The 288,358-nt window shown below is 38.5% G+C and overlaps 10 protein-coding genes across 16 annotated transcripts in view; 5 read left to right on the top strand and 5 right to left on the bottom strand.

The window, feature by feature from the left end:
* LOC129717878 (serine-rich adhesin for platelets) overlaps positions 1-6,858 on the bottom strand; it is a 13,346-nt gene extending 6,488 nt beyond the window's left edge. Inside the window, exon 1 of the mRNA XM_055668130.1 lies at positions 6,385-6,858. The gene's annotated coding sequence lies outside the window, so the exon portion shown is untranslated. The remainder of the gene's footprint in view (positions 1-6,384) is intronic.
* Positions 6,859-18,536: 11,678 nt separating this feature from the next.
* Positions 18,537-19,622, bottom strand: LOC129732125 (pre-mRNA-splicing factor SPF27). The gene is made up of 2 exons (XM_055692663.1): positions 19,449-19,622; positions 18,537-19,170 (listed from the first exon to the last, which is right to left on the bottom strand). The coding sequence occupies exons 1-2, from the start codon at positions 19,521-19,523 to the stop codon at positions 18,586-18,588; spliced, it is 660 nt and encodes a 219-aa protein (XP_055548638.1). The 5' UTR covers positions 19,524-19,622; the 3' UTR covers positions 18,537-18,585.
* A 104-nt stretch (positions 19,623-19,726) lies between these two features.
* Positions 19,727-21,627, top strand: LOC129717829 (60S ribosomal protein L4). The gene is made up of 3 exons (XM_055668011.1): positions 19,727-19,853; positions 20,171-20,597; positions 20,656-21,627. Exons 1-3 carry the CDS (start codon positions 19,851-19,853, stop codon positions 21,498-21,500), a joined length of 1,275 nt encoding a protein of 424 aa, XP_055523986.1. The 5' UTR covers positions 19,727-19,850; the 3' UTR covers positions 21,501-21,627.
* Positions 21,628-27,955: 6,328 nt separating this feature from the next.
* LOC129716779 (uncharacterized) lies at positions 27,956-43,398 on the bottom strand. The gene is made up of 7 exons (XM_055666617.1): positions 43,020-43,398; positions 42,281-42,491; positions 32,040-32,472; positions 31,738-31,983; positions 31,608-31,676; positions 29,956-31,123; positions 27,956-29,023 (listed from the first exon to the last, which is right to left on the bottom strand). The coding sequence occupies exons 2-7, from the start codon at positions 42,356-42,358 to the stop codon at positions 28,849-28,851; spliced, it is 2,169 nt and encodes a 722-aa protein (XP_055522592.1). The 5' UTR covers positions 42,359-42,491; positions 43,020-43,398; the 3' UTR covers positions 27,956-28,848.
* A 493-nt stretch (positions 43,399-43,891) lies between these two features.
* Positions 43,892-51,738, top strand: LOC129716786 (crossover junction endonuclease EME1). Of its 4 annotated transcripts, none has more exons than XM_055666634.1 (3): positions 43,892-44,035; positions 44,304-44,394; positions 50,721-51,738. In XM_055666634.1, the coding sequence occupies exons 2-3, from the start codon at positions 44,365-44,367 to the stop codon at positions 51,564-51,566; spliced, it is 876 nt and encodes a 291-aa protein (XP_055522609.1). In that variant the 5' UTR covers positions 43,892-44,035; positions 44,304-44,364; the 3' UTR covers positions 51,567-51,738. The 4 variants fall into 4 exon arrangements, with proteins under 4 accessions (XP_055522609.1, XP_055522599.1, XP_055522615.1 ...); XM_055666640.1 differs by having other exon boundaries at positions 43,908-44,035; positions 44,238-44,394; XM_055666624.1 differs by lacking the exon at positions 44,304-44,394.
* On the bottom strand, positions 51,677-54,902 carry LOC129716773 (exosome component 10). The gene is made up of 5 exons (XM_055666613.1): positions 54,665-54,902; positions 53,613-54,611; positions 52,772-53,557; positions 52,613-52,708; positions 51,677-52,546 (listed from the first exon to the last, which is right to left on the bottom strand). Exons 1-5 carry the CDS (start codon positions 54,767-54,769, stop codon positions 51,701-51,703), a joined length of 2,832 nt encoding a protein of 943 aa, XP_055522588.1. The 5' UTR covers positions 54,770-54,902; the 3' UTR covers positions 51,677-51,700.
* A 3,405-nt stretch (positions 54,903-58,307) lies between these two features.
* Positions 58,308-187,943, bottom strand: LOC129718675 (protein Skeletor, isoforms B/C). 2 transcript variants are annotated; one of them, XM_055669687.1, is made up of 11 exons: positions 186,467-187,943; positions 124,838-124,911; positions 124,615-124,766; positions 88,585-88,696; positions 68,935-69,354; positions 68,853-68,873; positions 68,430-68,787; positions 67,889-68,369; positions 67,699-67,829; positions 67,469-67,638; positions 58,308-67,404 (listed from the first exon to the last, which is right to left on the bottom strand). In XM_055669687.1, the coding sequence occupies exons 1-11, from the start codon at positions 186,678-186,680 to the stop codon at positions 67,231-67,233; spliced, it is 2,307 nt and encodes a 768-aa protein (XP_055525662.1). In that variant the 5' UTR covers positions 186,681-187,943; the 3' UTR covers positions 58,308-67,230. The 2 variants fall into 2 exon arrangements, with proteins under 2 accessions (XP_055525662.1, XP_055525663.1); XM_055669688.1 differs by lacking the exon at positions 68,853-68,873.
* Positions 187,944-217,844: 29,901 nt separating this feature from the next.
* On the top strand, positions 217,845-261,874 carry LOC129718676 (shootin-1). Of its 3 annotated transcripts, XM_055669691.1 has the most exons (8): positions 217,845-218,164; positions 229,613-229,754; positions 239,129-239,647; positions 239,721-240,085; positions 240,147-240,259; positions 240,855-241,017; positions 241,300-241,744; positions 261,153-261,874. In XM_055669691.1, the coding sequence occupies exons 3-8, from the start codon at positions 239,239-239,241 to the stop codon at positions 261,626-261,628; spliced, it is 1,971 nt and encodes a 656-aa protein (XP_055525666.1). In that variant the 5' UTR covers positions 217,845-218,164; positions 229,613-229,754; positions 239,129-239,238; the 3' UTR covers positions 261,629-261,874. The 3 variants fall into 3 exon arrangements, with proteins under 3 accessions (XP_055525666.1, XP_055525664.1, XP_055525665.1); XM_055669689.1 differs by lacking the exon at positions 229,613-229,754; XM_055669690.1 differs by lacking the exon at positions 229,613-229,754 and having other exon boundaries at positions 217,845-218,170.
* Positions 253,352-257,204, top strand: LOC129718677 (uncharacterized). Its single transcript, XM_055669692.1, has 2 exons — positions 253,352-255,018; positions 255,050-257,204. The coding sequence occupies exons 1-2, from the start codon at positions 254,976-254,978 to the stop codon at positions 255,739-255,741; spliced, it is 735 nt and encodes a 244-aa protein (XP_055525667.1). The 5' UTR covers positions 253,352-254,975; the 3' UTR covers positions 255,742-257,204.
* Positions 261,875-277,430: 15,556 nt separating the features above from the next.
* Positions 277,431-287,880, top strand: LOC129717351 (zinc finger protein 652-B). Its single transcript, XM_055667225.1, has 4 exons — positions 277,431-277,487; positions 277,629-278,903; positions 286,509-286,670; positions 286,735-287,880. The coding sequence occupies exons 1-4, from the start codon at positions 277,431-277,433 to the stop codon at positions 287,320-287,322; spliced, it is 2,082 nt and encodes a 693-aa protein (XP_055523200.1). The 3' UTR covers positions 287,323-287,880.
* The last annotated feature ends 478 nt before the right edge of the window (positions 287,881-288,358 follow it).

Genomic DNA, 288,358 nt, shown 5'->3' with positions numbered 1-288,358 from the left:
CAAATCCTAAACAAAGCGAATGCGAGTCAGTGACAAGGAAAGTATGAAAATTGGACCAACTAGATATAAGCGCATTTGTTTGAGATGATGTGGGTTGACAGACATTGATTCTACGAACGACTACCGCCTCCGCTCGTCCTGCTGGTAGAATGTCCGGCCATTCTAAATATACCGAAAAAGCTATATCAACGACGTTTCATGTGATCAGCCAGAAAGGGTACGATGAAAAAATACCGATTGAATGACTGCAACTGTAGTGATTGGTCTGCGTTTGCATCGGTAAGGTTAACATTGTTAATTTAACGCAAAAGTGTTTATGCTTTGTTTAATAGCAGGTTGACGGTTCAATAACGATTAAATCATTTCGGTTGACCGACACAGAAAACTAGCTGACATACCGCCCTCCGGAATTACTTCTCTGAAATACTTTTGATAACAAAGACCAGGTTTTAGCGCTTCATGCCAAACCGATAGTGTAAACTAAGAACAGCTGGTTCGCGCGTACGAAATCCTGTCGTTCATTGTTTCCACTCGCGCTGCCAGGGCAAACGACGCGTAAAATTTAAAAATATCCATTTTATTGCGAAGAAGCACACAGATTCGTACAGTAGCGTAAGTTATTATATGGCGGGGGCCCTTTGGTTCATCCGTTCGACCTCGTTCGATGATTGACGAATACTTACAGAAGCAACGTAACAAGAACGTATTCGCGTGCTCAAAGACCGCACCGTACCTCAGTCACAAACAACAATCGGGTTAAATGTAACAGCGTACGACAAGTCGAGCACGCTTATCAACAACTAGATCATCTTTAAACACATTTGTTGCAAAACAAACTTAAAGAAAATCGCTATGCACAGGTTGCACACTCTCAGTTAAAAAGATGTACAACTTTTAGAAAACTATTAAATTTGGCTTTGGAATTTTTTCAACTGACTTTGAAAACGTTTTCAATTTTGTAATTTGATTTTAGACATTTACTCGATAGAAACACCAAAACCATACTGCATAACGCACGAACCAATGCACTACGGAGGTCCCTGATCCACCCAACGCAGTTGTGCCCTGCAGCCAGCGTCAATACAGCCGTCCCGGCCCTGTTGTTGGGATCGTGGAGGAGGTCTCTCAGGCAAGTACCATTGCATCTGTACACATTCAAGCTTCGGGGAGCAGCCCCGTTTTTAGCAACACCCGCTTGAACCTGCAAGCTCCACCCAGCTACAACGTTACAGGAGGATAGCAGTGAAGCGAGACTTTCTTCTGATCCAGTTTTCACTGTGTACAACCAGAACGTCAGAGGCCTTCGTACAAAAACACACGACCTTCGTTTACGTCTCTCCAGTTGCGGCTGCAACGCTCTTGTTTTGACTGAAACATAGCTTCGACCGGATATTCCGAAATGCAAGCTCTCCCAGAACTACCAAATCTTCCGATGTGACCGCGATGAGGCTTCAAGTCATCTATCCAGAGGAGGTGATACAGTCATAGCAGTCAAACCAAGAGCTCGCCGATCGGCCTCTTTCAACGTCGGATTCATGGTCGTAGAGGGTCACAGCAAGGATTAGTGTTTTGTAGAGTGCAGGTTTAGTACGGGTTTGCAGACTGCGGCACCTCAGCTGGTTATGTAATCCGTAGAAGGCCCTGTTAGTAGCCGCTATCCGCATTTTTATCTCACGGCTAACTTCTTTGTTACATGTCACTAATGTACCCAGGTAAATAAATTCGTCGACTACTTCAAAGGGTTATGCCCCGATAAATTCTCCATTCCAGGCGGTGGCCTTTCTTGTAGATGGGATATATGAGACCCTTCAACCAGTTCGAGGGTAATTCTTCATTGAAACGCGCTCTCAGCAAGATCCGGTGTAAAGCACGATACAGCTGTTCGCTCCCGACATTGAAGAGTTCGGCTGGAATGCCGTCAATGCTTTCTTCACCTCTTCCATGGATGGTGGGTCCACAGCATTGCCACATCCGAGTTAATGTTTGGTCGTCTAGACGACCTCACGTCTGTAACGTCTGAAAAGTGCCGACCATCAATCAGAACATGGTCGATCTGAGAGCAGGCCTCTCAATTCGGGTGCCTCCAGGTGTGCTTGCGTATATTTCGGCGTGCAAAATAGGTGCTATAGATAGCCAAACCTCTGGCTGCAGCGAAATTGACAAGCCTCAGGTCGTTGTCGTTCGCAGTAGAGTGGAGGCTTTCTCTGCCAATCACAGGGCGGAAGAAGTTCTTCTGTCCGACCCCAACAACCACGTAACACTAATATCAGCAAAGGCAAATGCTATTCTAGGATTCGGGATTCGTCTGACGATACGCTTGACCTTTTACGGATATCTATGCTCTGAAAATACTGTACTGCACCCTTTTTCGTAGCATTCTAGAATACGCTGCTCCTATTTGGGCTCCGTTTCATGCATCGCTCGTCGTCAAAATTGAACGAATACAGAGGCTGTTCATGAGGTTCGCATTTGGCGAGACCCGCTGCATCTTCAGAATATCCATCTCACTGTGCACTAATCAACTTAGAAACATTGGTAACATGTCGACGACAAAGGTTACAGATAATGTTGTTGTATGCATCGACTGTCCTCAACTACATCTGGAAATTCCTCTCTATGTTCCACCCCGACAACTGAAAAGATCTCCTACTTTTGCTGTTCCCACACATAGAATCAAGTACGGCCAGAACAATCCACCTAACGCTTGTCTGACGGCAGGGCCGGATTGTGAGGGCCTGGGGGCCAAGTAATATGTCGTGGCCCCTTCAAGTTGTTAAAATTTCAATTAAGTAATATGTCATACAAAACTAAAGCTAAAGAAGTGTGTTAGTTTTGTCAAAGTTTCAGTTTTTTTAAGTGTCACAAAAATTTTTGTTGGAAGTGAACTTTTGTGGGGGCCCGGGGGTCATGGCAATATTTTACTCGGTGACGCAAGGGCTATCTAACCTATGGAAAGATAATAAAGTCTGATAATAATTGACAAAAATGTTTAACTAATCATAATTACATTATGATTGTTGCGAAACTAGTAACTGGTGCTCGATAATTACACTGGTTGATATGATCGTAGGTTTCAACTCGGGTAATTCGGAATCGGAAATATCTTCGCAGGGTTCCATGGTGATGATCGATTCATTGAAAAAGTCAAGACCATTCCACTATACTCTATTCTCTGTAAGAATGAATGGCAGTTGATCTCTCGAAATGATATCCGCTGGGTTGAGCTGGGATGACATATTTCCACTCGTGATTTTGCGTGAGCTTACGTATCTGCGTTACACGATTGCGTACAAAGAAATTTTTTTAACCATGCCACAACAAATGGCTGTCGGACCACAAAGTTACTAGCTGAAAGTTAATGTTGATGATTGATATCACCTTATCGTGCAAACGGACTAATAGTTGAGTAGCACACAGCTCCCCGCGCGGGATTCATTAGTGGTCCAGAGGAGCAACTTTAGACTTGCTTGTTAGCAAACGGCATGTCGCTGTGTTGTCAGGTAGAATATTCCTGATGTACAGACATACTCCATATGCCACTGTTGAAGCATCTGCAATACCATGGAATTTGTTTCGTACGGCTTCCCTAAAGGTTACTTTACGTGGAATCGAACAATGATTGTGACATAAGATTTGAACATAATAACTGGAAAACATCTATGTATCAACGACACAATGTTCAAAGGAAATTTATTTTAAAGCATGCTTAAAAACATCAACTCAAAACTTTGTAATTTATCCAACAACATTGTACTCCAATTTTTGCCTCATAACTACATTTTAACTTTGGTAAAGCTCTGTACCATCCTCCTCCTTCCTTGGTTTAGTCTTAACAACCTTTTGAAACCCGAGGCAATTTGGCCTAGGATTTTTTTTAAACTAGCAAAGTTGAAAACTAGAAACTTTTTACCAATAAACCAATATGTGAAAAACATAAATTAGAAAGTTTATCAACACCGAAGTGCAAACAATGTTCAATGCACTGTTGGCGAGAAGCGCGTGTGATATACTTTGCCCATGCGGCAAAAATCAACTCGCGCAATCTCACTTCATATGCATCAGACATTGCTCCTTCCAACTATTGCTTATTCCGGATGGCTTAAATCTAACGAATCGAATAATTATTAAGTAATATTGAAATTCAACTAATTCAAAAGCCAACGTAGATGGAATAAAATGTCGGATTTCGGGCATTGTAGAAGCGCGTGCGTGAACAAAACAAAATAACACACTCTGTATAGCAAATGACACACGGTTGTCCTTAAGTTGATTACGCAGTTTGTCGATGTAGAATACGTATACACGTTTTTTTTCTATAATAGAGACATCTTCCAATAGTAGTTCAGATTTGTAGTACAAAGACGAATCCTATTTGCACTAGCTTTAAAACTAAACTTTAAAAGCTAGCTTGGCCAAAACAATGCAAAATGTTCTAAGAAATTATGCATTCAACTAAGCTTTCCCCAAGAGTTTGTAAAATTTATCGTTTTGACAATCACAGAAAAAATTATAGAGACGGAACTGATTTTTAGGAGGGATGTTCCACAATAAATAAATAAATCTTTCCACCAATTGTAAATGTCTTGAAATATAATACTTGGAATGTGTAAAAACTATTTTGGAGGTTGTTTCATAAAATTGTGGCTGAAAAACGTGCTTTATATTGAGTATTTCGTCGTTTTAATATCACTTTTTTGTACTTTACGACCTTCGAAAGGGCATTACTCAAAAATGTACCGTACGATGATTTTGAAATTTTGACCAGACATTCTGGACTTTGGTGCATTTTTTTTTTTTTTCATAATAACGGTCTGTGGGAGCACCGTGCGTCACTGAATCCAACTGCTTGTGATGGCAGAAATTAGTTTTTCATCGCCAGGAAATCTTGGAATACAAAGTAGTGTTCCTACCGAAGCGAGGTATCCTCCATGCTTGAGGAAGTGAAATAGTGCGCCAACCTGTCACGAGCTTTTTTGGCAGTGTGTCATGCATGTCAGCTATTCACCATACAATGCATGTGTGACGGTTATAAGCACCGATTGTATAACAATTTCTTTGCTGAATTCCAAAATAGAATACATTCTCGTTTTTATTACTTGTGTGTTTCACTCACAATCGCCTAAACGTTGCATCGTTAGTAAATTTTCAAATTCGCTAAGAAAAGTTCCAATTCACTTCTCCCCCTCATGCACAATTTTAGTAAGTCACGAAATAATCGCTGTTCCAATATGTTCTAGTGGCTTGGACATTGGACAGGTTAACAGTTACCGATCGTATACATCTGACCTATCCCATTTTGATACGCGACACTAGTCCTTTAAGAACCACGTGCACGAATTCGATGCAATCATACGGTAATAAACCGCGGTGGTAAAAGACCAATAACCGTTACATTTCACATTTTAATCCAAGGCCGACCACAGAGGTTAGACACACTATGATAATCATGTCTTCTTCAAATTGTTGTACCTATATCGCCTTTTAGCACCACAATGCAAATCACCTGCTTTATTGATCTATCGGTTGAACTTATAACATACTCCATCCAAATCTATCTCGTTAGAGTGACAAAAAATACAATCTGCCAAAAGTATAATACGTTCAATATCATAGGATAGAAAAGCAAACAAGAAATAGCTTGCCAGCGGAGCAGGAATTCGAGACTCACAATCTGCACGCCGTTGTGCAATGGTTCGCAAGCACAAGTGATAAGGTTATAATCCAGCGTGAGCTACCACATGCTTCTAGCCTGACTGTTAATAGAATCAGCTGACTGTTGACTAAAATTCATTTAAAAAGGAGAAAAAGCCTTTTGAACGTTTTTAACAAATTGTTCAATATTATGAAATATTAAATGCTGCGAAGCACATCCAAAAACCGGGTTGCCAAAGCTGTTCAGAGGGAATCATAAGTTCCGAAGTGTACACAAAGCATAACAAAGGCAACTCTAATGTCGAGTTTCATCCGAATCATCAATCTTTTCCATGAACAAGGTTATGTTTGTCCAGTAATTTATTATTGTTTACGTTTCAATTTTCATTGCAAAAGCCAAATAATACCGCCTTTATTTGATGAAAATGGTAAGGTTTTCCTTTTTTCACCATACAATGGTTTAGCTTTACCTGTAATTTTAATTCGAATTACAAGTTGGAACGAAATGACACGCGAACACATTGTTTTGTTTACCATGAGTGCGAATTAATAACTCGCCCACGTTTCTCAATCAACGAGTACAATTGCTTAAAAAAACAGCTAAGATTATGTTCACCTTGTTATATGATTCGAACGAAATTTTTACAACTAACGCATAACTTATATCGAAACGGGAAATGCCACGTTTTTCTGCTTTCTTGCGAAAGGATCAGCCTACTGTGGAGCACATACCATTCACTAAACTTTCTCAGCACCTCTACAGGACATCACCTGCTGTATGCATTGCGGATTTAATCATTTAATCAATCATTTCTTCTGCACAATAGTATTGGATATTTCAATAATCTTCTCCACATTCTTCGACACAGAAAAAGACACTAATCACTTGATCTCCCACACCACCAGCAACAGCAAATCGCAAATCTGCTGAAGCAGCAGCCCCAGTTGCGAATGACGTCCGAGTTCACGTGCAATTATTTTCGGCTTCTAGATTTTGCCAAGAAATGTTAACACTTGTTTTCCACTATTAATATTCTTATATACTCATCAATCGAAATTCAATATTTGGGAAGTTTCGTTTTGTAGCACTACCGGATGCCCGCGCGGAACCAGAGGAGACACCGCAAACCGATACACGGCAATCACATGTGAAAAGTTATCTAATGACAGCGCGAGACACCGCACTGTCGGCGAAAGGTGCGACAGTCGCGATTGGTCCACTTAATGCCAGGGCAGCATTCAGGAAAGATTATATACAAAGCGTTTGACAGCTGTATAGTGACTGAATGGTGCACACTTTTTTGCTGCAAGCACGGATTATGACTAGAGATGCGAGCCGCTCTCATGAGCTACAGCCAGGGATACCAAATGTGCAGATTTGTCTGCAAAATGCAGATTTTTGGAGTCCGTGTGAATATTTTTATTGATTTGCAGATATTTGCAGCTTTCCACGGTTTCTGCAGATTTTGATTCAAAGTCTCCTTATATTTGCGCAGATTTTCGAGCGAAATTTTTTCGGATCACGGAGAGATTTTTTTCAGATTTCTAGCACATTTTTCTGGTTTTTCGAGCAGTTGCAGACATTTTTCAAAAATATCTGGCATCTCTGGCTACAGCACTCACGAATTTCAATATTGTCCTTTCACATAAAAGTTAGAATGCAGGGTATTTTCAAGAAAAAGAAGAAGCAACACCCGCATCTGACAGACATCTCAAACACTGATAAAAAAGTGCTGTAAGGAATAGCACTCGATACACGTTCAATATCCGAATAAGGATTATTCTCTACACCTCATTAGTTAATTAGAGTCTTTTTGTTTGTTTCTTAGGTTTTCGTTGGTCTTGATCGAGCAAAGAATATCATATTCATCACTAAAGGCATGTACGATTTATTGCTATCGGCGATGGACACCATTTCGCATATTCTTAGATCGGTTAGTGAACATGATATGACAACATAGTACGAGTTTGTTAAAGTTCGCATGCTTTTGGCGATTTGATGTATTTATCACAGCAATGCCATGATATATAAATTAAAAGTCGTGAAACAACTATGTCTATAAAGCTCAATTTTGAAGATGCAGGAGACAGACATAGAAACGATGCGCTGTACACTTTTGCGGTACTGGAAAACATTTATGTTATCTCAGGAAACAAATTTTCAAAAAAAAATGACTGAAGCATAGGAATTCTCGAGCTGGAACCAACAAAAGTTATGGGGGAAACTAGGCCTTCGAATTTCGTTTAGCGGTAGGGCTCAGAAGCTTCGGTTTTTCGAAAATACCTCAGCCATTTGAACAACTTTTATTCATGCTGATCGATTCTGTAGAAGCGATTATTCATCCTTTGTAAAGCTTGTAGGAAAACTCTTTTACAGCCAACATTAGCTGGCTTATAGTCTATATAAGTGCTTTTCAGCTTTATTACAGCTATGATTCAAAATATATAATAGTCTTAATTAGACTTTTTTTTTTTGCTTAGGCGATTCGAACACATATCAATCTTTCGATGTTTTGCACTTTTTTGTGTTTTTTTCATCATTTATTTTTATATTTTTGTTAGTGAAAATTACCTTTTTAGTATCCAATTATTTTACTGCCAGTCTCGAATCTCGAACTCATGCTCATGAGGTTCCTGGTAGAACGCGGTACCGATTCATCTATCTTGACATACATGCATACGTATCGATTTAACCCGTATATATTTGTTCCAGTTTATTTCATAAACAATTTTACATTGCCTGTACATATACTGAAATGTAGCAGAACAAGCGCTTCAGCATTTGTATCATATCCCTTGAACACGATAGAACACGTTTTGTCAAAGTGACTGTCCTCTGTAATTAGTCTGCACAGTTTTAATATTAGTGGGTACGGCAAGCCGTGCTGCAAAACCAATACAGTGCTTTTTCGCTTTTATCTACAGTCGATTCAATCACTACTCACCAAATTTACGCTCGATTTTCTCACGGTTTTTTTTTTTTCGTTTTTATCACGCTTCTTTAAAAAAAACTTCAAATCAAGAATAATTTACTTCCAGTTGCAGAAAATGTATTCGAAACATCATTTTCATTTGTGCCTTGTGTCCTTGCATGTGTATAGTTTTATAAACTCAATTTATTTGATCAATTTTCTGAGGCAACCAAGTGTCACATCTGTTACAAATAGTTTGTGTCATAGTTTTGAGAAAAATGAACCGTGAAATACGTATTTCATTGACTTTGAAGCAAACATTACGTATTATTCGAGCAGTTGAGAAAGAAGATCTGTTAACAACTTAAAAGTCCCTACAGTTCGGTCCTCATAGAGCGTGGTTTTAGAAATTATAAAATCTAGCGGTTTTACAATTTCACATAAACAAGCATTAGACTCTGCTAGCTATGCTATAGAATGAGCAGTACAAATCATTATGATATTGCATATCTAATAGCCGTGAGAAAGTCCGCGAAAATTCAATGACGAAAAATATCAAAAACTAACCTTTTCTTGTTTATTCGTTTGTATCTTGAACTTATATTCCATTCAACTATGCAAGTGCATCATTTTACTCAAAATACCATAAATTCCAATTGAATCCAACACAAAAAATTCAATTTTTAAATTGAATTAAAATTTAATTAAATTCACGGTTTCGCCAAATTCACGGTAAAATTTTTTTTGACCATGATAAAATCGAAAAAGCACTGTAATCATTTTTCGTTTGCACTGTTGATTCTATTTGCGACGTGGATAAACTAGCAATGATTTCTACAATTTCTGCAATTAGTGATACAAATGCTAAAGCGCTTATTCAGCTACAATTCAGTATATATACAGCCAATGTAAAACTGTTTATGAAATAAACTGGAAATATATGTACGGGTTAAATCGATTCGTATGCATGTATGTCAAGATAGACGAATCGGCAACGTGTTCTACCCTGAACCTCATGAGCATGAGTTCGAGACTCGAGAATTTTTTTTTTTTTTTGAATTGAAGAATTGGATACTAAAAAAGTAATTTTCACTAGCAATAATAGAAAAATAGGCGATGAAAAATACACACAGAAGTGCAAAAAATCGAAAGATTTAGATGTGTTCGAATCGCCTAAACAATAAAAAAATTGTCTAATTTAGACGAATATATATTTTGAATTTTATTGATCGTAGCTGTAATAAAGCTGAAAAAGCACTTCTCCAGAAAGACAGAATGTACAATTTTAGCCATGGAATTGTCATATAGGCGCTGATTCATACTATAAGCCAACTGCTGTTGGCTGCAAAAGAGTTTTTCTACAAGCTGTACAAAGAATGAATAATCGCTTCTACAGAATCGATCAGCATGTATAAAAAAATTGTTCAAATGGCTGAGTTATTACTTATTAAGCCCTTGTTCGGCTATTTAGGAAGCCGAATGTAACCGGTAGCTGATTTAGTTCTACAAAACCGACTGATTAAAAGCTGATTAAACACTTAGAAGTACATTATTCGACCTATGTTCAGCCGTCAGCTGAATAAGATTAGTTATAAAAGTGCTTATTTAGCCAAAAAAAATTTTTTTTTTGAAGTATCAAGTAGCGTTTGATCAACCAGTTCGTTTAGAGATTGATTAATATTGTCTAATAGCTATTTTTTAAATCGAAATAGCGCTTAACCAGCCAACAATTCAATAATGGCGTGGAGTATTTCACAAGTTTTTTTTAAACCTGAATTTATTGCTTGTTCAGCTGATAAATCAACAGACTGTATACAGACTTTATTCAGCTATTTTAAAATTATTAGCTGTTTTATTCAGCCCAAATGTTTGTTGGGCATTCACCACCCGAAAAAAAACATCAAAAAAACCTTGAAAGTTGCTGTAATTGTACATAGTTTTACCATGATCATAGTTAAATTTTCATTGTAAATACATCAATTTTATATTAAATATCATTGTCCAAAACAATAAAAAACATTGTTTTTGCCAGTTTTACCATGAAAAAGGGGGGTTGTTATGTATCTTAACAGCATTTTTTCAGGCACTTTTCCCATACATTTAGAAGTCACTGACAATGTTTTTCATGGTAAAATTATTGTCGGTGGTAGATTCAACAACAAAAACATTTTGCATTTACTGTTCTCACTGCAAAATACATCGTAAATTTTTTTTCGGGCAGTCAATGAAAACTATGTTATATTGCATACTGTTTAAGCAACATCAAATAATGGATTATAGCTTGTTTATTCGTAGAACATTCTGATTGCAAACCATATCAATGCGGCTCTGCTGCATAGTCGAGGGTAAGGAATCAAGGCGGCTTTAAGTAAATGCTATTCAATTTCAATTGAAGTAAATTAAGAGTGCATACTGGTTGTCAGTTGCGGTTGTCAGTTGGGGCGCAAAATTCTAATTTTTCTATGAAATCACAATATGTATTGTGAGTTTCACTGAAACTTATTCGCCGCGCTATAAACCGAAATTCTGAAACCAAATGCCCTTCTTGGTTGCCGAATCGATTTTATTTTCCTCGGGACACTGTAAGCAACAGCCAAGATTAAATCTACCTGTCTTAGCAACCCTTTCCAAAATCAAAACAAACTTCGATTCTGGCAGCACACTGAAGGCGGCGTCAGGGGTTCCAGGTTAACAGATTGCTCTAATATAGATTGATATCATAATGCTTAAAACAGAAACCACGAAGTGAGTATATGATCCAATAGATTTTTCTCTGGTGATTAGTAGGGGAACAACGGGCAACACGGACAGGGCGAGCAAGATGGACCGTTGCTCATTTCTATATAAACCATTGAAATTAACACAAATCAGTTATGCCAGTTACATACCAACAGGATCCTGGGAGTATCGAGATATTATGGAGATTGATACAATAGTTAGTTATTTGAGAAATAATCAAAATAAGCTCACCCTCAACAGCAAAGCAATGTGATGTAGTCTCCGCCGTGTCGAATTTAAGCTTCTGCTTCGGAAAAATATAGTTTTTAATGACATTAGAATAATTGAGCATATTTGAGACACGTGGGTGAAAACAGTTTAGTGAAAATATTATTTTTTTTGGAAATCACATCGATCCAAAAAAATGTTTGCCTCTTGGGCAAGACAATCAGATGTTGTGTTAGTAAAATGGGCAGTCTGAGAAAATGACAATAGCACTATGTGTTATTCTTTTTGCAGCATTCTTAGCATGCGATATGGGACCTAAAGGCATTAACTCTCATTTGAAACAAAAAGCTTAAAAGCTGTAAATATACTACATGTAAATGATGTGAATGATTGCATCGGCGCAGCCGACGGTAAGCTTCGAACACGTGTTTTTTTGCGCAGCGCGTCGTCCCGTATAGAAAAGGAATTTGCTATAGTCTTTCATAGGTCTGTCTTACCAGCACAGCTGGTCCGTTTCATATGCACGTTGTGAAATAGGGGTTTTCCGAGACTGTTTTTATTTTAGTGAAAACTAATATAAATTCACGCTAAAAAGGAAAAGTTTGCTTTTTTTTATGAAAAGCACTAGTCAATGTCGAGTATTATGCATATCGTTGGTTGAAATGTTGTGTTTTGAGCAGAATAATGAATGATTTCCTTAGGGTGACCGTCTTGCCCGTTGTTCCCCTGATCCTTTTTAGTCTCCACTGTCTCCAGCAGTGATTTTTTCAAGGATTTTCCCGATTCTTTACCAATGAAGGTTGATGCAAATAAAAACAGCATACATCTGGCAACTCAGCGCGGCCTTTGATTCATGCGCGGTGTTTGGATTAGACCGCGTTTAGTTTTGGGCAAATCTTTTAATATACAGTGTAAAGCGGGCCGTATCGTATAGTGTTCGTGTGTTTTCGCTTGGAGAACTCTATAGAGTTTTCTACGTCAGATCTCACCAATACTGGCTTAGTAGTGTATCTTTATAAAATTGATTTGTTTTCAACCAAAAAATCAGCTGAAATCAATTTCGAAAAATACTTAACTTATGAATCCTAGTTAATTAGTGTTTAGTTTTAACAAACTTTGTTTTAGTGGAAAAATAGATGAAATAAAACTAAAAATCGGCTTACAACTTGAATAAAAGTTCGGGACAGAAGGAAATTCTTCGTTACCACCAGCGTGTTGGTTATTTGCAACCAAAAATAAAACTTGTATTAGTCAAATCGACCACTAATACTAGCGCAGATAGGAAGGTCTATTGCAAAAAGGGTATAGACCATTTTACGAGACGTTTAAGAACTCAAATCATGAATGAAATTTCGACAGGATCCACTGACATAACGCACGTAAAAGCTTCATCATCATCAACAGGTTCCGAGACTCCTGTCAGGTCGTAGAATGGTCTATTTTTTACACACAAAGAAAGAAGAGAAAGCGAACACTTTTCACTTGTTTAGGTAAATAACACTCATAAAAATGCGAATAGCTAATTCTGGGTAAAAAATTGTATGGATTTTTTGATATTGATTTTGATGATTCAAGGTATCCAATTTTACCTGAATTGGGTATGTATATTATTTTTTCTTTTGATAAGATATGTCAAAAGAAATACATATTCTACTGACTTTTCTTGATTTAAACAGCAAAACTATTGAAAATATCGATTTCGAATTTTAACAACTGTAAGTGGTTTTAAGACATACCCCACCGTCAAGAAATCATGACACAGGGAGGCCAGGTCATTTTTCAAATACAGTCGTCGTTCGATAACTGCAACATGTTTACATTGCAGTTATCGAATGCCGTTCGATAACTGCAACACTTGACACACGCCAAAATTTAGAGGGGGGTCCGTCACCACCATTTTTGTTTTCAATGATGTCGATATGTATTTTTTAATGAAATAGTGGCAAAAAATAGCAGAACACTAAAATAGACAAGCTATTCGATTAATCAATTTGATATTCATATTTCCGCATCATAATTTATTGCGTTTTAGAAATACTTTACATAACCAATATGTAGGCGAAGATAAAGTTTATCACTACAATAGACCATTTTACGAGACGTTTCTGAACTCAATTCATGAATGAATTTTTGACAGAAAGCTCGGAACTGCTGATATAACGCAAGTAAAAGCAACATCAATGTCAGCAGGATCCGTGACACCTGTCAGTTCGTAAAATGATCTATATAACAGCAGCTTTACGCGAATTACAAACCTTGGTGACCATGCAAAATCTTCTCCATAATTCACGGATCCAACATAATTACGTTCTAAGACGAGCCGACCATACTCATGAAACAAGAAATCGAGCTAACCTCTTGTATCACGTATTATGGCAACGTCCGATACAACGCATTACCAGAAGCATTGAAATTAGAACGCAATATACCCAAGTTAAAAAAAGTGGCACAACTGTATATTAGAGGCAAGTTACGTCAATATCTTATCTAAGTCATATTGTAGCAAAACTGAGCAGCAGCCCGACTCAGCTTCCAAAACAAAAACAAAAGTCAGAAGCTAGACCAGTCTACCTGTGTTCCGCTGAATCGATTCACAAAAAGTGCAATTTGTTGAAGTAGATAATAAGTATTTGTAATTAGATTAGATACAATGCACCTCCTTCGAAGAGACAATGTCTCACTGGAGGTGTATTTGAATTGTGTTATGTATGAAAAAGAAGAGTAGGTTTTTATGCCTTTGGGAGAAAAGGTTTAAATGAACTTTACTCCCAAAGGCTTTCCCTGCTCCAAATAAATGGAATATGAATTATAACGCTAGGTCACAAAGTATTGTTTGTGATCTACTATGTACTGCCTCGCTGAGTAGTGACAGCTAGCCAAACAATGCACAAAGGATTTTTTTTCTCTTATAATACTTGCGGAAAGTGAACCACATAACATGGTGATTTTGCTTCATGATTGATAATGGAGATCTATAATTTCCCATCTAGAATGAAGAGACAACAAGTAAACGAAATTGAAAGAAAAAATCGAAAGAAATGAAAGAGTCCTTTTGAAATGTTTTCAGAGATTCAACAATTTTCATTTTCGAATGCATTTAGAATCCACTCGCGAGATCTACCCCCTCAATGTCAAATATGGCTTTGACATCAGATTTGACGGATTGCGCTCCGATAACTGCAAAGTTGTTGCAGTTATCGGTCTTGCAGTTAAAAAGCGTTGCAGTTAAAAGTCTTGCAGTTATCGAACGGCGACTGTATCTTCAAATAAACAATATCTTTTTGCTTAGGAATTCTGTAAACACGGTACCCGTTGAAAGTTTACAGAATTTCTAGTGACACATGAAATCGAGTGCGGTTAATCAACCGACTATTAGGCTTCCACTTATTTACACGCACTCAAATGTTTTCAATATTAAGACATGTCTTCACATCCGGCATCCCTGTCAAGACGCGTAAATCAGGGTTATATTTTCCACAAGCCAGCAGCAGAAATGTCACTTTGCTTACTATCAGGGTTATATTTCCCAAAAGCCAGCAACAGCAATGTCACTCTGTGCACTACTTGCCAGTTAGTGTTAACTGATTATCCGTGTAATTTTAAAAATTATTAAGTTAAATGATTCAACTAATTACAGCATTGGTAGAAACGGGAGAGTTATGTTGCTTCCTGGAAATAAAACAACATCCTTATCACTCTGCTACCTCCATCCTGCGGAGCGAGTCGTTAACCTACAAAATTGAGCAAAGAAAGAAATAATCGTTTCCTTCTAGTATTATTTGCAATAAACACAAACAAGATCTGAGAAAAAAACAATGTACACTCACTCAATATTTCAGGTTAATCTGAATATTACAGATCTCTCCATAATGATAATTAACTGCCACATCTGCTCCTTTCATATCTGAACCGAAATACGAGCAAAACTGATAGTGAAGTTTTCGTTATTTTGACAGTTCTATTTTTCGGAATCTCGGTAAGAGTTTTGAAGTAGAATACTTCTCTCAGTAAGTTCGACTACATAGGGATGTGGAATGAAAATCTAAAACCGAAAAAAGTAAAAAATATGTCCAATTTCAAATGCTAACAAATCCGTTAGTATTCAATGGATTTCCTTCGTTCTTGCAGCAATAGATTGGAAAATCTTCTAAGATTCTTCCCAAAAGAAGATAATTGTAGTTTTATTATTCACACTATTGTACTATTGAAAATAGTCAAGCCTTGTCAAAACGAAAAATTCGACCTCGGATTGGTCGTTATATGATTGCTTCCCAAGCACGGTCGACAGAATCATATACCTTGCAATTGAAATTGAAAACATGCTATTTGGCCTATATAAGAGCCTGTTTCAGCCGAAACAGGCTGCCCTGAAGCTTTGAGCCTCGAATGGTATTGAAATGTTAGTGATTTTTACAGTTGCATGAAATTAGACATCATTATCTTATAAAAATGCTTTTTTGATATAGTCGGGTTTCGAGTTTTCAGATCTAAACCCGACATTTTCAAACCCGAACCCGACCCGAATCCGGAAATTTTGGCGGAAAGAGGCCACAACTGTGGCGTAGCAATGAATAGCGCACTAGTTGCAGCGGATTCCAGCAACGATAGCAGCTGGGCCAGCTGATGCAGGGACAGTGGATGGCAGCGTATAGCGGCCACAACTGTGGCATGGCTATGGATAGCGAACTAGTTGCAGCGGATCTCAGCATCGATAGCGGCTGATGCGGTGAGGCATTTTAGTGAAATGCAGTCTCTGTGCGATAGTGGGCACTAGTAAATGCATTCAATGAAAAGTTGACTCATTTTGACAACACGTGAGCCGTCTAGTTTTGAGTGTTATATTAGCATTTCACTGTTTACTTTATCACAACGAATACTTTGTTCGCACTGTCAGTGATAACGCAAAGATGTAATCGGCATCTTATCCGATACTAAATTGAACAACAAATTGTCCTTGTCAGGATGAAATAAAAACCTGATGATTAAAGCGTTAATATTTTCTATTGGGTTAATTTGAATTTTAAAATTTGTAAAAGTTATAAATTTTACTTTATTTCCGTGTCTCAGAACGTACTGATTTATCTTTTCCTTCAGTCATGAGCACGACATCCGAAAAAATTCATCTCAAAATTTAAAAATTGTCAAGTCCCAACCATGACAAGCAACTTACTATATTATTGAAAATGGCCAATCCTTGTTGAAGCGTAAAATTCGATTGAGCTGATTAGTCAACGTTTATTTACTAGAAAAAATGACTGACACGCAAGCAGCCAGGTTATCTTTCTTGTAAAAGTATTCTACTTCAACCATGCGGTCGTGGCTTTGCGCACAACCCTCCTGTTTTTTTTGGTTCGACGAGATCTCGGTTAAATGATGTCAGGGTTCCGAGATTTGGTATTTTAGTTTACAGAACTCGGAAATTTGCTATTCTACAGATTTTTTCGGCAAACAAATTTACGGTATTCCGGTAAACACATTCGGTTTCCGATTTTTCAGTTAATTTTTCACGGAACAACGGTAGACGAAAATGTTTTCAAATAGTTCGGTATTTTACTTTACCGAGAACACATTATGCACACACTTATATTAAATCACCGAATTCGTCTTTTTTTCACCGACTTTTCAACAGCTGAGCGCTCGGTAAAACGTTCGGTAATATAAACCACTACCGATCGATCAGTAATCAAATTTTTGTTGCTTTCTGTCATTATTACCAACCTAATTTGTGAAAACGGTAAATGCAATTAGTTGCCAAAACCACCGATCCAATCTGTAAGTTGTGTAATACAATACCGAAAGATCTGTGATGTTTGTTATTTGTTCACTTTTAATTATTTAAGTAAACCAGAAATATGATGTAACATTGTTTTGATAAAAAAATATTTTTATTCAAATATTATAAAAAAATTTACCTAATAATAATAAAAAAAAATCAAAAATCGACGCTCGCCGCACCGAATTTGTCAAGGTGAAAATCAATTAACCTTCATGCCAGTTTTTTTTTTCAAACGGGGGGATTTGTTAGTTAGTATACTTCAGTAGAAAATATAGCAGTATTCAGTAAAATCATTTGCTGAATACAGAAAATATGTAAAGTTATATCAATTTTACAAACTTCTCTGTATTTTCTCAAACTTACCGATCGAAATCGTAATAACAATTACCGAACATTTATTATCTGATTGAGTGTGCAGTTAATTTTTTTTTATCATGAAAAATGTTTCGATAATAACAAACAATATTGGTTAACCCTCTAGTGCCCAGTGCCGCTTCAAGACGGCCTTCAGTTGAACCTCTGAAAAGCTTCAATAAGAACTTTTAAATTTCTTATAAAGCTTCATAGTGTATAATTTTCTGAGCATAACGTGATTTTTTAAAACTTTATAACATTATCCTTCGATTTTTAAATGAAGAATAAAAATTCGCTCTAAATCGCTACAATGACAGTTGGTATATGGGTGAACCACATACATAAGACATACGTAACACTCAGGAAGAAATCATCCAAAAAAGTTGGTACAACATGAACTACTCGAATGGTACCACACTTTGAATAAAATCACTGTTTGAGTTGTTTCTGAAGGCAGTGTATACACTAGCGGCATTATTGCCCACTAAGCAAAATTTCGAAGTTATCGTTATTTTTCTGGTCGATGGAATCGTCATCGAGTGGCACGTATGTTTGTCGGTTTACAAGACGCAGCGCGAACACGACAGCAGAGTGTCCAAATGTTACTATCGTGAAGTACTGGTATCATCCAAACGATGATTTTATTGAAAAATTTATACGAAGTGTTATGTCTGTTAGTACATAAGGGGCCATCCACATACCACGTGGACAGCCCGGGGGGGTTGCGTAATGTCCACGGTCCAATTTTTTTAGAATTTATATGGACAGTTGTCCACGGAGCAGGAGGGGGGGGGGTCAAAATCGTTGAAAATCTGTCCACGTGGTATGTGGATGACCCCTAACGTCCTGTCGGATTTAATTGAAAACCAAAAAAATTGGATATCAAAACAAGGAGAGAGTGTAGGCAATTATTTTTATTGAAGTCATTTATTTTAAACACTACATCTAATCATCCCCATTAATCGCAACAGTCGGCAGTACACCTTTTTCGAGTTTCTTTTGATAAATTTTCTCTTCTAGTTTAGCACAGGCCTGCTCGATTTCGTAGTTTTTCGACACCAGCATGACCCACTGTGCCTCGAGAGAGCGTAACTTTTCACCACCCTGCGTTTGCTTCGATTTTCGCTTCCAGTTGACGTCCTGAATTTCCTTTTTGATTGCTTCCAATCGCGCCTGAGCCTTCGCTTGCATCGCCGTAAGCACCTCTAGATAGGATTTCCACATCTCGCAGCCGTACTCCATCATTAGGTCCAAATTCATCGCCCGTACGGCCTGATGCTCAAGCTGGGCCATTGAGTTGTCGACGCTTTCGATCCAAGCCGACACTTCTGACATTTTACCGGCCGGTGGTGGCGGAAGCTCGTAACGTTTCATACTGAGCGATTCCATCGGTAGTCGGTTCTGAATTCGATCGAACTCGGCTGTCATTAGATCCGTCTCGAAGGCAGATGTACTAGGCGTGGGCAGATGTTCTAGATAGTTTTTTGTTGGTCGATATCGACGGCATTCCTCCTCAACCATCGCGATTGCCTGAGCGAAGGAATCAGATTGAAATAGTTGTGATTGTAAAATTTACTTTGTTGTTGGACAGTAAAAGTTTGTAGCTTGGATGACTCAAATTAACTGTTTTGCTCTATTAACCTAATAATGTGTTTTAGTTCTGAACAAGAAAACTTAAGTTAAAAACAATTTTTGAACAAAAAAGCATTTAAAATGATGGCTGCTTATTGAATTTGATCTAGCGAAATGTCGAAAAAATGTTCCTCTACTGTACCAGAATATCAAATATTAGCCAACCATAAACTTACCGCTTCCCGCACTCCAAGATCATCATATCCAAGATCTATGTACGGCAAAGCATCAACGAGCACTTCACCAGCCATTCTAACATAAAATAATTAGAATTTCGTGTTAGTCTATACACTATAAACAATTTCAATTGTCCAGAAAATTTTTCGACTGCCGCTTTTCTTAGTTGTAAACAATAAACATTCAACAGTACACCGTTTCTTATGCCCCTGCAGCAGAAATTTTTTCGCACTCGCCAATGAACTGAAATTTCCGGTTTTTGACAGTGACAGCGTATGGGATCTTTCGGCTGTTTCCGCTTTCGCTATTTCTTTTTCGGTCCTCCGTGGCATGGCGGACGTGCTTTGAAGAGTAGAAGTCGTGGTTATATTTGAATTTTGCAAGTGATATAGCAAACGAAAATGGTTAGTATTCGTAGGAAATTATTCGGAAAACGGCTAGTCGTTAAGTTTTTCTATTGGTTTGTCGCTTTGATGGCTAAAATTTGCTAAAATGACGAATGTCGCTCGTGGAGACCGCATCTGAAGCGTGTGTTGACATTGCATTTTGTGTTTGACAGAACGGAAACAAATATCTGGTGTGACTTGTGCTTTAACCAATGTCGAGAAATATTTATCTAAGCAAAAGAAACACTGTTTGCGTAGCAGATTGGAGCAAAATGTGATGAAACTAAGCTTTATTTTCGTTAATGCTAATTTGTTCTGAATTTGTCTACTTCCAGAGTCTGACAGCATCTCGCCCGCTTGTCAGCATTTACTCTGACAAGAATGAAGCCCTAAAGGATAAGAGCCTCTCGTTGCCGTACGTGTTTAAGGCGCCAATTCGGCCCGATGTGGTGAGCGAGGTTTCGCAGCTGATGCGCCGTAACAGGCGTCAGCCGTATGCCGTGAGCGAAGCCGCCGGTCATCAAACCTCGGCCGAATCTTGGGGTACCGGTCGTGCTGTGGCACGTATTCCCCGTGTCCGGGGTGGTGGTACTCATCGTTCCGGTCAGGGTGCTTTCGGAAACATGTGTCGTGGTGGTCGCATGTTCGCTCCGACCAAAACCTGGCGTCGTTGGCATCGCAAGATCAACGTGAATCTGAAGCGATATGCATTGGTTTCTGCTATTGCTGCTTCGGGTGTTCCGGCTCTGGTGCAGTCCAGAGGTAAATTTTAGTGTTAACTCTACTCTCAGCGGTGCATTAATTCTGCGATCGCTTTTAGGTCACGTTATTGATGGACTCTCGGAATTACCGCTGGTCGTCTCGGATGATATTCAGAAATTCCAGAAGACTAAGCAAGCTGTTGTTTTCTTACGTCGCTCGAAGGTTTGGGCCGATGTACAGAAGGTGTACAAGTCGCAGCGGCTACGCGCCGGTCGTGGTAAGATGCGTAATCGTCGTCGCGTCCAACGCCGTGGACCGCTGATCATTTACTCCAAGGACGAAGGCTTGCGCAAGGCGTTCCGTAACATTCCCGGAGTCGATACCATGAAGGTGAGCAAAATGAACCTGCTTAAACTGGCTCCCGGTGGCCATGTTGGTCGCTTGTGCGTTTGGACTGAGTCAGCCTTCGCCAAATTGAATAACATCTATGGCACCTGGAAGACCAAGTCTACCACTAAGAAGGACTACAATTTGCCAAACCCAATCATGTCCAACACCGACTTGGCTCGTCTGCTGAAGAGCGATGAAATTCGCAAGGTCCTCAAGCCGGCCAAGAAGACTGTGCACCGTCATGTACGTCGTCTGAATCCGTTGACCAACACGGCACAGATGGTGAAACTGAACCCGTACGCCGAGGTGACCAAACGTCGTGCTCTGCTAGCAGCTAAGAAGCGCAAATACGAACGCATCGTCGCATCATGCAAGGCTCGTAAAATCAAGCTGTCCAAGAATAATACCGCGTTGAAGTATCTTGCATCGGAGAAGAATCGCGAGAACCAGCTGAAGAAGAACAAGGAGCTGCGCGACCAGAAGGATGCCGCTAAGAAGGCTGCGACGAAGAAGAAGCAAGCAGCCGCCAAGGAAGCGAAAAAGGGCAAGAAAGCGGCGCCTAGCAAGAAGTAGATTGGCTTCTACACGGGAGAAAGGCACATTAGGCTACTGGCAGTAAAAAGTCTATGGCTTTTTTTTTTTCAATATATTCCTTGTTTAAAAAATTATATGTAAGGGAATAAACGCTGAAAATGCTGAACATTGCGATAGTTGCTTATTTAACAAATTCTGTAAGTGGGTAATTGCGTGCTCCATATTTGTTAAGTGTATCAGTCAGGATTTCCTTTTTATTTCGCTTGTTTGCAGTGGGTCAATCGCGGCATCAGAGGCGACTTCAGTCGTGGTTTCAACTTACAATCAATCGGGAAAATGGCAAAAAAGAGATTGGTTGAATAATTCAGAAGTTAAGATTATGTTCACGTTTACGGAGATTTATTGCCATGATTAAAAGAATTCGAAGGATGACGAAAACTTCTGAATTTTTCATCCAATCGCTTTGCTGTCAAAGAACGAATTACGTTAGACTCATCGTAAATTTTCAATAAATCTATGTTATCTAAACCACAAAGGTGGATTTTTGTAAAAAAAACTGAAGTTTTTCAAACTTCGACATATTTAAAAAACGGTTGCATCTAGAAAGTTAGTCGCCAAGAGTTCTATAATTCAAAATTACTATTTAATCATATAGCATGATTAGATTTTGATTATTCTGAAAAATGTTGAAATTGAAAAAAATTGCAACTTCAGTCTAGAAAGTTAGTCGCCAAGAGTTCTATAATTCAAAATTACTATTTAATCATATAGCATGATTAGATTTTGATTATTCTGAAAAATGTTGAAATTGAAAAAAATTGCAACTTCAGTCTCAAGTAAAAGTTTGTCTTACATTTTTCAATCCAGAGTTAAAAAAACAACAAAACATTATTTTGAAGAGAAAATTAAACCCATTTTCGGTGTAATATATAGTTTAAGCACAGACGTAACACAGGCCCTAGCTCCATCGCCACATAAAACGGTCATTTCAAATTTCCAATCGAATAACAGTAATCGCGCGATAACACCGTCTGGGGCGCTGTCATGCAATCTAATACAGTTTTTGTGGTTCCCAATGTGACACATGCGCGTACGCTAGTGCTGATGTCGGAAAAATACAAGACGCAACGCGAACACGGCGACAGAGTGTGCAAGTGTTAGTAACGTAAAGATCTGATATCAACCGAACGATGATTTTATTGAAAATTTGTTCAAAGTGTTATGTCTGGTTGGTAAACGGCTGATCAGTGCGTCAGGGCAGCAACTCCTATTCCTACCTTCACGTGGTACCGACTGGGATACGAACAACCAAGGGAAGATTGGTGAACCGGTGGGAACTTGGTGGTACTTGGCTGACAGGGAAGGAGGAGTTGTTCTCCTTGGAGAGCAGCTTGCCTGAGCATCTGTTTTCCAGGTTAGGGGTCTGATGTCTGATTCAGAGCGGACAACTGAACTTCGCGAGACTAGGCATTGCAGCCCTAGTAAGGCAGCATGCTAAAAGAAACAGTAGTGCACACTTAGCTATAATCACCGAGTACGGTAAAATAAATCACCGAGATTCCAACAGCTGAGATCTCGGTAATACATCAAAACACCGAGATTCTGTAAAAGCAAAATTCAAAAACCTGTCAAACTTTAACGAGATTCTCTGTAATGTTTCGCCGAGCTACTCTGGAATTTGAACTGTCAAATTATTACGAGAACTTCGGTAAAATTCACTGAGGTACGTAGATAACCCAGAATATGATTAAAATGATTAAATATTAATTTATTAGTTACTAAGTCAACTGATTCAATTAAATACAGCATTGTTAAAAACTGGAGAGTTTTATTGCTTCCAAGAAATAAACAAACATCTATCACTCTGCAACTTCCATCCTGCGTAGAGAGTTGATAACCTGCGAAATTGAGTGGAGAAAGAATTAATCGTTTTCTTCGAATTTTCTTTGCAGCAAAAAAAACAAGCTCTGAGAAGAAATAGTGTATACTCACTCAATATTTTAGTTAATCAGATCATTGCAGATTTCTTTATATTATAATAATCAGCCGCAAAATCTGCTCCTTTTTTTCTAAACCCGGACACGAAAAAACTGTTAGTATGTGTCCTGAAACACGCGTTATTCTGACAGCTCAGTTTTCAGGAATCTCGGTAAGAGCGTTTTTGTTTGACGAAATCTCGTTTAAATAATGTCAGGTTTCCAAGATTCGGTATTTTAGTTTACTGAACTCGGAAGTTTTCGGTTTTACGGATTTTTCGGTAAACCAATTTACGATATTGCGGTAAACACGTTGAGTTTTCGATTTCTCAGTAATTTTTTTACCGAACAACGGTAAACTAAAATATTTTCAAGTAGTTCGGTATTTTACTTACCGAGAAAGCATCACACAGTTAAGTGTGTGTAGTGGCACTTCTTTCGAGTACCACATCTACTACAGTGCCGGCGATAGAGTGGAACGGGACGTTAGGTGGAGGCCTATTAATGACCATCTATGCGTATTGAGGATCAAGGGCAGATTCTTCAATTACAGCCTTATCAACGTGTACAAACGATAACGATAAAACGGACGACGTAAAGGAGGAGGTTCTATGACCTCCTTGTGGAAACGTATCGAGAGTATCCACAACATGACATAAAGATCATCATCGGAGATATGAACGCACATGTCGGGCGAGAGGAGTTTTTTCATCCCGTTATAGGTAGGGCTTCACTCTACTACGGCTTGAGGGACAACGGCTTGAGGTTAGTGAACTTCATCGCGGCCGGGAGAATGGCCATCTGTTGTAGCTATTTTGCACGTCTAAACATTCGGAAATGCCCCTGGAGACATACTCCAATGGAGAGGCCTGCTCCCAGATCGACTTCATATTGATCGACGGCCGGCACTTTTCAGACGTCATAGAGGTGCGGTTCTTTCGAGGCCCAAACATCGACTCGGATCACTATCTCGTGGTTGGCAAAATTGGCGCCCGGCTGTCCAGGAAGATACGTCTGAACATCCAGAGGTTATCAGCGGAAGGAGTTGCTGCAGAGTATACTCGGAAAGTTAACAGACGGATCTATAAAACAGCTGGAATGGGCCTGAACGAGCAGTGGAAGCACATCCGTGATGCGGTCAGCAAAACAGCGCGAGAAGTGATAGGCATGACAAAGGGAACCACGCGTAGTGGGTGGTTCGGTGCTGAGTGTCTAGATGCGACGGGAGAGAAGAACCGGGTCTACGCCAACACGTTAGTAGCAGCCAATCGTGTGACGCGTCAGATGCAGGAGAAATACTACGATCGCGTCCTCGCGGAGGCGGAGAATTGCTTTACCAGTCACGACACGAGGAGCTTCTATAGAACGATTAACGGAATCAGGAACCCGACCATGCCAGTACCTGGCATGTGTAATGACCGGGAGAGGAACCCGATTACCGATAAATCGCAGGCGGCCAGGCGCTGGAAGTAACATTTTGAAGTGGTGTCAAACGGTGAGGAAGGTAGGAGAGTAATCAAGGGGAACAGGATAGAAATCGGGAAGGACGGACAAGCTGTGGATCCATCAACATTGGACGATGTGAAGGTGCAATACGAAGGGTAGGTGTACGTCTGATTGGCACCATGATCACGAATGAAGTCCGCTTCGCGGACGACATTGATATAATTGGTGTTAACCGGAGAGCTGTTGAGGAGGGCTTTACGGCTCTCAGAAGGGAAGCTGCGAGAATTGGACTCACCATAAACACTTCCAAAACGAAGTACATAATTACTGGCAGAGAGCGTGGTAGTTCTGCGGTTGTTAGTGTTGCCGCGGAGATGGATGGGGATACCACAGACTAACAGACATAACACGTCGAACAAATTTTCAATAAAATCATCGTTTGGATGATTCCAGTACTTTACGTTAGTAACACTAGCACCACCTGCTGTCGTGTTCGCGCTGCGTCATGTATTTCGACATCAGCGCCAGCGTTACTGCATGTGTCAAATGGGGAACTACAAAATATGTATGAGATTGCATGACAGCGCTCCAGACGACGTTTTTGCGCGATGATTGTTATTCGATTGAACATTTAAGATGATCGTTTTTTGTGGCGATGGAGCTAGGTTCCAGTGTTACGTCTGTTAGTCTGTGGGGATACTTTCGACTACTTACTGGTCGACGATTTTGTTTATCTTGGTACTCTCATGACATGTGAAAACGAGGTGAGCCGCGAGGTGAAGAGACAGATTGCTGAAGGAACAAATAGGACTTATTACGTAGTCTACAGATCCGTACAAAATTTGCGCTCAATAGGACTCTGATCCTCCCGGTGGCATGCTACGGACGAACGCTTAGGGTTTTCGAGCGTAAAATCCTGCGAACAATACTCGGAGGCCAACTTGAAAATGGGGTGTGGCGCAGGCGCATAAATCACGAGCCATACGAAGTATACAAACACGCTGATATTGTCATGCTCATGAAACACGGCAGGTTACAGTGGGCTGGCCACTATCACGGATGGCGGATGAGCGACCGGCAAAGATAATATTTATCAGAGAACCGGATAGAGGCCGACGACTTCGAGGCAGACCTTGCACGCGCTGGATGTGTGCAGTCGGCGAGGATGCCAGAGCAGCGGGTGTAAGGAGAGACTGAGTATGAGCAGCCCAAGACTTAGTTTTGTGGAGGCGTATTCTGGATTCAGCATAGTATCTCAACGATCTGTCGCCATAAAAGTAAAGTAAGTATATCCACCGATTTGTAAGCCCCAAACACCATTTTTTAGTTTGCCACCCGAGATTGGACGCAAGATTCTACGGTCAAAAACATCAAGAGCTCGTTGATCAGCCTCTTGCAGAGTCTACGCTTCCTGGCCACAGACGGCCACCAGGAGAATCAGCGTTTTATAGAGTACCAGTTTCGTACGGATTTACAGGCTGCTGAACCTCAGCTGGTTACGCAATCCGTAGAAGGCTTTGTTTGCGACCGCTATCCTTGGCGCACGATGTGGAACCGTGAACGGTGACACGAATCGAGTACAAAACGGTTAACTCTTCATGATTGACGTGCCTTGAAGCACCGTAGAATAGAGTGTGGATAATGTGATATTGGGAAAGATTATGGGGCTTGAAGACATCCAAGCAAATAGGAACAAAGTCAAATAAAGCATTTTTTATTACACAATTGACAAAAACAAGTTTTAGAATTATCAAATCTACCACTACTCTGGTTAACCTTAAATCCTTACTTATCTAGCTCTAATATATAGGGTATTGATGGTTTAATAAATCTGTTTTGGGTTGTGGAGTTGGGCATTTCCGATATAACGTAAAGAAAGTAAAACATGAAACCATTGTGCCGGGACTCGTGATAGCCGTTTAGTTTCGTTTACCCACTAAATATTGATTACATCGATTTTATTCGTTTGGTGTTATTCGTTTTTCCTAACAGTAATATATTATAGCTTCTACTGTAACGACTAGATGGCCAATTGAACATGAAGTTACCTGTAAGGTACAGTTTATTTTATCATATAATACTTTACGATGTGTAATTTTATTGCACGCTTTTACAATTAGAATAATACATCTGACCAAATATAACCTGGATTAAAAACATATGTTTGCGGAGCATTGCCTTTTACCATGATATGAAAATGTACCTAAATGTTGTGACTAAAATATGTGCAAGACTAACTTTCTGATTATGAATGATTTTATTGTTTTTTTTTTTCAATAAATTTTCAACACATTTCAGCAGGTTATAGGCTCTATTTTGTACCGTTCCATGATCAACGAGCGTTTTCTCTCTCTCTATAACTTACTAGCTTGAATATTATGTGTTGGAGGCGTCGTCCGAGAGAAACCATCCTGAGTTTCCATTGAAAGCTTGTTTTCGGTGGGTCGTTCGATTAAACTAGTTTCGGTCTCAGCTCCGGTAGTTTGTAGTTGGCAAAATGATAGGGTGGTTCCGTGGGGCTAACCGAATCACTGCGATTTTGCGATAATTGATTTAACGGAGCTTGCTGCAGCTGTTGAATAAGGGAGGTGGCCTGTGGGTGCGGCTGAATCTGACTGCTGGTGTTCGTCACGTACGGCAAAATAGCCGTTCGTCCGCGTTTCCTGCGCGGAAGAATTCCCTTGCGGGCCATATAGAATCTAAGGGCGAGAAAAAAATGTTGGTCATCGAGTGTCGACTAGAGAACAAAACATCGGTCATACCTGATTGTCGAGATCGGTATACTGAACATGTCGCTAACCGTCTGGAACGTTTCCCCGCGAGAGACACATTCGGCTGCTTGACGTAAAATAGCTTCGGAACGTCGAATTCGTCGACCCGCAGGTGATGCGTCTGTTGGTGCTTGTCTAGAACTACCGGAGGCAAACGGATTCACGTTGTTGGAACTACCGCTGTCATACTCACAAGTTACGTTGGCCATGGCGAATTCTGCGGGTGAAATGGTTGCTCAGCGATTTTGTTTTTACCCAAAAATCAGTTTTTCTTTTTCAAATTCATTAACGAAAGGATTGGTTTGGTTGAAATCACTTTATTGACTTTCTCTCGATTTTTTTTTGGTGACGAAACGACACTAGATTGGCTCAAATAAAATTATTAAATAAAAATCTGCTCGCACTCTTCATGATTCCGTACAGTTATAATAAGTACCTACTAGTATAGAAAGTTGTGGTGCCGAAACGAAACTTATTCGTACACATTACACATCGTATGAAGATATATCCTATTTTAAAAAGGGTAAAAAATGGTCATTGCAACCGATCGTACTCGTGACTAAAGCGTTTACTAACCTAGAATCGTATAAAGCCCTTGGGAAAATGTTAGTGGTGTTGGTTTTGCAACATTTGACTAGAAATAGAGTCTACTACATCCTATATGAAAGTACGTCGATCTAGCGACACCAAAGTACACATCAGTGTTACCCAAGGTAGTGCTGCTTTGGGAGAAATCAAATCCCACACTCGCAATGAATGTGTTTGTGTATGTGTGTATTGGTGTGGTGTACGTAAACTAATAGAACTAAAATTAAGAGATTTTTTTCATTGATTACATTTATATGTTTTCGAAAAACATAACCTTAACGCTACCGAACTAGATTTTGCTTTGAACCTTTTTTGCGTTCCATTTTCTCAAGGAAGTTTTGCACATCTTCGCTTTCTCGCTCTCTATGGTATTCGAATCTTAGCATCTAAAACTGAAAATATATATTTTTTGTTATTTATAGGGTTCTTAACTTTGTCTTCCCCTAGCGGTTTGCTATCAACAAACCGACTAACTGACTATTTTTCTCTTTGCATTTGTTTGTATAAAATGAATATATAAATATGTATATTGGTTTCCGGTGCCGTTTTCTTCGATTCGGAAGTGGTTCCGCACACTCTATCACTATGGCGAATGTAACGCTAGTACTACTGTGTTGGCTCGTCGCTCAGATGTTGCGCCTGTTCAGTCAGTTCTTTGATGATGCGCTTCTTCTCGGCGGCTTCCTTCAGCTGCCGGGGCATTGGGTAGGCGGACTTGATGTCCCACCGTTTCATCCAGTTGCGGAGCGTCTTGCGAGGAACTTTGTGGATTTGTGAGGCTCTGTGTGCGCATGCATCCGGGACGGAAAACAATGCAAAAATCGAATGAAAAGAAAATGCGGAAAGAAATAATAGGTAAGGTTAACAAAGTAACGAAATTATGAGAGCTTTTGTTAAGTACTAAATAACATACGGTATGAAAATGGGAACTTAAACAGTAATGTAATCAAGACTCGTTTCTTCAAATTTTACATTCATCTGAATCATGAATAATGAATTATGACTTATGGACTTGACCACAATTCAGGATAGCGATTGTTATCAGACAAAATGTAAAATCAAGCTAAAGTATAAGTGTTCACTATTGTAAAAAGAAGAAAAACCTCAGGAGAGCTGTTGAGCAAAATGTTCAAATTACACGCTTGAAATATAATTTTGGGTTCGACAAAATAAAGTGTCGAGCGACCGCGGCAAAACGTAATTTCGATGGTTTCTAGTTTTATTCTTCATATTTCCGCCTGATTTTTTCGTCATTAAACCTCGCGGTTTTTGAAAATATTATAAGTATTACAAACTTTCGGTTCGTTGCATTAGTAGCAGTTTTGCGGATCTCCGTTAACGTTAAGTAAAGTAACTGCAATTACAGAGCAGCCAAACATAGAAGGAACTTTCAACTATTTCCCGTACCAATAAATATCCCTCATATTGGTATGAGCTCATAGAGTATTGTGAATCTATGGCCTTCAAAGTTGTACACAAGAATAAGCTCCATTTTTATTATGAGACTTTTAGGAATTTTGCTTCTATGAGGCAGAGAGAACAAATAGAAGAGCAAAACACAGATTTCCAGAATCAGACCAGACATTAAAACTAAACCGATGGATGAAAACATAGAAACAATAATCAGAACGAATCAAACCGAATCAGAACGTACTGAAATGTTTAAGAAATACGATCCCTTACGAACCACATCATTTCGATAACCGCACATACCTGTATATGCTCTCGCCCGCCTTGACGTCCATCAGGGCCGACCACAAGGCATCCGTATTGTACGACCGGGGCTGGTTACCCCGTGGATTTCTCAGTACGAAGGCCGACGGTGGAATTGCGATCCCATTCGATACGGAGCCTTTGCTCGCGCCACCATCGCGGGTCAATCGACTCAGCAGTCTACCACCTCGTCCACCAGATTGGCGGCTGTAGCGGCGCGGCGTAAGCAGGGCTCCTCCAGGTCCACCGTTTGTTCGCATCGATCCTTTGGTAGCAGCGGATGGCACACGTGTGATGCTGGTTTCGGAATTGCCGAATGGAAGTAACGGCGGAGGATTATAGTTCAGCTCATCACCATCGCTCTCGCCATTTGTCAGTGAGTTCTCATCTGGCAGAATCTGTATATCGAACTCATCATCGTAGTCATCGTCCTGATAGCTTCCCATCGCACTGACGCTGAGCTGGGGAAAGTTGGGTGAACAAATGATGTTTTCGTAGCCATCGGTGGAAGGTTCGCTACCACCTTCTTCAAGCGATATATCCGGATTACTGGCTGTGCTGGTACCGCCGCCATCTCTCTTTGGTTTCACGTAGATATCCATCGTATTTCGATTGTACACTAAAGAAGAGGGAAGACCGGGTACACCGGAATCAGTCCCACCGTCAACACTTAAGCCACAACCACCACCACCACCATCACCATCGTCACCACCGTTACCACCGACACCGTAGGGCGCGAAAAAGTGCTGTCGTGACGCGGATTGCCTAGTAATTCTTTGCTCTCGTGGTTGATCTTTCTCCTGCTTTGGTTTATATTGTTGTTGTTTATAGTTTTCAAAGAGATTTTCGTTCGATTTCACCCGGATTGAGCCACGCGTTAGTATCGACAGCAACGATGACGACGGCGGAGGAGGAGGAGGCGAAGAGGGGGAGGATGACGACAGGGAGGTCACTTGTTTCGTCTGAGATGTTCGTTTGGAATTAGTGCGATAGCTAGTACACTCAATGCTGTTGTCGTCCGTGACGGTGATCGTGCATTCATTGTTACTATTACTTGTCCGACTGCTGGGACGCTCTTGCGTTCGCTCGTCGAGCGGCCCGAGACGCTCCTGGTCTACATCTTCGATGTAATCGTCAATGTCTTCATCTTCGATGGCATCGTCGTCCTCTATTGGGAGGCAGAACAGGGCGAGAGAAAGAAAGAAGGGCACAATAGTTAGACAACCGCGCGTCCGAGATTTAGTGTGTTTGGCCTATTTTGAACTGTTATTGTTGCCAACAGGGAAACAAGCTATACAACTTCCTACCAACCGCACGCTCGTCGTCATCGTGGCGTTACTATAAGCGAATTCGTGCCCGCAGATTATCATGTGAGTTAATACCGAAGGAAATTTTATTTTAGAATCGATTCACGAGTTCCTCTTTTATCTAGGCTGTATCGAGTAATACTGTTGCCTAACTGATGTAAACAGGGGCTTTATTTTGTGTGCAGACGATTGGTTCCGAAATAATCTAATTATTCTACACAGTTTGTTGCGTTTCTGATAAATTCGGAAACGATCGTCTGATACAAGCTTGGGTCAGTTATTTTATGATTTAGTTTGTCGGTCATTGTCCGGTTTTGGGTACAAATACCTAAGATAATCACTAACCTGCTTGGTTTTTGTCGTTTCCTTCCATTTCCACATCATCTTCATCGTCACCTTTATCTGCGTCTTCATCTACAATGAATCAAAAAAATAATCTAATTCCTATGTATGGTTCTAACCGAACTATCGCTACCTATGATCAGATCTTCCGTTTTGATGCACATTTCATTTCCGCTGCCTCCGTTGTCGCTATCATCGCCGCTCTGCTGAAGACTGCTTTGTGGCTCCTGCTCTTGCAGTTGCTGCTGACTAGATGCCTTTGCGGGCGTCGACGATGCTACCGGTTGCAGGCTGAGACTGTGCAGGAAATTACCACCTGTTTTGGTACCACTGAGTGCACTATTCTGCTGTGATTTTCCGTGCTCTACACGTTGAGGACCTGCAACGACTAAGCGTCATCTAATGTAATTTTATTTTCGTGATCAATGTACTCACTGCTGCCTCTTTGGCCACATGGATTCGACGAACTGTTCGGATGACTCACGGTACCAACCGGCACCGTACTACCACTATTACTACTGCTGCCAATACCACCGGCCCCGCTGCTGGGGCTGTTGATGTGATTGAGATTAAGTGCCGCGTCCGAGCCGCACAGTCCGCGAATTTTTAGAATTTCGGCGCACTTCATCAGATCTGGCAGGCCGGCCTGAGATACGTTCACTTCTCCTTTGTACATGAAATCGACCAACGCCTGGATGGCCCAAAGTTTGATCTCCCGCGGCAGGATGATGATCGGGTGCTTGCACGGATTTTCGCCCAGCAGATTTTCGAAGAAGGTCGAACAAGCGGCCAGCACCAGCCGGTGGCAGTGCACTTGGTGACCCTCGCAGGCCAGCGTCACGTCCACAAATCGTTGGCCAGCCAACAGCTGCAAGAAGAAAAAAGAAAGATGGTTAGATGTGGTCTGTACTAATTGGTGTAAAAAATTTGAAAATTGGAGTTCAATCAAATTATGTTTCACGCTACACTGGTTAACAAAATCGGAAAAAATGATGTCCCGTAGCTCAAAATAGTTATCCTAGATGAATATATCTTTTTAACCATTTCTGTGAATTTTGATGCCCTAAATGTATGCAGAAGTACAAAATAATTGCTTGCCGGGCTCGCCGCTTCTAAGTTGGCCAATGGGAAAACTTATTTAAGTCTCTGAAAAAGTTATCTTCAGTTGGGACAGTTCAGTAGAGTCATTCGATCACAATTGACTGCCAACTGAAACATGGACACAACTGGTTGGCGTAACCTGGGCAATCTTGTTATCCGACAGTAGCTAAGAGATTGGTGCGTCAGATCTTCGTGTCAGGAGCTGCTGACCATCGTCCTGGTGTCAGTGTGGGACGCTAAACGGAGCCGACACGATTGTCTTGCGGCGAGACAGGGGGTTAGGGAAGGCCCAACAAGCCGCCCGCAAAACACTAAACGTTGCAAATATCGAAGAATTAAATACGGATCGAAAAATCGGCAAAGACCTTGGCGAACTGCAGAGCGTTGTGCTTTCACGGCTGCGACAGGACCATATATATTGCATCCAATCTACGCAATTTCGAAATCTTAGCGCTGCAAGAACTTTGCTAGTTGGGATAGAATGTACGGAAAAGCAGACATCGAGAGGCTACCTTTAACTAAAGCTGTGGCACCCGATCAGCGCGAGGATGTGTTTTTTGAGAATTTACTTTTTTGAGAATTTACTACTCGGTTCATTTACTACAGCATCATCAACGTGCACTGCTCACACGAAAGAAGACTCAACGACGAGGAAGAAGCGCAGTTGGAGCAGATGTGTGATAGCTGTCTGAAACGGGATTATGATATCGTCATCGGTGATATGAATGTTCAAGTAGGACGGGAGGCGATATACAGGCAGGTGATCGGGCCGAAACACACTTACTTTTACTCACTTTTATGGCGACAGATCGTTGAGATCCTATGCCGAATCCAAAATACGCCTCCACAAAACTCGGTCTTGGGCTGCTCCTTCCCAGTCTCCCCTTACTTCCGCTGCTTTGGCATCCTCGTCGACAGCACACATCCAACGCGTGCGAGATCTGCCTCGAAGTTGTCGGCCTCTATCCGGTTCTTTGCTAAATATAATCTTTGCTGGTGGCTCCTCCGTCATCCGTGCGTGTCCGTAGAGCACCACTGGGAGGATCAGAGTCCTATAGAGCGCGAATTTCTCACGATAGGCTACGGGACCTAAGCTGGCTACGCAATATGTAATAAGCCCTATTCGCTGCCACAATCCGTCGCTTCCCCTCGGTGCTCACCTCGTTGTCACATGTCACAAATTCGTCGACTACTTCAAAGCATCCCCATCCATCTCCACAGCAGCACCAACAGACGCAGAACTACCACGCTCTCTGCCAGCCATCAAGTAGTTCATTTCGGCAGTGTTTATGGTGAGTCCAATTCTAAAGGCTTTTCTTCTAACAGACGTGTAGGCCTCCTCAACCGCTCTACGGTTAACACCAATTATATCAACGTCGTCCGCGAAGCCCAGAAGCATGTGAGACTTCGTGATGATGGTGCCGGTCCTCTGCACACCTGTCCTTCGTCTTGCATCTTCTGAATCTATGTTGAACAGCAAGTTAGAGAGCCCGTCACCTCGCCACAAACGCGTCCGAAAATTCGCTCGCTGTCTTGACGCTTAATGTGAAACCGTCAAGCAGCGCACGTAACAGTGTAATTAGTTTTGTTGGGACACCTTGTATAATTTACCGCAGCTCGTTGGGTTTCACTGTATCGTACGCCCCCTTCAAGTCTATTAACAGATGGTGTGTCTGCAAAATGTGTTCTCGAAGCTCGTCGAGGATCTGTCTCAAGGTGAACATCTGGTCCGTTGTAGATCGTCTCGCTCGAAAACCGCATTGGATTTCTATCCTGTTTCCCTCGACGACTCTTCTACCTTCCTCGCCGTTCAACATCACTTCAAAATGTTGCTTCCAACCAGGCTTGTAAACGGTCAACATTTTCATTTGATTCCGATTCCTTAGCATGCGTCACAGTAGGCTTTCGCTCGTAAATGTAGAACAACCATCGTCGCTCACAGAAAGAATCACTAAAATCAAAACATCCCCCTCCGACAGCTTAATTGGTATCCTGCGTTTGAGCTCTAACTATCTGGGTCACTTTACTGAAGACCAGCTGAGAGATAATGAATTTTATCCTGCACACGAACAAATTACATTTGAAGTCGACTTATTCCGTCCATGTTAACTGGGCGACTTTCAATAATTCCTCATAATTCCAAAATTTTCTCAAAATTTCGATCCAGAGTATGTGTTAGCATCCAGTATCATCGGATAGCACAAATTTTAAGAAAAATGAAACCTACGCTAAACAATAGCGACGACTGGCAGCTTTTGGTCAATGATTGCCACTCTTTTTATGGTAAAATTGTAGGTGTATAGACAGAAGTGGTTGAGAACCAGAGAACTTACATCTTCAAAATGTTTATCACCTTTTTTACTATAATGAAAATCATGTCGCTTTAAATGGTATCCACAGTTTTGACATCGATTTCGAAATGACTGAAATATGAAATTTTGAAATCAAACACCGGTTTGTGACGATTTTTTTGTCACTTCGAATTTTGTTTTCTGGTAGCATAACCACTTTTATAAACCAGAAATTTATATATGGTAATCTAATACCTGACATTTTTGAAATGAACAAAACCCACACCATCAAAGCATGTACTAAATGGATTTCTCCAGGAAACTTCTGGTAAAAATCAATCCACAACAGCAAGAACAAGAAACCGTGCCAATGACCAGGGAAGTCTAAAACAGGAAGTTGTAAGACTTCCTACGACTCGTGCTAATAAAACAAACTCGGTTCCCTTCCTCTTCGATTAATACACATGTGTACTATAGCTGTGAACTTATTTTATCGCGGAGAGCTGGCCGGAAAGACACGCTTCTCCATTTAGCAACCGATATGTCACGTACTAACGCCCTCGCTAAGCAAACCAAAGGGTATATAGAGTGCCGATTACAGGTCTATCCTTTACGAAATCCACAATAAGGCCTCCCTTCGGGTATCAGTTTGAGGTACTGTGTGTCTGTGTGTGCGCTTGTGTATAATGTCACACTCGGAGGTATACGATAAGTGATGCTTCATTTCTAGACCAACTTGAATGATGGAGCTTCGCATAGCCATGATGGCCACTAGCGCACGTGTGGGATGTTCTTAGGTGACACGTACAAAACGTAAACATAGGACGGCAATACGCTTAGGATGGATTCTACTTAACACTTGTAAATTGTGCACGTTAATGTATCAATTAAAAAAAACAAGGTCACATCGATATTTGTGTAACGTTTTTTCTGCAAGTGTTTCAATCCGTGCTAATAAACCTAATAATTTCATTTAAGACTGCATCAAAATAATCTATTAGACGGAAATGTAATACCCAGTGGAAGTTTCCCGCGACCCTCACGCTAGAGCTCATAAGCATTATCAGCCCATACCAGATACCCACGAATACAGACCCGTTTTTCCTACACCCATCATAATGCGACGATTTGTATACACGTAAGTCACCATCCTCGGTGAATGTTCAACACAATCACACCGATCGTTTGTCCCTCAACGCCCTCAAGCTGAACCTGACTATCATCGCATCTTCGTCACCGACATCATCATCATCAACATCAAGATTGTCATCACGACCCTCAGTTTGCTACACAACTGCGCTCGGCCAACACGTAAAAAAACCGGAGCTGCCACAGTGATGCTAACTAGCGGGCTACAGCAACACCGCATCATCCCCTTCCGCCACAGCCGAAACCCCTTCTAATTCGTTTCATTGATGCGGAGGGCAAATCTTCTCGCTATCGAAGACCGCCACCGCTGCTGCCGCGTGCGCCGCTGCACCAGTATGGCCCACATACAGCACGAACCCTCGGAAACAGCCACGTTTAGGGGGCAGTGTTGCCAACCCCAACATTTACTTTCGATTCAGTGATTTATTGATATGATTTAATTAAATTTTTGTAAATGCTGATTTTTTTGTGTTTGTTGAACCAGTATTCAGGTACAGTACACAATCGCCGGAAGACTTCTTCCATTTGGTGATAAATTTGACATTTTGAACAACTGCTTGAATGAACGATAGATCACAGAATAACCCGAAACGAATGACCGTTTTTCGGGTCAAAGTCCCTTTGAAATCAGTAAATCAAACTGGACAATTATTCATTGATTTATCATTTCACTGATTTTTTTGATGGTTCAATCATGCAACCACAGGGTGTCTAGCACCAGGAAAAAGTAAGGGAGCACCTTGCAGTAATAAATATATTCGTAGCAGTTTCTAGGTATTGACTTGGTAATCATATGACAACATACGATTCAATTGCTCGCCAAAAAGGCATGAAAATATTTATAAATTGAATTGCTCTATCTTAAAAGTACGCGACTCTTCATGACTAACTAACTAAGCATGTGCACGTGAAATGACGATCGCAATAATAATAATTTAGTGGTCCGCAGAAAATCCGCGTTCATCCGGAGACTCGCAGATTTTATCGCAGGCCCGTAGACTTAGACCTTGGTGAACTAATGAGGTGTATAGACCATTTTACGTGACGTCCCAACTCAATCATGAACGAACAGGAAGCGCTGAATCACTGACATAACGCACGTAAAAGCAACATCAGCAGATTCCGTGACACTTGTCAGTCAGTTCGTAAAATGGTCTATTGGATAAAATATTTTCTGCTTTATGGACCGATAGGTCTTAGCTATAAACTCCTCACCTGAGAGTGTATCGGGTACTATTCACCATAACACTTCTTACCAGTGTTTGATATGTCTGTTAGTTGCGGGTGTTGCTTCGTTTTTGGTCCTTGGTTTGTTTTCTTCAAAAATCACCTATCAGTATTTCTCGGGCGTCTGATGTTTATAAATTGTAAAAAAATAATTACGAAATTTACAACTATTTTCGTAAAAATGTTATATCTCGAGATTGGCCCGGGTAATAAGTGTTTCTTACGTAAAATTTTTCGAGAAATACGATGAAATTATCAAATTAAAAATGAAAATGGCTACATTTCTCGCGTAGTTTTTCAAAAGGACCTATCTAACATTTCAAAAGGACCTATCTAACATTGAGAGACTCTCTTTGTTTACTTTCTCTTTGATCAATAACTATGTTATATTTTCCATATTTCATAACACTTAATGCATAGTAAGCAAGACAGTATTACAATCTCTCGATTAAGGGGAAGAAAGCTTGTAAAATATTTAAAATGACGACGTAATTAACGAAACAAAGTGAGAGAGGAGATAATCTCTCATTGTTACTTAGGTCCTGTTGAAAAATTACGCGTGATTTGTCGAAAAACGCAAATTTGGTTTCTTAGTACAAAGATAATCTACCTGGCAACACTTCCTGCCAAAAAAAAATATTTTTTCCTAGATTCCTATAGAGATAAGTGACTTTTCACCTACGCACACTAGTAAACGTGTAAACCCGTGTAAAGTTGCTCTTGTTTCCTCCAAACTGTAAATCATCGCATCTCGTTGCTTCGACTTTTATCACTTTTTACCATTTTTGGTCGATTTTGTTCAGCAGCTTCTTCCGATTTCCGATCACGAATGAAAACATTTATTCAGAAACAAGTTTAAAACACATAGTGAGTGTTCAACTGAATATTTGTCCAGCTACTAAAAACATAGCATTGCAAACAAAACAGCTATTTGTAAATACTTTCCTCAACTAATGGCACTAACACATTCGTACGTAAAAAGGTCTATAGACCAGGGAGAATCTATCCAGAGGGGATTCACTGCTGTCAAATTTCATATATGTGTGCGTTATCGCAGATCAACTTTGGTCCATGACGTTTGTTGGTCCGCGATGTTTGTAACTAGGAACAATAATGGGGGAAAAAGTCACTACACAACAAATTCATTAAAGTTTTTCGCGGTTCTCGAGTTTTGATAAAAAAATGTTCCAATTCTATAATATTTCGCACCGATCAATTTCATGACCAAACAGAACAAAAACCAAAACAAACGCCATGTTGCCGAATATGGTGGTTACATGATGTTTGACAGATAGATCCCCCCTGAATCTATCTGTTAAATATCGTGTAACCGTAACCAACATATTTGGCAACAAGGCGTCCGGTTGTTTTGGTTTTTGTCGTTTTGATCGAAGCTAAATTTAGTAGAATTGTAACGTTCTTTTCTAATAAAACTCGAGAAATCGCGAAAAACTTTTATTATTAATGCGTTGCGTAGTGAAATTTTGTGGCAGCAACCTGTATTTGGCTAAAAGTGATGAAGTTTCATTGCCACACAGGTAATCTATCAAACGTCATGGACCAACAAACTTCATGGTCCAGAATTGATAACGCACACATATATGCATGTGACAGCAGTAAATCCCCCCTGCTATAGACAATTTTACGAACTGACAGGTGACACGGATCCTGCTGATATTGATGCTGCTTTTACGTGCGTTATGTCCAGGGGGATGGCAACATGCTATCCCCTTCTATGTTGAATGAGTGAAGAGTCTTCCCGACTAAAGTGATAAGTATATGGAACTTTTGCTGGGCGCCTGCCTCTGGGCTTTATTTTTAAATAAAGCCCCGATATGTTGCCTACTGTCAAACGAGTAGAGTTCAGATAGGGCTGCCATCCTCTTGGTTATGTCAGCGGTTCCGAGCTTTCTGTCAAAATTTCATTCATGAATTGAGTGCAGAAACGTTACGTAAAATGGTCTATAACTTTGTTTTCTTTAAGAATAACCTATCAGCCCCTATCAGTATTTTTCGGACGTCTTACCACAGACAAACAGACGTACCAAGAAATTTATTTTCGTGGATCAAAATAGCGGTCGATTCAAATGAGATTCAGTTTAGCGGAATACTCCCGTCGCAGCGGTGGTGGCGCTGATGTGCTTTTTCCTTTAAAATCAGTTGACGCACACCGTGCTGCCAAAACAGTAGAAAGGCTGCAAATTACGTACAAGTGAGTAGGAACCATAATTTTCTTAGAATTTTGTTCGGAGTGGCACGTCTGTTTGTCTGTTTTTTAACAAGCAACACTCGCATCGAAAACAAAGAGAGAATAGGCGTGATCGGTTTCTGGTGCTGAATTGTATTCGCGCGTATGGCTCGTATAGGCCCGCAGATCTGACGAAAACGATACTCATTGTTCGACTCAGTCACATACTACGGTGATAAAACCCTGCCTTTCCGTCGCAGTCGTGGAAATGCAAAGGTGAACTTGGTCTCCGACAACAGCGACTGTTACACCTCCTTTCTTACAACATCGTTTCCTACCCTAACGACGTGGCCGGCGCACAGAATGTATGGGAACGAGGAACAAAAAGTAAAACAGCCATTCTAGTACTTGTTTTCAATTGGTGTATCACAAAATATGTTTACTATCGATGAAAGCTACTATTTGCATAATTGGCGGATATCAAATACGTAATCGCAAAAATGTCTCAAACGCCATTTTTTGTACAGAAGCATAAAATGATAATTTTTCAAGAATATTATCCATTTCGAGATAACAGGCTTGAAAAGCATATTCAAATAATTTTTGAGCGATAAAATAGTGACCTAAACGCCATCACATTTAGTATTCATTATTGTTTTCATTTATTTCCTTTTTAATAATGTTTATATCCGGTTTACTGCTGCAAATCATTTAGACATCATTAATCCAGGAATCTTTTATGTGTTTTACACATATACCTGAAAATAAGGGTCAGATGTACGATAAATGACTAACTCTTGGTTTTAGAGGTATCATTCGAAAACGCGAATTCCGGTTGAAAGAGCAAACTTGAGCAATGGCAATCACTTCCAAAGTTTGAAGGATAATCCAAATAAGGGCAAAAAGTGAAATTCGGAGAAGTGATTCGGGGTACTTTTTTGACGATCGATCTTAAATCAAAGTGTCTTTTTTCTCTAAGCATAAAGAAGCATGACCAAGAAGCCTTTAACAACCAAACGCGCTACGTTATGTCTCAATAGTAACATTTAAAATGTAGTAGTTACATGTCTCTACCGTTGCCATTTGGGTTTTAACTTGAAAAGATATAGAGTAAATTGAAAAATTGATTTGAAAACTAAGAAATTTTTTGAAAAATAACGTGTCTCTTGGATAGTTGAAACCACTTCACAGTAGATGCGTTTCATAATCGTATGGGTGAACTTACGAGGTTGATAATATCATTACAGTATGTCTCAAACATGTAAAAAACATATCAGCATATAGAGTTGGTTCAATGAGAAATCCACTTTTTTGATTTTTGTCCATGGTACGTTGCACTGTGCGGCGCCGTTATCGATCCATACAAAGTGGTAAAGTGGTAAAAAGCAAGATATTCATCAAATATTCATCGCAAAAGATAGTTACTTATTACCCTAATTCACAGCTTATGATTAAAATTGATTTGATTACATTAGTAAATACAGGTTACGCTCAAACTGAAAAAAAGAATGATTTTAGCTTTTCACCATTCGTGTGAATTTTTGTGCCCCTATTAGGAATAACTTTTTCAGAAACTTAAATGATTTTTCCCGTAAGCGAGAAGCAACGAACCCGGCGAACAATTACTATGCGGCCTTCTGACGCACTTCTGCATACCAAAATTCGTAGGAATAGTTAAAAAACTCTAATCATTTTGGAACCGCTTTTTTTCGCTTGGGGGTAATTTTCTTTTCGCTTTTATCGACCAGTGTTATTATTGTTGGTTATTCTAAATAAACTTTGTTAAACTTTTGCAATGTAGTAAATCGCGATAACTTTTTTAGGATTAGAGATAGGTTTATTCTGTCTTCGGTAAAGTTATTTCCCATAAAATTTTCAATCTTTTATCGGCATTAAACTTAATATGGCTTAATGTACGGTAACTACTTCAAACGATTAATCTCTGAAATGTTTCATAATATCAATATGTATTTTGGATTAATATAAAATATGTAATTCATGCTTAGGGTCCTGAATTGCTATAAAAAAATCTGGTTCATAGTTTGAACTAAAATCAGTTGAAATAAAGTAAATAACACTGAAAATAAAATAAAATATCTTGAAAAAAAAAAACAGATAAAAAGCGAAAACACGTCATTGTCTCTAACCCTTTTTTCAGATTTGTAAATTCTTGGTAAAATTTCATCCTCAGTTTCAATCACGAATACCATGCCCGTACCATTTTGCGTAATCATAAAAAGCATGACAAAAAAATCACAACCGATTGTGCGTCTTGCAGTCTAGCAGCACTGACATTGTTGGCAGGCATCGTGCTTGCTCTCTTCCCACCCGCTCTGCTTCTACCCAGGACAGCATACGGCACTATTATCATTCGATGTGGTGCCATATGCGAAGGGACTTATTGGCTCACGGGATAACACGGAGCGAGAGACAACCGAACGGCTCTGCGGAGGGTATTTAAATCTTTGGGACCCTTCTTTCCTACATTTTCGTGCGCCCTATGTCGTTGTGTAATACAATCGGAACGGGAACCCCTACAAACAAACGAAACTCTTAACTAGTACACTTTGTGTTTGTGTGCATTCTTTCGTCCACAACTGTAGCTGATAAGGGGTGCACGGTGTAGAACGATCAGAATGAGGTACCCTTCGCTGCTTGCACAGAATCACTAGCACGATTCCATCCACAGAGATTTTCTATAGAGTTTTTAGTGAACTTACCTGTGGAAACGCTGCCCCAATGCTGCCAAGGTGACTGTTCCATCGTACGCAAAATTGCTGGGACTGTCCGGAACTCATCGTCGTCGTCTTGTATCTTCCTAAGCACTAATCTGCTTTCCAAAAGCGAACTACCTTGAGCTACTTGAGACTCTTGAAGGACAACTTTGGTTTTGATTCGTGTGTTGCGTATACTTGCTCGCTCACATCGACACTAGAAGCAAAAAAATAATAACAATACAGATACACGGCACAGGTTCCGATTAGTCACGAGGGCTCTTCTCGCCCCTGTGGTCAACGAGTTAATACATGCAAGCGAACAAAAAATCGATATCTTCCCACTCCCCGCTCAGTCGCTTCCACCTTACACCCACTGCGCTACAGGGCGATTATTGCTGATGGGTTGAATCGATGAAGGACCCTATACAACTGCAATCGTTCTCCCCCTATCGTCTCTAACCTATAACCGAATTACACTTTTGTGACGATACTGTCATAGTACAGCGCATAAGTACAGCAGGCAACACAACACCGCTATCGCTGTTCTTCGCTCGGCATGAGGTCAAACGAGCACCCGAAAGTTCAAAGATCCCTTGGCACATCGCCCTCTACTCTATACACGATGTAGTGTTTTTCGAGGTGGAGGCGATTGCGAAACGAGCACACAAAATTATCGATTTTTGTATCGCCTCCATTCAATTACTTCCCCCCAGGGGGAAGAGCGAAGCATATTGGGACTCACGTTGTCTACGGGCAACTTCCAGAACCAAAATGTCTGTAGAAGCTTTTTGATTTTTGGTTGGTCCCGTTTACTAATGCTGCCCGTCAAACGCCTGTTCTAAGTCCGGGTCAGCAACAGCAACAGTGGAAGAACAAAATCCGCGCGGACGCCGCGACGCCATTTTCGTGTGTTAGAAAAAACGATAGTGCATTGATTTTCCTCCCAATAAGCGCACAGAAAAACAACACGCCGTCTCGAAGAGGATTCGAGGATTGACTATTTGAGGTCACAACTTTTGTTTCACACAACAGCAGGTTTTGCTTCGGGATTAGCACGGCACACACAATTTCTATTGCACAATAGTACGGATTCACTTGGCTGTTGTTGCTTCCGACGGAAGGGACTAGATACTAGTGACTTTCTGGGGTAAACAATCTACACACACATATGCAGCAGAGCGAGCAGCATACGCAATGAACGAGTGTTTCCAGTTTCCGCACCCGACCGACTCAACCGAGTCCCGCTAGTTCTGGTCTGCTATTGATTGAAGTCGCCGCGCTGTGTTGCTGTTGCTTTTGCCCTACCGTCCGTCGTCGCAGATGTGCTGTTCTACTGATGCTATTGTCAGACCGAAGACTCACGTTGGTTTCTCATTTCAACTGAGTGGGGTGGTGGGTGAGGTGAGAATGTATTTTCTCATTTGCCATCAGTGTAGTTTGACGTTTCTGCGCGATAAGAATGAACAGTGAGAAGAAAAATCCAACTGGAACCCGAGAAGGTTCGTGCCACGACATCTATCGTCTGAGAATGAAGCTGAACAAGAACAGCTGTTTGAAAGTGTTATTTTTAAAATTCGCAACTTATCAACAGACGCCGGGACGTCGGGTGTACAGAAGATTTAACGTGCGAAATTGTGAATATTCGTCAAAGTAATGAACAAAAATGGATATAAGAAATGGGATGATCCCGTGGAAAAAAGAAAACAGCAGAACTATTTGGAAGAGCAGAGAAATATGAAACCAGGTGTATGCAATAAGGTTAGCATAGAAAAGTTATTTTTGTTTCTAATTTGCATGTGTCAAAGCAATTAACTCTCGTTCCTTCAAAACTAATACACATCGTCGGCTTCGTGCAACACTGGCACAACTCAAAATTTTGCATTTTTGTGTTTTTGATGGCAAACGATGCGAAATCTAGTTAAGTTTCATCCCTTCTTCTTCTTCTTCTCTTCTATTTGAGCTGTCCCTGTTGACAACTCGATGGTAGGGCTGAGTGACTAAGACTATATTGCCCTGTGATTTTTAGCAACGCTCGTAGTACTCCATGTACAACCTGTGAAAGAGAGAGGAAAGGAGATTAAGGCAGTATGCAAACTTTGAAAGCAAAAATATATAAGGTATATATGGTTTAAATATCAATTTTTGTTTCCTTAAGAAATTTGACAACTTCTTTAAATGTATTTACATTTCGTGTCTCGAGTAGCTCAATTAATGTATTAAACTTTTTGTTAAAAGAATATTTAATTCGAATATTATCAAATTTCTTACAGAATAATATAGTGTGTTCTGAATTTTCTATTTCCTGGCATGTTTCGCAGTTCTCGTTATTTTCTAATTTCATTTTGGCACGCCAAAATTTCGAATAATCATGTCCAGAAATAAGTCTATTCAGAAGTCGTGTTTCGTAGTTCGTTAGGCCCCTGTTGTGGAACCATGGTTTCTCTGTTATGGATGATTGAAATTTATAAAATTTAATTCCTTTTCCTTTAGTTTCAGCATAATCACGATACCACAAATTCGCCTCTATGTTAACCTGTTTTTTGATATTTAAAATAGCGTCTTTCAAAAGAATACTATTTTGTAGTGAGTGTGTCTCATCTAAACCATTTTTCGCTAACGCATCTGCTATATCATTTCCTCTGAGATCTATATGGCTAGGTATCCACTGAATTGTAACACCCCAGTAAAAAGCTTTTTTTATCATACCAACTACTAATTTACTTCCGTATTTGTTTTCAATGACATTGTTAATGATGACGCAAGCTGATTTTGAATCGGTATAGATCACAGCATTCTGGATTTCCCTTCCATGGATATCATCGAGAGCCAAATCTATAGCGATCAACTCAGCTGTTGTTATGCATGTTTCTATTTCTAATCGTCGACTGATCCTAGTGTTCGCGTATTCATTGAAAACACCTACTCCACAAATATTTTTATCTTTTGATGCATCAGTGAATATTTTTGGTCTATTTTTGTATTTTCCATGCATAGCGCATAGAGTGGCTTGTTTCAATTGAAATTGATTTAAATTCTTTTTTGTACTTGTAATATTTCCTAAGGTGCTTTCTACTGCTATGTTCTGATAAACTGACGGTAATTTTTCAAGAGGAGATATTTTGTTAATTTGATTATGGTACTCTAAATATATTTTCTCGATATAAGTTAATTAACGTTCATCAATATTAGTTAGATCTTCTAGTTTAAGTTGACTACAGATAGTATTGTTTGTTTAAAAGTATCTAGCTATTTCTTTCACCGTATTTTGTTTGTGTTGCATGTGTATCGGTATTTGACTACTTATTGCCATTAATGTGTTTAATGGGGTGGTGCGACTACAGCCAGTCACATGTCTTATGCAAGCATTTGAGATTGTTTGAAGTGATTTTATATTTAGTTTTCCTGTATTGTTAAATAAAGAGGCACCATATCCTACAACACTGTTAATTAAAGAGTTATATACGTTAATCAAAACTTGAGGGTGACTGCCATTTTTGATACCAGATAATACTTTGATCATATTTAACCTATCAGTTACTTTTCTTTTAATTTCTTTAATGTGTGATCCAAAACTCAAAAACCTGTCCAGAATAATTCCTAAATGAAAGTAATGACGAACTGTTTCTATTAAACTATTATCAATTGTTATATTAAGAATGTTATTACTATTTTGAAATAATATAACTTTAGTTTTCTCAGCGTTTATGTGAAATTTCAATTGTTTCATATTTAAAATTAGTTTATTCATGATTATTTGAGCTTTTCGCTCTATTTCTTGTAAATTTTTCCCTCGAACTGTAACTGCAAACTCATCTGCAAATTGAATTAACTGAATGTCTTCATCCAAAAAATTATGTAAGTGTGCTGTATATATGTTGAATAAAGTAGGTGACATAACATCACCTTGCGGAAGGCCATTACTAACAATACGCTCAAGTGTTTTTCCTCTAGTCTTGAAAGTTATTCTTCTGTTTTGTAAAAAATTTGTAATCCATGTTATTATTTCATATGGAAAGGAATAATCAATCATTATTTGCTCTAATATATCTACATCGATGGAATTAAATGCATTCGAAAGATCTAGGAAGATAGTAGCGGATATGAAACCCTGTCTTTTATTTTGCTTAAGTTTGTTAATTAGATAGTTGCTACAAGTTGTTGTTGAGTTATTTTTACGGAAACCAAAAGAAGTATTCGGTAGAATATTATTATCTGTTACAAAGGTTTGCAATCTTGACAGTACTTCAGAATTTATCGTTTTGGTGATTGTTGGAATTAAAGATATTGGTCGTTTCCCTTTAATTGTTGACTGGTCTTTGCCCGGTTTAGGTATAGCTACAACATTAATTGTTTTCAAGGACATTGGAAGGTAACCGTTTCTCCAATATTTATTTATTTCTTTAACTATTGCCTGTTTTGATTTAAAACTTAAAGAGCGCAGCATATCGTAAGTAATTTTATCTTCCCCTGGGGATGAATTTTTCTTTTTATTTAATATGTGTTCAAATCTTTCCAAGTCCATTAAATCGTAGTTTATATAATTATAGTTGGATTCTAAAAGCCGAAAATCGTTTCTGCCAAAGTGCTTAGTCAAAAAGCTTTCGGCCAAACACTCATCATCATAAATAATGTTATTAGTTTGTTTTCTACGTTTTCCCGTTATTTTGTTTATTCTATTCCAAAGTTCTTTTGAGCTTAGTGAGGGATCGATATTGGTTAAAAATTCCATAAATTTTGCTTTCATTTCTTCCCTTTTTAATTTATTAAAAATTGCATGCGCTCTTTTGTAATTAATTAAATTTTCAGTGTTTGATAATTTGTTAAAATCTGTTCTTGCCGTTTTTTTATTTTGCCATGCCTGTTCAACTCTATCTGACCACCAAAATTTAGGTATATATTTATTTTTAATTTTGTTTTGTTTATAAATTTTTTCGACCATCTTCTGAAAATCTATGATATCATTAATGTTAGCTAAATTAAGTTTTTTTATCTCTTCTGTGATTTTTTTGTAGTTAAAGGTATATTTGTTTTTCGAGTACTCTTTACAGTGAGAGATTAAACTAATTTGTATTGCTATATGATGACTACCAATACTTAAGTCTAATGTTTCCCATTTCAAATCATTAAAAATATCACTAGAAGCTAATGTTATGTCAATTGCCGATGATTGTTTGTTAAGTTCTATTGGAATAAAAGTTTTTGATCCATCGTTAAGTATAAGAACATTGTAATGGTTAATTTTATCCATTATTATGTCTCCCTTTATGTCACGATAATCGTTTCCCCAAGCGTAGTGGTGACCATTCCAATCACCGCCAATAATAACTTTTTTATACATTTTAACAGCCTCAAAAACTTTCGTTAAATCATCTTCTAGCTCATGTGCTGATATTGTTGGTTTAATGTACAATGCAACCAATATTAAATTTAATTTAACAACTTTGATTCCAGTAACCTGTGTTGAATCTGATATACCATTAAAATTTACGACTGTATAACTCCAGTCTTGGTGCAAAAGAATTCCTGCTCCTCCGTAATTGTCGTTTCGCGAGTTTAAAATTTTGTGGTATCGCGATATGTTGTACTTACTCGTTTGTTCCAATTCGTATTTAGTCCAAGTTTCAGATAAAAATGCTGCTGAATAGTTATTTTCGAGTAATATTCTTTGTAATTCATCCTTGTTTTTCAATAGGCTTTGTATATTCAGTTGTAATATGTTGAAACTATCCATTAAGAAAAAAAAAAATAGAATTAAAAAATAATATCATCTAATTTAAAGTGTTTTTTCAATACTCCCTTCATCAATTGCTTTTGCTTTCCAGTCCAAGATGAAATTTCGCTTTCCTGGATTATATCACTGTAGAAACCCATCAGTGCTCCTTGGGTATTACGGTTCGCTGTATCTGTAGCTGCCTTCACAGCTCCTGCCATGGTGGTATTCCATCGTTCTGCTTCGCTCACTTTGTGCGGGTTAAACCATCCATTTGCTTGCTCCGTGTTATCCATTTCCGCCTGATCCTGTTTACTCCTAAATTCATCGATTTTGCTCCGTTTTTCAGTGATTAGCTCCAAATTTCGTCTACTGTAACTTTGTTCCGTTTGTACACGTCCATTGCCATTTCTCTCCCGGATTTCAATTTTACGTTTCGGAATAGTACCTGTTACCTGGATCGGTTTCTTAATATGTTTATTTGCCGCCATAAAAGCGAAGCTTTCTGCTGGGGTGGGGTCTGTTGCACTCTCAGCAAGGGCTTCATACACGTTGCTGGTTAGAACAGGTGCGACAAACTCTCGTGCTTCCACAAATGTTAAGCTTCGTTTTGCCATTATTGTTTTAATCGTTTTTTGCTTTTGTCGTTCCGGACATGTTACATCAGTAGTTTTATGGTCCGAAGATTTGCAGTACAGGCACTTCACAGGGTTTGTGCAGATTTCGTCCTTTTCGTCGTGTATCTGCGAACATCTTGAGCACCGTTGTTTACCTTTGCAGTTATCCGTTTTATGATTGAAACGATGACATTTTTCGCAAAACAAGACTTTTTGCACGAAAGGTCGCACCTTGTTAGTGCAGCAGAATAATTTAACCATTTCTGGTAGCTGGTTAGCGCGAAATGTTACACTTACTCGGGTTGTCGGTTCCTTTATTCCGTTTCTGAATCGGTTTAAACGATAAACGTCTACAACCTGGCAGTCGCATTCAATTTCCGCCTTTATTTCACGAATATCAATATGCGTTGGAATCCCCGCGAGGACTCCAGTTACGCAACACAAATGTCGCGGTACATACGCTTTGTATCCAAGCTTTTCCAGCTTTTTGTCCTCAACAAAAAGATTCGCTTTTGTATAGCTGTTCAAAAAAACTATTATTTTGTTCCGTCCAAGGTATTTCAGGTCGATAACGTGGTTCCGATACTTTTCCATTTTTCGAATCGCTGATCCGAGCGAAAATTTATTGATTTTCGTCTCGTTTAAGCATTCGACAATTACTCGATATGGTGCTTCATCTCGAATTGTATATAAAAACGATTCCTTAGAGTTGTTCAGTTTTGGCGCGTTTTCCTTCGTAGTCTGAGCGTCCATTTTTCCAGGATCTGTCGGGCTCGGAAGCCCTTCAGCCCCATCCATTTTCCTTTGTACTCGCAGTTGCTGGTTTCAAAGGTTTCCTGTCCAAAATAATTTCTCCTCGCACTTCTGTATGAATATTTGGTAGCCGCTTTCCACAATTCCAAGTTTGTCTCTGAAAAAGTCGAAAGAAATCCTTAATATTTTTCCTCGTAAAGCACAGGTGAAAACTTGACCTTTCGCCTTGGCGGGAAAAAACCGAATGAAGTTTCATCCCACGAAACCCCGTTTCAAATTCCCAAAAAATCCAGAGTTATGAGTAGAAGTGCCTTTGCTGCACAAATCGAAATTTCGCCATAAAGTTAGTAAAAATAGGGTTTCAACTTGGACAAAGTGCTCATAATATGTGCATAATAGACCCAAAAGTGTTAAATGAGGATTGGTAATCTTAAACTTAAAAGTTTTCTTGAAAATCGAAAAAAAAATTTCGACGCAAATTTTCAAACGCGTTTTTCTTGAAACTATGATTTTTGAGTTGTGCCGACGACATGTTGATATGAACTGTGCCATCAAATCGCAGTCACGCTATGCCACTGGTATGGCCGTTTCTGCTTTTGACATATCGTTACACCATGTTTTTATACATCATGATGAAGCCTTAGGGAAAGAATACAAATTGAAGTCTGACAAAGCGTAAAATACAGTAACATAACATTTGAAAAAAGCGGGGATATCTTTTTTTCAATTTTTTTTACGTCGTATATGCTTAGAATAATAGTTTTAACACATCTGAATTTGAAATATCTCAAAACCGGATGCATACACAGCATTCATTGCTATGAACTTTGATTCGATGACTATTCATTTTTCGACTCTTAAAGCCCTGTTTACACGAGTGTATGCAATCCTTTTTTGTGAATCCAAGGTATTTATCAAATTTAAACTTCATTTCTTGAATATTGCCTGTTAGCGTCCTGATGAATTTTATTTTCAGACGACTATTGTCACTTTCTCAAGTGTTTATTGTTTTCTCAAGTGTTTACATTTTTTAAATCGCAAAGCTGTTCCTTATTGTCAAAGTCGAATTAGATAATTTAAAAGCTGCAAGCTAAGCTTAGATCATATTTTAGTAAACTTTGAATTATGTATATGTACGTTGTGTTATATCCATTGTTTCTTACTAATATGATACAATATTACCAGAGAACTGTTCCAACTAGACTTTTGCTAGTCCAAAATAGGCTTTAATTCTCCATAATTCAAAAATTTTAGCGGTAACAAAAACGAAATTTTCCTTAAGTATGCAGTGAACATGAACCCACTGAGAATGAATTACACATCTCAACTATCTAATAATCCTCTCCTGTTCGATTCGTTTCAGTTTTTACACGCTGTCATTGATCCGGACTTCTTGCAAAACCCTTACGGAACGGATGTCCTCGCCAAGCTGTCCGAGCTGAACCTGAAGTACGAAATTAAACAACAGCTGGCTACACGAATCATCACATTCTATCGTACCAACCAACAAACGCTAACCCAACCGGGAACACTGAGCCCTAAAACCACCGATCAAAACTTTCTGATTCACCTTATGCTGGGACAAGATCTCGTGCATCATATCAAAGAGCGCAATCTGCGGTCGTGCATCGAAAACTTGCAACAATTATATCCGAATAAAACTATTTCCCTACTAGTATACGGACTGGTTAGCTACTGTCGCCAGAATCGTGGCTGCGTTGGTCGTAATGAAACCGAAATGGCATTAACGGAATTGCAACTGTTTGCGGAATGCTCGCATCAGCTGCTGGAAACGGCAGAGGAGGTTGGTAATTATGTAGCCCAATTGGGAAAAAGTTTGGCAGAACTACCGTATAAGCAGCAGCAACAGGAAAAGTACAGCGGAGAGCAGTTGTACCTTGGAAATGAGAAAAAAGGCTGCGTCCGTGTCGAGGGCACGGCTGGGTTACATCAGCTGTATCAGAACCAGCTGATAAAAATTCCATCAGTCACCCTGGAAGTAGCAGAAGCAATCATTAGTGTTTATCCAAGCTTGAAGCAGCTGATCGAAGCTTTTCGCTTTGCAACTGACGCCCCTAACTTGCTGGCTGACATCCCAATCCGGAGAGCTGCAGGACCTATTACTTCATCGATACGCCGTATCGGACCGGAGTTAAGCAAAAAGATTTACCGCTTATATGGCAGTGTCGATCCGAAGCAGGAGATCTGAACACAAGGAAAGTTATATTTTAAGTTCAGTACAGGAAGGATCGCCACGTGTTTCACATAAAAATATCTATATAATTTCTTGATTTTCTATGCTAATAATGCACACAAATGTACAAAGCAGCTGGATACAAAAAATTACTTCTTTTTCAAAACATTGCTACTGAAATTAAACATTTGCTGTGTTTTTTTGACGCCTTTGGCTAATCTACTGTTGGGGTGAAGGTTTTTACGGAAACCTGAAGAACTACTGGACCCTTCACCCTGCGGACCAGACTCCTCGGTCGATCCGGGCAGCCCGCGTGCAAACTTGCCGTGTTTTCCCTTGCGATGCTGCTGCAGGGGCTTCGAACCACCTTGGAAGCGAGAATAGTCAATCTTTGTACAATCGAACTCAATCGGTTTGTTTGAGTTCTGTCTCGCGGTAGAATTCCGTCGGCCGGCTTGCTGTTTGTTGAACTTCTTTTTTCTGTTTTTTCCCTTCTTTCCTCCCGGTCCGAAGCTCGCGTTGGTTTCATTTTGACTGCGGTTTGCAACGTCGTTTTCTTCCTGGTCGTCATCACTGGATTTCTCTGCTCGTGGGTTGATTTGCATCGGATATTCACCCTTGGACTGTCTTTGAGTGGTCTTTTCCTTTTTCATCGGTGGCTCACAGCTGTTGAAATTGATTTTGTCCTCAGCTTCTACTGTCTCTGCCCGTTTCCGTTTTGCTTCACACTGCTCCCGTCGTTTCAACACTTTTAACGGCACAGCTCTGGTTTTCTGTGGCTTAGATTCTTTTTTGATAACAACAGGCTCTTCAATCTGTTCCAGTTCGGGTTCCTTTTTGATGGGAGCTAGAGATTTTTGCGAAATGGGTTCCGGTTCCTTATTCTGTTGACGGTCGCGGCATGCCTCGATGTGCCGTTCGTAGGGAGTGTTGAACTTACGATCCAGGTATGACAGAGATTGTATTTCAGTTATATTTTGATTACTGTCCTCAGGCTGCATTTGATAAAAAAGAAAAAGAAAATATTAACTATGTGAACACAATCTATAGTTTTAATTTACCTTTTTCTGATAGTGCAGTTCAATAAATTTTACAATTTTATCATCATTCATGGTTTCATTATCTACAATCAATCTTCCTTTGTCGTCAAGCGTTCTCTGTCAACAGAAAAAAAGACTCGTTAAATGCAAACAATCATTTGTGCTAATCGGTATCAATACCGTTTTCGCTTCGGCAAAGACTCCAGCGTCTGGTTGAGGCTTTAACAATTTTCCTGCCAACTTCTCGCATAACACCTTCACTTTCGAATCCAGCAGCGTTGGCAGGTTGGTTTCCGTATGAGCAATCTGGCTGTTATCATGTGGACAAAACAGTGGATTACTGATATCGAACGTGGACTGCATCTTGTGGCGAGTATCCTTCTGCTGTTCGATCCCCTGCGGGATGGATTTGTTCAGAGGAATTTCCCGGGCTTTCAGTATTATCTGGTGCAGCGTGTGCAGATGCTGCCTAACCAACGATGGCACCGGGGTGCAACATGCGATTATACCCTGCATTTCACGGGGTAATTTTGAAGCGATATCCAGCGCCATGTGCCACGGCAATACGTATCCCGGAGATTCATCTTCCACGCGGGCCGTCCGGTCACGCCAGTATGAAATCTCTCGGAATGCGTACATTTGACGTTGATCGAATACATACTTTGAGCGGCGATAGACGTTCATAATAGTGTCTTCGTTTATAATTGGCTTCACGTAACGCTGTTTACACAGAAAGGTCGATTTATTATACACGGTCTGCAAAAAACTGGCCCCTTTTTCGATTAGTTCGTTGTGCATACAGTCGTAAATGTACAACAGATAGTGGGTATCCTTTCTGGCATAATGAATAAAATTCTCCGGGAGCGGTCTAATGCGCCAATCGGCTAATTGGTAAGCTTTATCCGTTTCGATATTGCAGTAATGCTTCAGTAAAAACTGCAATCCTATTCGTGAAAATTCCAAAACCTGTCACCAATAAAAATAATCTTTAGACTGACAATCCGAAAAGTATTTAACCTACCTTAGCGGCTTCTGCCGTATCAAACATATCAACAATGTACAGTCCAAGATCCCGCTGCAGCCATTCAATATCACTAATGGCTCCGTGTAGTACTTTGAGCACTTTCCGGTCTGTAAACACTTCATTCAGCACCTGCAAATCCTCTCGAAGTGCCAACGTATCGACAATGTAATCCTTCTTGCGAGTGGATATTTGCATCAGACATGTAAACCCCTGGTAAGTTCGATAGGAGTGATGTTCCAGATCGATGGCCAACTGCTTACTTTGTTTCAGTTCTTTCAGAAGCACTGGTACCTGCTCACTTTTGTCAATGATATCCAGTGGTGTATCCTCTAGTAACTTGGGTTTTTCCGGCTTGATAAATTTGAACGTTTCTTTGGCAGGTTCGAATCGGTCCAGTTCAAACTCGTATGGATGCAGATAGCTGATCACGTTACCTGCTTCATCATATTCTGGCAATACAGCCAGTGGTTTCAAGGAGTTTGGTTTGTCGTTTATTTTCGGGACAAATGGATTCAACGCCGCATTATCAACTGGGACTTTAAAGTTAACCTGTGGTCTAGCAATGTTGGTTGCGGTTATCAATGTAGCTTTTACAGCCGAAGCTGGAGCAGTTTTGTTACTACCACTGTTAGCATTGTTCCACGAGCCGCTCACACGATGCCGTGGTTCTGCTGGCAACTGAATCTCACTTTGTACCAAGACGGTTTCGTGTTTTTTCTTGATTCCTGCTAGTTCATCTAAGTTAGAGTTTATCCGCTCCAGAATTGAATCGTTAAACTCCTGCATTAGTTCGAATTTTTCTTCACAGTCACGCATCAAAATGTTACCTTTGATTCCGTGCATTTTCAATACGTCCGAAATTGAGTGCAATATTCGGTCGGCCTGTCGATCCATGATTCGTACGAAAGCCGGATGAGTCGAATACAGATCTCTCGATTTACCCGCTGGAAGCGCTAAGGCGGCCTTCATTGCGTTTAACATGAGCTTTTGACCATCCTGGAGAGAAGAACGGTTAAACAAATGGTTCTATTCAATAGTATGAAACTTACATCGGTGTACTTCCTGATTGGACTGGAGTCAATCTGTGGCATTGGTCGCGAGCTACTCACGGCATTGGTATTATCCGCTGAAGCGGTAGTTTTTTCCTGTTTCATTTTATTACACAGCAACGCTGTTCAAAGTTTTATTTCCTTGAAATAGAAACCAAAACTTATAAGCAAAGCAGGCAGCAAACAGCAGAAGGCAAACCAGAGACCACACTTCTCATTTTTCAGTTCAGTTTATCATCATCACTTTTCAACAATCATTTTCAGCAATGTTGCCAGGTTTTTGACAAAGGGTTTTGCATCGGGGGGTTTCAATGCTAAATAAACATTTCTGTCACTGCTAGTGCTAGCACAGAGAACAGACATTCATCTTTTTTTCAAAGATGTGTAAAAACTTGAAACCGTCATTAACCGTAAGTGGTAATGCTTCCCTCGCGTCAATGATAAATCCAGGGGACTATAAATTTGGCCAACAAATCATAAATTCATCACGGCGTCAATATTTCATTTCAAATGCTTACGAAAACCTGGGAGGGAGAAACGAATACTACACTCAAAACAGAGAACACGCACATGCGTCGTTTTCTGATAGCGTGTAACTATCTTCTTGCTGCAACGCATGCATGACTCAAACGAAGGAATACTGAATGTGCAAATATTACAGACTAATTTTTCGAGTCGGTGTTTTTTTCAATTTGCCGTTGTATAAAAGTTTTTTCAGTGTTTTGAGTTCGACCGTGATGAAGTGTGTTCGAAATTGTAACCAAAGCCTTAAATCATGAGAAGCGCAAGTTTAATAATCGAAGTACGCTAGCATGATTATTACTAAAAGCTTATGAAATTTATTATTTTACGTAAAAACAAACCAAAATATTTTGTAAAACGTTAAATAAAACGTTGAGTTCTTGTTTTTTCATCTGTAGGGATATTTATTCGGTAATAAGTCTACTGAAAATTATAGGACATTTACTCTATTTTAGTTGTTTTATGGCAAAGTGAAAAATGCGAAGAATGAGTGGTAGATGAAAAATGTATGGAGTTTGACAGCCACAACCCAAGTAACCATAAGCGTTAGGAGATAGCATTTTATTAGTACTAATTCAGCCTCGTTAATATCAAATAGCTTCATATAATGCTACTTAATGTTCAGGGCTTTATGCTAAACTATCTTTACTGAGAGCAAAATATGCGCTTAAAGGGCTACCGCAAGTGCTACGGTGTAGTGTTTTAAATGCATATAGAAGACGCATTACATTTTTTTTCGTAGGTGCCAATAACGAGCGATATCGAGTGTTCAATTAAAAATAGACGGAACATGGATACTCCACGTAAATGAAAAAAAAAAAACTTTAAGGAGTGGGAATTTTCGACGCAAAGTTCGGGTATATGAAAGCATGAAACTTTTCGAAATACTCAATACAAAACAATTTCAAACTATAGACACTATATATAGACCTGCGTAGTGAATGACAGCAGCACTGGAATCGCTGGTTTTTTATATTCTTGTTATTTGTTTGATACAAATTTTTTCTGCTCGCACGCTTGACAGTTATTTTGGCTCGCTGCAATTTAGTCCGCAGGTCTATATATATAGTGTCTATATTGCAAACTAGTGAGTTGGATCCAGGATCTACATCTCCTGGGCTCGTGGTTTCTGAATCGTCAATATCAGAAGATGAAAGAAAGTCCCTGTTGAATTCCAACCGATGTTGAGGAAGAACACATGCACAAAATAAACCATATGCACTGAAAAAAAATCGCACGCTAATCCCTAATGCTTTTTACATATGTATGTCTATAAACGAACCTAATCATTCCACTATGTCGACCCATATCGATTTTAATTGGAATCCACGGTATTTGAACGTGTTTTGGCATTTGACGTGTGTAAGCATTGAAATTTGAGTGCAAAATGATTGATTTTGGTATGCATGACATGGCAAACTGAAGTGTGAGACACTTGAATTTGTGCTGTGAACTGAACGTATCTACGTGAAATTGTATTTCACGTAGATACGAAATGTTTCATCTATCAGCACAGAAGTAAGTGGAATCTACTTGGCAGTAACGTGTCGATTTTTTACAGTGTGTATCACTTCTGAGTATTTTTTTGCATTCGTTCCAGACACCAAATAATTAAGGTTATAATTTTTTTTTCGTTGGTTTCTCACACTTCAGAAAAGAGAAATCTCATGGGTGCTCCAAATCAGCATTAGTGATGCATATCAATGGTTGCCACCCGCAGCACTTTATCAGCTCGCTATTTCGCCTTTTTAACATTATATCAGATATATACAAGCATTTAGGTCAGAATAAGTTCTTACCCAGAATTCTGTAATCAAATATAGTATTGTTGTAGGGCAATAATTTAGTGCCTACTGGTTACTTGGGAAGAGACCCTTGGCTAAACCAAAAACTGATATCAACAAAATATCGATACGGCCATATTTATGCAGTGCAATAGAGCATCACAAGACAGATGTAGTTAGTGTAGTTTTGAACAGAACAGTTCCGTTTTTTCGTTCATTTTTACTCGTCCCGTTTTTTTACCTTTTTGTACCGTTTTTTAGATATCCCTTTGAAAATTTTCGAACTAAAGCTTCGCACATAAATTTGTTGAATTCTAAATTTAGTTTCTAGGCTGCCAGGAATGTGTCAATATTACTAGTATTTATCGTTTCTTGAAGCCTGAACGATGTCGTTTAGGTTTAAAGCTAAAAAATATATTTTAACGTATGTCATTCAAGATTTATCATGTGTCGTTGGTAATTTTATTTCGGGAAGGGCCTTTTCCTGTTGAACAAAAGGTATTAAGCTTCTACCGATTCCATCGTAAAAATAATAAAAAAATCCATTTCCGAGAGTACTTATATTGTTGCGTCAAGGGTCGTTGCGATCTGGAATCAGGTCGGTCTCTTCCACCAAGTTAAACGAAACGTTGTAAAAAAAACTTTGAAGCTAGTGGATTGCAAACGTATAAAGCAGAACTATAAATTAAAACATGCAAAGGCAATTCATGAGCAGAGTGCGTTTAAAATTCAGTTGAAAACATTCTTCAACATCGTTATGTTATGATTTGTGAACTTGGAAAGTTGATTCACTGCATCTGAGAGTTACTACTTACAATGGAAACAGCGGATTCGAATAAATAGTACTAAGAACTGGGTTCACTTATCCAAAATAAAATCATGTCTGAAATAAAAATTAAAACCTAGTAGGCGATGTTTATACGACGTTTTCGTTGATAAGTTTACTTAATGTTGCACACATAGAAAAACTCGAATAACTCAACAACGATTCAAGATAGGATTTTGTATCTTTTAGAGAGTTTTATTCATAAAATTCCTCATCTTTCTGTGGTGTAGAATGGTTGGTGAAGTTTGGTACGCTTTTTGAAGGTTTAGTTTCAGGAAACACCAAAATTAAGAATTTTCAGAAGAGTTAAAAAAATTTCAACAACGAAAATGATTTTTTTTATAAAGCTCAAATTAGCACGTCGACTAAATATTTCTCCGAGTTGGCGCCATGCAAAAGTTTTTTGTTACACCATAACCAATCATTTTCCGGTTGAGCCCCCAAACTTTCTGACAAAACATTATTTTGGGACACCCTTCTGGTCAACAAATCAGGATAATGTGATATGCGATTTAAGTAATTTTCGATCGATGGTATTGTTTTATTATTGTCATTTGTAGTGCTAGTACATCTCTTGCTTATAGTTTTATCGATTCCCGCCTAGCAAGCATTGTAACCTCCCAACTTTTTCTCTCTCTCCTTTATCAATGTGTGAGTTGAACGTCGAAAATCTATGTATTTGCCGATTTTTAGTGATACCTTTGGGTGTGCAGCAATAATACAAGAAGATTAAATGCAAGTAGTAGTGAGTTAGATCTTAGGTGAGCAAATGACAAATGAGAACGGTTCCGATATATTTTTCTCTTGGTAATGTAGTACTTTTCACCATATGGTTTTCATGTTTCAACTCGATTTCTAAAGGTTTCCTCCTTCATCACTATGCTGCTTACGGGATGATTTATGCTAATTATTGTCTTGTTTGGTTCGCAATCGGCGTTGCGAGAGACAGTTGGCAATGCTGTTGTTAAATTCAATTTAATTTGATTTGTCCAAGCTACTCGCTAGTATTTTTTGCGGCTCTTGAAATTGTTTTTGATACGGTTTAATTTTGATTGGTATTCAAAAAATCGCCAATAAACAATCTACCGCAGGAACACGCCTGAACAGTGACTTTTGATGATTTGACATTTACAAAAACGAAAACGATCTGCGTGCTGTTTTACTATATAGATGTTTCTTGTCAATAATTGACTTTTATTGTCTTTTTGTTAGTTCAATCGTCGTTTTCTTCCCTCAAGTTTTTTTTTTGTATATTTATAGGCTTACAGACATGCATGTATGAGAAATATTTACACGATTTAAGTGTTAATAAATTGTTCATTTTTAACGGAGTGACACAAATTTCCTGGTGAACTCGGCATTTAGTTTCGTGCGTGTTTCCATTGTCACCGTAATATCGAGCGTGGTTTTGCTCCAGCGATGATTGTAAGCTAGTTTCAAATCCAAAAAATATTTGTTCACGATAACAAAAGAAACAGGAGTGCGTAGTTTTCCTTTTTTTCTAACTTGAATAAATTGCATTTCGCCAGCCTATGTTTGAGTTTCTCTTTTTTAAATTTACAGGTTTGTGTTTGTGTTCGTTCATATGTTAAACATCGAATATGCAATAAATTTACATCCTCTCGCTAACAAATTACGAATGCTTAAAGTTATGAATGGAATTTTGTTCAATGCTCTGCTTTCACTGCAATTAGTTGAAAATAAAACTAGAGTATAAAAACGATAACGTAACCTTTATATGCTATGTTTTCCTGGAATTGGTAATTGAAAACGTTTGACGTAATTACAAGTTGGGTGCTGTATTGGAATATTTCTTAGTCTATCTAAGTTGTGAAAGTCCAAAAAACATTCAAATTTGAAACATTATATTTATTGTCGTTATGCTTTGTTTCGCTTACTGTCGTAAAAATACGAATATCGTTCTAACTTTTGCATTATTGTCACTTAGTTCAAGTATTGATTATATCTAGCTCATTAGTTTGTAAATTTATTATTTGAATATTTACTTACTTTACTAATTATCGTCACTTGGTAGTGTTCAAATTGATTCTGCTTATTGTCCTCATTGTTCACTAGTGTGTTTGCATATCTCCTACAGTCGCAATGTGCAATAATTGCGCGTTTACAATAATTGTTTCAATACATATCAGCAGTGTATAAACGTAACGGAAAATGAGGCTGACGTTACTTTCGTCGCCGTATCTATAGTAAAACATCATTTGGTAATATATGAAAAAAAAAAAACTGACAGTAACCATTCGATGTTATTTTTCCCAAATCTACATTACGACAAAGCTGTATCTATTCGATTTAGTCTTTTGTGATAATTTTGTTCTCTATTTTCTCTGAGTAGGCTTGAAAATAGCGTCGTTTTAACGATAGTTCAGCTTTCAACTTTATTTTTAGACCTGTTTTGTTCCGATTTGAACAGAATAAAAGTGCTTGTTTTTGAATATTGCAAACAATAGCACCTTTTTGGATGATAATAGCTGGCATCTCTATCTTATTAACTTTGTTTTTTTTTTTTAGAAACTAGCATTCTTGCGATTCCGCGATGTGTGAGCCCCGCCCCACTGACAGATGTTGAATTCATGGCCCAATGTCAGCTATCTGGGCAGTTTAACTCAATATTATGATGTTGAGGGAGGGATAGCCGTAGATTCGAAGTGAAGTTTGCTAGCTTTGGCGATTGTTTTTCATTAATGTCTTGCTGTCTTGGTTTCCTCTTGAATTTACAAAACCAACATAGTTAAATTATGCTATAACTATGTCCAATAACAGTAATTTTTCAAGGTTATTTTTGTCAAGAAAACTTTTAAGAAAACAGAGCGATTTTCAACTCAGTTCAGAGTTGAATTAAATGAGTGTGTCAAAACGAATCAAGCAACAATCGTTCAACCCACCCGCCAGTCTCTTGTGTGTACGAGTCTCCAGCTGAGTTTGATACATTTGTGTTTGTGTTGCGCGAACGAAATTAATTCACATTTTTTTAGTTGAAATGTTATTTTTGACTTTCCATTACGCTGGAATTGAAATCCAACAGGTTATAGGCCCAGTTGTCACGGAAAGTGCGTGAGTTTCGTCAGTGTGGGAGTGAATTGAATGGATATGTAAACTTTAATAGCTTTGGCATTGGAGGACAATCAACTAATTCGAGTGATTGAAAAGCAGTCTGCGAATACGAAGTCGGATGCATATAAACATTACGAGCGTTTTTTTTTCGAAAAATCAATTCTGTGTGATAGCTGATTAATCTGCGGATGCTGGAATGTTGAGACATGATAGAGCATAGGGATTTGATTATCTGCAGTGAGGGAGGAACAAAAGAAGCACTGGTTTGTAGTTCGGATACTATCTAGTCATCGATTAGTCGATACCCGAACTCACGCTGATAGTGCTGACTCCCCATCATCATCGATTAATAGAATGGTGCAGTAGAAAACCATCATTTGCACATTTCAAGATTTTTGGTTGGGGAGCGATGTAAACTTGAACTAAAGGCCGAAAAACTTATTTCCGCAGGTTGAGGAGAAGCATGAAGCATGGTACTTAAATCTCGAGACGGATTGTGTAACAGTAAGCAGGTGCGTGAAGTTTTTTCAGCTGAGCACCGAAGAGGAAGTTGTCTGTCTGAAGCGACTGTAGTAGACGTTATAACTGTAGAAAAGTGCAACGGTTTACCCCTCGACAGCCATTGTTGGCTTATCTTTATTTAGCGTGCAAACCGGTAAAGGCGTCATTTTTTACAGACTGACGTACAGTTCGTTATTTGCTTCCGATTAAAACCTTCATTTTACAGTATTCCTCGCGTGTGTAATTTTATTTCACTAGTGACTCTGACACTCCGAAACTGCTTCCGTTCGTTTGCTCCGATTCTACCATCAGGTTATGGGCCCAAAGTTCGATCGGAGGAACAGTTAAAAGAAAGCATTAGTTAGGTAAAGCCGCCATTGCTGGTGTTTCGCCGCGTGTGTGCGAAGAGTGAAAAATAGATTACCGCGAAAGATCGTAAACGTTAAAAATGACTGACGTGAAGTTCTCAATTCCAAAGCTCAATGGAACGAATTGGGCCACGTGGAAAGTTTGTTATGGCGAGAAGATTTATTGGGAAGTGGTAGTTAACAAGCCTCCCGAAGAAAACGAGCGTAACGCTAAATACAGTAACTGTTCGCTAACTGGGTGCTGTTTAACTGGGCTGCTTTTTAATTGGGCGTTCGCTAACTGGGCTATAGCCTTGTTACAAAGCAGATGAACGTCAAAAATCAGCGTTGGCATGTTGCTGTCAAAACGAGATAGGGGCACATCAAAGCAAAGCAAAGCCTTGGTGCCACATTCCAATTCGGAACTTGACCTTCTGTTTATTCATACACAGACTTCGCAGCCGACTGTTTAGTGTACAGGACAATTGCGGGGCTAGCGCTACGATCAAACTGACACTAACAGTCTCTCCCGAGCCGAGACTCGAACCTACGACGACTGGCTTGTTAGGCCAGCATCGTACCTCGAGATCATCTGGGAGACATCATGATGTATAAAAACATGGTGTAACGATATGTCAAAATCAGAATCGGCCATATTGGGAAAAAATATGTCAGCGAGTAGGTTTGTTTATAAACAACTAGGGCATAAAAATTATCGCATCTCATAATATATCATTTGGATGCATTTAAATTATAAATATGTCAATGCTACATACCTTGCTACCAATATTCATTAATTTAAGAAACAATTTCCAACTTAAAACTACTGAATTTGCGGTACTCAATTGCCTAGTTAGTGAGGATATATCAACAAACACGAAAAAGTTCTTCGCTGTTGCATAGTGATGCTTCGTCTCCAACCCTCCAAAGTGAAAAAACACTTCCTCACCCCGCGCCTAGTTTTTGATCAAACCGTTACACCATGTTCTACTCATCATTGGGGCACTTGAATAGTAGATTGAGATTGATTTTTTCAGTTCAATGGATTCTGGTTGTCATCACACATGCAATCCACTAGATATTCATCTATTTGTTTCCAGGCCAAATAAATGTTTTATGAAAACAACATGTTTCCAGGCAACGGTTAGTGCAAATAAAGCACACGCAAGGCTAACAATTTATTTTTTCTCATTATCTGTTCATCGATCAGGATTTTTAGTGTATTTGTTCAAATCATTTTCCAATTTTCGCTAAGAGTTTTGCCTAGCGCCATTACATCGAAATCCCCCTCGATATTTGACGACATTTGAAATGTCAGCCCAGTTAGCGAGCGACATTCGTTAACTGGGCTAGGCCCTCAGCCCAGTTAGCGAACGAACAGTGTAGAAGACATCTGACCGGAAGGCAAAAGCAACGCAAATGCTACTGCTTGAAGATAGCCAGCTGCCGTCAGTTAAAATTTGCGTTTTTGCTCATGATATTTTTGAGGCATTAAAGGCTTATCACCAAAAAGTAACCCACTCAGTGCACGTTTTGTTGTTGAAAAAGTTGTGTTTAGTTAATCTTTCCGAGCGTGGTGACTTAGAGAAGCATTTGTTTGATATAGATGAAATTTTCGACTACCTTGATGCTGCGGGAATGGTGTTGGACGCAGACATAAAATATTGCATGCTTCTGCAAAGACGGCTTAGTGATGGCTCAGGACAACCGATCAGAACCCGATCTTACACATGATGTGGTAAATACTAAATTGATGGATGAACACCATTGTCGGCTAGAGCGCAAAAATGGTGCAGTAAAAGTGGAAAAGGCCATGAGAAATGCTGAAAACCGTCAAGGAAGAGAAACCAGTGTTTGCCACCATTGAGTTTAGTTGTTTTACCGCTACAAACTTATTGAAGAATAAGTGCGAGGCTACCCGGAATATTATTAACTACTTTCGCTGAACTGTATGGAGCATGAAGGCAATAGATTTGTTGATCTTGAAAATGACACAATTACTATAAGTCGGGACGCTCGCTTCATAGTAAATGGTAACGGAACGTCTTCTGTTGAAATTCCAGTTTCAGGGCAGGGCAGGGTTGAAGAGGAAACTAAGGACAACATTGAACTTTTACCTTTAATTGAAAAACAAGAAAAACACGAAAATGACACAGATGACGAACATTCTACGGAGAAATATTTTGATGCTCCTAATCAGGATGTGGATTAGAATCGGCGATCCGAAAGACAAAATCAAGACGTAATCCAACGTTATCATGAAGGCTATTCCGTTGATATTGCGGCTAGTGCAGTATAAGAACCCGATAACCACAAAAGAGCAATGGAAGATGCTGATTGGCCTAAGGCAATGCAGGAGGAGAAGAACTCACATCAACGCAACGAAACTTGGAAGCTAGTTCCGTTACCGTCTAAATGTAAAATTGTTGCTTCGAAATGGGTTTAGAAAATTAATCGCAACGAGAAAGACCAAGCAGTGAAATAAAAAGCCAGGATTGTTGCACGAGGTTATACACAGCAATTTGGTATTGATTTCGAGCAGATATTCACGCCTGTCATCCATCAGTCCACATTTCGGATGTTTCCACCAATTGCCGCTAGGCACAATTTATCTGTTCTGTACTTGGACACAAAGACTGCATATCCCAACGGTTTTCTTGAGGAGGAGATTTTCATGCATCAACCTCCAGGCTTCAACGTTCTGGTAAGGGAATTGTTGTATGTCAACTCAAACGAAGTATTTACGGATTGCGTCAGTCGGCTCGATGTTGGAATAAACGTCTGATCTGTGCTTATACGTGAAGTGTTCGGCAAAGGTATTTCTCTAAGTATATGTTGATGACATGGCTAGCATCCAACGATGAAGCTAAAATTGCAAGAATTTACCAGCATTTGAGTGATGAGTTTGAAAAGACTTGTTTAGGTGAAATTCGTCATTTTTTGGGTATGGAAATACGGCGTAAAAACGGAGTTTATCTGATTCGGCTGAAGCAGTATATTGAAATTATCACTGTGAACGGAATGGATCATGCTAAGGTTGCAAAGTCGCCCATGGATTCTGGATAGCTTAGTGCCAATGACAGTAGTGAATTGTTCGAGAATTCAACGAAGTATCGAATATTAATCGGAGGATTACTTCATTTATCGGTGGTTGCGCGACCTGATATCGCTACTTGCACAGCTATACTTGGTAGAAAGTTTTTTTTGCAGATCGAGAAAGATTGGAGTGCAGCAAAGCGAGTTTTGAGATATTTAATATTAACACGAAATTGTTTTCTTCGTTTGGGCGGCATAGCTGATAAACCGTTGGTTGGCTCTGACGCCAACTTGGCTGGTGATCCAGTAAGTAGAAGATCAACGTCTGATGCTGTATTCTTCTTCGCCAGCGAAACTATTTTGTGGACAACCGTGTGTGACCCTTTCGTCTATGAAGGCGGAATGCGTCGTGCTTTCGGAAGCCTGTCAAGAGACCATCTGGCTGAGACAGCTCCTGCTTGTATTCTGGTGAGAATCAAATGGCGCCTACAACGATTGAGGAAGACAACCAAGGCTGTCTGATATTTGTCCAAACAAAGAGATCCAGCAGCCGATCCAAACTTATCAATACTAGAGAAAAATATGTTCGTGAGTTGTGCGATGAGAAAAAGATTGCTTAAGTTCACTGTCCTACCGATATGTTGATAGCGAATGCTTTGACAAAACCTCTAAAACCACAAAAACATGGTCAGTTTTGTGAAATGTTGAGACTGGAGAAATCTAAATAACAGATAATTCGTCGAGGAGGAGTGTGGAAGAGTGCAACGATTAAACCCCGGACAGCCATTATTGGCTTGTCTTTCTTTAGTGTGCAAACCGCTAGAGGCGCCATTCTTTTACAGACGGATACCACGTACAGTTCGTTATTTGCTTCCGATTGAAACCTTCATTCTACAGTGTTCCTCGCGTGTCTAATTCCATTTCACTAGTGACTTCAAAACTCCGAAACTGCCTTCGTTCATTTGTTTCGATTCTGCCACCAAAAACCCTATTGGTGTTGCCCTTGGAGAAGGAAGAGCAACTAGCTGAAACATCGGCTGACGTTCTGAAATCTGATGTAAGACTGGATAAAGTCAATAATTCCCGGTAGGATAGAACTTGACCGTTCATTCGTTCATTCCTCGTGTTTCTGCTGGCTGAAGTAGCACTGCACTCCATGCGGTCAACAGAGGGAAAATCACTTAGTCGATGATGGAAGCAGAAAACGGCCAGTGGATGGTGGGTACTGAAAAAAAATGGTAATGCTAAAAATTCAGGAGTTCACACCTCCAGTGATGCGAAAATTGACCAGAACTGACAGAATATAAACGCGCAGAAAAGAAAACTTTTTGCTAGATGCTGCTTTTTTCAATAGTGTACTTAAGTCAAGTTAGTTTACTAGTATGAGAGGGCGGTGAGTTGGACTGATTTGAGGCAAAAGACACATTGGACGTTGCTCTGTACAGTAACGGATGAATTTCGGTGAACCAAACCATTTGATTGAGGTCCAAGAGGGACAGCATCGTGTTCTCTGCTGACTAACAAATTTACTGCTGTCTATCTACCCATTATTCTGTTCAAGATCACCAACCAAAACAGGTCTATTTATCTTCCAGTGATACTGCCGGGGTTAGCCAGCTAAGCGGTTCCAAATGATCGAAACTTAGAGCTACAGTTCTACATGTCCAAAATCATCATTAGTTCGTTACAACGTAACCTTACTTAAGAGCTAGTTCACGCGCATACCATAAAATTCAAACTTTTAGCTAACGTCTACCCAAAACAAACGTACGCACGCATCTTTATCTTTTCTCAGTGCTGGCTATGCCAAGCAGACAAACAAAATAAAACGGATTCAGTTACCTTAGGGCACCGAGCTCAGGGGAACCCGGCTCCTAACCTCGGAGTGAACCGATGCGGCCAAAAACTAGTTCACGCGTAATACTCACCTTCGCATTCACTCATGAAAGATATGTTTTTCAAGCGATATCGCATGGTTGTGATCAATGATTTGTTGTGTAAATTTGTTCGCTACGCATAACGGCCACCATCGGCTGCAGCTTCGATGATAGGATGATTCGTCGATGCACTAGTTAGTTTGTTACTTGGCACATGGGAAATAAGAGTCGAAGGTATTCGACATAAGGAATCAATCGTTCGTTGTGTTCACTCACATTGGACGGATACAGATATTAACAAATCATCTAGTTCAACAAAAACTTATTTCAAACTTGGAAAGGAAAAAAGCTTGAGCTTGCTGCTTAAATTCCGAAAATGTAAGTATTAAATTTGACAGATAAATAAGGCTCAAGAAGTTAAAGATTCCTTCGAAGCCTCAACCCATTATCGAAGCCGCGATTGATCGCTGGCAGCTGGCCGAGTGCATTTGATTCTTAGCTAGGTTTATCCTACCAGGTAAGCGTCCTCTGGACGGGACAAATGCAAATCTTTAGCCCTGGTGACGGTTGCTCCGGGGGCCACAGCAGCACCCCGTTACTATCAGAACTGCAGTCGTCGCACGGAGGCCACAAATACACTAATACACACGGCCAGCACCAGTTGGGCTATGCTGCGCGAGCTCACAACGAACAAACCATGCGAACCGTTGATTTTACCCGTCTCACCGGCGTTTACTACATGAATCTTCCATCCGAGGTTTCGATGGGTGTAGCACTAGAAAAAAATACAGTTTTCATGAAAAAAACTCGAATGTTTTATTGGAAGGCCATATTTATACCTGGTAGTACACCAGATCCGGCGTATCATCCGTCACGGTCCAGTTGAGGAATGCAGGCTGCCCATCTGGGTCATCACAGGACAGATATAGTGTTTTCTTGTACTCTTCGAATGTTTCAATTTCCTCCGATTTATCTACGGTCCTATGTTTCCATTCACAGTACCGACCGGCTGTAGAAACAGGTACCTCATTAATGCAGATTGCACAAGATTTGCGTTAAATGAACCTACCGGCAATTGGTGTTGGATATCCATCCCTGTCGTACTCGACGCCGGCGAAAATTGTTTCTCGTCTGCGTTGGGCATCAGTGAGCTGGCCGTATCCACCCTCGCTGGAGTCGGTAATGTAGAATGGGTGGTACCTGTAAAAAACGCATCCAAACAATTCGTCAAACTCTTGAAACGTACCGCAGCTACTCACTTGGCAGGTTGCGTTGAATCATCGCCACCTTCGACGACAAACATGTAAGTCTGACCCCGTTCAACGTACAACTCGGGAATCAATAAATCGTTCAGGTACCATGCGATACCCCAGGAAGGATGGCCAGTGATTGGGGTGTATCCTCGCTTCCCACCTGTCGGTCCTATCTTGACACTGATAGTTTTCCCTCCTATGATAACTCGAGTTGGCCAAGGTTCTGGACCCCCGGTGTCGCGGAAACTGTCCAGTGCGTCGGTACACGAATGATCGTTTCTTGATGAAAAGTTGATCTGGATGTCATCTACCGTCACGTCCTGGCGGAAGTGTGCGTTCGCTTCGTACTGTGAGTTCAACGGACCAATAGCTGCAATGACTGAAATTTGACGGTTCGTAGGATAGGGTTGGTCATTGACTGCTTCGTTGGTTTGTAGCAATCGCCGGTACTTGATTCGTGTAACACCATGGCTGCGATCGCCTGATACTGAAAACAATCAAAACAGTTAGAAGGAAACCGTTCACCGCGCAACTATTTCGAACTCACTCAATACTACATCATTTTTACCGCCTATTCGTTCATCGGGACAAACGCCTTGCTTGCCATCACACTGAGCCAAAGCGGACAGATAGTAGTCTTCGGCCCGGAAGCGTTGCTGCTTGCGGTCGTAGAACGCCACAACCACGTCAGCGCCAATCATCTGCGGATGGCCGTTTCGGCCGGATATTCCGAACGCCATGTACTGGTCCTCTTGGATTCGTCCTATCAATTCGATCTCAACGTAGTCGCCAACAATTTCCCACATTACGTTGAGTTTGGCCCGCAAAAGTTCCTTACAGTTGACACTCTTCGACTTGGCGGTGGTTCCGTGCGCTATGAATGTCGGTGTTGTTGAAGACGTAGTCTAAAAAAGAGATTTTTTTTTAAATCTAGATTACGAAGCGATTAAAAAAAAAATCTGCTGCTTACCGGCTTGTACCACCAAGGCGGCTTGTAAAGTACCGGTTATGGTTAGTATTCGCATCGATTGCGCTTATCAAATTCAACTTACCGCTATCTTCGTCTGCCCCAGTGCTGGTGGGATGTCCAAATCCTTAGGTATATGCACATGGCCGAAGTTGTGCCGATATTCGACGCACCACACCGCCAGCCAATCGATGTCGTACATGGTCAGGTTGCCTGGCAGCTGGATCTCAATATCTTCGCCCTGGTAGCCCCGCAGCGGTTCCAGCGATCCGATCTCGTTAGGAACTTTGATACCCATGATGTTCGGTTCGGAGCCATTACCCACCCAGAAGTAGGCGTCTGGTCCGGCTCCGTCGTAGTGCAGGTTAGGGATGTAGAACGTTTTCGCGTCCAGGATGCTGATGTTGCTGGATCGAAGTCCGTGGGCTAGCCGTTTGAATTCCGGCAGTACGCGAGGCTTGGGTACATCCAGTCCGGGTTCGATTAGGATTTGGCCAAAGTTTACCTGCAAATGAGTAAATGCGAAAAAAAAAACAAATTCTTAACCTTTCTAAAACAATCAGCATTGTCGCAGCGCAAATTTTGGTATTTATGTAAAATCGCTTATAATTCGCAAACTTCATCAATTTCAAAAACTGCATACAGAATCGCTCACCAAATAACGCTTCCTAATAATTACTACAATGCCCCTAGTGGCCGTGATTGGAAATAATTACGGTTCTTATCTAGAAGGGTATTTTTTCCATGTTGGTGGTTTATTCCGTGATAAAAAATTTCTCTTAATTTAGTATCAATCAGGAATGGATGAAAGAACTCAAAGTTGTAGATGTGTAAAAAATAATCTGAATGAGATGTTATCGACTATCACTTTGAACTTGACTAAAGCGACCAGCGTTCCAACAAAATGTCCTGTTCAGAATTGGCCCCGCGAAATGTCCCGTGTTTATCAAAAGTATCCCACGCCTTTGAAACGTCCCGCGATTTCTACAAAATTGGACCAATGCTGCCGTGATATGACATTATGACGTACATCAATTTGATCAGTTTTCCAATACGGCCCAAAAACGAACGGGTTACTTGTCATTTTGTTTTCTTGATTTTATGCAACGTACGAATAAGTAACAACTAAAAGAATGCTACCAAAAAATGGGTCTTGGAATAACGAACAAATTGGAATAGAAACCACATATTCGAAAAAATGGCATTTACGTCACTTTGTTTGCTCACGGCAGAATGAATGTCACATTTTTCCACTGGGACATCGTGCCTCTTGACAAGTATCATTCTACTCGGTAATGTGCCTTTTTACATCTATAATAATAGCAAAAATGACTAGTACAAGATATCTCTTGCAGTATGCATACTTTTGCAGTATGCAGCGAACACTAATGTCGTCGCGCGTGAATGAAAGTCGAACTAATATGTCTACTGATACTAATTTGATGATGCCGGCAAGGTGGTGAAAGGTGAAGCATTTTTTTTTAATATCCTCGTGTAGTCCTGCCATCTAATTTTCAATATCCTTATGCGATGCTGCCATCTAGTTTTCATTTCCATCTGGCGGATTATGTACGATAAATCGATTTTGCTTATCACCACAGTTTTATGCGCATTTAAGTCATCAGATGGCAGCACTAACCGTTGTTGAGGTGTCGTGAGCAAAATGTATGAAAAAACTGTTGTTCTAGTGGTCTTTGGCATTGATATACATATCTGTAGATTTTTTTGAAATCACATACGTTATACCCCTAAAAACTTACGATGCAGACACGGGTATTCAAAGTCATTTCGTCCTCCTCCAAATCTAAACTTCAGGACTCGAGGATTTTGTGATAGTATCGCTCGGGAATCAAATAAAAACTAATCTAGGATGAATTCTTCCCGATCCGGTAACAATTTTCAACGTGCATTTTGGAATGCAACGTGGCCAATGTTTACCTATTTGATAACAGCTTCAAGATAGTAATAGTTGTATGTTGAGATATTTATTATGTGAACAGTTTACAACACTTTTATACCAGGAAATTTTCGAATCAACAATTACAGAACGAAAAAAATGTAACTTCGTCCGTGGGTAAAACTGGATGAAAAGCTTGGTATAACTAGTTTGGAGTGTATTATTCACATGTGCAGAATTGCATAACAATCAGTTCAGCGGTTATTGCAATGTCATCGAAACAAGAAGAAAATCACCAGGGAATTTTGCGCGCCGTCATGGAAAATCCGACTGCGACCATGAGATGGATCGGAAGACAACTTGGAATCACCCATACAATATTATCTCGGGTGGTAAAATCATGAGAGGAGTTCCAGACGACCGAGCGGCGAGCTGGAATCGAAGACAGCTGACCCTGTGAAGGCCGGAAGGTGTTGGATTATTTCAAGCGTAATTTATGCCTTTCGATTCGTGACGTGGCTCTGAAGGCAATGTGTTTCGCCTGGTTGGTTCAGAAACAAGCTGAACTTCGTGCATTCAAAGTCCGGAAGGCACCAAACCGGCATGATCAACAAAACACGGCGGCCAAATCCCGAAAGGAAGCTGTATCGAGAGTGGTTAATGAAACCGATGTGTGGTTACGCAGAGCAGATACCGGAGCTGGAGTTTGCCCAATCACGGTTTTATGTTCCGGAACATATTAGAAAGAAGAAAGTGGGCAAATTCACCAAAAAATACTTGCTCTAGTAGGCCATATGCCAATGCGGTAAACCGTACATCACAACGGGTACCATCAACAGCGAAATTCATCGCACCGAGTGGCTCCAGAAGCGTTGTTACCTTTCTTGTGATCCCACGGAGCCGAGACATTATTTTGGTAGAGAGACAATAACGTTGTTTTTGTAGCAAGAACCGCCAACCCCCCAAATTAACCAGAGATTCGTCTGGTGAAATGATTTGGGGCCATAAGTTTTGGGCATTTCGGGACAAAGTTCGAGAATCGTCCAAGGTGGTTAAAAACGAGTTGGAGTTGAAGAATGGATAAAAGCGACCAAAAAGGTCGGCTCCACCGATGCACAAAATGTAATAGAAATTGAATAAAATAGTTATGCCGAAACATAATCCATATGTTTTAGTTTATTTCCCAAAAGTTTCAAGAAAATTCGACTTAAATAAAATTTTAAGTCTTTTGTCTGGTGCGTTTTTTTTTTGAGAATAGGTATCTTACCAAACAGTCCCAAGCCGTGGTGTGGCCTTTGCTGTACGTAAGAGTCGTCTCCATTCCACTCGGTCCATGGCTGCAGTTCGCCAGCTCTGCAGTCCGCGTAGGGTCCGCAGGTCGTCTTCCACCTGATCGATCCACCTTGCTCGCTGTGCACCTCTCCGTCTCGTCCCTGGCGGATTGGTTTCAAGAACCATCTTTACCGGGCTGTCGTCTGACATCCTTACAACATGCCCAGCCCACCGCAACCTGCCTATCTTAGCGGTGTGAACGATAGATGGCTCCCCAAGCAGCTCCTGCAGTTCGTGGTTCATTCGCCTTCTCCACACTCCGTTTTCCATCAGCAGTCCACCGAAGATGGTACGCAACACCTTCCGCTCGAAGACCGCAAGGGCGCGTTGGTCCTCCACAAGAATAGTCCATGTCTCATGCCCGTAGAGGACTACCGGTCTGATCAGCGTCTTGTAGATGGTTAACTTGGTGCGGCGACGAATTCTACTCGATCGGAGCGTCCTCCGGAGACCAAAGTATGCACGATTTCCTGCCATAATGCGCCGTTGAATTTCTCTGCTGGTATCGTTGTCGGCAGTTACCAGTGAGCCCAGATACACGAACTCATCAACCACCTCGATTTCATCACCACCAATTTGAACTCGAGGTGGGGAGGTTAGCACTGTCCTCTCGTGAACCCCTTCCTTTCATGTACTTCATCTTCGATGCATTGATGACCAGTCCAATCCGTTTGGCTTCAGCCTTTAGTCCGATGTACGTATCCGCCACTCGTGTTAATCCCCGCTCTTCTAATGACACCTTCCAGGGCAATGTTAAATAGTAGGCACGAGAGCCCATCACCTTGCCTTAGACCTCTTCGGGTTTCGAAGGGGCTCGAGAGTGCCCCCGAAACTCGAACTACACACATCACTCGATCCATCGTCGCTTTGACCAACCGCGTCAGTTTGTCCGGAAATCCGTAGTCGTGCATAACTTGCCATAGCTTGTCCCGATCGATTGTGTCGTACGCCGATTTGAAATCGATGAACAAATGATGTGTGGGCACGTTATATTCGCGGCATTTCTGCATAACCTGCCAAACCGCGAATATCTGATCCGTGGTGGCGCGAGCACCCATAAATCCCGCCTGGTAGTGCCCCACGAACTGCTTCGCAAATGGTGATAGTCGACGGCAAAGTATTTGGGAGAGTACCTTGTAGGCGGCGTTCAACAGAGTGATTGCCCGGTAATTGCAGCACTCCAGTTTGTCGCCCTTTTTGTAGATGGGACACACAATACCCTCCATCCACTCCTCCGGTACTCGTTCTTTCTCCCAAACCTTGACAATGACCCAGTGCACGGCTCTAGCCAGTGTTTCTCCACCGTATTTCAATAGCTCGCTGGGAAGTTGGTCCACTCCAGCAGCTTTATTGTTTTTCAGCCGACCAATCTCCTCCTCCACCTCCAGAAGATCGGGGGCTGGAATTCTGATGTCTTCTCCTCGTGCACCATTTTTGAGAACAGGTCTTAATGCCTATAAAAAATATAAGCAATAAAATTTGTTGACTCAAGCACATTTTAACAATTCTTTGTGGGGGTGTGCCTAGTCTGGATTTACACTGATGAGCGCAAAAAATATTTACCCCCATTTGCCAAAAAGTGTGCCACTCTTGGGGCAAGACACTATTGATATACTGCGAAATACTTCTAATATACAATATTACGAAGTATTTATCGTAGCATTCTCGGGCCCTCCTCTATTTATATCATAGCTCATTGACGTTATAGCATCGTTAGATGGTTGTCAATTGCCAGATAAATGATGAATATCAAAATATATCTACCGATATCGAGTAATAAATTCGAAATATTTTTCATGAAAATAAAGGTGTCTAGCCCCTAGGTGCCACTATTAAAAGTTTTATTACAGCTTTCCGGTATTTAAGTCAATATTACGTGAAAGAAGGTAATTAGCAGACCACTTGGCCATTTCAGTATCGTTGATTTTCAGAAAAAAATATGGCTTTTGTTTCTGAATCATAACTTGAAAAAAGTAGGAGGGTGGTATTCAAGACACGACCGCATGACGTTGACTACCGTATTCTTAAAAAAAAAAAATATTCCATTGAAGCAAATAGTAGAGGGAATTGCAACGCTTCTTTTACAAAACTTCTGTAACAAAATTTCGTGGCTCCAAAAGGTACCAGTTTCCGATTATTCTCGTCCAGAATTCCAGCCATTTTAGTATTTTGCAGTAGCCATTTATTACTAACAGCCACCAGCATAACGAGTAAAACCGGCACGAGATGACCGGTACTCTTGTCTTTCCTCCTTTCAGCTGCTATCACCTAGCATCCGCATGTCGCTGGTGCAGTTTTGGAATCAAAATGATGGGGCGCCGGCCGCTGTCGTAAACTTAACACCAACAAACAGATGCATATTTGCAAGGTTTTATCCGCTAGCAGCAGCATTTTGTAATAAAACAGAAAATTCAATTAGCCGCTTCTGTAACAAAATTTCGAGGCACCAAAAGGGGCCAGGTGCTGAATATATCCATGTTTTTGGTCAGTCCGTCCAGAATTCTTTCAAGATAGCGTCCGTATGTAGCCGGTACGGTTTAGTAATGAAACTGATGGGGTGAAATGTTCGAACGGTACGTTTTATACCAAGGCTTCGTCAGATAAATAAAAAGAAGGTGGAGCTACATAGGTGATGGAATGGTAAGGAAAAATTTTTCTTGAAAGCTGCGCCGGCCGCTGTCGTAATATTAACACCAACACAAACATGCATTTATGCAAGATTTTTTCCGCTTGCAGCAGCATTTGGTAAAACAGAAAATTCAATTAGCCGCTTCTGTAACAAAATTTCGAGGCACCAAAAGGGGCCAGGTGCCGAATATATTTTTGTTTTTGGTTAGTCCGTCCAGAATTCCAGCCATTTTAGTATTTTGCAGTGCCATTTATAACTAACAGCCACCAGCATAACGAGTAAAACCGGCACGAGATGACCGGTACTCTTGTCTTTCCTCCTTTCAGCTGTTATCACCTAGCATCCGCATGTCGCTGGTGCAGTTTTGGAATCAAAATGATGGGGCGCCGGCCGCTGTCGTAAAATTAACACCAACAAAAAGATGCATATTTGCAAGGTTTTTTCCGCTAGCAGCAGCATAAACATCGGAAACAGAAAGTGACCACAACAATAACAACAAAGTCAGATCGATTGTATCCGTTAGTGTCGACTGTGCTTGGGAAGAGAGGTAGTGATTGGCTGCGCGGTATGATTTAGACAATCGATATTGATTACCAATTTTTCAATAGTGTATCTCAATAAATAGTTTGTTTTTGTTACATAAATTTAACCGTAAAAGAAGTTCTGATCGATTGATGCCAAAACCTCGAAAACCTGATTGTAGATGACTGCAAAATAAGCGCTCAAAATCTGACCACTTTTCCCTGGTTTTCTCTGGTTGAATTACTAGATTTTCAAATTCAGGGGCCTAACTTCGATATAGACGTTAGTCAACGTCAAAAAATTCACTTGCGTAACTTTGTTTTACCGTGTTTGTTTTTTTATTCATGCACCCCTCGGTTTTGACAGTTGTTTGTTTACATCTGACACGAACAAAATGTTAGTAGCTGTTTAGTCAACTGTTCATGCGCACTGTCGTGTTTTTGTACCTGAGGAAGCTACCCGAAAATGACTGGGAGACAAATTTCAACACCAGGTTTGAAATTTGATTATGTGTGAGTTCCACACTTAAAATATTTTTCACATTATTGTTACGTGAAATTTCCTGTACTTCTTCATTTGCTGTCATTTTGCATGATTTATGTGACAAACATAACATCTGCGTGGAAATCACATGCATACTATGTTTTATCACGTAGCATCCACGTCAACTTGACAACGTCAAACAGAATGAAGTATCGCGTGAACTCTCTGTGCGAAAATACACAGAAAACATGGCGAAGCTGCTGCCTGATTCAGTCTCTGAACATAAACTGGAATTTTTCGATGACTTGCCAATTAGTGAGCATTAGGAGAACCATAAGAATTCGACATTGAATCTTGAGCTTACAGATTTCACACAGATTCAGTTCAAATGGCGAGGGATTACCTGAACAGAAACAGTTGCAGCTAACAGTAACTATCGCCGGCGAATGCTGCAATATTTGTCATTTTGTATGTCATTAAATTCATTTACGAATTGGCGATTTTACATGCCCGTGCGACTTATCAAGTAACATTTTTCAGTAATTTCTGAAAACTATTCCTAGTCTTTTAAGAATTTGGGAAACCACAATTGAAAATTATCAAATGCTTTTCACTTTACCGGTAGTTGAATTCTACGTGAAACTCACTTGAAATGCATATGTCTACTGAATGAGATCCACAGGATAAATCATCTCACCAGATCATAATGAACTCAAATTACAATCACATAAAATCTACGTGAAAATGACAGTGGAAAATATTCACATAACTTTTCCGGTAATTATAACGTGAAAAATATTTTGAGTGCAGCGTAATGAGTCTCAGCGGACCATTGCTGAGCAGTATGAGGTGCGGTCCAGCTGGTCATTCGGAAGCATCAGACACTCGGCAACATAACGGATCGACCAGGAAGAGGACCGAAATGTCGAACTGATGCAAGAATAGGGACGCTAATAATCGGGGAAGTGAAGAAAAATCCACGATCGACAAAATCCAATTGCACCATTCGACACCGCTTGGCGGAACGGAACTTGAAAAAAAAGCGTCCAATGATTAGCAACACCAACGATAGAACGACTTCAGTTTGCCAGGGACCATGTCAACAAACCGCTGAAGTTCTGGATGCGCGGAATATTTGGTCGGACAATTCCAAGTTCGAGCTGTTTAACAAAAAAAAGTAACTCTGAGTGTGGCGGAAGAGCGACGAGAGCTTCTAGAACCGGCATCTACAAATGGCTATGAAGCACAATGGTGGAAGCATACTGATGTGGGAGTGTTTCTCGTGGGCTTAACGTAGGTTAACAATGTTATGACTGTCGATGATTATTCATTCTTCCTCGCCATTTTTGCGAGTAGCTGGAAGAATTCATACTGCAAATGAGGCTGGAGGACAGCTACATTTTCAAGCAAGGAAAGGACCCGAACCATACAGCGAAGGAAACAACCGCATTATTCCGATCTGACCGGATCAAACTGATGCGATGGTGTGGCCACCGCAAAGTCCCGATTAAAATCCTGAAGAGTGTACGAAATCATATTGCATCCATTTCAAATGGCTGTAACTTTTTACTCATTGGATATTTTCTATTGAGCATTTGGGTGAAATTTGTTCAATGTGTATTGTTGTCATTGTGCTAATTGCACTTAGCTGCTAGTGCAATCGTTATGCCGATGGAGTCAGAAGAACAGAATAGGCATGAATAATCTTCGCGCTCATACCTCGAAAATTTGAATCTTTTTTTTTAATGTGCAATCAGCAGAAAGCTGGGAATGTTTTAAGTTTACGGTAACTCGTGTTTTAAATCGGACAACAAGCATTTGATCCTGAATTTCCGCATAGTGTGAAGGATCACAAGCGGATAGTTCAAGCTTTTAAGAGGAATTCGAACAGTTCATTTAGAGACGTGGCTGAAAACTGCATTTGAGTAAAACTTTCGTTCGAGATGCGAAAAAACGTTAAGGACAAAGTTCTGAAGGCGCAGAGCCGCAATGGACGACAGAATACCCGGACGAACACATACGAATCGCATAGATTCTCTAGGATTCCTCACATTGGATTCGTGAGCGTCCTTGAAAAAGATTCCTGAAAAAAGAATCCTCAGGAATGCCCTGTTTATGGCTCTAGGATTCTTGAATAAGAATCGTGAGAAGGAATCCTCCAGATCGTGTTTGCGATTCCTTTCACGATTCCGTCACCGTGTTAATCGATATCCTGGGGATTCTTACTCAGGATTCTCTGCGTGTTAGTAAGGGTATGGTGGCGAACATGCTTGGTTTCACTCTTTTGCTCTTTGAATGCTCATTAGGCTATATTTTGTTAGGGAGGGAGAATTCGAACAAGTTACATATGAAGTACTTGTAGAGACACTCCAGAACTTCACCGCTCATCATAAATTCGAAACTTCTGAGGACGTTAGAAAGCAGAAGGTGTCAAAGTACGTGAGCAATTTGCTCGAGTGGAAAGCGGAGCACCCCATTCGTGACAACCGGGACGGTAAATGGACAGGTATTCTTGAAAGAATGTCTCCAAAAGCGTTTACTTCCACTTCTGAGGTCACACAATGGTCCTACAATTTTCTTGCCGATAGATTAAGGAAGTCAACTTTGTACCGAAGCATGTCAATCTCTTGAAAGTACCTGAACTGCGTACAATTGAAATGTACTGGGCCAACGTGAAGCAAGCACTTAAATGGGTCCAAACGTTGTACAAGACCTTGGGGCTTATTACGGATGTCACCTCATGGTGAGAACGAAGTGAAAAAATCTCACGGTGAAAAAAGACGCGTGCAAATCAAATGGGAATCACTTTCACTGTGCCTATTACGGTTGTCATTTTACCGAGAAGTGACTCCCGTAAAAAGCCCCCTTATGAGCAGTGTTAAGAGAAAAGTTCGCACATTTTTATATGGGGATGAAATTAAATAAAACAAACAGTGAAAACACTAAATAACATGTTTTATGTTACTACCTGAAAGTTAGAAGGCGATTGGTTAAATGAGTGAAATTTACCAAATCTTTTTCTGTGATGCAATTTGATTTCGTACACCCTTTGTTGAGAATCTGTGGGCGACTTTGGATGAAAAAGTGGATAAAACTGGCGTTACGAACAGGTAATCCTAAAAAATTTAAACAAATTTTTAATATCCGCACGCTTTAATTTCAAATGGATTCGGATTTTTTTTCTCTGGCGTCCATCAGCGTAAAGACTATTTTATGATCTAATAGAAGAATTTCCATGTATGTCTCATGGTTATCCTGTGCCCAGAGGCTTTGTATGTATATAGCGACACTGTGCGAAATAAAACAATAAAACCCAGAACATTCATTTTGTTCAATATCATATTTGTATTCATCCTGCAATAGTTCAATGAGATTTGTAACACGCGTTTTTATCCGAATCGTGCTATTCGTGTTGTCATTATTTGGTTTTCACATGTTTTGAGGCGAAGTGTGAGTTATGGAGTAATTTTAAATTTACCGACATTAATACCACATGCGTTAACACTCAATGCAGTAGATGTGTTACAAATTATTACAAATCGGTTACAAAACATTCGCTTTTAAAACTGGTTGGATGTCGAGAGAAATTTTTGTAGAATCACATCAACATAGTTTTCTCCAATGTTTCTCTATTTGCTCAGCGTTCGTATAACCGTAGAATCGTATAATTAGTATAATTTTGAACAATTTTTTGTAAGTTCATTTGTCGAGGGCGTCTATCATTTTTAGAAAAAATAATTTATTTTCCGCACAATTCGAGTTTTATTCGATGAAAACAAAAATATGCACGAGTTCCAACGCGTTATTTAACGTGATACGGATAATTATCGATAAATATGTAAGCTAGCCGACATTAACTACAAGCGTGCCTTTCTCGGAAATTCCCGGAAATCAATTAATCAAATCCTGGGAAATATTATCAGAATTATTTTCAAGATTGGAGAATCAATTTAAAATTACAGAACCTTTTATTATTTGCGTATTAGTATCAAATTTTCATTTCCCGAATCCCGGGAAGCTGAAAATCGTCGGGAAATGGACGCTTTTATTATTACCCTCTCCGGTTTTTTTGTTCACGTATGGATTCAAAACAACCTTTTAGTTGGTCTCGAGGTACGATGCTGGCCGAACAAGCCAGTCGTCGTGCGTTCGAGTCTCGGCTCGGGAGAGACTGTTAGTGTCAGCCCCGCAATTGTCTTGTACATTAAACAGCTAGCTTCGTAGTCTTTGTATAATAAACAGAAGGTCAAGTTCTGAATCGGAATGTAGCACCAAGGCTTTGTTTTTATAGATTCAAAACTATTGATTCTCTACATGCCCTCAAACATTTGTTACTTTTAAGTACCATTTGCCGAATTTTGTATAATTTAGGCTTATTTAGTTCGATCAGAAATAATTTCGGTGTAAAACCCAAATCTTAAAATATTCCAACATATAAGAAAATCAAAGCATAGTCAACGATGGACTTTGACGATAAAAACGAAAAACAGAAGAAGCCATCCCACGTCACGTCCCGTTTGATGTTAACTCTTTTGTTCAATTTTTTTTATCAATCAATAATGCAATCAACGCGCGTTGGAGACCAATTAGGTCTTTCTTTACACTACGTTCGCTTCGCGCCAGCGGGGGTTGGCAAACGACACTTTACAATTAAAGCAATTTATACTCGAGTGGCCAATGGTGGGCTGCCAAAGACATTCATTGAATTTTCCCGTCTCCCTTTGTGCTAAATTTAAACCGAAGCATAGAGATTGCTTTTGAAGCAATATAGCACAAGGATGTCAGTGAAGGATAAATTAAATTAACATGCAAGCTAATTGGAACATTGAGATTTCATTGCTACATAAATAGTAAACTAGTTGACGAACCTGGAGCAAATTAAAATTTGGAAAAGGTTTAAAGGGCGAAAACTCTGCCTCTGAAAAATGACTTGAGCTATTGGCAGAGTATAGCAGTGCAGTAGCAGTATGTTCTGTACTACGCTCTCAATCCCATAGGAGCAACTTTAGTGAGTTATTATGATTAATGAAAAGAAAAACTTTTACCTTTCATGGTGGATAGTGTGTTTTTTGCTAGCAATATATAGTATATAACAACTACGACTAGTGGGTTTCCGTCATTACAGCATTCAATAGTGTATTCAAATACAACCAAAACGGTCAGTCTACTGTGCTGCGTCTGCTGTGCTTCAAATGTTGAAACAGTAAAGTTTTTAATTAAACTCAAATTCATCACGCTCAATATAATTTGTTACTTCCTGAACATAATAAACACACCAGTTGTATATCGATTTTGTCTGCCAACTGATTGCCACTGTTTTGTTTGTATAATTTTGGGAGTGTATCGAATCATCCAAGCAACCCCAAACCTTGCCGTGTAGAATTTCTCCTCCCCAACTGGGGGGGTAGTTTCAAACCAACCCCTTGCCAAAATTCGTCTCACACTGTGATAGGGGGAAGGAAGCTGTGTTTGGTTGGCACGAGAGACGAAAGAGACACGATTCCGGGAACTGTATTGTGCTCTTTTCTTCCTTCTTCGCTGGATGTTTTTTTTTCTTTTTTTGAAAGTCAGAGAGCAGAGAGAGAGAGTCTAACAAGTTGAAAAACACCATCGGCTGATAAGGTTTGAATTCTTGCTCAATTAACGCTAGTCTCCGCAGCAAAACAAGGAACGCTCTATTTCTACTGTGGTTATCTAATGCGCATGTGTCACTTCCGCCACCTTCGACTACAGTGGGTGGATGGAAAGTAAAACGAATAGGGTGGAAAACAGTCTGAAATTTATCACAACTTTTTGCGTTAATAGACATTCACCGCATTGATTGTGACTTACCAGAGCCAGCCAGCGTGGGACTGTTGCAGGATACGTTAAGTTAGACCTTTCTGCATTAGTGCAGAAATGAAATTTTGTTTCACACAGAAAACAGTTGAAATTGCAGTCCAACCTTTTTTTCTGGTTGTTGTTTACCCTGTGAATAACCCGTGTTTTGCTGGGGAAAAACATAGTCGGATTATTAGTGCTTGAGCGCATAAACGGGGTAGCCACGGAAATTACCCGGAAGCTGCCATTGAATCAAACTGAAATCTGGGCGCTACCAGTGATGTAGTACAATACAGAATTGTAAGAATAACGGACATAAGGGCAGAGGATTAAAAAAGGTGTGTAGGTGGGCATTAAAAGAGTTGTTTATTTAAGGAACAAAACACTTCGAACTCTTTGATAAAAAAAAAGATCCCAAAAACCAGATGAACTCAGCATATTTCAAGCAGTCGTTTTATCGTTATACAATCGGTGGCAGTAATCAGCTTTGGGTTTTATTTATATGAAGAAAACTGCACAATCATAGTTGTTTGGACTGTATCCCATTGGATTAGATTTCTTTCGATGCTATATATAAATAGTCGGTTCTCGTGCGCGGTGTTACTAACGTCTCAAATACTAAGATTTTTACCATTCTGAAATTAATGCTTCTATCAAATGTGCTTAAAAATCCAACTTTTTTTTTTCATTTCTTGAAAACACTTAAAACACGGAGTGTACACAATTTTATCTTAAACAGATGAAAGGTGGTCCCTCGCAGTTGATGTCCCAGTAAGTAAAATGAATCGAATATATAACTTCGTGGGGGCCACGGCATGCCAAAATCAGGTTAGTTCTTAAAAGTGTAAACAGTAAAAGCAATGACGTCATCCGTATTGCTGAAGTAAACAGTGTATGGGAACATAAGCTGGGTGCACCTACAGTACCAGTTTTACTATCCGGGGCTTCATTAGCAACGGATTTACTCACCACGGTGCTTCCACACACCGTTATTATAAAAAAAATACACCAAAGGATTTGAGTACTCCTCGATTCGTTATGACGTTTCAAATCTTTGGTCAAAATTTCAAAATCGTCGTACGGTACATTTTTGAGTAATGACCTTTTCAAGGTCGTAAAGTACAAAAACGTGACATAAAAACGACAAAATACTTACTGTAAAAAACGTTTTTCAACCACCATTTCATGAAAAAACTTCCAAAACGTTGTCTACACATTCCAAGTGTTATATTTCAGGACATTTACAATTGGAGAAAAGATTCATTTGAAAATCCCACAGTGCACAGTGATCTAAACTCAAAAAATCTTGATCGTTTTAGATTTGACTGTGAAAAATTGATTTTATGTATCCAATGTCTTCAACAAAATTGTTTCATAGAACGAGGCCTTATTTTCGGTGTTTCCGGTTATTCGATCAATCCTCCTAAGAGATAAAAAAAAATACTTTTTCTAATTTTCAATATACCAGATTGCTTTCGTCAGCAATGCTGCCGCAAAATATAAAAGAAAAAAAAGTTGCTGAATACTGCTATATCCTATCTGTACGTTTGATACGACGAAATTGAGTTTTTTTTGAGCACACCTCCTGAAAATCAGTTTTTTGTTTTCGGGACTATGAGTTTCGAGTTGTACCAGTGCCGCACGATACCTACGGCAAGGAAGGAATGTTGAAAATGTAGTCTTAACTTTGTTAGAGACCGAGTATACCACTGCATCCCTACAAAGAGCACGGAAGGAAGTTTTTTTCATCAGGATTCTCTTTCATAAGAAATATGACCATGATTTAAATGAATTAATATAACAATATAGATATGATCATGTATAAGGCTGCGCGAAATTTCAAGGTTTCCGAAATTTTTCTCGAAATTCTTCATAAAATAACCAAAATTTATGAATTTTAGGCCAATTTTTTCGTTGATTCGTATTTAAAAAGGAAATTTAGCGATGTATAGAGTCTACTTTAATTTTTACTTTTACTTAGTTTTAAAAAAAATTCTGGAAAAATATAGTGAACTCTAGTTTTTTTTAAATTTATTTATGGCCTGATACTTACAAGCAACTCCAGACCTGAATTAAAGCTTATAACAGCAGAAAAATTGGTGTTGAGTTTGTATTATTTGTTGATAAAATGTGTTCTCAATTTATATCAATTTCGTTAAATTTCGAGAAACTCGAGATTTCGCGAAATTTCGCACACCCTTAGTCATGTAACATGTAATGTGAAATTATTAAAATAAAATTTCAAAATTCAATAAGAAGTACATATTAGGGCATGTAAAGAAGATTTCGGTTGACTGCCTTCATAGCTGAAATTTCCAAATTTTTTACGTAGCAAACGCAAAAAAAAATGTAAAAATAGATTTGAAAAACATATGGAAAGTTTCCGTAATATTGTGTTCCCAACAAAAAGTGATTAACATTTCTGAGACTAATTTATGACATATCAATAGTTGTTGTTGTGCTCCTCTCTGCGGCTAAAAACATGAATTGAAATAACTTATTACAACAACACTGCAGCACCTGCACAGAGGTGTCGCTCCTCTCTACAACCATTCACCGCATAAAGTCATCCAAACAGATCATACACACGTTCACACATCTATCAATTTATAACTCAATTTATGAATAATATGTTAACAGAAAACATGTAACGCACGTAAAAGCAACATCATCATCAGCAAGTACATACCGGGTATCCTACCAGTAAAATGGTTTATACACGTTTGCCAGTGTATGTACGGAAAATGTCACTAATCTTCATAGGCAAGCGCATAAACTATGTATGATGAAGATCAAAGGAAAAAAAATCACAATGATTGTATGCAAAGCCACGACCGCAAGGTTGACGTAGAACTACATAAGGTTGTTTGATACATTATTTGTATTGAAAATTTTTAAAATTCTGTGCAAATGAGAAATGAGGTTACCACTGAATTTCAATTTGCACATATAAATACGACTTTACTGATCAGGAAAAAAAAAAAACAAACACTTTGCGTTTCAACAATCAGAGTGTGCATGTGCATGGAAAGTAAGATAATTAATATTTGGTTATAGTGCAGAACGATAAAACATGAAATCTTCAATTTATTTGTTTGGTTGACTGTGCTTCACAGGATCATGAGCGACTTCGGCTGAAACAGGCTCTTATATAGGCCAAATAGCACATTTTAAATTACAAGGTTTATGATTCTGTCGACCGTGCTTGGGAAGCAATCATATTAACGACCAATCAGATCAATCGAATTTTGCGCTTCAACAAGGATTGATCATTTGCAATAATATAGTTGCTTGTCATAACTGAGGATTGACAGTTTTTTAAGGTTTGATTATGCGAAAACTTAATTCTCATGCAGATAATAAAAGATGTTCGGGTGCTATGCTGAATACTGAAGGAAAAGGTAATTCAGTACGTACTGAGACATGCAGAAGAAGTCAAATTTATAACTGTTCCAAACTTGAAGGTGTAAATTAATTTAAGAGAAAATATTAACTCTTCAATTAAGTATTTATTTCATCCTAAAAAAGACAATTTGCTGTTTATCTCAATATCGGATAAAATGCCGATCGCCTCTCTGCGTTATCACTGACAGTGCGAATAAGGTATCACTTGTGATAAACTAACACAGTGAAAAGCTGTGTTTAACACTCAAAACTAGACGGCTCATGTCTTTTGAACGCCAGCTTTCCAAAACGTTGGTGTGTTGTCAAAATGAGGCAACTTTTCATTGGATGCATTTACTAGTGCCCGCAATCGCATAGAGATAGCATTTCACTAGAGGAAGTGCTCCACTGCATCAGCTGGCCCGGCTACTATCAATGATGATATACCCGCTGCAATTGCTGCCGTTATCCGCTGCCACAGCTGTGGCCGCTATACGCTGTCATTGGTATCCGCTGCCACTGCGTCCGTGCTCCTGCATCAGCTGGTCCTGCTACTGTCGATGCTGATACCAGCTGCAACTGCTGCGCTATCCGTTACCATGCCACAGCTATGGCCGCTATCCAGGGAGGGTTGGTGTTGTCGCTGTCTAGAACTATTATGTGCGGCTTCGGTTGAAACAGGCTCTTATGTAGGCCAAATAGCACATTTCAAATTGCAAGGTCTATGATTCTGTCGACCGTGCTTGGGATGCAATCATTTAACGACCAATCAGAAGTCGAATTTTTCGTTTTAACAAGACTTGGCAATTTTCAATTTTCAATAGTATAATAGTTCGAATAATAAAATTACAACTTTCTGAACGAATAAACGAAGAAAATCCATCGAAAACTAACCGATTTATTGGCATTTGAACTTGGACATATTTTTCACTTTTTCCGGTTTTAGATGTTCATTTTACATCCTTATGTAGCCGAGTATGTAGCCGAACTTCCTGAGAGATGTAGTTCTACGTCAAAAAATCCGATATAACAATTTACACATGCGACCAGTGTTGCCACTAAGTTTTGAATAAAATCTGGTAAAACGAAAATAAAAAGTCTGGCAAAAATCTGTCACTCATTTTTGGATAAAACTCCTGGCAGAATTGAAAGTGATGAGCTTTTGTTTTGCTCTCGCCGGGTGTAGGTAGGTAAAGGCCAGGCACGGCCCATCTCGCAGTAATGACCTTTTTGCGAGACGACGCGGATGAAATCTGGCAAATATCTGGCTCATTTACAAATATCTGGCAGATTCTGAGGTTTATCTGTTTGTCTGGTGCGCAAACAGAAATCTGGCAAAATCCAGATATGGCATACTGGCAACGTTGCATGCGACATTGTCTTGCACTTTCAGTGCGGTGTAAGATAGGGCATCGAATATTTTTTACTGGGTATGAGCGTGGATATTAACATAAGAGTGGCCAAGTGGTTTCTTTCTCTTTTTCTTTGCGATGAAACATATCCCCGGTTGAACATTATTTTCCGCTGCCTCACGCAAAATCCAGTGCAACCAGAAAAAAATATTTATTTGCTATTTTTATTTTTATTTAACAAAAAAAAAATTTCATTTGGATTACAAACAACATATAAAACAATACAACCTAATTTCGTCTTTACTTATATCATCATACTTCTACTGTCAAACTTTTTTTCTTGTTTTTCTCCCTTTTCCGGACTTTATTCGAAACAAAATAAAAGAACACAATGACAAACACTCAATCCCTAATGTTAAATTAAGGGTAAGTTTGTTTGTGAAGAAAAGCTTGATTTCACGTTATAACGAACAACTAAATAAACAACATAATAATAAAAAGAGATACCTACACTGCATATTCCACTATCGCGTGAGATTTTCAAAATTGGAGTATGCTTTTCTGATTCGATAAGCTTCTGCATCCTTGGGAAATCGACAAAATTCAATGCCCAGACCGGAACCACAGTAGTTTTTACAACCAAACGCTTGGAACTTCATTCAAATTCTTTTTTGCTTTTGTTTACCGCAACCAGAACAAAATTATAAATTATTTGTTATTAGAAACGTCACATAATTTTGCTAATTTCATAATCTAATTCATGTTATGTGTACACGATAAACTTCATGTGAAAACCAGATGAAATTTGTTAGAACGCAGGAATACTTTTTATCTATCAACCTTATAGCTTTTATGTGAACACGCTTCATGTGCGTGGACAGATAATAGTTATTAGATTTTTAGATGTGAAAAAAATGTGTTTTTCGTCCGTGTATTCAAAATGGCGAATGTTGCAGATAGTTTGCTGGAAGATTTGGCGTTTTTCGAGGATTCCTTGGAGGTTAAACAACGTAAGTTTAGTAAAATTATGTAAATTAAAAAAAATTAAATCTATTTTTTTAGTGTGGATATCAACTGCATGAGCTCCTAACATTTTCGCTGGACAACTTCAAGAACAGTTTGGGGCGTTTGTGGCAAAGTTCCGTTGAATGGAGTTAAGTTTTATTTGTTATGTAAGTTTTATTTACATTTATGTTTATTTATTATTTGTAATTACCTCAAACATCAGTGAAATAAATGGACAAAATCAATCTCTTATATTTCATCTCTTAATTTCGAAAAAATGCAACACTTCGAATTACCAGACCGATCATTATATGCACAAGCATATGAAGTATATTAAATAAAACCAATAATTCTCATTGCAGTAAAACACATACAAGACATGTGATTATTCCAATGAACATAACTGAAACCGTAATGAGAGTTTCTAAGTGACATGCACATAAATGCTATTGGAAAATCTACATGGAAAAAAACTATATAAGTTTTCCAATAACTTTTACATGATTACTTGGTTCAGTGCACACATGCGTGCTGTTAAAATCAGCCAATCACGTTTGGAGCAAAAAACCTGGAGCAAGCCAGGGTATCATCTTGGCCACTTTTCTCTTAGATTAACACATAATAAAATCGAAACAATTGGTAGTAAGATAAGCACATACTAGTGCTTATCTTACTGAATCCATTGAAATTGTTGCATATTCGAGTGCCTCTAGAACCTCCGGCAAACACTCATACCAAACACACTAGTTTCAGCAAAAAAAAAAAAAAACTGCCGACGATAACCGTGCTGCCAGCCATCTAAGTGTTCAATAAGTAAAAAACTAGTCAAAACAAGGGCAGTGTTACAATTCCGCATAAAACTATGTAGGATTAGTGCACGAACTATGAATGTATATTCCTATTTTTATCAAAATTATTCCTAGAGTTTCCTTCTGGTTTTGCATCGTATCAGGAAGACGGACCACGTGAGGTATATGTTCCAATATTGGTATCAACACCAATATTGATCTCATCACTCTTATTTACCGAATTTAACGACAAATTAACCTTAATTTTTGCTTCGAACTGTGGTGAAATTCGACGGTCGATTCGACATGTAGCACCGGTGAGATGAACATAGGTATTGGGACGAATGTCGGAACATATATCCTGCTTAGTCACCAAAATGTCTCTTTTGTGGAATGAAGAAAAAAATGTCAATGCTACTGAAGCATTTACTGGGCAATATTGTACGACACAGCGCAAAACTGTGATATGGTCGCCTTAGAAAGATGCTGTTACTCTTCTCATGGAGGTTTGAAGCATACTTACAGTAAATCTCCGGCACCAAACCGATAGCCAACGGATGTCCCGTAGTCGTTTACCCATCGGCAATTTCAGGATTATATCTGAGTTCTCGTGCTTTCCCAAAACCGGTGGATCTCTGAAAAGCGGGCAACGAAAAAGAAAAAATCGGTTATTAATATTACACACCGTAGCACAGCGGGAAATCATAGGCCATCGACCGAAAATCAAAACCTTAAATTTTCTGTCAGTTTTCATTTTCCAATAATTGTGTAGTGTCAGAATTTTTAGTAATGGGTATGAATTTGCGTTTTTCGTACATGTCAAAACGTCTTTTATACGATGACCTGCATTTTCTGCATTTACTGTTGGCTTTATTCTTGTCTTCCTCGTTTTAATTTTCCTCTGTCAAGGCTTTGTGAATTTTATTTGTCAACGAGCTTTTTTTTATCTTTATCTTTTAGCAGAATTATCAAAATAAAAAAAAAAACTGAATCTAACAATTTGTCAATTATACTTTCTTTGACTTTTTTTCATGCTGAACGCGCTAAAATAAAAGTTATTAAAATTTTAAATAATATAAAAATAAAAAAAAAAACAACTATTCCAATGCACACATCATAGTTCGAACACAATTAGAGATACAATTGATCGCCCATTCAAAGCATTCATCAGTGTCTCAAAATTATATCAGAATGATGTATTTCTTTCAATATAAAGACAATTTTTTGCTACGCCAGCAATCGTATGGAGTCTTCCCACTGCCGGCATTGGAGATGCTATAGGCACGTTTTTACATGAGGAAAGTCTAATCAAATATTGAAGATTAATTCCTTTATGCTCTCTTTCCATACGGTTGGTACTTTTTATTTTGCTATTTCAAAGCAGTCTCCTCAAGACGTTTCCGTTTTTTTTTCAATTCCGTAGATTAAACAGATTTAGCTGAGTGGGGAGAAAGTACGTATCAGTCAGTTTATTGCATTAGACAAATTCGATATACTGCCTTATATTGTAAATCAATGATGATGACTTGTTGAGACAAACCGGAAGGTATAAATAAGGAGGAGGGCCGACAAAATCGGCTTAACATTTTACTAAACCAGTAAAAATGTGATGATCGTTCCGTGCATCTCATGACCGTTACGGTACATGTTACCGACTTTTCTTTCAAGAACATCGAACATAATCCACCTGAACGTTGAATACAATTAATCCAACTACAACAGTTTGGATCTTGGTTCGGCTGCGATGGGACAGACGGGATGGAAAGACGACACCATTCGTAGAGTAGCGCATTTAAAAACAGTAAGCAAAATTTAATGTTCGTCATTTGCCTTTTAAGCGCATCTCCAATGCCGGCAGTGTTTTTCCCCTGGGGATTGACGGTGGAAGCAAGGGTAGGCGAGATTTTCCCTTGTTGTGATTTGAAGCCTTTACTGTTATATGGCTCACGGTCTATTTTCCGACTTTTTCACATTATCCCGTACCCGACGACGACAACGACGACGTACGGATAGTTACCTTCGTCGCTGCATTAGGTGCAAGTGAAGTAGAAGGAAGTACGTTAGAGAGAGAAAATTCAGAATTGTTTCACCTAGTGGTGTGATTGAAGGTTTCTTATTTTAATCAATTTAATTTTTTCAAAATGACAAAGTTAACATTCTCTTGATTATGTCATTTTATAAGTTATTTTACTTGGGCATGGTTTGAACTACGACATAGAATAACACTGGTCGATAAAAGTGACGAAAAAAGTTGCCCTAAAGCTCACACAAGTTGCTCTAAAAATTCCCTAGGTAAATGCAGAAGCGCATCAAAAGGCCGCAGAGTAATTTCTCGCCGAGTTTGTCGCTTCTACGTTGGCTTACAGGAAAACTCATTGAAGTCTCTAGAAAAGTTAGCTTCTCTGGGGGCACCAAAAATTACAAGATTGGTTAAAAAGCTATAATTTTTCATTTTTTTCCAGTTTGAGCTTTAGCTAGGGTAAATCCTGTGTTTACCAGTGTAATCGAAAATCAGTTTGCAAATTGAGGAGCGAATATATCACAAAATATTCGTAAACATCAAATCCTCTAAATGTGATACTCCAAAACCTCGTTTTGGAGTATAAGGTGTTCAATAAAAAAGGAGATTGATTTGAATACCTTTCTGTACAAGAAGTGAAGAGTGTAAAATTAAACGTTCGTTTCTATTCACTCGGGTGCTGTCAGTTCGATCAAAGATGGCGTCGGATCAACAAGAACTCTGCGAGCGCGTCGCATATCATTAACGCGTTAAAGTCAAGAAAAAAAGTTCACAGTAGATCTCTTTCGGGACCAAAATGTACCCAATAGCATCCCGGAATGTCGAGCGGAAAATCGGTAGTGATCGTTCGACGAGGATCATTACGAAAAATAAGAAGGAATTTCTGAAAAAGCTTTACAACAACAAGGACAGTATTTCGGAAAATTCTGGTTTTGGTGGAGAATCAGGAGCAGCGCTGCAATCTTTCACCGTCATGAAAGGATTTTCAGTTGAAATAGAAATTTTTGAATTTCAATTTTCAACGAACGAGCTGAGAATGAAAGTGACTTTTAGCTCCAATCAGTTGACAGTGACAGTAGCATTTCTGTTCACACACGCTGTGTTGCTTTAGCGATGTTTATGCGGTTGAGAATGTAGATGCTTTTATATTTTATCGATTGCAATGCAATGCAATGCAATGAATTGGCTAAAATTAAATAATTTCGATATTAGATCAGACATCTCGTTTCTTTCAATAACCGCACTTTTATTAAAAATTGACACCGCTCACGCTAAAGGGCGTTTTAACTTGAGACAGTGAATATGCGGTTTTTGTCGTTTACGTTTGCAGTGTCGAAAATTTGCAGCACTGCAGGAGGAAACACAAGGAACGAAACCCGACCAATTGGCCCCAGTACCGTCCAATCGAGGATTTTTTCGACTCCCTCAGTGCTCTGGTGTACAGAAATATTCGGTGGGCCACGGACATCAAGCAGCTGACCACGAGGATCCAGAATTACACCTTAGTGAGAGCATCTCCACTAAGTTGCGCCCAACGACTGACCACGGTCCCTTTGCTTCACTGACTTTGTTTTGAAGAACAACGTTTTTAATGAAAATTATTGCTTGAACAAATTAAAATAATTTGGAATTAGCTACCTAATTAATTCAGAAAACTATAGGCTTCAAAAAGCATGTTTCGTAAATTTTAAGTTTACTTTAAGTTCATTTTTTGATATGTTGATTTTTCGGGTTTTTTAAGTATAATAACAAGATCAAAGCTGATTTAGGACATTTTTATGCATCAAATTTAAAGGGCGCAGATTCTGATTTCTCTCGCATCTCGTGTCACCTCATACACTCCGATCATTTTCTATAGCTGCACCACAATTTAACGCACCTCATAATTTTTACAAATAAATCGAAATTAAGTAACATTGCAAAATTCATCTCGTTCATGTGTTTAAAGCATATGTCAAAAAAGCATGTCAACATTTTGCGTCCATTTTTTTCAATCGTTAGTTATAATGAACTATTTAATTAGGCAGACAAAATGCCGAGAAAAAGTGTTTTGGGTTAGAAAGATAAGGGGTTGATAGAAGCCTATAAACAGAAAGGTGTTCCTATTTAGGCAATCGGATGTGGACGCACAAGATCAGATTTTTTTTAAATTCAAATCGAAGATCAAATTCACTTGTTTGTCAGTTTGTAGAGGTACAAGTTTTCTATACCAGCCCCAGAATAATGCGTTCTCAAATGATATTTTACTAAATTTCAACTATTTCTATTTTTGTTTTACAACTTTGGGTAATCTTTTCCGGTAAAAAAGGTTTTATTCAGACGACTTCGATGAATTCACAGGTTACTGGCGAGAAATACGGAAAAAAACGGAGCACTGCACCTCTCGTGATTTCGGAAGAGGTTTTCTGATGGTTCGAATTCAATATTGTTCATCATGCAAGCTTAATTATGCGGCAGGAAAAATGCGAATCGGTGGTTCAACCGTTACTATTGGGTTAATTTGTGTATCTATTGACTTGTTTTGTTGAACAGTGTATTTGTTTGCATTTACTTTTAGGTGCTGCAACAGAACATTGATATCGGTCTATTGCATAAAAGTGGAAATGTAGGCCAAATAAGTAATTACGAGTTTACTGTTCGCACAAAAAACGGAAGATATTGCCGAGACCGTTGGATATCCTTGGCCACTGTTTATCACATCAAAAAATCTCTACAGAATGGCCCTAGTAGCGAAAGCCGGAAAGGATCAAATCGGTCTGTGCAAAGATTGCTTGCAACCCAGTACGTCCTAAAAGAAAAATTGCCAAGGATGCCATCACTTCTGAGAAATTCATGCGAAGAATCATCAAAGAAGACTTGCACAAATCTTGCAGAGCTAGGGTGAAATACCACTTTATCAGCCCCCAACAAACAATTTTGTTGATTTATAGCTTGATAACCTCCTATTAAGCGGATTTCGGCTGAATTGAAGCTTAATCCGGCTTTCCACGAGCGGTAATGGCGGACAGTGCACGCAGGCCCGTAGGTACCGGGGGGGCTAGGGGGGGCTTATCCCCCCCACGCGTTTGTATTGCCCCACCACGCAATTTTCTCATGTATGTGATTGATACTAGGTGAAAAAATCCAAAAGAAAAATCTGAATTATTAGGAATAAACATTATTGAATAGTCACCAGCTTTTTTAATGTTAACGGTATCAGTCAATTTTTTGGTCGAGCAAATATGCCAAAAAGGATAAGTTCTTCAATCTTTTGGTGAGCCAGTATCCTCACTTCCTGCAATATGATCATGTGATTCATGTTCATGTTCAGCTCAATTTGTTTTGGCCAGACTTTTCCACATCTCGGAAACATAACCCAGACCGTTACCTAGCCCGAACAACTCGGTTCCGGTTCGGTCCGAAATAAAATCAGACTATAAAAATTGTAGTCTGACCGAACTTTGAACTAGGCATTCCACACTCTACCTGGTCTGATGGTAAACACTGATCAAACAAAGTCTATCGTAAAATTTAGAATTTGGGCTGACGGTTGAATCGCTCCATTCTCTCAGTATTTCTTTGCGAATAGATTCTCTCAGTATCGTTGGTTGATATCGGTCGGCGACTCTCGAAGCTTGATTTATTTGAATTTCGTTTAACGATAGGGGTCAAAAGTTTCGTCTTCTCGAAAAAAATCATCCAAAAAATTTTTTTTCCGATAAGGTACACCAGATTTCGACGTTTCATGCATCTTTTAGACATTTGGCATAAAAAAATTCGATATCGACGATATCATGAACTTTTATCAGTGCATTTCATTAGTCAGAAAGTTGAAACATTGATCGCTTTGAGGGACGTGTTCCCAAAAGCCGATTTAGCTGAAATTTTGCATGGGGACTTTTGAACCCTACCGCTAAACGATATTCGACCTAAACTAGCTAAACCTGCGTAAATAGTTGGTCCCCTGAAACTCAATTACACAATGTAAACGTGCTCATTCAAGTTAGCAATTGTAGATTTTTTTTTTCTTTAATAAGGAGGTTTTTAACCACAAGCTGGCTCGCCACTTTAAGACAGAAATTATAAAGTTTATATTCCTGCTTTATTTCCGGGAAATTCCGGGAATATAAACCTGGAAAACCGGATTTTCGGGAATAGGAAAATTAATTATTATGGGACACCCCTAACGCTTATTTGAAAATAAATGAGCTTCTGAATTTTTAGGTGCTAAAACAATCGAAATGGGACGAAAACTGCAAACGGTATAAGAATTTTAATTTGTGAGTACCCGAGAACTCCGTTGGACGCGTAAAGATCCTTTTTTTGTCGAGCACATAACGGTTTTAAACTGCTTACTCCACAAAAAATAACGTTTTATTAAATAAAAATTCTCTGCCCCCCCACGCGAAACGGAGTAGCTACGGCTCTGAGTGCACGCAGCCCATTTTGACGTTTCCTGTAGGTCAGAGAATTTTCAATCGCAGTAACGGAGTGAAAAACATAAAAATTTAGAAACGTAGCGTAGCAACTTTAATAAACAGTTCTGTTTCAGTATTTTGATTCGCGCATGCGCACGACGATCTTTAAATAACAAAACGCCCATTGTTTGTTGAAGTTGCTATGCTACTTTACGACATTGTTATATTTTCTACTCCGTTACTGTGATTGAAAATACTCTGACCTACAGGAAACGTCAAAAAGGGGCTGCGTGCACTGTCCGCCATTACCGTTCATGGAAAGCTGGATAAGCTGTTACACAACAAAATTGTCTGTTGGGAGGAGCGGATAAAAGAACTACAAGTGATTCGTTCTAACAAATTGCTTTCTTTGCTGAAAAAGGAAAAAAAATCATTTCCTCCGACAAAAAGTTGGTCAGCATCGAACCAACAGTTGCACAGACCGGTTCATTTCACCGGAGAAAGTTGAGAATGTTCCTGAGAAAGTAAAGTTTAAATTTTTCAACCAAACATCCGGCTGGTGTAATAATGTTGGGCTTGGTAGCGTCCGCCTATTTTTATCAATACTGGGGTTGAAATCAATACCGAAGTGTATATTGGTATTTTGAAGAACTGAGTGCCTCAAGTAACACACAAAACATGTTAGAAAATAAGTTACAACGATAAAAGTCATATAAATGTACAAAACTTATTATATTGTGTTTGAAAAGGTTTTCATCAGTAATACAACCGCGTTTCGAAACCAAGCTTGTTTTTTTCTGGTTTTGGAGATATTTTTGATAACATGAGTTCAACAATAACAATCCGGCTTTCCACTAGCGGTAATGGCGGATGGAATTGACATTTAATGTAGGTTGTCAAACTATAGTTCATTGGATACACTAAGGTAGCTTTTTACGCGGGATTTTTTACACGGCTTTTTTACGCAGATTCCTAAATTTACGCGGTATTTTTTGCGCGGATTCCAGTTTCTCTTCACTCGGATTGCAGAATTAATGCGGGTTTTTTTCACGCGAATTCCGGTATTTACGCGTTTTTTTCACAAGGATTCCGGAATTTACGCGGTTTTTTTTACGAGGATTCCGGAATTTACGCGGTTTTTTTACGCGGCATGTATCCCCCGCGTAAAAAGTGACTTTAGTGTATTTCCATTGAGCTCAGGGCCGACGTCACATTATTTTCCCGTGTGGGTAGTAAGAAATAGGGAAGGTTCATGGGTGACACATGGGTGGGTAGCTTCCTTCGTGGAAGAAGTAAAATACGAAGTGCCCTGCCAGTTGTTGCCATCCAGGTTGAGATAGTCTCGCCGTCCATCACCATCGCCACGTTGCGATTCGCTGGGAAAATCGACTTGATCATCTTATTCAGCCGCTGTCGTTGGGTCATTGCCTGCAGCTTCGAGAAAAGTGGATGGGACTGCCGCTGTTTGTCCATGTTCGCTAGGTACTATTTTACTGTTTGGCCGGTTGCATCGACCTCCCGGCCAAGCGCATGCAGCGATGTAGCCACTTTTCCCTCGGTCTTACTCTTCGGCATCCTTTAGAGCTTCTCGTTGTTCGCAGGATCGTCGGCAGTCCGGAGCCGGACTTCCTGTCGATGCTGTGATTGCTGTCGAATAGTGCTATGTTGTAGATGCCGGAACGGGTGTATCCGGCGTCCACAAAGTGCCGTACGATGTCCGTATAGGACGCGACAGGGCACCGTTCATTGAACGCGCAAACTTCTGAACGAAGTAGCTTCACTGCTTCCGCCATCACGTTAAGAGTTCGAGCCAATTTCCGTCTGCTGACTCATGGGTTACTATGGTTTATGCTGCATGAGAAATTTCGTTAGTGCGTGTAAAGGTGAAACCACGAAAACAAAATTTTCAACATGGTTTTATCCGGTAATTCCGTGTGGGTAAGTACCCACATGGATTTTTGGTACTGCTACCCATACCATTCACATCAACCGCCGGCCCTGATTGAACCAGTACTAGTTGGATGGATTTGACATATAATAACCGAAGTTCAATGGAAAAATCCATTGAACTAGTAGTATGGCAAATCCATCTAACTAGTTTCAGTTCAATGGAAATATCTAATGAACCAGCAGTTTGACAACCTACATCAAATGTCAGATCCATCCGCCATCACCGCTAGATATCCTCACTATGTCTTTTCGTATAATATTACGTCATCTAAACACAACACTGCGTATCTTTAAAGTGCTTTTTCTTAGGACAAAGATCGTAGCATGCAACAGCCAACGTAAAATTACTTGATCAAAATAATATTTAAATTACTTGAGCGATTTCTATATTTATTCGAAGCGAGTAAAAATGCGCCGTCACAAGATAAACAAAACGCTTGCAGTGTAAACAATATCACTCCAATTTTTGTTATCGTACATCTAACGATGTTTTCTAGTTTTGATGTTATGTCCAGATAACGTTGAACTATGCGAAAACAATTTTAATATTCAAGCGAAAGAAATAACTCATTTTGAATGGTTGAATATTATTTTTCACCATAAATTTTTAACCAAATAAAACTGCCACTGGTAAAAACGATTGTCGATCTAGTTGCACTGCGCATAACAACACATTTGCGCATGCGCTGGTTAATAGTTGTCTTGTCCTAGCAACAGATTTGCGCTTTGCCGTATTAGTGCTCGAGATGCATTTTGCCACTTCATTCTACCAAGTTGGCTTGTTTTCATGCAGTTATGAAATACTTTATATAGTATCGATTCTTATTCTAGTAGCCTCCAATTTTTACGCTTTTCTGGTGATAGAGATAGAGATGTCATGTAACGTAAACTATTCTATAACAACGAGTGTTTCTTGGGTGCTTACATGGGTGAAGGCCAACTTCTCTGAGGATCAACGCAGTAATGACTACATTTTGTTCAGGCCATTCGTCTGAACCAATCGTCGTTCAAACACTTCTCAACACCTTCAAGTGCGACAGGGCAGACGCAGTCAGTTATGTTCACCACTACTAATGCGTGAAAATGGCATTTTAGGTTCAAGCTTCCTGCTTAACGAATCAGTTTCTTCAGTTGTTTCGTTATGCCTTTCTGTTGCTCCTCTCGACATGTCATACGCAAATCATAATCTTTAGAGTTTTCGTAATGCAAACGAAAAACGAGCAAATTTATTCATTACTCCTGCAAATGTGGTGGTGTTCTTTCGTTGATGTGTAGTTTTCATTCAAGCTTTTTCAACCCCTGTGTTTAATCGTAAACTTGTTGGTTAAATTTCCCGCTTACTGTTGGTTGAATTCCTAATTAAATTTTTGAATATTTGTTATGTTTGTTTCCGATGCTTTTTCCACCTTGATTCGAAGAGGGAATTACCTTAGCTTTTTAAGCTGTTTCGAAAGTATTTAACTGACATCATGGAAAACTTCTCACAAACCAGTTTTCACACGGATTTCGGAATTTGCATTGTTTTATACTCATTTTTCAACGTATAAAGCGACTTAAATTATTTCATTGAAAATTTATCGACACTTACATTCGATAAACTTCGAAGTTTTTAAACCTTTTTTTTGTTATAAAATGTGATTGTGATAGGTATGTGATTTAAAAACCAAAACCCCTAATTTCAATTTTTTTTCTCAATATGTTTGAGGTTCTTGCAAAGCAGGCACAGTGTGTGTAATTTTTGAAATGCAAAAATGAGTAAAACTGGAGAATGTGTCTTAGGCCTTAAAAAAAATCCTCTTCCAGACGGGACTTGAATCCGCAATCTCTCTGTCTCCGGTATGTTGTTTCATCTAGTTAAATTACTGGGAAGATATAATCTTCGAAGTCACCCTCCAATGCACCCGTTCCATAACGCACCACATTTGAACACACTTCATTGCGAGAGTTATTTTTGTGATTGAGAAAGAATACCTTCTCACGCGCAGAGATAGCAGCGACTGACTGTTATATATGCCTACGCGATCGAGATCATGTTAGAATATCCAGTGGAAGAAGAGTTAAAAGATTTTTTTACTCACGGAATCGAACAGAAAAAAGCCTGTTTTCTTTCAGTTAGAAGTAAATTCTAGTAGCAATTTATTGAAAAGATTGATAAAGGAAATTTTGGCCTTAAGGGTGTTACAGAAAAACGTGCTCTTGTACTGAGTGTTTAACCCGATTTAGCGTTTGGTATTGTTTGTAATCATACGGTTCAATATTTTTTGTACAAATATTACAATGTGATTAAAACTTAGTTGCTATTAGAAAAAAAAAATTATTTTATGCCTTTTTCGTAGGTTTTTAAACGTGTTTTATGGCGGTCCAGCACCTAGGGACTATCTTTTCCCCGCCCTGCATAATGCTAGCCAAGACGACCTGCCGGATTGTGTGTCCTTTCTGAGCGAAAAAGCAAAACATAAAAAAAACCCGCACGGTAGAATATGCTTTTTAGACAATTGGTTTCTACCCCTTTTTCGTTACTGCTGCCGCCGCGAAGAATTCTCTTTTTTTCGCTCCATTATTGTTTATTCATGGGCATTTTAGTGGGTATTTGATGGTATGTGCAAGGCCTCGAATTGTGGGTTACGGCTTTAGCCTAGAGGGAATGCAGCAGCTCTGCACCTCACAGGCGCGTCCCGTGTCGTGCCTAGAGAAGGCAACCCAAAGCATACGGTGGCAAACTTTAATGTGGCCTGATTTGGTGTTGGACTTTTCACTTTCCATCATGTTTGTTGCCCAATATTAGCAGTGCAAAAACAATAACGAATTGGTGTATTTTGCTCACGATAATTACTCGTAAAATATACATCTTTTACATATCCGACCATTACAAAATTACTATTCATGGTATTCAAGGCACATTAAGTCACTCTTAGCCGAGAGATACTTTACTATTTTTACTCCGACATTATTAGCCTTCTTAGAACACATCGTTTTTGTGTTCGTTAGCAGACTCACATCTAATCGATCATTATTTAATGAAGTGTAATCTCCCAGATAGATGTGCCGGCTTCGTTCCGCTTTGTTCGTTCCGCTTGTTTTCCTACGCAGATTACCAAGGGAAGTTAGTCAGGACCTCGATTCGCTGGTACAAAAAGCCGATAAAAAGATAACTGTAATATTTTTCCATCGAAACGAGTCATCGATATACCAGGGCGAAATAATACTGCATAAAAAAATTTAAAACATTTGTGTAGAGCTTGATATAGAATAACAAGAAAGAATTCGAAACATCCTAAGCTACTACCAGGATCAAACCACAAACAACAACTCCCCTACAGAATCGCTGATGGCAAAACCAAAACAATTCCCCGGAAAACCGCCTCGAAAAACCAGGATACCAAAGCCGGGCGGGGGGAAAATCCGGGGGTTGACGCGAGAACGTTACATTCTGCCACGAATCACAGATTTTCTTAACTGCACGCTTCGGACTGTCCAAACAGCAGAGAATGGAATCGTGAAATGTGAGCCCGGCTGCTTTCAGCAGAGATTATAGGGATAACATTGCCGCGCCAGGGGTTTCCATTCGTCCCTCGGCCCCGCTCGCGTATGCTCGGTTCCATCAAAGCGAAAAACCCTTCATTCGATTTGGTGCTTTGCTTGGATTTTTGTTTGGGTGCACACAGCATTATCATCTATATCTGGTGAAAGGAGATTCGCATGTGGTGTGGCCCCTGCCTCCGGGAGAGTTTATTTTCCTTCACGCTACTTTACGGTAATACTCGACAATCTGTTCATTATATTGCTTTTCGAATCCGGCTGAGAGGGTTTTTTTGGTAGGTAATATGGATCAAACGGTAGCAAGTCAGTGTTGCGAAGATTCCGAGCTATTATTTTAATGATTGATTCGAGATATATTTGAACAAGATTGGTGCCTTTAGGTTCGAGGTACGTCGGAGATCTATTAAAAATTCCTAATTTTCTGAAAAATTCACGAAGATTCGAGTTCATTATATCCGATTCATTATACCTGAGCAATTCTCGCTGAAACTAGGCCACTAGGTGCACAAGGTCTTTCAAATTTGGTATAAATGCACATAGTTATTAGAAATAAAGAAAAAATGATAATGCCATTTTTGTTTGATCGAATTTGTTGACCCCTTGGTCACCAAGGGGAGAAACAGTTTTCAAAAAAGTTGAAATTTTAGCAATTCTTGATGTATTATTTGAGCTATATCTCTAGAATTCGTAATGTAAAGTACTACAAGTAGTACTTTTCTGTAAAGAGGAATGATAGGGCTTTCATTTGAAGTGATCAGAATTCAGGCCGCCATCTTGAATTTGGCCGCCATCTTTGATTATATCAAAAAAATACAATTTTGACCGTGTTCGCAACTAGAATGAAGATGCAAGAAAAAAATTTGGTGAGCATCAGTGTTAACCCATCAATTAAAGCTATTTTCCAAGCTGAGTTTTAAAATATTCATCGTACATCGCGCGATCAACGTAGTAACCTGTCTACTGAGACCAAGTGGATGCACATGTCATGTCCATTTATGTCCATATATCATAATCGATTGATGCTACAACTAGTATGCCACTACTGTTTTTTTAAGTTTAGTGAGAATAATGAGTACAACACTAGCATGTGTGATACTAACAAAGCGATAGGTTTTTTATTACTGAGCAGCTCCACAAAAAATGTCCAAGTTTTAATATTTCATTTGAATTGTCATTTTTAATTTGACTGAAACTTTGCATAGACTTTTCTATAGGTAAAAAATGTCATTTTATGCTATTGGTTTAATTTTTTGGAGCACGACTCATTTTTGAGAAGCTAATGAAAATGCTATTTTGGGAAGGTATTTATAATTACAAATATTTTTAGGGCCATAACGGTTTGTTTGATCGGTATGACGTCTTCGATAAAGTTGTAGATAATACTTCCATTTACTAAATTGTTATATCTCAAGATTGGCTCATATTACCACGGGGTGGTAAGTGCTTCTTACGTGAAATTTTCTGAGAAATACGATGAAACCATCAAATTTAAAATAAAATTAGCTGCATTAGCCGAAAAATGCAAATTTAATTTCAAAATACAAATTTATCTGGCAACACTTCTGGTCAAAAACAATATTTTTTCTGGATTCCTTGGTTTATTTTCTTCAAAACTCAGCTATCACTATTTTTCGCGTGTCCTACGTCCATAAATTATAAAATAAAATAATTACGAAGTTTACAACTTTTTTCGTAAAAATGTTATATCTCGAGATTGGCTCATATTACCACAGGATGATAGTTGTTTCTTATGTGAAATTTTCCAAGAAACACGATGAAATTATCAAATTTGAAATAAAAATGGCTGCATTTGCCGAAAAATGAAAATTTAGTTTTCAAAAACAAAAATAATTTATCTGGCAGCACTTCCGGTCAAAACTTATATTTTTTCTGGATTCCTTGGAATGACCCATATGATTTAAATCCTTAATTTCGAAAATCAAAAATCCCAAAAAATTTAAAATTAATTACATAAAGTCTCTTTTCATGCGATGTTGAAAAACGGCGTAAATAACGAAATCCGCGCAAATTCCGAAGCCCGTGTAGAAATGGAACGCGTGAATTCAGTAGTCTGCGTAAAATACTACAAGGTATACAGCCCTAGGGTTGTATGAAATGGAGACGTGGGACTAAAAACTGTAATTAGGGGATTCTTTTTTAGAAAATATAAAGAGTTTGCAGCCAGAATCTATGAGTTTGCTCAGCGACTATACGTATTTTTATTTTCAGCCTCCCCTGGAAATCCATTTTTGAAATATATTCAACAACACTCGAAAAAATATCGTTTATATCTGACGATATTATGCCTGTAGTATTTTTTTATTGCAAACAACATGTATTTGACAAGGCACAAGCATATCGTGCTTGTTGAAGAAGCACCAGGAATATCTCGTAATGCGTCAAAGTCAGAATTAACTCTATATCCTCAAAAACCAAATCCAATAAGGGGCCATCCACAAACCACGTGGACAGATTTTTTACCGATTTTGACCCCCCCTCCCCCTCCGTGGACAACTGCCCATATAAATTCTAAAAAAATTGTATGGACCGTGGACATTAGCCAACCCCCCCCCCCCCAAAACTGTCCACGTGGTATGTGGATGGCCCCTAATACTTACGTTATCATAATGATTAAATCAAATCTATTATATGGATCTTACTTTCAAAATAATATGGAAGCCTTTACAAATGTTCATTAATTGGCAAACATAAGAAGACATTTTAAATAAAATTATTAACAAGTTCCAGCAAAAAATCGTAGAAATCCACAATAACATTTTTGTTTTTTGCTTGACAATTTTTTTCATTTGCCTACATCTACATTCGCTGTATTACGAAGACAGCTAATATACGTTTATTATGGTAAAGCTTAGAATAATATTATAGCATCTAACAATTTTAAAATGTAAAAAGAGATTCTGAATAAATCTTAGTAAATAAACAAAAAACTCACAAGCATTCGCAGGATCTTACTCTTCTATAAATGTATATATTTAGAAATTTACTCTTTCAATACTATCCGGTCTCGATTATTTAGTGAATATCGAAGATAAAATTAAATAAATATCCGTAGCAAAAATTTACAATTGCAGTTTTTCCTCGATTGCACAGGAATAGAAATGTACGAAAAAAAGTGTACCACTGCAGTACGAATAGAAGTGTACCGCTGAAATGTACGAATAGAAGAGTACCGCTGCAATCATAGACGACGAGAAACCTGCGGTTCTTTACTCCACTGGTACTGTTGCTTTTACCGGTATGTTTTCTTTCAAGACATCAGTTTTTATTAGGTTCTGAAAGCAGGTTTAGAAATTGTTCAAGAATGAGTGTTGTTTCATACTTGTTGGCAAACTTTTACCTTCGAGACATCATATTAGTCTAAGCTCGTGGAAGCAAAAACAAATTGACCTATTGGGACGGGGAGACTCTGTCAATTTTTATTTCGATATTGATACAGAGAATATCACAGGGAACGGATGGTGTCCATTCACGTCGTCTGTGCTAGGAATGCTCGCATGTAATTGGTTCATTATTCTCGTAAATTTGTTATTGAAACTTTTTATCAATTTTACCGCTTAGCAATGAAATTAGGGTGATAACCAGCATATTACAAAATTGTTATTCATTTTATCTATCCAACAACATATTGGTTATTGTTATCCATCATGTGGTCATGCTGTTATTAACGTTTGAAATCTGACGCAACATTTGCCAGTTTCATTCCCAATTTTACAGAATGCATCCCAGTATAGTAAACAAAGACGTAGTCCCACGTCAAAATTTGATTTGTAAAAAGTTTTTCATGATGTCCGCTTAATACTTTCGAATCAAGATGAAAGCAAGGTAACGAACCAAAGATTTGGTAAAATCTGTGATTTTTTGAGGTTTGATATTGAAAAATTTATTCCACACTATGCATAAACGATTTAAAAACTGAAAAAAATTGAAACAAACAATAACTTTTTAATAATCTACGCAAAAATTCCAAAATCTGTGTAAAAATATAATCATGTCATAAATATCTTGAGTTCTAGAGTTCAAATGTCAGAAACTTCGTAACAGGTAATCAATGGTTTACAGTCACAAACACACTGAAAATTCCTGAAATCGTAAAATTTGAAGAATGAAAAAAATATCCCAATGATATACACATATAATATTTAAAAGTGCCCGTATTCCAAAAGAGTACTCGAATCTGAGTATTCCATCTTTAAAGTTACATTAATATTATATAAAAATTACTTCATGTCTAATTGAAAAAAAAATTACGAATTTTGCGATATCTGTAAATATTGAAAAAAAAAACAGAGTTCGTCATTTTAGCAACCAAAACTTTCAATGAATGATAGTAAACTCAAATGTGAGAGTGTTTGACTGTACAGCTCCAAAATTTTATAGGATTCAAATATAGAATATTGTAAATGATGGTTCCTATTCGGTTCTAAAATGGTAACATTTTGGGATTTAACGGAGTTCATATAAAGTCACTATAGAAAAATCCCAACTTTGGTGCCAATTGGATTGCTATTGATGATTCTTTTCTTTGTTGATAAAAGTCTTCGTCAAAACGCGTTTTTAAGCAAAGGAGTTTCCACTCTGACAATTCATTTAAACTTCAAGTGTGTTTGGATATTTAACCAGGCGAAAACTTGAAACTTTTATTGAACCTGAGAAATTTTAAGTACATTGCTGAAAATGTTATAAATTTGAGGTATCTATTTAAAAAAAAATCTAACCGTAAAAACCTTCCATTGCGATGTTTATGTAAGATCTCAAAAATTCCAAATTAATAAAAATTTCGGTCAAAATTTATATATTTTCTGAATTCCTTGGCTATTTTCCTTTCAGTTGCATCATGCCAAATGTTCATAATCAAAAGAGTTTCGAAGATATTAGCGAAAAAAATAGAAATTGCAAGCATATCAGCGTAAATTAGACTTTATTTCTTAGAATGCTGTAACTTGAGTTTCGTTTATAATACCTTGAGTCGCAAAAACACCAAGAAGTTATCGAATTTGAAGTCAGGTCAAAGCGAACATAACATATGTGGCAACACTGCCGCTCAAAATTGATAGTTTTTGGATTCCTTGACTAATTTTCTTCAAAACGCAATTTCTAGGATGTCCATTGATATACAAAATCCGGAGATATAAAAAAAACTTGGAAATGAAGATTGCTTAGAATAAGAGAAAATCAAGTTTTGCCATAATACCTCGGGGTGTAAAATTTTCCCAAAAATACCCAGCGTAAACCAAGAAAGTCTTTTTGGGAAAATCCTTCTTTGCGCTTACTCAAGCATGAATTGAATGCATGCCAGCGTCATTATGATTTATACACCGCTCTCTAAAAGTAACTTCAAGCAAACATGTCAATCGTACCGTAGCTTGAACACTCCAAACCCAAAACGCTTTTGGAAGTCCCAACCCAACAAAGGGTTTTTCAGAGGATACAAATACTACACTACTGAAGGAGCCGTACTCGCCGCTTTCGATATCCCAATTATATCAAATTTTGGCACAAATTTGATCTAACCCAAACTAGCAAACCTAGGAAAACTCGCTCTAATATAATTCCGCACTATTGCTTCTTATGAGATGGAACAATAAATTTGAATGTTCTCATAAATTTCTCCAATAAAAAGTTGTCAAGTTTATCTATTACAAAACTATATATTGTTAGTTACCATTTCCTCTCAGAAGCTCAGTTTTGGTAAAAATGCAAATAGATTCAACCGAGCACATCGATCTCAGTGAACGTTGTATACCGGAATCGAAAAAAATCAATTTCCGAAAAATTCTGCATATATTCATGGTTTTTCGGACAAAAGCTAGAATATGAAAAATAAATCAGGACGCCCAAATAGGATTTCAAAAACAGGGCATTTTCTGCTAAATCAGTATATATGGTATCTCTAAAATCAACATTATTTCGGCTGACGTTCCTGAGATAACCGAAAAATCACTATTAAAGGCGGCAAAACGTTTGAACACCTTTTATGCTCCTGGATCTGATTGGAACTTTTTTCCTATGCATAAAAAAGGAAATAGACAAGACGTTCGTAAACGTCGTGGTATAACATCCTTAAGCAACTGTCCGAAATTGTTTGAAAGGATTCTTAGAAATCATCAGTTTTTATCCTGTTCGTTCTGTGACAATCAACATGCTATGCTTGTTTGGGATTGTATCGCTCATAGGGGAAAAACGTTCCTCAAGGCAGTAATCTTAGACCGCAATTTTCGTTTATCGTTTCGGATGATGTCACAGCCCATCTTCGAATAGAATAGAGACCGTGCAAGTCGTCAATTAAGTCTCATGAAGGTTTCCAAAGATTTTACCGATGTTCACTTACTAAAATCATTGCACTCGGTGTTAGTAAGATCGATTGTGGAATCGTCAGCTGTAGTGTGGACGCCATATCAGACAATTTGGATTGAAAGAATAGAGAGACTGTAAAGCCGTTTTGTTCGTTTCGCACTCCGTAGACTTCCTTGGACAGACAGGTTGAATATTTCTCCGTAGGAACATCGATGGAATCTGAGGGGAGAAAATTGTTTTTTCTTCAAGATCAAAATGTTTGGAAGTTTGCGCACATGTCTCCGTTTTATGAAAAAGCTGATAAGAGAAGGTCTCTAAACTGTTTGAGTTGGTCATAATGGAACCGATCTTTTACTATTGTAAGCCTCTCATCTCTGACACGCAAAATGGATTCATGCCAAAGCGTTCAACGACAACGAACCTTTTACCGTTCGCTTCCACATGTCAAAAGGATTTCAAACAGACGCTATAAACACTGATTTGTCAGCAGTCTTCGATAAAATCAACCACAACATAGCTATTGCAAAACTGAAAGAATGGGTTTTGGCGGCAATATATTGCGTTGCCTTCAGTAGTATCTTGCAGATCGCCACATCTCTGCGAAAATTGGAGACAACTGCTCGAAAGAATTTCACGCTACTTCCGGAATCCCACAAAATAGTCACTTTCGGGCCTTTGATCTTCCTTCTATATTTCAATGATGTCAATTGCGTTTTAAATGGTCCCATGATATTTTTTGCCGACGACATGAAAATATATGTCGAAATGCCCAGAAGATGCTCTTCAGATGGGAAATTTTGCTAAATGGTGCGACATCAATAGGATGGTTCTAAACTCAGGCAAATATTCCGTGATTTCGCTGACGAGAAACAAGTGGCCCATTATGTTCCACCTGGATGCAGCACCGATTAAACGAGAAGCATGTATGAAGGATTTGGAAGTACTGATCCCAGGAGCATATATGCTACATTGTTGCAAAAGCCTCCCGCAATTTAGGACTGATTATGAGAATGGCCAAGAACTTCAGAGTAGGGATGTTACGGATATCCGCATCCGCATCCGTAAATGCAGAACATTCGTATGAAAATTGACATCCGCTTTCGCATCATGCAGCGTGAGATATCATGCGGATGTTGTGGAACCAATGCGAATGTTGGTAAAAATATTGATTCATAATATTTTGTTTCAAATCTTTCTTTGGTGTATTCCTGAACGCTTTATTAGCTTTCGCACTGGGGTTCGATATGTCATACGAAGTAAAACACGCACTGTAGTATGTCTCTCTCGCGCTGCGGCATTAGGGCTAACGGATGTGTATGCAAAGCAACAGGTCACATGCTCAATTCCAAGATGTTTCTTTTTATCTCTTTCTCTGAAATGACACTCAGCAGCAGTGTTTGAACATAAACAGTTGTACCGTTAGAAACAATATTTTTGTGCTTCGATCGTCGCGTGGATATCGGTTGTGAAGAAAGTGATTTGTATTGTATATTTTGCGAAATCTGTTTATTTGACCATGCCTCCTTCAACAAGAAGTAATATTTGGAAATATTCTGATTCAGTTGACGTTGATAACGCAAACTGCAAAATATGTGCGAAAGTGTATTCTCGGAAAGGACGCACAATATCATCTTTGCAAAATCACCTTATGATGCACTCAAAGGAATACCAATCGTTCAAGAAAATCGAAAGTGGAAAAGTTATCGTAGAAGAAAAAACCGTGTTGACGCCGATTCAACAGACTAAAAACCAGTTAACATTGGCAGAGTCCCTCACAAAATCGGTGAAATGGAGCCAAAGCGATCCCATACCTGAGGAGATGGACAAACATATTGGTGTAATGATTGCTGTTCAGGATCCTCCTTTCAATTAGATCCTGAATCTTTTAATTAGGGGAATTAGGTTTCAGAGGTTGATTCAACACGTAACGCCAAAATACCATTTGACCAGTAGAGTGCATTTATCAGATTTGGTTGTGAATTATTATATGGAAAGATAGCTGACAAAATACGAAAGATTATTGATAAAATGTTGTATAAGTCATTTACAACCGATGTTTGGTTTGATCTCAGTAAAGGTATTACTCTTCTAAGTTTAACCTGCCATGGAATCACAGAGAACTTCGGTAGGACTACAGTCGTATTAAAATGTTAAACTTTTGATGAAAGGCACAGGGGTAAGCAAAAAATTCTATTTTCTAGCATTTTTGATTTTTATCGTTTTAAAAAAACACATTAAACTATTCTAAAATTTTATTAGGAATTTAATTAAGTCAAATCGGAGTTATGTAACAAATATATCAATAGCTGAAATTGAAAATTGAATCTGTTCGTTGTCTGACAACTCAGCTAAACTTTTTTTTATATCAGTCAAGTTTAACCAGCCACTTAAAGTTGATATTGGAAATTTCAATCTCTATCGCTTTCGGCTATTTTCGAAATTCTGAATGATTATATTGGAACATGTTTTTCAATAACTTCCAGGTGACGTAATATCCGAAAGATTTAAAATTGTGTTAAATGAATGGAATATTCTAAAAGCACAAGTACATTGCAAGATTTGCGATGAAGGGTCCAATATGAAACGGCATACGAGGACTTTGACTGTAACTACAAAATAGAAAAATCGAAAAATGCAAAAAAATTGGAACTCATTCCATTATTCAACAATTGCTCAAAACGATTTGAAACAGATACAAGAAAGATTAGATCAACAGGTTTGTAAATATTTGCATAGTTTTTTTCACTAATTTATTTTTATTCTTCACTAGGTATTGAAAGTGACCCAGGATTATCCCACTCGGTGGAATAGTACTTTCTTTATGTTTGAAAAATTCATCCAGATTAAAGACTCGCTTTCTCTATACTCGAGTCAGAAGGCAGTACAGATTATATCAGCTGAAAATGAATGAATAAAAACGTGCACACACATTTAAAGTTCATTTGAGGAAGCTACACGGGCACTTAGTAGCTCCTCCGCTTCAATTTCATCTGTCATCCCCACTGTTTATGCCCTGTCAGTGCATTTGTGCAGTGAACCTATTACCAATTCTAACAAAGACGAGCTCACGTTTGAAGTAGCTTCGACGATCTTGCAAAATTTGAACAAAAAATTTGGAGATATTCAAAATAATTTTATTTTCACTATCGCGTCTCATTTGGACCCGAGTTATAAGCACAATTGTTCTAAGGTAAGTTCTAAGACGAAAGTGGAAGCTCAAATAATCAGAATATGCTGTACGAACGTTAGTGAACCTGATAACAAGAAGCGCAAACTTGCCCATCAACGAACCAAAATCCAAGCAGTATATCTAGCTTTCAGCAACATATGGCTCCGTGTCTCGAATCGTCGAGCGATGAAGAAGAAGATGTTCCAATTGTAGATGACCAGAACATGACCGTTAAAGTTCAAAGTGTCTGATTCATTTGTAACAAGTCAAACTGAACTGGCCGATAATACATGCGATCAGACGAAGTCGTCAATTACCGTAATTGATTTCAATAAATAAATCGTGCAAGGTTAAAAATTGTAATTGAGCTGAGATGTGCGGAATCTTTTTTGACATTAAATTTAAAAATAAAAAATAATTTTCAAATAATAATCTTGATATTTCAATACTAAGACCTAATAATGATTGATTCCCAAATTTTTTGCATTCTACTTGAAATGAAAAAAAAATCGAGTTTTGAAATCCTAATGTCTAGTAGTACACTGCATTTTAATAATTCCTTAGTTCGGAAATTCGTGAATCTAAAGTTCGCAAATCTAAAGATGCCAGAAAAATTTATGTTTTGCCTTTCTCCTAGAAAGGTATAGCAATCACTGGAAAAACCGAAGGTATAAAAGTGGTCCCAATGGCCGAATGTCATATACCACTCGACTTCTTTCGATGAACTGAGCATTTTCTGTATGTATGTATGTATGTGTGTATGTGTGTGTGTGTGTGTGTGTGTGTGTGTGTGTGTGTGTGTGTGTGTGTATGTATGTGCAACTTTTTTTTCTCACTCACTTTTCTCAGAGATGGCTGGACCGATTTTCATGAAATTAATTGCAAATGAAATGTCTAGTTGCGCCATAGGTTGCTATTGAATTTCATTGTAATCGGATTTTTAGTTTAGAGGTTATGTATCAAAATGTAAAAATCATGAAACCTCAATATCTCAGAAACCACATAACCGATTTCAATAAAACTGGTTTCAAATGATTGGCCTGTCTCCAGAACCCTTAACTTTTGAATTTCGTTATGATTGAACATATGGTTCAAAAGTTATGTAAAGAAAAGTTATCCTGAGGTTGTTTAAACTCACTCATTTTTCTCAATGATGGCTGAACCGATTTTCACAAAATTAGTGTCAAATGAAAGGTCTAGTTGCCCCATAGGTTGCTATTGAATTTCATTGCCATCGGATTGTAACTGTGTCCGTTGTTCATGAAAATGTGAAATCACATAATGAAAGTAAACAAATTGACTTTCTCCTAACGATCACTGGCTAATTAAAATGTAGAAAAATGATTGAAATGGCCGAATGTCATATTCTATTCAACTCAGTTCGACGAATCGAGCATTTTCTGCATATATGCATGTATAGGTGTATATGTTTGTATGTGGGTGTGTACGTGTGTATGTGCACCTTTCTTTCGCACTCACTTTTCTCAGAGATGGTCTGACCGATTCTTTCTATCCAGGCTTCTTCCGTTCTCTTGATTTTTGCCCAAATTTCCTTTTCTACCTGCTAAACTCGTTGGAGAACTAGACTTTCTCTCACACAGAGTGAGTAATTATCCACATTTAGGCGTAGAGTATTTCAGTCGCAGAGTTCCTTTTACTCTTTATCATCACGTGTTAGGGATAAACATTTGCTCTCTCAGTTTAAGGGGGAGTTCGTTAGCTTCTCCTTTACTAAAAGAGAAGTTGGCCAAATATCAAAACATTTAGGTTCACATTGAAGCCACATCCCAACCGTTTTCGAATTTAATATTATAGGAAGATTCACAACTCACCATGGGTGCGTATTCTGCAGAAAGTTCGATTTTATACTGTTTTTGCCGCACCCCAGAGCGATGAGAACGGTAACGCAATGCTCAGTTGGTCGCCGAGCAATTTATTTCATTTTTCTTGCGTGCGCGGCTGCTCTGTCAAATTAGGAGCGTTTTTTCATCAGAGAAACTATTAAGGGCTATTCCCACTGCTTCCGTTCCGGGACCGGGCCGTGGCTGTTCCGTGTGTCGTCCGGGCTCGTTTGAGATTGATTGCATGCGTTCTTATGAACGCATTCACACCGACGCGCCGTGCCCAGACCGGGGCAGCGTTGAGTTGCCGTCGTGCTGCCGCAGTGCGAGAGAAAAACTATCGTTGCCGACGATACTTTGTGTTGGCCGGAGAGTGCACGGAAGGCACTCGGGTGGATGCGTGTATGTAGTAGTGACATATTTCGCGCGGAGTGAGCTGCGGTATGAAAAAAAGAGAAAGACGTTCTTTCACATACACACATCAACATTTCTCAGCCAGAGCGCAGCGCAGGCACGGTTCAAGCACGGCGCAGTGTGAATGCATGAAAAGTCCCGGACGAGCCCGGTCCCGGTCCGGTCCCGGAACGGAAGCAGTGGGAATAGCCCTTTACTCTGCGCTCTCTCTACAGCAGATGGTGTGATGCACATTGAATGTAAGCTCGCAGTTGTTAAGAGGGAAGAAAACTCTTTCTCTTTAAGATGAAGATGAGCAAAACAAAGCCTGTTTCTATCTTGGTGTCAAATGAAGGGTCTATTTGCCGCTAAGGTTGCTATTGAATTTCATTGTAATCAAACTTTTAGTTTTGACGCTGCGTCAGAATGTGAAAAACGCTCTTATATCTCAGAAGCTATGAACATAGTTGAATTCAAATAAATGGGCTTTCAAACCCTTAAACAATGAATTTCATAATGTTTAAACATGTGTTTTGAAAGTTATAGAAAGAAACGAAGCCCGCAGACTGTTTAAAACTATAGCTACGATCAAAATATGTGGCCTCAACATCATTTAAATTTAATATTGTACTATTTCTATGTTTGCAGCCTGCTCGGGATTGAAGTTGAAATTAAAAGTCATTTCTATCATTTAAGTTTTGCCTTTCTCCTAGAAAGTTATAGCAATCACTGCAAAAACTAAAGGTATAAAAGTGCTCAAAAGGGCCGAATGTCGTATACCACTCGACTCAGTTCGACGAGCTGAGCATTTTCTGCATGTGTGTGTGTAACGCTCTCCCAATCTCACTTGATTTCCTCAGAGATGGCTGAATCGATTTCAATGAAATCAATTGCAAATGAAAGGTCTAGTTGCCTTATAAGACCCCATCGAATTTTATTGTAATCTGATTTCTAGTTTAGAGGTTATGTATCAATATGTAAAAATCACGAAACATCATTATCTCAGAAACTACACAGCCGATTTGAACAAAATTGGTTTCAAATGAACGGGCTACCTAAAAACCCTCAACTTTTGAATTTTATGAAGATTGAACATAAGGTTCAGAAGTTACAGAAAGAAACGTGTTCTGGAGACTGTTTAATCTCACTCATGTTTCTCAGAGATGGCTGAACCGATTTTTATAAAATCAGTGTCATATGGAAAGTCTTGTTGCCCCATAAGACCCTAATGATTTTTTTTTGCGAACGGATTATTACTTTTTCTGATATGTTTAAAAATGTAAAATCCAGCTATGAAAAGAAACATATTCTGATGACTACTTGGGCTCACTCACTTTTCTCAGAGATGGTTGACCCAATTTCCACAGAATTAGTATCAAATGAAAGGTCTAGCTGCCTCATAACACCCTATTGAATTTTGCTGTAATCGGAATGTAACTTCGTCTGTAATGTATCGAAATGTGAAAATCACTAAACTTCATTATCTTAGAAACTACACAACAGATTTGAACAATATTGATATCGAATGAACAGGATAGTTAAGGGTTAACTGATAAATTATGATTGAACACGTGGTTTCAAAGTTTGACACCCCCATACGTTCCCTTTTCATTTGATTGTAATCAAACTTAAGCAACCGTTATGTTTTAATTTGTAAAACAACGAAAGTCTATTTTCTCAAGTATTACACGACTTATTTGTATATAACTAGTGTCATACAAACGAGTCATCTCTCAAACTTACAAATAACAAACTTCATAAAAATTTGATATACTGTTCAAAAGTTTTGTAAAGAAAAGAAATTCAAAGACTATTCAACACTATAGCTGCTTTGATCAATATATATGGCCTCAACATGATTAAAATGTGGTATCGTGCTATTTGGACGTTCCCGGTATCGCTCGTGATTAAATTGTTTGAAATTGAGAGTCATTTCTTATATTTCGCTATTTCTGAAGCACTAACATCACGTCAAATTTCACATTTTATACTTTAATTACATCAATATTTGAGAACCCAAAGAGTGACTATACCTTTTTGGATTTAAGCATTCATGTAAATCTATTTTTACAAATAATAAGTTTGAATGAGAAAGGCTGAGTCTGACCGCTAGGTGGATTAATTTAGGTTTTGAATATTCATAATTCCCAACGTTCAATAAGCGCTGTTTGCTTTGTATTTTTGTGGTGTTATTGTTATTATCGTGGTTGAAATTGGAAAATTGTACACTCGCTTTGAGAGGCTTAATTTGGTTTGATTCAAACAACCAAATTGGACTTTTTCTTCTCTTCGAGTTAAGGGTGGAAAAAATTCCTGTAGTGTCAGTTATCTAATCAATCAGCCATGAGATTTTCAGGTGAATCGGGACGGAATCCAAGCGTTATTTTATCATTGTTAACAGTACTTGGTTACGAAATTTTTAATATTTTTGATGCCATAAAACCCTCCCAGCTGGTCTCGAGGTACGATGCTGGCCCAACAAGCCAGTCGTTGTAGGTTCGAGTCTCGGCCCGGAAGAGACTGTTAGTGTCAGTAGGATAGTGGCGCAAACCCCGCAATTGTCCTGTATACTTACCAGTCGGCTGCGAAGTCTGTGTAAAACGAACAGAAGGTCGAATTCCGATTCGGAATGTAGCACCACCAAGGCTTTGCTTTTTTTGATGCCATAAAATCAAACAGAATCATAACAATTTGAACATTTCTATATGCTAGCGCAGCCTGCTGCTGGCAGTGCTGTCAATACAAACGCAGACTTTGACACACGTACCTGATTGACTTGAAACTAGAAAAAAGCAAAAACCGGAATTTCGTGAGACGCTACACTTTTGAAGCAAATTTTAGTTCATTTCAGCTGATTTTCCGCGGAAATAAAATACGATCGCGATGTTTATTAGTGTAAAGAGAAAAGTATACATAGTTCGAGTGGTTACGCAACTCGTACAACCAGCACGTCGTGGAAAATATTCTAGTGTTTACTGGCATAAAAATGTAAAGAACACCGGGAGAGGAAAAATAGTGATGTGAAAAAGTGCGAGAAAGAAATGTTTTGGAGTTTCCCGCTAAAACCAAAGGTGTAAATTTATTAAACTTGGTGCGCCGGTGCTGAGTTAGCATATCGGCAATAAAAAATTGCAGGTTAGTCGAATAATTTATTATATTTAATAAGGCACTCCCGAAATGCGGTAGTATGCAGGAGGAAGCCATCGTACCTCCCATGCTTGGATGCCGTCCCGATTCACGTTAATCAAACGTTAGCTCATTTCAAAACGACATGAAAGGAGAAAAAAAACAATTCGCAGAAAATCGAATTTCTCCAGCAACCGCCGTCATTGCCACCGATAGCTTGCATTTGCAACGCCATGCGCAATATCATTCATTATTTTCCAGAAATCCCTTCCGATTTGATGGAAAGTAATCATCAAGCGCTGCCTAGGAACACCTTCGCATGTAGGTACCGTCAACGACGACTTCATCGCATGATCTCAGTGTTTCACAATGAATGGCATAAGCGATACGATTCATATGATTTCCAAGCGGTGACAACAGTGTATGGAGAACCGGTAAATCCTTCCTCGTCTCTGACCGTGGTGACGGCGGGAAATGAAAGGCTCTTTGTCATCATCCAGCAGAAATTTGGCTACCGGTGATACCGGGGCGAACGTTACCATAACACTCCCATTGCGCGTACATCGACCATACTACACTTTACGGGCGAAATTGGAAAAGGAATAGATTGCCTAATGCATTTCATTGTTGAGGCCACGTGCCGTGCCCGGAAACCGGCAGAAGGGAAATTCGTTTAAAATTATTATTGCTATGTTTTCACCTTCGGGCGACACGGCCGGCCAAGCATTCGAAGCCCGTCCTCGTTTCTGATATCCGTTAAGTCGCACCGGAAAGACACTCAAACATGTAACGCTGCCGTAAGTCACCCTCTTGTTGCGGATAGGGGAAACAGTCACTGGAGACTCTGCTTGTTGAGTGTGCTGCTGAGCGATCTTTATTCCAGGGCATTGATGCGTGCCGTGAAACGAATCCTGCAGGATCCACACTGTTTTCGCGGAGAATCATATGGTGCCAATCTCCCTGAGTGGGTTGTTTGAATTACGGAATGAGGGGGAGGTGTTTCGTTTCAATGTGCGTCACTCTTGTTTTTCACTAGAATTTACGCAATATTTTGATGATAAAATATAACCGTTTTTTGCATCACAAACATCCAAAATCATATCAATCAACCGGTTGCTAGGTGACGTCTTCAAAGAAAGGCTTCAAGCGAAACGCCATCAAATCCCACCTAATATCAGTTGTACTCGAAACCTACTATCAATTATAATCACAACAAAGTCAACTTTAATCATCATCTCCTTCCCTCTGCAACTTACCAATCGTCGTCCCATTCAAAAATTTAAACACAGACAGCCGCCACCCATTTGCGTCTTTTGTGTTCATCATTCAAAAAGTTTAATGAACACGTCACACAATAATGCTGCAGATGGGGCGTTGGAATGAGTGCGTACTTTACGAAAACGAAATTAGTCTTGAAATTTCATTCATTGGATACGCCTTTCCGTCATCATCGAGCAAAGCAGTAGGCGATGCTGGCCGACGAACGCTCGTTAGCAAAATTAGATCAAAAAGTGCTAAATCCGGAAAAACGCACCCCTCGTTCGGTTTGCGTAAACACGCATATCGCCATTGAATAAAAAGTGGAGGAGTTTGCCGGAGAGGTGCTTTCTGCAGTCGGCTACTACGTGAGCTTTCCATCAGTGCGCAGCAAAAGGGGGAAATTTTGTTTGAAGTGTTGTTCAATGTTTTCTGCAGCAGCAGAAATTGATTTTATGCGATTTGATAAATTTAACTAAAACGAAATCCCTCCGGAGGTGAAATGCACACGATGTGCGTCGGATAATCAGTTTGCTTCGGAGTTGTAACAGATATCTACCGATCGAGCCACCAGGAGCAGCAATCCTTTTTTGAAAATTATAGGTTTGCTCACGTATACCATTATCTTGCAGGTTCTCATATTAAATCGGGTCGCAAATTTGCAATAAATGCCGGCACGTTTCTCGATAGAATAGCATAATGGCAAATGATTATGCAATAATACATTTTTTTAATGATAGTGATAAAACACGAGCCGTTCCGTTCCGGTTCTTGGCTGCCGTCGAATAGGCAAACTGCCAATCCACGGCGACGAAATTAATCGACAGTACGACAGGAGAAACAAGTGACAGTTGAGAAAAAAATTTCAGCATTCAGAAATTGGAACGTTATTTCTATTTGATTCTTTGGGTAGATTCTGTCCCTCGAATTCGTGGAGTAATCATCCCTTTGTGCTGAGGACAACAGATACCAATATAATAAAATATACACTACCACAATCACAACGAATGCTGCTAGAAGAGTATGGTTTTCGTAATTAAGATTTTAGAACATTTATTACTATATTCAAACCCTCCTTCAGATCTGAATGTGATCGTTGTTCAGTGTTATCGCAGGGAAATTGAATAGATGAACTAGTTATTTGTAATTTTATTTGATTATTTAAATTAGACAATAAGTTGCCTGTTGCATATGAATTGAACCACGTGGAAATGGAATGGCCTTTGAGTGTACACGAACTTTATAAATTGAATATATATCAGCATAAAGCGAAAACCACATGTTTTTCAATAGAGGGATCAAGTCTCCCCTAGTCTGAGAATTTTTCATTTTTGTATGTTCTACAAAAAAACTTATTACTTTTTTTAAGGAAAGTAATTATAAGGCTTTTTATGAAAATTAGACAGTAAAATGCAGGGTGCGGCGGAAAAAAATGCGAAAATTTATGGAGTTTCTTTCAAATATTATTTGAAGTACCTATAGGTAACAATATCACATTTCCGAATTTAGTTATCTGTATAAAGTCTTATCCAACAAATTTTGTCGATCCTTCACGTCCACGATTCATGTCCGTAGATCACCACCGGGAGGATCACTGACCGGTAGAATGTAAATTTCGTGCGGATCTGTACGCTACGGGACTTGAGCTGACTACGCAATCCAATTCCTCTCCTCGTCGCTCACCTCGTTATCATATGTTGCGAGTGAACCAAGATAGCCAATTTCCTCAACCACGTCGAAGATGTCCCCACCTTCGCAGCACTAATGCCCGTAGGACTTCCTTGCTCTCTGCCAGCCACCATTCACTTCGTTTTGATAGTGTTTATAAAAAGCAAAGCCTTGGTGCTACATTCCGATTCGAAACTCGACCTTCTGTTTATTTATACACAGACTTCGCAGCCGACTGTTTAGTGTACAGAACAATTGCGAGGCTAGCGCTACGATCCTACTGACACTAACAGTCTCTCCTGAGCCGGAACTCGAACCTACGACGACTGGTTTGTTAGACCAGCATCGCACCTCGAGACCAACTGGGGGAACTGATAGTGTTTATGATGAGTTCAATTCTCGCGGCTTTCCTTTTGAAAGCCGTACAGGGTGCGCCATAATTATTGCAACAAGAAATAAAGGACCGTTAACCATGTTTTTTGGCAAATAAGAGGAAACTTTTGAAATAAAAATAATTCATTGACTAAAATCATTCAAAAAAACAACAACTTATTCAATGTATCCTCCTCAAGCTCTGATGACAGCTCGGAAACGCTTATGATAAGACTCGACGGCGGACCGAATGTCATTGTGGGGAATTTCCTTCCAGAGAATTGAGCAAAGACTTCTTCAACTAGTGCAAACTTGTGTGTTTTCGTGAGCAGGCCTTTACTTCTGACATCTCCCAAATCGAGAAGTCCATCACGTTGAGATCTGGCAAGCTCAGAGGTCACTCATTTTTGATGATGACAGAGGGAATTTTGAACTTGCACCAGTCTTGAACGGTCTTCTTTGTCTGAGCCGGGGTACCGTCCTGCATGAAGGTCCAGTTTTGATTGTTATTCGTTTTCTGGTCCAACCATCGAAACCTGGTCATGGTAACTAGAATCACTTTTCACTGCGATAATCGCCTTCTTCTTTCTCTGATGCTACCAAGACTCACTGTTTTAATACATCCTTGAACAAACATGTCAAACGAATATCGCCACCACGTCGTTTTTTTCCTCAAACATTTTTCGACATTTTTTCTACAAATGAAAATTACGCACGTTGAGTACGAATATTTTGAAAATTATTTAAATCATTGAAGTTGTAATAATGTTTCTCAACATAAATAGAACGAAGTAGACAGATATATGCCAAAATAAAATCGCCAAACGAATGACAGTGTGCATCTCTTTGAAGCGCGAGAGTGGAAAATTGACACCCGCATCCATATCTGCATCTTTAATAACAATAAGCATCTACAAATGTCTGAAAACTCACTTCCGTAACATCTCTATCTTGACGCTTGCTGTAAAACCGTCCAGGGTGGCACGACTTTACTTTTGTTGGGAACCACGTTCGAGTATAATTTGCCACAACTCGTTGCGTTTCACTGAGTCGTACGGCGTTTGGAAGTCTATAAACAGATGAATGTTTCTTCTAATTTTGTCGAGGATCTGTCTCAAGTTAAATGCCGTAGATCGTCTCGCTCGAAAACCGCACTGATATTCACCAACAATTTATCTCTTCTTATAGATTGGGCATATAAGTCCTTCCAATCAGTTCGGAGGTGGTTTTTCCTCAGACCAGGATAATCTGGCGAATTGCACTATACAGCAACTTTTTATTTATTTATTTATTTATTTCGTCAAGCAAATGTAGACTACAGTTATAATAATACAATGCTTTCTTATATTCTATACATTATTTCCAGTAGTTAGTCGTTTTTTTATTTGATTTCTGCCCATGGTGATGTCGATATTTTCGCAGTGCTGGTTATAGTGACGCATCATGCGATTTATTGGGCCATTTTTTGAGTAGTTTGTTCTGTGAGAATTTTCCGAAAATATTTTACGATTTCTTAATTGACGACTGGGTGCATAAAAATTTAGTTGTGATAATAATTGAGTAGATTGCACGCGTTGAGAAATAATGTCATTGATAAAATAAAGCATTGAAAGATCGCGGCGTTCTTTAAGTGCTTGTATGTCTATAAGCATGCAGCGTGCTTCATATGATGGCAAGGGAAATGATGTCCAATTTAGCTTACGAAGCGCGTACAAAAGAAATTGTTTTTGGACAGATTCAATGCGTTCTTCATGTGTGGCAATATAGGGATTCCATACAATGCTACAATATTCCAGAATTGGTCGGACGTATGTAATATATAATAGTTTGATTGTATATGGGTCTTTAAAATTGTGGCCGAAGCGTTTTATAAAGCCCAGCATACTATTTGCTTTGTTGATAATTGTATTATAATGTTCTATGAATGTGAGTTTGGAGTCTAAGATTACGCCTAGGTCCCTAACGATTTTGCATTTTTCTACTGGTTGGTTTCCTAAGAAAATGTTTGTTGGTGGTGTTACTGTTTTTCTGCTAAAGGCTATTGAATTACATTTTTTAATGTTGAGTTGTAATAGGCTTTTGTTGCACCAAGTGTAGAATACATTAATTTCGTTCTGGAATATTTCGAAGTCTTCTGCATTGGTTATTTCTATAAAGAGCTTCATGTCATCAGCATATACAAGCACATGTATTGACTTAAGAAGAAAGGAAATGTCATTTACGTATAATATAAAAAGAAGAGGGCCCAGGTGGGAACCTTGAGGAACCCCAGAAGTTACTTCTATTGGGTTTGAAAAGGAATTTTGAAAGCGGACTATTTGTGTTCGTTTTGTTAAGTATGACTGCAGCCATTCCAAAAATTTTGTTTCAGTTCCGTATTTTTCGAGCTTGAAGAGTAATAATGGTATGTCGATTCTGTCAAATGCCTTGCTAAAGTCCGTATAAAGAGCTTCTACGTGGTTACCGTTGTCCATTACAGTCAGAGTGAAAGTTATGAATTCCAAAAGATTTGTGGTAGTTGATCGGCCTTTGTAAAAGCCGTGCTGTTGAGTTGTAATTTGGTGTTTTACTTGTTGAAAGATTTTTTCATTAATTATTGATTCAAATAATTTTGGAATGCATGAAATAATGGCAATTCCACGATAATTACGAATGTCAGATTTAGCGCCAGATTTGAAAATTGGCACTAAATATGAGGTTTTCCAGAGTTCTGGGAAAATTCCATTCTTCAGGGACATGTTAAAAAGGTGTTGTAATGGTGTAGATAGTTCTTCTGCCAAATTTTTGAGAAAAATTGGAGCTATTCTGTCAGGTCCAGGACCTTTCGTAGCGTCTAAATTTTTAAGTGCGTTTTGAATTTCGAATTCAGATATTTGATTGACAGATAAAGAATTCGAAAATTCAGGAAAATACGAGAAGTATTCGCGGTCGCGATCTGTTTCTTCATATTTGGTGTAAATTTCTTGAAAAAAAGTGGCAAAAAGACTACATATTTCATTACTAGAGTTTTTTTTAGATTTCTCAGTGCCCCCGAAACATATTTTTTCAACATATTGTTTTAAATGGTTACTATTGGAAAAATATTTTTTTCTCTAAAAATATATTTTCATAAACTACAATTTGGAGTGCGTCTGCTATGAAAATTTCATCAAATTTGATGCATTCGTTTTAAAGATTTGTCTATTTAAAAAGAATATTGACCTAAATTTCAAATGACAACTTCAAAACTTACTCGAATTCAATTTTGAATACTTGTTTGAAACAATTAGACATTGCGATTTTTAGTGATCCATTTCACGAATTCTGGCCCATTATAGAAAGACTGTAAAAGATAAATTAAATTTTTCTTATATTGATAAAAAAACTTTCTGAGTATGCTTCAAAAAAATTATAAAAAAACAATGGTCCAAAGTTGTTCCCTTGAGGTACACCAGACAATTGATGACACCGCGATCTCTGATCGTTGTGATGGGAATACCTCTGAACGAAATTTCAAAAGAATCAACAACTCGCTTCACACTTTGAATACTTCGGCCAGCAAGCCGTCCCAGAGGCTTTGTTGTTCTTCAGCTCTTTACAAGCTTTCTTAGACCTAGTCCAAGGTTGGCCGAACCACCACTTGTCCATCCTCACCAATTTGTTTCTTGTTCCCCTCGACGACTCTCCCACCTTCCTGGCCGTTAGTACCACTTTAAAGTGTCGTTTCCAACGCCTGCTCATCTGCGACTTATCGGTTACTGATGAGTATTGTTGCTATAAAATTGATTTGCAAAATAATTATATTTGAGAAAACCACGCTTAAAACATCAAAGTTTTGTTGAACGATTCTTTTGAAATTTCGTTCAGAGGTATTCCCATCACAACGATCAGAGATCGCGGTGTCATCAATTGTCTGGTGTACCTCAAGGGAACAACTTTGGACCATTGTTTTTTTATAATTTTTTTGAAGCATACTCAGAAAGTTTTTTTATCAATATAAGAAAAATTTAATTTATCTTTTACAGTCTTTCTATGATGGGCCAGAATTCGTGAAATGGATCACTAAAAATCGCAATGTCTAATTGTTTCAAACAAGTATTCAAAATTGAATTCGAGTAAGTTTTGAAGTTGTCATTTGAAATTTAGGTCAATATTCTTTTTAAATAGACAAATCTTTAAAACGAATGCATCAAATTTGATGAAATTTTCATAGCAGACGCACTCCAAATTGTAGTTTATGAAAATATATTTTTAGAGAAAAAAATATTTTTCCAATAGTAACCATTTAAAACAATATGTTGAAAAAATATGTTTCGGGGGCACTGAGAAATCTAAAAAAAATCACAAGTATTTTTGACAAACTTTCGAAACTCTCCTGAAAATTTCAAGTTGGTTTTATTTTTAGTTCGAAAGATATGTCTTAAATAGACAAAGAATTTATATTTCAAATGACAATAACAACTTCGAAACTTACTTAAATTCAATAAAAATTGGAAAAACAACTTCCTGAGTTAAACTCTCGAGATTCATCGCGATTTTTAGTATTCCGTTTCACGCATTCTAACCCTAATGATTTTTCTCTCCAATCGGTTGTCTTGACCTTGCTAGTGAATAGTAAACCCCGTTAAGGGGTTATATACCTTTTTAGTTTAAAAAAAATTGAATTTTTTTTATTACGTTATCTTGAACTACAACATTTTGAGAACATTTTTACAAATTTTCATAAAGATCTAAGCAATAGGAAGAAAGTTAGAGCGATTTGCAACACGCCTCGCTACGGCCGCATAAGCTAAACTTGAAAATTTAAACGCGATTATCTCGGAATAGTGTTTTTCTAAAAATGACTTGCGGGCAAACTACTAAAACGATTTCTTCCATCTTTTTTTTTCAATTTTCGTTATTCAACTCGCCAGTCTTTGAACGATCGCTTTCTGAAACATACAGTTACATTTTGCCGCAAAAAAATTTTAAATGCAATTTTTTGCGCAAAAAACGTGCATTTTTTGGGAAAAACCTTCTCGTTTGCACTGAAAACAAAATACTCATACAAGCGATCGTTCAAAGACACGGCACACTTCTGAACAAATGAAATAATATGAGTTTTTTTAATTCAGTTGACCCGCTGAGTTTCTACCAGGATCACCCCAAGCCTCTGCGAAAAAAAAAAGCGTTTCGGGGAAACGGCCATTACTCGAGTAAGAATTGATATATCTCAAAATCAAACGTATTTTTTTGTTGTTGATAAACTGTACTACCAGAAGAATACCACTTAGATGCAATAAAAATGGTGCTATGCACTTAAAAATAAATTAAAACTTCCCTCATTTTTTCTCGATCAAAAAGGTATGTAACCCCTTAAGCACTGTCTCTAAACGAACTAAGCAATTAAACACCTCGAGCAACTCTAATTGTTTAGTTGAACTATTTCAATGCACCTAACCTTACGAACCTTGTAAAAAAAAAAGTGGAATCGGTATTAACAGTGCTCGCAATGCGAGAATGTCACGATTCTGTGCTAGTTTCGTCGCACAATTTAATTAACTTATAAAACGTAATGATTATTATTATTATCCCCCCCGTCGCACTAGGGCAGTTCCTCCTGTTCCGTTTCGCGCTCGCTGGTTCTGGCCTGTGCTACGTGCTGCGGGTAGGAAAGATTCGGATGAAATACGCACTCAGCTGAAGAAACGTGACAAAATGCAAGTGTGGTAACATTAGGGGCTTTTAATCCTCGCAAATGATTTTAGCCTTTTTTCCTGCGTACGAAGGATGGAGAGGCTGGAATTGGAGGCATAAGTGTCTAACGTGACGGGCGTTTTTTCCGCAAAATTTCTCCAGTGGAAGGAAGGACATTTAAGCAGCTTGGTCTCGTATCATAATCAGTAACCCAGCTGGTGCAACAGCATGCAGCACCAGCCGGCAGGAAGCAAAGCCACTACTAAGTGAAATAGATTAGTTCGGATGTAGAGCAATCATCGTCTTCTTTCAGGAGGGTTGGACGTAAAAGGTGGAAAATAAGAACTGGATGGAGAGAAAATATATTGCTGGGGATTCTTTTCGAGTTTCTCCCGCCGCTGGGCGGTAACCTGCTGAGAGGGTGTGAAAATAAAAATTTATGTGATATTTATGCATATCAACTTTAAAACGGCTGCCTATCGGAGCTTCCCGCTTGAAACAGAAAAATAAACGAAGTCTGCTTCATTACATCCAATTTGGCTGCACGGTGATCTATCCCTTCCCCCTTGTGAAATCTCTTTAAAAATGACGTAGCCGAAAGTCGTAGCCGGCGTCGACAGCGATTTACATAAAGACAGCTTAAAATCGCATCTTCCCCTCGGCACATAGGTAATCCCCTGGTAAGATAAATAAATTATCTTTGACAGGTTCTCATCGTCTCGAAGCTAGTAATCCTAGGGACCTATTACAGCAGGAGGGTGCTGAGCCGCACCCAGTGGCGGAATACGTCTGTATGTACTTTGTTTGAACTTTGTCGGTCCCGGGGTAGTAATCCTAAATGAAAACTCACCTCCCTGTGTACTCCTCTGGATAGGGTATGATGTAGCCATCGGGGGTGGGCCGCGGCGAGTTGCCGACCCAGAAGAACGCATCCGGAGCGCTGCCATCGTAGGCGAATCCCTTCACAAACAGGGTCGATTCGTCAACGGCAAATACACGACCCTGTTGATTGTTGTGAAGAAAGTATTAGTAAATATCGCGTGGTATTTACGATAATGACATTCGCTGCTTACCTTTACCCCGTGGCCAAAACTGTTGAAGTTTCCGATTTCCCGTCCGTAGTAGTGGTCCGGAGCTCTGGTCTCCACTGTGAGGACAAATGAGAGATGCAAAGATTGTATTAGGATCAGGTTTGAATGTGGAGATTGTAGTTTTGCGCAACACGACGTTAATAGTGAAAGGAGGTAAGGCTGTATAAACCTTGGTAAAAACGCAAAACCTTCGATCCACGCAGAAAGTGCCCTATGTGTATTCTGATATCATCGTGGAGGATCCAAAAATTCACATATCGGTAAGATTTCTCATATCCGTTTCAAATTTTACTATAATAGTTTAACGTATGTATTGCACTATTGAAATGTTTCTCCAAGAGATGATATAACCTCTGCAGCTTCTAATTTTCTATCTGTGGCCGGTAACTTTTGATCTTTCGTGATATTGTTCGAACGTTTTTTGTTACTCGCATTTTTTGTTTTTTTCTTTTTGCATTGTTATCCAATGAGAATTTATCTGCTACGTGTTATAGTGCTTGTATGCCCTCAGACTTTCCATTCCCTTACATTTTTTATAGACCTTATCATCGTCTCAAGCCAGTTATTGGGAAGCATAACATGGATGAAGTCTCCAAAGGTTCATTTAAGAGTTTTTCAGTTTGGAGAAAAGTTTTTCTTGCGGAGGAGCTTGAGGTTAAATCCATGTTTAAGTCCTTTAGTATAGAATAACTTAAATCTACTAATGTTCGAATCCATAACCACACGCTTACCAAAGCGGACTCTGTAATCTGCAGCTCCTCAATTCATAAGTCTTATAAATAGACCACATAAGGGATTTATGCATCACAAATTTATCAATTGATAGAAAAGTTAAAACAATAACGCTCATATTTTTTACAAATAACTCATGTTGATTTATAGGGCTCGATCTGTTAAATTTTTAAACTGAGAAATAGCAAAAAAAAAACATCAGTATCAGCTGGTGGAGATATAAGCAGGCGTGCAAAGACAAAAACCGTTTTACGGAAATAAGTTAAAAGGCAATAAGCTCACATGGTAGCACATGATTGTAACGTTTCGAATAAGGATGAAGATTTTTGAGAATATTTCTCCGATGTGGCACGTCTGTTTGTCTGTGGCGATAGGATTTGAATTTTATTTGGGTTGGATTTGAACTGGATTTGGATTATAATTGGATTGGATATTGAATTGGATTGTATTGGTATATGATTTGGAATGGAATTGGTTTGATTTTCAATTGTATATGTATTTGTATTTGTATTGGATTTAAATTTGGATTTTGATTGAATTTGCATTCGGATTGGATTGGATTTGGATTAGATTTAGACTGAATTTGGATTGAATTTTGATTGGATTCGAATGAGATTTGGATTGGGTTAGATTTGGATTTGATTTGGTTTGGATTTGGATTGGATTTGGATTGAGGTTGGATTTGGATTGGATTTAGATTGGATTTGGATTTGATTTGGATTGGATTTGGATTGAATTTAGATTGGATTTGGATTGGATTTGTTTTGGATTTGGATTCGATTTGGATTGGATTTGGATTGGATTGGGATTGGATTTGGATTGGATTTGGATTTGGATTTAGATTGGATTTGGATTTAATTTAGATTGGATTTGGATTGGATTTGGATTGGATTTGGATAGAACTTAGATTGGATTTAGATTGAATTTTGATTGGATTTGAACAAGATATGGATTGGATTGGGATTGGATTTAAATTTGATTTGGTTTGGATTTGGATTGGATTTGGGTTGGATTTGGATTGGATTTGGATTAAGATTAGATTTGGATTGAATTTAAATTGGATTTGGATTGAATTTAGATTGTATTTGGGTTGAATTTAGATTGGATTTGGATTGGATTTGGATTGGATTTGGATTGGATTTGGATTGGATTTGGATTGGATTTGGATTGGATTTGGATTGGATTTGGATTGGATTTGGATTGGATTTGGATTGGATTTGGATTGGATTTGGATTGGATTTGGGTTGGATTTGGATTGGATTTGGATTGGATTTGGATTGGATTTGGATTGGATTTGGATTGGGTTTGGATTGGATTTGGATTGGACTTTGATTAGATTTTGATTGGATTTGGATTGGATTGAGAATGGATTTGGATTGGATTTGGATTGGATTTAGATTGGATTTGGATTGGATTTGGATTGAATTTGGATTGAATTTGGATTGAATTTGGATTGGATTTGGATTGGATTTGGATTGGATTTGGATTGGATTTGGATTGGATTTGGATTGGATTTGGATTGGATTTGGATTGGATTTGGATTGGATTTGGATTGGATTTGGATTGGATTTGGATTGGATTTGGATTGGATTTGGATTGGATTTGGATTGGATTTGGATTGGATTTGGATTGGATTTGGATTGGATTTGGATTGGATTTGGATTGGATTTGGATTGGATTTGGATTGGATTTGGATTGGATTTGGATTGGATTTGGATTGGATTTGGATTGGATTTGGATTGGATTTGGATTGGATTTGGATTGGATGTGGATTAGATTTGGATTAGATTTGGATTGGATTTGGATTGGATTTGGATTGGATTTGGATTGGATTTGGATTGGATTTGGATTGGATTTAGATTGGATTTGGATTGGATTTGGATTGGATTTGGATTGGATTTGGATTGGACTTGGATTGGACTTGGATTGGATTTGGATTGGATTTGGATTGGATTTGGATTGGATTTGGATTGGATTTGGATTGGATTTGGATTGGACTTGGATTGTATTTGAATTGGATTTGGTTTGGATTGAGATTGGATTTGGATTGGATTGGATTTGGATTGGAGTTGGATTTGAATTTGGATTGGATTTGGATTGGATTTGGATTGGATTTGGATTGGATTTGGGTTGGATTTGGATTGGATTTGGATTGGATTTGGATTGGATTTGGATTGGATTTGGATTGGATTTGGATTGGATTTGGATTGGATTTGGATTGGATTTGGATTGGATTTGGATTGGATTTGGATTGGATTTGGATTGGATTTGGGTTGGATTTGGATTGGATTTGGATTGGATTTGGATTGGATTTGGATTGGATTTGGATTGGATTTGGATTGGGTTTGGATTGGATTTGGATTGGACTTTGATTAGATTTTGATTGGATTTGGATTGGATTGAGAATGGATTTGGATTGGATTTGGATTGGATTTAGATTGGATTTGGATTGGATTTGGATTGAATTTGGATTGAATTTGGATTGAATTTGGATTGGATTTGGATTGGATTTGGATTGGATTTGGATTGGATTTGGATTGGATTTGGATTGGATTTGGATTGGATTTGGATTGGATTTGGATTGGATTTGGATTGGATTTGGATTGGATTTGGATTGGATTTGGATTGGATTTGGATTGGATTTGGATTGGATTTGGATTGGATTTGGATTGGATTTGGATTGGATTTGGATTGGATTTGGATTGGATTTGGATTGGATTTGGATTGGATTTGGATTGGATGTGGATTAGATTTGGATTAGATTTGGATTGGATTTGGATTGGATTTGGATTGGATTTGGATTGGATTTGGATTGGATTTGGATTGGATTTGGATTGGATTTGGATTGGATTTGGATTGGATTTGGATTGGATTTGGATTGGACTTGGATTGGACTTGGATTGGATTTGGATTGGATTTGGATTGGATTTGGATTGGATTTGGATTGGATTTGGATTGGATTTGGATTGGATTTGGATTGGACTTGGATTGTATTTGAATTGGATTTGGTTTGGATTGAGATTGGATTTGGATTGGATTGGATTTGGATTGGAGTTGGATTTGAATTTGGATTGGATTTGGATTGGATTTGGATTGGAATTGGATTGGATTTGGATTGGATTTGGATTGGATTGGATTTGGATTGGATTTGGATTGGATTTGGTTTGCATTTGGATTGGATTTGGATTGAATTTGGATTGAATTTGGATTGGATTTGGATTGGATTTGGATTGGATTTGGATTGGATTTGGATTGGATTTGGATTGGATTTGGATTGGATTTGGATTGGATTTGGATTGGATTTGGATTGGATTTGGATTGGATTTGGATTGGATTTGGATTGGATTTGGATTGGATTTGGATTGGTTTTGGATAGGATTTGGATTGGGTTTGGATTGGATTTGGATTGGATAGGATTGGATTTGGATTGGATTTGGATTGGATTTGGATTGGATTTGGATTGGATTTGGATTGGATTTGGATTGGATTTGGATTGGATTTGGATTGGATTTGGATTGGATTTGGATTGGAATTGGATTGGATTTGGATTGGATTTGGATTGGATTTGGATTGGATTTGGATTGGATTTGGATTGGATTTGGATTGGATTTGGATTGGATTTGGATTGGATTTGGATTGGATTTGAATTGGATTTGGTTTGGATTTGGATTGGATTTGGATTGGACTTGGATTGGATTTGGATTGGATTTGGATTGGATTTGGATTGGATTTGGATTGGATTTGGATTGGATTTGGATTGGTTATGGATTGGATTTGGATTGAATTTGGATTGAATTTGGATTGAATTTAGATTGAATTTGGATTCGATTTGGATTGGATATGGATTGGGTTGAGATTGGATTTGGATTGGATTTGGATTGGATTTGGATTGGATTTGAATTGGATTTGGATTGGATTTGGAATGGATTTAGATTGGTTTTAGATTGGATTTGGATTGAATTGGGATTGGATTTGGATTGGATTTGGATTGGATTTGGATTGGATTTGGATTGGATTTGGATTGGATTTAGATTGGATTTGGATTGGATTGGATTTGGATTGGAGTTGGATTTGGATTGTATTTGAATTTGGATTGTATTTGAATTTGGATTGGATTTGGATTGGATTTGGATTGGTTTTGGATTGGATTTGGATTGGATTTGGATTGGATTTGGATTGGATTTGGATTGGATTTGGATTGGATTTGGATTGGATTTGGATTGGATTTGGTTTGCATTTGGATTGGATTTGGATTGAATTTGGATTGAATTTGGATTGGATTTGGATTGGATTTGGATTGGATTTGGATTGGATTTGGATTGGATTTGGATTGGATTTGGATTGGATTTGGATTGGATTTGGATTGGATTTGGATTGGATTTGGATTGGATTTGGATTGGATTTGGATTGAATTTGGATTGGATTTGGATTGGTTTTTGATAGGATTTAGATTGGTTTTGGATTGGATTTGGATTGAATTTGGATTGAATTTGGATTGGATTTGGATTGAATTTGGATTCGATTTGGATTGGATTTGGATTGGGTTTGGATAGGATTTGGATTGGATTTGGATTGGATTTGGATTGGATTTGAATTGGATTTAGATTGGTTTTAGATTGGATTTGGATTGAATTGGGATTGGATTTGGATTGGATTTGGATTGGATTTGGATTGGATTTGGATTGGATTTGGATTGGATTTGGATTGGATTTAGATTGGATTTGGATTGGATTGGATTTGGATTGGAGTTGGATTTGGATTGTATTTGAATTTGGATTGTATTTGAATTTGGATTGAATTTGGATTTGGATTGGATTTGGATTGGATTTGGTTTGCATTTGGATTGGATTTGGATTGAATTTGGATTGAATTTGGATTGGATTTGGATTGGATTTGGATTGGATTTGGATTGGATTTGGATTGGATTTGGATTGGATTTGGATTGGATTTGGATTGGATTTGGATTGGATTTGGATTGGATTTGGATTGGATTTGGATTGAATTTGGATTGGATTTGGATTGGTTTTGGATAGGATTTGGATTGGGTTTGGATTGGATTTGGATTGAATTTGGATTGAATTTGGATTGAATTTGGATTGAATTTGGATTCGATTTGGATTGGATTTGGATTGGGTTTGGATAGGATTTGGATAGGATTTGGATTGGATTTGGATTGGATTTGGATTGGATTTGGATTGGATTTGAATTGGATTTGGATTGGATTTGGATTGGATTTGGATTGAATTGGGATTGGATTTGGATTGGATTTGGATTGGATTTGGATTGGATTTGGATTGGATTTGGATTGGATTTGGATTGGATTTGGATTGTATTTGGATTGGATTTGGATTGGATTTGGATTGGATTTGGATTGGATTTGGATTGGATTTGGATTGGATTTGGATTGGATTTGGATTGGATTTGGATTGGATTTGGATTGGATTTGGATTGGATTTGGATTGGATTTGGATTGGATTTGGATTGGATTTGGATTGGATTTGGATTGGATTTGGATTGGATTTGGATTGGACTTGGATTGGACTTGGATTGGATTTGGATTGGATTTGGATTGGATTTGGATTGGATTGGAGTTGGATTTGGATTGTATTTGAATTTGGATTGTATTTGAATTTGGATTGGATTTGGATTGGATTTGGATTGGTTTTGGATTGGATTTGGATTGGATTTGGATTGGATTTGGATTGGATTTGGATTGGATTTGGATTGGATTTGGATTGGATTTGGATTGGATTTGGTTTGCATTTGGATTGGATTTGGATTGAATTTGGATTGAATTTGGATTGGATTTGGATTGGATTTGGATTGGATTTGGATTGGATTTGGATTGGATTTGGATTGGATTTGGATTGGATTTGGATTGGATTTGGATTGGATTTGGATTGGATTTGGATTGGATTTGGATTGGATTTGGATTGGATTTGGATTGGATTTGGATTGAATTTGGATTGGATTTGGATTGGTTTTTGATAGGATTTAGATTGGTTTTGGATTGGATTTGGATTGAATTTGGATTGAATTTGGATTGAATTTGGATTGAATTTGGATTCGATTTGGATTGGATTTGGATTGGGTTTGGATAGGATTTGGATTGGATTTGGATTGGATTTGGATTGGATTTGAATTGGATTTGGATTGGATTTGAATTGGATTTGGATTGGATTTGGATTGAATTGGGATTGGATTTGGATTGGATTTGGATTGGATTTGGATTGGATTTGGATTGGATTTGGATTGGATTTGAATTGGATTTGAATTGGATTTGGATTGGATTTGGATTGGATTTGGATTGGATTTGGATTGGATTTGGATTGGATTTGGATTGGATTTGGATTGGATTTGGATTGGATTTGGATTGGATTGGGATTGGATTTGGATTGGATTTGGATTGGATTTGGATTGGAATGGATTGGATTTGGATTGGATTTGGATTGGATTTGGATTGGATAGGATTGGATTTGGATTGGATTTGGATTGGATTTGGATTGGATTTGGATTGGATTTGGATTGGATTTGGATTGGATTTTAATTGGATTTGGATTGGATTTGGATTGGATTTGGATTGGACTTGGATTGGATTGGATTTGGATTGGATTTGGATTGGATTTGGATTGGATTTGGATTGGATTTGGATTGGATTTGGATTGGATTGGATTGGATTTGGAATGGATTTGGATTGGATTTGGATTGGATTTGGATTGGATTTGGATTGGATTTGGATTGGATTTGGATTGGATTTGGATTGGATTTGGATTGGATTTGGATTGGATTTGGATTGGATTTGGATTGGATTTGGATTGGATTTGGATTGGATTTGCATTGGATTTGGATTGGATTTGGATTGGATTTGGATTGGATTTGGATTGGATTTGGATTGGATTTGGATTGGATTTGGATTGGATTGGATTGGATTTGGAATGGATTTGGATTGGATTTGGATTTGATAGGATTGGATTTGGATTGGATTTGGATTGGATTTGGATTGGATTTGGATTGGATTTGGATTGGATTTGGATTGGATTTGGATTGGATTTGGATTGAATTTGGATTGGATTTGGATTGGATTTGGATTGGATTTGGATTGGATTTGGATTGGATTTGGATTGGATTTGGATTGGATTTGGATTGGATTTGGATTGAATTTGGATTGGATTTGGATTGGTTTTTGATAGGATTTAGATTGGTTTTGGATTGGATTTGGATTGAATTTGGATTGAATTTGGATTGAATTTGGATTGGATTTGGATTGGATTTGGATTGGATTTGGATTGGATTTGGATTGGATTTGGATTGGATTTGGATTTGGATTGGATTTGGATTGGATTTGGATTGGATTTGGATTGGATTTGGATTGGATTTGGATTGGATTTGGATTGGATTTGGATTGTATTTAGATTGGTTTTGGATTGGATTCGGATTGAATTTGGATTGGATTTGGATTGGATTTGGATTGGATTTGGATTGGATTTGGATTGGATTGGATTTGGATTGGATTTGGATTGGATTTGGATTGGATTTGGATTGGATTTGGATTGGATCTGGATTGGATTTGGATTGGATTTGGATTGGATTTGGATTGGATTTGGATTGGATTTGGATTGGATTTGGATTGGATTTGGATTGGATTTGGATTGGATTTGGATTGGATTTGGATTGGATTTGGATTGGATTTGGATTGGTTTTGGATTGGACTTGGATTGGATTTGGATTGGATTTGGATTGGATTTGGATTGGAATTGGATTGGATTTGGATTTGGATTGGATTTGGATTGGATTTGGATTGGATTTGGATTGGATTTGGATTGGATTTGGATTGGATTTGGATTGTATTTAGGTTGGTTTTGGATTGGATTTGGATTGAATTTGGATTGGATTTGGATTGGATTTGGATTGGATTTGGATTGGATTTGGATTGGATTTGGATTCGATTTGGATAGGATTTGGATTGGATTTGGATTGGATTTGTATTGGATTTGGATTGGATTTGAATTGGATTGGGATTGGATTTGGATTGGATTTGGATTGGATTTGGATTGGATTTGGATTGGATTTGGATTGGATTTGGATTGGATTTGGATTGGATTTGGATTGGATTTGGATTGAATTTGGATTGGATTTGGATTGGATTTGGATTGGATTTGGATTGGATTTGGATTGGATTTGGATTGGATTTGGATAGGATTTGGATTGGATTTGGATTGGATTTGGATTGGATTGGATTTGGATTGGATTGGATTTGGATTGGATTTGGATTGGATTTGGTTTGGATTTGGTTTGGATTTGGATTGGAATTGGATTGGATTTTGATTGGATTTGGATTTTGATTGGATTTGGATTTTGATTGGGTTTGGATTGGATTGGGTTGGATTTGGATTGGATTTGGATTGGACTTTTAGTGGATTTGGTTTAGACTCGGATGGGATTCGGTTATTGTATGAATCGGATTCGAATTGGATTTGTGTTGGATTTTGGTTGGATTATGATACCATTTATTTTAGATTTGGATGTAATTTGGATTTAGATAGGATTGAAATTAAATTTGCATTTAATGTAATTGAAATTAAATTAGGATTTTATTAATTTTTTGCTTTTGGAAATAAATTTTCTTTATTTTTTTTATTTGTTTAAAGACGTTTTGATAAAATGTACTTTAAACAGATTTTAATTGGTTATACACCGGGTTCAGATATGATTTTATCTCAATTCGGATTACCTAGATATGAATTGGATTGAGAAAAAATTTAAGTTTTATTTGGATTGGGTTCTGGTTGAATTTGAAACAATGTCAAATGTTCTGTTATCGATGTACGTGATCTGAAATAAATCTTGAACAAAAAAAAGTCATTTGTTTTAAAATAATTTATAACAATAATATGTTTATTGTTTGCTTTTGTTAAACCAGCGCATTCAAAAAACTTCCTTCAGATATTATTTAAAATCAAGCTTCCCAAGTGAACAACATTCTCGTCGAAGTACTCGTCACCCACAAGCGTCACAACACACTGGGAATGCTTTCAACGGTTCGGGTTTCCCACTTTAAAGTACAAATCCTTCCGTCGGGAAAAATATCACGACTCTTCGCCCACCTTTCGCAAAACGGTTCGATTTTCACATCGCTTTTCAATTGTTGCGCCGTGATTGAAGCATTTCCATTCGATCGATTCCACGGCTTCAGCCACTTTGTCGGTTCGTGGCTCAACTGTACCTTCCATGCCGTCCCGCTTTCTAGCAACTGGTTGTACAAACTGATGCAGGAATCATGATTTCGTCGTTAGGAGTATCGATATTTGTGCCATCTTCGGTAACACTGTGTGTGTTTCACCTGGTAGAATGTCTGCGAATCATTCTCCCGGACCCCTCGACAGGTTGGGTGGAAAAGCCATCAGCGATTATTTCCTTTTTGTGTAGTTGTGCATCGATGGGTAACGTTTTTGTTGTGCTCGATACTGTAGCGCTGATCTGGCTGTGGAGACGTTGGAAAGTGATTTGTTTGAAGAGCAAAAAAATGAGACGGCAGCTCGTTTCATTTTTTTTCACTCGTAGCCCGGTTCTAGAAGGAAATATCCCGTAAAGTTACTGATTTAGAACCGAACAAGTGGAAATAAAAACGTTGATTTGGATCGGAAAAGAAAGAAAGAAAGCAACCCGGTGACAAACGAAAACGGACACTCCGACGGGCTGCTAGGGAAGGAAACAACAAAGATGACTTTAATGATGATGATAACGAAAGCGGTAATGGAAATAAGACCAAAACGATTCAGGCTTTCAGATAAAATCCTATTATGTAGATACTGAGGGCGGTCGGGTGGTGGAAAAAATTAAATCAACTGGATAGAAGAACTATGTGGCTTTTAAGGGGTGAAGGAGGGAAACAATCCATCTGGTACGATTCGCTGTTTTCTTCTTATTTGCGCTATTGATAGCACTTTCATTGTCGCCCTTTGCAGGAATTCACTTTCTTTTCCATATTTCAACAACAGTGATCATGCTGCGATTGAACTTTAACTTTTGTGATCTGGACAAATTTACTTTAGTGCATAAAGCCACTCCAGTGAATCAAGCGATCCTAAATGTTAAAAATCATTCGACTTTCACTTTCGCAAGCTGCAATTTCAGCCATTCAAAGCAAAGCTCAAGCCTGAGCCGTGAGCTTTTCATCTTGCCTCCAGGAGAGTCACAAAGAGCTCAGCTTAACGCAGCTGCGCGGGTAACAGGCTGTTCAATATTACCGCGACGGCGGCGACGTGTCAAACTGTACCGAAAGGCAGCGGATTGACAGAGGAACGATCAAGCAATAAATGGAGAGCGATGAGCTTATGTAACGGAGGTAATTGTCTGACCCCCTTTTTCATTACACCGGCGTTGACTTGACATGTTTGTTAATAGAGGCACAAGTGATACTTTGCATATTAAATGAATTGTAGTTTACTGTTTTTTCGTTATCGGGTTTTGTTACTGAAGATAATTGCATAAGGATACTCTCCGTTTTTATAGATGTAATTCATATGGCTGTATGATATGTTCGTGAAATATTAATAACACGACTCGTAAGATTTCTTGACAAAACACATGGAAGTAAATTGGCATTTTCAATCGAGTAATTGTTTTGCGTCGATCAGTTTGGCTCGACACAGATTAGTAATGACAATTAACCGTGTAACGTTGTTTTTGAGCTTTTAAGGTAATAAGCGCGTTTGAAAACGTCAGATTTTTTACGCGTGTCATTTTCCCAAAAAATGAACAAATTACACATTTATTTAGAAAGGATGGTAAACGCAATTTCGATGAACTGTTTTTTTTTTCAGATTTTCCCAAAATGGAGAAGCGATATCACAAATTTTTCAATCATTTTCCCAATGGAGAAATTAAAAATTCAATAATGATAAACATTTTGTGAATACGTAATGTAATCTGGCCCGATACTATCAAGCTTTAATTTTTCCGTATTACGATAACCCACTCAAAGACTATGCATACAAAAGGCAAACTGGAGCAAAGAAATAAAGTAGCACGCTTTGATGATATTGTTTCAGCATTGCTTGTTTCATGCAGTGCGATCAATGTATGCTAGGATGTCAACAAGGCAAACACATCGGTTTTCGTCAGAACAGTTTAGTACCTAACCGTACTTAACAAGGTGACGGTTTTGCAAGAAGTTGCTTGATTAGTTCCAGAAGCAATGAATGGAAATGTGAACCTGGATTAGTGGTTGATGAAGTTTTTTCATTGTTCATTCGTCAAGGTGATAACTCTGGAATACCTTGGTCGGTTCTTTCATTCATACATTATGCTACGTTGTCATAAAATTGGTGAAAATAATACACGGTGCTCCCAAAGACCGTTATTATAAAAAAAATGCACCAAAGAATCTGAGTACACCATTCGATACGTTATGACGTCCAGAATCTCTGGTCAAAATTTCAAAATCATCGTACGGTACATTTTTGAGTAATGCCCTTTTGAAGGTCGCTGAGTACAAAAAAGTAATATAAAAACGTTTTTCAACCACCATTTTATGAAATATTTTCCAAAATAGTTTCTGCACATTCCAAGGGCCATATTTCAAGACATTTACAATTGGTGGAAAGATTTATTTGAGAATTCCACAGTGCACAGCGATTTAAAATCAAAAAATCGTGATCGTTTTAGATTTGACTGTGAAAAGTTGATTTTATGTACTCAATGTCTTCAGCAAAATTGTTTAATATAACAAGGCCTTACTTTTGGCGTTTTCGGTTTTTCAATCAATCCAGAAAATGCAGCAGCGTCAGAATATACATTGAATACAATCAGTAAGATTTCATTTTTGTGTCATGTCATTTATCCTAACGATCAACGAATCACAGGAAAGGCCCATGAGGCAAGAAAAAGCTTCCACTAATTAAGCCCCTGTTTAGTGCCAGTTAGCAGCTTCGTGTCTCACCCAGTTCACTCATCATGGCAGGTTCAACAAAAACGAATGAAAACTTCGGCCCAGAATATTGTGCTCCATCTAACAGCAACACGGCGGCCCACATTTCCCGCACTGTGTGTGTGTGTGTTAAACTACAATAAAAACGTTCACACACAGCAGGTCCTGCCACATGCAATGAAGCTATCAACAATTGTGTAATTAGTGCTGACAACAATCGAAGCAGCGCGAGGCTTTCCACATTCTGCATTTTTCCCATTTTTCCTCATCCTGCTGGAATGACGGTCGTTCATTAGGACTTTTTTTGCTGCTGCTACTCACGATGACAGCAGAGTTGTACGTACGTCAACGCTTCACCAGGATTCAGGATGATTTCAGCGAAGAATCGGTCGCCAGTAACACGGTAAATATGACACTGATGCGTGCCGTCAGTAACGCGTCTGTTCTCATCAATTTGGTTCGTTTTTTTTTGTGCGCTGTAAAATGGATGGAACAATGGTTTTTCAAACTCGTGTCCATCAGTTGTAATCTCGATGAATTACTGTCAATCTTCGGACAGGATGAAAGTGCTATTTTACCACGATACGAGGAAGATGTTTGAGGAAAGTTTGATAGTTATTTCACCATTGACTTTGCTAATCGCTTCTACACACAACAAACCCCATAAATCACTACAGCACCAATCAGAGGACGCCGTTTATTATTAGTACGCATATATAGTTATTATTACCCATCAATTTGCTTCCCTACCGTTGCAGCACGATTTAATCGCCATAACAATCATCGGAGCCCAGCCTTTTAATGCGAACGTTACTCGTCTCCCCTATCCCAGTCCCGTTCGACCGACACGATAATAAACAATAATGTCACTATCTCCCCCGGAACATCATTATAATGTGATCCCTTTTTCATAACTTTTTATGAACTGCCACTGTACAAATCGTTCCCAGAAGCAGCGGAGCCAAGATGTCCTGATTGTACACACCGAAATTGGGGTTGCTTCAATGCCGTACATCGGCTGAGACTTAAATTTATCTGTAAAACGAGCACCAACCTTAGTGCTAGGATGTTATCTGTCGATGCATCGTCCCGAACTTCATCATCATCTTCAGACACGTGCTCTAGCGTTAGGTAAGCATGTTCGCATTCAAATTAAGTCATAAATAAAAATCCCCGCTCCGGTTTGCGCTTAACGGATCTGCCTAAAAACCCCTCGGTGAAGGGTAAAATTTTAGCAACATTTTGTCACGGTTGTACGCCGGTTTTGTTGTTGATACTGTGATTCGGATAAAAGTTATTACCTCTGTATAGCAACACGTAACATGAAGTAGTGGAGTGGGGACAGATTGGGTGAGCAGTGCTGCTAGTTTGCTAGTTACCAATATTAATTTTTCATACTCACTCTTCTCGGCTCTTTTACAGGGCAGGCTTCACTACATATCATTCACCTTAAGTTCTCGTTCCGATCCGAGACGTTCAATCGATTGCCCTGGCGGTTATACACCCTCTTATTCTCATCATAAGTATTATACATCGTGCCAATCTTCCCCTCGGGGCTGTTCTATTTCAGTCTCGGTTGTTAGCATATCCATCCCTTCTTTTTGCTTACACAGCCCTTCCTGTCACCGGAGAAGATTTCCCAATCTTGCGTCTCACATTCACATAAAGCTGATCAAAAGGTAACAAAAAAAAGCACGATAAAGGCAGCAGAGAAAAGAAGTAGCGATATCATTTCTCGATCTAGTTATTAAAAATAATTTTCCCCCGGTTTGTGGATTACGAATCAGACAGGACGGCCGTCCTGATTGTGCGGCATAATGCCAGCTTTCCCCTCAACCACCCGTCCGTCGCCCACGGCTGTGCTAGAACACTTCTATATGTTCGGCTTTACGCATCATCGCCCAACCACCCGACAGGGTTGCTGCCGAAACCCGACACGTAAACGGTCACTCTGAAATAAAAAATTTAGATCTGAAAGGTACAGGATTTGGCTATTTATAACTTTTTATTTCCACCGACCGAAACCGAATGTGTTTCTTTGCCAGTGGTGATAAACTGCAAGTGCATTCAAGTATGAAACAAATGTTCGGAAAAAAAGTCTACTATTGCTAGTTCAGCATATCGCAAGCACGAGTTCATCCGATGGGTATTTTTATTGCAGCTACAGGAGAGTCACTACCCAGTTGGATACTCTTTTTTGAGGTGAAGTGTGGAGGTAAAACCGATGCCGTAGTCAAATTGATGAAATTTACAATCGGAATGTTCTTTCAATACGGTGAAAAATTTCTGAATCATGCACAATCACGAGTACAAAAGTTATTTTCTCGTATTAAAAAAATACATTGTAGGCAAAATGTTTTGTTTATTTAGAGTTTTGTCATAATAATAATAATAAATAAAGAGACTTACAGTAATTCTAAAAAACGGGTTAATTTCATTGAAGCTATAGAAGAACTTTATCGATATTGTCCGTCAAACTAAAAATGAGGACAAATTTGAAACTAAAGACCCAAATACACACACGGCGTCTTCATAGAAATTAAAAGGCGTGATCTTGCCTCCCGTTGGGACGCCTTCTAACCAGAATCTTGCATTGTAAATGGGAGACTATTCAAGATCCTCATGGTAGTAACCATTTGCCAATTTCGATTATGAGCAGGCTCCAGTCATCAGTCGAAGTAGAATATGATCTCACCCGGAATATTGATTGTGAAAAAATCTCGAACATAATATCCCAGGGTATCGAAACAACCGATGAGCTTTCTCCATCCGTCGAATAGAACTTCCTTGCAACATTAGTTTTAGATAGCGCGTTGCCATCTTCGACGAGGCCCGCCCCTGAGAACAAATTGAAAATTCGTCCTAACAAACAATGCAATGGTGGGACAAAGAATGCAACGAGATGAAAAAATCTCTAAAGGCAGCCTACCCAGAATTCAGGAGCTATCATTCCATTCAACTTTTTGATCAGTTTAGAAAGCTGGAACTCGAACAGGCTAAACTGCACAAACTAGAAAAAAGATCGTACTGTCACAATTTCATAAGCACGTTACCCAGAGATGCTCTTATGAGCTATCTCTGGAATACGGCTCGGAAAATGCGCAACAGGTCCGACAACAGTGAGGCTAATGAATACTATGAATGTTGGATCTATGGTTTCGCGAAAATGGTATGCCCAGGCGCTGTCCCATCACAGCAGAAATTCAGCGACACAACGGCGATTGAAGAACCAGAATGTTCAATGCTGGGATTTTCAATTGCCCTCGCGTCTTGCAAGAATAAGGCTCCAGGACCGGACAGGATAAAATTTAAGGCTAAGATACGATTTCTTAAACTGTTTAATAAGCTTATCAGGAACAATATAGTCCCGGAAGCTTGGAGACAGGTTAACCCGTAAAGACCCGACGGAACTTGTTTTTTGAAAATTCTCGTTCTCAGCACTGGAACGGCCGATTTAGAAAAACTTGGAATTTTATTCAAGGGAACTAGTTGCTCTAAGTTTTGGTAAAGGTGCCACCCCTCTGGACCCCTCCCCGTTTTCGTGAGACGCAAATATGTCTGTGTTTTCTTGTAATTTTTCAAACAGATTGAGCAAACACTGGGAATTTTCATACGTATCAATTGCTCCATGTATCAAATCATTTCAGATAGATGAAATATGATATGTAAGTGTGAATTTTGGAGTTTCCAAATTAATTCAATACAAAATCACCAAACTACGTGTTTTCATAAAAAATCAAACAACAAAACCGTTCTTCAAATTTTAAGCTCTAGATTTTTGAGGTAAGGTCTCCTGAATCCATACGCGATGAAATATTTATTTTAGCATGAAAATATTTTGAGAAAAACGAGTTTAAATTTCCCAAAGTACGTATTTTCATTGAAACCTGATTTTCTCAGTCTCCCACGGTAGGTTTAAACTAAGCTCTTCAATTTTCAAGCTCTATATTCTTAGAGTAACGTCTTCCGAATCCAAAGATGCTGAAAGATTTATTCTAGCATGCACAGATTTGGAGAAAATCAAGTTTTCATAAGAACTCGTACTTTAGTGAATTCAAACTCGTTTTTATCTAAATCTGTGCATGCTAGAATAAATCTTTCAGCATCTTTGGATTCAAAAGACGTTACTCTTGAAATATAGAGGATGAAAATTGAAGAGCTAAGTTGAAACCTACTGTGGGAGACTGAGAAAATCAGGTTTTCATGAAAATCCGACCTTTAGTGAATTTAAACTCGTTTTTCTCAAAATATTTGCATGCTAAAATAAATATCTAATCGCGTGTGGATTCAGGAGACCTTACTTCAAAAATGTAGAGCTTAAAATTTGAAGAACGATTTTGTTATTTGAATTTTTATGAAAATACGTAGTTTTGTGATTTTGTACTGAAATAATTTAGAAACTCCAAAATCCACTCTTACATACCATATTTCATCTACCTGACATGATTTGATACATGGAGCAATTGATACGTATGAAAACTCCCAGTGTTTGTTGAATCTGTTTGAAAAATTAGAAAAAACACAGACATATTTGCGTCTCACGAAAACGGGGAGGGGTCCAGAGGGGTAGAACCTTTACTAAAACTTGAAGCAACTATTTCCCTTGAATAAAATTCCAGGTTTTCCCAAATCGGCCGTTCCAGTGCTGAGAACGAGCATTTTCGAAAAACAAGTTCCGTCCCGGGTTTATACGGGTTAAGATTATCGCAATAAAAAAAACCAGAAAAATCTGTCACAGATCATCGCTCGTACAGACCGATTGCAATGCTCTCATGCATACGCAAATTGCTTGAAAAAATGATCCTGCGTAGACTAGACAACTGGGCAGATATAAATACTATCAGAGACCCAATCCGGTTTTTGTAGAGGCAAAGGCCCTAACGATTGCCTAGCATTGCTAGCAACAGAAGCGGAAATGGTTTTTGGCAGCAATCACCAAATTACCTCAGTTTTCCTGGATATCATAGGTGCATTTGATGCAGTTTCAATCGAAATTCTTTCCGAGAAACTGCAACAAAGAGGATTCTCCCCTATATTGACAAACTTTTTGATCAACCTGCTGTCTGAAAAGCATTTACTTTCCAACCACGGTTCTTCAATAATGATACGAACACGCTACATTAGTCTCCCCCAAGGCTCTTGTCTGAGTCTTCTTTTGTACAACTTCTACATCAGTGACATCGACACATGCGTGACGGACGGCTGCCTCATGCGCCAGTTAGCTGACGACTGCGTCACGGAGTCTCTGGCTGCAGACATGAAGAACAGCTTCTAAAATACGCTCGATAATCTGGCCGGTTGGTCCAGTTGTCTTGGAATAGAGTTCTCGGAGTATGGTATGACTGTAATTAATTTTCCGCGGATGGTAACAGGAATATCATTGGTTGCTCATCCAGAGGATTTGATACGACTCTACTAAACCATGCAACTGCCCGTCATAGAATATGGCAGCTATATGCTTCAGAGGTCGCACATGCTGAAGCTAGAGAGGATACAATACCGTTGTGTGCGTATCGCTCTAGGCTGCATGCAATCGACACACACCATGTCTGTTTGAGTTGGCCCTTTGGTTCTTTATTAGATCGGAAATAGCAAATCCAATGCTTATTGCGAACTATGAGTAAAGTTTGGAAGTTGTTCAGAAACCCTGTGAGCCAGTTTACCAGCGGTTCATACCTATGGTGATAAACCCTTCGTTTGTTGCTCCATACCGTGAGATTTCACCATCGTTCAACAATTTTTCTGTTGCATTTGATTTGACGATGAAACAAGAAATCCATGGAATCCGCGAACACCTCAAACCAACAGTTGTGCCATCAATATTTTCGGCAAAATTCGGTCACCTCCCAGAGCAGAATTCCTTTTTCACGGACGAATCTGTAATGGATGGACTTTCCGGATTTAGCATTTACAACTCGGACCATCGCATATCCCGCAAAATGGCACAACGTAGCTGTATTAGCTGCCATACACAATTCGCTACAAACTAATACCGAATATTTTCATCTGCCCAGACAACTGGCACTGGAAAACTGGCAGGAAAGATGGGATAAAGACGACCTTGGGTGATGGATACACTCGATCTCCCCCAAAGTTTTTACAAAAGCTTGGTTCAAAGGGTTAGATTTAACTCGGGATTTCATTTGAGTTATTTCGCGCCTAATGTCCAATCACTATGTTGCAAACGCACACCTCTTTCGAATAAACGTAGTCGATAATAATCTGTGCGAATGTGGAGGTTACGAAAATATTGACTACATAGTCTTCGTATGCCCTAGATCAGCGATTCTCAAACTTTTTTCGTCCACGTACCCCTTGGTTATATTGAGTGAAGAGTGGGAGAGAGTAGTGGTAGATAATGTTGTGATAGTCTAGTTCAGGTTTTAAATTAAACTATGGTTTGTTTTATTGGTGTAGCCATGTTTGAAGAGCAACATTAAACAACAAATTATGAAGAAAAAATTGCTTTGTCCGCCATTACTTTTTTTTTAAGAGGGGGATTTGTTAGTAGCTTAAGTATTTATGATAAATATTAGTAAATATTGAGTAATTTGTAATTTTAATTGTTAGGATTTGTTTGCTTTCGCAATTAGGACTTATCATTCGTAGGGATTTAAACCTACTTGTCAAGAAAGGAAAGTAAACTTACAACTGACTTAAATGCTAACTTATTGGCTATAAAGAGAGCTTATCATAGCAATTGAGGATTGCAACGATTTTTGTCGAAAATTGTTAATAATTTTATTTGACATAGCTTCTAATGGTTTAACACCAGTAAGTCTATGTAATTCGAGTGTACCAAACCAAGAGGACGCTTCAAAATCATTTTCAGAATTTTATTCTGAATCCTTTGGAGCGTTTTCTTCCTTGTTGAACAGCAACTTGACCAGATCGGTACAGCATAAAGCATTGCTGGTCTAAAAATTTGTTTGTAAATCAAAAGTTTGTTCTTTAAACAAAGTTTAGAATTCCTGTTAATGAGAGGATATAAACATCTCGTATATTTGATGCACTTGGCTTTCATACTCTCAATGTGCTCTTTGAAAATAAGTTTTTTATTGTAAATTAGTCCCAAGTACTTAACCTTGTCAGACCAACTTAAAATATCCCCATTCATCTTGACAACGTGATTATTGCTTGACTTGAGGAAAGAAGCCCTAGGCTTTTTTTTTCCTGTATGGGCTCCCTCACTGCGACCAGAATCGTAGATCTATTGTGAGATATGCCCGGGTGTCTGCTGTATCCCGCACTTCTGTTAATAGCAATACCTCTATTGAGAAGTGGTATGCTTATTATTATTGTTCATCAGTGCTTGTGTGTAATGCGCTACTCTTCCTTACACGCTTACTGTTCTACTATACCGATACTCGTTCTTCTTGCCAAATATCACCAATTATAATTCCCTGGAGAAGTTTAGTCGTGCGTCTTTCTGGCCAGTTTTATTGATAAGAGGGACTTATTTTTTGTTAAGAGGAAGTCACGCAGAGGTATTTGTAGATTTCAGCGTAAAGGAAGGGTAACTGGTGGGGAGCCTGAGAATAAACCCATGCTTAAGTCCTTTTTGACATCGGATGGCCTGGTTCTACTAAGATTCGAACCCACGACCATCCGCTTGACAAAGCGGACTCTGTAACCTTGCGGCTACGCAGCTCCCCTAAGCCCTAGGCTTATGAGGAAAAATTATCATTTGAGTTTTAGAGTTTTAGAAGCATTGGGAGAGATTTTCCACTTTGGAAGAGATTTTCCACTTTTGCAAGTAGGAAGAAAAAATATCTAAACTTTTCTGCAATCGACTGCATATGACACGAAGGCTTTTTCCTTTTACGGAAATGCTTGTGTCATCGCAGAACAATGACTTTGTGCATCCTGGAGGCAAATCAGGAAGATCTGAAGTGAATATGTTATACAGGACTGGGCCCAAGACAGAACCTTGAGGCACACCTGCTCTGATAGGAAATCTATCAGATTTTGAATTCTGATAGACAACCTGCAGAGTTCGATCAGTAAGATAATTTTTCGAAATTTGGATTAGGAAAATTGGAAAATTAAAAGTTTGCAATTTCGCAATCAAACCTTTATGCCAAACACTGTCGAATGCTTTTTCTATGTCTAAAAGAGCAGCTCCAGTGGAATAACCTTCAGATTTGTTAGCTCGTATCATATTAGTAACTCTGAGCAATGGAATGCCCATGGCGAAATCCAAACTGTTCATTTGCAAAAATTGAATTTTCGTTGATGTGTGACATCATTCTGTTAAGAATAACTCTCTCAAACAGTTTACTTATTGAAGAAAGCAAACTGATTGGTCGATAACTTGAAACTTCAGCTGGGTTCTTATCCGGTTTTAAAATGGGAGTAATTTTTGCATTTTTCCATAATTTGGGAAAATATGCAATTTTGAAGCAGCAATTGAAAATTTTCACTAAAAAATCCATTGTGCTCTCAGGGAGATGTTTGATTAGTATATTAAAGATTCAATCGTCACCAGGTGCTTTCATATTTTTGAAATTTTTAATAATTGATTTAATCTCATTCAAGTTAGTTTCAATTATTTCTGCAGGTAAAAAATTCTGGGAAGAAATTAAATCAAATTGACGTGTGACTTCATTTTCAATTGGACTCACAAAATTCAAATTTGAGTTATGAACACTCTCAAACTGCTGAGCAAGTCTTTGAGCCTTTTGTTCATTGGATACAAGAAAACGTTCACCATCTTTTAAAACTGGAATAGGCTTTGAAGGTTTCTTAAGAATCTTCGACAGCTTCCAAAATGGTTTTGAATATGGTTTCAATTTTTCAACTTTAGTCTCAAAATTTTGATTTCTCAGAAGAGTAAATCTATGTTTAATCTCTTTCTGTAAATCTTTATAAATAGTTTTAAAAACAGGGTCACGAGAACGTTGATATTGACGTCTGCGGACATTTTTCAAACGAATTAGAAGTTGAAGATTTTCGTCAATTATTGGTGAATCAAATTTCACTTGAGCCTTTGGAACAGAATAATTCCTGGCATCAACAATTGCACATTTTAATGCTTCCAAAGCGGAATCAATATTCACTTCGTTTTGCAAATCAAGCTCATTATTGAAATTTCTCTCAATATAATTTTTGTATCTTTCCCAATTAGCTTTGTTATAATTAAAAACAGAGCTCATAGGGTTTAAAACTGATTCATGTGATAAAGAAAAAGTTATTGGAAGATGGTCAGAATCAAAGTCAGCATTTTTGATCAAATCACTACATACATGACTTTGATCTGTTAGCACCAAATCAATTGTTGTGCGGTTTCTTACAGAAGAAAAGCATGTAGGACTATTCGGAGACAAAATAGAATAGTATCCTGAAGAACAATCATTGAATAAAATTTTGCCATTGGAATTACTTTGAGAATTATTCCATGAACGATGTTTAGCGTTACAATCGCCGATTATAAAAAATTTCGAACGATTTCTGGTGAGTTTTTGTAAATCACCTTTAAAATAATTTTTGTGCTCGCGTGTGCATTGAAATGGTATATATACTGCGGCAATAAATAAAATCCCAAGTTCAGTTTGAACTTCAATTCCCAAAGTTTCAATAACTTTCGTCTCAAGATGGGGAAGAGCACGATGTTTGATTCGGCGATGAATAACAATTGCAACTCCACCGCCGGAACCCTGAATCCTATCACATCTATGAACCACGTAATTGGGTTCATATTTTAATTTTATGTTAGGTTTCTAAAATGTTTCAGTAATAATTGCAATATGCACATTATTTACTGTTAAAAAATCAAAAAGCTCATTCTCATTGGCCTTCAATGAGCGAGAATTCCAATTTAATATTTTAATTGTTTTATTTAAAATCATTGCTAAATTTTAAATTAGAAACAATTTTAATAGTAAAATTTGTGCCTATTTGAATGGCTTCAAACATTGATTTTGCCTGAACATGGCGTTCATAAGATCGAACATTGCCTGTTGCAAAAAAGAAAGTTTACCTGGCGTAATAGGCCCCAGGCAGTTGACATTAGAAAAAATATTTTCGGCAGCAATATTAGCTGGAGTAATAGGTGTACAATTATTTTCTAGCGTGTTTTGCTTACCCATATTAACGGTCATTTTCGAACTACCAACACTAGGCGGTATAATGTTCGAACTACCTGTAACCTGTGCATAAGTTAAACGGGTATGCAAAGGAGTAGGAAAACTATGCGTCACTGGTACGCTTGGAGAATTTTGTTTTGAATTTTGTTTACCTTGCCTTGCCTTGACAATTGCTAAACGGGCTGGGCATTGATAAAAATTCGACATATGGTTGCCGTTGCAATTCGCACAGCGAAAATTTTTACTCTCTTTCACAGGACATGTGTCCTTTTTGTGAGAAGAGTCTCCACAAATGAGGCATTTTTGGTCCATGTTACAAAACTTTGAACCATGGCCATAACGTTGGCAAACACAGCATTGGGTGATATGCTTTTCACCTCCGCCAAACTTTCGATATAATTCCCATTTTACACGCACGTTCAATAAAGCATGTGCTTTTTCAAAAAAATTTAAGTTATTAACCTCACTGCGGTTAAAATGAATTAAATAATTTACAAGGGAAATTCCAGTTCGCTGGCTGTTTTCGCCTCGTGATTTTTTTTTCATCAGAATTACTTGGGTAGGGGCTATACCAAGTAATTCTGTCAAAGTAATTTTGATCTCATCAACGGTTTGATCGTTGGTGAGACTTTTCAATACGACCTTGAACGGCTTGGCGCTCTTAGTGTCATACGTAAAAAAATTATACATCTTTTCAGTTAAATACTGAATAAGACGATTCCAATATTTCAATGTTTGGGCCAGTAAACGGCATTCGCCTCTTCGGCCAATTTGATAAGTAACTTTGACGTCGGAGAGAAACGTAGAAAGTTCTCTTTTAAAAATATTAAATTCAAGCAATAGTTACCACAATAGGTGGAACTTTCTCCTTTTTTACAGAAGTTTCACTTTGAATAGTTTTACTTTCGAACATTTCAATTTCGCCGGCTTCTTGCTCAGGCAGAATATCATATCAATTTTCACTGCATAAGCTAGTTTCAGAAAGAGATGCCTCTCTTTTCCTCCCCGTAGCGATGCGTGGTTTCTTTTTTCGTCCTGCCATTTCAGGTGATACGAAAAAAGTTCAAAAACAATATCAAATTGCAAGTATTGAGAAAGAAAGAAATAGGTAGTCTTAAGAAAGACTGATGTAAGTTAACTTCCAGGTAATCTTTAAAAGACACACTGACAAAACACAAACTTTGAAGCTATAGGCAGTCAAAGACCAGTCCACAAGCAACCGAAAACACGTCTGACCTGTAGGACAGTTCAAGACGCACTCTTGTCCGCCATTACCAATTTTTTTTCGCGTACTCCTGGCTAGGGGTACGCGTACTTCAGGTTAAGAACCGCTGCTCTAAGTACCAGAGACATGAACCACCAAACTTAGATATAAGCAAAAACATCATATCAAGAAGACTGGCATCTCTGGATCGATCCCATACAAATGACAAGCGTCAAATCAAACAGCGCACTCCATCTGATAAAGGTGGAAGTTTGTTATGAAAGTGCTGGTAATTACATCGCTGCGAAGACAGAATGTGCGTATGTTCGGTTTGTATTCGCATCGCCAGCACACACACTAGCATGCGTCAGTTCCACTTCTACTCAAAAGACTGCGCTGCCAAAACTGTCGCTCATTCTCAGACAGAGCTCCCAGTCTTCTTGATATGGTGTTTTTGATATAAGTTTTTGATTTTCAAGAGTATAGGCCGTTCCGATAATTATAAATACACTTACAACCGTCATTTCAAATAACGTGCAGTATTCAACCAAACGTCGGCTGCGTCCTGTTGTTTACATCTAAAAGAAACAGATGCTGTCATTTTTTCTAACATTCAGTGCGAAATTTTGAAAATGCGTGGCCTTTCTCCCGAGCAAAGAAAGCGAATTGTGCACAAATGGGGCACCGTGAGTGGTCTTTCTATAAGAAAATTAGCCAGAGAAGAAGGTATAAGTGTCGGAGCAGTTCAAACCGCATTGCGGAAGTATTGTGAAAAGTGCACATTTACTGATGCCCCAAGACGTAATAGAAAACCCGGGCCTGCTGATCCCACAATGGACAAAAAGGTTAAGGAATACTACAAGCGGCATCCTTTAGTAACATACGAGATGTGGCGAGAAAGCTTGGAACCTCGGCGAGTAACGTTATGCGTGCCAAGGGAAGAATGGGTCTGCAGACCCGTCGTAAGCAGAAGCAGCCAAAACGAAATCCAAAACAAGCTGAATCTGTGAAACCGAGAGCTCGGAAGCTTTATGACAAACTTCTGACAAAAAAAAATGGGGTGTGTTATCATGGATGACGAAACCAACATAAAACTGGACTATAAGACTCTGCCAGGACCGCAATTTTATACATCACCGAAGGGAAAGCATGTCCCTGGACCAGTGAAAGACATTTACACCGAAAAGTTCGGCAAGAAGGTAATGGTTTGGCAGGCCATTTGTGAATGTGGGAAAATATCTCGTCCATTCATTACGAATGACACAATGAATGGTAAAATTTACGTGAAAGAGTGTTAACAGAAAAGGTTGTTACCCATGGTTAAGCAGCATAACAATCCTCCAATCTTTTGGCCCGATCTTTCTTCCTGCCATTACTCTAAGGATGCACTAGGGTGGTATGAAACAAATAATGTCACATGTGTCCCAAAGGAGATGAATCCTCCAAACTGCCCAGAACTTCGCCCTTTTAAAACTTTTTGGGCTTTGACCAAGGCAAAGCTGAGGAAATATGTCAAACCAGCGGACAAAAAATTAAAAAAGATTGGCTTAAAGTGGTAAAAATGATCGGAGAACACACTGTGCAAAAGCTTATGAGTAGTGTTAAGAGAAAAGTTAGAGAACTCGCGTATCCTACGAAAAATAATGATGTATTTATAATTTTCGGAACAGTCTATATTAGGAATTATTTTTCAACCATATAGGGTATCGAACGTCTTCGTCAGTGGTTTTCTTCGGCAGTCTTTTCCATATGATTGCTGCAGAAAACCTGCCAAAGAAAACCACTGACGAAAACGTTCGATACCCTAGATAGATCTTCAATGTATTTGTTAGTTGTAAGTTAAAATGATATGTATTTCTTCAGTGCGTCTTGAACTGTCCTACAGATCAGACGTTTTTTCGGTTGCTTGTGGACTGGTCTTTGACTGCCTATAGCTTCAAAGTTTGTGTTTTGTCAGTGTGTCTTTTAAAGACTACCTGAAAGTTATTTCCCATCAGTCTTTCTCAAGACTACCTACTTTTGAATTTAACATTTGTTTTAACTTTTTTCGTATCACCTGAAATGGCTGGACGGAAAAAGAAACCTCGCATCGCTGCGGGGAGAAAAAGAGAGGCATCTCTTTCTGACACATCGAGTGTCTGTAGTGACAATCCTTTTGATATTTTGCCTGAGCAAGAAGCTGGTGAAATGGAAGTTACCAATAATGAAACTGTACAAAATATAAAATCTTTAAAAAAGGAGAAAGTTCCACCTATTGTGGTAACTATTTCTTCTGAATTTAATATATTCAAAAAGGAACTTTCAACGTTTGTTTCTGACGTTAAAGTTACCTATCAAATTGGCCGTAGAGGTGAATGCCGCTTATTAGCCGACTCAGTAAAGGGTCGTGATCGTCTTGTTCAGTATTTAACTGACAAGATGTACAAATTTTTTACATATGACACCAAGAACGCCAAGCCGTTCAAGGTTGTCTTGAAAGGTCTCACTAACGATCAAACCGTTGATGAGATCAAACTTACTTTAACAGAATTACTTGGCATAGCCTCTACCCAAGTAATTCTAATGAAACAAAAATCACGAGGCGAAAACAGTCAGAGAACTGGAATTTCCCTTGTTAATTATTTAATTCATTTTAACCGCAATAAGGTTAACAACTTAAAATTTTTTGAAAAAGCACATGCTTTGTATAATGTGCGTGTAAAGTGGGAAATTTATAGGAAGTATGGCGGAGGTGAAAAGCATATCACCCAATGCCGTACTTGCCAACGTTATGGCCATGGTTCCAAATTCTGTAACATGGACCAAAAATGTCTTAATTGTGGAGACTCTTCTCACAAAAAGGACACATGTCCTGTGAAAGAGAGTAAAAATTTTCGCTGTGCGAATTGTAACGGCAACCATATGTGAAATTTTTATCAATGCCCAGTCCGTTTAGCAATTGTTAAGGCAAGGCAAGGTAAACAAAATTCAATTTCTCAATTAAAACCAACTTCAAAACAAAATTCTCCAAGCGTATCAGTGACGCATAGTTTACCTACTCCTTTGCATACCCGTTTAACTTATGCACAGGTTACAGGTAGTTCGAACATTATACCGCCTAGTGTTGGTAGTTCGAAAATGACCGTTAATATGGGTAAGCAAAACACGCTAGAAAATAATTGTACACCTATTACTCCAGCTAATATTGCTGCCGAAAATATTTTTTCTAATGTCAACTGCCTGGGGCCTATTACGGCAGGTAAACTTTCTTTTTTGCAACAGGCAATGTTCGATCTTATGAACGCCATGTTGCAGGCAAAATCAATGTTTGAAGCCATTCAAATAGGCACAAATTTTACTATTAAAATTGTTTCTAATTTAAAATTTAGCAATGATTTTAAATAAAACAAATAAAATATTAAATTGGAATGCTCGCTCATTGAAGGCCAATGAGAATGAGCTTTTTAATTTTTTAACAGTAAATAATGTGCATATTGCAATTATTACTGAAACATTTTTGAAACCTAACATAAAATTAAAATATGATCCCAATTACGTGGTTCATAGATATGATAGGATTCAGGGTTCCGGCGGTGGAGTTGCAATTGTTATTCATCGCCGAATCAAACATCGTGCTCTTCCCCATCTTGAGACGAAAGTTATTGAAACTTTGGGAATTGAAGTTCAAACTAAACTTGGGATTTTATTTATTGCCGCAGCATATTTACCATTTCAATGCACACGCGAGCTCAATAATTATTTTAAAGGTGATTTACAAAAACTCACCAGAAATCGTTCGAAATTTTTCATAATCGGTGATTTTAACGCTAAACATCGTTCATGGAATAATTCTCAAAGTAATTCCAATGGCAAAATTTTATTCAATGATTGTTCTTCAGGATACTATTCTATTTTGTCTCCGAATAGTCCTACATGCTTTTCTTCTGTAAGAAACCGCACAACAATTGATTTGGTGCTAACAGATCAAAGTCATGTATGTAGTGATTTGATCAAAAATGCTGACTTTGATTCTGACCATCTTCCAATAACTTTTTCTTTATCACATGAATCAGTTTTAAACCCTATGAGCTCTGTTTTTAATTATAACAAAGCTAATTGGGAAAGATACAAAAATTATATTGAGAGAAATTTCGATAATGAGCTTGATTTGCAAAACGAAGTGAATATTGATTCCGCTTTGGAAGCATTAAAATGTGCATTTGTTGATGCCAGGAATTATTCTGTTCCAAAGGCTCAAGTGAAATTTGATTCACCAATAATTGACGAAAATCTTCAACTTCTAATTCGTTTGAAAAATGTCCGCAGACGTCAATATCAACGTTCTCGTGACCCTGTTTTTAAAACTATTTATAAAGATTTACAGAAAGAGATTAAACATAGATTTACTCTTCTGAGAAATCAAAATTTTGAGACTAAAGTTGAAAAATTGAAACCATATTCAAAACCATTTTGGAAGCTGTCGAAGATTCTTAAGAAACCTTCAAAGCCTATTCCAGTTTTAAAAGATGGTGAACGTTTTCTTGTATCCAATGAACAAAAAGCTCAAAGACTTGCTCAGCAGTTTGAGAGTGTTCATAACTCAAATTTGAATTTTGTGAGTCCAATTGAAAATGAAGTCACACGTCAATTTGATTTAATTTCTTCCCAGAATTTTTTACCTGCAGAAATAATTGAAACTAACTTAAATCAATTATTAAAAATTTCAAAAATATGAAAGCACCTGGTGACGATGGAATCTTTAATATACTAATCAAACATCTCCCTGAGAGCACAATGGATTTTTTAGTGAAAATTTTCAATTCCTGTTCAAAATTGCATATTTTCCCAAATTATGGAAAAATGCAAAAATTACTCCCATTTTAAAACCGGATAAGAACCCAGCTGAAGTTTCAAGTTATCGACCAATCAGTTTGCTTTCTTCAATAAGTAAACTGTTTGAGAGAGTTATTCTTAACAGAATGATGTCACACATCAACGAAAATTCAATTTTTGCAAATGAACAGTTTGGATTTCGCCATGGGCATTCCACAACTCATCAATTGCTCAGAGTTACTAATATGATACGAGCTAACAAATCTGAAGGTTATTCCACTGGAGCTGCTCTTTTAGGCATAGAAAAGGCATTCGACAGTGTTTGGCATAAAGGTTTGATTGCGAAATTGCAAACTTTTAATTTCCCAATTTTCCTAATCAAAATTTTAAAAAATTATCTTACTGATCGAACTCTGCAGGTTGTCTATCAGAATTCAAAATCTGATAGATTTCCTGTCAGAGCAGGTGTGCCTCAAGGTTCAGTCTTGGGTCCAGTCCTGTACAACATATTCACTTCAGATCTTCCTGATTTGCCTCCAGGATGCACAAAGTCATTGTTCTGCGATGACACAAGCATTTCCGTAAAAGGAAAAAGTCTTCGTGTCATATGCAGTCGATTGCAGAAAAGTTTAGATATTTTTTCTTCCTACTTGCAAAAGTGGAAAATCTCTCCCAATGCTTCTAAAACTCAAATGATAATTTTTCCGCATAAGCCTAGGGCTTCTTTCCTCAAGTCAAACAATAATCACGTTGTCAAGATGAATGGGGTTATTTTAAGTTGGTCCGACAAGGTTAAGTACTTGGGACTAATTTATGATAAAAAACTTATTTTCAAAGAGCACATTGAGAGTATACAAGCCAAGTGCATCAAATATACGAGATGTTTATATCCTTTCATTAACAGGAATTCTAAACTTTGTTTAAAGAACAAACTTTTGATTTACAAACAAATTTTTAGACCAGCAATGCTTTATGCTGTACCGATCTGGTCAAGTTGCTGTTCAACAAGGAAGAAAACGCTCCAAAGGATTCAGAATAAAATTCTGAAAATGATTTTGAAGCTTCCTCCTTGGTTTGGTACACTCGAATTATATAGACTTACTGGTGTTGAACCATTAGAAGCTATGTCAAATAAAATTATTAACAATTTTCGACAAAAATCGTTGCAATCCTCAATTGCTACGATAAGCTCTCTTTATAGCCAATAAGTTAGCAATTAAGTTAGTTGTAAGTTTACTTTCCTTTCTTGACAAGTAGGTTTAAATCCCTACGAATGATAAGTCCTAATTGCGAAAGCAAACAAATCCTAACAATTTAAATTACAAATTTCTAACAGTGTTGAGAAGTCACCATTTGTGATTGGACACACATACTCATTATTTACTAATATTTATCATAAATACTTAAGCTACTAACAAATCCCCCCTTAAAAAAAAAAAAATATGTATTTCTAAATTGCATTAAAAAAAAGTAAAGATGAGATAAATAAAGCCTGTTTGAGGAGGAGCAGTCGGGATACAGGATCTACTCAAGCTGGCTTTATGCTTCGCGGTTGGGCCTAAATAAATATAAGAGTTTAATAAAAAAAGAAGGTGAGCAAACGGCGTGGCTCAAGACGGCGCGATCGCGCCTTCCGTGTAGTCGAGTGGAGGGTCGAGGGTGGGATATGCTACATTGGAAGGTTTCAAGAAGGTACTGATAATTTTCGTCACGAAGGCGTTGTCACGCCTTAAACGTTGAATAACATTAACTGTGAAAGAAGAATCAATCACAATTGAAGGATTACACTGGTCAACAGGTGCTCGAACTAGAAAAAAAAAGAAAGATTATAGGTTTTTAGTTAATCATTATAAATTTTGGTGCCCAAAGCCAAAAACATTTTTCAGAGATTTAAATGACTATTTTCGTAAACATAACGTTGAAGTGATGAACCCGGTGAGCAATTACTATGCGAACTCTCACGTAAGCTGATACGTTTTGGTAATGGCTAGGCCACCAAAATTCACAGGAATTGTTAAAAAGCTATAATCTTTCTAGGGCAGCTATTTCGAGCTTTAGGGCAGCACTTTTTTTTCACTTTTGACGACAAGTGTTATTATTAAACATACCAAATTCGCAAAAAATAGCCAAATAAAAAAAAATTATGAAACAAATGAAGTGGAGTCGAAAGATATAATTTATAAATGTATTGGGTACGCTAACTGTAAAAAAAATTCTCGCTAACTGAAAATAATACATTTTCATAGAGTTTTCGTCGAAACTAGGCTCACTAAATCACTCTTGAATTTCTTCATGAAATTACTCAAATCAAAATATCATTGGAAAGGAAAAGGGTAAGACCTTCCTGTGAAAACATTATTTTTTTTTTGTTCATCTATAATTTATTTGACACGGCACAAATACAATTTAATGTTTAACGGCGCCAATTATATCTGGTAGCTTACTTTCTAAAGTATCTTAATAACTAAAAGCAAATTTTTTATCCTCGCTGCCGACTACGAGCTGAAACTAAATCTAACTTAAAGCTATAATATTTTGCATTAAAAGCACTGGTTTACAGTATGATGGTTTTCATTGCCATAGGTAAGCAGCATATTTAATTTGTTCCGCTGCTGGGTCAAGATATTATGGACTGGCATATTGGGTTGTCTCCCTCGGGCCTTGAGAGTATCGTGCGGGTCTGATCGCTGTTTCCGGATCCGGAGTCTTAACGTGTTCTTGTCGTTAGGTTGGATGTAGGCGGAAGGGGATAGGACTAAACTGGGGCGTGGATAGATTTCAGGAAAACGTATATAAGGGACATGTAGGATAGGTCACGGCTTGCCAAGACATCACGAACAGGAACAGCCGACTGCCTACCTTCGGCCTGCAGGGAAGCTATTAATTTAGACCTGGCGTCACGGTGTACAGGGCATGACCAAACAACGTGCTCTATGTCGTGATAACCTTCACCACAGGCACAGACACCACTCTCTCCGAGCCCAACACGACGGAGATGCGCGTCAAATCTATAGTGATTGGACATAAGCCGGGACATCACGCAAATGAAATCCCGACCTACATCCAACCCCTTGAACCACGGGTTCGTCGACACCTTGGGGATTATGGAATGTAACCACCTTCCCAGTTCCCCCTTGGTCCAAGCATTTTGCCAACTGATGATCGTATTCTGACGTACAAATGAGAAAAATTCATTAAAGGCAATTGGTCTTTCATAAATTCCACCGTTTGTTGCGCCCACCATAGCCAAAGAGTCCGCTTTCTCATTGCCTGGTATCGAGCAGTGAGAAGGGACCCACGCTAAGGTAATCTGAGTAGATTTTTCGGATAAAGCACTCAGATGTTCCCGTATTTTCCCCAGGAAATACGGAGAGTGCTTAACATCTTTCATCGATCGGAGAGCCTCAATGGAACTGAGACTGTCCGTTAAGATGAAATAATGTTCCGTGGGCATTTTTTCGATAATCCCTAGGGTGTACTTAATTGCAGCCAATTCTGCGACGTAAACAGAAGCAGGATAATCGAGCTTATGGGAGACGGTTAAATTGTTATTGAAAATACCGAAGCCAGTGGACCCATCAAGAAGTGATCCGTCAGTGTAGAACATATTGTCGCAGCTGATGTTTCGATATTTATTGGAAAATTTTTTAGGGATCTGCTGCACGCGTAAATGATCCGGGAGGCTATTTATAGCATTTTTGTAGAACATTTCGACTTTCTAAAAAATTGTTTTCAGGTTGCCCGAACGTGATTTATGAAAAAATGACTTTTTCAAGCTACATACCCACTCTTTTGCACTTTTTTCAAATCTGGTCGATTCCTGAATTTTCCCATATATTTTTTTATTTTTGTGGAGTTGTTTCTGAATATTTTGCATGGTTCAGTTCAGCATTGCATTCAGTTATTTGACTCCCAGAGCCCATTTAACATCACAGAAAAAATATTTTTTCTATCACATGTAACAACGCCAATATCTCAGCACCCAGATAAGATATTAAGGATCTTTTTTCATGTAAATTTTTGTCTTGAATCCCACTTTGCAATAAAAATTCCAGTTTTTGATCAAAAAAATTTTTAGTATGTTTTTTGAAGGGTTTTATCTAGAAATTATGAGAAAAATTCACTTTTTTGTGATGTTCAATGGGCTTTATGAGTCAAATAATTGAATGCGATGCTAAACTAAACCATGCGAAATATTCAAAAACAACCCTACACGAATAGAGCGGGGGCCTAGTGTGGTTGGTAACGTATCCGCCAATCACGCTCGACGCCTGGGTTCGAATCGCACCGCCGACATAGGTGTCGATGGTTGTGAGGTGGCGTGATCCACTCACAACCAACCCAACTGGTCTAGATTCAATCTGAGCCGACACCGGGAGATTTTCTGAGGCAAAAAATCTCTGGGATCACGCCTTCCATCGCATGAGGAAGTAAAGCCGTTGGCGCCGGTCCGTTAATAAACGGGTCGTGAGTTAGGGTCCTGGGTGTGGAGTCGCCTCCCTGGGCGTCGGTGATTGGCCACAACAGTGGCGGAACTAGACCGACGGAAAATAAGCGAGAATAAAAAAAAAAACCCTACACGAATAAAAAAAATATATGGAAAAATGTAGGAATCGAACAGATTCGAAAAAAGTGCAAAAAAGTGGGTTTGTAGCTTGAAAAAGTCATTTTTTCATAAATCACGTTTTGGCAACTTGAAAACAATTTTTCAGAAAGTCGAAATGTTCTACAAAAATGCTATATATAACCTCATCTTTCAATTGAGGACTGAGCACCTTGACTTTTGCAACATTGATTTTTTTGGGACAGCCACCATTTTATGAAATAACTTCCAAAATAGTTTCTACACATTCCAAGGGTTTTATTTCAAAACATTAACAATTGGTGGAAAGATTTATTTAAAAATCCCACAGTGCACAGTGGTCTTAACTCGAAAAATCGTTATCGTTCTAGATTCGACTGTGGAAAATTGATTTAATGTACTCCAATGTCTTCAGCAAAATTATTTCATAGAACATGGCCTTACTTTTGGCGTTTTTAGTTTTTCGATCAATCCACCTAACAGTTAGATAAAAAAATATTCTAATTTTTAATATACCAGATAGCTCCCTTCAGCAAAGTTGTGGAAAACTTTAAAAGATGAACAATTGCTGAATACTGCGTTGCCCCATCTGTACGTTGGACACGACAAAATAGAGTTTTTTGTAGAACACCCCTCTTCAAAATCAATTTTTTATCTATAATTTTTTCTATGATTGTCAAAACAATAAATTTTATAAAGTCGTGAGAGAATCTTAGTTGAATGAACAAAATCTTAGAACACTTTGCATTGTTTTGACCATTACAGAAAAAAATATAGACAAAAAACTGATTTTAAAGAGGGGTGTTCCCCAAAAAACTCTATTTTGTCGTGTCCAACGTACAAATAAGACATCGCAGTATTCAGCAATTGTCTTTCTTTTAAAATTTTCAACAACTTTACTGAAGGAAGCTATCTGGTATATTGAAAATTAGAATATTTTTTTATCTAACTGTTAGGTGGATTGATCGAAAAACTAAAAACGCCAAACGTAAGGCCTTGTTCTATGAAACAATTTTGCTGAAGACACTGAATACATAAAATCAATTTTTCACAGTCGAGTCTAGAACGATCACGATTTTTCGAGTTAAGACTACTGTGCACTGTGGGATTTTTAAATAAATCTCTCCACCAATTGTTAATGTCTTGAAATGTAACCCTTGGAATGTGTAGAAACTATTTTGCAAGTTATTTCATAAAATGGTGGTTGAAAAACGGCTTTAAAATAAGTATTTCGTCACTTTTTTGTACTTTACGAGCTTCAAAAGTGCATTACTCAAAAATGTACCTCACGGTGATTTTGAAATTTTGACCAGAGTTTCTGGACATCATAACGAATCGAATGGTGTACTCAGATTCTTTGGTGCATTTTTTATAATAACAGTCCGTGGGAGCACCGTGATTATCCTCTGACAAATGCTTGTTTATGGATTGATTCAATAGGAGGGAAAATCTGCAGCTGCTTCAGCTACGTTTATTGCGTTTTACTCAACTGTACATTTTTGGCAGTGTGACTCTTGTGCGTTTATGGGCACTTCAGTTGTCACTAAGTGTTTTAAGTGGTTATCAAATGTTGATTATTATCGACCTTCCATCAGCTTGAACAATTATGAGAATGCATAAAAGAGCTGTCATTAGTAGTTGTGCGTTTGGCAGTCATCAGACAAGATAGACAATAGAAAAACATATACAGAAGATTCACATTTGAGTAGTGAGAATAGCGTTGGATGCTGTGGAACCAAATTACCATAAGCCTGGGAGAGTTGCATTGAACACATTAAAGCATTAGAACCACTAACCACGGTCATTGTGTGTAAATGCTACAATTATATACCTCATAACAGTGCACGTTCTCAGGAATAAGCCATTATTCATATTGTACTCCGAATATAATAACGTTGTGCATCTTAATCTCTAGCAAGTTTGCGATCGGAACATGCATAAATCCGTCCTTCAGACGTGAATGATTATCCACACCGCCATGTCTTTAAAGAATTAATGCTCAATGTTCGTACAACACCACCTAAGACGAATCTTTTTCCCTCGCCTGTGGCTGCTGTCTGATGGGTGGCGAGACCAGCTAACGTTAAAGTCGACCCGCCATCCGACACTTGACCATCCGTCGCCTGTCAGCACGATTGGCTCGGGACGGGAGTGAAACCCCGATCAAATGTAGTCAAATATTTGCCAAAGATCTTTCAACGTCATCATCTTCCACTGAGATGAACAGGGCTCAAGTGTAGTGCCAAAGTACCCCCTGGCCTTCCCCTCGCCTGCTTGTTCGCCGGGCTGGCTACCGGAAACGAGGAGCAAGCTGAAAGCAATAAGCTGCACTCTCTGGAGGGTTGTTGTCATTTGATCGATTGGTTTTTCATTTGATTTGGCACGCCGAAAACAACAATAATAACGCGCGGTCGCCAGACAACAAACCCGGGCCTACTGTGTCTGATGATGCGCCGGCGGAAGAATGAAGGTTAACAAGGTAGGGTAAGTGATGAATTACTTTAGATCCAAATCGAGCGAGAAAATGGTTCAATCCGAACGCTGCTGTAGACTGGAATACTGTCAAACACCGTAAAGTCTGTCGGCAAACAAGGAATGAATAAATCAATACGGATGACGTTTATAAGAAATCTGAGCTGCAGCCGTTCGATAGCGGATCTTTCCTACCGTCTAAGTATTGAAACTGTGTTCTGACAGAGTTATTTTTCGTTTGTTAAATTTTCAAACCTTAAAGCTTGTGCACTGAGCCTCACATGACTACATTCCCCACCACCATAAACTTTTCTTTCGCGAGTTATTTATATCTTTCTGCTCGCTCGCACAGTTGCTCACTAACTTCTTCCGGTCGATGTTACACTTTGTGAACTTCCTAGCAAGTTAAATATGTTCGTCATTAAACATTGCGTACCACATGAAGTCAAGAACAGAACCAGTTACTTTGCAGTCGGGTGTTTGATGGTGACACCGGATTCGCAACGACGAAGAAATTCCCCTCCCTAGTCTCTGTATAGAATCCCCTCGAATGGTTTAACGAAAAATATGATGTGCCACCAAACTAATAACTTTTAATGAAGTGTTTTCCGCAACAGGAAAATATAGGTTCCGGAGATTTCTTTTTCCCTATCGCCTTTTCTCCAGTCACTAACGTGGTTCATTTTGCGTGATATCCAGGGCAGGGCATGACGAAATATTTTAGGGTGGCTTTTCCGCTTTCCATCTTCTACTTCAGCTCGGTGAAGAAATGAGGGAGCATGATAGAGGCAGGAAGTTGATTTTTGCATTACTGTCGTTTGACAATTACAAGCCCTAATTGATGATGGACGAATAATTATGGGTAATAATGCACGGCAAGCGATAGAAACGCGATATAATTTTTATCTTTGTTCGGTGCATTGTTACTTCGCTGCGTACCTTCGCAATAATACTGGATGACGAAGAACTTTGCCGCCGGGCTAACAATGACGAGTGAGAAATTGATCACCATCATAAATAATTTTTCTGCTGGTTTATTATGTGAAGGTATGCTGATAACGCTGGGTAGCTAGCATAAAAAAATAATACATTCTTTCTAAGCCGATCAATATGATACGCTTTTATTTTCTAGTGATTTGTCAATGTGGTTTCCACTTGCAATCTGGTTATATAGATTTTTCGTTCAACATATTTTGAACTGAAGTGTGAAGTAGCTTTTTTTGATATATGATTACATTAGTTAACAATAAAATTAAGACTAAAAAAAATTTTTGTTCAGAACGCGATAACCCTGACATTACAGACAAACTTTTCATTTTTCGTTTTATCAGCAACAAACTTTGACAAATGATATGAAAAGTTCTAGAATATATTTTTTGTTTAATTTTAAAACTTACTACTACTAGGTAAAAATTCGAACAAAAACTGCTTCTTATGCAAAATTAGTTTACAATTTTTATTCACTATGAGAAATTGTGTTTTTCCTTTGTACTTTTTTAAAGTCGCGAAATCATTTTTTTAACTCGTCCATTGACTGTATTTTAGTAGAGATCAAAACTTTTAAGATACGTTTGAAACAGAAACATAAACTATAACAATGTTTTATTAGAATTGAACATGTTTGTTGCAGATTTTAGCATTTTCTTGACGATTTCGCTTGGAATGGTTCCATACTTTTAACTCTTACAATATTTCTATTTGTACGAGACTGAAATAGAGCGCTTTTCTAGTGAACAAAGGTACTCTAAATATGTATGTAAATATGTATGTTTATATGTTTTTCTATAAAAACGCAAATGGAAGCAACAAAAACCTCGATAAGATTCACAAGTAACCATTTGTTGTCAAAAGACAGTTGTTGGTCAAAACAATCAGTAAGTTCTAACAGCGAACTGGGTTAGAAATGAGATTGTCGCAAATTTTTCAAACAAGTTTTATCTTCAAAACATCAAGCTCATGGAAGTAAATAGTGCAGAGATATCAACAGAGATGAAGACGTTCTGTCGTACGTAGAAATACGACTTTGAAACTTTCCTTTTACTGCTAGCAGTGAAGTAATGAAGATAAGTGATACACCTATCACACAATTGTTCGACATGCTATCTATTCAACGCTACATGGATGAATGCAATCCATTATGTAGGTAAACAGTTATCAGCGTTTCAAATCTGATGTAACATATATGCTGGTTTCAATTTCGATTTTGAAATTTTCGCTATGCGCCAATTCGGGGTAAAGTTATACAGTCCCTTTACAATTACGGGTCAGTCAACGTGTTGCCTGAATGTTCAAAAATGAATATAAAATTGGAATAATTATCAACTACGAATGTTTTACCATCTATTTCTTTGTTCTGATGTACACTTTCGATAGACAATTAGTTTCACTGCAGCTGAAGTGCGTAAATCGGTTAAGAAAAATATTACTTGCATAGGAAAAGGCACAATTATGGGTCACCTTTGGCATTCAAGATCATTTAGCCTATAAAATCGTCAAAATCCACTACAAAAGTTATTTTATTGTTGTAAAAGCTTGTTAATAAGTTATTTTATGAGACATGATGTATTATCATGCAAAAGTAATAGAAATAGCCAAAATATGGAGTGACCCACAATTGGGCACCGCAAAATGTAACATTACTACAATTATGGGTCACTTCACTTATCGCACCGAGCAGAACTATTGTTTTTAATGACATTTTCAACATTAAATCATTTCAATCTTATAAATCAGATTACAAGTGAGTTATAAAAAATACCACAACCAAAGAAAATTGTTCAGTTTCGTGAGAAAAGACGTATTTGCGTAAAAGAGACCCGTAATTGTAGCTGACCCATAATTGTGGAGGCACTGTAGTACATGTTCTTCATCTCCAACCGCTCAGCACAAATTTAAACGCCTATGTTTTTGACCGAGAACGGAATTGCCTTTTCCCGGGATTCCCGGATCCCGGGAACAGGAATTGTGATTCCCGGGATTACCGAGCTCCTAGGAAAATTTTCCATACAATATTGCAATAAAACTAAATATCGTATCAAAACACGAAACTTACGTCGTAGAAGTGTAGAGCAGCTTCATAGTGTGCATTATACGAAGCAAATATTTGCTTGAAACGACGATCAATATTTGCTTGCCGTGTAATATCAAATTATTTGCTTAATTTATTTGTCAAAAATATATGCTGTCTTATTCAGTAAACGATAAATTAAGAAATATTTTCATCGTCTCATGTCTTTTTTTGCTAGTGAGTTTACTACTAAGCGGATAGTTCTGATTTTTTCTTTGTTTATTGACAAAAATTATGAAACCTGTAAATTGATAAAAAAAAATAAAGCCCGTAAATCAATGCGGCCAGAAATAATTAAATCAATAAGACTCAGTCAGTGTAACTTGGGTTGTGGCCGCGATTTCCCATTAATTACGAAGGCATTCAAATGCTCTAAAATCTGGCTGCCAAACACCTTGCTTTATCTTCAACAAACTAAAAGTATTGGACTCTTCAGTTTCTAATGAAATGTAGCAAGAGCTGGAATCGGTGATTTAGAAGTATTTTAGAAATCAGACACCAGCGGTGATTCAGCGATCTTAAGCAAAGTTTTACAGAAGGGAACTTTATTTGGGCCTCACGAAAAATTGTCAGTGGAACTGAGGCGATTGATAGACGATTGTTCAAGAATTTCTGGAGTGAACTTGAATAAATTTTGTTCTTCAACCGATAATTAAATTGGAAACGATTGTTTGAAACTTTTTATTTATAAAATTTATTTGAAATCTCATTTTACTAAGGGTTTTTTCTTTTCCCGGTTCCCGGGATTCCCGGGAAATGAGATTTTTAATTCCCGTTTCCCGGGAAATCTATTCTCGGGAATATTGCAAACCCTAGATGTGTGTATGGTATAATGATATGGTATGATGTGTGTGTGTCTATGATATGGTATGATTTGTGTGTGTGCTGTGTATGGTTTTTAACTCGGCACGATCTGCTAACTGCTGAATCCGGTTCACGAAATTCTCAACCCTTCATTAGTAGACATTATAACTCATCACCCAAGTAAAAATATTGGTTTTATCAAAGTTTTATAGCGCTCAATACAGCCAAAAAAGCGCTATAAAACTTTGATAAAAACAGTTGTGTTACTAGGGTAATGAAACACTCAATGCATTTGTTAATAGTGTACGTAGTTCTACGTCATTTATGCGGTCGTGTCTTGGATACAACCTTCTACTTTTTTGCGACATTTTTTATCGCTAAAAACATAGAGTATTTAAAAGAGTCTTAGAAAGAATTGTCTTTCAAAGATATCATCTCATCAGATCTCACGTTTGCCGAATATTTGATAAAATTTTATTTTATTTTATACGTTTTTAATCCGGGTTGTTTTTGTCCTCTGGACGACAGATTTTTTGACCAAGTCCCACGTCAAATTGTTCAGATTTCGTTCGAAGTGATCACTGACCCTCGGTTTTTGACACGTTTTTACCGGTTTTCATCTAGCTACTAGCTTGAGATCCACTACCACTCGTTTCTGGAATCTTTGGTGAATCTCTGAGGTGGGTAAATATTTTTTATATGAGTGATTGTAGCGCTACAGAAGATATGCTGGAAGCAAGTATCGGTACATACGTACAGAGATGGTTACACCATCTACCAGAACTGTGGCAACACAAATGAGCTGGGCACAGCTTTCATTGTCATGGACAATAAGCAGAAGCGCGTGATTCCCTAGCGACAATTGAAACATAATAAAAAAATAAATTGTGATTATTTGTTGCACTAATGAAATTCCGAGGTTTCAAGAAACATTTTTGTTACTACGATGAAATTGTAAAGAAACAAGCAACAACTTAAGTTGCATCCCTGCTTCAAAAATCTTCACACCAACAACGTAATTCGCGAGGTTGGATTTGTTGTTGAAACATGTAAACGGCATTTGAAAACCTAACCTTCACTGAAAAGATCTAGTGGGTGGAGCATATAGGTTGCCAACGTGATGCTTGCGAGATACAAAAAATAAACACACAAAAATACTTCTAAAAGTTGCTGTCATGTTCTGAAGCCATGTAACAGCAACTTTTGGTCGATCGTTCGCCTTATATTTGTTTTTGAGATGAGGTTATTTACTGCGTTGTAACGTTTGGGTACTTGGACTAGAAGTCGTCCAAAAAGTGTGGGTTTCTTAAGCGAAATGTGATAAATTGCTTTGAATTTCAATTACCACGCTGAGGTACTGATGAATTGAAGAAGCAAAATTAAAACTGGTAATGACCATTAGCATGATAAGGGAAGCAATATTCAAAACTGAGCCATGAGCTTGCAAGTGTTTCTACAGTAAATGACGTGAATAGTACAAACGAGAAAAGTGAATAGAAATTGATAACTGGAGTTTAATCCTCAAATTTCTGGAAATAATCAAAGATAAATTGCTAAACAGACAATCTCTTTCCATTCTGATCATTTGCCATTTTACAATCTTATCACAACGCCATGAAGTTTCTATTACGCCCTAGTTGCTGCTACGATGCATCTTCGTAGCTGAAATTTTACCATGCAGCATTTACCATGTTGCTATCAAATTCCATGCATTAGTTCATACACATTGCTGTTTCATTCTTGAAACTTGTGTTGAAACAACGAAAATGTTGCAATTGGCTCCACCTCCTGCGTTTTTTTTTGTCATTGTATAAAAAACTGAGATGTATCTGCAACTTAATTTCGCATAGGAATTTGTTGCTGTGATGCACAAAGTTCATAATCGAAACAAATTTTGCTGCTTGGGTTGGATCGAAAACGTTATTGATCAACGCGTCAAAGTCGTTATCGGAGATCTCAACGCTTAGGTTGGCCAGGAGAAGGAATTCAGACCGGTCATTGGGAAGTTCAACGCACACCGGCTCACAAACGAAAACGGCCTTCGACTCATTGACTTCGCCGCCTCGAAGAGCTTCCAACATTGCCTTCCATATCGATACACCTGAAGATCACCACAACAGACTGAAACAATAATCGATCACGTTTTGATTGACGGAAGGTACTTGCTTGTTTTTGGACATAGGCTGTCAGCCCGTTACCCCTCTTAAATCTAGATACAATACATGTTTGTGTCTAAGTATATTGTGGATTTCTTAGATACAATTTTAGTCCTCTTCGAATCACTCTTTATAGTGACTACGTCCTGCAGTTCATGGAACTCGTTCATAAATCTGCTGGTGGGTTCGTGTTGTGTATAGTTCATCGTTCTCAATGGAGGATAAAGACCCTTCGACGACGAAAGAAACCGGGCTTTCGTTGATATTGAGTCGATCTAAGAGGTAAGAACCTACAATCCCTCCAATGAGTAGGGTAACGGGGGTATTTCAGTCAGCTTTAGGAAGCGATTGTACAATTTATTAAAAAAAACACGATTTTTTAACATAAACACCTGCTCTATGATACCATTGTTAAGAGCTAAGGGTATATTATGACATACATCATTCAACAATGAAATTTATCTTTTGAGAGCAGAAATAGTGGATTTAAGATAGCATTACCACTTCCTTTTGGCTTTCAGTTGACTCAGACATAATTTAGATTTGTGTAAACTAATTTTAAAATAATGCTACGAAAAGGCAGTGTTTTGCTGTAAACTATAATGTAGTATGATCCCTAAGTATGGTATTTCAATGATGCATCCATAGTTTTCTAATATCCAATTGAGTTTATCAGATAAAATGCGTAAAATATTACCGGGTGGGCCAAAATATGAAGGTGGGCCAAAAAACCCCCGTTACCCTATATTGAAGAAGAACACCACATCTGCGATCTTAGGTCTGCTACTCATTGTTTCAAGATCTATTAGACAGCAAAGGTTATCGTATTCTGGTAGTTCACCATTCCATCAAAGGCGCCTTAAAGCGAAGTTTACGAATTTACGCTGAACTGATTCAAGTCGTGGATTTTGTCTTTGCCGAAGAAAAGATGAACACTCTTCATATTCCACACGACTGTTGCATGTGTAATCTTTTGCGTTCTGCTTTGCCTTCCGTCTTTCGGATGAAGTTAAAAACAACTTCAACTGACGAAAATATTGCTTAAAATGAACTTCTACAATCGTCGTCGTCGTCGTCTTTATTATCGAACTGAAGCGACTATAGTCAGCTTCAATGAAATCGTCACTTGGACGGATGAGGGTAAATTACTTCGGATAAACAAAGCGTTGATGCTGCTGCTGCGTCTTAGGCCGTGGACATACGGGCGTGGCTTGCGTTGCAAAGACGGTTCGCCTTGCCGTGGGTTAATGTACAGCCCTAAGTAGAGCTGTACATTAACCAGCGATAGGGCGAGTTGCCTTCCCAGCGCAGACCGCGCCAGGAAAAATAAACTTTAAAGCTCATTAATGCGATTTGTAACATATTACATATGATTTGAATGTAAACGGAACGTGACGTAATGCAAATAATGCAAAAAAAAAACATGTAATGTGTAAAATATTCCACGGATCGACTTGCAAAGCCTGCAACCAAATACATCAATCACAGCACCCAACATGCTTGTCCTTACCTCACAGGTCAAAGCGAAGTAAATAACTTGTTTCGGTTCATCGTCATCATGCAGTTGACAATAAATTTTAAATCGTCAATTGAAGCAAAATTTGCTCGAATCTGCTGTCTTCGTTGCTGCCTTGAAGCCTCAGTTCTAGCAGTTCAATCTGAACCGACGATACCAGGTGTACTCCTAAGTAATTTTCGGTTTTTTAGATGGATGGTGTTCTGTTTTGTACCGCTGTTGGTAACACATACCATATGTCATTTTGTTCAGTCATATTGAGTGCTTGAGCTGCGTTGACATTATCTCGAAAAAATCTTCCAGTAAGTTTTTATTGCGCGTCAAAAATGTCGAACTTTGTACCGAATTTTGAGCATATGCGCCATGCATTGCTTTTCATGTACAATCAAGGGAAAAAAGTGAAAGCCACTGTACGCTTGTGGAAGTTTATGGTGATCGTGTATCAACACTTCGAACATGTGAAACGTGGTTTCGACAGTTCAAAAATGGAGATTTCGACCTGAACGACGCCGCACACTCCGGTTAGCGGAAATCGTTCGATGACGCCAAATTGCAAGCATTATTAGATGAAGACAACATGCAAACGCAACGACAGCTTGCAGATGCGTTGGGAATTCAACAGCAAGCAATTTTCAAACGTCTGCGAGCCAGAATATTAAAAACGACAGAAGAAGGGGATTTTGCTCCACGACAATGCGCTGTCGCATAAGTTCGTGACATGCTGGAACAGCTCAAGTGGGAAGTGCTTGATCATGCGGCTTACTCACCAGACCTGGCGCCATCCGACTACTACCTGTTTGCCTCGTTGGGCCATGCCCTTTCTGAGCAGCGCTTCGACTCGTACGAAAATGTACGAAAATGGCTCACGGAGTGGTTCACCTTCAAAGGCAATGATTTTTACTGGCGTGGTATCCACAATTTACCAGAAAGGTGGGAAAAATGTTTAGAATGCGATGGAAAATATTTTGAATAAAATAAAGGTTACGGTTTTTTTGGAATTATGTGTTTTATTTGCAAAAAAAAACCGGAAATTACTTAGGAGTACACCTGGTACGAATACGCCGGAAAAGAAACGACGAAACAAAAGGTACCGAGTGAAAGACGATTGTTTTGCGCTCAGTGAGAGGGAGAGCGAAACAAAACGAAGTTGATATCAAGTCGAGTTGAAGACGAAGTTGAGTTGCGTCATCGTCGCTTGACGATGCATTCATGAAGGTGAAGATTAAAGGGCCTGACGCCATACTTTGTTCGCCAAACCATACTCGCGAAATCCAGTTTTGTTCTGACAACGCTAACGTAGATTGCAAGAATTGCATGAAGGTCCGTCGATTCCATTACTACACTATCGATATGACCGTTGAATGTGAGAGACTGATCCATTGTCACACTCAGGTCTCCTAACATGTAGTCAAATAATATCGGTTGAACTCTTCTGGTGTAGTCCACTTTTGTCAACGAATCTTCCAGAATTATACGAATACTCTTGAAGCAGTTTGCAATCTTCGGCGATTTTAATTGGTAGAAAAATTTCCACAACATCTGCGTAAATTAGTACTATTGCTCGATTTATCAAAGTTGCTAATTCATTTATTTTGGGCTTCAAATGGTGAGTTGATAAACTGGAAGGAGCGACAAACAAAGTTCCGACCCTCACAAGCTATCTAAGACTTCCACGAGCCATATGATTACACTATTCTGCCGGTTGAAACATGGAAACAAGTGGTTAGTGTTGCCTGGGCAATGTTGTCATCCGAGTCGGATGATCCGACAATAGCTAAGTGAGAAAGTGCGACGCGATCGTTGGCACAGGAGTGGATGATCAACGTCCTGGTGTTAGCGTGGGACTTTAAAAGGTACTCTCACAAATACTCAGCCGTCGACTATCACCATTTGCGAACCAGTTCGTGGGGCACTACCAAGCGGAATTTATAGGTGCTCGCGCTAACACGGCTCAGATATCAGACCGGTAGTCCTCCACGGGCATGAGTAAGTGTTGATTACCATCTTCGCTACCGTCACCCGCTACGGTATGATCTGGAGCGACCTAAACTCCCCGAAGTCGCTACTTAGTACGCGCAAAGCCCTGAACTGAGAATTAACTGAAGCCTGCCTAGAGGACTGCTGCAGCACTATGAAAGCAGCCATCAACAAGGCAGCGGAAGGTGCTGTTGGATACGTCGAGAGTAATCCACCTAACGGCTGGTTCGACGAGGAGTACCAAACGATTCTCTACGAAACGAACGTAGCGCGAGCATTGACGCTGCTAAGAACTCATCATAACGTGAGCCGATACAAACAGAAATGACGACGGCAGACCCATCTTTTCCGGGACAAAAAGCGCCCCCCTGGGGGAGCTGGAGTGTAAGGAAATAGAGCAACTGTATTGTAATCAAAAAACACGTAGACTGTAGAAGGAACTAAACGCATCCCGTGCAGGCTTTGTGCCGCGAGCTGAAATATGTCAGAATAAAGATGGAGGAATCTTGACGGATGAAAGTGGAGTGATCGACAGGTGGAAGCAGCACTACAATGAACACCTGAGGCGCAAAGGCAGAGAACCGAGACGGTAGAAGGAGCGACTTGAAGAGATGAAATTGTCATTCCTTCGTGTCTACGGAAAACAGTTTAGGACACCCAGGAAAGGAAAAACGAAGAGGAGACTTCGGGTTGCCGTGTGGTGGCTATGGATTGACGCAGATGTGAGGAAGGCGTGCAGAGAATGCTTTTACTGTCAACTCGTTGCGCCGTATGAAAAGCCCGAACCTCTGCGGATCAGGGAGATTCCAAGCGCACTTTGGGTTCACCTAGCCGGATACTTGATGGGATCATTTCCGAACGGTTCAATCTGTCCGGTATTCACCAGAATGGGCTCCACACATCCTAACTTTCGACAACGCAACGAATTTTTCAAGTCTAAGGATTTTTGCGTCGACCGGGACATTAAGCTGACCCATACCACTCCGTATTGGATGGGAACCAGAGGGACGACCAGAACGGGAGAGAACGCGCCCTAAACGTTTCGACGACTATTTGCTATAGGTCTAATGAGGAGAGATCAATCAACTTTAGGTAGAACAAAAGAGATATGTCATGATTATGCGTTATTGGCAACACTGCGTTGCAAACAGTTACTTCTCCAAGTATGTCGTGAAGAGGAATAAACGTAAACGTAAACACGCGTGCTTTTTTCGATCTCAACAGTTGCAATGGCCATCGCGATCTCGGTGCATGCGCAAAATATATAACAGTATGTGTTGTTACTGGTAGACGAATGTTATTCCTTTAGTAACAATTTTGTTACGAAAGAAAAAGAATTTCGTCATAAATTTCAAAGTAACAAGTAAAAGTTTTGCGTGTATGCCAAAAGCTCCTTAACAGATTATATTTTATTGTCTCAATGTTTGGAAAGCATCCGTCAACTAGGTTATTTTCTGCAACATTTTTCCTGCGATGTTATTTGATATTTAGATTGACAAAGCTATATGAGAACGCACTGATCATTTACTACGCATTGATTGAAACACTTCTTCAATAACTTGCCTTTTCAATCAGGCGCCAGTCTTTTTTTTTTGAATCACGATGAATCAGACGAGGCTATCAGACACGATGAATTGTCAAAAAAAAAAAAGAGTAAAGTTTAATATTACTTGCAGCAACCAGACACCAAATGGTACACCAAGGGGCAAACATGGCAACCATTTTTGTCGTAAATATCATTTATTGTACCACCGTCGGTCTTTGCCTCTCATGAGGATGCTGATCTGAAGTTACTGTGGTGACCGCTCAGGTGTTCTTCTCAATTCGTTCGAAGGTCAATCCATTCTACTAGAGCCGGATGAGTGAATCATCATATTCGACGTTTGTTGCTGCAATAGTTCTATAGTATATTGTCCCGTGCTGTTGAACAAATTGTATTGAAGGTTACTTTGAATGCGGTTGGAGGTAAAGAGATTGTGTATGATGAGCGGCACTGTAAGCTAACATTGTTTTCAAAGGCTGGCAGTCTTTGGCGACCAACAGGTATGAAAAGATGACAAATGATTTATGCAACAACTACTGTCAACCGTTCTCTGCACTAACTCAAATATGCCCCCCGTTAGAAAACAAGTGAAAGGCAAAGTGTGGTAACCGAGTTAATCTATTCTTGGTAATAAACGTCATAGGTTACAAACCACAAAAACAGGAACTATTGAATAAGCTTTCAGTTCAGCTGACAAAACTGCGAGCGAACGGCCTACCGGCAAGAAGCTGAGTGCGCTTGGTTACGCAATTTCTACGCGTGGAGCTCTGCACCAGACGGTCGCGAATGAGGCCAGATATCGGTCGAACCGGCTCGGTACGGAGGAACCATTTCCATCGTAAGTTTTCGCTTTCATTTCGCTGCCAGCTGGGTTTGGCTCGTGGTCTGCCACAGCGCGAATGCATAAAGAAGAAATAAAAAAAAATCAAATAAAATGCGTCACTCTTTTTGCAGGCTCTTCTTAAGTCATCCATTCTTCCATAACCAGTTCTCTACCGGGTGTGACTGGAAGCTGCAACCCAGCGGGAGCCATGCGGTAAGAAATTCAATTAAACTTTCACACAACCGGTTCTTTCTTGATGCCGTGGAAAGCGAGCATGGAGCTAATTAGATTTGAAAGATATTACATAAAACTTTTTGCAATCGCCAGTTAAGATGAAAGCTAAGACTTGCGATTGTATTGCTGAGCAAAATGCAATCTTTTTTAATAACATTTAAAATACCTCCTCAGCAATAATCATCAGGCGTTGAAATTCACACATCACATTTTGGAGTTGTCAATATAAGAATGACGACTTTTCTATTGAAAAAAAAAATCTGCCATGAATTTGAAGAGGGGAAGTTGAAGCATTGTCGAGTTTATAATGGACAACAGTCTTTTAAAGCACTAAAAAATGGGCCTTATTTGCTCAAACATGGAATCCCTAGAAAGAGGTGAGTCAAGAAGTAGGTATCATACGGTCGGCGTGCGACCGGACCGAACCAAGCGCCAAAAACATTATTTCTAGTAATCGGCGATCAAAGTTTATTCACCCCGTATGCTGCCTGCAAGCTGCTGCAGAGAAATTTCGTTATAGTACCATTATAGACTGTTCAAATGATTTTGTTTTTTTCATGAAAGATAGATTATCAATATTAACATCCACTAGTCTTAAAAACTCAATTTTCAAAAAAGTGGCGCTTGGTTCGGTCTGGTCGCACGCCGACCATACAGTCCACCCGCTTCCAACAGAGCTATCGAACACTATTTCCGACAAAGTCTAACAGGAGAGCTTTCGGTGCAATTTTCAAATCTCGGTAGTATCTTTTGACGTGATAGCTTTGTAGTCCGGTAAATGAAGCCTTAATTCTTTCGAAAAACTGATTACGTTCCTAATATGATTGTTATGTTTGAACAATATAAATCTATCATCGATACAAAGACGCATCCATTGGTAATCGCATCTAACCTTTCCTATGTGAGATTTTCATGACAAAGGCATGATTAAAAGAATGAACATAGAAGTTTTTTCGTAACCACTCTTAATATCCTAAAAGATATTACTTTCATATTTGAACAAGAGTAGCTTGTTGATGCGAAAAAATCCAAGAATTTAAATTCTCAGTATTTTTAACTTATAATTTTAATATTGATTTTATTTTTTGACCAAGGTGATTGGTTTCCGAAAAGTAGGGTAACGAACTACTTTGGCAGCGGTTTTCTTCGGCAGGTTTTCCACAGCAGTTGTTTTTTTGTTACAATTATGAGTCACAAGATATCTGCTCGAAGGCTCTTGCATTGGTTCATCAACTGAAGGGCTTGAAAAAGAATTAAACATTTTTCAATTGAAAGCGAAGATTAACCAAATCCCGGCGGAGAGAAATCAGTTTTTACCTTAGAAAATGAACTTCAAACTTTTATTACTCATCAACTACATGCACGATTGACACAAACTGTATTGCATATTAAAGATCAATCTGTTCTCTAACCATACCGAATAGGTTCATCGTGCAAATTTTCAAACATAATTGTTAAACTCAAATCAAAGTTTGACTTTCGCCGGGAATGGGTTAACAGTGGTTGCTGTGATGTGTGGCTGATGATTTACTCAGCAAATATATATAAATCTTAACCTTAACACATACAGAACTAGAAACGCGATGTAAATTGTACTAGCAATACTCAAAGGGAGAGATGAGCGGAGAAACTATTGTGTGCTGAACGAACTGTCAAAATCTGAGCTAAACGAGTAAGAAAAATAACACCACATTGACGGGTATTGCCATCAGGTATAATACGTGTTCATTTTGATACGATTTTTGCTTTGTATTGCTAAGTAATGAATGCTCCAAAATTGAGTTATCTCTTTGATTTTATACCGAAGGTTCATTTATGATTATGGTTAACAAAATGATAATTAATTGTGGTGAAGATGTATAAAATTAAACATGAAATTTTGCATTTTCACGGTTTTTGCGGTATTATTCCTTGGGCCTTCATTGTCACCCTCGGCACACTCACATTTAAAATCCGACGTGGTTAGATGCAAAAATTGCGAAGTGTCTCGAATTCCCCAAATCAACCGTAAACAGCGTGCTGAAACGATTCAATTAAACTCTAATGCTGGATCGCGCTGATCACAGCAACCGCAGAAATGAACCATTACACAGTGGGGAATCGCTGGCCATCGACCCAAAAATGAAAATGCGAATTTCATTTCAATTATATTTTTCCTATAGTTATAAACTATTGAAGTGACAGAATCCAAATTTTTAGAGCATTACGACAAAATTTGAACTTTCTATCATTTTTCAAAGTGTATTGAGTCAGCATTTTTTAACGTTTTTCTTGAAAAAAAATGGAATGTTGCGAAATTTGCTGGAGCCTCAAGAGTAACTTGTATCTTGATGACGTCTAAGGAAAAGTTGTCTGTAAAATAGTGGAGAATCAATCCTCATCATTGGATAATGTACAATCTCATTGTAATACTCAAAAAAATTAGGCGGAATTAAAAAATTACGTATTTTTTGCATAAATATCCAACTGCATGAAAGATTTGTTGTTTGTGATAAACAAACATACCGGCACATACCGGATTTTAAAAATATAAATTTGAATTGCACACTGCAAACAGTCAACAGAATAACAAATGGCTCGTATTAGTCTGATAATAATAACGTTTTCAAACATGTTTCAGTACGGTTAATCACACTGTTTTTATACTAACAAGTTTAACACATCAATATTCCGAAATTTAACGCAGTATCAAAAACTAATCATTGTTTATGTTTCGTATCACCAGCACTGAGTATCAAAATCATAATTTAAGTTTGTGTCATACCAGTCATATAAAAAAACAATCGTATAAACACAAACCGTGACATAATAAATCGCCTGCTAATTTCTACAAACCAAATAGTGAATTATTATTTTGACTGCATTTTGAAAACTCTCCTTGAAGATATTAAAACTGTATTAAAAATGAACACAAAAATGTAGATGAAGGTGAAAGTGAATAAAAAGAAGAATGCGATAAAAAGACTCAATTTAATATAGTCACTTTGAAAAAACCAAGTCAAAAGTAATTTTTATCACGAAGCATATTTTTCAATTGAGATTTGAATTCATTTGAAAAGACTGAAATAATTTTTCGTTGCTCTACAATTTATTGCCTGTATTGTTAGCAATCACAAAAATTCGATTTGACGTAAATTGATGCGATAAATTAGCAGAAATACTCTTTTTGAAAAAATGTGTGCTGTCGGGGTAACACCGTCACCCAGTAAGTGGGGTGAGCCCGACATGGTCTAAGGTTAGTTGGATGTTACTGACATATATTTTTCAACTATTACCGGTAATACGCTGCCAAAAAAATGAATAAATTGACTTAGAACCATGCACTTAAGCTCTTCTGTGATTTATGAATGATTCCAAGGGTTATTAGAGGTGTCAAATGTAATAAATCAAGTCACACTGACACACTGACAACTGACCGCTTTCCCGGTGGTATTCGAAATATGCTCCGGTGTGGTCAAGGTTTTCCTTCGATGACACTAGTTATTAATATGATTTGAAGTGCCACGTGATAGGCTTGCCGAGTATGAAATTCTTTAATTGTTTAACCGTCAACAACCAAATTCAACAGTAACATACAAAAATGTAAGATCTCTCATTTGGCGGTTTCCGAATTCAAATTGGTTCAGTTAATTCGTGTAAATTTATGAACAAACTTAGGTGCCGGTGTTACCCCCAAGGGGTGCCGGTTTCACCCGCAATGGTTGCTAAACGTCGTTTTTATCTTAGGTTCAAAACTTTACTATTCCTTGTAAAATAACAGTTTGAAAGCATTGACAGTCTTCATATCTTGTTGAAAACAATCTGGGCAATGATTCTGTGAAAGAAATATAACAATATTTGCCATCAAGTCCTACTAAAGAATCATTTTCCTTAGGGGGCCGGGCTTACCCCCAGTACCCCTAAAATATGTAAAAAACATGAAAATTCCCCTGGCGTCAAGAATACACATTTTCATGTAAAAATAACATCAAATTCAGCGTCCCAAAATTATATAAAAACCATGTATCGTCTATGATTTGAAGACATTTTTTTGCTTGACCAGCATTTGTATGGAGTCACCCCACTGTGCGTTCCGCAGCAGCTACGATTGAAAGTCTGCAGAGCTTGGCTAAGAAGTTCTCAGCACCGTACAGTTCGACGAATCTGTCGGTGTGAAGGCCTGCGGTCGTTCCACGCCAGTAAGCACCTCAAAAGGACCCTCAAGAAGAATCTTGTTGCAAAACGCCGCGTTGGATGCTGTATGTGAAAGTCGTAACCAAAGTCGATGGCTGCATTTAAATGGATGATGAGGCATATGTAGAAAGCGCAAAGGTGATGTCGCCAAGCGGTTTAAATACGTATTTGCTAACAAGTTCGCTTGGAAGCTGATGGTGTGACAGGGGATATGCACCTGCGGCAAAAAACAAGGTTTTCATCACCGGATCAACCATGAATGGCCAGGTGTACTAGGAACAGTGCCTCCAGAAGCGGATTTCGCCGTTCATCCAATCATATGACGGTCCGGTGAAGCACTGACCTTACCTTGGCCAGCTGCCAATACAGCCGGGAAGTCATGGATTGGAACAAGGAGAATGAAATTGATATTATCGAAAAAGTTACCAAGCCTAATTTTCCAATTTTTTGTTCGATTGCAAATTATTGGGCAATAATCAAGAGTAGGTTGAAGGAAAATGGCAGAACGCTAAAAACAGCTGATTTTCAAGGTGCTGGAAGAAAATGGCGGATCGAGTTGACAGTTCCACTGTGCAGAAGATGGTTGGCGGTATAAAACGAAAAGTGCGTGAATTCATCCAAAACTCAAAGGTATAATTTTTTCTGTATTTTTCCATCTAAGGTCAAAAAATTTGTTGCAAAATGTTATGTCGAGATTTTTTCTATGTGTTTTTTATGATGATATTTCCATTTTGTGCGACCCAATAGGGTTTGTGATCTTGGTTCGAACCATGCCAAAATTGATCCTGGTTTGAACTGTTACGAAAAATCCCGAATAATCATATTAAATTTAGTTATTTTAGATTGGAACGATTGCATAATATGCTTTCGGTATCTGTCTTAACATAGGATTTTTTTTACGTATTAAAAATTACAGCCTTATGTTTGATTATTTACAATTAAAAAAGCATTGAATTTGGCTTTGATTGTGCATATACGACTTGGTTCGTCGTCATTATTATATAGTATCCAAACCAATTAGGGAAACTGCTCCATTATTCATCTCATTAAGACGTTATTCACAAAGAATGCACGGATTAAACACCAAATTTTTCACGAACTCATTGAACAAATAAACTAAATATGCTTACGCGCTCTTATGGAATCGTTCAGCATTGTATATTCAGTTAAATTAGCTAGATTTATCCTGAATTTTGTAAAACAAACCATTTTTCACAACGCTTCCATATCCATCTCAAAACTTGAATCACTGCTCTATTATTCATCTCACGGCGCCCCCATACTCATCACGCTGTTAATCATGAATGAATCACATTATCAGAATGAACGTAGCCGCAGCCCGTCGTAGTAGGTTACCTAGATATCCGCTGTAGTTGTTTACGTGCAAAATTGGTAACCTAGGTAACCACTACAGTGCTGTAGATTTATGTGAATTATGTCGGAATAATTCAACATTTTCAGTATGATTTTTTCGTATTAACAGTAACTGATTTGGCAAATTTTGATTTTCTTCAACGCAGTAGAAAAAGGTTGAAAATAAGTACTGTTGAAATTTAGGAATTGTAGAAATTCATCTCATATATTTCTGCTAATTCAAGCTTGTTTTGGAAATTTGAGGTGAACATTACAAAGATCAAAGTATTCTTAGTGTAGTGTGTGATTTTGTTTAGTGATTAAAATAAAAATTGGTCCGCTAGTGATGAAAAAAAATTTTGATTGGCTGCTGAACGAGTCACGTTGTAGCCGTATAGAGCAATGCGCGGATTTTGTTTTTTGAGGTAGGTGATTAAATTAAATGAGTTTTCGAGTGCAGATGCCCGACTATAATATCAAATTTAGTGCTTTTAAGTGAGTTTTTGACGATTATACTTTATGAGGAATCTAAAGTGAACTAAGAAGAATCCATTCCATGGATTAGCAGATTGGTTTAAAAAGAAAATATGCGTTTTTCCTGTTTTCAGCTGTATGAGATGAATATATGGGCTGAGATGAAAAATGGAGCAGTTCCCCTATATTCAAGCAAGAACAGTTTTGAAACATTTAGACATGAATATTATTCCATTCCTGTAACATTTTTTCAATTGAAAGGTTAGTTTAATAAATTTTAAACAAAAGTATGACTGTATATTTTTGATCCTGCTTCGAACTACTGATGATCGTGGTTCGAACTAGCAAGCTTCCTTATACCACCGCTAGAGTCGCTACGCATTTTTTATGTTTCAGTCAAAGTAGTCCAAATATTTAAAAACTCTTTGGTAAATTAGTATGCTATTAGGGGTTATCCATATCCGTTCAGTATTTGTTTGAGTCATTGAAAGAATATTGCATATTTGGAGGAGTAAAAAAAAACTTTTGCACGATTCAATCAGTAATTTGAACCAGGATCATATACACTAAAGTCGCTTTTTACGCGGGGGATACGTGCCGCGTAAAGAAGTGGAAGAGGTTGTTTATAAGACACGACCGCAGAGGTAACGTAGAATACGACAGCCTGTCTTATGTCAATGTCCTTCTTGGAATAGGTTTGGGAATACTCTCAATTGGGGTTAATTAATTTAATAGTCTCTTTGTTTCAGATGACGTTTACCTCTGTAGCCGGCACCGCGGTTTCACTTGCTGCAGTATCCAAAACAAGAATGAAATTGAATTGTTTTGTGGCTGTCTCTTGTATCAAGTTGCACTAAGATATCTTAATTTAGGCAGTGGCTACAAAGAGGCCAAAGACAAGGGCAAAAAGTACATTCTCTATCTATGAAATAACAGTTCAAATAACAATTTTCTGCATTTTACGATATGTGTGATATGTGTTACGATATTATGTGATTCAGGCTCACTAGCTCAGAAATTCTTCAGATAAACTTTGAGGTTAATTGTGTTTATCAATGCCATTTATTGACAAGTGAATATTTTTTCAACATGGCAAATTTTTTATTTAGTTTGGATGATTTACAGTGATAATTAAATTCTACATGAGGTGATTTATTAGCAATTATGTATATATAAAAATTTCAATCGGTATACTGCTAGCCACACACGCTCTATAGCAAGCCACACATGCTATGAACTATATGAACTATATATAGAAATATATGAACTATAAGCCGTTCCTAAACCACGTGGTCATAAAGAGGGGGACGGGAGGGTTGTCAAAAGACCACGAAAGACCACGCACGGGAGTGGGGGGGTTAACGAAATAACCACGTGGTCTTTTTTCTTGACTTATAATTTATTGTTGCCACCAAGTCAAGAGTGAAGTTTTTGCATTTTAGAAATATAGAATGTACTCAAAGTTTAATAAGAAAAATGTAAAAAATTTAAGCGAGTTTTTGGCACTTGAAAAATGAAAAGACCAAGTGGTTAAAGTCGCAAGGGGGGAGGGGGTTGGCCAAAAGACCACGAAAAACCACGGGGTGGTACGGGGGGTATAAAAAGTGTTCAAGATATGACCACGTGGTTTAGGAACAGCCCCATAGAGATGGTCGGGTTTGATGTTTTTCAAACCCGTACCCGACCCGAACCAGAATTTTTTTTTCGGTCAAAACCCGAGCCCGACCCGAACCCGAAACTTTTTTATTCGTTTAAACCCGAACCCGACCCGAACCCGAAAATTTTATTTCATTGAAACCCGAACCCGAAATTGTGAAACCCGAACCCGACCCGAACCCGAGATTTCATTGATTTTATAGTCGGGTTTCGGGTTTTCATACCCAAACCCGACCTGAACCCGACATTTTCAAACCCGAACCCGACCCGAACCCGAAAATATTTTATTCACAAAACCCGAACCCGACCCGTACCCGACATTTTCAAAAATTTTCAAACCCGAACCCGACCCGAACCCGTCGGGTACGGGTCGGGTTCGGATTTCGGGTTTGAAAACCCGAAACCCGACCATCTCTACAGCCCCATAGCATATATAGCAAGCCAAGCACACTAGCCGCACGTTATATAGCAAGCCACACACGCTATATAGCAAGCAACGTACGCTATATAGCAAGCCACACTAGCTATAGACATGCACATACGCGCTATAAACATACACACACGCTATACAGCTAGCCACGCACGCTATATAGCAAGCCACGCACCCTAGCCACACGCTCTATAGAAAGCCACACACGATTTATAGCAAGCCACGCATGCTAAATAGCAGGTCACACAAGCTATATACATGCACAGACACGCTAGACTTGTACACGCTATATAGAAAACCACGCACGCTATAAACATGCATACACGCCATAAACATACACACACGCTGTATAGCAAGTCACACACGCTAGCCACACACCTTATATATTAGGGATACACGCTACAAATGTTCACACACGTTATGTGCACACACCCTATATATACATACGCTGGATGATGGTGGCTTCTCAAACCACCTGGCGGTGCGAGTCTCTTTCAGTTTCGGGTTGTATTCACCCAACGATATCTGAATCGGATTACCGCTGGTGGGGTCCAACTCAGATCGAAGGGAAGCCGAACTGAAAGAGGTGAGAACTGCAGCTAACCACTACCACCGCCGCTGTTGCCCGATGCTGATCCACTTCGCCTACTGCCATCGGTGTTGATGTCCGCTGCTGCTGCCTGCTGCTAGTAAACTGATTTGCTTGAGGAGAAACAGTTTCTTATATAGCCCGAAGAGTGCATTCCCGGCTAACTAGGTACTCCATTCTGTCGTCCTTTTTAGGGAAAGGCAGCAAGCGACCAATCAAAAGTCGACATTTGCGTTTCGACAAGGTTCAACAATTTTCAATATTACAATAGTTTGAACAATCAGATTAAAATTTTCTGCATTTGGACGGGTACTTAAATGATTTTCCAATTGATTGCTGCAAAAATGACAGAAATCGGTTAGAAACTGACTGGGTTTAAAACGTTTGAAATTGGACAATTTTTGTGACGCTCTCGATGTTTTCGGTTTTGAAATTAGATCTTTGTATTGAAATTTGGTCCCTGTCACAATTGCCGGAAGACGTATTCTACGTCAAAAAAAAAATCGCGTAAATTCCGGAATCCGCGTGAAAAAAAACCGCGTAAATTCCGGAATCCGCGTAAAAACACCGCGTGAATTGCGGAATCCGCGTAAAAAAAAACCAGCGTCAATTCTGCATTCCGAGTGAAGGGAAACCGAAACCCGCGCAAGAAAAAAAATACCGCATAAATTCCGGAATCTGCGTAAATTCCGAAATCCGCGTAAAAAACCGCGTAAACTCCGGAATCCGCGTAAAAAAACCGCGTAAATTCCCGAATCCACGTAAAGAAACGCGTAAATTCCGGAATCTGCGTAAGAAAGCCGCATAAAAAACCCGCGTGAAAAAAAAAAAACGCGTAAAAAGCGACCTTAGTGTTGATGGTTCAAACCACAATCAGCATGGTTCGAGCCTGGATCATTATTTCTCTGTCATAAAATATCGAAAAGTAAATAATTCAGGCATTGTAATACAGTTTTGAGTACTACAATATAATCGTTATAAGTGTGTTTTCACATTAGAAATCAATTTTGATACATAACTGCCATCATTCATTAGAAACGCTGAGATCAACCCAAGTGTATCATGAAAAACGCTGAGACTTGTTCGAATCAGGATCAAACACCCTATTAAATAAATCAAGCTTTAAAAAAATTATATCGTTGGATTTAGATTTTTCAATGAAGAACAGAAATCACTTTAAATCACTCGAATGACAGTAGGAGCATGGACGAACTGTTATTCAAGCAATTTTACTCAGAATACGAGCAGTTTTAATTCGTGATTTAGAACCATGCTTTACTTCAATTCAGTTCAGTTGATTTTTTTTTCGATTGATGTTAATTCAAAGATATCTCTGTGATGAACGGTATTTTATTTAGCCGTAAGACAGCTAGATAATTGGAGCTTTCGTTTCCGTCATTCAAATTGCCGATATTGTTCAAACTTCAAGAATTTGTGGCCCGTTTTCTTGGACTGATTGAAATTAACGACACTGATTAAGCCGTTTCTTACCCTACAAATGCAATGTCTAGCGATTGAAAATATATGAATTGAAAAAGCCTCCCAATAGTATTTTTCTTCGTCTGCCGCTGACCACAGAAATTCCAGATATCAAAATTCTGCAATTACTCCATAAACTGAAAAAATATGAAAAAAATCTACCCGCAACCTTCCCCTCTCAGTGATAGATTCTCAGTTGAAACTGAAAGCTATGAATATCAGTATCAACACAGTGACAGTTGACAGTAGAAATGCTGACTGGCAACTTTACTGTAATTCTGTACACGCTGAGTTACTTTAGCGATGTTTATGCGGTCGAGGGTGTAGATGCTCATCTACTTCATCGACTTCATCGACTTCATGCAATCACTTCTGATGATTTTAAATACATTACAAACTACTTTACGAATAGAAATTCGGTGCATACAAATTACCCGAAACCTGTGCGTTGAATAGTCTGCTTAGCTTTTACATCTACAGATTTATTATATGTTTTCAAATTTATTCTGCGCGCCCGAGATTAAGAAAATTTTGATCGCTGCACCTGCCCCGGCGAATCCTGATCTTATCTTAATACTAACACAAATACCCATCATGTGACATTCGTAGAGGTTCAGAGGTTATTACTATTATTTATTATTTGTTCATTTGAACGGCATATTCAGAGGATTTTGGGAGATCCAGAGGTGAACTCGGTTTTAAAACAACGTATGTCGGACTGATCAATCCTCACTCAAAATTTTTCCAACGACCGTAAAGACGTAACCGGCACTGTTATTGATCTTTCTATAGTGAGAGTTACTGACTCGTTGCACATCGAAGATGGTGTAAGATCTCAAAAACACAAATATGGTTCTTTGTGCAACTTCACTACACGCAAAATTTTTCCTTATTACTTTAAAAGCATTAACGGAAAATGGTCCTTTAGGTAACAAATTTGTTACTTAAAAAGCAATTAAGTTATTTTCCAGTCAAGTAACAACACATACTGTCATGTATTTTGCACATGTTATGAGGTAACGGCTATCTAATAATAGTCGTTTCACATGCACATGCACATGTAACTAGTTTTTTCTATCTCCAATCCATCCGGGGTGTGTATATTAGTTTACCATCTGAAAGAGTGTAATTTTCTGAGCAAAACGTGATTTATTAAAACTTTATATCATTATCCTTCGATTTTTAAATGAAGAATAAAAATTCGCTCTAATAGCTACAATGACAGTTGGTATATAGGCGAAATGTCATTGTGATTTAAAAAGCGAAGGACAACGACAACGATAGAATTTTTTTTTTAAACCACGTTTTACTTAGGAAATGCAGATCTTTCAGTTGATATAAAAAACTGATATAGCTGAACAACCCAATTGAGTTAAAGAAGCATTGAGGGAAACATTCCATCTTTGCAAAAAAAAAAAAAAATTAGAATGAATGACTTGAACTAGGATAATTTTGCAGAAATGTAAGGAAAATGGCAGGTCATTGAACTAAATCACAAACATTCTGCGCTAATTGCCGGAGGCAGAGAGGGGGATGGGAGCACGTCGCTCTCCTCTGGCCCTCCTTAGCTGCGCCTGATAGTTCGGGTGATTCACTTTCAGCAAAAATTTTACCCAACTGAAAATGTTGGGCCCTGATCACTGCTGAAAATGTCATTCATGTTAAGATATATATTCAATTTAAATATATATTATTTAAAGCTATTTCACATGAATTTATCGATATTCATTATATAAAAAAGCAAAGTCTTGGTGTTATGATTCGATACGCAATTTGACCTTTGTTTATTCGACACAAACTTCACAGCGAACTGTTAGCATTTTTCTTATTTAGAACTCGAGCCGATAGGGCTAATGCTGTTCTGTTTATTTGCCACAGACTTTGTAGCCAGCTGTTAACTGTTCAGTACGATACAGTACATACAATACCTAAACCAGTTCAGAAGTTGCCAACTGTTAGTGTACAGGACAATTGGGTCCTAAAGTTCTACACGATTTTCTGATTTTTACCTTGCATGGATGATCTGTCATTTAAAACATTTCCGGCAATTTTTTATTTTTCATTTAAAAATCGAAGGCCGTTTTTCTCAAAAAATCGCATCTTTTTTAAATGACATTCGAAAACTGGTAAATCTTCAAGACCCAATTACCGGGCTAGTACTACGGTGATATGTCAAAAATATTTATCGGCCTGGGCAGACAAAACTGGAGATGAGTATTTTTACCCACATTATGTTAATTTTACCGCACTTCGTCTATTTCCTCCCGCTTCAGTTGCGATGATCACGCCCTGTGTTTCGATTTATTTACGTTAAGTAACGTGCCAAACTGGTTTTTCTAGATTTGATTTTTTTTAATTGTGTTTAAAGCAAAATATTTATAGATTGCATCTATCTCTAATCAATAATCCTGCCAAATTTGCCATAATATTCTTTGTAATAAGCAAAGCGTTAATATTCTGAATAAAAAAATCACTTTAACTGATACAAAATCAATCTTTCTTCAGAAGATAGTTTGATATACACATTCTTATCTCTTATTTTACGATCATAGAAGAAATAATTGTGAGCGTTCGTGATTCCCTCCTTTATGTTTCTAGTTACTTCGATACAATATTAAACAATCCAAAATTTTGTTATACTCTTTAGGCCGTTAAAAAAACAAATTATTTTTATTTTATGTCGCCCTCCATCCACTTTGGAGCAGATATTACATATTGGTCGAGCAGTTGAGAAGGAAGATCTATCAATTTCCTGGCAGTTTGGTGTTCAGAGAACGTCGATTTAAAAATGATAAAATTCCACAGTATTACATAAAAAACATTGGACTCTTTCAACTGTGCTATGGAATGATCAAAGTAAAATAAATTTGAAATTGTATTTAAAATTGCCTCGAGAAAATGGTATGAAGAAAAACATAACCTAATTTTTTTACTCGTTTGAATCGTGAACTTATATTCCATTTCATCGTCAACTTCAATGATACCCAACAAATAAAACCGATTTTTATCCAACTTTCTTTTCAGACGAAAAAAATCCAAACATTTAATATTATTTTGCATCTCGAGTGGCTTCAACTTGATTTGTTGTTGCCCGTAGCTATTAATTACTGGTAAGGTAGAAAGCCCAGGCCGTTTGAATTAGTCTGTGGGTAAACATCTAGTCTGATTAGTTACGGTGTCAAGATCACCGATTTATTCGGACTTGGGTTTGAATGGGAATTGACTTTATCAAAATTTATATCACTTCTGTTGATCGCAACCAGTAATGTCTTCAAGATTTTGCAAATTTGACTAAGGAATATTGATGCTGAACTGAAGAGACAGTGGTATTCATCTATTTCTTCTCGAGTCGCTCAAACAACGTTTCCGTGGTGTTTTCATACACGTGAAATTTGTTTATTCTGGGAATTTAGCAAATGAAGCTGCGTTTATTTGCCTCTAATAATTTAACCAATATTAAACGAATTCAAATACAAGCATCTGATAAATGAAATAATGACCCAAAAGTACACAATACTCACCATTGACGGCTTGCAGGAAAACCACTGTCAATCCGACTAGGACAAAATCCCTGGCCTTGGTCGCAGCAGTGGCAATTTGGAACCTGGAGCATCGAGGGCGATAGTGCTGTTGTAGCTTCTTATGCTGCTCCTCGTCAGTGCAGGACGAAGGAGCCGCCCGGCTGTTGGTCCTGCTGGGGGTCTTTCCACCCCCGACGGCGTTCTTGGAATGCATGATGGCGACGATGTTGCTGGCGTGACGATGGCAGGACGTACTGTTGACTGTTGGTTGGTTGGGAACGGTTTTCTTGCTCCGCTCTGCCCGATTCGGGGAAAATTCAGAATTCCGTTCGGAGAGCGAATGCTCGCGAAGGTGCGAGAGAATTGGCGGTTGTGGTACAAGGATAGCCTTAAGCTTTGCAAAATGGCGGTCATTCACGGTTGTGCAAGCGCGAAAAATAAAATCACAAAGCGACACTTTTCTTTTTTTTTTGTGTGGCTCCAATTCCGCACGTCTTTCAGGTATTCGGAAATCGAAATAATAGATCTTCTTCACATTGGTTGCTTATAATAAACTAGCTAACAATTTCATGCCCACATTTAAAACGTTGTATGCTACACTTTTAATTATTGTCATTCAATTTCATTCATATATCACAGACTTTTTTTAAATTTCACTGAAGTGATGTAAATTTCACTAAACCTTTTTTCTATTGTGTGTATCGGAAACGACAGAAAACTAAAAAAAAAACAAAAAAAAACTTTTTTTTAACACAACTTCACATCATCGCAAGTTTTTCGTCGAACTGCACTCAAACTCTGATACTGATAATATACCCAGACCATCGGTTGAATATCCACTCCAAATTAAATCATTGCTCCGGAAAACAATCCTACTGTCGCGGGCGACTATTTCGGTTGCACAGCGCCGCACCCAGTTTTTTGCTCTGAATTAGAAAATTTGTATTCGTCCGTTCTTGATATATAGAAAGTCAGTAGGAAAACTGCGCCCGGTACGAAATCTTTGCACTAGTTTAAATTTCGGTGGCACAGGAAACGTCACAGGTCGAAAAAACCTGCAAAATGAACTTCACTCTCGGCTGCACAATAGGGCACAGATGTATGAAAATAGCTCCGAATTTGTGAAACTTGCAAGAATGTACAGAGATACTGTGTGCGTTGTATTTCGCGAAACCGAAATTCCGTCGAATTCAAATGCAGAAAAGACACGAAACTGTTTTCTTTAAACAAGATCAGGAACGCCGATTTTTTCGTAGAAAGTTGGCCCTTTTCACTAGAATTTGATTGGATGGGTTGTTTGATGTTGAAGAAAACTGCCACTGCTGCGGTTCGGCCCTCCCTCGTACAGAACGCACTACTGTCTACCACTGTCCGGATGGGGTTGCACTGCTCGGCTCGACTGTTGACGAGCAGCAGTAAGATGGCCGGTTTCGAATGTTATCGCCAGGGATTCTCGACTCGGACTGACGGTCGCGTCGCGGTTTGGAGTTGTGCGTACGCTCCCACACGGGCCCCAAAGTGGAGTTGTGTGAGCATCGAGCTAAACAGCGTGAGAGCATGGAGCGAAGAGCCAATTTTCTCAGCCTATGCCAGTTCGAAAGGTCTCCATCATGGTCGGTGGTGGGTGGGCGACAGCAGCAACAGAGAACACACAGAAAGGGGACTCAATGCGATGTGATGTTTAGACAGGATGATGGAATGGTCGTTAGGGTGGCTAATGTGCTCGTAGACAGAGTGGCAAGTGGAAGTGGCGGATTGCTTTCCCTCTCACTGAAAACCAATCATTTTGTGGTGTTGGTTGCGACGACAACATTTACGGGAAAATGAACGGTGCGATGAAAGTGAGCTGAGCTTAAAATTTTAAACTTTTGGGGTTTATTTAGGGGATCAGTTGTAAAAGTTTATTTATTATCGTCGTTTCCTAAATCGAATTGCACTTAAACGACAATGATACGAAATGCTTGAAGAAAGCAAAAGCACACAAATGACATAATAATATGAAATTATAAAACATACATGTAATACATCACACAACCTGATAAATGCTAAGTAAATCAAAAAAAAAGAAGACACACATAATTATTAGCAATATTTATAAATCATTAAAATCTAGCAAAAAGAGACCAGCCCGATACCAATATGATAGAGAACGGATAAAATTATCACACAAATGATAACAAAATTAGGATTTGCAATATTCCCCGGAAACGGGAATCAATAAAAATGTAATTTCCCGGGAATTACCGGAAATCGGGAGCGGAAAAAATAGCTTAGCAAAAATCAAATAAAGTTTATTAATGAAAGGAATCAAAAACTCGTTTACAATTTTACTCCTATCAATTCGCATTAAGAACGAATTAAAAAACGGAATTTATCCATGTTCACATCAAAAATTCATGATTGATTTTTGTTGCAAATATTTGCAAGAGAGTTGAAACCTACTCAATTGGCTTTAATGTCGTCAATGGGGTTTAATGTCGTCAAGCAATCACTCCAGGTCCGCTGACGATGTTCCTTTGAGCCCAAATAATGTAACTTCCTTCTGTAAAACTTTGCAGAAGTCCGCTGAATCACCGCTAGAATTTGATTTCTAGAATACTTTTAAAGCACCGATTCCAGCTCTCGTACATTTCATTATAAACTGGGGTGTCCAGTATTTTCAGTTTGTCGAAGAGTAAACTGAGTGTTGGGCAGGCATTAAACGAGGCAAATATCCGCTATATTTAGCATTGATTTTTTTCTGGGAAAATTATTTCTTTGGACTAATATGTACGCTATACTATTACTCTATTGCAGAAATTTGCTCAAAACTCTGTTTGCTTATCAAAATCAAAATCTCTCCGCTCATTTACTAACAGATATATTTGCTATGCCATTACACGATACGATTTATTTTCAGAAAACAAACAGTGTAACTAATCTAGTTTTCATTGGCATAACAGTATTTCAAACCCTTAGAGAGTAGGCATCCATGTAAGAATTTTGATTGTTTGACTAGAACGTTGTTTGGTCACTCGGCGATTTTCTTCAAAAAACCGAGACAAACCGGAAGGATATGATAAAATACTAAATGATACATTCAATACGACTCGAAATAAGCCAGTTTTAGAGTATTTGAATTTCTCCGTGAAAAACCCGCAAAGATGATTTTTCGCGGCCACGATCCAGGTTACACTGACTTAGTTTTATTAAATTATTATTTCTAATCGCAAAACGGGTTTCATTTTTTTTGTCAGTTTACAGGTTTCAAAAGTTTTATCAGTAAAATAAGAAAAAAATCACGAAGCAAATATTTGCCTAATTTTTCGTTTACTGACTAAAGCGGACATTACACGAAGCAAATATTTGCCTGAAATGACAGTCAATATTTGTTTAATAAATTTAATAAAAATTAAAGTCAAAGGTTTCTTTCTTTCCCAGCAACAATATGGATTATGACACGCGCAATTATATAGTTCTTCTATGAAAATCGTCGAATGATGGAAAAACCTTCATGTTTATTACCTTAAATCCCCATACAAAATGCTGCTTCTTAATCAATGAAGATACAAGCTCCAAAACGGTGTGCAAAATTTACTGTTCATGTGCGAGAAGATTTGATTCAACCCTTTCCCGCTCATAGTGACTCCAGAGCACCAAGAATTATAATCATCATATCTTGACATAAAATAGTTTGTTGTACTTACGATTGTTCCATAAACTTCTATATGCTGTCTCAGATCATCAGTGGGCATTTTCTTCAAAATACTACAGTTAACAGTAATTTTAGTTAGTCTACAAAGTGTTCAGCTTGTATTTTCTCGTAAAGCTATAAATTTTGATCATAAACCTTTTGAGCGGGAGAGGGTTAATAGTGGTATCTTATCACTTAACCGTAGCATTTTCGTTTCACCCTGAAAATGTGATCCAATTTCGCACCAGCACGTATTCAAACAACCTTCTGATTCTCGTCATTTCCCATGGTAAATTGGCAAGCATGACCTGGAGGGCAAACTAAAAACACTTTCTTTCTTATGAGGTGGGCAATTGTCCCTCGGAACAGAATTTATTATTTTGCAACGGTAACCTTTATGGACCAAAACAAAGAAATTATATTTTCTAGTTGGGCAATGGAAACTAGATTTGTTATATTTTCTACGAAGTTTATTTCTTGGAAATAATTTGCATCGTGTAATAGCACAGCAAATATATTTGCAAAAAAATGAGCGAAGATACTTTGATGTCATTCGAACAAACAGAGTTTCGAACGAATATTTGTTATAGTGTAATGGCGTAACAAATATATTTACCCGAAGAAATTTTTTGCGCAAATAAATTACATACTAAATATAGCGAATATTTGCCTCGTCTAATGCCAGCTTAGGACCAAAAATATTTTTGAAAAATAATTGAAGAAAATAATTCGATATTAAACGGCAAGCAAATATTAACCGTCATTTTAGGCAAATATTTCCTTCGTATAATACAGTCAGGTTTTTTATTACGTGGTTTTTATACGCGGATTTTTACGAGGTTTTTTTAACACTGATTTTTGAATTAACGCGGTTTTTTACGCGGATTTGTTTAATTAACGCGGTTTTTTTACGCGATGCCGCGCTAATTCAAAAAAAAAAATCCCGAATTTCCAAATTAACGTGGGTTTGGAACCAGAAACGTTTAAGTGTTTATCTAGTAAACGACTTAGTCCAAAAAATACCCTCCGCCCACCGAAAGATTCGGAATGACCGTCAAAGAGGACAATTTTAAATACTGGTTCTAGAGCGTCTCGGTTTTTTTTCTAAAGCCCTGTTTGCTGGACTACTTTATGCGGATTTTTGAAATAACTCGTTTTTTTTACGCGGATTTTTGGATTAACGCGGTTTTTTACGCGGATTTTTGAATCAGCGCGGTTTTTTTACGCGGATTTTCGAGAAACGCGTTTTTTCACGAGGTACGTATCCCCCGCGTAAAAAAACCTGACTGTACCTACATTAAAGCTGCACGACGTAAATTCCGTGTTTTAATAGTATATTAAGTTTTACCGCACAATTATATGGGAAACTACATAAAATCTTGCGAAATTTTTCGAGGAAGTCGGAAATCCCGGGAAAAGGTAATTCCCGGGAAATCGTTCCCTGGATTGCAAACCCTAAACAAAATACGTTACTGATACGTCGGAAAAATACAAAAAAGTGTAAAATAACGACAGATGCTCAAAAATACGACTAAGTAACACAGTGCAACAATTTTTTTGCCTATGCATGATTTTTTTTATGTATTATGATGCAAAAACAAATTTCTTCGAGTTTGACAGATTTCAACATAAGGAGCAACAATGGAGTCATTTTGAATTTTTAAGAAATTATCTTTTTTTTCGACGCCATTTTGTTGTGAATTCAAATATCAAAATTCTAAGAGTTTGTTCACATTTATGACCCATCTTTAAGGGGGGACCCTACTCTGGAAAGTCGAAAAATAATAAATTTTCGTATGTTTTTTTTCGGATGCTTAGAGTAGAGTGATGTGTTCGGATATTGTGGCTATTGATTAAGGTATATTTGAAGATATATTTTGCACGTTCTGGATACAAATATAGTGAGGATTGCGCTGTAAGCAGCGTTTCTCTCGAAACCATGTTTTTTCAACTGGTGGTAAATTTTCTCAGCATCTACTGAACCAATTTTGCTGAATTTTTTTAAACATGTAAAAATTGATTATCTAACTTGTTACGTAGCCGTTTTTTGATATCTGAGTTTTTCAATGTTTTATGATTTTTGCCTTTCTCCTAGAAAGGTATAGCAATCACTTGCAAAACCGAAAGTATAAAAGTGCTCCAAAGGGCCGAATGGCATATATCACTCGACTCAGCTCGACGAGCTGAGCATTTTATGTATGTGTGTGTGTATGTGTGTGTATGTGTATGTGTGTGTGTATGTGTGTGTATGTGTGTGTATGTGTGTGTGTGTGTGTGTGTATGTGTGTGTGTATGTGTGTGTCTATGTGCAGATTTTTATTCTCACTCACTTTTCTCAGAGATGGCTGGACCGATTTTCATGAAATTAATTGCAAATTTCTCAGAGATGGCTGTACCGATTTACATAAAATAAGTGTCAAATGGAAGATCTAATTGCCTCATAAGACCCTATTGATTTGTTTTGCAATCGGACTATTACTTTGCCTGTTATGTTTGCCTGAATCGGCCATAGGATATGATCAAAGTCAAATAACAAATCGTTTGAAATGATTGGTTTTATCGAAATGACAACATCCTCGTCTTTTGGCTTCTGTACATCGCCTTAATTCTGAATATATTCATATTGGGTGGTATTCTGTCATTATCAGCAGACTTTCTGGCATCAGGGAGGTATTTTTGGTTGTTTTCCAGACACTAAAAGTGGTCGTCTTCAAATTCAAAATAGTGTCCAGGGTCAATGTTTGGTTTCTATGCATCATCACTTTTATGGAAATATCCATATTGAGTATTATTCGGTCATTTCCGACTGTTGCCTATAAGTTGCCATTTAGCAATTCAAAATGGTGCCTGAGGTCAATTGTTAGCTCCTTGCATCATTCTGGTTCTAGAGATACTCATATTGAATAGTATTTGTTTATTTTAGGCTGTTTTTCACAAACCGGTAGTCGCCATCTTGGATTTCAAAATGGTATTTAGGATACTGGTTAAAGAAAAACTCATATTGGGTGATATTTGGTCACTTTGGACTGTTTTTCAGAAGCCGAAAGTCGTCATTTGGACTTTAAAATTGCCTGTGAAATCAATTTCTGTCATCTGACACCGGAAGTCGCCATTTTGGATTTCATAATGGCATTTGGAGACAATTTCTGGATTTTGAACGGCATACTGGTTAAAGAAAAACTCATATTGAGTGGTATTTGGTCATTTTCTGCTGTTTTCAGGAACCGGAAGTCGCCATCTTAGAATTTAAAATGCTATCTGTGGTCGATTTTAGCTCCTGTGTATTATTCTAGATCCGGATATTATTATATTGGGTGGAAATCGGCCATTTTCGGCTGTTTTCCAGAAACCGGAAGTTGCCATCTTACAATCCAAAATGTTGTCTGAGGTCGATTATGGAACATATTTGTTACCACTAAAAACATTCACCTGCCAATATGGTTCCATTTAGTTGATTAGTTCGCGAGATGTGTAGAAATTTGTGAAGAAACATGTACTTCCAGAAGAGGGAGGGGCGTCAAACCATCATGGACATATTTGTTACCTCTAAAAACATGCACATTCCAAATTTGGTTGTATTTTCTTGATTGGTTCTTGAGCTGTGCGAAATTTGTGTTTCATTTTCATGGGATCCCTCCCTTATAGAAGAGGGAGTCGGGTTTCAAACCATTATGTACATATTTGTTACCACTAAAAACATTTACCTGCCAAATTTTGTTCCATTTGGTTGATTAGTTCTCGAGATGTACACAAATTTGTGTTTCATCCAACTATTATGGACATATTAGATACCCCTTAAAACATCCACATGCCAAAATCGGTTTCATTCGCTTGGTTTGTTCTTGAGTTGTGTAGAAATTTATGTTTCATTTGTATGGGACCAATCCCTTCCAGAAGAGGGAGGGGTCTCAAACTATCATAGGAACCTTTAACGGCACCAAAAACCTCTACATACAAATTTTCAAGTCGATCGGTTCGGTAGTTACCGGGCCTATATGGATCAGACAGACTTGACTGCATTTTTATATGTAATGATTACAACATCAATATTTTAAAACCTAAAGAGTTAATATTCATTTATTGAATTGAAGCGTTCATGTAAATCTATTTTTACAAATAAAAGTTTGAATGAGAAAGGCTGGGTCTGACCGCTAGGTGGATTAATTTAGGTTTTAAATAGCGATTTTTCATAAAAAAAAAACAATTTTTTTTACTAAAATGGCCTCCATTTTGGCAATTTTTGGAATTTTCAAAAACGGCTACGTAACAAGATAGATAATATGTTTCTATATACTGAAAAAAAATTTCAGCCCGATCGGTCTACTAGGAGCTGAGAAAAACTTACCACCAGTTAGGTACTGATTTAGAGAGAGCATCCACAGGGGCGGATTACTGCGAAGGCGAAGCAGGCGGTCGCCTGCTCGTCAATCATCGAAGGGCGCCAAATGAGTGAGCGAAAAATTTGAAAATATGAAGCTCGAATGATAATAATAATTTAAATGTTCGGCAGTTTATCAACTTCTCAAGGACTGCCTGGCAGTGCCTATTTCTTTAAAAATGCTCATAACATAAAGCTAACAATGACAAGCAGGAAGCGCCGAATCAATTTTCGCCTGCAGCTCAAATTACTCTTCGTCCGCCCCTGAGCATCCACGTTCCCAGCTGCCAACAGTGTAATACTCACTATATTTACATTCACGACATAGAAAATACATCTTCAAATATACCTTAATCAATAGCCAAAATAGCCAAACACTTCACTTTACTCTAGACAGCCAAAAAAAAATATGAAAATTCATGATTTTTCGACCTTCTAGAGTAGGGTCCCCTCTTAAAAAACAGATCCTCATCTGTTGTGAGAATGTTATTTAAATTGATGTCTGGAGGGAACCAGCTGGGCAACAGCAAACTTGATGAAGCACGTACAGCACTAAAAGCGGTTCATTAAGCCGAGCACCAAGCAATCGGTATTCGATGCTCGTATTCGGCACGGCACACAACGAATGAAGAACAGCTCGACACACAGAGTCGCATATTTTAATCTGTATTTTGAAGGTCTATGCTTTACAGATTTTGAGTATGATAATAATCTGTATAAAAAGATTTGGTGAAAAACTGTAGAAATCTGTATATTTTAGAAAAAAAAAAACTGTAATCTGTATGGAAAGAACATTCAGAAATCTCTATTTTACTGTGAAATCTGTATAAATGGCATTCCTCACCACACAGCGAATATTCTATTACGGTAACATGGAGCGTCCGATGTAGCCACTTTTTGACGTAGGATACGTCTTACTTTAGTGTTTTAATAGGGTGTTATGTTGTGGAATATGTAACGAAAATGTGCTCTCCTAAAATGCATATACACTAAGGTCTTTTTCTACGCGAGGAATGCGTCCCAAATTTGTATGGGCCCGCGAAAGAAAAGACTCTTTTGAGTTGCAAATGTAATGATGAAAACCGTCCTAATATGTTTAAACCTCGTTTGAATATGATAGTGGTTAATCCAGAGTCCAAAATGCAGAATTTTGAATATTTTCACCAAAAACTGTGATTTTTTTGAAAACTGTTGCATGATCACTCGTGGCCTGAAACTGAAATCATGATTGAAATGAGGTCGATATCTTGTATCGTTTCTGGGTAATGAAGGAATGCAATCCGCGTAAAAAAGACCTTACTGTATTGTTACTACCACTAAGCGCAGGCTACCCCTAACTTGTGGTATAATAGTTGATACATCTTTTCAAAACTAAATAATGAAAATTTCAGTTGAAAATCAATCATTTTTGCTTTAGTTTCGCGAAATTCCATTACTTCCTAGCTGTGAACAGGATGGTATAATCACAGACAACAGACAGACATGCATCTTCGAAGAAAAATCCTGAGAAATCCTTGTCCTTACAAACGTTACACTCATGCGCCATCATGTGAGCTTTTTGTCTACTAACTTATTTTCGTAAAACGGTTTTTGTTTTTGCTAATGGATGTGCACGCTTGCTTAAATCAACACCAGCGGAATTACTGACGGTTTTTGTCTTTGATAATGAATGTGCACGCTTACTTATAGCGACATTAGCGGCATTATTGCCCACTAAGCAAAATTTCAAAATAATCGTGTTTTTTTCTGGTCAATAAAATCGTCATCGTGTGGCACGTCTGTTTGTCTGTGGTATAATGTAGAACCGTACGTGCCATGTGCCGTTTTTGATGCGTGCATTGTTACTTTCGCCAAACAGATCCTGATCGCTTCTGTCTCAAGGTGAAAATGAACGGTCGCTTTTTTTCATACAATTTTGTGGTCATAACATATTGTGGTCACATGACGATTTTGAGTGTAAATATTTCAGCTTCCACCTGTTAAAAAGCGCTCGAATTGCTACTCTATGAATGCGTCAGCGGTGCAAACAATCGATCAAAATTTCACACAAGTAATTTGAATGATTTTCGAGAAAATTATTTGCCAAAATTTAGCAGCCTGGGGTTTTACCTCAATCGAAAGGTAAAATTTCACCCCAAACTTTTCGTATAATGTTTGGTATATCTTTCCAATTGCAAACCACTTAAAAAATTAACTGAAAATCAATTGGAAAAGCAGTGGCTATCTATCCACGAGTTCTGCTTTCTGTTCGCCTGATGTTTTCCAGAGCTATTGTAAGAGACTCCGCCTTTGATTCAAGTATTTCCAGTTTGTCCCAGTTTCGCAATACGCAAATTAAAATTTATTTTGTATCGGCAGCCTTTCAGATAATGCCACAGTTTCGTAACTGTGTCAACTACACCCCTCCCCCATATGTGACAATAAGTAAAGCAAACTCAACCGTAAACCCCTCTCCCCCTCCATGTGTTACGTAATTTGTGAACGACGCTAAAACTACGCAATACACAGTGGTTCAGAACGACAATTTAAATGGAGTTAAGTTTTCGATCGGTTTTGTGATTTTAGAGCATCAATTTCTATGGAGAAGCTTATTTTTATTACGTCTGCATTTAAATTCAAATAAAAATTAGGGTGGTGTCATAAATTAGCGGAATAAAATAAATAAAAAAATTGTTTGCGGAGAAAATGTAAAACTATTCCCGGCAAAGTTGCAGATCACTTGGCTTTAAGCAACTTAGTCATTTTTTGTAGCTCTTGAATTGACTGAATTAGAGCAATTTGTTATTCTTTTTTTCTTTCTCTTAGAATTGACTTTTAGAGCTTTAAAATACACAACTTACGGTGGCTGAAATTGAAAGATATCGTTTACGGGTGAAAAGTTTTTCACGTATTTATTTTGGAAATAGGCCTTTTTAAATGTTGAAATCTCTGAATGGGGCAAATGAAAAAATCTATCTTCTGGTGTCACTTGGAAGAGCAACTCGAAACCACATACTTATCGTGCAATGCACTGTATAATTTGTGACTTTCCGTGGCAAACGATTCGGAAGACTCTACGTCAGTCTCTCTGTTACAATTGACAACTGTGTGAAGGACTTCGTGTTTAGACAGAATCAGTGGCGTAGCCAAGGGAGGGATTTATGGTTCAAAAAATACCAGATTCAAACTTATTTTACTTCAATTTTGAGAAATAACTTACCTCATTTTTTATATAACAGATTTTTTTTACAATAGGTTCACGATGGATGGAAGTGGAAAAATTAACAATAAAAACAAAGTAAAAAAACTCTATCAGCTTTGTTTAGGCTACGAAATGAGGTTGTGCAATTCCTCGCAACATGAACTAACGATCTTGATCGACTAAGTTTTATTTGGCTGAAGATAGCATTTTGTGCTATTCGTAATTATTTTTAATGGTTGTTAATTTTTGGAAAGAAAACAAAAAAAAATGCAGTTAGCATACTTTACAAGGGATGGCTCAACCATATAAAATTGCCTTACTTACACTTACACTGTGTTACTAACGCAGCTCTGATGATCATTTTGAAATTTGTCAATGTTGAACAGATAAAATGCAAATTAACCAACAAAAAAAGGAAAGCTGGAAATATCACCTAAACTTCAAGCATATTTTGTCTATTGAATTGAATTTGTTTAATTATTGCTTTTTGAAAGAAATAAAACTGTTCTTCGGATAATTTGCAAGTATATAGGTACCTACTAAAAACTAAACAAATCAGAGAGCAGAGGAAAATTATTTCGAAAAACATTCAACGTTTCGGATACCGCATCATTTGACTTTTTGCCTTTTTTCAGACCAGTTCACACATACACACAGCAGCTTCGAACCATGCACGTGTTGTCACTGTTCGGGGGGGTCGACATTCAAACTCCCACACACACACTCACTTCAGATTGCCTCCACCTACAAGCAAACTCGCTCACCGTAACCCCGTGGAGAGAGCCCACGTCTGGAGCGACGACTCCCCTCATGCCCACAGGAAGTTCCAAAAAAGCTTCCTCTCCCGATGTCCTTTTCGCACAGCGCCCCATATGGTCATCCCGTTCGTTCCCGAGGCCATCTTTACGCCGAAGGCCAGCGTTGTGGTTTGCTGGGTTACGATGCTACGGCTGTTGCTGCTATTGACGTTCGCCTGTCATTGAAGGTGCCGTCTTTGATGTTACAAAATGGTTTCATTCACATCGTATTAAAGAGCGGACATTGTTGTGAACATGAATGCAGCATTGGCGGGCAAAGCCGGATTGTTGCAAAGTGAACGCATGTCGCCCGATTGTGCTGGAAATGGAAGTCTTCTTCCACTTTTTGTTTGAGTTTTGAATGACTGGAAAAACAATCTTGGGGTAGGTCAGTCGAATGAAAAAATAGTAACGTTGGAGGGAATATTTATTAGCCCTGAACAACAGTAGCTAACAGTATGAAAATATCCAAATGAAGTAGTTGAATCATCAAAAGCTCCAGATGCCCTGAAGCTGTGCAAAAGTGGATAAACCCCATCAGGTTCCGGTCCATTGTCGGCCTGAAGCGCATGCACTCGATGCCTATTTCACTTTTGATCGAGCCCAACGAAAGTAAAAGTTCCCGTATGGGCAATAAAATCTCACAGGCGGGCGATGATGTGCAGACGCCTCGTTTCGTTCCATTTTCAACGTGGGAATCGGGCCGCGCGCCATCGCCGCTTCGTTGCGGGTGGCTGCTGAAGGAAAATGAAAGGGAAAGCTAATTAGTGGGCTAGTGAAGGAATTCGATTGATCGGCTCCAATGAGAAAATTATGGCATGCGATGGAGGAGTAGGTATTTTGTTTGATATCGAGCGGGGCAAAGAAACTTAAAGTTAGTGCTTGTGAACCAATGAGGGAATTTACGCCCATTATGACCTAGTATCAGGCGAGATTATTTAGTATAAGATAGTTCATTAACAACAGTGGTATCCCTAGGTTATTTTTAATAATAATTAAATTAACAGTAGGATTAATTTTGGTACTAAGCTGCTTCTACATTAGTTTTACCAAACTGAGACTTTTTAGAGACTTCTTTTGTACAGTATAATCCGGGTAAATAAGGAACGTGTCATAGTTTTTGCTTTCGGTATAATCCGTAATATTCGCAGTGACTATACACTGGTGCAAATAATTAAAACGGCAGTAAGGCTCAAGTGAAATTTGATTCACCAATAATTGACGAAAATCTTCAAATTCTAATTCGTTTGAAAAATGTCCGCAGACGTCAATATCAACATTCTCGTGACCCTGTTTTTAAAACTACACTGGGGTCTTTTTTTACGCGGTTTATTTTCATGCATTTCATTAAACGCGATTTGTTTACAATAACGCGGACTATTTTTATGTGATTTGGAAGACTATTTGTACGCGGTATCAAATAAGTTTAGTATAAGTACATCTAATCTAACCTCTGAAAAGCGGTACAATCAACCGCGTAAAAAAAGACCCCAGTGTATTTATAAAGATTTACAGAAAGAGATTAAACATAGATTTACTCTTCTGAGAAATCAAAATTTTGAGACTAAAGTTGAAAAATTGAATACATATTCAAACCCCTTTTGAAAGCTGTCGAAGATTCTTAAGAAACCTTCAAAGCCTATTCCAGTTTTAGAAGATGGTGAACGTTTTCCTGTAACCAATTAACAAAAGGCTCAAAGGCTTGCTCAGCAGTTTGAGAGTGTTCATAACTCAAATTTAAATTTTGTGAGTCCAATTGAAAATGAACGTCAGATAGCGCTCGGACGTTGATCAAACAAGACGCGTTGTGATCGGTGCTCTTCAAAGCAAACGTTGGTGTTTTTTCTCACACTTTCGTGTGAACTTAACCTTCAAACGGAACCAATTCACTGAATAGTCAAAGATGGATAAAACCAGAAGAACACGTTGAAAATAGTTTTCGAAAATGGGGCAAAGGCACCGGCTCATCTGGACGTTCTGCGGTTCACAGCAAAAGTTCTAAAGATACCAGCAGCAAGTGTGCACTCAATTTATAAAGACGAGAACGATCGTTGCTTTTACATTAAGTTCTTAGATGAAACGAGAATCAATGAATTTATGTGTGAAATGGAAGAACAATACCGCTTTGAGTACAATGATGGACAATGTATTTACATCAGATTGGAAGTGGCCAGTAGATTATTCAGGTACGTGAGGATCTTTAATCTGCCCCCGGAAACTGAGGACAGAGAAATTGCTGCTGTTATGGGACAATTTGGCACAATCCGGTAACAAGTTCGCGAGCGTTACCCTGCAGAATACGGATACAGCGTGTACAGTGGTATTCGTGGGTTATATATGGAAATAGCGAAGGAAATTCCAGCCAACTTGTACATCGCGCACTACAAGGTACAACTTTATTATGATGGCCTGAAGAACAGGTGTTTCTTTTATAAAGCTGAAGGACATATCAAGGCTGTCCAAAAATGGCGGCCGCGAAAGCAGCTGAAAGTTCTGGCTTCTACAGCGGAATTGTCGCTGGTGCAAAGGCGAATATCGCTCGAACGGATATCGAATTGGCATCACCACTACAGATGACCTCACTGCCCTTGATAAAAAAAGCATTTCTTCGAAGTAGAAAGAGGCACGAAATGTGGTAGAACCGAACGATGGCCATCAACACAATGGAGAAGATACGAGTGAGATGGACGGTGTCCAGTGTTCGATGAAACGGTCAACACTAACATCAACAGACGAGAGCTCAGGCAGCGAGTTTACGGTAGTAAGAGGTCGATCGAAGACGAAGAGAGGACGGATGGGCGACGCGCCATCAACCATACTTGACACACTGGAGACTAGATCGAGATCACGAAGTACGGTAAAGGGTGCGCGTAAGAAAGATGGAGAACGGAAGTAATCGGTTTTCGACCATTCGTTGCATTATTTGGCTATTTTATAGTGTGAGTGACCGTGCGGGTGCTGTTTCTGTGCGATCATGTGTGCGTTTTTGGGTCATGGAATAGTATGGACGAAGCATTTGTGGTAGCTTTCCTTCTCTCGTTTCCTCCTTGAACGTCATTTATTCGTAATATCGCCACAGTTAATTTAAATGCAATAAACTCGGACGTTAAAAAATCTCTGCTGAGAGATTATATATGGAATAATGATTTGGATATTATCTTTTTGCAGGAGTTAGCTTTTGAGAATTTTTGTTTTTTGAAAAGTCATGTTGCTATTGTCAATATTAGTGATGATAACAAAGGGACGGGAATCCTAATAAGGAATAACGTGGAATATTCTGATATCGTATTGAACTGCAATGGTCGGTTGTCTTCAGTTTGCATTGATTCAACGAACTATATTAACATTTACGCACACTCTGGAAGCAATTTCAAGAAAGAGAGGGATAGGTTGTTTAGTGATGAAATTATGATTCACTTAGCTCATGGAAAGGAAAATGTTTTGGTGGGTGACTTCAATTGTGTTATTGAAGCTTCTGACACAAATGGATCGAATAACATTTGTCATGGTCTTAAACAACTCACAAGTAGTCTCGGATTGAAAGATATTGAAAGATGCTTATTAAGAAATAATACCAATTTTACCTTCTTTAGAGGTTCTACGAACTCTCGTTTAGATCGCTTCAACGGTCTGATAATTTTATTAAATTTGTCCAAAATATCACTACAATGCCCTTAGCTTTTTCGGACCACCATGCTGTGCTCATTAAATTGAATATTCCAGATGAAAGCAATATTCGTTTTATGGGTAGAGGATACTGGAAATTAAATTCGTACTATTTTAGAAGCGAAGACGTCAAAACTCGATGTAACACTATGTATTCTAACCTTAAAACTCGAAATTCTTCTAAAAACTTAAGTTTCTGGTGAAATAACGATTTTAAATCCAACACCAAATGTTTCTTCAAGACTGAAAGCTTCAATACTAACCAGGAAATTTACAGAGAAAAAAGCTTTTACTATCAATGTTTACACGAATTGTTTCAAAAACAAAAAGAAGGAGAAATCGTTTCAGATGAGATGAAGATCGTCAAATCTAAACTTATGTCGATTGAACAAAACAAATTACTTTTCTACTCACATACTATCAGAGGTTCTAACATATTGGAAAATGAAGAATGAGTTTGTTCCAGACAACATCTAGTCTATCGAAGTCAACAGTATCCAAAATGACAAGTCTTCGTGTTAATGGAAAGATAACTTCCCATGTTGCAACTTTAAAACAAGCTATCTTTGATCACTTCTCTTAAAATTTTCGCAAACAACCTAACACGGATACAAATTTTGTAAATGTTTTGAGTTTTATTACGAAAAGCCTCACCGATGAGGAAAGGGAATCACTCATCAGACCGATTGAAAGCTCTGAACTAGAGTTTGTACTAAAACATGTTTCAAAAAAAAACTTCACCGGGTCCGGATGGTTTAGGATATGAATTCTATGCAACGTTTTTTGAAACTATCAAAAACGAAATTTTATCGGTATTCAATGCGTTTGGGAATATCCGCCTGGCCTATTTTCTGCTGGTATCATAACACTGATACCTAAAAAAGGCGATGAATATGATTTGAATAACCGGCGTCCTATCAGCATGCTCAACACCGACTGTAAACTGTTTACAAAAATCTTGTGGATCAGACTACAACCTTTGCTAAGTGGGCTGTTTGGTTCGGGCCAATCTGCTTGTATTGAAAATCAATCGTGCATCAATAACCTTCGAATTCTCCGTAACATTCTATTGAAATCAAAACAGTCGCGCCATTTCAAAGGAATACTTTTAAGCATAGACCTTGAAAAGGCATTTGATCGTGTTGACCATGATTCTTTGTGGGCTATTTTGAAAAAGTTTGGCTTCCCACCGCTGTTCATCGAGTGTTTGAAAAGATTATATAAAAATGCAAACTCAAAAGTTTTATTCAATGGATTTTTAACGAATGCGTTGCCCATTAATTCATCAGTCCGTCAAGGTTGTCCATTAAGTATGGCGCTTTTCTGTCTTTATATTGAGCCATTGATAAGAATGATTTATTCGAATGTTGATGGTTGTTTGATTGACAATTATTTTGTTAGGATAATTGCCTATGCGGATGATATCAACATTCTTATCCGTAACAATCACGAGTTTGACCGAGTTCTAGAACTTGTCAATTATTTCAGCATTTATGCTAAAATAAGAATGAATTTTGTTAAATCTCAGTTTCTGAGGTTCAACAACTGTTGTTCTGGGCCTCACACGATCCAAGAAGCTAATAGCCTAAAAATTTTAGGAGTCGATCTATATCAGAATTTCGAACAGACAGTAGAAAAAAATTACAGCAACCTAACCAACAAACTCAGATATACAATTTCACTCCACTCCCGTAGAAAATTTAACCTTGTGCAAAAAGTATATATTCTTAACGTGTACATATTTTCAAAACTGTGGTATATTGCCCAAATATTTCCTCCAGCAAATAAACACATCGCGCAAATAAAAAGGATGAGTAACATTTTTCTTTGGAAAGGATATTTTTACACAGTAGCTAAAAATGAAACCATTCTTCCCACGTGCAAAGGTGGTTTGGCACTTGAAGACATAAAGGTCAAAGCAAAAAGTCTGTTCGTCAAAAAATTCTTTATTCCGGAAACGATTTCAACCAGAATATTGATAATTTTATGATGAATTTAGCAAGTAATAGGAATTTGACTCGGAATACCCGTGAATGGCTTGCCATTTCAAGAAATTTAGAAACAAATACCGAACTGAAATCAAGTAGGTTAATATATTATCATTTGCTAAATGCAACAAATGTAACTCCACGAATACAAATAGAACTACCAAATATCCACTGGGAAATCCTTTTTTAAAAACTTCAGTAAAAACTTTCTGTCATCTGAACACAAAACAGCCTTTTATGTGATGTTCCATGATTTGACACCAACCCGGGACTCACCTTTCTGTAATAAATGCGGTAAACTAGATACTCTCAAACACCTAATCAAAACGTGTGTTTTTCAATGAATGTTTGCTGCCGGTAACCGCAAGTCAGTCCCATCTGTAAAAATGTGAAAACGAGAAAACAGCTTCGAAAGATATTTCATTCACGCATAGTTATCACTTATTTAAGATGAATTATTTTGACAATATTCATGCTGAAATATAGTTTGCATACTAGCCTGCACTAATTACGTTGTAAAAACCATTGATATAATTGATTTTATGATAAAAACCTTGAGTGTGACTGACTTGCCGTTACATTCTACACCGAAGAGAAAAGTAACCGCAAGTCAGTCACATTGCCATGTTGAAACTATAGTGCGTGTTGACGTGTTGTTATCCGTTGCCGTGGAACACTGTCAATTCTTCGCTGTTAGGCAGTGTATGTCCATGAGAACCTTTTAAGAAATGTCGACGTTGGAAAATCTCATGATGTACGGAACCGATGGAAGCTTATCCGGTGAGGACTCGGATAAAGAAACTGAAGCCGGGACTGCAGTTGGTTCATTCGACAACAAATGTCAAGATGATCCAAATCCATTTGAGGTTCGAGCATCACCTTTGGAGATTTCTTGGAACGATTCCCAGGATTCTGATGGAAGTTTTTTCGATACTCAAGATTTTGCGGATAGATCCACGAAGAAGCGAACCAAGAAAAAAAATTGACTTGAATTCGTATTAACAGAAAATTGCTCCACATAAATTCATCACCAATTCAAACTAAAAAATAATCCCAATAATTGATAATTATTACTAGATAACTTATTTTCATCTAAACGGTCGTATCGAACTATTTTTTACTCCCCATTTATTTTTCAGTTGTATTATGTATGTTTTTTTTTGTAAATCGGGACTGACTTTCGGTTATTTTACCTCTGGGACTGACTTGCGGTTACTTTGCCTAATGTGACAATTCGACTTGGTATTGATTTCCACTTTTGTTGAACAAACCACTATTTTTTATCGGTACATCTGAAAATATACTCGAAGCTAGGCCAAAAAACGATGCTAACTCAAAATTGACAAAATTACAGATGGGACTGACTTGCGGTTACCGGCAGTTTGAAACTGGACGAAGTCAGTAATTCTTCCTCACATGAAAATCCAAATTGATGACCCTGAAGAATTATTGACTACACAAATAGGCGAAAATGATTACAGATTTGCTAAAACTTTCAAGAGTTTTTTGAACGTGTGTCAGAATAAATTTTTTGACTGCTGCAATGTTCACTAACCCCGAGATACCGCGGGTAAACGGTGCCTAACAACCAGTGGAGTAGGTTAAGTTAGAATAAATCCCCTTTCCTTTTATGTGAGTGCGCTTGAATATTTTGGTATGAATGTTAATGTATGAATGATGATGGATACACGTAAACATGTACGAATGCGTTATTAACCCCGAGCTCACCGCGGGTAATCGGTCCAAAAGTTAATATTAGAATAAGTTAGAGAGGATATCGAAGAAGACAAAGGAAATGAAATATGGAAAAAGTCTGTTTTAGAATTTAGTTGTAATTTTTGTGATTGTTAATTGTTAAAATAGTTTAAATAAATTTACATATTTGGAAAAAAAAGTCACACGTCAATTTGATTTAATTTCTTCCCAGAATTTTTTACCTGCAGAAATAATTGAAACTAACTTGAATGAAGTAAAATCAATTATTAAAAATTTCAAAAATATGAAAGCACCTGGTGACGATGGAATCTTTAATATACTAATCAAACATCTCCCTGAGAGCGCAGTGTAATTTTTAGTGAAAATTTTCAATTGCTGCTTCAAAATTGCATATTTTCCCAAATTATGGAAAAATGCAAAAATTACTCCACTTTTAAAACCGGATAAGAATCCAGCTGAAGTTTCAAGTTATCGACCAATCAGTTTGCATTCTTCAATAAGTAAACTGTTTGAGAGAATTATTCTTAACAGAATGATGTCACACATCAACGAAAATTCAATTTTCGCAGATGAACAGTTTAAATTTCGCCATGGGTATTCCACTACTCATCAATTGCTCAGAGTTACTAATATGATACGAGCTAACAAATCTGAAGGTTATTCCACTGGAGTTGCTCTTTTAGACATAGAAAAAGCATTCGACAGTGTTTGGCATAAAGGTTTGATTGTGAAATTACAAACTATTAATTTTCCAATTTTCCTAATCAAAATTTTAAAAGATTATCTTACTGATCGAACTCTGCAGGTTGTCTATCAGAATTCAAAATCTGATAGATTTCCTGTCAGAGCAGGTGTACCTCAAGGTTCTGTCTTGGGTCCAGTCCTGTACAACATATTCATTTCAGATCTTCCTGATTTGCCTCCAGGATGCACAAAGTCATTGTTCTGCGATGACACAAGCATTCCCGTAAAATGAAAAAGTCTTCGTGTCATATGCAGTCGATTGCAGAAAAGTTTAGATATTTTTTCTTCCAACTTGCAAAAGTGGAAAATCTCTCCAAATGCTTCTAAAACTCAAATGATAATTTTTCCGCATAAGCCTAGGGCTTCTTTCCTCAAGCCAAACAATAATCACGTTGTCAAGATGAATGGGGTTATTTTAAGTTGGTCTGACAAGGTTAAGTACTTGGGACTAATTTACGATAAAAAACTTATTTCCAAAGAGTACATTAAAAGTATACAAGCCAAGTGCATCAAATATACAAGATGTCTATATCCTCTCATTAACAGGAATTCTAAACTTTGTTTAAAGAACAAACTTTTGGTTTACAAACAAATTTTTAGACCAGCAATGCTTTATGCTGTACCGATCTGGTCAAGTTGCTGTTCAACAAGGAAGAAAACGCTCTAAAGGATTCAGAATAAAATTCTGAAAATGATTTTGAAGCGTCCTCCTTGGTTTGATACACTCGAATTACATAGACTTACTGGTGTTGAACCATTAGAAGCTATGTCAAATAAAATTATTAACAATTTTCGACAAAAATCGTTGCAATCCTCAATTGCTACGATAAGCTCTCTTTATAGCCAATAAGTTAGCAATTAAGTTAGTTATAAGTTTACTTCCCCTATTCTGACAAGTAGGTTTAAATCCCTACGAACGATAAGTCCTAATTGCGAAAGCAAACAAATCCTAACAATTAAAATTACAAATTTTCAACTGTGTTGAGAAGTCACCATTTGTGATTGGACACGCAGACTCATTACTTACTAGTGTTTATCATAAATACTTAAGCTACTAACAAATCCCCCCCTTTAAAAAAAAACCTGAAGGTTATAAAGCGATTACAACGGCAGTACTATTATATTATAGCAAATTTCGGTATTCCACTGGGTCAGTGGAAATCTACACAGGAATAGAGAAAGGATATTGAGATTTACAATGCAAGAAAGCGATGCCAGATAGCCTCAGGTGGGCACTGGGAATGAAGAAATTCGCTATTACTTTCAATATCTGCCTAAATCAAGAATAGCAAAATTTCCGAAGTATTCCCAATAGGATTTGCGTCCGGACGGTGCCCAATCCATAATAGAAACATTGTTGGTCGCAAGACTTTACTGGGGGTTACTGGGTGCATGACATGAAACGTTATTATCCAGAAAAATATCATTTTCATCCATAGCGTGAAAGAAACCAAAATCTTCTCCAGCAATTACGCAGTACGTCCCATTCATTCATCGGAGCTTAAAACTCGTCGGATACGATAACTTGTTACTGAAAGTCTCAATTGACTTGGCCACAGTTATTTTGTATTTGAGTAATACCAAAGTTAGGATACCGAAAGATTTCCAAATAAATGATCTAATGAAAAGACAAGAGTGGACAGTTGGGGGGGGGGGGGGTTGGCTAATGTCCACGGTCCATACAATTTTTTTAGAATTTATATGGGCAGTTGTCCATGGAGGGGGAAGGGGGGGGTCCAAATCGTTAAAAATCTGTCCACGTGGTATGTGGATGGCCCTTCACGACAATCAAAAAATATTTATAGAGCCAAATCACAGGAAGAGCTTCGTTCGTCTTAAACTCGATAAGAATGACCTGAGAACATTCGGAAGTCTAATCACAGGGCGCTTTCCGAGAAAGTATCATCTCAAGAAGCTAGGCAAATGTCACCTTTGTGGCATCGAAAACAAAACATCGGAATAACTACTCTGCGAATGCCGAGTATTAACTCTGAGAATGCCGAGCAGATTGCGTATCTTCGGTAAGAAACACGTAGAACCTGCCGATATTTGGTGAGAATTTCATACGGAGAGCGTTGCCTCACTAGGATAAATGTGTAATGTAGCAAGGACATCAACTCGCGAAACAGGGTAACGAGGGTATTTTGACCAGCTTTGGGAAGTGATCGCACAATGTATTAAAAACAAACACAATTTTTCAACATAAATACTTACTCTATTATACAATTTTTAAGAGCTAAGTGTCTTTTTTAACATACAACGTTCAACAATGCAACATATTGAAAAATATCCTAGAAATATCAAAATTTCTACGAAGTATTAAAAATTAAATATTTCGGACTAATTATATTTAAGGTCATCATCGGTATTTTTAGAGTAGAAATTTTTGTAAATTTTAGGCATCTTAAAATGAAAAGATTGGGTTTGAATGCGGTTTGACAGTCATTCTCAGCCAACTGCATATCGCTAAATGTGATAAATTAAGGAGTAACTACCTGTAAATTGTCACAAGCTGCTTCTTGTTTAGCGCGCAATGGCCGAATGGCTGTTAATACTTGGCATGGCCAAAATATGTTCGCTTTAGAAAAAGACAAACATATTTCGGCCATGCCTCAAAATACTATTTTAACTTTTTCCAACTTGTTGGAGTATACAAACTGTTTCTATGATATTTTATTGATGTTACTACAGCAACGAATTGTTTCAAAAACATACATATTTGTTACAATTGCTTCCGGACGTTGACTTGTATATTACCACTTCCTCTTGACTTTAGGTTGACTCAGCCATGACTTAGAATATGTATTAACTAATTCCAAAATAATGCTAACTAGAGTCAATTTTTTTCCTAAAATTATAGTGTAGTATGATTCTAAGATGTGTTATTTCAATGATACATGCATAGTTTTCTTATATTCATTGAATTTTTCAGATAACATGCGAAAAATGTTAACGGGTGGGTACCCCCGTATAGGAGAAAAACAATATAAAAGGGCGTATGCACTTGGCATAGGTTTTATTCAAAGCATTGTAGCTCAAAAACCTTTAGTTGTGTCGAAAAACTGTCTGAAAATAAATTATAGGGAACTAATAATCCTTTAGAGCGTTTCAATGTTAAATGAACTATGGTCGAATATCGACCATTTTAGATTCGAATAAAATTTCTCACACGTATTTGACTTAGCAAACTAAGTATTTTTCGCTGGTGGAAAAATTTTCAGACTCTAGACCAATTTCCTAAAAGGGAGTAAACATTTTAGCCTAGATTTTTTTCTTAATTTTTTGAAGGAAACTTGAAGTCATAACGCAACTCCCGATAAATAATCCAGAATAGAAATATGTATAAGGAATCCAAACTACAACAACAACAAACAAAAACTTGATTTCGACTTAATCCAAAATGTTTGTATTCCAATGATTTTGAATAATTGAAATAGTTATCATTAATCGAGAACCTATAATAAATAACTACGTGAATGAATCCGTTTGCAAGTTATTTCTAGTTTAATTTGAGAAAATTAGAAAATGAACACATTTAAACATTTTAGGTCTTTTTTGAGTATTTTTTATAATTTATGTTCAAATTTGCTATCATGCAATTGCAGTATTACTTTGGTACCACTTACGTGTCTTTTTGTGTAATGTCAATCAACATTTGTACACAATCATTATTTTCATCTCTACACAATCATCCTTTTCATCTTTAGATAGGTGTGTTCATCATTCTCGCACGATGTCATCGAAAAAATGTCTTTGGATTGCTCGCTAAAACTCTAATGTTTTGGAATATCATCATCATTTTTTTTTATATTAATTTCTGTTTAGCTTGTACTATATTTTGCTAGCAGGAGTGTAAAGACACTTCAGCTAGCATAGTATAGTAGAAGCAAAAAGAAAATTGATATGAAAAAATTATCAATACGCTAAAGTCGCTACTAACGGGGAGAATACGAAACGCATAAAAACGCGTAAAAACCGCGAAAACTCTGCAATGTGCGTTAAAAAAACGCGTAAATTCCGAAATCCACGAAAAATAAAATACTTGTCGATTCCGCGTAGCTTAGTTCGTACAAACTGTACTAGTACTGTTGAATGTAAGAGTTATAATTAGTTTTGTGCGTCGCCGTCGACGATGATTTTAAGTCGATGCACCGCCAAGGATATTTTTTACGCACCTATAATAATTCTGACTGCTGTTTTTTATTCATGTCGATTTTTTTTTGGGTGGTTTGCAAAAATAACCGAGCATAGATTTATAATAATGGGTATTTGTATGGCAGGTTCTACTAGAATTTTTTTTGGCAGCCTTTTAATTATAATATGAAATTCGATTGCTTGAAAAATGATGCAAAATGTTTTTATTACAGTAAAATCTCTCTGAATATGTCATGCATTTAGAGCATAAAAAAGAATAGAGAAGCGGAAACGAATTCAATCGGTAAAAGAAAAATAAACACTTTCTCAATAGACAATTGACTTTAAAATCGTGAACTGAAGCCAGAGTGATGAAAAGTGGTAACAAATATCACTAAAGTCGAAAAGAGAAGTAGAACATCGGAAATGATTACACTGGTAGCTACATAATAACTACATAACTTTTTCAGGGACTCAAATAAGTTTTCCTGTAAGCAAACGTAGGAGCGACAAACCCGGCGAGCAATTACTCTCCTATCTTTTGACGTATTTCTGCATTCACTAGGGGCACCAAAAAGCATGGGAATAGTTAAAAGGCTGTAATCTTTTCAGAGTAATTTGTTTGAGCTTTTGTCGACCAATGTTATGTAGAAGTAGAAACATATTTTAGCCTAAACCGTTGTCATTTAAAAGAATTATACACTAAGGTCGCTTTTTACGCAGATTCCGGAATTTGCGCGGTATTTTTTTTTTGCCCGGATTTCGGTTTCTCTTCTCTCGGATTGTAGAATTAACGCGAATTCCGGATTTTACGCGGTTTTTTATTACGCGGCACGTATCCCCCGCGTAAAAAACGACTTTTGTGTATAGGACAAAGATTTAAACCAAGTTGTTAGTAAAATAAAATAAATGAAGATTTACATCTCTGTTGTGAATCATTCAGAGAAAGTAACCAAGTAGTGTGAAGTCGGAAATATTTTTGATGTAAAAGATTTCCTTGTCAATGTTTATGTTTATGTTCGTTGTTACAGTTTTTTTACCTATTCTGCAATTTTTTTATTTTGGTGTTTTCTGAAATTAAACCTTTTTTTTCCTGTATGGACTTCCTCACTGCGACCAGAATCGTTGATCTATTGTGAGATATGCCCGGGTGTCTGCTGTATCCCGCACTTCTATTTTTAGCAATACCCCTATTGAGAAGTGGCATGCTTATTATTATTTTTGATCAGTGCTTGTGTGTAATCTACTTCCCCTCGTTTTACACGCTTACTCTGTTCTTCTATACCGAGCCTCCTTCCTCCTGCCAAATATCGCCAATTATAATTCCCTGGAGAAGTTTCGTCGTGCGTCCTTCTGGCCAGTTTTATTTATAAGAGGCACTTATTTTTTGTTAATAGGAAGTCACGCAAAGGTATTATAGAATTCAGCGTAAAGCAAGAATAAGTGGTGGGGAGCCTGAGGAAAAACTCATAATTCAAGTCCTTTTTGACATCGAATGGCCTGATTCTACTAAGATTCGAACCCACGACCATCCGCTTGACAAAGCGGACTCTGTAACCTTGCGGCTACGCAGCTCCCTTAAATTAAACCTTAAAAAAAGGTGTGAAATTCTACGCTAGCAACAATCCTATACCACAGAAAGATGGGGGATTTTATGGAGATAAACTTTCGAAAAAACACAACAACAGTACAACAATATCGCACGCTAGCCTGTGGGGCTAATAACGGTTTCAATCAACTAGATTAGTTAAGAGAACTCATTATAGATATTGTTTTTGGCACATTTTGCATGTTGTAGAATTATCCCGAGAAAATTTGGTCAGCCTATGTAGAATAAGTACAACGATACACCGTGCTCCAGTGCTGACCAATCATTTTCAGGTTGGGCCCCAGACTATCTGACCAAGCGTTATTTTGAGACACCACACAATACATATGGCTGTCTCGATGGACCAACTTCACGACTCAAAACCAACTACCTAGAAGGCAACGCTTTTTTCGTCAATAAATTTTTAGATAGTATTTCCGAGTTTTTAGACAGCGATATGGGTCAATTTTTTTTTCAAATTACGTTTTAAAGGAACATAGAAACGTTTAAAATATAAGGTTATTTTGACAAAGAGAAATTATCGAAACAGGTTTGTTTTGTAATTGCAATTTAGCAAGACTTCGTTTTTTTTGCATTATTCATGTCTAATTTTGTTTTTTTTTAGTTACGCTTTTTTAACGATTATTTTTAGGGTTCTTCCTGTTATATCCGAGAAAAGCATGTACTCGAAAAAATATCATTTTATAATGAAGCCTCCCAAGCAACAATTGAAACGTGATTAAACAATAAATTGTAATCATTTGTTGCACTAATGAAATTCTGAGGTTTCAAGGAACATTATTTGTTACTACGATGAAATTGTAAAGATACAAGCAACAACTAAAGTTGCATCGCTGCTTAAAAAATCTTTACATCAACAACGTAATTCGCGATGTTGAATTTGTTGTTGGAACGTGAAAACGTCATTTGAAAATCTAACCTTCACTGGATAGACCTAGTGGGCGGAGCATATAAGTTGCCAACGTGATGCTTGCCAGATACACAAAACAAACACACAACAATACTCCTAAAAGTTGCTGTCACGTTCTCAAGTCATGTAACAGCAACTTTTGGTCGATCGTTCGCCTTATATTTGTTTCTGAGATGAGATTATGTACTGCGTTGTAACTTTTTGCTGAGGTTTATACTGATGTCCTTCAAGGCAAGGCGAGCAGTTCACATACGGGAATGTTGCTGTTTATCATCACATCCAGGTTCTTCACAGCACTTTTTGCAAATATTGTTATCTTTACAACACACGAGAGGGAGATATTACACCTTTGTAACGTTTAAAATGTTAATAAAATAATAACATTGCTCAGGTGACTAACCAATGACCTTTTATTTTATCGCGCCTCTGATACTTGGACTAGAAGTCATCCAAAAACCATTTTTACAATTTAGCAGAAAAATGTTGGTCTCTAAAACCAAATGAAATAAATTGATTTGAATTTTACTATCACGATGAAGTGCTGATGAATTCAAGGAGCAAAATAAAAAACTGAGAATGAGCATGAGCATAATTAGAGCAGCAAAATAAATACTGAGCCATAAACTTGCAAGAGTTTCTACAGCAAACGACGTGAATAGTAGAAACGTAAAAATTGAATAGAAATTGATAACTGGAGTTGAATCCTCATAAAATTTCTTGAAATAATCAAAGATTAATCGCTATACAAAAAGCTTTTGTTTACCACAACGCCATGTAATTATTTCGCCCAAGTTTCTGCTACGATACATCTTCGTTGCTTAAATTTGACCATGCAGCAGTTACCATGTTGTAAGTTCATACACATTTCTGTTTCATTCTTGTAACTTGTGTTGAAACAACGAAAATGTTGCAGTTGGCTCCGCCTCCTGCGCTTTTTTTGTTATTGTATAAGAAACTTAAACGTAGCTGCAACTTGGTTTCGCATAAGGATTTGTTGCTGTGATGCACAAAATTCATAATCGAAACAAATTTTGCTGCTTGGGCTTACAATCAAGGAATTCCACGTTGGAAGTTGACATGACACCCGGATTTATGTTTCACAATGCTAAAAAAAGAATGTAATTAATCAAAATATTCATCAAGCAGCTTGGATGAATAAGTTCTGGAATTTCTTCGTAGATTCTTTGTTTATCTGCTTCTACCTCAAATTATTTAGAAAGATTAATCGTGAAATATAATATCGATACAAGGGATTGGAAAAGCTCAAATTGTTTTTTTTTTTTGTATTTTAGCAAGCATACCGTTGATCCAGAATGCCATTTTTTTAATAAAGGAAAATTTCAAACACAAAAACTAAACAAAATCGTTGAACACTTTGCTATTGAAAATACACACATTTCTTATTGTTACAAAGTTTAGAAAAAAAGTAAATGTTCAATTGCAAATTGTTTTCGGATTTCCCTTTTTTTTAGTTGCGGTGACATTCACCAATATTAACTTTTTATCAGGATTGAAAGACAATAACTGTGTAATGTAAGTCTTCATAAGCATTTTTTTTTTGTTTTGAGTGTTGTTGTTATTTCATAAAACATAAACGTATCTGCCGACGGTATTCGATTAAAGGGTATTCGATTTTTTCTAGTATAATTAAATGGAAACATAACCTATTCTCAATATTTAAAAAAAATGGTTAGCCCTTTGATGCTTTTTATTATTTTTACTTCTTTCCTAATCTCAAATTAGTTCGACCCTAGACAAAAATAATAAAGTTTCTACTTGTTATCACTCCTCTAATCTTAGATTTTATGTTCGTGTTTGATTAGGAATCTAATTATTATTTGATTGTGTGTACAAATAAAAATTTTCTTTTTTTTTTCTTTCGTTCAGCAGTTGGGCTCAAAAGTTCCACCTTCTCGAAAAAAGTTTCAATGCAATATTTGTGCTCAATCGAACTTTGGAAAGTGGATCCTCAAAGTGGTCAAAGTTTCATATTTTTTATTAATGGAAATTGCTCAGGGAATCGAATATTTTGCATGCTAAATAACTTGGAAAGGCATGAAACGTCAAAATCTGGTGTCATATTAAATTCTTTTTGAGAAAGTCGACTTTCCCATCCGTTGGGTATTTTTCGAAGCCACAGAAAGTTCAATCGATGTTACATGCGTTTAGATTGTGAAAGTTGCATTTCGGTCAAACTGTGAAACTTTGATCGCTCCGAAGCTCCACTTCCCGAAGTAGAGTTGAGCTCAAGTTTTGCATGAAACAAAAATAAAATTCTACTCTAACTTTTATAATCCAGCGGAAGGGGGGAGGGGGAGGGGCGAGGCATAGGTACCTCTCTGTTCCCCCTCTTCCCCCCCCCCCTCCCCTCCTGCCTACGCCTATGAATGTCAGTAGTTTTTTACTAAAGAAAATCAAATATTTGAGGAAAGTAAAAAGTAATTAATTTAAGTAAGTGATTTAATGTTTAAACAGGCCAATCCTTATTTTCTAGTGTGTGACCGAAATTATTTTTCATCATAGGATTTTGTGTAAAAATAATCTCGATAAAATTTTTGTATTTTTGTGTATTTTTGTGTATTTTTGTAGTTTTGTAGTTTCGCATATTGATTTTGTTTCACACAAATCTTTTATTTGACGCAATTGACTGTTTATCTAAGCAATTTCGAAGATTTTTTAATATTTTTGTGTTCTTATTTAAGAGTCAATTTAGTCTGAACTTTCCTCCAGAAGGACTATTGGCCAGGGTAACTGAATGCATGATCTAATGATGAATGTCCCATAATTGTTTTTGTCTATTCATGGAATGCAGTTTTAGTTAAGATTTTTTACTGATACGGTCTTCTAGATAATTTCAATTTATTTTGGTATGAAAACGAACAAACTTTTGAAGCGTTTCAAAAAATTGGCTTTCATACTATATTTTCAAGTACTATAATTTATTTTCAGTGTCATACATATAATATGTACAGCATTTACTTGAACCATTTTAGCAAAGACAACATCCATTTCGCTTCAATGGTGCTCTCTGGTTTCTGAATAAGACATAAACCAGTCGCAACGTAACTATTGCAACATGTTTGGTGTACACATGCATACAACATTGTTGATCACTTCCCTTTATTTCATAGGTATTCATGTTGGTTCGGTGATTGGAAATCTCCGATTGAAAACATAACGACACATAACAGTGCAGCGAGAGGCTTGTATTTTGTGCGGCAACATAGAAAACATTCACATACAGATGTACAATTGCGCTCGTTTCTTTTGTAGTAAGTACAGATGTTAAGTTTCTCACTTCGTTTGGCACGGCAGGCGGCGGCGTTTCGTACAATGCACCCTAATTTGCATCTGACGTGCGAGGCCGCGATTCGGATGGATCAATTGTTTCGCAGCATCCATTCTAGGATCCCCCACCAGCGCAGGGGCGACCAGCAGAGTGCAGCGCCACGCATGATGAAGTAGAAACAATTGGGTGTTGATTTTTGTTTCTGCAGTTTACATACTAAGTGATTGGGTATTGTTGGAAATTGTCTCCTAAATAGGTAGTTGGTGATTTTAGGAGAATTAATCACAGTAGTGGCATTTATTGTTGATAGAGAGTGGGCTCGTGAAAAAAACTTTTTTTTATCAAACGCATCTTTGCTCAAACAGTTTGTGGCTGTATGCCAGCTGATTATCGTCATCGTTAGATGCGAGTTCGTCGTTGCATAGTTTAGTTTAGCGGACCTGCCAATTTTTCCTAAGTGCTGGCGAACCTTTCACTTTGAAAGTCTCGGCTCCAGACCAGAGAGAGGCTTTTACGACCTACCGAGGAAGGTGAAGGAGCGCATAAACGTTCGATGGGTTTGCGTTTTTTTAGCTGACTAAATAGAAAACGCAGATCGCGCGGTCAGTGGAGTTGATTTTAAATCTATGTTGGTTATGTGTCATAATTCACTGCGGTATCCAGTTAAGGTGAACGTGGACATGTTATCCTCTTAGAACAGAATGATTTATTTTCAAACACCGTTCGGTTATGGATCAATTCCTAAACAAAATCTTATAGCTTCAACTAGCATAAAAAAAATTCAACATTGTAAATGAGTTTAAATGTTAAAATTCCTTTTTTTAAAAGCCTATTGTTTCTGAAATTCTAACCATTTTTACAGGTTTTGCAACAAGATGTGTACTGTTTTTTCCAACTCTTCTCCGTAAATGTATGGGCCGAAAACTGTAAAATTTTGGCCAAAGAATGAAGCCGAGAAATTGTTTGACTGTTCAGATAAACGTAAAACAAACAACTCCACACATGTTTCTCCCTCTTTGTGCGAAGTCTTTCAAGCATCTAGCATGCACCAGCTGAAGAGCAGACAAATCCAGGCCTGCATAAATTCCTGCCGCATGACAAAACGCGCCATTGGCAGTTCCAGCAATTCTTCCTATTTTATAACAAACCTACGTGGATGTTGACAATTTCCGAGCGCATTTTATTGTGTTATACGCTCAAGCAGGCAGGCAGTCAAAGCCAACCGAGCCTGCCTGAGTCAAATTCAGAGCAAGCTTTTCGATTTGACTCACCATTCCAGAGGCCAGCTCAGCGCACTCAGTTGCCGCTTAAGCGTTCAACCGGACGGTCGTGTTGTTTTTTCGTAGCTTCGTTCGCGAGATTCTGCAGTGCTGGAATCGCAGATTGTTTTGCTTACCCTTACCCCTAAGCTTACCCTTGTGGTTGTGTATGTGCATTCGAATGATGTGAAGTATCGTCAAGAAAAAGCAGTAAACAGAGGCAAAACAAGTGATCTAAGCCACAGAGTGAATCATCCAGCGGTTAAAAGTGTTGAGTAAACATTTCGGTTCTTGTTGCGCATGGGCGTTAGTTCTTGGTGGTGAATTACGAAGGGAAAAGCCGTTTCCTTAAAGGTGCGTGTAAGTTCAACGCCCTATTGTTGTTGTACTAATTTAGTTCTTAACGGTAGACTGTTGGTAGACTGTGCCATAATCGGGGATGGTGGTGCCATTACGGTCCGGTGATAACGTAGCGAATACACGGTGACAAATATACGGGTTGACCTGCCGTTGTGGTTGTGTATGCTATTGGCTTATCGCGCAGCCAGTATATAATCATACATATGTTATAATATTTGTATTTGAAAGTAGGTAGAGCTTAGAATAAATTTAAATGTTTTCGTCAAAAGCCGGTTACTGGAATACCACAATCAAACGAAATATTACGACGAGAAAAAGCTAACATAAGCGTTTGCAATTCTGAATAGAAATATAGTGTTTTTTTCCTTCAGCCATAAGCATCAAACTAGTTTTGAATGATCTAGATCTACGTCTAAAAACAAAAGGCATTATATTCTCCACGGAACAAATCGTTTTCCGATATCAATTTTTTCAAATGAGGATAGATAGTTTAACGAAACTGAAAAGTTTTCTCGTTAACATGCGACGTTAATGCGACGAACCCGGCGAGCAACTACTATGCGACACTCGAACACACTTCTGCAAACACTTGGGGCTCCAAAATTTACAGGAATGGGTGAAAAGCTATAATCTCTTGATTTTTATATTTTTTCTCTGTTGTCGACCAGCGTAATTGAGTTGAAAAATAAACTTGCTGCTAGAAATAACAAGAAAACGAGAATCATCTCGCGTCATGACGCTTCTTAGCGCTCCGAAATCATTTATTTAAAGTAGTTGATGTTACTACTTACCAAAACAATGCGGATAAAAACGGCAGAGAATTGCTTCGTTTTCCCTTTCAATCTGTCGTCTACGAGGCTCCTTCCTCACTGAAAATTCGCCTATACAACATTTTATCATCGTGCGTCGTCTGTGCTTGAATTGCTTCGTTGCGGGCACGCGATTAGTTGAATTCCTTCTGACCTTCTAAAGGCCAGAAAAAGCCAAAATAGAAAATGATCCTAAATTAAGCTCAGAAGAGCCGAAACCCTCTTCTAAAGGCTAGCAAAAGCAGGAATAGAAAATGACCCCAATTAAGCTCAGACTGGCCGAAACCCCCTTCTAAAGGCCAGAAAAAGCCAAAACATAAAATGTTCCTAGATTGAACTCAGAATGGTCAAAAGCCCCATCTAAGGGACAATAAAGGCCGAAACAGAAAATGATCCGAAATTAAGCTCAGAATGGCCGAGAATCCCTAAGAGACAGAAAAGGCCAAAAAGAAAATTATCCCAAATAACAATCAGATTGGCCAAAATCCTCTTCTAAAAGACAGAAATAGCCAAAACAGAAAATGATCCCAAACTAAACTTAGAATGACCGAAAACCCCTTTTAAAGGCCAAAAAAGACAATAATCCCAAATTAAGCTCAAAATGGCCAAAAACACCTTCTAAAACCGAGAAAATGATCCCAAATTAAGCTCAGAATAACTGAGAACTCCCTTCTACATGCCAGAAAAAGTCAAAAAAGAATATTATCTCAAATAGAACTCAGAATGGCCGAAAATCTCTTTTAATAGCCAAGAAAGAAAAAAAAAACATTTTAAGCTCAGAATGGCTGGAAACCTTTCCCAAACACCAGAAAAGCCAAAATAGAAAATGATCCTGAAATAAGCTCAGAATGGAATAAAATCCCCTTCTAAAGACCAGAAATAGAAAGTTCTAGTTGAATCGGTTATGCCTTTTACTCACTTTACTCTAAAAAATGTATCAAGAAGTGATTTTTCAACTACATTAGTTTTGCTCTCTACCCAATGAGATGGCCAAAATCCATTCAGTTTACTGTGTACACATTTAAAATCTTTGATTTTGCTGTTTCACTCCATTCTCCATTTTTTTGTATGCCTCTCTTCTAAGATATGACGCAGTTCTACGTCAAAACATTGCTTTTTATTTTCATTCAAATGCCGTACGCGATCTCACCATGATGCATTTATGTGGTAATCAAACTGATGTTATCATTGCATTAATCAGCTTTTACCAAAAATTGTGAATGGGCGGTAGTGACGATTTTCAATAAAATTCGAAATCACGCATCAAAACAATGGTATTATATGAGCAATTTTAGCTGAAATCGTTCCACTGGTGACACGAGGTCTCTCGAATACTATATTTTTGTGTTTAAATAACTAAGAATAGTGAAAAAATAAAACACTTTGGTTAGTTAATATTGATGGACCCCTCGGGCCTACGGTTTTTGAAAAAGTCGTGTTTTAAGTAATTCTTGATCTCTTCATTGGCCTATTTTTCTTCTTTTTGTTAATAAACCCTCTACAAACAGCACGTCATTTTATAGAGGAATAATGGAGCCAACTGGTCTCGAGGTACGATGCTGGCCTAGCAAGCCAGGCGTCGTAGGTTCGAGTCTTGGTAAGATCGTAGCGCTAGCCCCGCAATTGGGATGTTTAGCTATTCACGGATTTCCGATTTTTATATATCATCTGAAAGAGTGTAATTTTCTGAGCAAAACGTGGATTTTTAATACTTTCTATCATTATCCTTCGATTTTTAAATGAATAGTTAAAATTCGCTCCAAATCGCTACAATGACTGCTGGTATATGGGCGAACTGTCATTGTAGCGATTTCGAACAGATTTCGAGCAGTTTCAAATCATGATTTAAAAAGCGAAAGACAACGATAGAAATTTTTTTTAAATCACGTTTTACTCAGAAAATGCAGATCTTTCAGAAAAAACTGATATAGCAAAACAACCCAATTGTTCTGTACATTTAATAGTTGGCTGCAAAGTCTGTATATAATAAAACAGAAGGTCGAGTTCTGAATCGGAATGTAGCACTAAAGCTTTGCTAATGGAGCTTTTCATATGAAGTAAAAAAAATGCGCCGCCATGATGGATTTTATCAGAAAAAAAACGTGTTTTTCAACAAGTTCACAACCACAGACTTTAAATTTGACACCATTATTAGAAAGCTGAGAAAATATCAAGATACAGTCATGAAATTTGATCTAAAGATTTTTTCTCAGGATTCGACGGAGATTTCGATCTGATATGTTGAGATTCACCGTCAAATTAGGAGCACTACATCAGATATTTCGTTAAAGGCGCCTCTTGACGATTTTCACCATGGCAGGTAGTACCACATCAGCTCGACGTCCCACTATATACCGTTTTTGGTACTTCAGGTATCTTCTACCGATCAATCAAAGAAATAGTTATCGGTTTCCGTTATACTCTACTAAATTTTTTGGAAATAAATATTGAAATTCAGTCCGCAAATATATATTTCGACTGTGACGTACAGTCTTCCTCAGTGCTTATGTGGACTGGTAAAGAGCAAAGCGTAAATCCTGTTTTTTTATTTGTAGTAGGTAAAAATGAAAATTTAGCACCCTTAATTGGAGTTAGGTAGGGAATTATGCGGTCGATTGTTTACCGTACCATGTCTGGGGTTTTTGGGAAGCAGATTGAATAGCCATGAGGGGTGATTACCTGCGTCTTTATTGAGAAGCGTGCATGAGTGTTGTTTATAAATTTCTAAACTTTCAGCTACGTCTAATTTCCATAAATTATTAACGGGGCGGAGGAGGTGAATGTTATCCGAAGTTAGTGGATGTTCCTCGTTAAAAATATGTTCAGCCACTTTTGATTTGAAATGGTGTGGTGGGGCATTTGTTGAAACTTTACTTGCTTTGGTCACTTCTGCGAAATGTTCTTTGAAACGTATCAATAGGTTACGTTTAGTTTGTCCGATGTAAACCATGTCACAGTGACTGCATGCAATTTTATAAATTCCAGCTTTGTTCAGGGTATCAATAGGGTCTTTGGTAGACCCTAATTTTGTTTTGAGTTGGGTATTTCTACTAGTGTAGACAATATCCATCCCAAATTTTCTAAATTTTGAACGAAGTGGGCGTGTCAAGTTAACGTCATATTCAACGGCTACCCTTTTCAGATCTTCTATTATTGGGGTGAGTGTTGTAAAAGATTTCCGAATTTGAGCACGCTTCTTTTTATCGACAATGGCTTGAATGATACTTTCATTGTAGCCATTAAGTTTAGCAATTTCGAAAATATATTCCAGTTCCTTTTGCTTGGCTACTTCACTTAGAGGTAAAGTTTCCATGCGGTGGATCATGTGATGGAAGGATGCCATTTTATGCTGGAAGGGATGGTTTGAAGTGTTAGGTATTACCCGTTTTGTATTCGTGGGTTTCCGATAAATTTCAAATTCCAAGTCCGTAGACTTTCTGACTACAACGACGTCCAAGAAAGGGAGTCTGTTGTTAAGTTTTTTTTCAATTGTGAAGTTTATATTTTTATGGGTATTATTAAGGGATATGAAAAAAGTTTCAAGATCCGCCCTTTTCAAAATACAAAAAATATCATCCACATACCTCCACCATCGAATCGGTAAGATGTTACTCTTCTCTAATGTACTTTCTATATTTGCCATGAAGAGCTCACATAGAAAGGGAGAAAGAGGATTCCCCATTGGTGCCCCTTTAGTCTGTTTGTAAAATTTACCACGAAATGTGAAGTAGTTTTCTTTCATGCAAAGGCGTGAAAGTTTCAACAAACTGTCAACTTTCTTTTTCCAAGAATTATCAAAATATTGGGAAAGAAGCCAGTCCTCTAAAAGGTTTAAGGTTTCATTCACTGGAACGCTAGGAAATAAGGCCGTAACGTCAAATGAAACCATTATCTCATCAGATTGGATGTTACCCGAGGATCTTAAATTTTCAACGAAATCTCCGGTGCTCTTTACTGATCGACTTGGAAATTTATGGGGCATGGCTTGAAATTCTTTTACCAGCCATTTAGCCAATTTTTCTGTGGGAGCCCCTACCGCTGAGATAATTTCTCTCATTTCATTTCCAGGTTTGTGAATTTTGGGGAGACCCTTTATTCTTGGAAGAACTGGATTTGAAACACGAAGATTTTGTAACGCATTACCCAAAACGGGTTTGCATTCTTTTATTGTATTTTCTACACGTTTTACCATATCAGCAAGAGGATTGAGTCGCAGTTGCCAATATGGACCTTTATCAATTTTTTGGGTTATTTGTTCATCATAGTCAGACTTGTCCATGATGACGGTTTTGTTCCCCTTATCTGCTTTTAAATAGAAAACAGGTTTTTTACGTAATTCCTCAACTGTCTTTAAATCAGACGAATTTTCATGACGTGGCAGCGTCTTAGTAATTTTTGAAAAAATTTGGCGTACTCCACCAGTTTGTTCTGTGGAAAGTTTACAACTGTTCATCCCAGCTTCTATATCGATGATCGATTGTTCAATATTGGGTCGTGAAGGAATTGCGAAATTTAGGCCCATATTAAGAAGATTTTGCTGGGGTTGTGAAAACTCGTACGAAGACCTATTGACCACAAAGTTGTCAATGAGGTGTACTTTGGCTGTCTTTCTACTACTGTTATTTCGTAGAAGCAGTTGATTTAACTTTTTCAATCCCAATTTTCGTTTTCTTTCCCCTTCACACTTTTCGGCTACTTTAACTTTAATTAGAAAATTTTGAAATTCAAAAGGAAATTCTTTGGCAAGTTTTAAATGAAGTGAATAACATTCCAGAGTTGTGGAGCTAAGTTTACTATAAAGAAACTTGATGCTACTTTTCAAACACTCTCGTTCCATATGTTTCATAATGGAGGGGGCTATAGGACTTTTAACTTTTACTCTATGACTCGTGGGAGTGACATGATATTTCAAACAATTTTTAAGAAAGGAAATAGATTTGTGGATACCCGCAATGCTCTTTTTTAACTTTAAAAACCTATTTGGCTCATTTGGCTTGGATGCCATTGTCAAATCTAGAAAATCTATAACGAGCGTCTTAGCAGAGTGATTGAGATCAATCAAAGAAATAGTTATCGGTTTCCGTTATACTCTACTAAATTTTTTGGAAATAAATATTGAAATTCAGTCCGCAAATATATATTTCGACTGTGACGTACAGTCTTCCTCAGTGCTTATGTGGACTGGTAAAGAGCAAAGCGTAAATCCTGTTTTTTTATTTGTAGTAGGTAAAAATGAAAATTTAGCACCCTTAATTGGAGTTAGGTAGGGAATTATGCGGTCGATTGTTTACCGTACCATGTCTGGAAAACGAAAATTGGGATTGAAAAAGTTAAATCAACTGCTTCTACGAAATAACAGTAGTAGAAAGACAGCCAAAGTACACCTCATTGACGACTTTGTGGTCAATAGGTCTTCATACGAGTTTTCACAACCCCAGCAAAATCTTCTAAATATGGGCCTAAATTTCGCAATTCCTTCACGACCCAATATTGAACAATCGATCATCGATATAGAAGCTGGGATGAACAGTTGTAAACTTTCCACAGAACAAACTGGTGGAGTACGCCAAATTTTTTCAAAAAATTACTAAGACACTGCCACGTCATGAAAATTCGTCTGATTTAAAGACAGTTGAGGAATTACGTAAAAAACCTGTTTTCTATTTAAAAGCAGATAAGGGGAACAAAACCGTCATCATGGACAAGTCTGACTATGATGAACAAATAACCCAAAAAATTGATAAAGGTCCATATTGGCAACTGCGACTCAATCCTCTTGCTGATATGGTAAAACGTGTAGAAAATACAATAAAAGAATGCAAACCCGTTTTGGGTAATGCGTTACAAAATCTTCGTGTTTCAAATCCAGTTCTTCCAAGAATAAAGGGTCTCCCCAAAATTCACAAACCTGGAAATGAAATGAGAGAAATTATCTCAGCGGTAGGGGCTCCCACAGAAAAATTGGCTAAATGGCTGGTAAAAGAATTTCAAGCCATGCCCCATAAATTTCCAAGTCGATCAGTAAAGAGCACCGGAGATTTCGTTGAAAATTTAAGATCCTCGGGTAACATCCAATCTGATGAGATAATGGTTTCATTTGACGTTACGGCCTTATTTCCTAGCGTTCCAGTGAATGAAACCTTAAACCTTTTAGAGGACTGGCTTCTTTCCCAATATTTTGATAATTCTTGGAAAAAGAAAGTTGACAGTTTGTTGAAGCTTTCACGCCTTTGCATGAAAGAAAACTACTTCACATTTCGTGGTAAATTTTACAAACAGACTAAAGGGGCACCAATGGGGAATCCTCTTTCTCCCTTTCTATGTGAGCTCTTCATGGCAAATATAGAAAGTACATTAGAGAAGAGTAACATCTTACCGATTCGATGGTGGAGGTATGTGGATGATATTTTTTGTATTTTGAAAAGGGCGGATCTTGAAACTTTTTTCATATCCCTTAATAATACCCATAAAAATATAAACTTCACAATTGAAAAAGAACTTAACAACAGACTCCCTTTCTTGGACGTCGTTGTAGTCAGAAAGTCTACGGACTTGGAATTTGAAATTTATCGGAAACCCACGAATACAAAACGGGTAATATCTAACACTTCAAACCATCCCTTCCAGCATAAAATGGCATCCTTCCATCACATGATCCACCGCATGGAAACTTTACCTCTAAGTGAAGTAGCCAAGCAAAAGGAACTGGAATATATTTTCGAAATTGCTAAACTTAATGGCTACAATGAAAGTATCATTCAAGCCATTGTCGATAAAAAGAAGCGTGCTCAAATTCGGAAATCTTTTACAACACTCACCCCAATAATAGAAGATCTGAAAAGGGTAGCCGTTGAATATGACGTTAACTTGACACGCCCACTTCGTTCAAAATTTAGAAAATTTGGGATGGATATTGTCTACACTAGTAGAAATACCCAACTCAAAACAAAATTAGGGTCTACCAAAGACCCTATTGATACCCTGAACAAAGCTGGAATTTATAAAATTGCATGCAGTCACTGTGACATGGTTTACATCGGACAAACTAAACGTAACCTATTGATACGTTTCAAAGAACATTTCGCAGAAGTGACCAAAGCAAGTAAAGTTTCAACAAATGCCCCACCACACCATTTCAAATCAAAAGTGGCTGAACATATTTTTAACGAGGAACATCCACTAACTTCGGATAACATTCACCTCCTCCGCCCCGTTAATAATTTATGGAAATTAGACGTAGCTGAAAGTTTCGAAATTTATAAACAACACTCATGCACGCTTCTCAATAAAGACGCAGGTAATCACCCCTCATGGCTATTCAATCTGCTTCCCAAAAACCCCAGACATGGTACGGTAAACAATCGACCGCATAATTCCCTACCTAACTCCAATTAAGGGTGCTAAATTTTCATTTTTACCTACTACAAATAAAAAAACAGGATTTACGCTTTGCTCTTTACCAGTCCACATAAGCACTGAGGAAGACTGTACGTCACAGTCGAAATATATATATTTGCGGACTGAATTTCAATATTTATTTCCAAAAAATTTAGTAGAGTATAACGGAAACCGATAACTATTTCTTTGATTGATCTCAATCACTCTGCTAAGACGCTCGTTATAGATTTTCTAGATTTATCTTCTACCGTTCTCCAGCTCGATACAAGGTAACCACAGTACTATGTTTCTGTTCGAGATTTATTTCTCTGGATCACTCTCGATTCCACTTGCAGTTTCGTTGCAGCGTAAAAATGAGTGTTAAAGTAATGTAGCAGTTCAATTGCCGGACCCTGTAAATTGTTTTAAAGTCATACATTTATGGGAAATCGATCGTACTATTCGTGATTCTTAAGCTGATCGTGCCTTGTTTTTATGGTTATTTTTTAACATTTTGAGAAGGACGATTGCAATAATAGAAATCCAAATCTGGCATACGAACCAATTGAACGAACACAGTATTTGACTGCAGATACCGCCCCTCCCAAACAAGATCAAGAAGCTTTGGAAAATAACTAAAGTGAGTGCAATGGGCGAGAGACAAGAAAATACCACGGAAAGCGTGTGCGGATCCAGTAATGGCGGCAGCCACTCTCGAAATACTCCCACTGCCGGTCCGCTGTACTGGAAAGGGGCTATCTCGCGCGGATCTGACGCACTTGACTGTGTTCATAAAGCACCACCGCGCGCAAAGGCAGTCGCTCCAACCAACTTCGAAACTTTTAAAGCTGATTTGAATTGCTTAAGCAGCGGTGAGAAGAGTGGAACTATTAAGCAAACGACAATGGTCCCATTGTCAATGGCTCTTCAGCAGTCTATCCTATTCGGAATAGTGCTCGAACGAAGCACGAAAACGAATCGTTGAAATTGATAAAATAAAGTTTGAGAGTATGTAGTTTCTTCCGCCTCCGGCGACACACACGATCGTTATGCCGCAAAAAAATGATTGAAATGTTCACTTCTCATGATTATGAATTCAGCCCAACATCGGGTCGAAAAGTGAAATGATTACCGATAAAAATGTTCGATCAAAACAAAAACCCAAAACCGTGACAGTATGCTGTGCGTGATGTTTCAACGCTGGGAAAGAAAATGGAAACAAAACAAAACATAATGATAAGCCTGTTTTACCAGTGTCTACTTGTTGTTTGTGGAGGGATTCCACGCCAAGTCACTCAGGTGTTTGGTAGAACAGTATCAGATTACAGTGAACAATTTCTATCTTTTCAAAAAGTCGGTAATATCTCTACATCGTCTAAACGAAATCTGAGAGAGTGATGTAAACTCACTAGGCGTGAGTTTGACTGAAATTGCCCTAAAGCAGTTTCTACCGAAGAGGAGATTGTGTACGAGGGGCTCTGCTAGCCCAACTTCCACCAAGCATAAATCAAATAAAAAGAATGTTCGACCGCAAAGCATGACACTACCAACGAGGGCCAAGGGACCCGCTATCTGGGAACAACTTTCATTCATTTCCGCTGGCATGCTCAACATTGTTCGCGTATAGTTTGCTTCCCTCCTCTTGTCCGTCGCGGGAATCACAAGCACTACAAATACGCAGACCTGTTCGGCTCAGTTTGAAGGAAAATTTCTCCTGTTGGATAGAGCAAAAAAGTGAACTGCCTCCTTCGGACAACTGGTTTTGCTAGTTCTCCATACAGGTACAGGTTTGCTGCCCCGCTCGGCTTCCATTGAGCAGCGCAATGTTCAAGGTGCACTTGCACGCTGCGTTCTGAATTTGCTTCGAGTCTTGGCCTACTTCGCGCTAAGCGTTATTATGCGGCCAAAAACAGCGTCGTTTAGGTGACTCAGCGAAGTTTGGTTGCCTTGAAGGTAAATTTAAAAGCGAATAATGCTGGAAAATAACTCACTTTTACTGCTACAGATTTAATGACAAATACAGACTAGTGTCTAAGTGAAGCAAGGTTGCATTTTGTGCCGTTACGGAACTCGGAGATTAAAATGGGCCAGAATACCTAAACACACACCGGGACGCGCAAATCCAGATAATGGATTTGCGTTCAACCGCAAAGTAGGCACTGATTTGCAAATGAAAATTTTCTACGTGGGGGTTACTCACAGCCCGAAAGACCGTATTAGATCAGCGCCGAACTGACTGAGTAATGGTGAAGCGGATTTGTTTTCTCAGGAATTGAACTGGTCAGACATAACATTCAACATTTCTCAAAACACAAACAATTTGGTTTACGATAATAGTAGATAGCTTTATCGCCTTATTACCACACAGCAGGATGTGTGTACTTTTCAGTTGTTTAACCTGATAATGCGTGCCTCGATTCATTAGGTTCATGCTTCAACAATTGATTGAAAACAAACGTGACTAAGGCTGTTCTACATCTTGAATATCGCTGACAAACAGTCTACAATCTAGTCGTCAAAAACACATATTAAATTAGTATGAATGTTATTAGCCTTGTGGTCCCCGTGGTTCTGTGGTTAGCGATGTCGGTCGGCTAGCTCTCCCACACGGTTGTGATACCGGCTTTGATTCCCGATCAGGTCGAGGAGCTTTCGAGCTGGAAATTTTCTCGACTCAGCACTGGGGCACGGTGTATCGTTGTACTTATCCTACAACATGCAAAATGTGCCGAAAACAATATGGATAACGAATTCTCTCAACTAATCTAGTTGATCGAGACCGCATTAGCCCCCAGGCTAGCGTGCGATATTGTTGTTTGTTATTAGCCTTACCACCATGTCAACAGTGTTTTTCATTACATGCTTGCTGAACGTACACGGTTTTGCCTGAACATCTATGTACACGGAAACAACTTCTATTTTGTTACCTAAGTTTCTATAAATATTTTCTTACTACCCCAAAACAGATGCTTGCCTGCTATCCAACTCGCTACCACTCGCAGAACTTTTTTGAACAAATGATATTCTTAGTTTAGTGTACCGGGAATAGAAACGACGAAGATATTGAAACAGGTTTCTGAAGCTCGTATAATCAATTCAAGTCATAAAGGATTCCAAAAGATTTTTCTAAGAATATTTAAAACTTCTTTCTAATAATAAGGCATATAAGCTCTATTTTTTGGTTAAATTGTGCTCTCACAACACATTCATCAATAAATCTGTCGATCGATTCAAACGATTTTGGTTTATTTTCCAGCATCCAGATGTCACCCTGCCTACGAGAATATCGATATTTAAGCGTTTTTAACTTTCCAGAAACTAGCAATCTTGGGTTTCAAAATGGCGTCGGAATTTAATTTTCGGTTTGAGGGCGTCGGGCATCAATTCTTAGTTTCAGGGTAAGGTTTGAAATCTGAAAATATCAATTTCGGCACGAATCATAACATCTTTCATAGCAGAAAAAAATCGTCATTTAGACTTCAAAATGGCATTTGACATCAATATTGGAATGCAATCCAAGATTTTTGAACTTTTTCCAGGCTTTTAATTCTGGATTTTCCTCTCCTTGTAATTGTCACAGTTCGATAAATTCTCAAAGTGGTAAAATATGTGTACTATGCATGGGCGCCAACTTTGGGGGACAAGGCATTTTTTACCCCCATCCCTCTCAATATTTCATCCCGGGGGGTAACAAATCATTTTGCCCCCTCGATGATTCTAGAAAGTTGGCGTCTCTTCTTTGGTTTTCCAGACAGTTTTATGTGCTATTTTGAAACTTCACAACCTTCACGCAATTTTGCAAAACTTTGGTCTATGATAGTTGCTTTCATAACTGCCGTTCCAATCACTTAACACCAAGACGTAACGTGCGCAAAACTTTTAAGCAAAATATTTCTAGAATCAGATAAATCAGATTTTTTTCCAAACTCTTTTGCTCTACCAATAATTCCTTGAAGTCGGCGCCTAGTGTTAAATTTATTTTACGGACCATGAGAAAATTTCTTATACATTCCGTTGGCTCCAGCTCGAAAATTTTGTGAGTCCCACTGCAAGGTTACATATTCAGTTGAAGGGTGTTTTTTCGCCGCGTGACACTAGCTCGCTCTACAAGTATAATTTAGAGAAACAACGTATGACAAACTTGTAGTCCTTGAGTAGTACTACAAGCTTGTCGAATAATGCAATGCTCTAACTCTTACGCCTGAAGCGTGAGAGCCCATATTCAATGCAAAATTCAGTCAATATTCGCGATGAATATTTCGATATTCACCGCGAATATTGGCTGAATGTCCCACTGAATATGGGCTCTCATACTTTGGACATAAAAGTTAGAGCATTGCTTTCTTGGACAAACTTGTAGCATTACTTAAGGACTGCAAGTTTGTCGTACATCATGTTTCAAAATTGTACTTTTGAAACGAGCTATTGGCACGCGACCAATTGAATTGAATTGACACCTCTTAAATGTGCCATAATTTCACACATATATTAACATTACTATGCAGTGAAAAACGCGGAAATTCACAATTGTTCACATGCATATAGAAAGAACATTGAAAATCAAACCATTATGTATTTTAATTTGTAATAGAATTAGTTGTAAATTTCTCGGGAATTTTGGCAGATTTGTTTGGCCTTGTCTTAATCTTTAATCAAGCAACATGTGAAAAAGGACTAAGGTGCCAAATGTAAACAAAAAGAAATCTATTTTTTGATTCAAGATAATTTAGGAAGCGCTCTTTTTATAAATAAAAAATGTATACATTCATTCTGATAACTACCAACACCTGTTTATGCTGGGTGGTAAACAATTATTTATATCATTATCAAAAAAAAAAAAAAAAAAATAGCTATAGTAATAGTATCCGCAAAAGTAATTTAGTTTAATTTGAATGAGGAATTATCACAACAAAAAGCCCCGACCGCAAATTTGACGTAGAACTACAAAAGGTTGTTTGTTACATGGCTTGCATTCTTACATGTAAGAACGCTCGCATGGGATAAATTCGAAGTAAACTGCTCCTTTTCAATAACTCTCTGAATGATAGTAGATAAGATTACGATGGGTTATCTTGTATCAATTGTTTATGTCAATAACTTCCACTAATCATTTTTGGCTGTTATCCAGAAACCGGAAATTGGCATCTTCAATTTGGCGTCTAGAGTCGATATCTGACCTCTGGGTATCATTCCATTGGTTTCATAAACAACCAGCACCCAAGCATTCGGTCATTTTCGGAAACCGGATATCGCCATTTTGGATTTGGAAAAAAGCGCCTGGATTTGATTTCCGATCTCTATGTATCATAGCGATTTCGGAATGATCATTTTCGGCTGTTAGCTAGCAATTCGACGTAGCAATTCGAGATTTTAAGTTGTCACTTCAGATTGAAAATTGTTCTTAAGGGTTGATTTTTGGCATATGTACATCATTCTGATTACGAATTTCTGGAAACCATTATTCACAATCTTGGATTTCAAAAGAGCGTCTTGAGTTGATTTCTGGTCTCTTGGCATTATTTTGATTACAGAAATAGGTACCCATATTTGGATGGTGTTCGGTCATTATAGGTTGTTTTACGGAAATCGTTATTTTGAATTGCAAAATGGTGTCTGGAGGCGATTTTTGGTCTCTGGGTATCATTTTGGTTCCAATAAAAACCATAATAGGCGGTACAGGTCGGACTCGATTATCCGGATCATCAAAAAAATTCCCCTTCCGGATAAAGGGCCATCCACATACCACGTGGACAAATTTTTAACGATTTTGACTCCCCCCCCCCCTCTCCTTCCGTGGACAACTGCCCATATAAATTCTAAAAAAATTGTACGGACCGTGGACATTAGCCAACAAAAAAGCTGTCCACGTGGTATGTGGATGGCTCCTAATCGAGTCTTCCGGATAATCGAATCACAGAAAAAAATATTCAAATTTGCGATTAACGAACATAAAATAAATATTTCCTATTTTTTATTTTACTTGTATGATGCAGTGGCGTAACCAGAAATTATTTCTGGACTAAAAGGGGTAAAATCTTGAGAAGCAAAAAAAAATAATATGGACATTGATTATTTTCATTTCATTCGAACATGTCCCAAACATGCCGAAAGTGACATGAATGATCACTAATATGCCAGAAGGGATGGTGAAGGTAAAATTTCGGAATGCAAATTAAAATGACAACAAAAAAATAAAATTCAGGTTAATCGAGTCTAAAATTCCGGATAATCGAATTCAGGATAATCGAGTCTCCGGGTAATCGTGTCCGACCTGTATTTGATAATTTTCTGAAACCGGAAGTCGCCATCTTGGGTTGGCGTCTAGATTTGATTTCCAGTCTCGGCATTGTTCTGGTTTGAGAAATATTCATATTGGGTGGTATTGGATCATTTTAGAATGTTTTGCAGAAACTGGAGAATGTTATCTTGACATCTCCGGTTGATTTCCAGCCTCTAGATATTTACTTTTCAGTTCTAATTGGTCGAAATCTGAGTTTAAAACATGTCTCGACATTTTTCAATAGCTCAATAGTTCACGTTATAACATAAAAATTTTACCGCATATTGATGGAGGCGTAACTAATTTCCCAATCCATTGTTGCGAAAACGAAGAAAATCATAAAAATACCCTTAAGATATAAAACACCTTACAATTAAATTAAATGATGATAAAAATTAACGATCTCTACTTTACAATACAAAAATTCAACCCCTTCCCTCTTCTTGCACACGCTAGTGGAATGAAGCGACACTGATATATTAGAAACATGTCCGATACGCGAAAACCCCCAGATACAAATTTTCAAATTTTCAAGATGGACGGTTTAAAAATAATGACGGTTGTTGTAATTAACCCCCCCCCCCCACGCTCCCTTCCCTTTACCTATACCACTGGGACACAGAAAATTCAATATCACGGGAATTTATCTTGTACTAGCTGAATGTACCCGATGTAAAAATCTCTGCTTTTTCTATTATTTTCTATTCTATTTTAGTTATAAACTTGCTTATATACTATATATTGCTTATTAACAATCGACGCGGAGGCATTCCAGCCGGGTCGAGTGAGTTCAGGAATTCCGTTGAAAAATGGATTGCATCTTCGGTATCGATATCGATTAACTTACAATAACCTCAAATTACACTGAATTACATAAACAATAGCCTAAGCTCAATAGCTAAAATTATTGCTTGCTATGTCTTCTCGTTTTACTTTTTTGTGTAAACAATATCAATATCATCCTTATAGTTGAACATCAGTCTTCATGAATTAATTAACAATTTGGAGATACGGGGACAATTTTCACATTTCCCTCAAGTTTTTAATAACTTCCAATGCAGAAAAACAACTCTCACTATACCAACCGTTCGGACACTAACTTTCGGTTTTGGGGAGTCAGCACTGACCTATGAACCTAATATCAGAGAGTAATTGAATATTTTTCTTCTTGAATTTGAAAATAGCGTTGGACGCCAGTTGTCATTTTCTGAACATAGATTTTTGGGAATATTGACATTATTTAACTATTTCACTCAGTTTTACACAGTTTGACAGACAGCAGGAGTCGCGGAATTGATTTCAAAACAACGTTTCAATATTACGTCCAAGCCTTTTTCTGTATTCTAGTAACCTTTCCAGAAAATGTAATCCGCCATGTACGATTTAAAAATTTGCGCCGGACATGAATATTTGGATTCTGAACGTCATCTTGATATCAAAAATATACATATTGCAGAGCATATATTCGTTTTTCACAAAATTCTGAAACCGGAAGTCGCCATATTGAATTTAAAAAATGTCGTTGGACTTTTATTTCTGGTTTCTAAAGGTCATCCTGGTTCTGGAATTACTAATGTTTGGAGGTTCGTAAACATTTTCTACAGTTGTATACAGCTTCCCAGAAACCAAAACTCGCCATCTTTGTTTCAAAAAAACATCGGACATAATATTCCGGTCACTAGACATCAATTCTGGCCATGACCGACCGAGGGCATGAAAGTTATCGTACCTTTTCAAAAAGTTCCCATAGGGCCTAAAAGACCTAACTTTCTTATAAATTAAGACCCCCTCCCTCTTTTATATCTGCCCCTTTCTCTTTTCGACATCCTGTTTCGGTCCCTAGAAATCAATTTCCGGTCTCCAGACATAACCAAATGCCTAAAAACTATCGTATTCATTTAGAAAGTTCCCATAATGCATGAAAAAACTTGATATTTTGGCCAATTAAGACCCCCTACTCCTTTGGGGGTCTCCTTCCTCTTTCCAATATTTCTATGACCACTTCCTCCGTACAAAGAACGCGTATACCAAGTTTGGTTGAAATCGGTATATTCATTCGAGAGTTATGCTGGAACATACATACATACATACAAAACTTTTTTTTAAATAAATAGCTGGATTTTAGGAGCTCTTATCTTATTTGATCGATGCTCTTAACCAAATTTTAATTCGGTAATAGTTGAGCTTCAGCAAATTTTCCAAGCATATTTTTTTTTATCCAAAACGCTAGATTGGACTCTCCGCTATCGAATTATGCAAGAAATATATTAAGAAATCGTTCCAAAAACGGATCAAAGCAGGTTGGATGTTTTGAAACACTTCTCTAGAAACATTTGCAAGAAAGCCGATTTTCGGCTGCGAACAGACATCACTACGTTTAAAAAAAGGCCAATATTTGGAAATATATGATCGATTTTCGTATGACGATGTCATTCCGATTCCGAAAATACCCATATTGCCAAGTATATAATTCAATTATTAATTTTCGCAGATTTCCAGAAACCGGAAGTCGGCAACCCAAGTTTCAGAGTATCGTCAGACACCGATAACCGGTTCTTAAGAGTCATTTTTGCTCTGAAAATACCAACATGGGGGGGTTTGTGAGCGTTTTCCACAGTTTTAAATGGCTTCCCAAAAACCGGAAGTCGCCATCTTGGATTGAAAATGGCATCTGACATCATGTTTCGGTCTCTAGACATCAACTTCCGGCCTCCAAATATGACCAAGAACCCGAAAATCATCGAATTTCAATGAAAGGTTTCCATTATGTATGAAAACTTATTACTTTTGACTCCTTCCTTCTTTAAGGGTGACCCCTCCCCCTGTCCAATATTTCTATGACCACTTCCTTCGTACAAAGAACACGTATGCCAATTTTGGTTGAAATCGGTTCAGGCCTTCGAGAGTTATGCTGGAACATACATACATACATACATACAAAACTTCTCTTTTATATAAATAGATAGATAGAAGATAGAAGATAGATAGATAGAAGATAGATAGATAGATAGAAGATAGATAGATAGATAAAAGATAGATAGAAGATAGATAGATTTGAGAACCCACGTGTATAGAACAACACAGTGATCATCTTTGGTGTTCAGAAGTGTTCATGTATGGCGTTTAGGAGTTTACAATGAACAAATTTGTAGTTGCTACCCCCTCGTCTTTGCGTTTTTCATTCCTGTATGATATAGGCATAATTTAAAGTTTCTGAATCATATACGCTACTTTACGATCTGTATTTACGCAATTAAATAATAATCAGTTGAGCGGTTTGAAAATTAATAAAGGTTGACAACATTCATTTACCCCCCCCCCTTTCCTTTAATTACGCCACTGCGATAAAGCAGTCTCAGATGAGATGACAGAGTGATGTCGCAAAACCACGTCTCATATTTGAAACCACCTGAAATTTTCATGATGTGCATTTTAAAAATTTACAAATAATGAAATTATTACACCTCTCCCCCCTTACTACGCTACTGGGTTACAGAAAAATAAATGTTATAGAAACATCCACCTATTTAAATTGGCATGGTGAGCAAGTAAGGTGTTAAGGAGCTTACAAATAGTAAATTTACTCCCCCTCCTTGCCACGCTTATGGAATATATGAAATTAAAAGGTTGAAATATAACAGCTTCCATAGATTCTACATAAAAAGTTGCATTCTTCTTGATAACGATCATAGATCCTATCTTAATTCGTAAAAATATCAATTGATATGAGGTCTCTTGTGAGAAAATCTAATCTAACGTTATTTTAAGGAAATGTGTGCAATTCTTCCTTTGTTACTTGATTGAAAAGGGATAATTACTCAAACCCCGCCGAAATTTTGGGAAAGATCACATATTCTTTTATAACAACATTTGTCATATATTTCCTTAAAAAAAATTATGGTGACTAAATGGTAACACCTCGTCCTTGCAACGCCTCTGAGATAAGGGAGGTCTAACATGATAAAGTAATGGCGCAAAAATACATTTCAGACTCAAAAACACCTGTATATAAGTTCGCACGGTTGTCGGGGAGAAAGTTTTCACTGTCATAAACGACTTATTTACCCCCCCCCCCCCTTGCCTACGCTAGTTTTTTTTTTGTGTTACTCCCCGTACCCGAAAACCCCTATGTACAATTTTTCACGGTACCTGGTTCAGTAGTTTTTGAGTCTATAGGGAACAGACAGATAGACAGACAGACAGACATTCGCATTTATAGATATAGATAGTGCACCGTATTATTTCATGCGAACAAAAAAAGGTTAAAGAGACAATGCATTGCTAATTTGATTTTTCACTGATAGAGATTATAGTCAAAAGCTATACGGATGAAAACTGAATGCCAGAAATATTGAAAAAAAAAAACATACATTTAAGGAAAATGAATTCAGTGGGGCTCATCACGGGAGTCAATTCACGGTGAAGTGACAACCGTGATATGAACGGTGAAAGTGATTCCCATTTGATTTGCACGCGTCTTTTTTCACCGTGAGTTTTTTTTTTTCACTTCGTTCTCACCGTGAAGTGACTCCCGTAATAAGCCCCAATAAATGAGGTGACGAATAGAAAGCTGTATAAAACTGGATAATTTTATGGTAAACTGGAGATATTCAACCTTTAGCTGTTTCGCTGATGTGCCCAAAAAAACTGGAGATATCCAGGAAAAACTGGAGAATTGGCAACGCTGGCTTCCATATTGGCGGAAACAAAACACACAACTGCCAAATTCACAGCATGTAAACAATACATTCTTAAGACAAAAGCTTCGAAATTCGGGTGATTTTCTTCGTACAGAGAAAAAGTCGTACTTCGTACAAAGAAAAAATATATTCCTACATCAGCATCGAATAGCGTGGCAAAGCATTTAAACACGAAATTTTGTTCCTTTTAACCAAACTTTAAGCCTGAAAAGGCCCATGGAAATTCTTCTTGACATAATTGTTTGATATGATTGAGGAACAAGCAATTTTATCCCATTTTTTTTCTAGAATATTCAGTTCATGAGCTAAGATTTATTGGAAATTATCGGTATTCTTGAATAAGAGTTACACTGGTCAACATAGGTTTTAACCTAAAACTCAAACTGGAAAAATGTGAACGAGTATAGTCATTTCTGTGAATTTTGATGCCTCTAGCCGCCGGAAGTGCGTCAAAACATTACAGAGTAATTGCACGCCGGGTTCGTCGCTACTACGTTTGCTTGCGAGAAAAAATCATTAAAGTCTCTGAAGATATTACCCACTCCCGAGCTGGCTGAGGGCTTGGTGCCAATTCACAGGAACGGTTCAAACACTTTTTTCTAGTTTGAGCTCTTAGGCAAACTTTTATTGACATCCGGTCGACAATATCGAAAAAAAAATCAAAATAAATTATACCTTTTTCACGTTCCCATAAATTTTGATGCTCCTAGCTAAGCCAAAAGTGAGTTTTTGCAATTTGAGCTTTAGTGCAAATTATTTTGTCTGCTTTTGTCGCCAGTATTATAGAGAAAAATTTATTGACTGTGAACAAAATGATGAGTTTAACAGAATGGAGTTATATGGATTGTGATAGTGAACGATAAATCACAATTGTCAGATGATCCATTATGATCTATCAAATCGTAAAAATCTCATTGTATCGTAGAAGAAATATGGTAGAATATAATAGAATATGATGATGTTCAATCGATCACTACTGATGAATTGCGATGGAGTTAATAGATTACGGTGTAGCTCAATGGAAATGATGTAGGATGAAATGCGACGAAGTAAGGGACTATCTGCATTCCACGTCTACAGTTTAGGGCAATTTTGACCCTATTAAAAGCAAAGCCTCGGTGCTACATTTCGATGGAACATGACCCTCTGTTTACATACACAGACTTCGCAACCAACTGTTTTAGTGTACAGAACAATTGCGGGGCTAGCGCTACGATCCTATCGACACTAACAGTCTCTCCCGAGCCAGGACTCGAACCTACGACGACTGACTTGTTAGGCCAGCATCGTACCTCAAGACCAGCTAGAATGTTGATCCTATTATCGATGCCAAAAACATAGAACAAATTTGTTTGAACCAACGTTTTCGAAATTACTTGATATTTATGATTTCACTCGAAAAAATAATCAAGGACGCACAAACAGATTAGTTTTTGTTCTTATTTTATAATAAGATGTTTTCTTGTCGTATACACTGTCGTTTTAAATCGAAAACACAAGCTGCTACTATTGGAAATAATTGACTTGGATGAACGAATGCAAGTCTCTAGTGTTATGATTTACAATGAAGCTCAATTGAATATAATGGTATTGAAAAAAAAAAAAACAGATTAGTGAAACATAAATCGAGATCCGGCCGGTCATGTGTTCAAAAACATGATCCGTTCGTTAATTTCCTCAATTACATTTTATATAAACAATTTAATTACTAGATTACAATTGATTCTTCTTCGTCAGCAATTCCTCCACCTTTGCTATATCAAGTACTAATGAACAATTTTCATTCTTCCAGCGCTTTACAACCGGACGTCAGTTTTATTGTATTTTTTGCAAGCAACCAGTTGACAACGAAAACTTGCCACCCAACTTGGCAGATGCCGATATCTTCGGCCCTTTTTCGCCATGGACGTCTCCCAGTCATCCGCATCCTCATCACCGTCTCGACGCAGCAGTATACCGATTCCGAAGCGTAAAAGTTCGCTCCACCTGTACATAGCGAACAGCATCGGTCCGGCAGGTCAGTCTGGACCCGGTTCTCGGTCACCGTCGCTGTCGTCTGCCTCGTCGACCCACGAGGAGCAACACCAGAGCAACTATCAACTGGGCCGCCTGATGATGGAGTGCGACGGTTTATCGCCGAGCAACTCGGCTTCGTCCTCCCGGTCCGCGACGGCCATGGGTATGCACAGTTCACTGTATGTGCCCCGCGGTGCAGGCAGTAGTGGCACCCACTCGGTAGCCGAGATCGGCTCCAACGATTATTTGCAGCTACGTGAGAATCACAACCGGCTGATCAACAAGTGCGAAGAAAGTGAGTACAACAAAGGGTTTTGAAAAGAGGGTAACTAAAAAAGGTGGATTTTCATGTTGATATATCATTACAGTAACGAAACAAAATCAAAATCTCGAAAGTACTAACCAGCTGCTGAAGAAGAGCATCAAGGCCTTGCAAGGCGATGTAGGCATTCTGAAAAAGGAACGCATCGAATTCGTCGACAAAAATCGCAAGTTGAAGAAAAAATTAGCCGAAATTGTTCCGAATGCTTGTGGAGGAAGCAGCAGCGACGAAGAGGAGACTTTGGAGAAGCTTACCAAATCGGCGAATCAGCGGGAGGACGATACGGCACCTTCTAGAGGCACCGAGGTGGATAATCTGCTGAATGAAATGGAAAAGCTGAAGTCCTACCTGAACAACGTTGAGCTGCAGTTGTACGAAGCGAACGAGAAAATCTCCGAGCTGCAAGAGAGTGTAAGTGCCGAAGTGGTTCTCTGGAGAGTGTTCAAGAGATTGATTTTCCTTTTCTCAACAGAAGCAACAAACGGAGGAAACTAACGAGAAGTTGCGTACGGAGAACGCTGAACTCAGCAAAATCGCGCGACTCATGTCGGTCAACATGCTGGAATCGATCGATACAAGTAAAAGGTGTGTGTCTCGACTAGATGTAGCATAGGATGGGAGAAAAAAAGGAACGAGAGAAGGGTGGTACGAGAGAATTCGTTGCAGCTTTGCAACAGTTTGTTTTGATTTGAGGTTCAAAATCTTCGGCGGTTATCAGTTATGAAGGGTTTGGAGACTGAAAAGTAGCACTAATTACTTATTCAATTAAAATTGTACTAATTTTAATTGAATAAGTAATTTTTTTCGAACAAGGGGTAACCTTGTATAGAATCATTTTTCTCCGTCGTCCTCGAATTGATGCTCTGCAATATGAAGCACCATAAATTGAAGCTCTAGAACATCATCAAGACACCTGACAAAAGAACAGATACGTTCTTCGAATAATACAACGGAAGCTTTAGAGCAATTGTTCTTAGTAAAAATATTTATCCTAGTTTGCCTCAGCTCTGTTGAAGGACTTCGAGTATGCCTTGCCTTCATATACCTACTTTTAACACGCGCTCTCATAAAACCACGAATGTATCTTATTCTCTTCTACTCGTATTTTCTTAACCTGTTTCTAGCAGATTCAACTAATTAATGAAACTTTCAATATCTTTTCAACTTGCCACCACCACAGGTTGGAGAATTCCTACATTCAGGTGCGACGGGAGCGGGACCAGCTGGTCCGCCAGAATCGCGATTCAGTCGACTCGAAAACCGGACCGAACGAGGAGATTCAGAAGATTCGTTCAGAGATGGAGCTCAAACGAAAAACGTTTGAAGCGCAGTTTATAGAATATGTAAGTGCTTGTTTTTATTCGATTGCTTTACAATTACTTGGCAGGTTTTTAACAAATCGTATAACCGAACTAATTGGAAAAAGTAGTATCGATTCACTTACTTTTCTCACTGTTTTGGCGGAAATGAATTAACCACAAATCTTGTACAAAAAATTTAAACCAGCATGCATTTACACAGCACACATTCGATTTAACGTTATGCGGTTTGGAAAATGCACTCTCACCTACTACTGTATCTAATTGTAATTAAAAAAAAACACACACACCCCCACACATATCTAGAAATCACTAATGGAGCAGGAGCTTTCTCGCAACACCAATGAGCAAATTGTAACGCTGCAGCTGGAGGTGGATAGGTTAAAACAAGATCTCGCCGAAACGCTTAACCGTGCCGAACGGGCCGAGGAGGAGGCCCGCGAGTTGCGAAGTATGCTCCGGGCGAGCCAACTACAGGATCGCCAATTTTACTCCCAGCTAGACTTGGATAAATTAATTCTCCATGATGGTGATGGTGACAATGACTCGCTGCTATCCGGTGTCAGTGGCGGACCGACGGGGCCGCCTCCACCTGCTCCTCCTCCTCCTCCACCTCCACCGCCGCCACTAGCGTCCGTGATGTCCGGGGCTGGACGTGGTGGCGCTACAGGGCTAAGCGAAGCAATTTCGATGCAAAAATCAAATCATGTGGCAATAAAGCCCGCACATAGCAGACAGCAGCAAGCAACAGGTAGGTCATATCGATCAGTCTGGCACGGCCAATGCTACTACTTTTACGCTACCTTTTATCCACTCCCCTTTTTACTTTTGCTGCGCAGCAAGTACTTCGGGGTGACGGAGGTAAAATCAGCTGGTGCGAACTTGTAGTTCAATGTTTTTGTTGCTTTTTCACTCTTAAACTTTTACATTAGATAGACGCATTGACTATTTATTTCACTACTATTTAGTTATAAGCATGATAGATGTCATTTTACTCCAGTACACCCAGCACTTCCTGTGGATGAGCAAATATCAGGAGTGCACTTGGAACTACTTTTCCCAACGCTCTAATTTACTTTTCTCTTCACCGAACGTGGTCCCTGAGATGCAGGAAAGGATGCGACTATTAAAGCGTTCATTACTGTATCACTTCACTTAGATTCGGTTTTATTCTGAAATCAGCTAGCCTTCTTCCATATTCATGTCATCACGGTACTACATGTTTGGTAGAGTTTTAAACCACCCGTGGCAATACGCCAAACTATGAACTGAGCAATCCTTCGAAGCCCCACCGACACGATCGTTAGCAGAAAACCGACAATAACAGTAATCTGGCAGCCATTGAATGGTCATTTCATTGGCAACCACGGATAGAATGTCTGTTCATTGTGCATCAGAGAAATGCCGCTTTTACTTGTTCTGTTTCCCCTCATAATAGTGTTTTTTTTGCGTTTGTCGCAGGGGAGCTTTGCACTGCTGTTTGTAGGTGGTTTACTTTACTTTCTGTATTGTTTTGAGGATTCAGTTCTGATTTGCACTGCACTGCTATTCCACGCATATTTGTCCCACTATTGAATTTCTAATCATTTTCATACCACCAAGCACCTCTGAGTATGGTCAATATTTTGAGAATCATGTACTTAGAACATACCGTGTGCAATAATTTTGGATACAATTCTAAAATTTCCTTATGATATGTAAATATCACACATTTAATTTCTGAGAGTACTTTTCATAATGAACATCTACAGCAGATGTTTTGAAATTAGACCGGCGTTTTTTCAAATGCTTTTCGAAACTGTAGCAGGCGGCAAACACGGATTCCATGGGGTTTTCATCCCAGATATTCTGAAAAACCGTGTTAAACTGTTCCAAGTTGAAGATTTTGTAATCAGTAGATTGGATATCATGTAGGACTAGACACAAACTGTCCATTGGGTTTATTTCTGGTAAGCTTAGCTACCATTCATTTTTTCCCAGAAAATCCATCGTATTGTCCCTATATAGCCTTGAACCAAGTTTTCAGTATGCGCTACTGCACCGTCTTGGTAATCTCCAAAGAGTTTTCGAAGACCAAATTCTCCCCTAAGCTTTCTTTTCATAATAAACAGCATTGACCCTGACGCCTGGGTCGATGAAAATCTGTATAAGTTTCCCTCGATTGCATACTGCCCCCAAGCTGTACTCTGGAATCGAGAGCACTCCTTTGGGACTGCGAAATATTGTCTCTTGCTTCATTGTGTGGCTGCTCCAGGACAAATGGTTTCTCACTAGAAAAAAATGAACTCGTGACCAGCGTGCCGTGAAAGTATCATTTCGCCTCTATCGAGCCTCTTTTTCTGAGATGACACGGAAACGTCGTGAGCTTTACGCTTCCTTTAGTAGGCCTTACTCCAAGATCAGTCATCGGTCAAAAATCGCTCCACTACGACTTCCCGAAAATGCTTCATCGCGCATCAAACACAAAACAACTGACAGACAATGCACGTTAAAATAAAAAATAATGAAAATCAAAAGAAACACAAAGAAAAAATCTTGAGACATAATTTTGCAGCAATTTATCGACCTTTAAAGGAAAAAGGCAGGACGAATGATCCGTCTAAGTTTCGGATGAATTCACACACTTTTCGTTTTATACCGCCCAACAACTTCTGCACAGTGGAACTGTCAACTCGATCCGCCATTTTTTTCCACCATCTATGTAAATCAGCTGTTTTTTTATCATTTTACCAATTTTCTTCAACTTGCTCTTGATTATCGCCCAATATTTTACAGTTAGACAAAAAACCGGGCAATTTAGTGGGTTGCTAGCTTTTCGATTATATTATTTTCATTCTACATACTTGTACCAACCATTGATTTCCCGGCTGTAGTGGCAGCTGGCCAAGTCAGGCCAGTACCTCACCGGGCCGTCATGCGATTGGATGAACGGTAAAACCTACTTCTGGAGCACTGTTCCCTGTACACCTGGTCATTCATGGTTGATCCGGTGATGAGAACCTTGGTTTTTGCCAAAGCCGCCCCCTGCAGATCCCCTGCCACACTATCAGCTTATTTATTTATTTATTTCGTCAATCATATATGTAGACTAGTTACATTAATTTCTAAACTATACACGAACATAAAACAAATTAATTTTGTGTCCTCAGCCTCAAGGACTTGAAATACTGTTTCAGTTTATACCGGGACATCGTAAAGTCAATGGCTTCGCAGTGTTGATTATAAGAATTCATCATACTATTCATAGGTCCATTTTTTGCGTATTCCGTACGATGATGGTTAAGAGCAAATAAACTACGGTGTCGAAGTTGTCGAATGGGTGCATAAAAGTTCAATTTAGAAAGTAGTGCTGCTGAGTCAACGTTCTGCGAAACGATATCGTTTACAAATGAAGCCATCGCGTACTCTCGCCGTTCTTTTAATGTTTGAATGTCAATCAACATGCAGCGTGCTTCATATGACGGAAGACGATGTGCGGTCCAACCTAGCTTACGAAGAGCATATAGTAGAAATTGCTTTTGTACTGATTCTATTCTTTCTTCATGTACGCCAGGACGAGGAGACCACACACAGTATTCCAGTATTGACCTCACATAGGCAATATACAAAGTTTTGATAGTGTACGGGTCTTGGAAATTATAACAGAAGCGTTTGATAAACCCTAACATGTTGTTTGCCTCGTGTATGATAGTGTTATAGTGGTCGATGAAATTAAGTTTAGAATCTAAGATTATTCCTAAATCCCTTACTTTATCACATTTCTTCACATTCTGATCACCTAATGCAATTACAATTTTGGGTGTTGTTAATTTTCTGCTAAAGGATATTACATTGCATTTTTTTTACATTTACTTCAAGTAGGCTTTTCTTACACCAGATGTAAACTGTGTGGATTTCATTCTGAAATACATTGATGTCTTCTTGATTTTTTATTTCCAAAAACAGCTTCATGTCGTCGGCATATATTAGAACTTTAACATTTTTGAGGATGAAGGAAATGTCGTTTACGTACAAAATGAAAAGAAGTGGTCCTAAGTGGGAGCCTTGGGGAACACCTGAAGTAACTTGAATGGGATTTGACTTTTTTCCATTGAATTTTATTATTTGTTGCCTGTTTGTTAAATATGATTCAAGCCACTTCAGGAGACCAGACTCAATTCCAATTTTTTGCAGTTTAAAAAGTAGCATTGGTATGTCAATACGATCAAATGCTTTGCTAAAGTCTGTATAGAGAGCTTCAACATGGTTCCCATTATCCATTGCATTCAATGAGTAATCTACGAATTCAAGTAAATTTGTGGATGTAGAGCGGCCTTTGAAGAAGCCGTGTTGTTTGTCAGTTATTCGATTTTTGACTTGAGCAAATATCTTTTCATTGACAATTGCCTCAAAGAGTTTTGGAATGCAAGAGATAATAGCGATTCCACGATAATTACGTATGTCAGATTTACGCCCAGATTTGAAAATAGGCACTAAAAATGAGCTTTTCCATATATTTGGGAAGACTCCAGTTTCCAACGACATATTGAACAGCCAGAACAAAGGAGATGTAAGTTCCTTCGAAAGATTTTTCATGAGTGCTGGAGGTATTCCGTCAGGTCCAGGTCCTTTGGAAGGGTCTAAATTTCTCAGACCCTGCAAAACATCCTGTACCTGAAGTTGGTTGACACCAACGTTTCTTGGATATTCTGGATAAAATGCAAAATAATCGCGGTCGCGATTTTCTTCGGAAAATGTGGTATAGATTTCCTGGAAAAATTTTGCAAAGAGATTGCAATTTTTCTCCGAGTTATCACCAACATGTTCATCGAGTTGCATTATTGATGGAAAATTGTCTGATTTTAGTTTTGTTTTGACGTAATTGAAGAAGTTCTTTGGACAAGACTTAATTTCTAGTTCAGTTTTTGTATTGAATTCTTCAAATGCATCACTGATTGCAAAGTTCAGTTGATCACATATTTCCAAGTAAATTGCTAGATTTTCACTGCTATTGTGCTTATTGAAAATTTTGTGAGCTTTTTGTTTGCGGTTTTTTAAATTTTTTATTTGTTTGTTAAACCAGACTGGATGTTTAGTGTTAGCGTGGCGTCGTTTTTTCTTCAATAGAATTTCTTGAGAGATGATGTTGTACAGGATTTTGTAAAAGACGCTAACAGATGATTCGACATTTCCTTCATCTCTAAAAATTTGTTGCCAATTGACACAGTTTAATTTGTTTTTAATATTTGCATAGTTCGCGATTTTGAAATCAAGGACTTCCTCATACTCACAGTCGTTGGGTCTTTGATATTCATGTAAAAATAAAGAATATTCAATTGCTGTGTGAAACTTTTCGTTTTTCCACAGTGGGTTAACTGATTCGGTCACACAGAAATCTTCATGGATATTCGTTAAGAGTAGGTCCAAATAGCAATTTTCACGGTTTCTTACATGGTTAACCTGGTTCAAACCTAGTTTAGCAATTTCGTCAAACATGAAGTGCAAAGTGATGTTATCTCCAACGACTGGGAGTAGGATGCTTTCGTTTTCAGGGTCCAAGATGAAGTCAGCGGTGTTTCGATTGAAGTCCCCATAGATGTGAACTTTCACTTCTGGAGTTAGTTCAGATAAAATTTTTTCTGCGCAATTACGAGCGAACTTGTCAGCAAACACGAATTTAAACTGCTTGGCGACACCATCCTGGCGCTTGGACATATTGAATTTTCGTCCTGACAGCTGCGCGTAATCCATTTTTACCATTGTCTCATCATCCATTAAAATGCAGACGTCGAATTTGGTCAAGACTTTCTCCTACAGCATCCTAGCGCGGCGTTCTGCAACAAGATTCTGATTGAGGGCTTGCTGGCGTGGTGCCGAGAACTTCTCAACCAAATCGCGCAGGAAGAGCCCAGGGTTCGTCCGAACTGTTCTGCATACTTTCAATCGTAGCTGCTTGTCAATCGTTCCGCTTCTGCGGTTGCTGTGATCACGCCGTCCAGCGTTAAGGTGAAACGGGATTGTGGTCTTTTCCTATACAATTTTGAGGTTAGAGTTTTTTTTTTACTTTTGTAGTTTGAGCGTAAAAAATCGGCTTCCACTAAATAAACAGCACTCATATTGCTACTTCAGGCATGCAACAGTTGTGAAAACAATTAATAAAAGTTTCATGTACGTAGTCTTCATAAATCAATAGAAAATTAAATTGCAAAATTCGAGTTGATCGCGACCACGTCCCGTTTCACCTTAAGCCGTTTACATACTAGCGCGTTCTGCGTTGCGGAGACGGTTCGCGTTGTCGTGGGTTAATGTACAGCGCTAAGTAGTGCTGTGCATTAACCCACGGCAAGGCTATATGAAACTTTTTGTTTTACCTTTGTTATACTAAACAGAGGTTATAAAATCGGTGGAAAAACGCAAAGTTGATCCGAAGACCGGAGGGCCGAGTGGTATGTACCATTCGACTCAGCTCGACGAGCTAAGCAATGCCTGTTCGTGTGTACATATGTGTGTTGTCTGTATGTATGCGACGCAAAATACTAACGCACCTTTCTTATAGAACGCAATATTCGATTTTGATGATTTTACATGCAAATGAAAGCTACTGTGCTCCCCCAGAATGCTACCGAGTGGACTTTTGATTATTGGTTTAGATTTCGAGACATTGATCAAAGAGTATTTTTTTACCTAAGATATCTAACTTTAAACACAATAAATGAAATCTGTTGAGGGCCAAGCGTTGTATACCAATCGGCTCAGTTCGACTAAATGAACCTTGCCTAAATACATGTGTATGTGTGTATGTGCGTAAGTATTTGTAAATATGTTGTTTATATGTGTAGAATTACAACATCGAACAAAAAAAATCCCACCTTTCTTACAGAATGCATTATTCGATTTTAGTGTTCACAAGTGCAAATGAAAGCTCCAAAGCCTATTAAAATTCATACTGAGCGAGTTTTTTATTGGTTGCTTGAATTTTACAATATTTACCAAAAAAATTTTAGGCATGGAGTGTTTTACTTTTTGGATCATTTCTCTCTCTATCCTTTTTTTCTATCTCTCTCCCTTCTCTCTCTTTCTCACGCTCTCTCTTTTTTCCAAATGCTATTTATTTTTCAAAAGGAACTAAGAGTGAAAGACATCTGTGCATAATTTTCATACTCTGCGTAGTTCGTAAATTGATTGTAAATTAATGAACTTTTTATTCTCAATTGCTTTTTACTAAGTTAGATTTTACCATACAGCCTAGTTCTCTAAAAAGAGTTACGAGTACACTTCAAACAGCCAAAACCATTGAATCTAGCGAAAAACCTTTATTTAAAAAAAATGCATTTGAATTGGAATTACATTACCAACTTTCAACAGCATCTGATGTGTACTAGGAATTGATATTTCCACAGTAGTTGGAGAAATTCCAATGAAATCTTTCAGCACTTGATCCTCACCGATTTTATCAAGATTTTCGTTGATTTCTTGAAACAATCATACGTATGATTCAAGCAACTTTTATATGGTAACAAACCAATTAACGCGTTCCTTTAAAATTCTGAACTATAATTTCTTGAGAGCAAGTTTATAGGTTTTTGCTGCAATTCGTAGGAAATATTCGAAGCTAATCCATACTCTATAATCATTATGATCTTTTCTGAGTCTTGCGATTTTTTTAAAACGAAGCCGTTATGGTATCTAAACTTGGATTATGGGAAATCTACATCATTTTTATCTTTACTGTTTCTTTTATCGTTACTGTTCGATTATGTCAAAAATTTTGGAGTTGTTCCTATTTTAGCCAGCATTGAATAAACTGGTTTGGGATCGAAAAAATAAAACTCATACTCCAGTGATAACATTTATAATATTTGTAAAAACCACGTCGAGGTTAGATTCAATGATCGTGTTTGGTTCACCCTCTGGAAAACTATCTTTTAAATTTAATTTTGAACGATTTATGGTTTACTGGCATAATAAATTTACATGTAGTGATAGTTAGTATAACGAAGGTTTCTGCACTGCTTGGTGGATTGTTTGAGTTTTTTTCTAGTCATTTAATAAATTTCTGAGGATGGCCGAAAATTAAAAAATAGGTCAAAGCGTAGAGGAATAAGTGCAAGTTTTTCAGTATCACCGAAAAGTTTCAATTCAAACCTGCAAAATAAAACAAACGGTGATAAAAACAAGTTTCAAACAAAGCTAGATCCACTTAGTATTTGGTCGTAGCTTTATAATTACTGTGCCGCCTCTAGTGGCGATTACAAGAAACCAATGGCAGCGCAATGATGAGGAATGTTTGTTTACATAGTGGTGAAAGTTTCATCAAATTCGAATCAAAAATGTCAGTTGGTTTGTGTCACTGTCCTGTCTTTTTGAGCCAAATTTAACTATCATCGTTGGACTAATTTATGAGTTACGCCCTTGTGTTGTGTTTTAGTCTCATGTAAAAAAGTTGATTACCGCTCCCAAAACGAACGTAAATCATAATAGGTATTATTTTGTAAGCAACATATGCCCATTGACGATCTTTTTTGAAGATTTGAGCTGTACAGTGCTTTTTCGATTTTATCACGGTCAAAAAAAAATATACCGTGAATTTGGCGAAATGATAAAAATTCAATTTTTTGTGTTGGATTCAATTGAAATTTATGATGTTTTGAGTAAAATGATGCACTTTCATGATTGAATGGAATATAAGTTCAAGATACAAATGTATGAATAAGAAAAAGGTTAGTTTATGATAGTTTGCTCCATTGCATTTTCGCAGACTTTCTCACGGCTTTTATACATGCAATATCAATACGATTTATACTGCCCTTTCTTTAGCCTAGTGGTCCCCGTGGCTCTGTGGTTACCGATGTCGGTCGGCTAGCTCTCCCACACATGTTGTGATATCGGGTTCGATTCCCGATCGAGTCCAGGATGTTTTCGAGCTGGAAATTTTCTCGACTCAGCACTGGGGCACGGTGTATCGTTGTACTTATCCTACACATACAAAATGTGCCAAAAACAATATCGATAACGAATTCTCTCAACTAATCTAGTTGATCGAGACCGCTATTAGCCCCAAGGCTAAGCGTGCGATATTGTTCTTTAGCCTAGCAGAGACTAATGCTTGTTTATGTGAAATTGTGGAACCGCTAGATTTTATAAAATTTAAATTTACACTTTATGAGGACCAATCTGCAGTACTATTTGAGTTGTTAACAGATCTTTTTTTCTTAACTGCTCGAATAATACGTAATTTTTGCTTTGAAGTAAATAAAATACGTATTTCACGGTTCATTTTCATTAAAATTATGACACAAATTATTTGTAACAGATATGGCACTTGGTTGCCTCAGAAAATTGATCAAATAAATTGAGTTCATAAAACTATACACATGCAAGGACACAAGGCATAACATGTTGATGTTTCGAATACATTTGCTGCAAATGGAAATACATTATTCTTGATTTAAAGTTTTTTCTTTAAAAAGCGTGATAAAAACGAAAAAAACCTATATTGATCATTCAATTTTTTATTTGTAAAAATAGATTTACATGAACGCTTCAATCCAATAAATGTATATTCACTCTTTAGGTTCTTAAATATTGATGTTGTAATCTTTACATATAAAAATGCAGTCAAGTCTGTCTGTCTGTCTGATCCATATAGGCCCGAAAACTACCGAACCGATCGACGTGAAAATTTGTATGTGGGGGTTTTTGGTGCCGATAAAGGTTCCTACGATAGTTTGAGACCCCTCCCTCTTCTGGGACGGAGGGGTCCCATACAAATGAAACATAAATTTCTGCATAAGTCAAGAACAAACCAAGCAAATGACACCGAATTTGGCATGTGGATGTTTTAAGGGCTAACTAATATGTCCATAATAGTTGGATGAAACACAAATTTGTGCACATCTCGAGAACTAATCAAACAAATGGAACAAAATTTGGCAGGTAAATGTTTTTAGTGGAAACAAATATGTACATAATGGTTTAAAACCCGACTCCCTCTTCTATAAGGGAGGGATCCCATGAAAATGAAACACAAATTTCGCACAGCTCAAGAACCAATCAAGAAAATACAACCAAATTTTGAATATGAATGTTTTTAGAGGTAACAAATATGTCCATGATGGTTTGACGCCCCTCCCTCTTCTGGAAGTACATGTTTCTTCACAAATTTAAGCACATCTCGCGAACTAATCAACTAAATGGAACCATATTGGCAGGTAAATGTTTTTAGTGGTAACAAATATGTTCCATAATCGACCTCAGACAACATTTTGGATTGTAAGATGGCAACTTCCGGTTTCTGGAAAACAGCCGAAAATGGCCGATTTCCACCCAATATAATAATATCCGGATCTAGAATAATACACAGGAGCTAAAATCGACCACAGATAGCATTTTAAATTCTAAGATGGTGACTTCCGGTTTCTGAAAACAGCAGAAAATGACCAAGTACCACCGAATATGAGTTTTTCTTTAACCAGTATGCCGTTCAAAATCCAGAAATTGTCTCCAAATGCCATTATGAAATCCAAAATGGCGACTTCCGGTGTCGGAAAAACAGCGGCAAATGACCAAATACCACCCAATATGGGTATTTCCGGAACCGTAATGATGCACTGGAACCACAACTCGACTTCAGACAACATTTTGAATTGTAAGATGGCAACTTCCGGTTTCTGGAAAACAGCCTGAAATGGACGATTCCCAATAAATATTAGTATTTCTGGAACCAGAGAGATGCACAGAAGCTAAAAATTGATCACAGACACAATCTTGAATTTTAAGATGGTGACTTCCGGTGTCTGGCAAACAGCCGGAAATGACCAAATACCATTCAATATGAATGTTTTCGGAACCAGAATTACGCCAAGATGACAGAAATCGATTTCACAGGCAATTTTAAAGTCCAAAATGACGACTTTCGGCTTCTGAAAAACAGTCCAAAGTGACCAAATATCACCCAATATGAGTTTTTCTTCAACCAGTATCCTAAATATCATTTTGAAATTGATGGCGACTACCGGTTTGTGAAAAACAGCCTAAAATAAACAAATACTGTCTAATATGAGTATCTCTGGAATCAGAATGATGGAAGGAGCTAACAATTGACCTCAGGCACCATTTTAATATTGCTAAATGGCAACTTATAGGCAACAGTCGGAAATGACCGAAAAATACTCAATATGGACATTTCCGTAAACGTGATGAGGCATAGAAACCAAACATTGACCCTGGACACTATTTTGAATTTGAAGACGACCACTTTTAGTTTCTGAAAAACAACCAAAAATACCTCCCAATATGGGTATTTCCGGTGTCAGATTGATGCCAGAAAGTCTGCTGATAATGACAGAATACCACCCAATATGAATATATTCAGAATTAAGGCGATATACAGAAGCCAAAAGACGAGGATGTTGTCATTTCGATAAAACCAATCATTTCAAACGATTTGTTATTTGTCTTTGATCATATCCTATGGCCGATTCGTCATGCATTTGCAGACTTCAAACAAACCGCAAGGAATAAATGAACTTGGAACGTTCAAATAGTACGACACCACATTTAAATTATGTTGAGGCCACATATATCGATCAAAGCAGGTATAGTTTTAAATAGTCTTTGAATTTCTTTTCCTTCCATAACTTTTGAGCCACATATCAAATTGTTATGAAGTTTGTTATTTGTAAGTTTGAGAGATGGCTCGTTCGTATGACACTAGTTATGTTCAAATAAGTCATGTAATCTTTGAGATAATAGACTTTCGTTGTTTTATTAACAATTTAATACATAACGGTTGCTTAAGTTCGATTATGATCAAATGAAATGGGAACTTGTAGGGCAGCCAAACTTTGAAACCACGTGTTCAATCATAATTCATCAGTTAACCCTTAACTAGCCCGCTCATCTGATAATAATAATCAAATCGGTTGTGTAGTTTCTGAGATAATGAAGTTTCGTGATTTTCACAAGTCGGCACATTACAAATGAAGTTACAGTTCGATTACAGTAATATTCAATAGTGTCTTCTGAGGCAGCTAGACCATTCATTTGACACTAATTTTGTTGAAATCGGGTCGGCCATCTCTGAGAAAAGTGAGTGAGTCCAAGTAGTCTTCGGAATATGTTCCTTTGCATAGCTTACTTACTTACTTACTTAGATGGCCGTACGTCCTAAGACATGGCCTGCATAACGTGGTTCCGCCAATTCACTCGGTCCATGGCTGCCTGCCTCCAGTTCCGCGGGCACCCGGTACTTTGCAGATCGTGCTCCATCTGGTCCACCCATCTCGCTCGTTGCGCCCCTCGCCTTCTCGTTCCCGCCGGATTTGAAGCGAACACCTTTACATAGCTGGATTTCACATTTTTAAACATAACAGGCAAAGTAATAGTCCGATTGCAAAACAAATCAATAGGGTCTTTGGGGCAATTAGACCTTCCATTTGACACTGATTTTATGAAAATCGGTACAGCCATCTCTGAGAAACATGAGTGAGATTAAAAAGTCTTAAGAACACGTTTCTTTTCATAACTTTTGAACCACAAGTTCAATCTTTATGAAATTAAAAACTTAAGGATTTTCTAGGTAGCTCGTTCTTTTGAGACCAAAATTTGTTCAATTCGGTTGTGTAGTTTCTGAGATATTGATGTTTCATGATTTTCACATTTTTAAACATAACCTCTAAACTAAAAATCCGATTACAATAAAATTCAATGGGGTCTTATGAGGCAACAAGACCTTTCATTTGCAATTAATTTCATGAAAATCGGTCCAGCCATCTCTGAGAAAAGTGAGTGAGAATAAAAATCTGCACATACACACACACACACACACACACACACACACACACACACACACACACATACAAACACACATACAGAAAATGCTCAGCTCGTTGAGCTGAGTCGAGTGATATATGCCATTCGGCTCTTTGGAGCACTTTTATACTTTCGGTTTTGCAAGTGATTGCTATACCTTTCTAGGAGAAAGGCAAAAACCGTGAGAAAATCGAGCGTGAATTTGGCGAGTAGTGATAAAAACGACTGTTGATAAAAGCGAAAAAGCACTGTACTAGCAATTCGTACTAGCAATGTACTACGAACATTCAAGAAAATATAACTCGGAACATTCGGTATGGACCTAGGCAACGAAAAACGGACCACGAGTGGAAACTCGGTTCCTGGAACTGCAAGTCGCTAAATGTTGTGGGCGGAGACAGGGTGCTGCTCGAGCAGCTAGATCCCCGCAAATTCGGCATCGTGGCTCTGCAGGAGATCTGTCGCAAAGGTGAGAAAGTGTGGAAAGTCCGTGGAGGCAAGGCCCAGTTCTACCAAAGCGGTGGAGCAACCAACGAGCTGGGAACGGGTTTTTGTGTAATAGGCAGAATGCAGGATCGCGTGATCAATTGGAGGATTAAAGGTCGTTTCTTCAACTACAGCATCATCAACGTGCACTGCCCGCACGAAGGTAGACCTGACGACGAGAAGGAATCGTTCTACGCGCAGTTGGAGGCAACATACGACGGCTGCTCGTCACGGGACATCAAAATCGTCATCGGGGATATGAACGCCCAGGTTGGTAGGGAAGCGATGTATAGACCGGTGATAGGGCCTCACAGCCTACACACCGACACGAACGACAACGGCCAACGATGCATCAACTTCGCAGCTTCCCGAGGCCTAGTGATTAGAAGCACCTTCTTTCCACGCAAAGATATCCACAAAGCCACCTGGAGATCACCTGACCACCATACAACAAATCAAATTGACCACGTTCTCATTGATGGCCGATTTTTCTCAAACATTACAAACATACGCTCCCTCCGGGGTGCGGTATTCGACTCAGACCACCACCTAGTAGCAGTACATGTGCGCTGAAAACTATCCACGGTATTTCACACGCGTCAGAACCGTCCTCCCTGGCCAAACATCCGGCAGTTGACCAACCCGCAGGCTGCAGAGAACTACGCGCGCTTACTTGAGGAGGCACTACCTTCCACGGAAGAGCTATGTGCTTCGACTCTCGACGATGGATGGGGGAAGCTACGCTCGGCCATTGGAGAGGCCGCATCCGCGGCACTAGGTGTGGTATCGTCGAGCCGACAAAATGACTGGTTTGACGGGGAATGCCAGCAAGCGATGGAGAGGAAGAAAAGAGCTTGGAAAAATTATCTAAGCATCGCCACAAGAGAGAACGCGGCCAAATACCGACGAGCACGAAATGAGTTGACCACGATTCTGCGGAGGAAGAAGCGCCAGCAGGAGGACAGAGATCGTGAAGAGCTGGAGCAACTGTTTCGGGCTAACGAGACACGCAAGTTTTTTGAAAAAGTGAACCAATCCCGTAAAGGCTACACACCGAGTCCAGATATGTGTAGGGACGTGGAGGGGAACCTGATCACAAGCGAGCGCGAGGTGGTTGATATGTGGCAGCGGTTCTTCGATGAGCACCTTAATAGCGGAGCAACGGAAGGAGGCGGAAGGGAAGTTATCCTTGGAGTGCCTACATACGACAGTAGTGTCCCAGTTCCTGATATCCTGGAGATCGAACGGGAAATTGGGTCACTTAAGAACAACAGAGCCGCCGGCAAGGACAGGCTCCCGGCAGAGCTCTATAAACACGGAAAAGAGGCTCTAGCAACGGCACTCCACTGGGTAATCTCTAGGATTTGGGAGGAAGAGAGACTACCGGAGGAATGGATGGAAGGAGTTGTATGCCCCATCTATAAAAAGGCGATCGGCTACAATGCAGCAACTACCGCGGCATTACGCTGATCAACGCTGCCTACAAAGTCCTCTCCCAGATCCTTCTCCGCCGTCTATCTCCTCTAGCGAAAGAATTCGTAGGGCAGTATCAAGCGGGCTTCACACAAGCACGCGCTACTACGGATCAAATTTTCACTCTCCGGCAGATCCTTCAGAAATGCCGGGAGTACAACGTGCCCACACATCATGTTTTCGTGGACTTCAAGGCAGCGTATGATACAGTCGATCGAGACCAGGTATGGCAAATAATGCACGACTACGGTTTTCCGGATAAACTTACACGACTTATCAAAGCTACCTTAGACCGAGTGATGTGTTACGTGTGCGTGTCGGGGACACACTCGAATCTCTTCGAAGCGTGCAGAGGGTTGAGACAAGGATGAAGAATTATCCTCCACATTGTTCAACATTGCCCTTGAGGGTGTAATCCGACGGGCGGGCATCGAAACGAGAGGCACGATTTTCGGCAAAAGTAGTCAACTCATAGGCTTCGCAGACGACCTGGACATTTTTACAAGAAACTCAGCGACGGCGGAGGCAATCTACGCCAGACTAAAAGTGGGAGCTAGAAGAGTTGGACTAGAAATAAATGCGTCGAAAACCAAGTATATGATAGGAAGAGGCTCGAAAGAAACTAACATTCGCCTCCCACGGACGGTGGTCATGGACGGCGACGAACTCGAAGTGGTAGAGGAGTTCGTATACTTGGGATCTCTGGTAACCGCCGACAATAACACAACTAAGGAGGTCCAACGACGTATTCAAGCTGAAAATCGAGCCTACTCTGCCCTTCGCAGGACGCTTCGATCCAGGAGCATACGCCGCCGCACGAAACTGACGATGTACAAAACCCTAATTAGACCCGTAGTTCTCTATGGACTCGAAACCGTGACGCTGCTCACAAAGGACATACGCGCACTGGCCGTATTCGAACGGAAAGTGTTGCGGACAATATTTGGTGGAGTACAAACCGAAAGCGGAGAGGGGCGTAGGCGTATGAACCACGAGCTACAGACACTACTTGGAGAGATTCCCATTGCACACCTGACGAAGGTCGGGAGGCTACGATGGGCCGGGCGTGTCGTGAGGGTGCCGGATGACTGCGCGGTAAAATCGGTTCTCTTCAAGGACCCCACCGGCACCAGGAATAGAGGGGACCAACGTGCTAGATGGCTTGACCAGGTTGAAGCGGATCTGCGAGTATCGAGACGTCTAGGAAATTGGCGACGAGTAGCCCAGGACCGAGTAGAATGGAGGAAAATTCTTGATACGGCACGAGCCACCCCGGCTCTAGGCTGCTGAAGGAAGGAAGGAAGCAATTCATAATCAGATGGCGCTACCAGTGACGCCAGTTTTGAACACCAGCGAAAAAAACTCATTATAGCAATAAGGTCACCATGCGGCGCTAGTGTACAAGCGATTTATAACACAATTCTCTTTGAAAATTTACACGGAGTTTCCGATCAATGTGGTTCTTGCTTGGACGTCTGTCTGTGCTTATATCTTAAGAGCCAGTTCGCGAGAGGCGCAACCACATGTTTTTTTGATGTTCTCCGATTGAGCTGAAACTTTCAGCGTTTGTTTGTCTGTTCAAGGTAGGAAGTTTTGCAAAATTTCAATTTTTTTCATTGAGTTTAAGTGAGGTAAAACGGCCCTTGAAAATTATATGTCCAAATACGTCCAAATACTAAAAAGTGCAATAGCTCCTGCTAGACTTGATGAATTTTCCTAAAAATTTGTGGTATTATTCTACACTAAGAGCACTTCAAAACGCATAGTCACAATATATAGTAAAGAGGTAAATTGACGGCAAAAACGCATTTTTCTTTTAAGAATTGTCAATTTTCAGGGTCATCCTACTCTTCTCAACATCGCTAAAAAAATATCTGAATATAGCATTTTGTAGAGCAACTCAAGAGCTTTAATGTCATGTTTAAGCCAAGTGTGCCGAATGGGCTCTAGAAGGTTTTTTTCAAAAAACCGTCAAAATCACTAAAATCACTATAGTTACTGCTAGACTTAATAGATTTTACTGAAAATTTGGATAATCACTGTACCTTACCAGAACTACCTACTTTACCAGAAGATTCGCAGCTCTGATAAGGTACAGTGATAATCCAAATTTCCAATAAAATCTATTATGTCTAGCAGGAACTATAGTGATTTTAGTGATTTTGACGGTTTTTTGAAAAAAAAAAACCTTCTAGGGACCCAAATTGGCAAACTTGGCTTATACATGACATGACTTGGCTTATACATGACAATAAATTGGCTTATACATGACATTTTTTTTTCTATCGATGTTGAGAAGAGTAGGATGACCCTGAAAATTGACAATTTTTGAAAGAAAAATGCGTTTTTTCGTCTTTGCCATATATTGTGACCATGCGTTTTGAAGTACTCTTAGTGTAGAATAATACAACAAATTTTTAGGAAAACCTATCAAGTCTAGCAGGAGTTATTGCACTTTTTAGTATTTGGACGTTTTTGGACATATCATTTTTAAGGGCCGTTTTACCTCACTTAACCTCAATGAAAAAAATTGAAATTTTTCAAAACTTCCTACCTGGAATAGACAAACAAACGCTGAAAATTTCAGCCCAATCGAAGAACATCAAAACAACGTCCCTCACAAAGGCGGTTGCGGCTTTTGGCACTGGCTCTTAGAAAATAATCACGTTAGATGGTGTCTCGAAAAACTGTTTATTTTTTCTATACTACGCCTATGCCTATGTGTATAGGTCATTTTAAGAAACGTCTCAAAACTCAATTCAGAATGAAATTTTGACAGGAAGCACTGAACCGCTAACGTATCGTACGTAAAAGCAACATATATATCAGCAGGCTCCGTGACACCTGTCTGTCAGTTCTTAGAATGGTCTATAGTGAATCCACAGACAAACAGACTTGCCATTCGATGACGATTTCTTCGTCCAAAAAATAATGATTATTATTTCATATACTTATGACAACGCGCAAGGTATATAAACAACGTACCTTTGATTCAATTTTGATGATCTAATTTTGGTTCAACTGAATTTATTTGTTTTTCTAGTGCGAACTTTCTCCTGGAACACACTGAAAGTGTATGAAAAATCATATATTACAATGTAGTGTTGACAAAAATCCAACAATTCCTCGGTCATGCCAACGCAATACGTAAAAGTTTTGCTCAACTTGGAAACTTTTTTTTCTTTTCTCCATGATTTGGAACATGCGACAAATATGCATAGAATGGCAGCGTAACACCGAACTACCACTTAGGCAAAAGGAAACGAATCATGAACAGAGGCAACGAAACCACTGACAGTGTTATTGAAAAAAAAAACAGAAACTGTACACTCTTCTGTCTGGAAAATTACTTTCCCGGGTTGTCACTTCCTGATACCTCTGTCGGAACAAATGGATATCGTACATTGCGGGTGGAAGTTTTGCTAACTGCATCGGCAGGTTTTTTGTGTGCTTTGCGACTGTCTAATTGGAGAAAAGATCGACTGATTCATTTCTCCTGATTTAACAAATTAGTACGTTTGGTACCAGGGTTTTTAAATCAGGCCGTTCATAGTTTTTTGGCGGCAAAATGTTTATGAGCAACTTGTTGGTGATTCCCAAAGAATGATAACTACAAAAAATTGCTTTTAATCATTGTGGGGATAATTTTCCGACTTGTCTGTGTAACTCTCCAGAAGTTGAAAAGAAATTTTTTTTCCATGAACTCCGTTTGATATTTTTTTGTGAAATCGAGTCCCACAGTCAAATCTATACGGTAGTAAAATCAAAATCCCTGCTAATGAAACACCATCAAGATGATCAGAAACGCTTTTTAACGTTGGGAAAAGTGAAGGAAGGGAATAATCTTAAATTAAATGAAAAACTAACTGAAAAACACTGCAAATAAAAAAACAGAAAAATCAGTACATTTTTGGCGTTAATGATGTTGAAGCGTCAGTGTTCTTGGCATTACAAGGTATACAGTGAGACCAATTAATAATAGTCAAAATGGGCCCTCAAATACTTCCCTGCGGTTCAACAAGTGAGTTAGTAATTGAATTCAATCCAAAAGCATTGGAACGAGTCATTACAGCTCTAGCACACACATTTTTTTAAACTATTTGTGTGCTTTTTAATGTTAGTTCAGCTGTTTATTGCATTGACCAGTGGTTCCAAAACTTTTTGGCTTCGTGACTCCTATTGCTACATACAAAGAGCTCCACAGCCTGCGAACCACAGATTGGGAACCACTGCTTTAAACGAAGTCATCGTTCATGGCGCGAGATCCGGCATAAATTGTAAAAAGCATAATGATAATGAAAACAAGTACCACTACTTAACCTCCAGTTGGCACAGACTAGTATATTTTTAGTCCCTACTTTACCTGCAGTTCTGGAAATTTGACTTTCTGGCTAATTGCCCTCAAACTATTTCTCTCACAACATATCACGTAGAAAGCTGCTTTCACGACGAAATAATCTTGATCAGGTTGAGTTGCAATCCAATAGTTCTCTATCTACCGTGATTAACAACTCTATGCTTCCGTTGATAAAACGAAAACGTTTCCTTTTTAGATGGTTTTTAGTTGGTGCAGATAAAGCCACGAGCTGCCACCGCAGAAAACTGTTGCCCGTGCCGGTGTGCTAACAAGACAAAATCAGAGCGCACTTGTCAGTATGTAATCGAATTTGACATTTATTTTCCCCCTTTCTGGTGCTCCGTTTCACTACATCAACATAAATGCCGCACTGAACGGGACAATTCAATTCAAACGGTATCCGGTGTGGATGAATTCTCTTCGTTATTTTGTTCACAAACTACAAGCTTTTGATTCAATACGTCACCAAGCGCTTTTCAAAATACACTATTTGCCAAAATTGAGAAGTTCAATAGTATCACTATCTAATGAATGCAAACTATCGGACCAAAACGTAAACAACTTCACTGGCACACCCGCACTAAGTCCGGCATGTACTTCCACGACCACGGTCGGATCCCAACTGGTTGCGACCGGTCAGTCACAGCCAATGGTCAATCAGTACTTTAATACACCGTGTTTGCCGAGATACTGAACATAATTACTAATTTTGAGTAATTTCACGCATTTACTAATTAATTCTCTTAGGAGCTTTCTTGTCTAATTCCGCATGAACATCAACTAAACACTAATGTCTAACATAGTACCCTATGTAAACAAATTATTTATTTAAAAGACATCTTAAACTTGTTGCTTTCGAATAAAAAGCATACAACATATTCACTAGGTTACACACGAAGCAACACGTGCGTCAATTTCCACCCTGCTCTATTTCTCTCTTTGCGTACAAAAACAATCTAAGTTCTCACGGAATTGGTAAACAGCGAAGACTCAAACCGCTGCTGTGCAACAAAACAAAGCTAACCTCCCACGTTTGTTTTCCTACTTTCAGGTCTAGATTCCGTGATTGCCGACATCAAAAGCGGCCGAGTGACGTTACGACGTCGCAACAAACCGAATGTGCTGAACGAGCTGCAGCAAAGTGCAGGCGTCACCAGCGGTGAATCCAGTTTGAATACCGACTTCAGCGCCGATGCTGGTAGTAGTAACACCACCACCACCACCAGCAACAACAACAGTGGCAGTAGTATCAACAACAATCGTCGCAGCCAGCAGAGCTACAGTCAACTGGCTGCGAAAAATCCCGCCCTGCGAGAAATGTACGAAATACTCGAACGTATGAAGCGACGGAATCGGAAGTCGAAGGTTATTTTCGAATCCGACCTAGTGCCGGCGGCTGGGAAATCTAGCGAGGAGGAAGAGGATCGAGGTGCTGCGGCGACTGCTGCTCCTGCTGCAGCCTGTGATGGTACGGATGCGGGACGAAGTCGGAGCCGAACTGTGATTACCGGTGTGGTGAATGTTTGACCTTTGACCAACGTTGAATTTTATTTTCTCAATCTACTTCAAACTACTTAAAACGTGATTTAACTTAACGTAATGCATTTCGTATAATACACTACTACCACTGCTTAATTCGGGGGTAGTACGGTTTTAATAGTTATTATAATAAAATTTAAAAACTTGTTTTTATTATTTTGTATTAATTGTTTAGTTCAATAGACAATATCTACCAATCAAAATGAGTTTTACTGAAAAATCACAGGAAGGTTGTATGCAAAGCCACGACCGCAAGGTTGAAGTAGAATACTTTTACAAGAAAGATAACCCGGCTGCTTGCGTGTCAGTCATTTTTTCTAGTAAATAAACGTTGACCGTTCATTGGCAGTATTGTAATTTCTTTTTGTTTGATATTTTGAATGAAGTTCATTGAATATTTTTAAATTTTGTGCAAATGAGAAGTTGAAGTGCTGCCGAATTGTAATATGCACATTTAATACGACATCATTAAACAGGAACGGAAAAAAGGCTACGGTTGTGCAGAACGCGAATGCCGGCGCGATGCGATTCGCCTTACCGTGGTGAAATGTACAGCTCTTTCTAAGGCGAAGTAGAGCTATACATTTCAACACATTTCGTCTTGCCGAATCGCATCGCGCCGTTGTTTGCGTTCTGCATGACCGTAGCCAAACACTAAGCGACGCAAACACGTAATAATAGTCAGAGTAAGTATGTAGATGAAGATAATTAACTTTGGATTATAGCGCAAAACGAGAAAATATTAACTCTTCAAATATTCATTTGTGTTCTTCAAATTTCAGTTGTTCGATTTAATATCCGATGAAATGTCTGTTTATTATCTGATGAAGCTCTTATATAGGCCAAATGATTTGATTGATTGATTTTTATTATAGAGCCTTTAACCTGAGGGGTCATTCAGCTCTTAAAGGATAAAGTATAATATTAAATTTTACATTTTATATCATTTTCTTGATGTTTGCTAATTGCACAAATTTGAGTAATTTGTTTTCCCTGTCTTCCTCATAACATAAAATTTCGCAGGTATTTAATTCTAGGTCTACTTCTCTTCTAATATTTTCAAATTCTTGGCACTCAGCGAGGATGTGTTCCACCGACAATTGTACACCGCAATACTGACACATGTTTTGTTCCTGCTTGTCTATCAGCCATCCATGAGTTAGGCGGGTATGTCCAATCCTCAATCGGGTTAGTATCCTCTGCTCCTCTCTGTTCTTTCTGTCCTTCCAGGCTGCCGTTGATGGTTTAATCCTTCTCAGTTTCACTTCCCGGGATTGGTACCATTCCGCTTCCCATACTTCTTCCAAAACTGTCCTACACCACCGAATTCTGTCCACTGCTGGAATCGTTCGATCGACTATTTCGCTTTTCCTTCCTTGATTGGCCATCGCATCTGCTTCGGTGTTACCTGGGATGTTGGTGTGTCCTGGTATCCAGCACAACACTGCACTAGTCCTTTCCATCTCTATTTGAGCCGCTCTGATCCAGGGATGATTGGTACCGTTCCCTTGAATTGCCGAAACACAGCTAGCCGAATCAGTAAAGATGACTGTTCTGTCTCCGTTATTTATTGCCTTTAAAGCCAGAACAATTGCCTTTGCCTCCGCCGAGAAGATAGAGCAGCCATCAGGAATACGTTCGCATCGGTTGTTGATTCCATCGATTATGGCGAAGCCCGCTCGATCGTCTTCATCTAGGGAGCCGTCCGTGAAAACGTGGGTGAAATTCTTATATGTTTCACGTTCCAAGGTTGTGAAAAGTACTCTCGCTTTACTTGGTGCTTCTCCGACTTTGAATTGCCTTTTGATAGACCAGTCTACTACTGGTATCTTGGTGTTCCAGTTCCTTCTGATTGGTACCGGAAAAGGTACTACCGGTGATAATTCCGTACCTGTAAGATCCATAAACCAGTTTTCAGCCCGTTTGGTAATTGGCCATTTATAGTTGTAGTTGGATAGCGCCTTTTTCTCTTCTAGTTTAGATGATTTGGCAATGAGTTTCTGGCACGCTAACAGTTCGAAAGGGAGCTCTCCGGATTCAGCACACAAGGCAAGCACTGGACTGGTCCTGAAGGCTCCAGAGGTTATCCGTAGGATATCGTTGTAGATTGGTTCCAACAGCTTTCGCACTTTTTTCTCATCTCTGCTAACAATTCCCCATCCATGAAAAATTACCGGGAGAATGGTAGCCTTGGCAATGTTCATCAGTGTCTTCCTTGTTCCACCAGGAATTCTCTGCCCCAGAGTTCGCAGAAGTTGTATTCGATTTTTGCATCTCTTCTTGATGTTCTTGGCGTGTTCATCGAATTTGAACCTGCTGTTAAGTGTTACCCCTAGTACCTTAATGCTTTTCACCTCTGGGATGCTATTTCCGTCCAAACGAATTTTTCTGAGTTTTTTATGCTTCCTTTTCCGACAAATGTGCAAGTGATGAGATTTCTCCGGAGCAATAGAGAAACCCATCTCAGTCGCCCAAATAGATACGTGTTTTACAGCTTTTTGGAGCACTCTTCTAACAGCCTTGGCATTTAGTCCGGATACGAGTATAAGTATGTCATCGGCGTAGACAAATATTTTTGCAGCTTTTGGAATTCTGTTGAAGATCGAGTTCATACCGATGACAAATAGAGTCACTGCCAGTATCGAACCTTGTGGGACGCCATTGGTTTGTTCCATTTGTTCCGATAAGGCTCCGCCGATTGCCACTCGAAAGTGTCTCTGCTCGAGAAAGTTACGCACATAGTTCAGCATGCGCCCGGACAGGCCCCATTGTTCAAGTTGTCTGATAATTGCTTTGTTGGAAATTCTATCGTATGCTTTGCTGATGTCGAGAGCAACTAAATCACTGTGTTTTTGTTTAGCCCATGCATCGTCGATACCCCCTTCGAGGTCAGCCAGGTAGAGATCCAGACCTCTGCCCCGCCGAAATGCGTATTGGCGGGGATCCAATAGTTGCCGTGCTTCAATAGTTTCGATCAACCTTCTATTAATGATTCTTTCCATGGTTTTTCCGGCACAGCTTAGCAGAGTAATAGGACGTTGGTTACCAACCACCTTAGGGTCCTTTCCTGGTTTCGGTAACGGGATCACAATTCCTTCCTTCCATTCTTTAGGGATGCATCCGGTCTGCCATATGCGGTTGATTAGTTCGAGGAAAACGGTTTTCGTCTTGAGTGGTAGGTGTTTCAACATAGGGTATCCGAGTAGGTCCAGTCCAACGGAGTTTCCATTACCTTGATCGATCGACCAAAGCAATTCACCCAAGGAAATGTCACAATTATATTGGTACTCGATGTCGACTGGTTCTGCCGGGGATAGCTCATCCAAGTCCGAGGGTTGGTATACTTGTTGAAAATGCTTTGCAATTGTGTCAGCAACTACTTTAGGATCCTCCAATACCACTCCGTTCACGAGAAGAGTCGGAGTAGAGCCCGAAGATTTTTTGCTCAGTTTACGGACATTTCGCCAGATTAGGTTGATTGGTGTACTAGGATTGAACGATTGGACAAACTCCTCCCACGAATTGCGCTTTGCCTCCTGTATAGTTTTCCTGGAGGCATTTCGGGCCGACTGGAACGCCTTTATTGCTTCACTTTTTCCCGGATGGTCGTCTGTTAATTTTTTCATTTTCCTTAGCAGTTTTCTTCGTAGTTTAATTGCCTTCTTCACTTCGGGATTCCACCAGCTGACTGATTTTTTTCCCACCCTAGCACTTGTCCGCGGAATACAATCGATTGCACTAGATCTAACCACTTCCGTAAATTTGTCTATGTCGGAGATTTCATCAGTTTTTTGGTTCACACTTTCTTCGAATTTTTCCCAGTCCGCGAGATCGAAGTGCCACTGTCTTCTTTTTGTTTGGAGCGGTGCTCTCTCACCCACTAGTGAAATTTCGATAGGAAAATGATCACTACACCTACAATCTTCATTCACAGACCATTCCAGTTTGTACGCCAGTTCTGTCGCAACGATTGTTAGGTCTATCGCGGATGTGACCCCGGTAGTAGGATTGAGTCTAGTACCTTCTCCAGAGTTCAGCACTACTAGGTTGTTTTCAACGGCAAAAGATAAAACTGCTTTTCCCTTAGAATCCGATTTATAAGATCCCCAAGCATCGTGATGAGCATTGAGGTCTCCCATTAGAATCACTGGATATTCACTTGTGTTGAAAATGGTAAAAAGAGTGTTGTTCAGTTCTTCGATAGTAGTATTAGGGGGGAGGTAAAGGGATACCAAGGTGGCTAAGCATGGTGATCGAATTGTGGCCGCCACGGCCGGTATGGATGAATCAAGAATCAATTGTTCAGGAGCATATTCTGTCCGCACAGCTAGAGAAACACCACGGAATGCACTATTGATAGGATCTATACGGTTGAACCAAGTATACCGTTTCTTTAGGAAATTTCCCATGAAAGAACTGTTCTTATTTCGAGTTTCTTGTAGCGCAATGGCAATGGGTGGATTTTGGTGCACTAACATAAGTAATTCATCGTAGTTGCCTTGTAGACCGTTAATGTTCCATTGTAGGGCGAGTAGGCGGTTAGTTGTTTTGTTAATTTCACTTTCATTGGGAGTATTGGAGAGTTGTGAGTCAGTCATTGAATGTTCTAATCCATTGTTGTTTACCTTTTGTTGGTCCATTACTAATGGTGACGGAAATTGTCATGCCAAGATCCGCCAATTGCTCCCTCAAAGGTTTCGCTAGGGTTGTAGCTATCTTCTGACATGAAACTAGTGCGTTCGTTGATTGCTGTTGCCTGTTGCGTATTGCCGATTGTTGCTGCTGAATTGTTGGTGTGTTGTTTGGAGATGGATCCAGTTGAAGGTAGTAGCTGTGCTGTTGATGGTCCTTTTTTCGAGGGTTGTTGTCCGTTGTCGATGGTAAGCTGTCGTTTGTGTTTTTTCTGATTACGCCGACGGTTGATAACTAAATGGTCCTCTTCTTCGTCACTTTTCTTGTTACCTTTTTCTCGTCCCTGTGATTTCACTTTAATTTTGCACTGATTCTCAAAATCAATTTCATTTTCGCTAACCGATTCGTGATGCATCAGTGAGTTGAGTTTCTTCGTGAGCGTTTCCAGTTGTTGTTTGAGATATTCGATTTCACGATTCTTCTGCTGCATCATTTTGCCCAGTTCGATATCAGATTCACTTCGCGCAATTCGCTGCTGTGCCACGCCCGCATATGTGGTATTTCCATTTTTTACCATTTTTCGTGCCTCCTCGAAAGAGAGTCCCTTCATAACGTGAAGTCGTTGACCCTCTTTTTCCATTTGGTAAACAGGACAGATTCGTCTGAAAGATGCGTGATCGGGTTTTCGACATCTTACACAGAACTCCGGTTGTTCACATTGAGCATTTGTATCAAGTTGGTGCACCCCTCCACATCTGCCACAAACAGGCTTGTTTGTGCAACGTCGCTTGGTGTGGCCAATTTGCCAGCAATTATAACACATCATTGGTTCCGGAATATACTTTCTAGTTTTAACTACTAGAGGGCCGAATTTCAGTTGTTCGGGAGCTACCGTGCCACGTACCGTGATGATCAGTGTAGGAAGTGGGGTAACTTTTCCTTCAATTTTCTTCGTCATGCGGTAAACATGAGTTACTCCTTGCGGTCCAAGATATTCCATTAACTCGGTTTCCTTCATTTCAATCGCCTCCCAACATGAGACGACACACTTGGAAAAGTTTAGAGTCTGATGATATTCAATTTTAATTGGAGTTTGGTCCAACAGCTTCGTGATTGCAAGAAGCTTCCTGACTTGTTCCTCTTTTCGCACCTTCAGCACGTACCGTGTGCGATTAGCTTCGGTGTGAGCATGTTCGATCTCGCCTGCTGCCTGCTGGATTGTTTTTCCTACGATGAACGGGTTTTTCGGCAGATCGTGTCCCTCTGTTGCTTGAAGCACAAGGAATTGTGCTTGTCCGAAATCTCCATTTCTATCCATCCACAATGGCACTGTTTGTCCGTTGTTTGTTGTCCACTTCATGTTCAGGTCGGGCGGTACCGTACCGCCGGCCCTATCCGCCATCGCGGCAATTGAGCTAGCTTCACTCCGTAAGGGAAAAATAAGAACGGCACTCAAACACAACTTTTTCCGACGGAAAGTTGTTCAGTTCTACAACGTTTGTGAAAAATACTCCGATGACACTCTAGAAAACAAATCCGTTCGTGTCGAGCGCTTGTCAGCGAATGACTGATCCTGATGAGGCCAAATGATGCATTCCCAATTTACTAGGACCGTAACTCTGCCGACCGTGCTTGGGAAAGCGCGGTATAACGACCAATCAGAGGTCGAATTTTGTGTTTTGACAAGGCTTAAGAATTTTCAATAGTACAATAGTTCGAATGATAAAATTGCAATTTCATGCATTTGGTAGGAATCTTAGAAGATTTTCTAATCGATTGCTGCAAAAACGAAGGAAATCCATCGAAAACTAACCGATTTATTAGCATTTGAAATTGGACATATTTCTCACTTTTTTCAGTTTTAGATTTTCATTTCACATCCCTATGTAGCCGAACTTCCTGAGAGAAGTATTCTACTTCAAAAAGCATGGTGTGGTTCAAAATCGGTTGCTAATTACAACCTTTGAGCTGCCCTAACATTGGGGGAATTAAGATACACGGACAACATGCACTGTGGAAGCTATTTCACATTCAGTAAATTAAACGGGTGCGACAAATTTAAATTGCTAGGATGCAACACAGAATGCTTGCTTGCGTTGACAAAAATTATTAACTTTCAATGACTTGTTTATTTGCCTTCAAAAAGGCATTTTGATTTCCGAAACTGGATTTCCTGATGGCAATCATTATGCTGCCCCAACACGGGGGGAATAATGGCTGTCTGGCGACACACGCTGAGAAAAACCGCGCTGCTCCTGAGACGTGGTGACCAACCACAGGGCTAGTGCTGCTGCTGAGGAAGGACGACTGCTGTTGTCGCTGTCTGATGCTACGCTATGCCACAGTTGTGGCCGCTATACGCTGGCCTATCCACAGCCAAGCCACAGTTGTGGCCGCTTCCGCTATCGATGGTACCCACTGCTGCTAAGGGAGGACTGCTGTCGTCGCTGTTCAGAACTGTTATGAGCGGCTTGGACTAAAACAGGCTCTTATATAGGGATGAAAATAGGAATGAATTATTTCACGTACGTGGTGGAATGATATAGCGATCATTTGATAAGCTCCACCTCTTTTTTCAGTTTCTAAAGTTTTTCCTCAGTTTCGTAGCACGGATGCACAAAAATGATTTCTTGTCGAGCCGGACCGATAGCACTCTCATTGAAGCAACAAAATAACATGTTTTGTGTCGTGTTGTGCAGCTTGGTTGAAGAAAATGTTCCCGTCCCCGTGTCGCATGTAAGCAGATTATTGCGTTCAGTAGACAGTATAGAGATAGTGTATCCAGCGAATAAACACCGATGGTGCTCTCACACACGCAACGGTTTTAACCCGTATCTTATTGCGGTTTGTAACATCAAGCGATTTCGTTTGCTCGCTGTTGCGTGTTGCATCATGTTGCAACTTGGCAGCTGGGAGATGACGAAATTCTGTTTATGCTGATTGATTGAATCGACTTCATATTAGCTCTGCATAGTCGGACTAACTGCTTTTGTGAAGGCGTACTAACAGGGAAATTTATTATTCAATGTCGGTTATGCTGATCGCAGCCTTTGCGCTGCCCCTACAGTGGGGGGTTTACTAAATAAAGTGAAAGTAAAAATTAGACAACTACAACAGAATTTGATTGCATCCCGCACAGAATGTCTGCTTGTGTTGATGCCAGAAAATTATTAACCTTCAATTATTTTTTATTTGCCTTGAAAAAAGCATGGTGTGGTTCAAAATCGGTTGCTAATTACAACCTTTGAGCTGCCCTAACATTGGGGGAAATAAGATACACGGACAACATGCACTGTGGAAGCTATTTCACATTCAGTAAATTAAACGGGTGCGACAAATTTAAATTGCTAGGATGCAACACAGAATGCTTGCTTGCGTTGACAAAAATTATTAACTTTCAATGACTTGTTTATTTGCCTTCAAAAAGGCATTTTGATTTCCGAAACTGGATTTCCTGATGGCAATCATTATGCTGCCCCAACACGGGGGGAATAATGGCTGTCTGGCGACACACGCTGAGAAAAACCGCGCTGCTCCTGAGACGTGGTGACCAATCACAGGGCTAGTGCTGCTGCTGAGGAAGGACGACTGCTGTTGTCGCTGTCTGATGCTACGCTATGCCACAGTTGTGGCCGCTATACGCTGGCCTATCCACAGCCAAGCCACAGTTGTGGCCGCTTCCGCTATCGATGGTACCCACTGCTGCTAAGGGAGGACTGCTGTCGTCGCTGTTCAGAACTGTTATGAGCGGCTTGGACTAAAACAGGCTCTTATATAGGGATGAAAATAGGAATGAATTATTTCACGTACGTGGTGGAATGATATAGCGATCATTTGATAAGCTCCACCTCTTTTTTCAGTTTCTAAAGTTTTTCCTCAGTTTCGTAGCACGGATGCACAAAAATGATTTCTTGTCGAGCCGGACCGATAGCACTCTCATTGAAGCAACAAAATAACATGTTTTGTGTCGTGTTGTGCAGCTTGGTTGAAGAAAATGTTCCCGTCCCCGTGTCGCATGTAAGCAGATTATTGCGTTCAGTAGACAGTATAGAGATAGTGTATCCAGCGAATAAACACCGATGGTGCTCTCACACACGCAACGGTTTTAACCCGTATCTTATTGCGGTTTGTAACATCAAGCGATTTCGTTTGCTCGCTGTTGCGTGTTGCATCATGTTGCAACTTGGCAGCTGGGAGATGACGAAATTCTGTTTATGCTGATTGATTGAATCGACTTCATATTAGCTCTGCATAGTCGGACTAACTGCTTTTGTGAAGGCGTACTAACAGGGAAATTTATTATTCAATGTCGGTTATGCTGATCGCAGCCTTTGCGCTGCCCCTACAGTGGGGGGTTTACTAAATAAAGTGAAAGTAAAAATTAGACAACTACAACAGAATTTGATTGCATCCCGCACAGAATGTCTGCTTGTGTTGATGCCAGAAAATTATTAACCTTCAATTATTTTTTATTTGCCTTGAAAAAAGCATGGTGTGGCTCAAAATCGGTTGCTAATTACAACCTTTGAGCTGCCCTAACATTGGGGGAAATAAGATACACGGACAACATGCACTGTGGAAGCTATTTCACATTCAGTAAATTAAACGGGTGCGACAAATTTAAATTGCTGGCATGCAACACAGAATGCTTGCTTGCGTTGACAAAAATTATTAACTTTCAATGACTTGTTTATTTGCCTTCAAAAAGGCATTTTGATTTCCGAAACTGGATTTCCTGATGGCAATCATTATGCTGCCCCAACACGGGGGGAATAATGGCTGTCTGGCGACACACGCTGAGAAAAACCGCGCTGCTCCTGAGACGTGGTGACCAACCACAGGGCTAGTGCTGCTGCTGAGGAAGGACGACTGCTGTTGTCGCTGTCTGATGCTACGCTATGCCACAGTTGTGGCCGCTATACGCTGGCCTATCCACAGCCAAGCCACAGTTGTGGCCGCTTCCGCTATCGATGGTACCCACTGCTGCTAAGGGAGGACTGCTGTCGTCGCTGTTCAGAACTGTTATGAGCGGCTTGGACTAAAACAGGCTCTTATATAGGGATGAAAATAGGAATGAATTATTTCACGTACGTGGTGGAATGATATAGCGATCATTTGATAAGCTCCACCTCTTTTTTCAGTTTCTAAAGTTTTTCCTCAGTTTCGTAGCACGGATGCACAAAAATGATTTCTTGTCGAGCCGGACCGATAGCACTCTCATTGAAGCAACAAAATAACATGTTTTGTGTCGTGTTGTGCAGCTTGGTTGAAGAAAATGTTCCCGTCCCCGTGTCGCATGTAAGCAGATTATTGCGTTCAGTAGACAGTATAGAGATAGTGTATCCAGCGAATAAACACCGATGGTGCTCTCACACACGCAACGGTTTTAACCCGTATCTTATTGCGGTTTGTAACATCAAGCGATTTCGTTTGCTCGCTGTTGCGTGTTGCATCATGTTGCAACTTGGCAGCTGGGAGATGACGAAATTCTGTTTATGCTGATTGATTGAATCGACTTCATATTAGCTCTGCATAGTCGGACTAACTGCTTTTGTGAAGGCGTACTAACAGGGAAATTTATTATTCAATGTCGGTTATGCTGATCGCAGCCTTTGCGCTGCCCCTACAGTGGGGGGTTTACTAAATAAAGTGAAAGTAAAAATTAGACAACTACAACAGAATTTGATTGCATCCCGCACAGAATGTCTGCTTGTGTTGATGCCAGAAAATTATTAACCTTCAATTATTTTTTATTTGCCTTGAAAAAAGCATGGTGTGGTTCAAAATCGGTTGCTAATTACAACCTTTGAGCTGCCCTAACATTGGGGGAAATAAGATACACGGACAACATGCACTGTGGAAGCTATTTCACATTCAGTAAATTAAACGGGTGCGACAAATTTAAATTGCTGGGATGCAACACAGAATGCTTGCTTGCGTTGACAAAAATTATTAACTTTCAATGACTTGTTTATTTGCCTTCAAAAAGGCATTTTGATTTCCGAAACTGGATTTCCTGATGGCAATCATTATGCTGCCCCAACACGGGGGGAATAATGGCTGTCTGGCGACACACGCTGAGAAAAACCGCGCTGCTCCTGAGACGTGGTGACCAACCACAGGGCTAGTGCTGCTGCTGAGGAAGGACGACTGCTGTTGTCGCTGTCTGATGCTACGCTATGCCACAGTTGTGGCCGCTATACGCTGGCCTATCCACAGCCAAGCCACAGTTGTGGCCGCTTCCGCTATCGATGGTACCCACTGCTGCTAAGGGAGGACTGCTGTCGTCGCTGTTCAGAACTATTATGAGCGGCTCCGGCTGAAACAGGCTCTTATATAGGCCAAATAGCATGTTTTCAATTGCAAGGTATATGATTCTGTCGACCGTGCTTGGGAAGCAAGCATATAACGACCAATCAGGGGTCGAAATTTTCGTTTTGACAAGGCTTGACTATTTTCAATAGTACAATAGTGTGAATAATAAAATTACAATTATCTTATTTTGGGAAGAATCTTAGAAGATTTTCCAATCTATTGCTGCAAGAACGAAGGAAATCCATCGAATACTAATCGGTTTATTAGCATTTGAAATTGGACATATTTTTCACTTTTTTCGGTTTTAGATTTTCATTTCACATCCCTATGTAGCCGAACTTCCTGAGAGAAGTATTCTACTTCAAAAAAAAACAAGCCTAAAGTCATTGTGCCAATTGTATTCATTATTTTATATTTTTAAAATGTGTCGAGATTCATGTCACATCTACTATCACATATTGCTATTTTTATCACATGTAGGTATGCATACAAAAAATTGTATAAAAAAACCTTTCCGTCCGATGGCGTCGGTAGAAAAAATAAAATAATTTGCAAACTAGGTAGTTTCCGTGCAAATAGTTCATTCGTATCACACTAGGGTGGTCGGTATTACCGACTTTTTGAAAAACCGGTATTTCGGTATTCATAAAAATAAAAACCGGTAAAACCGGTAAAAAACCGGTATTTTCATTTTTTTCGGATTTATGCAAACCAGGGGCGACTCGTGTTCTTTTAACCTACTTGTTCAACTACAAAAGTCTGAATATCATAGTTTGGGGAAGTGATGACAATCATGTCCGCAAAAAACGCAAGTTATTCTCACTGTACTATTTAAAATAAAACTAAAAAATTTACATTATTTTGATTTTGAATTTATTTTTTGCTCAGCGTCTCAGGTTGCATCTATGGACGTGTCACTGCATAACTATGGTTTTGCATTTATGAGTACCTATGCTTAATTACGATCCAGCTTTTTTTGTAAGATTTAGACCATTGCACATAGGAGTACGTAGATCAAAAACTTGGCCAAAATTTTTTTAATGAGTTTTCAGATAGCAAATCTAGAGAAACATTTCAAAAGGTCTATCTGCTTTGATCGATTTTTTGATCGGTCACTTTCATTCAATCACCGCAACTTATTAAACATCTTTTTTGACACGTTATTTGCACAAGTTGATAGCGGAGGGATTACTCTAACATCTGAACAAAAAACACGCTTGGGAGAGTTACTCAAGCTAAACATTTCCAAAATGAAAAGACGTTTCGGAAAAACGATGAAAGCAGATAGGACCTCTAGAAATGTTTATCATTTACATTGTTTATCATTTACATTTCTAATGTGTTTTAAAGTGGTTTTATCTCTATTAAAATTTATATTTAGACATAAAAACTTATTTTTAACAAGTTTTCGTCAAGTTAGATCACCATCACTCTGAAATTCGAAAAAAGTACAAATATAGTAAGAGTTTGTTCTGGTGAATACTTTTTTGCCAATAATTGATTCTGCTACTTTTAAAGCGTTTTTTAAATCACTCGCTTCAAAAGGATATGAATATTTTGGAAACCACAGTGCTTCCAGTAGATAATTGAGTCATGTAAACTGCGTAACTCAACTCGTCCAATGGTACATTTTCTCTTAGCATTTGCGTTTTGCGTCTCTTGCTTCGATCACTGCAATCAATCCTTTCCTTGGCCGACATGAATGTGAAGCTTCCGACCAACTTTACAATTTCATGATTAACCCTTAAATGCTTTAAAACAACACTACTAAAAACGTTTTAAAATATACGTATTTTAGTATTTTTTAGAAATATAATTCATTAGACGAGCTCTCTTGACTCTAACGAAAAAAACTCAACAGCTGGAAGTACTGTATTTGAATGTTTTGTTTTTATTTTTGCTGTCAAAATCTCGTAAAAGAAAAAAAAACATGGCGAGATTCCCGACTGGTGCTGACTGTCTTTGTAAATAAATTTTAAAATAAGGTTAGTGGTTAGTGGAAATGTCTGAATTATCAGTAATTATACTAACAAAAGGTCAATTTTAAAGTTACTGTTAACAAAAGTAATTGTTTCGACTTTATTCTGCGATAAAGTCACAGTGATGTTTGAAAACAACATGGTAATATTTGCACATTAAAAAGTAAATCTTTCAATTTTTTTATGCATATTGGTTAATTTTAGAGCAGTTAACCTCTTAAACAAAGATTTTATGTTTTCAGATGATTTTTTAACGTCGTGCGCATTTAAGGGTTAAGCTATACCAATTTTGTCATATTTCGAAACTGTCGAAACTGTGAACTAAAGCGACTCCGTTGACGCTCAAGAATCACTTTAAAGTTATAATAACATGAGTAGAAGTTTATATTTTTCGTAGAACATTTTGTGACTTATTCATGGGCTCTAACTAATACCAAGGTTATGATAGTTACTGTCGTATGTAAACAATTCAGAAAATTTCAAGATGGACTGCATACAATGTAGTAAGTATCAGAGAATGCAAAAAGGATCAATAGCACGAGGAACACTTAAATTATTTTTTCGTATTTTGGTCAGCTTTTTGACTGTAATACTCCTATGTGCACTGCGACCATTGTTTTGATCTCTTGTGGTATACGATCCAGATACATTTAACAGTGTTTGGAAAATTTCAATGAATGAATCGTGTGATATGATAACGAAGAACATAATTTCGAAACTCATAGGAACAAAAAAAAAACATGCAGATTTTTATTTCAATTTTCTTTCACATCGCCAAACATAGTTTTAAGTTAGTGAATAACTTCAAATTTTTTATAAAAACTGAAACTGTTGAGAAGAGTAAATGAATGAAGAAGAAAATAAAATGATGATCAGACAAGAATCCAAAGGAACCGAAGGTAAATACTTCCCTATTCGGATCTGTCTGTTTGAAAAGTTCGTCCAAATTCAGTTGAACCAGAGAAAACATTTTTCTCAGCTAGAAATATGGTTAATAAAATCCACTGCAGTATGGGCGACGAAGCTTTGACTATGCTATAGCTATTTAAATGTAATTTTTCAAGGGACAGTTATTTTTAGGATGAAATTCTTTATTGATTGATTATTTCATCCTGTAAACACTTTGTATCAGGAGCAACTTGTCCATAACTTGGTTTAATCTGTGCAATGCACACGGAGATGCCAAACAAAAAATAAATTCTTAATCCAAATTTATTTTTTTATCTCATTTTTTTAGTTTTACCTTGAAATAGCACAAAACGAATAATGACTTGCGTTTTTTCGCGACCATGATTGTGATTGCTGCCTCAAACTATGATTTTCAGAATTTGTAGTTAACTAGTAGCTTCGATACTCACTAGTTGCCCCTGTAAGTATGAGTGGGTATAGAGATTATCTGTTTTACTTAGTAAATAAATTTATGTTCAATGTTGCTTTTGTGTAAATGTATTTGTTATATACACCGTCATATGATTTTTAACGCCTACCTAAGTTGGTAGCATTCATTAGTCCTACAATGATTTATGAAAATTGTGACAAGTTTTTTTTTCAATTTTAAGAAAAATACTGAAAATACCGGTTTTTTCGCCTCTCCAATACCGGTATTTCGGTATTGAAAAAACTATCGGTTTTACCGGTTTTACCGGTTTTTGTTTTACCGGTAAACCACCCTATATCACACTATTTGTACACTTTAATTTTAAGCAACAAATACGTATAAAAATTACATTGCGTTTTGCAATTCAAGTGTAATGATTACAAACTGGGGGACACTGGGGAAAGATCTTTTCAAAGATGAAACTGATTGAAAGTTGGTTGATCATGAAGAATTAAAGGCTGCTAAATTTGGCATATTTAAGTTGCGAGTACGATGTGCTGAAAGAATTAAGAATTTATTTATTTATTTATTTATTTATTTATTTGAATTCTTTATCTGATCATTTACAATCTAAATAAAATTGGTGGATTGTAAGTGATAAGCTATAAGCGAAAAATCCTGATGAAAAATGATCAAAATATTTTTGACCTATTTCGGTTACGTATCCGAAAACAATACAAGTCTCGAAGACGTATGATCCAAATCCGATTTAGATTAATTTTGGGGCTCTCACACAAGACTCGGCTTGGATTCCACAATCGTAAATCCGGCTGTGGATACAATTAATTTTCATTTTTTGCATTTCTTTGCTCAAACCTGTCAGTGGCAGCTATCCTAAAACTCATAGGGCTTTAGGACAAGCGGTTTTTGCAAATAAATAACCTGTATCAAAACAGCAAATCAACTCCATAATTGTTTCACACGAAAACTAGAACAAAGTGATGAACGGATCAGCCATCATGCGGCATTTGTTAGCCTTTCCAGGTTGAAATCCAACAACTAATTAGGCAGTTACTCCATTCAAACAATTGCGGTGAATACTTGTGACAGCATCAAGCTAATTAATCTTCGGACATCCTATTTCTCCCATGGCATGTAAGTTTTCCACGCAGCTACTGCAAGACTGCACCGCTCCATGCACACCGTGCGTTCAAATCAATGCTTCTCGCTTTCGCGCACGTACGCAGCGTACGATGATCCCAACTTTTCCTTATTTTTCCAGTCCTCCGTTTCCTCCTAGCCCCCATTGCACCGCATGCACGCATGCACGGTAAAGAACGAACCGCGCGATCCCTGATGCTGTGGCTGCCGGTCTTGCTAGTGTTGCCATGCTTACTGCAGTAGTGCTTACTTTTACGGACCAAATTAGTGATCTGCACGGTGGAGAAAAATCGAAAAATAATCTATACATGTGGCAACACTGCACGCAAGTACCGCAGCATATACAAACTGTCGTTGGAATGGGACAAAAAAAAAACTAGACCACATGTGCGCTCCCGAAGCGATCCTGTCCTGTTTGATTGTAGCAGGCAAGATCGTTATGGTTCTCTTATTTTTGTCATTCGTTTCTTAACGCCCGATCCGTCAGGACGTGCTTTCCGATTAGTCATCCGCCGAGTTTCCACTGGCTAAGACCGTCGCGTCGCCCGTTGTAGGGTTGGAAAAATTTTCCGCGTTTAAGTAGTTGAAGTTTTGTGATGTGGTGACAATGTTCGAGAACAAAATGCTCGTTGCCGGCCAAGTGAACAGTGGACAGTTTGACTTTCAGAAGACTATCGATGTACCGATCGCGAATTTCAGCAGTATGACACTGTTAACGCCAACAACGCCGGGCAATTTGAAAGATCCGGTTTATTTTGGTGAAATGTGTCCTGAGGTGAAAATGTGCTACGGTGATCAACTGAAGTGTTCGTTTTCCCCCGCTTCATCCAGCCAAGCATCGTCGTTTGATGAAAATACCGGCGGTTTTATTAATGAGTTTCCGGAGTTTATCAACGGTATTGGACAGGACAGTTATCCGAGATTGAACAATCAGTCAACCTGTGGTGTGCAGCAGAAAGCGGAAGATATTTACTTCAAATTTGATCCGGAAGACATCGAAAAGTTGCAGTCCTCAGTATGCATGTCCCCAGCGACCACAATCGCTACTCCCTTGACCTGTAATAGTTTGGTTGATTCCGAGTACTACAACTTTAATGATATCAACTGTCAATCGAAGAACCAAAGCCCATGCTCATCTCCTCCGCTGGATCCTTGGATTACGTCCTCGCTGTCTTTGAACTACTCCAATCTACCGGCACCGAATTCGTCGCACTCTCCAAAGCATAGCAACGTAAATGGTCCATCCAGTCAATTCCAGCAGTTACCATCGATCAAAGCAGCTTTCGGCAATTCCATTCAGTTCGATGACAGACACAACTCGCAAGCCAACAATTTGATTGATTATTTCGATACAAGCTTCCTAGATCAGTTCAATCAAAATGTTGATATCGGCAGTAACTCCAGCGCCAGTGCAGCCAACAGCGTTAACGACGCCTATCAGCACCCGGAAGAAAACTACAACAATTCAACGGTGGTGGACAAACCGAACCGAGAGTTCAAGAATATCTGGTACCCAGACCCGGAGAAGTCGATTGTCATAAAACGTGAAGTGCTCGGAGAGGCTCAACACGAAGAGGACACGGTAGAAAACAACGACGATGACGACAACGGGGACGACGACAACAATAATCTCGACGAGGAACCGTTGGAGTGTCTCTGGCTGGACTGCAACCTGAAGTTTCCCAACCAGGGCAGCCTGGTAGCACACATCGAGAAGAAACATGTCGAGGTTAAGAAGGGCGAGGAATTTGCCTGCTACTGGCTGGACTGTCCCAGGCGCTTCCGGCCGTTCAACGCACGCTACAAGCTGCTGATTCACATGCGCGTCCACTCCGGCGAGAAGCCGAACAAGTGTCCGGTAAGTGCGGGGTTTATATATTTTTTTTTTATCTCAACTATAGTTTTTTGATTGCTTTTTGCAACGTACAAATTAGACCGAAAAATTTCAGTTTTTTCTCGTGTAAAGTGCCGTGTTGAGTTGAAATTTGAGTAGAACTACAGGATATTTAATCAACTTTGAAAATGAAATTCCCTGATTCCTCCTAGTTTTTGGAATTGGTTGTTTTTTGATCAACGAACTTAAAACTATTTTTGTCTTTTGTATTTTGCTTGTATGATGCATTGACGCAGCCAGAAATTATTTACATGGGAAAAAAAGTAAAGTTTTGAAAAGATGAAAAAATTATAAGACATTGAATGATTTCACTTTACTCGAACATGTTCAAAACATGCCGGAAGGGACAGAAATTGTGACAAATTTTCCGGAAGGGATATGAAAGGTAAAATTTCAAAATAAAAACTAACCTTTTTGATATGCTTGTCACAGAAACAAAAATTCACTGGTCCATCTAACAAATCATCGTATGATCGAACCTCGACTGAAAAAGTGATTGGGATCCGAACAATAACCAAAGCTTTCCTCTTCCTCGTGGCATTACGCTATATTGTAACTAAAAAAATAGTAAATAGTTTCAAGAGTATGTTAAAGGGGTCAATTTTACTATTTCTATTTCAAACTTTTACACCGTTATCATTTTTTCTAAATTTCACTTCGTTTCTGATGGTGTTTCTAGCTCAGCCTTTGTCCGATATTCAGAATTATTCATCATTCTGCATGAATTTAGAGTAAATTTTTATTTGAGAAAGTTTTTTTCCTTTGAATTAATAATTTTCAATTCTTATTCCAAACACTCTGAAACAGTTTTTATACTCACGACAAGAGTTTTTGTTGTAAACAAACTTTCTGCTATATTTTTCGGGCAACCGAATCGTATTTTCTAAGCTAAGCATGAGCTAAGCGAAAAGAACATTTTCGGGATAATAAACTCAAAAAAAAAATTCTCGAATGCACAAGCAGCAAAATTACTAAAATTAGTGGCCAAAGTAAGACTCATTTCGAACAGCAAAGATTTCCAGATTGTCCTAAAAATTCTCAGACGCTCTCATGTTTTTTCGAAATAGAGTCAATAATCACGGGTTTTCGGTTTCTCAGACACTGATTTAGCAAATAATTGTGAGTAAATTTGAAAAGTGTTTTTGGTTTATTACAGAAAAGAAAAAAAAGTAATATCAACTCAAAGTTGAATATCATTGCATTCAAAGTTAGAAAATTATTCTTGGGAGATTTTTGATTTAAGTGAGTTAAATGAAGCTCATGTTTTAGTTTAGTCCACATTTCACGTGAACAGCTTTGGGGGGGGGGGCTAGTTGTATGCTTTCCAAGAAACCAAGAACGAATTATAAGGATTTTATACTGCTCTCAAAAAAAAAAAAAAAATACACCGAGACAATGATTAAGGCGGTCAAAGTTTCACTTTTATGATCGATGAAAAAATGGAAAAAAAAATTGGCATAGACAAGTTTCATGGTTTCTCATGAAATAACCAAAATCGAATTTTTTTAGAAACCAAATGCCAAAAAATGCAAAAAAAAAATAATAATAAATCTGCTGCTCTGTCGGTTCAACAATTCTTTACATTTTCCAATAGTACAAAATTCAGCGTAACAAAATCACAATTTTCCACATATTGGTGGACGCTTAGCCTATTTACCAAGAGACTTTTACAGCTCGACAATTTTCTGATTCCCAGGAAAGGCCTTCTTTAAAACACTTCTTTTAGAGACGACAGCAGATCTTCAAGTTTCGTCAATTTTTAAAACACTCGGTGTCGAAAAATCCCAGATGATCTCGAGGTACGATGGTTGCCTAACAATCCAGTCGTCGTAGGTTCGAGTCTCGGCTCGGGAGATACTGTTTGTGTCAGTAGGATCGTAGCGCTAGCCCCGCAATTGTCCTGTACACTAAACAGTCGCTGCGAAGTCTGTGTATAATAAACAGAAGGTCAAGTTCAGATTCGGAATGTAGCACCAAGGCTTTGCTTTGCTTTGTCGAAAAAAGGTTTGAAAATCGAAAAACTCGTGCTTTTTAATCGGTCAAAAAACTCAACTTCACTTGGTCCTTGGCTCCAGTTCGCCAGGACTCCAGTCTGCGCAGGCTCCGTAAATCGTATTCCACCTGGTGGATCTACATTGTCTCCTCTGCACCTCTCTGTCACGTTGTTGACGGATTAGTTTCAAGAGCTATTCTTACCGAGCTGTCGTCCGACATACTTACATGCTCAGCACACCCAGCCCAGCTGTAAATCTTAGCGATGTGGACGATAGATGGGTCGCCTACCAGCTCATCCAGTTCGTGGTTCCTGCAGTCTACCGAAAAGGTACGCAACACCTTCCGCACGAAGACTGCAAGGGTGTGTTGTTCCTCCACAAGCACATTCCTGTCTTATGACCGCAGAGGACTGCCAGTGTCTTGTAGATGATCTACTTGATGCGACGCGAATTCTACTCAATCGGAGCGTCCTTCGGAGACCAAAGTATGCGCGATTTTTTGCCATTCCCATGAGCCGATGAATTTCTCTGCTGGTATTGTTGTCGGTAGTTACCAGTGAGCCCAGAAACATGAACTCGTCGTGCCCGCTAAACCACTGTTTCCTTTATTTCGTTTTGCTTTTCCTAATTTACATTTTTTATCAAAATAAATCAGGACAAAATTGCTGACATGTTCGGATATGTTCAGCAATGCTCCACAGTGCTGCGGTCCATCGGTTGGTTCGTGCGCTAAAATCAGCTGCTGCTCTGCCGGTTTAACAAGGCTCTATATTTTTCAATATATAGTACACAAATCAGTATAACGAATTCACAAATTTGCACACCTTGGTGGACGCAAAACTGTAAGAGTGAAGAAAATCCTTAGAAAACTACCTGTGTTTCAAAATTTCGAAAGTGGACAATTTTTGCGACCCTCTCGATGTTTTCGGTTTTTCAATTTTAACCCCTTTATATATTCCCGTAAGACGTAATTCTACGTTAACTTTTTTAACTTGCTTGTTTTTTTTATGAGAATCTGAAACTTTAGGTAGACACCTCAGATAAAGGAAGGAGAAATGTGAATCATTTTATTTAAAGTTAGATTTAAAATAATGTTTTGAATTTCAACGTTTCTAGGAATAATTGTATTCCAATGATTTACCAACGAAAAAACGTATAAGAATTACTTCTTAAATGCATTCGTTTTCAATTTATTGTAGGTTTGAGCTTAGGAAAAAAAAATTAGAAAACATAGTTGAATTTTGCAACAAAATTCTTGATGTTGAAACCTAAAGTTATTTCAGAACTGAAAAAATGTAAGACATTTTTTACTTAAAAGTTAAGTTTTGGAGCATTTTTTCAATTGCTTTTTTGAATTTCAATTGAGTTTTGGAGCATTTTTTCAATTGAAAAACATTTGTTGCATCTCCGAGCACTTCGTGCGGCAAATGGAAACTACTCGAATGGCCTTGCCTTGATTTTGACAGCTGAAGGGATTGAAAAGGAAAGAAATGATTTTCAATTGAAAGCGGAGATTAACAGCGTCACTATCAACTGACGACTGTCAATTGAGAATGACAATGAGTGCTGATGGATACAGGAGATTTCCATACAGTACTTTACGCATACGCGACGGAAGAGGGAGTTAAGAAAATCGTTTAATTTTGTTTACGCTCCTTATTTTTTCACTATGAAAGAATAAGAAGAAGCAAAATTTAAAATCAATCTGTAGAATGATTATTTCAATTTTCATCGATAATAATTAGCTAGGAATAAAAGAAGTTGAAGATTTTATTTCGATGACTGCGCTGGCATATACGTTGAGCTAACCATCTTCAGGCCCCTCAGGATATATGTATGTATCTTGGCTCCTACTACACCTTGGTATATATTTCCTAAGTTTATTGATTGTACATTGTCAAATAAAAACATCAGTATATAATAATGCCTTGTTCAAACTACGCCGGATATCACCTGATATCGCCAGATGATATCGGATATCATTTCGAGCGTTCACACTACAGTGAACTGATATGATTGGACATTTGCTTTGGTAATTGGAAAGGGAAGAAAACAAAAACAGGTCAAAGCTAAAACAAGACAACATGAGCAAAGGGATTAGGATAAATGTCAGCTAGTTGGCTCGCACCAACGCGAACTCTCATATGCAATTGTCAAAATGTGTGGGTGAAAACAGCAAAAATATGTCCTTCCTTTTTTCTCGCATGCAACGCGAATTGCGAGATTTGTACACTGAAAATAAATCGCACGCTAATCCCTTATGCTCTTTACATATGAATGTCAATAAACGAACCTAATCATTTTATTATGTCGACCCATATCGATTTTATTTGGAATCCACGGTATTTTAACGTGTTTTGGCACTTGGCGTGGATAAGCGTTGAAATCTGGGTTCAAATGGTTGATTTTGGTATGCATGACATGGCGAACCAAAGTGTAAGACACTTGATTTTGTGTTTTGAACTGAAACGCAAGTGTATTCCACGTAGATATGAAATGTTTCATCTATTAGCACAAAAGTAAGTGGAATCCACTTGGCTGTAGCGTGTCGATTTTTTACAGTGTAGGGTTGCGTCAAATGTCTGTTGGCCAACTGCTCAAATGTCTGTTGCCAACTGCTGGATATGTGGTTATTATTGGTTTTCGAACATGATATTCGCGATTGCATGTACCCGAGGTGATATCCGTTGACAGCTCACAGCATTGTATGGGATATCAGGTAACATGGATGGTGATATGGCCTCGATAGCACGAATCGCCTGATATCAGGTGATATGCGGTGTAGTGTGAACCATGACATGGTGTAACGGTATGTCAAAAGCAGAATCGGCCATATTGGAAAAAAAATTTCCAGCGAGTAGGTTTGTTTAAAAACAACTAGGGCATAAGAATTATCGCATCCCATAATATATCATTAGGATGCATTTAAATTATAAATATGGCAATGCTACATACCTTGCTATCAATATTCATTAATTTAAGACACAATTTTCAACTTTAAACACCTGAATTTGCGGTATTCAGTTGCCTAGTTAATAAGGATATATCAACAAACACGAAAAAGTTATTCGCTGTTGCATAAGGAAGTTACGTCTTCAACCCACCAAAGTGAAAAAACGCTTCCTCACCCGCGCCTACTTATTGGTCAAACCGTTGCACCATGTTCACCTCATCATGGTGTGAACGGGATATGAGAAAACCAGTATAATAAGGGAATATTTTAACTTTTCACTTCAGATTTCATACTTCATTCTCGAAACTCGCGAAACTATTTAACTGTCAGAACGTACTGTTGCTGTGGCTAAAACAGTGATATTTATGGGTTCCTTCGATTGTTTCCACACTTTCCATTCAAAGATGCAGTTCACTGTTGGCGGCATCGTAATCTCTTTGCTCTGCAAACCGCAATGCAATTGTTTCTCCTTGATTTGCACTGTTCATTCGTAAACTGATACAGCGAACCCAACTTTTTTAGCAAAAGAAATGACGGGAGGGTTGCTCACTAATTACGAAACGCGCAAGGGGGAGAAGCTTTTATGCTTTTCCATGAAATTGAAGTCCCACTCACTCATAGAGGCAGTGGTAACAATTAAACAACTAAGGAATATACACTACACACACTGACACACACATGCTCAGTATATTGCGCTGCTTTAGAAGTGATCAGAACGGCAAATAACTCGTTGCTCACTCAATTTTATGAATGTATCTTGAAGCGTTTTTTCTCAGCTTTCCAATAGTGTTGTTGTATTGAAAATCAACGGTTGCGAACTAACCCAAAAACACATTTTTCTGATGAAATCCAATATGGTGGCGCAATCCAAAACTGCGCCCATTTTTTGTTCAACTTCAAATAAAAACTCCATCATCTGTAAAACGACACGTTGGTTGTAGAGGGCTTAACCACAAATTCAAGAGAAATAGATCAACAAATAGATCAAGAATTGCTCAAAATACAACTTTTACAAAAACCGTATGACCCTGTGATGCTCCAGGAGGCTAACCAAAGTTGTTTTCTCATTTTTCCTCTATTTCAATTATTTAGACAAAAAATATTCTTTTTTTTTTGTTTCTGTGTAGACTCATCACTGCGACCAGAGATATTTGATCTATTGTGATATTGCCCAGGTGTTTTCTGTACTCCTCTCTTCATTACATTGGCAGTATCACTATTGAAGTAAATAATACGCTTTTTCATTCATATTCGTGCTTGTGTGTGAGAGTTTACCCTTTCGTTTCAAGCTTACTGCTTTATTATACCGAACCTTTTTCTATCCTACCTATACCTGCACCTAACGTTCTCCTCTGGCCAGGTTAATTCTAATAAGGACTTATCATGTCAAGAGGAAGGAGTCTTATCGAAACCTTGTTCTCTGGGCCAATATCATCAACTACAATTTACTGGAGAGGATAAATATTTCTGAGACCATTTTTATTATAAGAGGGTTTTATTTTGTCAAGAGGAAGGAGTCTTATCGAAACCTCGTTCCTCCTACCAGCACCGCGTCACAATCAAAATTCCCTGAAAAGGCAGTGGTCAGTTTTATTTTAAGTAGGACTTATATTTTATCAAGCAGAAGCGTATGGGTAATATCCTTTTTGAAAGACCTCGTGTTACCAGTGGAACGGTTTCGGCTAGAATTGCTGAATTATATTTTTAACCACTGTTTTTTCTTAGTTCGAGGCTCAAAATAGTTAATGGCCATCGCTAGGCACATCTTTTCCAAAGCTTATGGCTGGCATACAAATTCTGTGACGAAAAAACTGCTCGTTTTTGACGCCATTTATGAATACACCCAATTTTTGGTCTCTTCGAGCGAGCGGAAGTGTTGGTCAGTCAGATCATCCGTTATTATTCAGAAGAGGTGGTACTCGGAGAGTGTGGTGTCAGGAGCATATAGCAGGGCAGGTAGGACGTCTGATTTCAGCATTTCCAGATACTTTTTGACGACATTAGCAATATAGAGTCAAGCATTGTCGTGCAAAAGAATTACTTTGTCGGGTGTTATAATTTAGTCCTTTTTCTATTGAGGCGAAACGGTATAGGAGCTAGAAATACTTGACTTCGAATTTTCTAAGGCACAATACTCGAAAAAAAGGTAATGCATCATTCCAGGACGCTCCATGTCCTCTACGTCAAAATAACAGTTTTCCTAGCATTAAACCCATTCGCGACAAATTATTTTGCTTATGCAGTCTTCACTATAAGTTTCAACAATCATTCGAGGTTCCTCGGTTGCAGATTCCGTTTGTATTAAAAGCACAAATAAAAACTTCTCGCAAATGACGCTTAGGTGGCTTAAATTCTGATATTTTCACAACACAAAACGAACAAGCGTTAATCGAGAATTGATTAAGGGCTCAACCTACGCTGAGATGCTTTTGATGTGACCTGTTTTACCGCCTGTCAATGCTAGCACCAATAATAAAAAACGGCAGTTTTCAATTTGTACACCTGATATATGTAATGATCCTGAAAAAGGCTAGTTAGTGCAATCATCAACATTAGTTTTTTACAGTAATGAACCCATATAGCGAAAATATAGTTACACTCACCTTTCTACTTTCATTCCAGTTCTCCGGTTGCGAAAAGGCCTTCTCCCGGTTGGAAAATCTCAAAATCCATCAGCGTTCCCACACCGGCGAACGGCCCTACAACTGTCAGTATTTCGGCTGCACGAAAGCGTTCAGCAACAGCTCGGACCGGGCGAAACATCAGCGCACCCATTACGATACGGTAAGTTCGCGTCGATAGGGTTTCTGAAATAACCGGAATGACTAATTACCCTTTTTTTTTACAGAAACCCTACGCCTGTCAGCTGCCGGGCTGCTCGAAGCGCTACACGGACCCATCTAGTCTCCGGAAGCATGTTAAGAATCACGCCTGCCGAACGGAAGGCCAACCCCGGCGCAAGTCTCACAGGGAGTCCACAGTTGGTTCCTCGCCGGTAAAAGTGTCTGGCAGCACTATCAGTACCCTTCGGCGGCACTCGGAATCGTCACTCGCTAGTCAGCATCAGTTGGACCTGCCGGGAACTCCTTCCGCTGCGGACCCTTCGGAGCATGTGTTCGAGTTCGACGAAGTATTCGAGGATACACCTGGTGCATTGGCGGCACTACCGGAGCCCGAACCCAGTCCAGTAGTGACCATGACTCCGACCAGTGTGAACTTTGGCGACATGTCCAACTGTTTTATGCAGATGAGTTCTGGCGTTGGAAACGTCAGCTGCCAGGATGAGTACATTTCGTACGAATGTGTGAGAAATTTTCTCGCCGATGGAAATTACCTGGAAACCGGGTGTGCCATGGAGCAAGGGGCTCCGGGTAGTGAAGCATCGGGCAAGTCGATTTCCTCGTTCGAATATGATTTTTTTAACAGCGTTGTTTAACTTAGCACCGTTGCTTGTGGACATCGATGATTCCAAACCAAAGATAAATTTTCTTTTATTAGAGTGTAAGATCTGCTAGACCATTGTAGAATAATGTTAGTTCCGGTGAGAATTCCGTACTTAGTTTGGTTCGCTTCAATAGGATAGAACTTGTTTTTTTTTCTCCAATATCTTCCAAAACTTTAAGTTTACAACCGCTTTACTTAGGGTTACGTTTTTGACCAAATTGAAACTCAAGCCAATCCAAAGGACATTACCAAAATCGACTAGGTTCGTAAGAGTTGCACTTAGAGAGACTCGTACTAGAGTGTTAGATAAGGATATTCACGTATACCAAATTTTACTGTTATCGACTTGTTAGAACTTTTATTGATTGAGCAGATTACATGCTGTAAAATTAAAAAAAAGACATGCTTCCATATACTGTAGAATTTAGCGAAGTTCAAAAAAGCGATTGTGATCACGTGTTGGCATTTCCTTTTGGACCCTCCCTTGTCCGGCTGGTTAGATCGGAGTGCAGTGGGCTGTACATATTCTTCTCGCAGACAAAATGATCTCCCGTGGGTTGATAGTGTTAAGTGAAACGATGGCGAATAAAGTTTATTTCGTAATTGAATGAAGTGTGTTTTAAAGCTGCTCTAAATTCTGAAGAAAGGCGCCCTTTTTTAACTCAAATCTCAATCTATCAGTCAAAGTCATTTAAGACTGGCACACGCTAACAGCGGCTGCCAAAAAATCTGTTACCATTCGAAACAAAAAAAAAACAAATGAAAACATCAAAATAACGCATTTCCGAACCAGCACGCCACGCCACGCTTCGATTCATGTGTTTTGGCATCAAATGCGTAAACAAACGCCTCTGGAGAAGTGCGCACGAGCAACGGAAGAGGCAGCAAGACGTAAAACCAGACTGCACTTGACAAACCGAACCGAAATGCAACTCCTTTTTTGCCACACGCCTTCCTGCATACGCTGCAGCAAAATTGCGCTACCAACAGGGAGAGGGGTTGCGTACACTGTCTGTGCATACAGGGTA

This window comes from Wyeomyia smithii, chromosome 1 (genome assembly GCF_029784165.1).
Source record: "Wyeomyia smithii strain HCP4-BCI-WySm-NY-G18 chromosome 1, ASM2978416v1, whole genome shotgun sequence".
Classification (NCBI taxonomy): Eukaryota; Metazoa; Arthropoda; class Insecta; order Diptera; family Culicidae; genus Wyeomyia; species Wyeomyia smithii.
The sequence above is the reverse complement of the archived record's forward strand: the minus strand, read 5'-3'. Positions and strand labels throughout refer to the sequence as shown.

Coding starts and splice junctions, on each gene's coding strand:
- LOC129717351 (XM_055667225.1), top strand. CDS start 277,431: ATGTGCGCTCCCGAAGCGATCCTGTCCTGTTTGATTGTAGCAGGCAAG. Junction 277,488..277,628: donor TAGCAGGCAAGATCGTTATG/GTTCTCTTATTT, acceptor GCGTTTAAGTAG/TTGAAGTTTTGTGATGTGGT. Junction 286,671..286,734: donor AGCGCACCCATTACGATACG/GTAAGTTCGCGT, acceptor TTTTTTTTACAG/AAACCCTACGCCTGTCAGCT.
- LOC129732125 (XM_055692663.1), bottom strand. CDS start 19,523: ATGGCTGGTGAAGTGCTCGTTGATGCTTTGCCGTACATAGATCTTGGA. Junction 19,171..19,448: donor ATCTTGGAGTGCGGGAAGCG/GTAAGTTTATGG, acceptor TCCTTCGCTCAG/GCAATCGCGATGGTTGAGGA.
- LOC129716779 (XM_055666617.1), bottom strand. CDS start 42,358: ATGAGTTCCGGACAGTCCCAGCAATTTTGCGTACGATGGAACAGTCAC. Junction 31,984..32,039: donor ATGTGGCCAAAGAGGCAGCA/GTGAGTACATTG, acceptor TAGTCGTTGCAG/GTCCTCAACGTGTAGAGCAC. Junction 31,677..31,737: donor AACGGAAGATCTGATCATAG/GTAGCGATAGTT, acceptor GATTCATTGTAG/ATGAAGACGCAGATAAAGGT.
- LOC129718677 (XM_055669692.1), top strand. CDS start 254,976: ATGTGCTTCGACTCTCGACGATGGATGGGGGAAGCTACGCTCG. Junction 255,019..255,049: donor GATGGGGGAAGCTACGCTCG/GCCATTGGAGAG, acceptor CCGCGGCACTAG/GTGTGGTATCGTCGAGCCGA.
- LOC129717829 (XM_055668011.1), top strand. Junction 20,598..20,655: donor GGCTCTGGTGCAGTCCAGAG/GTAAATTTTAGT, acceptor GATCGCTTTTAG/GTCACGTTATTGATGGACTC.
- LOC129716786 (XM_055666624.1), top strand. CDS start 43,931: ATGAACAAAAATGGATATAAGAAATGGGATGATCCCGTGGAAAAAAGA. Junction 44,036..50,720: donor AACCAGGTGTATGCAATAAG/GTTAGCATAGAA, acceptor GATTCGTTTCAG/TTTTTACACGCTGTCATTGA.
- LOC129716773 (XM_055666613.1), bottom strand. CDS start 54,769: ATGAAACAGGAAAAAACTACCGCTTCAGCGGATAATACCAATGCCGTG. Junction 54,612..54,664: donor CAATCAGGAAGTACACCGAT/GTAAGTTTCATA, acceptor TCTTCTCTCCAG/GATGGTCAAAAGCTCATGTT. Junction 53,558..53,612: donor ATACGGCAGAAGCCGCTAAG/GTAGGTTAAATA, acceptor TATTGGTGACAG/GTTTTGGAATTTTCACGAAT.
- LOC129718675 (XM_055669687.1), bottom strand. CDS start 186,680: ATGCATTCCAAGAACGCCGTCGGGGGTGGAAAGACCCCCAGCAGGACC. Junction 124,912..186,466: donor TTTCCTGCAAGCCGTCAATG/GTGAGTATTGTG, acceptor TTGTCCTCACAG/TGGAGACCAGAGCTCCGGAC. Junction 68,788..68,852: donor CGCCTTGGTGGTACAAGCCG/GTAAGCAGCAGA, acceptor TCTCTTTTTTAG/ACTACGTCTTCAACAACACC.
- LOC129718676 (XM_055669689.1), top strand. CDS start 239,239: ATGGACGTCTCCCAGTCATCCGCATCCTCATCACCGTCTCGACGCAGC. Junction 240,260..240,854: donor TCGATCGATACAAGTAAAAG/GTGTGTGTCTCG, acceptor CCACCACCACAG/GTTGGAGAATTCCTACATTC. Junction 241,018..241,299: donor AAGCGCAGTTTATAGAATAT/GTAAGTGCTTGT, acceptor ACACATATCTAG/AAATCACTAATGGAGCAGGA.